We start from the raw sequence: 282,724 nt of genomic DNA, 5'->3' as shown, positions 1-282,724 counted from the left end.
CTTGTTATAGAAATCATAGGTATTTTTCTAATATTTTTACATAATGACACATAAACAAAGTTCATAAATATTTTTCTAATATTTTTTCAGTTCATTTCTTATTGATACGGTATTTTATAATAGAGATATAATGCTTTTGAAAATTTACCAAAAAACAATGGAGCTAATATATGTATATTCTTAATATATTTTGAGTCCATCAACATTCAAATAATTTGACTTGTATGTGTGGTACAATATTTTTCAACATAATTATAATGATGTTGCTAAAATAAATTAGTCATAATATTTTTTATTGAGTTGAGTTATAATATTTTTAGCAATATCAAGAACATATTATAATATAATATAAAAATACTTTAACTAAGAACCAATCAAATATCTTTTAGAAAAATCTTTAAAAAAATTTTCTCATAAAATTATTAAATTTTTTCACAAAGAATAAGTCCAAGATGAGTTTCCTTCGTTAGAATCTATCGAATGATATGAATTTATATCTTTTGCCTCCATCTAAAAAAAACTTTTTGATGCGTATATACTTTATCTTGACGAAACAATTGACAAAGAGACTAAGAAAACTCAACTTACATAAACAAAATTAAGGTTAAAAAGCCTTGACACGAAACAAAAAGATATGAAAGTGACTACTCTTGAAGAAAATACCATAATACTACCAGTCAAATAGTAGATAGTTATGCATAATAAAGATTACGATAGGGGCAAGGGCATATGATCCAATGACACACCAATTTTAAATAAAGTCGATAGACTTGAAGAGTTACTGGGTGAAAAACTATCCTAGAGATATATTTCATCTATATATATCCTAGAGATATATTACAAAAGAACGAATACAATCAGAGATAACGAAGACCTTACGATATGTTGGCTAAGGACAAACATAGGGAGATTATAGTTTAAGTTTATTCTACAAAGATCAAAATGTAATGAAAATATTACCAAGAGATAACATCATGATAGAAATAATTCAAGACAACAAGAGACACACAAGAGAAATCTCATAAGTAACTTAGCTATACGAAGGTATAATTGAAAGCCACTAGAAGTTCCACTTTGATAAACAACATGATAATAAAAATGAATATGAATTCAAAGAGTAAATATCATAATACTATAAAAGCAAATCTTATGTACATGTACCGAATTTTACATTTGATTAAAACCTTGATCATTAGTATACGAGAGTTATATACTTCCAAGAGAGATTCTAAGTATAAGTATCAATGACTCTTATACTTCATCATACAAAACCCGACAAAGTATAAGTATCAATGACTCATAAGAACGATTAGAGAGTTCGACTACTCTAAAATTTATATTCGCTTAAGGAAACCCGACAAATCGAAAAACAAGGTGAACAAACAAACTTTGCTATCAAAATTAAACGAGAGATCCCTCTTATCAGTAAGAAAAAAAAATGGAGAGATTTGACGCCACAATATCCGCATCAAACAAGATGAACAGAAGACAAAAAAAATACCAAAAGAGCGTATACGCCATCAACAATCTCTTACATACACAACGAGAAGACATGTTTATCACTTCTATCATTTGTCTCCGCAAGAACATCCCAATGGTTAGTATATTTTTGGACAAATAAAAGATCTCAGGCATATACTATTAAATATGATAAAATTTTCTCACTTCCATTGTCATTGAGTTAAGAAATCTGCAACAACATCCAACGGTTAGTACACTGTGACACAAAGTAATATCTCAGGTTAAATCCACATGCAATCATCTTACACACTATTTAATGTAACAAAAATTTCTCGCTTCCATTGTCATAGAGTAAAGAAATTATATAGCAAGTAAACAATAGACATGGGCAGGTAAACTCCTGACAAACCCAGAAGTATGAGGAAGTCTTAGCATCAATCTGAACCACTGTTGCAATGACATGATGAAAAATGGAGAATTTGGTAACAAAGCTAATAATCATGGATTGCAATAATGACAAATAGTCCGTGGACAATGGCCAAAATGATTACAAAACTAACAATCATGGTTTGCCCCTTATATAAGCTGCAAGCATCAAAATAAGTAACATAAAAAAAAAAGGTGTTCTTGGGGTGCCAAAAAGCTCGACAATAGTCATCGAGATGCCATCAAGTTTAATAAGAATATAACCATAAGAGAAGATTGATCACTTAGCTTTTTTTCTGCTGCCTCATGTACTTGAACATGTATGATGGATTTCAATTAAACTATAATGCTTGTGTCTCCAATTCAATGTGCTGGGTCTGTTGGGGAGGAGTCTCAGGGACTTCTGAATTACGGTTGCTCATTTCCTGCACAGGTGGTGGGTTGACAACAGTCATCGGCATTACAAGATTATCAGATAACCGACCCTTCATTTCCCGGTGCTCCTGGCAGATGGCACACCAGTGCATGCAGCAATGGACCATGCAAGGGTCACATGGGGAGTTCTGGAACCACAACAATACAACATTATAATAACCAAGATCAAATCTAATGGCAATCTCAGAAGAGATGACAGCTACACGTGTATTCAATGTAACCAGTGTAGAAAATACATGAGCACATGTATAACACATACCATTCTGGTAATAAAAATGCCCAACAATGCAAGTTCATGATAACAAGCACTAAAATTGTTAAAAAAAAATTATAACTGTTGGATACAAGCAATTTCTAATTTTTCATGGGACATGTTCAATTTTGCTGATAGAATGTGTCCAGAAGGTAAGTCATGTTCTAGGAAAATTGTGAAAAAATTATGAGGTTGCACCTGAGAGATAATTTCCTGTGCAGAAAATTACTGGGTAATGGATTAACCATTAATTAGTAAAATTATTGTAGATGTTCAAGTGAAACAAGAACAGTTTCTATCTAAGATGTTTCTATGATACTCGTACAGCACAAAAGATATATCATTTCCAACCGAAAATCGATTAATTGACTATCTTTCTCTTGAATCTGATTTTTTGAGTTTAAGAATTTGCTACAACTATATCCAAGACCAACAATCGTACAATTGTCTAACTCTGATTAATTAAAGAAGTATGAAGTAGATGCGTCAAAGGGCCTTTGCATAAAGCTGTCTGAATTAAAGATAGTCCGCATAATGCAAGAATAGTTTCTATATAAAAGCAGTAGTGTAGTATAGTCCTAAAACAACCCTGAAAATGGTACTCGTTTGTATTATGTTAATCTTGAATATTCACCTTTATTGTATTCATAAAGGTGATTTTAGCAGACTGCATGTTCTAAACAATTGTTTATTGAGGAGCCAATGTCCATATAATATAGCAAAATTAATACAGCATACTTTGCTAGTACAATAAACAAGATAGAAACCATCAAAAAGAAATCCATGTGTTCGAAAAAAATTCCTTAACAAGAACATGTGCAAACACATGCAACCAAAAAAAAAAGGTCAAACAGCATTCACATGTAAATTACTTTTTGCATCTCTGCAGTGCTTACTAAATGAGTTTCCTACTGTTCCCAGTAAGAGCAGGTGGAACTTCCGTTACAACAAAGTTCATATTGGCAAATAGCACAGTCAGCAGAGAAAAAAGAAGAAAAAGCAATTCACCTTGAGATGATATTTCTTTTGTAGTGATTGCCTAAATATACCAGTGTAGATACCACACATCCACCAAGCAAAGACTAATCCTTCTCCAATCAAAAACGATGTTCTTGGGTCAATACCATGGAATACTGCTGTAGCAACTGCAAGTGCTACACCACCTTCCACACAGAGAGCATGACAAATACAAGGAGTTGTCCATGGTGTATCTTCTCTAAGCCTCTCCACATTGCGCCCAAACAACACACAAGGACAGAACAAACCAGTCCAACCTATAATCCAAAAAGGTCATTATTTAAATTGTCAAAAACATACGATTAAATTATAGGACTCGTAGAAAAATTAGTGTCATTGTAAATCTCTTGAAGAGAATCATGGAATAAGATGCATATCAACATATAAGATTCCAGCAAATGCAAGTGGTCTTTGACAAAGCTGATAACAAAGTACCAAAGAAATTTTACTATACATCCATCTAAAAATACAACTAGTCTACGAATGAGTATTCTTCATGGAGTATCCGTTCAGTTTCCTTCCTGATAGATGTATTATCATTTTGTCAAGAATTATGTCGCATGTCTTCTTATAAACATCCCCGTCAGAAATGGATGTATTACACTTATCATAACCAGATGAGGGAGAGAGATTTGAATACTGGTTGTGTCTGCTAGCTTCAGAATGAATGGTAAGATTCAATTTCATAGGCAACTGAGAGGGCAATAATCTGCCGACACTCGGTCCCAACACTAACGATTGTTATGATGGCATATTTTCTAATCAGATTCATGGCATTTCCAGCTTTTCCAGACACCTCTTCAATGACACAGACAAGAAATTCATGGTTGTGCCCACTGAAGCAGACAAGGTGGCAAACAATGTCTTGTTTCTTCTAGCATCTACTTATATATCAACACTTACCCACCTTGTGATGTTCATTGAGTGCAACTCCTGTACAGCATGTAATGTTAATCAAGTGCATATACCAGAAGGCATAATCATATAGAGACAAAATACCACATCCCAAATGCAATACTTGAAAAAACTCATTGATTCATTTTTGGCTTAGACAAACACAAAGTGGTTTTCAAGGGAATAAACTGCAAGGAGAATATGAACCCATAAAAGAGAAAGTCTCATGGGTACTTACTTTTTACCTCAAAAACACCAAGATGTATCAATGTACCAAGAACAAGATTTGTAAAGTGTAAACATTGTTTCATCTATCAGCATGACCTGATTTCAAGGTCATAACTAAGAGATTTACCAGTATATAGTTTTGTTTTCCATAAGACAGGAAGATCAGCCATTAGGGTCACACATAACTTAATCTCTGTAGCTTAATAAATTATAGCTTTCACATTTTTAAACTTCTAACAACCATATATGTGATAGTTCAAAAGGTTTAGGCATATGCTTAATTCCATTATGCAATGCTTTAATCAAATTAATTCAAGGTCTGGATTCCTAGGCATCTAAATATTTTTCTCAATTTTCTGTTCATTAAAATTTAAACTTTAAAGATTGACCCCACAGTGATCACATAGCAAAAAAAAATTAAAGAATGTAAATATAAGGATGCAGCAGAAGCTTTAAGTTTTGATTTAATTAGCATGTCTCAAAGAAGAAGAGCATTTAAAGTGAAGAGATTGCCGCAAATCTCAGTTATGCCAATATAAAGCTGTCTTACCTCAAATCAACCAGCGTCTAAAATGGTTGTATTATGTAATTCATCATGATGGAAGCCTAAATGTACAAGTTTGATGACCCAAGAGACTCAACAGTCTTCTTTCTCATATCTAACTATAACAATTGGAGGGGATTCAGAATGGAAAAGTGAAAATTTTAACAAGCATAGATTCCTTGGTCTCTGAGTATCGTCACAATTAAATCGTTTGATAGACAGCATATAATACCTTGCGATCAGGTCACTCGACAAGACTAAGAATAGAGCATGTAGGTGACCCAGTGCATACCCTTTTCAATTGATGTGCCAGCATGGTCAAGCAACACGGTTTCATAGTATCTTGGAGGGAAAATGTGCCCAAAGCCAGTATCAATAGGTAGACAAAATTACTCCTTAAGGACTGTGATAAATTTTTCTCAAGAACAGTGAGCTTGTACACATCAGATTCCATCAATCCTCGCTGGTTCTGATTGTTATTACGATAACTTGATAAACATAAACTTGCTGAGCATGTAGTCTAGGTGTCCACATATTCCAACACAACCTAGCTAACTTATACTTTCTTGTCTCTTTGTAAAGCTGCCACTATCAATAGAATCGCTGACATTCTCATCACTATTGGCTGAGCCATCTAGCACCATCTAACATAGTATTTATTACATAGCTGAAAATGGATATTCATCGAACATGCTAGCCATCAAGCAGTTTTTATTAAGTAATTAAGTCATACAATTAGGCATGCATTGAGCAGCCAAGCCAACGAAGGTCTCTAGTCAATTTTCTTGGTCATAATGTCAAATATGACCAAGAAAATAGTAAGATGTGGAAAAGTAACAGTAAACTCAATGGTTAGCACCAGTCTAAACTTTGAAAAGCTTCTAAACGTTCTGTTACGCCAATATATCTTCTATATGGAGCATGTAGGAAGACAGATCTTACAGCTCTCAGGGTCCTCAGAACAGCCACAGATTCCAGTGGTCCAAGCTTCATCACCAGGTGGTTGATAGCTTTCCGGCAGGGGTTGCCCGCACTCGGCGCATCTACGAACCTCCAACTGATGCATCAAAGGCCGGCATCAGTACACAGTGCAAATCTTTCCAAAATCAAGTTAGACTCCGTCCATGTGTGATATCCAAAAACGACGGAGATCAGAATTTTAGCAGAAGCAACCGCTCTTAAACATATAAGAATTCTTCGTTAAAACCCTAACCTGGGGAACATGAACTGGCTGATTGAGCTCCCCAGGGCGGATCTCCTCCAACGGCGCATCCTGCTCCTTGGTGAGCTTCACGTACCTCGACGGCACCGGCTCCTCCGACATCATCTTCGACCCAGCAGCGACCAGAACACGATCCGAGGAGGAAGAAAAGAAAAGAAGTTACCAATTCCGTAGCAAAGGCGACTAGGCGAACTAGATCTCGAGTTCTAGGTGATCAGATCTCCAGGAATCGACGAGAGCGGATTAAGATCGGAAGCGAGGAGACCCTAACGGAGATGAGATCTGGAAAGGGAGGGGAAGTGGTTCATACTCCGACTGGGTGGGACGTGCAGTGCACCGAAATGAAACGAGAATAAGTTGCGACGGCGTCGCTTTGGGTCATTTATTAGTCTTCACGCCCGGTATTTAGGAGTCGGTTTATTCGGGCGGGTCATCATGTTGGTCGTTACCGATCGGGTTTCGTTTTAGATCAATAATTTTGACTTCCCCGTGCTTAGTCAACAAAAAAAAAAGCTGATAATAAATAAGAGTAATTTATCCCCAAATACCCACAAAGTGATTGTTGCAATTTAGAATTTATTCATGTTTTTTTATAAATAGATATATATATATAGGTGTTTTTTTTAGAAAATATCAATATTCTAGGTATTTTCAATCAATATCTTTATTTTATTTTTTAAAATAGTACCCTATATATATATATATATATATATACATATTATCTTTCATAATTTTGTTTTGCTTGTTATAGTATTTTTGATCAGTTAACAATGTTTTGGCCATCATAACAAATATACTATGAAATTTATTTAAAAATGTTATAAATAATCTAAATAGACTTCTAACCTCAACTAAAACTAACTATCAACTTAAAAATATAATATTGTAATAATCTATGAACAATGATAATCAAAAAGACATGAAATTATATTATTTATAGTATTTTTAATAATGTTTATTATTTTTTTAGTATATTAATAAAATATTATAAATACTATTAAAAAATACTACTAAATGAAAACACTGTAACATTTGAAAACTAATAAAAAGATGAGCAAAAAATTTTGGTTCAAAAACTTTTGAGAGATATTATAAGTATTTTCTAAATCAGAAGTATTGTTTGACGATAAACAAAAGAGTGATATCTTTGAAAAATATTCAAAATATGAATATTTTCTAAAAAATCATCATCATCATATATATATATATATATATATATATATATATATATATATATATAATATCTTTAGATTTATTATATAATATTATATTAAATTAATTTGGGAAGAAAAAGAGTATGAAAGAAATAAGGAGGAGGAGACTCCAAAGAAAAAGAGGTTTAGGAGGGAAGGGAACAAATTGACAAATTTGAACTCACTCACTAATCCAAATCAATTTAATAAGAGGGTAAAATTAATATTTATAAAAAAAATCGTGAATAAGCTTTTAATAGAGGAGTATTATCCGGTAAAAACTAATTGGTATGGCCTTTTGTAGCTAAATTGTCTAATGAAACAATCCACTCTTATTATGTACGAGATTGATGGGGGATTAAATGGATGTGTTAGAATTATATTTTCCAAGTGGATCATCTCAAATTTCATATAAATATTATAAAAAATGATATCTATTAATTTGTTGGTAAATATTTTGATTGATATATGTCCAGTCATTTATCCTCTATAATAATCTATCATGCATACAGCGGAATAATATTTTAAAAAAAATTGATCAAATGAGATGTTAATCATTTATCCTTCAAAATTTATAAATATGGTAATAAATTATTGATGATAACATTGAGATAATAAAAAAAAAGATCATGTTTAAATATGATTAGTGTTGAAAAAAAGGCATTTGACATAGTGATTTTTTTCTTATCAAATCTATACAACCATATAATTATTTTATAATCTTTGAATCATAAGCCATCATTTATTATAATTGACATAAGCATAAGAATCCTAAAGTACATATATGAGCATAAAGAATAATTGTTTTTAAATACGATGATCAATAATTGTTTTAAATATGTCATTAGTAATTCTCAAAAGCTTAAACTATTAGGAAAGTATAGCATTATCTACTTTTAACATCACCTCTCCACAAGTCAGTTAGAGTTAGATGTGTGAATATATTGTGTATTTTAATGTGCCTAATTCAATACATTGTGTATTTTAAATTAGAATCGATTGGAATATGCCTAATTCAAAATCAATTAATTCGATTCGATTAATTAGTTAATTAATTTATGATTTTAAATAATTTTAATATATATATATATATATTATTTTGAATGATCATAATTGATTAATTAATTTATAATTTTGAATAATTTAAAAAAATATATATTATTGGAATGAACCAGTTCAATTCAATTAAGTCAAATCAAAATCTTAATCAAATTAGATGACACGATAATATTTATAAAACTAAGCATTTAGCTCGATTTGATTAATTGGTTTGAATCAATTAAAGATATACGATAGTGAAATTCAATTATGTTGATATATTTCAAATTAAAATCGATTTCAACCGACTATCCCAATCGTTTACGGTCTTCAAAATCATAATTTGATTCTGATCGAATTGATTTTGTATCATTTTTTCGATTCAATTTAACACCTAATGGGTTATCCTCCATCGGCTAACTATTATTTAAAATTTATTAAAACTATAAATGATATTAATATTCATTCAAAATTTATATCCCTCAAATAAAAGCGACCTTTGAAATTTACAAACACATTCGAATCAAATTAAATTATTTTTTTTCAATTTGATTAAAGTAAATTAGTCGGAATCAATTCGGGATATAGATAATTAAATTGATTCAAAATTAGTTAATCTGATTCGAGTAACCGATTTATAATTTTAAGTAAATCTAAAAAAAAAATATATATATATATATATATATATATATATATTAAATGAATTGATTCAGTTCAGTGAATTAAATCGAAATATTGATCTGATTGGACGGCATGAAAATATTTATAAAATTAAACTCATATTATTTATATAATATGATTAATTAATTTGAAGCCATTAAAAGCTTAGGCAGTGAATTCAATCGAAGTAATCTTTCAAATTAAAATTGATTTGACTAGATTCGAACCAATTAATCAAATCAAAGAAGAGTATCTCATATCTAGAATCATTAATTGTCTTCAAAATCAAACTAATGATGAACTGGTTCCAATCGAATCGATTTTAAACCAGTTTTATTTATATTTGATTTTTATTTGGTATGATTTTTCGGTTCAATTTAAATTAATTATTTTTTAAAATTTATTAAAGTTATAAATAATATTAATATTCTCTAAAACTTGTTTCTTTGAAAGATAAGGGTAAATATGATATTCGATAACTTTGAAAGGAAATATATGTAAAAATACCGCAATAAAAACCCCGAGTATAAGACAGAGAGAAAACGTGGTAAAGTGAAGTGTAACGGGCGAAGAACAGATTACCTCGTGTCGTCGCGCGACCCCCCCGTCGGACATCTCTCGGTCTTCTCCGTCTCCCCCACCCCCATCTTCTCTCCCTCGGCGGCGATCTCCACTTCTCTCGATCTAGTCGCTCGAGATCCAGATCTGATATCCCCAGGTCGGAGGCCCTTTCCTCAGATCCGAGGTCAGATCCCAGCTATAGCCCTAATTTCCGCTGACTTACCCCCCGCTCCCTTCCCCTCTGATATAGGTTTGTTTTGCGTCGGTTTCGATCTCGCAGGCGCGCGCGTGGCGGCGATGCTGACCAAGTTCGAGACGAAGAGCAACCGGGTGAAGGGCCTGAGCTTCCACAGCAAGCGGCCTTGGATCCTCGCCAGCCTCCACAGCGGCGTCATCCAGCTATGGGACTACCGGATGGGCACCCTCATCGACCGCTTTGACGAGCACGATGGCCCCGTCCGCGGCGTCCACTTCCACAAGTCACAGCCCCTTTTCGTCTCCGGAGGTGATCGATTTATTGTTCTTAATGCCCAGTCTTTTGTTTGATCTTGATTTGCTCAAGTTGCATCGTGTGTCGCTCGTTAAATCTGACGTTAGATCTCGGTCGTCCTTGAAAAATTGTAACTTGATTTTCTTGGGGACACCGGATCTGGTTGATTTGATTCAAAATTCTAATCTTGTTTTCGCTTAAGATTGGAATCTGATCTTTGTTGGCTCTTGCTTCTGGGTTGACTATTTCAAATTGTCGTGGATCTCTTGTTTGGGATATCTTTCTTATGAATATACTTCAAAGGGCCTAATTTGTTGGTGTGTTTCTTTCTGATTGCAATGTCATATTTGCAGGAGACGACTACAAGATTAAGGTTTGGAATTATAAGACTCACCGGTGCCTGTTCACCCTTCTTGGGCATCTTGACTACATCCGCACTGTTCAATTCCATGATGAGCACCCATGGATTGTCAGTGCAAGCGATGACCAAACTATTAGGATCTGGAACTGGCAATCTCGTACCTGCATTTCTGTGTTGACTGGGCACAACCACTATGTCATGTGCGCCTTATTCCATCCAAAGGAGGACCTGGTTGTATCTGCATCTCTGGATCAGACGGTCCGTGTTTGGGATATTAGTGCACTGAGGAAAAGAGTTTCTCCAGCTGAAGATATCCTGCGTCTGAGCCAGATGAACACTGATTTGTTTGGGGGTACCGATGCTGTTGTCAAATATGTCTTGGAAGGTCATGATCGTGGAGTCAATTGGGCATCTTTCCATCCAACCCTGCCTCTTATTGTATCTGGAGCAGATGATCGGCAAGTGAAATTGTGGAGAATGAATGGTAATATGAAAATATCTCTCTTTTTGGCATCCTCACGTTCTTATCTAGAATTATAAAACTTCTATTTTTTTAATCTCAAGAAAAATGAAACCTAGATATTACAATTCACAGAATCTGATCTAACTAAAATGTTCTTTTTGTGCTTTTGTATTTTATGATTTTAAATGTGATAACTATGGTAATGCTTCGATATATTTAATTCCTTGATGAGTTATCAGTTAAAGGAGGAAAATATTGATATAGAAGCAGGTCATTAAATGTATGTCATATTGGAGCAGATTCCAAAGCTTGGGAGGTCGACACATTGAGAGGCCACATGAATAACGTCTCTTGTGTAATGTTCCATGCAAAGCAGGACATCATTGTATCCAACTCAGAAGACAAAAGCATTCGCATATGGGATGCTACTAAGCGGACAGGTATTCAGACATTCCGCCGGGAACATGACCGTTTCTGGATTCTTGCTGCACATCCAGAAATGAACCTTCTTGCAGCTGGTCATGATAGTGGCATGATTGTTTTCAAATTGGAGAGGGAACGCCCTGCTTTCTCTGTTAGTGGAGATGCTCTATACTATGTGAAAGATCGATTCCTGCGATTCTATGAGTTCTCATCCCAGAAGGATAGTCAGGTGGTTCCGATAAGGAGACCTGGTTCTGTCAGCTTGAATCAGGGACCTAGAACGCTGTCTTTTAGTCCCACAGAGAATGCTGTCTTGATCTGTTCTGATGCGGATGGGGGTTCTTACGAGCTTTATATTGTTCCTAAGGACACTTCTGGAAGGGGTGACTATATGCAGGATGCAAGGAAGGGAGCTGGAGCATCAGCTGTTTTTGTAGCTCGTAATAGATTTGCTGTTCTTGACAAGAGTAACAACCAGGCCATAGTTAAGAACCTTAAAAATGAGATTGTAAAGAAGAGTCCTCTTCCAGTTGGTACGGATGCAATATTTTATGCTGGCACCGGTAACTTGTTGTGCAGGGCTGAGGACAGGGTGGCCATTTTTGATCTCCAACAGAGGATTGTTCTTGGAGAACTTCAAACCCCATCTATCAAATACATTGTCTGGTCAAGTGACATGGAATCTGTTGCTTTGCTGGCTAAACATGCTATAGTGATTGCTAATAAGAAACTTGTGCACCGTTACACATTGCACGAGACAATCCGTGTGAAAAGCGGTGCCTGGGATGACAATGGTGTCTTCATATATACTACACTAAATCATATCAAGTATTGCCTTCCTAATGGGGACAGTGGTATTATAAAAACTCTTGATGTTCTGATTTACATAACCAAGGTTTCTGGAAGCAATATCTATTGCCTGGATCGTGATGGGAAGAATCGTGTGATATCGATTGATTCAACAGAATACATCTTTAAGCTATCCCTGTTTCGGAAAAGATATGATCATGTGATGAGTATGATCAGGAACTCACAACTATGTGGACAGGCTGTCATCTCATATCTACAACAGAAAGGTTTTCCTGAAGTAGCTCTCCATTTTGTAAAAGATGAAAAGACTAGATTCAACTTGGCTCTAGAGAGCGGTAACATTCAGATAGCTGTTGCTGCAGCAAAAGAGATTGATGATAAGGATCATTGGTACAGGTTGGGTATTGAAGCCCTTCGGCAAGGAAACACTAGTATAGTGGAATATGCATATCAGAGGACAAAGAACTTTGAGAGACTATCTTTTCTTTATCTTGTAACAGGTAACATGGAGAAGCTGTCCAAAATGCTGAAAATAGCTGAAATGAAGAATGATGTTATGGGTCAGTTTCATAATGCTATGTATCTTGGTGACGTTCAGGAACGTGTTAATATTTTGGAAAATTCTGGTCATTTGCCTCTTGCATATGTTACAGCTGTCACTCATGGACTAAAGGAAGTTGCTGACAGGCTTTCTGCTGAACTGGGAGAAAATGTTCCCTCTTTACCTGAAGGAAAAGTGCGCTCTCTTCTGATGCCACCTGCATCACTTATGTGCTGTGGGGATTGGCCATTATTAAGGGTCATGAGAGGTATATTTGACAATGGGCTGGACACTGTGAGGGCAGGGAACGAGGAAGAGGAGGAAGCAACTGGTGCTGATTGGGGTGATGAAGAATTGGACATTGTTGACATGGAGGCCGTGATGCAGAATGCTGATGATGTAGTTGCTGAACTTGAAGAGGGGGTAGCAAATGAAGATAATGAGGAGGGAGGATGGGACCTTGAGGATTTGGAATTACCACCAGATGCAGATACGCCAAAAGCCGCTGGAAATGCCCGTTCTTCACTATTTGTTGCCCCTACACCTGGCATTCCTGTTAGTCAAATCTGGATTCAGAAGTCATCTCTTGCAGGAGAGCATGTGGCAGCTGGAAATTTTGATACTGCCATGCGCTTGCTCAGCCGGCAATTGGGTATAAGGAATTTCGCACCTATGAAGCCATTGTTCATGGATGTTTTTGTGGGCAGTCATACCTATATGCATGCCTTTGCTACTACCCCAGCCATATCAACTGCTGTTGAGAAGGGTTGGAGTGAGTCTGACAGTCCTAATGTGAGGGGCCCACCAGCACTTGTATTCAAGTTTTCGCAGATGGATGAGAAGCTAAAGGCAGCTTATCGAGCCACTACAGATGGAAAGTTTCCAGAGGCTTTACGGCAATTTCTCAGCATCTTGCACACTATCCCACTTATTGTAGTGGAGTCAAGGAGGGAAGTTGATGAAGTGAAGGAGTTGATTGAGATTGCTAGAGAGTATGTTCTGGGCTTGAAAATGGAGGTTACAAGAAAGGAAATCAAGGTCAATTCAGTTCAACAGCAGGAGCTGGCAGCTTATTTCACCAACTGTAAGCTTCAGAAGATTCATATGAGGCTCGTCCTCACTAATGCTATGACTATCTGCTATAAAGGAGGGAACTATGCAACAGCAGCTAACTTTGCCAGGATGCTCCTGGAGAATAGACCAACTGAAATCCAAGCAAAGAAAGCTAGGCAGGTGCTGCAACATGCTGGTGATAAAAATGATGCTAATCAACTCAATTATGATTACAGGAATCCTTTTGTGGTTTGTGGGGCAACTTTTGTTCCAATCTATCGTGGGCAGAAGGATGTTTCCTGCCCTTATTGTGGGGCTAGGTTTGTGCCTGCCATCGAGGGGCAGCTTTGTTCTGTTTGTGAGCTTGCAGTGGTGGGATCAGACGCCTCGGGTCTACTTTGTTCTCCTACCCAGGCGAGATAATTGCAAACAGGTACTTTGTTATATGCTACATGTCCTTTTTGCCGTAGTTGAGTTTATCATGTTATATCTTACTTCTGAGCATTTTGCTCAATATTTTTGGCAACTAGGTGAACTTAAAATATAGATCTTTGAATAACAATTGTGTTGGAAAAAATGATGTCAGAGGTGCTTTTGCTTCAAAGATGCAATCTCATTTGTTTATGTACTTGGTTAAGGATGTGTATGATTGCTAGGATCTTTTTTTATATGTTCTTTTAGCTAGCATTTGTTCGAACTTGGTCATTTCAATATATCTAGTGAAGTTGTTACTTTAGCTTTATTGGTTTATCTGTTTTTTTCTATTCCTATATGGTTTCTCTCAATCTTTTGTTTTTATTTTTTTTGTAGCATTTTTTTAAACTTATTTCCTCCACTTTTGAACATATTCGTAAACCTTTTTAATAAATTACTCATTAATTTTTTGTAACTTGAGCCTGTGCAAATTTTCATGTGAATTTAACTAGTTATGTTGGTGCTCTATTTTAATTGTTTTGTCCATTGTTGTCACCTTGTGGGCCACTTTTATATCTATGCTCAACCCAAGATCAAGTTGGACTGACCTGCTAATAACATGGATTGTGTCTGTGTCCCTCTTCTTGCCCGTTGCCTAGAGTTCTTGGACCTGTTCTTATCAACAGACTGCCTGACTCGACGTAACTGTATACCAGTACAATATTAACTAAGATATTGACGCGGATTTTTTTTAAAATCTTACTGAAAAATAGAATAACATGGTTACTAATATTTAAATTAAAGGATAGTGCTGATTGAGGTATTATGAATGCATGCTTAGGTAAAATTCAGTGGATGCTCAGAGAAGAACTATAGAAAAGGTTACAATGGTTTGATTTTATCTGATGACGTTGCTTCCAACAGAATCCAATCATGGAAAAATTCATACGTCAGTAATTGGCAATAAGCTAGTTGATTTTAGAACTCATGGACCTATTCTAGTGAGGTCCTCGAAACTAATAAGTTTCTCTTAAGGACTTGTTTTGTGTAGCTTAACTTGAATCTTTTGGGTTGAGAAATTCCAAATGCTGTTCTCATATTTCATTCGTATATTATAAGGTTAGGCAACTTCACTATCTATTATTATCATGGCAATGTGACATGCTGGGTGAGGCTGATGATTATTGGTTGGAAATTCTAGCATAGTTAAATTTTATTTCAAATTTTGAGTTCAAAGATAAGTGCTTCACCGAAGGAAGCACAACTATGTGTCACCTTTGGTCTGACATGTTTGAGATAACATACATGTTAAAAGAAAATGTATCAGTGACCAAAGCTGACGGAAGCAAGAAGTAGAACTTATAGCTGATAGCTATTTAGTAACCCAGTAAGTGGTTTAGACTAATTGTTGAAAACTTGAAATAGAGTTGTTATGGAGTAAAGTCAAACATAATAAATTAGACTGAAGGGTAGAGAAGCTATTCATATAACAAGTGATTTATCAACAAACTCTGATGATTTCAGGCATTTATACCTGATGAAATGTAAATATATAATACAATAACCATTTGTTGAAGAAACATTAGATCAACATATGCATACACAGAGACATAAAAAAGAGATTATATGAAGCACAAAAGTATCTTGTGAAGAGAAATACAGGATTTGGATCAAAGTCAAGAAACAGAAATAGAAGCGTATAATAGCGGAGAAATAATCACAGAAAACCTTAAATCACCATCCTGCATTTACTTTGAATACACTGTGGAATGCTTGTAAAGGAACTTTAGGAACAATGAATCTAGATTCCTACTATAACATCAAAAATCAAAGAAAAGAAAATAAAAGAAAAGAAAAAAAAAAGAGGCAGCTGGAAAGGTCGAGGAACATGGTGGATAACATACAACTATCACTACTGGAACATGAAATATGCAGAATATGTTGAACATTTGTCGAATTTCATCATCATAATGAACGTATATAAAATTTGAAGTCCCATCTATCAATTAGTTGGTCACTGAAGTAGAACTTGAAATCCACAAAGAATTATGTTGTGATTTCTTTGGAAGTGGCACATTACATAAATCATCATTGAGTACTGGAGTCTTTTTGCTCATGCTGTGAACTACCAAACCAAAAATGAAAATCAAATTCCTACTAGCTAGCATCTATTCAAGTTGCCAAAGAAAAACACATTGGCAGCAGAAGATGACAGTGCTAGTAAAATGATTATATTCATGTATACATGCAGCAGGCAGTCAAACATACCTCAAGAGCCCTCGGACCAATTCTGAGTAGAAACATGGGAAAACATACCTCAAGGTGCTGTGTCTCTCCCAGGAACTAAATATTGGATCATAATATGTTAACATGTTGATTCATAAGAGGAAAAGAGAATCAAAGAAATAAGATTGGTTTCTTTCAAGGCTATGTCTCAGGAATAGCTTTTCTGCTCATGCCATATGATTTCTTTCTCACAACTGATTGACACAACAAGATGTGAAGTTTGTTTAGATGATTTTTGCTTGATTCATTATTTTTCTTTCAGGTACAACTATGAACTACCTGCTGTGTCTTTATATCCCTTGTTGAATGAAACTGGTCAGAGGCGCATTTCGGCATTCATTTAATATCTCCTAGCTATAGATCCTTTCTCTTAACTAGCATCTGTGGTGTCAGCCTTGAGCATTTGTTGCCTCAGCATTTTCCTTTGGTTACAGCACAAGCTGGATTTTTTCCCATCAAGGCACTGGAGTTAGCATCTTCCCTCGAGCGCACAATTCAATGTTAGCCGGCGGTAGCTTGGAAATGTCATCGATCATGGGTCTTCTGTCATCACATCCAACAATTCGGTCAAATATCTGGGGAAATTACAGGTTATAAAGTTATGCCCTGGCAGCACTTCCTTCTCTCCTTTTCTTTTAGAAAGGATTCCCGGTCGTTGGTCTTTGTAATTTCTCCATGAGACAACAAATGGTCGATGGCGCACTATCTCAATCTTGAGATTATTTTTTTTACAAGAATATCTAGAGCATTTGATGAATGTTTTGATCAGTTGCCCTCTGAACATTGCTGCACTTGGAAACTTCCACACCTTTTAATGCCTAAAAATGCACATGTATGGCATATTTGCAGGGGCGATTGCAACCAACTCCATGGTGGATTATCTTCTGGGTTGTGGCAGAAGTTTTATCCTCTTGGCTGCTTCGTTGACGCATGGTTTGTAATCATCTCCACATTTATTTAACAGAAATAATAAAGCAAATGTGTGGTTTTTGCATGTGAATGGATTATAGTTTATTCAATTATTCATACATTATTTTTTTTGCTTTTTGCAAACGTGTCTTTCTTTCCTTACTATATTCACTCATGAATGCTTGATTAAGCAAGAAAGAATCCATATGATAATTCCTCTCCAATGGACTGTATGTTTGTGTATTCATCAAATCAACTCCAATCTTTTCGCCAAACTCTTTCAAGATGCAGTGTTTTGGTAGATTATTTCCCAAAACGAATTAACCAATTATTTGCTCGTGCTCAAGTCATAACTTTCCAAGCCGAGAAGAAAGTCTCGAAATTTTTACAGGGCGGCTAAACGAAACGCAGCGCGACGGCGAACTTTGGAATGGGTTCGGAGCTGGAAAATGTGACAACAACTATCGGTACGTTTATCCCAACTCGTTTAGTCCCCATTGGAAATTCCTCACTCATCCAGCTTCGATCATACGCAAAACTATTTCATAGTAGAGCCTAAGGTGGGTGTCTCAATCAGAGATGCAAAATACTTGAAAAAGTATATAGTCGTGTAAACCCCTGCTTAACCACAAGTTAGTTCAAGTAGACTTAGGTCGCCCAACATGTGGACGAGGTTTGGATCTGACTGGTTCCACTTTCCACGTTTGTCACAGATAGAGGTGTCGGAAGCGGTTGCCGAGCGGAGTCGATATAGATGCAGAGTGCCGGCAACTACATCATCCTCTTCATTCTCTCCCTTTGCTTAACCTTTGGTCACTGCTCTCCCTCCTCATTCTCCTCCGTCCCTTAACAAAGTCCCCAACGTTCTCATCAATCATTGTGTCATTCTCATCGACCACTGCATCGTCGTCATCGACCATAACCATAACAACCACTCGTGGCCTCTAGCATCGTCGTCATTTGCTTAAAAACATAATTAGGACGTTAAAATTATTATTTTTCCATAATTTTCGTATCAATTTTTGTATGTGCTATCATATATCTTGCATCGATAAGACTAACGATATTAAGATAAGTAAAATTAAATATTTTACTTTCATGAATTTTAATATAAATTTTATAATTCTAAACCGAAATACTAAAGAGATCTTACTATCGAGGACTGCCAGCTGTCGTCTCAGTTAAATAAGCTGCGGTATCAGTATAGAGTCAACATCGCTTTTGAGATCACGATGCCAACCTCGTCCAACCGAGGCCCTATTGATGTATCGACCAAGCAAATGTGAAATGTCACCACTTTGCCTGTGTCATGCCCCGTATCAGTCAGTATTAGTAGACTCATATAGTCTTCCACTTGAGTTGGATTTTGCTTTGCATATTCCTCAAAGGAGCAGTTGCCATTCAACGTTTTAGTGTCGGCAGATCGACGATCATAAGTCTAAACAGAGATCAAATATAGAACACGAGGAACACAGTTCAAAGATTCATCCGTTTTCAAACTTGACCCAATTAACTCGTCGGGATGTCAAGTCAACTCAATTCCTGCCAGGTTGAGTTATTGACCCAATTAAGAGAACCGACGTCACAGTTAAAAATGTCGAAGTAGAATGTTCTGTTCTTTTATTCCTTCATTTCGTTATGGCGTTCTCATATATATAGTCACATTAAAGAAAGACAACTTCTAACCAAAGGGTGCAAATAAAACATAAAAGACTACATATACATTTTATCATCAAATATGGAACTCGATTGAGTCGTCCGCAAGTCATCACATCTTCAGTTATTATTCGTGAAACTTATTTCTTTCGGGATCTCTTTTCCCCCCTTACAACTATTCCAAATCTACTCACTTGCTTGGCTACCACTTGCCGCAAGACCATGTTGCGTCTCAACAACAATGACGTACCAATTACAATCTATGATCTACTTCTTCATTTCTCAGTGACAGCATTAGCTCAGCAACAGCATGATGATGTAGCTCTCACCACACAACTTATCATGCGAATAAATGACCTATCAGTTTGCCAACACCTAAACACAATTTTTAAGAGAATAGATAATCATACAGCAAACTACACAGCAACATATTGTTACTTCCATCTCTTCAGATGTAACAACTGCTATATGTAGAAGACGCCAAATGTTACTAGCAGTGGCGAAATCAAAGATGAGAAAATTTATCAACCTGTAACTGCTATTGCTCGACAATCTGATTGATTTCGCTGTATTTATCCTACAAGCTTTCAAGCAACCATTTTCGTGAATTATCATGATATATAATGAAAAGCTGTACCAGAAACAATCTAACTCATCGGTCAAAACTGCATATGTAAAATAATTATCATGAAGTTCGCTGCAATTCATGATGAAAGAATGTCTAAGGGTTTGCAATTTAGAAACAAGCAGGATTAGTAGTTTGCATAGACTTGTTGAATCACAATATCCCTTCTCGGTCATAGTCGTCATGCTGCTTTGTCTTCAGAAGTATAGTGTTCCTCATCTTTTTCAGTAGTGACAGAGAGATACTGGAAAGTCATTCATTCTGTGTACAAATTTCAATCATTCTGCAAACGAAGTTCACTCTTCAGATTCTCAGAAATTCAATTCTAACCAAAAAGTCATTCATTCTGCATACAAATTTCCATACTTGATCTTAGTGGATTTAAATAACAAATGCTAGGCATTTTGCATCAGTAATTATAAAGAATAGATCAAAGTCATGCTTCTAGTTCAATGGATAAACAAGATGATGGCCATTAGAGCATTTTGCCATAATAGGCTAAATGATGGGGAGCATTTCAGCATAACCTTGAACTGCTTTAGTTTGGAGGGACAATCTCCAAACTGTTAACTAAAGCAATATCATTTATAGAATTTTATGTAAGAAAAACAAAGGCATTGGCATCAACATAGCCAGTTTTGAATACCAAAAAAGTTTGGCTGTGTCATCAAAAATCAACCATCAGTACCATGAGAATGGTTAAAGACTACAAGACTGAAACAGTTTTGCAGACATCACAAATCAATGATATTTTGCTCTCAGTTCAAAAGCACATTTGACAAAAGCCTTCAAATGTATACTTAGTTAAGAAATAGAAAGTAAAATGAAATTATTGCTCCAACATCTATTAATTGTAGAGCACATATTGCTTGGTTTTGGTAAAACTAATATAAAGTTCCTTCAACTACCAGAACCTTCATATTCATGTACCATCTGATCCTAATCAACCAAACAGTAGCAACATCAAAATACCAGGTTATCTCCTAACATCAAATTCCTTATATCAAGATGATCACATGATTAATTACTTATACCTTGAAGCAAATATTACTCTGAAAGACTCCAAGCTTTCTTCCTGTTAGATCTCAAATAATCAGCATGAAGATTCAGTAAGGTCTGAATTTGTACTCTCCCACATGCTCAAATCATGGATTATACATGCTTTTATTTCCTTCTGTACTACCTAACATGAGAAAAGGGCCTCTATGGCACTTACCTTAGGTCCAACTTGATTTGTTTTGGTTTGGATCTGGATGGTGTGGGTCAACACTGGTATTATACCAATCTGACCGATTACCAAAACCAATATTAGACCAAGATTCAAATCAATTTAAGATTTGAACCTTTTTGTGCCTGAGGGGAATCCCATTTTCCATTCTCCTGGAACATCATTTAGAATGACAGCTTTGATGCGGCCAAGTACATCGTTCATCACAAAAGGACAGACTGCAGATGAAGATTACAGAAATAAAACAACAGTAATCAAGATTCATTTTCTGGTCTCGCTTTTACATGTCAGCGAAGCAGCAAAGTATCCAATGCAACAGCACATAAAATGCCCATCAACATGCCATGAGATAACAAACCTTGCCCAAGTTGCATCTTCTAAGTTCTAATTATATATATCTTTTGTATCAAGAAAATGTTTTATCCGAAGTATCTTAATGAGATAACATCCACTCGTATTCAAGTAAAAGCAGATGGTCAATCATGCCAGATGCTACTCTTTTACTTCTGGTTTTTCTTTTTTTTATTCCAGCAGGGCCAGCCCTAAATAATGACTTCAGAGATACCATGGCAGCCATATCATTGTTGAATCATACCTATCATAACTTGGAGAAAATTTTGACTGAAGAGGCAACTTTGGCAAAGAATTGTCAAGGCACTGGAGACTCCTGCAGCGATTAGGAGGAAGATTTCTATTTCCAGCAAGGAGCTACAGTCTACTATTACATTAGTTGGATAGTGAATTGGATTACTAGCTTGATTAGGATTCAACTAAGGCAGTAAAACATGCTATCTCAACTAGCAGGCCAAGATGTAATAGAGCAGCAGGACAACAAATGCTAGAGGGAATAGGACTCTGATAAGAGCCAGCCAGCCCCTGATCTTGACAAGGCTTGCCAGTTCAGGAGCCCTATCTGGGTGCTACAAAGATGGTCTGGAGTTCTGCCAATCTGATACCAGTGGCATGCAACCCAAACAGGGCAGCCAAAACATATAAAGCTCAATAAAGTGGACGAATAGGCTGGTACAACAGAAAGACAACAGCAGAACAACAGCTTAATGGGCTTTCTACAATTAATTCTGCACTTACCATATGAAAATTTTGGGTTATAATACCAGTGACATTATAAGTATAGATTATTCTAGACTCGCTATACGATCCTAGGTAGATTAGGACCTTCAAGCACTAGTAACATTATAAGTATAGGAAGATTGCGAGCCATTAATACTCATAATTTCCTTTGTTATCTCTCATTAATACTAGTATGTGGCTGTTGGGAATCTTCTTCTAATCAGAAATCTGCTAGTTGGGAGACATTTATCCTAACAACTCCCCAAGCTAACAGGGAAAACAAGTGAAACTCAAAGTCAAAGGAAGGACAACATACAATCCTGAAGGTTTCACTTGTAAATGAAGTAATGATTTATATAGTTCACAGTAATGGTCAACTCCGATGTGATAAACCTGATTCATATCGGTATCGTCCAGGGCCAGTCCCATTTTGTCCTATTATAATAGTTAGAACATGCTTGAAATTCATATAAGCCATTCAAACTCAAATAAAGTGCCTTTTAATTTGTTATGAGCTCTCAATTATCAATAAGGATGTACCTGCTAAACGAGACCTCACTTGCTAATATTATTGTAGATGAGAGTACAAGATGCTGTTTGCTCTTAGCTGATTAATTGTAATACTTCTCTGCCTACAAAATCCTTGTTGAAAATACTGGACCAAGATACAAGAATTTCCAGCCATGGAAGCACATAAAGAAGATGTTCAAGCCTTAAAAAGGCTAACAACATTTTCTTGAAATTACTTTTTTCCCCTATTCTTTGTTATATTATTATATTTTGTCTTCAGATGATTAGAAACTTCACATTTAGAAGCTCAAGATATTGAAAGGAAAACAGATTTAGTTAACAGAACTGTAAGTATATTTGCAGGAGTTAATAACTAGAATAACTTCAATACAAAAGTGGAACTTTGTTAGAACAGCAAATAAATAACTTAATCATATCATGCCACTTTACCAAAAGTCGGTTATATTCTAGTGTTCTCATATTTGCTAATTTCATTCAACCACTAAATTACGAAGTTGTACCTATTTTTTCACAGTGGCCTTTGCTTAACTTCAGTGTTGCAGATTTCACTATCAGCTAAAAAAAATAGTGAATTTGGATTCATAATGATCTAGATTCTACATTGTTTCTTTCAAGTTATCATTTGCAAATTGAAAACCCAGGTTGTGACACCAGATTTTTAGTACAATCATCATACACAAGCAATTTCTTATATATTGTCGCCAGCCATTATTGTCAACTACGAAGATTTTAAGGTGAATATACCTTTTGTGCAACATTTACCAACACATAATGGGATAATTACACAAAAGAAATAATTGTCACACTAGTGGAAGCTCTCTAACTTTTCTTCACTCATCCTCTTTTACCTATTTCTTGTCTACAACTATGAGAGAATCTTAAAATTATATATGGATGTCAAGGGTGCTAGTGAATGTATGATGGCACCTATTAGAAGATGGCCTTTATATGACAGATAAGGACACACCAAAAAAAGTGATAGACACACAAATGAAAAGATGAAAAAAAGAGAAAAAAAGTTAGGAATCACTCAAAACAAAATTCAACTTTCAGATGAGACCCATTAGAAAAAGTATTATAAGTATGAGTTCAAAGTATTTGACTGAAAGTTAATTGATGTGTGCAAAGAAAAAGGAAAAATTCATTGAGGGAGATAAATATAAGATCAAGAAAAGGGAAAATCCTGTAGAAAAGGAAAACATCTCTATCATATAATAGAAAGAGAAAGCCTTCACAATTTAGTTTCAGATCCTTAAAATTTGTTCATCACTTTCACAGGACATATAAAAGAGAGATGATCAGAGTGTACACATTAATGTGACCAACCACCTACAAAATGAATCAAACTTGACTTTTGTTACATCACCCTCTTGTTTCTCAAATTTATTTTGCAACTCACAAGATGGTTTCTGCCAATAACTTTTAATGAACCGGTTGCTAATCTATGTAATAATAATAATTCATAGATCTAATAAAGCCAATCAATAACAGCCTAAGCATTAATTATTGCTCGAACCAAAGCAAGTAACAAGCAAACATTTTAATAATGACAATTGTAGCGAATGGAACCAGGCACATGATGAGCAGACATTCCACAGAAGCAATTCTTATAACCAAAATCAAATACAAGCTAAACTAAAGCTTTTAAATACACGGCCCAAGAAAAAAGATATATCAAAAATCATTAACGGTGTACCCTCCAGTAATTTCTCCACCACCGTAAAGAGATGGCAGCAGAGGAGCTGTGAACGATCCCTAGATCAGCCCTTTAGACCTGCATTCAATGATGAGAACATCAGCTGCTATTTTAGGGAAGCAAAAGAAAAAGATGCGCTTTCTACGCGAAATCAATCAAGAGATCAAGAACTGAGAGAGCCGAGTTCACGAAATGAAATCAAAAGCACACCTACGTCTGTTTGGAGTAGGTCGAGGCGGACGAGGGGACGCGCTTGATGCGGAACATCATGTACCCGAGCGGAAGTACCACGCCGACCATCATGATCGCCGCCCCAATCAGATACCGCAGCGGCCCCGGCGGCTCCACCTCCATCAATCTCCAGTCTCAATCTCCTCCTCGTCACCTACACCAACTAAAACGATATAAAAGAATCCCTACCTCATTAGATCAGATCCATCACGACGCAGCCGCAGAAAACCCTGAACGAAACCCTAGAGACAAGGATTCGCTCCGATGGAGTACCTTTTCGGATCGATCGTTTCACTCCGAGGAAAATGGCGACGAGATCGGGAAGCGATCGAATGGAGGAAGAAAGCAATAAAGAGGCTTAACGCACACCCACCGGTCCGGCGGCAAAATGTACCTATTCGACCGGTCCAATCGTCCGATTCAGTGCTCGACCAAACCCTGACCTCAAATGGAAGAGCGATGGAATGCGTGCCGTGTCTTCTCCCACCGTCTTTTACGCACCCATGTCACATACCCTACTGTCAGTTCTTTAGAAAAGGTGGGGTCTACATGATAGAGCCCTCGGTTCCCCTCAGGGTAATCATTCGGGTAACCGTGCTTGGGGGGTCTGAAACCGAACTTTGGAGGGAATGGACATCTCATATAGTGTCCACAGGAACTATCACGGAAAAATAAGTGGGCATGGTGGTCTTGCAACGGATTGCGAAGAGAGCGGTCTCCATGATCCCCGGCAGCAACGCCGGCTCCGTTCTCGGCATCCACGTCTTCCACTGCCCGGTGAGTGGGGTTCATCCGAGTCCATTGTTTGTTAGTTGTGGCGGACTTCTTTGATCGATCCCCGGGCTGAGATTGGAGCTGTTGGTGGGCAGGACGCGGTGGGGATCGTCGCCAAACTCTCGGAGTGCATTGCGTCGAGGGGCGGAAACATACACAGCGTGGATGTCTTTGTCCCCGAGAAGAAGCAGGTCTTTTACTCGAGGAGGTGGGGATTCTGTCTTTGGTCTTTTGTACCAAATTGGTAAATTGTGCTGAAGTACCAAATTGCCTAAGCTGAATCCAAACTTTGGCCTAGCCTTATTAGTTTTGAGATGAATGGCAATCTCTGGCTTGGTCGGCTATGCCCAAAACTTGGCCAATTTCCTCGAGTCTCTTCCACTTGTGATAATGATGAGTGGTTCAAGATAGGCTTGTTTATGAATGAGTATAGGTCTGTTGTCGAGTTGATCAAGTTTCTCCTTTGATTTGGCCTGGCGTCAAATGTGAAGATCATTGTTACGTTGGTTACACTTCTTAGCAACCAAAGATGTTCAACTTAAATCACCAAATTCTTTCAAGCATGCCTTCATGCCAGAATAAGTCCAGTAAATTTTTGGGCTGATCTGGTCCATTTCTAGTAGGAAATACATCATATAAACATCTATAACAAAAACTTCAGTTGTTCTTTTGATATGATTTTGTACTAGGGGAAGGACAGATACTATACCACTTAAATTATTCAATTTTAGAAATAGAGAGACTTATTTTCAATTTGTTTGGTATCTGTGAAGGAGAGCCTGTGACTATGTCTTCCTTAATTGTTATGATTATGAGATCTTTAGATGGCCAATATAACTAAGTCAACTTTGTGTAACTTATAGCTGCTTCTCTTTCTTGTGACTTTGCAACTTATTCTGCAAAGAATGATGAACCTTCTGCATTTATTTTACTCTGAAGTGTGATGCCTTTCTACTTGTGAGGCCAACTGAATTTTGTGACGTCTTCTGCAAATTTTGCAATTAGTATTCCTGCCATTGATAACCAAAACATGCTTGTACAATTTGGTATATAAAATTATATCTTATCTGATTTTGTCAAATACCACTTCCTATATCTGAAATCTCGTTTGTTGTTTCTGCTAATGCTATTCCTCTTACCCAAATTCTTATATCTGTAACCTTGTTTGCTCTTTCTGCTGTCATGTTACTGTTACCTAAACACAAAGTTAAGCACTCCTAGATTTGACTAATTTGAAGCTGTTTTTTTTCCCTAGTCATCTTCAGTCCACTGCCAAGTCAAAATTTTAAAGAACAAAACATTTTGAACCCACAGTTAAATAATTGATTTTACAATGTCTCAAGTTACATGCATGTTACAGCCAAATGAAATTATTCTTACATAATGCTAACACAATAACACTGGGCAGTGAGTTTGTATTCGATCCTGCTCGTTGGCCTCGGGATGTCGTGGACAATGACTTCAACAAAATATCAAAGTTATTCAGTGCAGAAAAATCTGTTGTACGCGTCCCTGATCTAGACCCTAAATTTAAGATTGCAGTTCTTGCTTCAAAGCAGGTCTGATCCGCCATGCTAGTGACTCTTTGCTTATTAATCACTTAGCATCAAATGTTTGTGTTGGTTTAGTTATGACACATCATAAGCAAACACCTTACATTCTAGATTCAATCACTTATAGTATTGTTTATTTATATTTTGGCTTATAATTTATAGATTATACTGAATCAATGATTATTAATTTTCATGTGTCAATTTCGTCGACACAAGGATTTGCTCTTGTAGGAACATTGTTTGGTGGACTTGTTATATAGATGGCAGGAGGGTAGACTTCCCGTGGACATCAGTTGTGTAATAAGGTGATAACTTGTACGACTTATTTATTCACAGAACCTCTCTTCAACATATAAATTGAAAGATTTAAACACATCAACACAGCAATCATCAAAGAGCTCCTAATACACATGTTGCTCTCTTTCTTGAACGACATGGGATTCCATATCATCACTTGCCAACAAGTGCTGGAAATACAAGAGAAGCAGAGATCCTGGAATTGGTTGAAGATACTGATTTTCTTGTACTTGCAAGATACATGCAGGTTTGCCCTCCACATTTTTATTCTTGATCTCATCTGTTGATCTCTATACCTATTCTTATTTTGTAAGTGTGCTGGAACATGATTTCACATTTGCTTTGGAGGTATATCACCAATTGCATTATGCAACCTCCTAGAACAGTGGGTAATGTTTGTTCAAGCTCATAAGTACTTGACTCTAGTTTCTTCATTAAAATTAAGGGGAAAGAAGCACATGGGTCTTGAACATAGAAATATTGAACTACCAAATGATTTTGATGCTGTTAACTCTCTTATGAAGAATATATCTCTAGATGAGCAGAAAAGAGAACTGCAACTAGCAGCATCTTTTAAAAGGGAGGAAGAGAGATAAAACACTTAAGATTGAAAAGATGTTGCTCATCATATTCTGATGAGTGCTATGTTGAGTCACTAAGATAAGACATTCATAACAATAAAGAGTTGCTGGTTCACATGTTAGGATTTATTGTTTAAACTTTAAAGTAAATTACAAGTAGTTTATTTAGACACCTGAACTTGAATGTTCATGATATCTCTGCTCATGGGCAAAATCCATTCTTAGATAAAATCCGATACGACAGGGGAGTCCGATATTCAAGTTTGAAGAACTTTCAGCTTGTGATGAGTTCCTATCACCTGAAGTTAGAGGAAGTCAGGATTTTTGAACTTCATGGGATCTCAGCCAATTTTGGTACTTCCAGATTAAATGAATTCCTCTAACATTAAGTTACACGGAAGGAGGATTGACATCCTTCTTAAGTTTTTAAATCTAACCATTTGCTTGTATTCTTTAAATAGCAAATGCTAGGTGCTGTGGGTGCGTTGCAGCAGGAAACTTCTATCATGTTTGTTGTACCCACCTCTGGAACTCCTCGGGAGTTCATCCCTAGCATGCTTTCTGAGCTCCTCATTACAGTAATGTTTTTGGAAAGAATGATGGTTCCGCATACCTAGACTCAATTCCATGCCCACAAATAGATTTTTTTTAATTTTATTGTAGCTATCCTCCTGCATCTGCCATCTATTCCTTAACTTTACTAGAGCCTAAAGCAATTACAAATTTACAATATCATTTAAAGTCCCAACTATCATATACAAATATGCAGGTACTATCTAGAAGGTTTCTGGAGAGCTATGGTAAAGATATAATTAACATTCATCATGGCCTTCTTCCATCATTTAAAGGAGGGAATCCTTCGAAACAGGTATTTGTTTGAATTATTTATTCATTTGCTAGAACTATTGAGATTTCTTACCCTAGAACCTTCGATCTGGTAAATAAATCCAGGCTTTTGATGCTGGGGTAAAATTGATTGGTGCAACAAGTCATTTTGTAACTGAAGAGCTGGATGCTGGTCCAATTATTGAACAAATGGTGATATTCTTGAGCTAAATTAATCAAACACATCACTTGATTCTATTGTATGCTTTCCTGAAGCTCTTGTCATATTTTTTTTGTTAAATTATTCATCGATATCAAAAAGATCAGTTTTATGACATTTACACCAGGAAAAATATAAGCATAAATAAAGATAGGACTAGTATTCCAATTCATTGTCAATCCAACCCAAGTTTATACGGAAAATGTGCAAGCATAATCAAAACCGTACCAAGTATCTAGTAAATATTGGTTAAATTAAATGAAATAGACTAATAATGGCCATACCTAGGATTGGTCAAATTAGTAGAAACTGTAACATGTTCCATGTTTTTCACTCCCTTGTTGGCTTAAGGATCAGCTGGTATTCTCATCCATTACTATGTTAGCTGGGCACTCTGCAGTGTCATTTTGTATAGTTGGAGACTGTTGCTTCAGCTAAATTTTGAAGCACTAGAAAAAAAAAAAAAAGCGTGAAGCAGTAACATGAATAGTGGTATCAAGTCGAAATTTGAAAAGTTAGCTTTTCACACCAAATTGGTCCATGCCATTGGGCACCTAATTCCTCTCTAGAAGATACTCAGTTATGTTGACTCTTTTCTTCGGTTTATTGGGTTCACATGCTTAAAAATTGTGTCACAAGTTGAATCTTATCCTGCCTTCAAGTGGGAACATTCTATCTTCTTTTAGCTCTGTGCTATAACATATAGCAGCTTACTGGGCATCTGTATATTATAGGTCCACAGCAGTATCCAGACGAAAATAATGCTACAAGGTTGAGCACTTTTAAGTTCTTCATTTTTACTACTCTTTTACTCTCATTAGAGTTGAGGAAAATTCTGTGTCCAAGGTCACTCTGAATCATTCATTTAGGCATAGCAGTAGCTTTCATATGTTCGACAGCATTAATAGTTATTCCTGGACTTCTAGATCATTTGCAAAGCAAAAAATTCATATCAAATATCACTTAGCTAAGTCAAACATCTGTCGGGGTTAAACACAATAGTATGATAAATAAGATTAAAGCATTACCGGAAAGAAATAGTTGATACAAGGATCATATATCAAGACTTTTTTCATGTACTGTGGAGTTATAAAGGTAGTCAAATGAACAGTTAGTGAATCCAATATGACCAAGCTTGTTGTGCATTGCTGTCTGAGTTATTGTTTCAAGTGTGCAAGCTAACAAAAATCCTACATGTTATTGGTTTTACTGAAAGTCAAAATAGCTCTGAAAGATCAGGAGACAATCATGTTCCATGTGAATCATTAACAGTACATAGCATGGGAGGAGATGTATATCACTGTTGGCTTTTGTATCTGATGTGCATTAGAGAAGTCAACTGCCTCTGTTAAATTGCTTACTCGAATGACTTTATTTACATGGTGGATGGTGCAGGTAGAGAGAGTTTCTCACAGAGACACCTTAAAAAGTTTTGTGCAGAAATCAGAGAATCTCGAAAAGCAATGTCTCACACAAGTGATAAAATCGTATTGTGAACTTCGAGTGCTACCATATCAAGTAAACAAGACTGTTGTCTTCTGACAAGCTTCCTTAAACTTGTAATCATCTCTAATACTCAAAAATCTTGAATCATGTTTGATGCCTTTGTTCTAATTTCTGAGGTCAATTCGTGATGCTTTACACTGAATGAAATAAACTTGCATTAACCATCAGCCATACTTAGATCCCGAGGCTGAGAAGTTGTTACTATGTTCAACTACAGCAATACTTCATCATGCATGGTAACACCAACTCCATCTCTCTCTTCTTTGATACACTTAAATGTATTTTGTGAAAGAGCAAAGTAGACACCAATTTCTTTTCTCAAAGAATCATGATATGTCAAAATGCTTTCTAAATTCCTTTTTTAACCAGTGCTTGAGATCAATTTACTGACATTCATATTGCCCACTCCAGTAGTAATGATGATATTATTATTGTCCCTCTTTATTGTTGCCCTATTTAATCCTTCAACCAGTCAAGATTCAGATCAGGTATTCTTCATTACTTGAGATGCAGGTTTCATCTAATGATATTCCTCACAAGGATAAAAGAGTGCATCTAAAAATTTACAGATGTATTATTAATCTGCAATCTGAAACTGCAGTGGAGCATACATCCTCTTGTTATTAAGGTAAAGGTAATGCATATCAATCCTCTTACCAGTGCTATATCTTAATTAGGAGGCATTTATCTAAGCGGCTCTGCAATAACTATTGCAGAGATCAAGTAGTTATGTGATCCACTTATAAAGGTATTATATACCATCTTAATCTGAAATCTTAAGACTTGTAAGTAGAGATGCAGCTTCCGATAAACCTGTTCTGCGAGAAAGTGGATCGATTTTGTGGGATGCTCTGTGTCTATGTGATCTGCTTAAACTGGATTAGGCTGTGAGTATGGGTAGAATAATGAGTATTTTAAGGTAGATTGAGTTTAGATTGTATTTAGATAGCTTGTCGGGTTAAAGAACTGATACGATCAATTACGTTTCCTCGAGACGGTTTCCCACGAAGCAAAGATGACGTCTGTTAGAGAGAGAGAAAGGACTGTGCTTCTAACACCTCACTCAGTCCATGGAAGAAAGAGAGAAAGATAGAGAAGAAGAAGAAGAAGAAGAAGAAGACAGGAAAAGGGAACATCGACCGATGCGATCGTTTGCACTTCCTGCTGTCACTAATTCCTCCAACGACCTCTTGTCCTCTTCCTCCAGCAGTCAGTCCTCACGGCAATTCAGCCGTAATTACTCTCTCTTTCTCTCTCTCCGGCCGAAGGACAAGCTAACCGAGGACCAAAGGGAAGGTCTCCGTGAGGACCGTAGAAAAGAATCAGACCGTTAGCTTCTCCTGCTTCTGTTTCTGGTCTTGAGAGTTTCTCTTCAAATGCACGAGGAAGAAGGAGAGTAGGAATGGGTGGAGAAGCTGTGCCCATGGAGGTGACGAATGCAGGGCGCGTGGATTCTGTCTCTATGGTGTCATATACTCGTGTTTCGCATCTTGGGCGTTCTAAAAGGCGTGTTTTCTTGGTCACGATGATAGCTTGATAACACGGGTGTGTTGGATTACATTCTTTCTTTTCTTTTTCTTTATGGTTTTCTGTGTGATTTGTCAATGGCTGCTTTGTTCTAATGTTCTTTAGGCTCCATTGTAATTAGAGGTGCCTCACCCCCTTCTTTCTTGCTTTGATTTGAGGAACTGAACTGCTTCAATCAGGTTTCTTGATCATACATGAAGCTTCTATTTTATGGAATTACCAAAGATTTAGTAATTCATCTTTTACCACACACACACACACACACACATATAGTACAAAGAGGAAGAAGAAAGCTATACATATTGATGTACTATCTGAATACACATATTAAGAATGCATATTTGGTGCATGAGAATGAGCTATTTTATATTCTGGATAACTTTACCACATTATGTGACTGTATGAGCCTTACGAGAGACTTCACGTCTTCTTTCTTATATATGGATGCCTGAATTGTATTTTTAGAACCCTGATATGGTTGTCCAAAAGACTGTAAAGCATGGGATCAATGTGTACAAGCAATGCCTTTTTTTTATAATAGGATCTTGGCCTTCAGAAATTTTAATTATTTATTGTTTTGACTGTTAATATACTTTTCCCTGTTTCTGTAATTAGATATTTTCTTCCTACAATTATGATTTGATGACATAATGATTTTTCTTCCAGTGCCTCTGATAGAGAAACTTGGAGTTGACCAAATCTGGAAAGTCACACAGCATTGCAAAAAATCAGACCGAGTGTAAGGTATCTTCAATTTTGTTAATGTTGAACTATCTCTGACATATGCATGATTTTGATGTCTCGTCTTTAGAAGGTAGATTGGACAATTTTGCTTATCAAACCGAAAAATTGTCTCTTCATGAGTTCAAAATTTTCAGGGTTCACATAATATTTCGAATATACTGAAGTCTCATGGAAGCCAAAGTTCTTATAATCAAGATTCAAGTGAGAGTGCCAGACACACCACATTAAACAGTCGATATTCCTTGGAAGATGATGTACGGACTTAACTCTTTTCGCATGCTTACATTTCATTTTGTATTGCAAGTTCATATGCATGTCTACAAACTTCACTGGCAGAAGAATCTAATACAAGGTTTTGTTCTCTAGACCTCCTAAAGATGCTTGTATTTTGACAGATTAAACAACTTCAGATGCATTTGCATCAAGAAAACTCGTTTTCTGCTGGAGAAGGCGATTGGTTGAGCTTCCAGTACTTTTATCTCCTGGACATAGACATTTTTCTGCTCAGGTATGTTGCACGCCATACAGCTTCTTTATCAAGTTATCTATAACTTTTTTATTAACGCATCAGTAATTGGATATAAGATGGGACAAAAGCAGATGCAAGTGTGTTTTCTTTTAGAACAGCAGATGAAAAACAGTCAAAATCCTGGTTCACATAGTAAAATAAAAGACAGTTGATCAGATAACTTATCGATTGATTAGCTTGCTCTTATTTCGTATGTATGTTCATGCATTTACTATGTGAAAAATGTTATAAGCATCTTTTGACAACCCAGACCGGTAACTATTTTGTTGCACAATATATTCCTACCTCGGACAAAAGTTATTTTTGCATCCATCTAATGAAGTGTCTATAATATTCTTTTGCAGATATAAGCTAAATTTCTCCATTGATATAATAGTATCTCTCATGGTTCATCGTACCACGGCATACCGCTCAATATGGGCGGTACATACCAGTCATCGATACGTATGTCGATATACTCGATATGATTCGGTATAGCTCGGTACGTACCATACCAACAGCTGGTCACTACACTAGTACGGATCGATAAGGTGAACCATATTTCTCTTAACATTGTATTTATCCGAAAAAAATTAGGAAACCACTGGTTCAATTACTCTTTTTTATGTTTGTGTGAAACTTGCAAACTGGCCAATCCAGCTCATAAGGAGCTACTCCTAAATACTAGAAATTTGCTGTTCCTGACTGAGTAGGAGAATATCTGAAGTAAATAATAATAGGTTGGAGGATAAATTTGGAGATTATGTATTCACAGTCTACTAAGATAGGAGGGGCCACTCATAAAATCAATCACAGGTGTATTAAAACATGGATCAATTGGGAATGGACATTGAAAGACAGATATCATAAGTCCAGCTTACTTGTCCTTGAAAGCTACATGTCATTGTTATCATAACCCCAGTTTTAAGTAGTAGAAAAAGAGGAATAAAGGGTTTCAATTTGGAAAATGATAATAAAGATGTCATATAAGCATAAACACAACATTCAAATGTATATGTTAGTTATCAACGCATTACTTCTGTCCCTTGATAAATATAATTGTTATTGTTCTGTTAATTATTGAAGGAAAGTTATTTATCAAAAGAGAAGAACATAAGATTGTCACTGAAAGTTCACAGTTATTATGATTTCTCATAGAGTTTCTTCATACATTTTTTTTTTGTTTGGTATCTATGTTATATACTTTATATTTTATTTCATTTCTCTCTTTTGATTATTTAGCTACCACATTGAGTTCCTGCTTATGCGTCATTAGTTAAATTATTTTTCCTCATCCTTGCTATTGTAGGTTGAGTCACCCCTTTGTTTGTTGTTGCAGTCATTAGAATATGTTGCCAAATACATGAGCTTATGGTTTTGTTTATCATAACTTTGCTTGAATTCCATATTATTTTGTTCTCCTAAACATCGATTTGATAGATTTTGAAGTATGATATATCTACAATCTAATTTTTTTCTTAGAATGGTTAACTATGGTTCAAAGTTAAAAGGAAACTAGAAGCTCCATTCTTCCCATTGTTAAACAGAAAACTCTTTTGGTAAGCACAATTGTGTTTTTGATTTTTTATTTATTAGCTAAAAAAGTTCAAGTGAAATTTCTCTTAATTCATGCTTTGTAGCTGTCTGTGCTTTCTTTTCCTTATGGAAAAGAGCAACATATTATGAATGGATGGAAAAGTTATTGAGTTTTTTCCTTAATTACATTCTGTAGTTTGAAGAGCTTGTAATGGCATGAAAACTTATTCAAGGTATGGGGCTGTTTGATTGGTTGGGACATTGCGGCTTTGTTGTTGGCTAAACTGTTTGATAATATTGTTCCTGTAGCTATGTCTATAAGTGATTTTCAATCTTTAATACATGATTCTGTAACCAATTCCATATTCTAGTTCTTCACATGACTGTGGCGGATTTTAATCTTAGACAAAACTCCTTTTTGTCTTTCTAATTATATATGTTGCAATAAGTAATTTATCATTTCTTGATTCTATAATTCAACAAGACATTCCGACTCCTTTTTCTGATCCCCTGGTAAACTTGAAAATGGATATGAATCACCTCTGTTTGCTTTAGACCAGGGAGCTAACTGCAGAGATTGAGCTATTTGAAGAAGAGATTGCAAATCGTGAACAACATGCTTTATCCCTCTACAGAAGTATCTTTGATCAATGCATTAGTCAGCCTGTTTCTGCACATAATTCAGGCATGGCTTCTCCTGTGCACTCGAGCCGTGGAGCTAGGAAGCACCCTAGGATAATATTGAGTTCTTTTTGCTCCTCAAAGAAGTTCCAATTCCAACCTTTTCAAGTTTTATCTTCCATAGAGGACGCTGGACGAACCAACATTTTGCTTAAGTCGAAGGTTAGACATGACCTGTTGTCAAGAGAAAACATGAATCTTTATGTTGGAAATGACTTTGCATATCCTATGAAGGTACAAGGAAGCACTAAATCAGCTTGACTGTGCTTTTAAGACTTCTTAATATATTTGCTGATTGTTCATTTATCTTTTAGAAGCAATCACTATTACCTGAAATAGCATTTTGTTCCATGAATCATTTTTGGTATGCCATTATTTTCATCTCATTTAGCATATACATTAAACTGATGTCCAAGACACTTGCTTCTGTCCTATCATCCTCATCTATTCATACTGTTAATGCGTTATAGAACAGGGAAAAGAATTTTCCATACTCTAGTTCTATTTTTTGATCTTTTTGAGTAGGGTTTATGGAACTTAAATAATCTAAGTTCCACAAGGAACTAAATTTGTCAACAGATTAATAGGGTTTATGGAATTTGACAATGGCAGATTAAATTGCTTCCACATTAATTTCTTGTTATTATGCAAGTAAATTATGTGATTGGCACATCATATGGACTTATGTGTTTGGCAGATAAAATGTACCCAAGAAATTTATGTGGTTGGTTCATAATATGAACTTCAGTTATCAGTATAATCAAACATTTGAATGGATTGAGGTTCACACATATCCTTGAGTCTTAAACACAGACTTTGTGTTTCATTATCTTACAGAAATCAAGGGGCACATAATTGGCTATTTCAATCTGCTTATAAATTGAGAAATGGGCTTTTAACCAATTTTGAAAATAGTAAACTGCAAACTGGAAGTTTTAAAGTTAATGACAATAAATATCAAAACTACAGTTAAAGCAAATGAAGTAATTTGCTGAAGCTTAGAGAGAGATTTTGGTATTTCAATATGATCATGAACTAAGGAGCACACGGTTGGCTTTCAGCCATTACCAATAGAACTGCACATAGCTCAAGTTTTGAAATTAACCGTAGTTACACATCATTACCCAGTTAAGTAAAGGATGTGTGTAGTCCCTTAAATAAATCAACAAAAGGAACAGAAGTAATAGAATTGAATTTTGGCAACGTTAAACTCTTTTCTTCTTGTTTGGTCTAATCTTTACAAGAAACAAACATTTAGAAAGATTTCATATATAATATGTGGGAGCTAAACATCCTCTCTTGTCAATCACATAATAAATTGTTTAGAATCACTGCAAGAGATATATTTGTAATATGAATATCTGCCTAACTGTTCTTTGTAGTATTTCTGTCATCTAGAAACCACATGTATTTTGGGGAGTTGTAGATTCTTGAACATGTGAATATATGATGAGGTAGATCTAACGGAATGCAACAACACTAAATCAAGTAAATTTGGTTAAAAACATTAAGAATCCTTTGGATCTGCAATTTGTCCTTCATTTGGTTCCCTCCATTCTACACTGCATTGAGTTCTCTATAGCTCTTAGTGATGGTCTTGACTCTTGAGCATGTTACAGAATTTTAGAATTTTCATTTTCTTTTACAATTTTGATATTGTGGCAAAGCATAAAGCAGGTTTTGACATAACTACCAGTCCTCTAACATGTCAAGTTCTTTTCCAAGAGAAATTCCCAACCTCTGAAAGATCATCTCTATCGATGCCCAAGCAGAATATCCGAAGAGATGGTCAGATGCATGGCTTTTATATATTGTTGGATGTGTACTGACTCATCTGAAATGTCTGGTAAATTGTTATCTTCCTTCTTTTCAAGATCATCTAGCTGTGTTGTCCTTCCTCCAAGAGGAACTACAGAGAAACAGGAATGGCCTAGTAGGTCCACCCTCGAAATAACTTCGATTAAAATAGACAAGCAATGTCCTCGTGCGTCATATGTCATAAGCAACTACATGTTTGTTCTAAGATCACAATAATTTGCATCATTTACCGTGAATGTTCTCTCCTAAGAATCTCTTAAGAATTGATTGTTTAATTATAGGTTGCTGGTGGAACAGCTGTAAACAGTTAATGTGAGTGCCCAGGAAACTAATGCAAAATTGGCATTTTGGATCAATATCTATAATTCTCTCCTAATGCATGTAAGTCCTGTATGCTAAAGTTTGGTAGGATTCACTTTATTCTCTCCATATAGAAACTGGGTAGTCGCTTCTTGCTCTTTCTATTATAGGCTTATATGGTATATGGATTTCCAAGTAATTATCTGAGAAGGATTGCTTTGTTTAACAAGGTGCAGAAATTTATTTTTCTTTAGCAGTAAAAATAATCTTTCTTGTGTTCTCAGTGGATTCCGCAATATGCATGAGAAATTCTAGAATCGTTTTCTCTTGCCACTAGTTGGGACATATCTCTAATAGCTTTTATTATAGATGTATAATGTTGTTTGAACTCTTTCTATGCCTTTTGGTGATATGTAGCTTTTAAGAATTCCATATTTTGGTATACACCCTACGAAAGCACTTTTGTACATCTGCTGCACTAGTAAAAAGTTTTTAACCATGCATATGGGAAAATGTGAGAGCAATACAGATTCAAATATGATTTTCGCAATTATGTAAGGTTTGACAGAGATGTAAATGCATAATTCTCTTAACTAGACAGTGCAAACATGAGTTACATAGAAAGATGAAAGTATCTTGTTTACGTTTCTTGACAAAAATATACTTCAGCTGATGACAACTAAAGTATTAAGTGGTTTTTCTTTTGTATAAATCATTTCTGGAATTATTTTTGTAATTTCATTTTTGTATCAACAAAATGATTTATCTATCAGTGCTCTGCAGGCTGCCTATAATATTGGAGGACAAATCATCACTGCCAACTGCATTGAATACTCCATACTGTGTTGTCGGATATCTCGAAGGGGTCATGTATGATCTTAAATTTGTATGATCATCTATGGAATAATTTTGAATTACATACTTTAGTTGACATAGTACAACTATCTTTATCCTCATTTATGTTGGCTGTTATTAATTGTCATTCTGCATCAGTAAGTTCTTACTAGAGAAATCTTGTATATCATTTCTTGCACGAGAAGAAAATTTTCAGATGCATATAGAAGTTCTGACAATGTCTTCTCTACATCCAATGACTAAATAATAAGAACAACCATTATCAGAGACGAGCACTTTTGTTTCTTTACACCTAGTTCTTGTGGTTTGCTTCAAGTGGCTTGAGACTATACTCACAAATGCTGTGAGAAAGAAATACAGGGAAGAAAAGCAGCTAACTGGATCAAATATTGGTCTTTCTAGTTGTCAGCCACTTGTTTTCTTCGGCCTTTGCACTGGAGCTTCCTCAGATCCTGTGGTAAATTTATCACTTGCTCTTTCTTGTTCCAAGACATCATATCCCTCTCACTGCCACTTGTTTTCTTCGGCCTTTGCACTGAAGCTTCCTCAGATCCTGTGGTAAATTTATCACTTGCTCTTTCTTGTTCCAAGACATCATATCCCCTCTCACTGCTCATAAAAAATTGCAGGTGAGAACATACACTAGAAAAGAATGCCATGGAGGAGCTGGAGAAGGCAAAGATAGGAATTCCTTCAAACCCATGTACCGTTGAAGAAATCAAGCAGAGTTTTTCTACCAAAGGTTCTTGATAGAGATGCAAGAGAAGCCTGTGTCAGGCTGGGACAATCTTCTCATATGGGTGTTTAGAAACATGGACAAGAAGCTGCCGGAGGTGATCCACAAATGTATAAATCCAAACAACAAGAGGAAGGCCTCACAGGTCATTGAATGGTTACCTTATGATACAAGATTTCGCTATGTCCTTGAAGATGAACTAGTAGAGAATCCTAGATGAATATAAACATCTTTTTGATGACCCGTATGATGATAATACTTGCAAAAGGGCATCAACTCTTAAAAACGACACACTGTTCCTTCGTATTGAAATGGAACATTTCGCCGTGATGCTTATTAGCTCAGTCATTGTTTCAGCTTGTATTACATGTTTAGTTAACTTGACCTATATATCATTGAAATGTAAGTTGAGTGGTGATTTGATTATTAGCTTCTCTGTAACTTTGGTTCTCTCAGTAGAGTGATTGCTTAATGCAAAGAGTTTTACACTGGAATCTTCTTTACCTTGAGCACACAAGCATTCTATCATAGTTTCCACCCTTGACAGATCTCTGCTTAGGAGCCAGTGTTGCAGGTTCAAGTATAGCAATGGACTCAGAGAAGCGAAAAGCCGATCTGAGGCTTAATTGATGGTATTCTTGCAGTGTACAACTTGCAAATTAGTCGTGCCAGTTGTAGGGATCACTACTCGTCAGCTAGCTGAAGACTTGGATCTACCACTCTGGCTATCTGGTGGTGCTAAAAATTGGAGCATCAGTAATGACTGCAGGTTGGATCTACAACTAGTACCGAACTGATGACTAACATAGCAATGTAGTCATCTGTCAAGACATTGGATCTGTGGTATGACCAACACATTTCATAACCGAGCTAAGGGGCTAAACGAAGACGTTTGTGCTGAGTTGATTGAAGAATAGGAAAACCAAAGTCTTATCAGTATGTTTCATGAGGGAGACAAACGATTACACTGCATGAACGTGATGGTTTTTAGACCATCCATTTTCATGGATCCAATGGTTGACCGGTTGAAGAACAGAAACTTGAAAGAGAAATTACGTAGAAGAAAAAATAATGACGATCATAAATATCTCATATTACAGTCTTTCTCATGATTGCTACGGCCACAAGAATGAAGTCAAGCAGTAAGGTCAAGTGCCTTTCTGTTTAAATCTGGCAAAATTGGTGATATAATTTACATTGGCTTACAACAATAGACTCTAAACTTGAGGCTTCATCTCAGTATAAAAATATTGATGGCCGAGGCTGGCTGCCTTGGTTTGCACCACCATCGTCAATGTTAAAAGCGGTCAATCATCCATTCTGTATCCTCGATGATTTTGTCAGCATTAACCCAAGTACCACAAGTCTGTGTATCCTTCGGAACTCACCGGGATTGTTATATGATGTCATTAACGAGGCACAAGGCAGTCATCCACTAGGATGCATCAAACTGCAAAGTGTGAACCTTTTTTATCGAATGGAAGCAATTGGCCACAAACATCACTGTCTGATTCAGAAAAACCTGCTTTCGTCCCCACTGATTTCCACTTCAGATGCTGCGTGCTGTCGCACCGTTTCATTTCCTCTAATTCCAGGCTTCATGGAAATCCAACCTATTACAAGGTGATCTGGATTTTGACAGATGCAGGAAGATGGAAACTCATGGAAGTCACCCCTCCCTGGCCTCATCTCATCTGGTTCCCCCATGAAGCCTCTCTGGACTAACTTCACCTTCCTGGAGAACATCTCCCACTCCATCTGTTTGCATGCCTTAAATAAAGAGCTAAGCTTTTTAGCATTTGGCTTTATGGTTCTCTTGTGTCCCATGTACCTCCTGCACATATGTTGTAGATAAATGTGAATGACGCTTGCTTGCTACACGAAGAGAAAACTATCCACAACCAACCAATTTAGGTATTGTCCTTAGGTCTAGGATATAAAAGAAAGTATACTATGTTATGACAGCTCTGCGATATGGATTTAAGGTGAATAGCTGAGTCTGAAAAGTATCATTTTGTCACATTGATATAATGAAGAAACACAACAAGATTATGGCGGACTGTTGGCACTTTTTCCAAAGCAATGTATGTTTGCCCCCGATTGTCTAACAACAGAGTCAAAGTGGAAAACTGAAACAAAGTAAGGCAATATAGCAATGGAATGGTGATACTGTCAGTTTTGGTTAGACATGTTCTCAATAAATTTACAAGATTAAGAGAAAAAAATAAAAAAAGAAAATTGGGAAAGACAGGTAGAATTGTTTGAAATCACGTCATGATGTTTCAAAAGACTTCAGATGCTAGAGAGGAAATTGGGTTAAGCAGGAGAAGAGATCTGAAAATTTTGATGTGTACAAGGGAAGTATTTGCTTCGTGCACTTGTGAGGACAGTCAAATGAAGCAAATTAATTCCAATGTTTAGTTGCAAGAGAAAAAGAAAAGCCAGAAGTATACACATGATAACCAAACAAACAAGATAACCAAGGTTCTTAAGAGTTAAGACAACTTCATAAGCAAACTAGAGATGTGCTTGCATGTAGAATTTATCAGGATCCCGATGCTAAAACAATAAAATATGACATGTTGCACTGAGACTAAGTAGGGGATGAACATAATAACTTATTTAGCAGGTTAGGATCTGATATCTGCAATGACAGACAGTAATATGGGCGGTTAATATTTAGATCTGCATAATTGGTCAGTCAAAGAAGGAAAACAGTAAACAAAAAAGGGCACTGCAATAAATCATGAGAAAATATTGTCAACTTAAGAAATAACTAGGGCATAGTTTATCCATAATATTAGCCTAAATGTCCTTTATATAGGCACTCTCCATGATATGGAAGAATTGTTAGGTTCCAGACCATCATTTTTTCCTTACAAATCACCAGAAGTGCCTGGTATTATGTAAAACAAATATCAAAGTGAGTCTTAAGCAAGCAATTAGAAAAGGAAAAGGACAAAGGAGAAGAAAGTTATTCAAGTGGTAACTAGTCATACCTGTGACCTGCAAGAATCTTAGCCATATTTCCATTATTATTTGTGGCAAAGACATCACTCTCATCGCAAACAATGTAGTCAATAGCAGCAAGACGAGAAGAGAACGGAAGGAAGGGCCTCAAATCATTTCCGGCAAGCATTTCCTTTGTATAAAAATTTGGAAAGAGGTCTTTAAGAGGCTGCAAGCTTGCTTCTCCACCATATATTTCTCCAGAAGCAACATAAAGATAAGTGTTGTTTACAAAGCCAAGAGCTCTTAGCATTAAACCTACTTCTTGTGGAGTCAGCGGACATTTTCCTCGGCTTCGCTCCACCTCAGCTCTCATATCCTGCAAAAGTATCAACTTAAACCATGGATTTATGGAGAATATGTAGCCCTTACTACTGATGAAGTGGAGATCATAAATAGCATACACATTCACAAAGCTTATTGCGATGTGTTAAAGGAAAAACAAAATGCACATGCTTCATTCTTCCACCAAAAGCAATTAGTAAATAAATGGTAGTTCACAGCAGAGATTAAAATCTCAGTTCAGTACCAATGCCAATCCTTGGTCGGACCTGTATGATATCTGTATCGACCATATCATTTGTCAGTTCAGGTCAGTACATGCCAACCTAAGCCTAGGTTCATGCCTGGACAAGCCTAGCTCAAGCCAATAAGCCATGACTTTATTCACCAGGCAAGTTGGGACAGGCTCCAATGTGTGAGTACGACTGCTGGGCCAAGCGAGCAATACCTGGGATGCCCAGTGCCTCGTTGAGGCAGGTTAAAGCATCTCGTCCGGAGACCGTTGACGTGCTCGACCAGCACCTCACCTCATTGGAGCACCTAGGCAAGCACCCAAGTGTCTTTTGACAACACTGATTGTTAATCTTTCCTCAATAAGTTTCAGGTTGACAAAATTGAACTTCATTATGGAGGAAAATTCATCCAAAGGATAACATTGGTACCTAAAATGCTTCTAAAGCATTATGGATCATAGATCAATGCATTTAATGAAACTATGGTTACAATGATTATTAGAAAAGTTGTCATAGATTATGCAATTTGAGGTACAAAATCCTACTTGTGGAAGCCAAAAGAAAATCCTACTAGTTAAAGCTGAAAAGAACCAATGAGGAAAAATGGGAATATTCTCACAGGTAATGTTGCCCAACGCTTCCTAATTTCACCAAGCTCATTACGTTCTTTATCTCCACCACCAAAGTAACAGCCAGAAAATGCAAGCATGTCAGGTTCAAACCTGCAGTATCAATCAAGAAAAGGATCCGGCATGATGATGATATGCTGCCAAAAATGAATCATAGGAGCTTTTAACCTAAACAGTTGTTAAACAATGATTGGCTTGGTCAAGCCCAAAGATGAAAAGGTATTAACCTTCTTGCATTCTTTTAGACAAACAGCTCCAGAGATTATTAATGGTACAATATACGTAATATCTGACAATGGGAAAAAACTGACCACCAGGTACAAAGCAATTGAAACTATGAAAAATGCTATAAGCTGAATCATGAAAGCACAAACATTTCTAGTCCTGCATAAACAAAAGACGAGTGTCATTCTATAATAAGGTTTTATTCTGTTGAACAGTTGAACAATTTTTAATTTAAATTATGATGTGAATCGTCTTGATTTAATATATCATCAGCTAAATAGTGTGCCACATGATGGCTTGATGCCTGCTTAAGTTCTGACTAGACTGTAGGGTATCAGATGTGAAAAAACAAACCAAGAGCAACTACATAGGAAACTTCAATTTTGTCACAAGGGCCAGAAAGTCTCAATTTAAGAACCATTTCTGTAAGGCTCTTCCAAGCAATGAGTTCCAGTCCACTACTGGTTTCAAGAACCGATGGGACTTGAATGCTACCTGCATAACTTGCAGTATACTGACTTGTACTGTCAAGGATCATAAAAAATAATAATAATAAATCAAAACCAATTAGCATCAACCTATATGGTTCCGTACAGGTCCCTGGTTGGACCAGTAAACATGGATCGGTACTCACCAATCTGACTAAAATTGAAAACGTTTCTTCCAGTACAACTATTATGTCAAGAATCATATACATTTAAATCATCTGTTTTTTGCCTTATGAACATAAACATGCATTGTCCCATTCATATTCGACATGTTTAGTTAACAGTAAGTTCCAAAATGTAGGTTGACCCAACTGCAAATCAGTGAACTGTACTTTCCAAGATTATATTTGTTGGGATGGGAGAAAACAATAATGAAATGCAACTCAAGAGACAACAAGAGTTGACATTTAAGTAGGATGGGGAAGAACAAGTGCGTCTGAGTTAGTTGATCCAGATCAATTTGATTCTGGTTGACTTTACTTAAGACGGGCTTCAACAATCAGATTAATCCTTGTCACAATTGGTTGAATAAGGTTGAGACAGCACAATACCAGTTAAATTAGTATATATAAATAAATAGACTAGGAGCTTACGAAAAACATAAACTGCTATGGGGTTTCATGGAATTTTTGGTTCCTCTGCAGCCAAACTCAATTGGTATTATTTTGAGCTGCCTGGACACTTAGAGAGGTCGGGACAGCACATTTGTATTTGTTGATAGAACTTTTTATCAGGGCAAGCATACCAGCACTGAGCATTTGTGACTCCCCTTGTTGACATGATGAACAAGTTATGACCATGAAATCAAGTAGCAACATGAAAACCAAAGCTTTAAAATGAGAAAATTCAACCTAAAACAGAACGCTTCAGAATCAAGGAAGAGAGGTATATGCTTCAACCATGTTGGTATAGCTAGTCTAGGCACATCCTTAGCAAGGGAATACTAGTAGAAGAAAGCTGGTATATAAAATAAAAAAGATCATGTTATGCAGGTAAACATTTTTTGTTAAAAATAATGCCTTTAGCATCGATTTGGCATGCCGAATAGGAAAGTTCTTGGATAACTCTAACAACTTATAATGCCAAGTATATTTCCAACAAATAAAATAAAATACCTCAAATGGACAGCAATGTAACGTGAGCTCATTGTTCGCATTCTCTTGACCAGCTTCCGACCAATTAATTTTATCGGTTTTGTAAACCTTAGTGCATGATAATTTACGCGGCAGCGTAACTTCTGCAGTTCCTCATCAAGTTTGTTTGTAAGCCTATAATCGAACTTGGTCAACTGCACAGCCTGCAATTTATCAATTAATTGGTAATGTTATTATAAAAACACAAATTAGTTTTATCTGATTCAGTAAACTGTATAACCTAACTTTAAATATAGTATACGGCATGTCAGCCATTTTCCCAAAGTTACTATAGCTTTTTTTAGTAACCACTACTGTTACAATGCATACTAAGTATATATCCAGTGAAATAATGGAAACATTCTAAAAATTGCTATCAGAGTGTCTCCCAACTATTTCCATAAAGGATTGACAAATTACTAGAGAATGAGAGGTAATCAAAGCTAGTTTGTGACCTTGAACTCCTGCCTTTTAACTGTTCAAGATAACATGGTTCCAAATACCAATCAAGCTGATATATATTGATCAGTGTTTACTGGTCCAATCATAAACCTCGGTACAACTCAGTAAACTACTCATTTTTATTTTTCTATTAGTTTACTCAGGGTTTAGGTGGTACAGGTCAGTTCTCAGAACCCTATTAGTTCAACAGATTATCAAAATTGTTACCAAATCAATATTTAGAATTTTGCATCAGAAGTTTCTCAACATAGCAGCTCATAGAGAAAATGCATCTGATATAACATGAAATTGGGTGTTGGGAATTATGAGATCAGTATTTACTGGTTGAAAAAGGACCTGTATCACATCATATGATCTGGTACTAATGGATATTAATCTTATGTTGTGTTTTCCAGTTGGTTGGTACCAGGCAGTATAAGTCAGTATACCTCTCAGGACATCAGTACCACAGAACTAGCACCAGAATGAGATTTAAAACCTTGTATTAAGATTTACCAGCATGTCATATGTTGTTGCTAGAAATTTGATGCCGCTTAAGGATCAATTTAAGTACAACCTATCAGACAATAGGTAATAAAAAAAATACCAAAAATGTTAGAAATTTGATGATGATATGATATTGTGTTTGCTAAGATGGAAAGAAGGCTTGGAGTTGGATTCGGAATGAGTTATTCCCATTCTTAATGTTTGGAAAGATGTAACAGCATTTGTACTTTATTTCCATCAGAGAAAGAATAGTCTGCTAACCCACAAAGAAAAGCTGCAACCAAAGAACTTATTCACCTCTGAATTACTGTCCAACATAACTATTTATGGTGAGCATTGAAGCAAATGACCTTTCACATGAGAAACATACCAAGTCGAACGGTGAAAGACCTCAGAAGTTATGATAAATAATATGGTAGAGATGTTAAATTTTATCATGTAATCTGGATGAAATGGCTAAATTAAGCACATATCAAGCAGTCTGCAAGCTTGCTTACACGTCTCCGTAATAGTAATGGAAGCACTTGTTCAAGGTAATATTCAGGAGTAGATTTTCTTGGAACACGCATTGTGTATGGAGGTTTTTCCATTGACCTCATTACTTTGTCTGGAATCCTTTTAACAACAGGTACATCTTTCGAAAGGGAGTTCATGAACCAGTCAACATCAAAAATGTCTGCAAAGTCACTGCAAATGCAAAAAATAAACCTGTTACATACATTGTATCTAATTTAGAAACACAACTAGTAGTAATTGTCTCATAAAGTCTCCATGTTGTCACATCACCTGTCATCTTTCCAAAAAGAATGATGATCAAGCTCAGGAACAACTAAAGTGGCATTTAAGATCCGGGCTACAACAACAGCATCCGTTATCTGATCATTAAAAAGTAATGGTTAAAGTTTTCATCACTTAGAAGAAAGAAAATGTACATACATCATACATGATACAACCACAAAGTCCACTTGTTCTCTGAGATTTCTATTTATCTTATGCACCTTCATTCAACAGCATAAGATGAATCAGAGAGGTAGTACAGTCACGATGAAGTTATCACAAAGAACCATGTTTTTCTGATCCAATATGGCCAAACTTACTCTGAGAGATTGGGACCCTATAATAAAAGATGGTTAAAGCAAAATTTTCAGGGTACATCCTTCTGTTTATGTGAAAAAGAAAGTGAAAAAAGCAAGATGGTGGATCACATGCAAACTAAATCTACTGAAAGACGAAACTTCTTGACAATCTTCTAAACCCTTTATAAATCACTTCTTGATGACAATAAAATACCAGAACATGAGAGAAGAAATACAAATTTACCCCTGTTCTTTGTTGGTTTAGTCCTCCACTTGTTGCAATTAACAGGTAACCGTTGGATTCACTATCATGCACTGCATCTAAATCACATGAAAAAAGCAAATAGACTTTAGTATGCTTAATGGTACTTCCACGTTGGTGGTGAAATTTGACCAACAAGAACACACTTCACTTTTTTCCATATGTAATCGACATCGAACAAAGACAATAGTGAAAGAGATGCACAAAAGCTAAGACAATGTTACTTAAGGCAAAGATTAAATGGAATGTTACATGTAAGAATCAGATATCTGATCGCATAAAAGCTAAGACATTGCTGTTTAACAACTACTATACAAACATGTCGACTAAACTGTTTGACCTTATACCATTAAGAAATAATTTTACAAGTTCTTGCCCTTAGTAATTCTCTGCAGTGAATTTTTTAGAAAGATCCATCTCCTTAGAGTTTATAGCTCAAGGATATATATCCTTGTCCAATGAAAAATGTCCTCCTAATTGAGATCCTAAGTTCTATCAGGTTGTTGCTGACAAATAAAGTTGACTGATCAAAAGGTTGCACAGGAGGTGGCAAGGATTGACAAGTTCAGCAACCATAAGTGAATATATTATAAGCATTAGATTACTTCATACCATCGTGGTATATATTCATGTCAGATATTGATCAGATAAATGGGTCTGCATAATAAGCCTATTTAGTTTCTAGCCAGACTTTTTTGCCAGGATTCATTAAGTTTGGATTTATCCAGAACCTGGCTTATCAGTCATTAAAAGAAATTTTCGTTAGGTCATGTAAAGCGTTATAGTCAAAATTTACTCCAAAATTAATGACATTCTAGAAAGTCCATTACTTGAAATAATTGGGAAAGGAGACCTAATGAGTACAGAATCTCAAATCGATAGTTCTAATCTCGCTTCTAATGCTTAAAAGCCTTTCCCTGTATTGCAACTCCAGTATATTCATGGTACAGCATAGTATCAAGTTTAAGTTCCTCTGCAGCTGTGTCACAACTTAGCAGCTTTAGTCCCACCAAACAACTAAAGCTGATTTACTAAGCTCAGGGGCATAAGCCAGGTATTGTGCCCATGCCAGACCCTGGTAACAAAGGTGCAGCACCTTGCATGTGCATGCCACATGGTTACATGATCAGGCACCGGTAAGCTCATTGGAGACAATTCATAGATACATCCGATTCGTACTGTGTGGACTTTGGATCAGCACAACTTACCATTTCACAGTATGTGACAGAAGTCCTTTACTGCAAGTGGCATACCAACCTTCTCCTTAATAATGACAATTGCACAAATACCTCTGGAAGACTCATAGAAAATAACGAAATCCTAAACAAAGGCATGTAATTTTGAACCCCAGATACAAGAGATATGTTGCACATTCTTTGTATCTGCAACTTCATTTTATCTCAACCATCCTCTTCAAGTGTGTGCTAAATCAAATAATTATGGGGTCGGACAAAACTACAAATGTGAAATGGAAAGTGAAAAACACACCTGAAACTTGCAAAATGTTTTTTAGTAAACGAAAGAGGAAGACCAGACGATGAAACGAGATGTAAAGAAAAAAAGGGCCTCCGGCAAGGTTATGCCTGAAAAGCCTTTATATACTTGATTAGTGACTAGTAGCCCATATAAGATCTTGAATTAAGTTGCAACAACCATCCTAACACATTCATATTTGTCGGAAATTTTTTGTATTCTGATGTATTCTGTTGAAGTGAATAGTTTCCTTAATACCATTCATATTGGTCAGAAAATTTTCATTTAACATCCTAGAACACACGAATATTGTAAAATATATATTTTTTACTTTGTACATAGAAACGAAATTCATAGCTTCTATATTTATCAATTATTATATAAATTGTACAAAATACACATTCATCAGGTGCCCACCTTCATCCTTGACAATTCTAATGGAAAACCACAATACAAAACTCAGCACAAAAAGATAGGGAAAAAATAAAAAGAAATCCTGTTGGTAATGCTGTAAGGAACTTACCTCTAAAATGAGGGCTTCTATCACTACAACCATGATAGAGATTTGCAAATTCTGATTTCCATATATCAGTTGGAGTACTGTATCCAACCTGCAAATGTCTCCAATTTGACAGTATGAACTAAAAATGATTCCAGTAAGGAATAGTATAACCATTCAAGTTACTGTAAAGCACAACGCCGCACACTACATAGATGACAATTATCTGCTTCCAAAAAATATATCATTTTTAATCTTTTTAAACTAAACCATGTTAATTCCATAAGAAGAAAATAGATGCAAGAATATTAAACGCTTGCACTGCACAAAAACAATTAAAAGGGATAAACTTTCATTTAATATGTCAAATGAACAGTAACAACGCCATAATGTACAGAAACAAATTATAAAGTAGAGTGGAAAGGAACAAAAGCATAAAAGCAACTCCGCGCATCACATTGCGTTCTCTAAGAAAAGAAAAACAAAAAACAGAAAGAAAAAAAAAAAAAAAAAACTCTATTTCCAGTACTTTCATGCTTTATTAGCTCATACCCTTTTGGATCGCCACCGTCCGCGGATCCGCGACCACTCGAGGTCGGCAGCAATCTGGCCAGTGAAGAGCGAGACGAGGCCGAGGGCGAAGAGCATCACACCACACAACACCGAGCGCGAGATGGCCCACCTCCACTGGCAAGCCCAGGCGGTCCGGAGCCACTTCTCGGAGACCAGGAAGGCCGAGCACGACGGGGAGACCCCACTCAGGCCCTGGGGACTGAGCTGCTTCGCCATTGTCACGGCCATCGAGATCACTCACTCATCTCAAGACGCTGCGATCAGAAACTCCTACCACGGGGGTTCTAACGGGGACGCAAGCCCGAGCGAGGCATTAACGGCGCCACGTGATCATCGATCTAAGGATGTATCACGAAAAGAATGGTTGCTTCGGAGGGGATGAGTGGGATCGGCAATGGCGGAGGGGAGGGGTTTAGGGGACTGTTGCTTAGGGTTCGTGACGGGCTCCGGAGCGGGATTCGAGATGGCGTAACGGAGGAGGGGAGGAGGGAAGGGGAGATGTGGGGGAAAGCCAAACGAAGTAAATAGACAGCAATGAGAAATGGATATGGGAATAAATAGCGGAAAGGTTGCAATTGAAACCCGCCTCGTTTCATTTATTTCATGTGTGATTTGACGGTTATTCTAAATAGGGCTGTGAACGAGTCGAGCTTTTGGTCAGTTTTGACTCGTGACTCGTTCGGACTCGCTCTTCAATGTTAAAACACAAAATTAGGAATCTAATTCTAATGCTCGATTCTTTTTCTCTTTTCGTGCAAAGATAAATTAATAATTGATATATTTTAAGATTTATAATTAAGTTATTTAATAAACATAAATAAAGTAAAAATTGAATATTTCATCTAAAAGAGTGCTTGAATTTTTTTTCAAATCATACTCTCTAATTAGTTTTTAGGTAAAAAAGTTTATTAATTTGATTAAAATGTTCTTCTTCATCCACCAACACTTTCAATTGTAGTTGTTTATAGACTCGTTACAATTTGTTTAACTTCCAAAGTTTTTTTTTTCTTTTCTCTCTTGCCCACTAAGTATTTGCTGAATTACTTGTAAAACTATCCCCTGAGATATCAAAACTTGTTTGCTTATTTTTGAATTAATCAATTTATTCTTTTATAAGTTTTTATAGACCTAAGCGATATTACAATTAAGTTAATAATTTATAAATGAATAATACGTGTTTCATAACTTGGACAATCTCGACTAAGTATATAACATTAAAACAATGATGTTTCACAACTTACGCAATCCTAATTAAATCGATGATATTGATGCAAAGATACCACACAATTTAGATAATTTCAGTTAGATTGGTGACATTGATGGCAATGATGTCTTAACAATTCAAATTAAATTAGTGATATTGACATATATATATATATATATATATATATATATATATATATATATATATATAATAAATGAATGAGTTGTAAAATAAGAGTAATTGAGGGTTGCTGCCATCAAACATAATAAATGAATCTGCGGGGTTCATAATAGATTAGAGCCACGAAGGTGAACAATTATATATCTCGTTTAAGGTTGGTGGTTTGAATGCCAAGCATTTATGAGGATTTTGAAGGCTCTCGTCGTGTGTTCTTCTTCACTGACTGATACATAAATTTGCCGACAGAGTAATAAAAGTACTAAGCCACCATCGAGGCTCATCATTGTCTTCAATAAATATTATTATGATTATCTGAAGGTTAATTATATTTTTATAAGTAATTATTTAATATTTTATTCTTTATATTTTTAAAATTTATCATACGTACGAAAGTAAAATATTTAATCTCGTTTCTTTTTACGTCATCAATTTTACTAAAGAAAATATCATACATACTTAATAATAAATCAAAATGGGAGAGACTGAATACTCGATAGTAAATCATACGAGTCGATGACATGATGAAAAATGAAATTAAATATTTCACTTTCACAAGTATAGAGATCTTAATATAATTTATAAAAATATAAAATCGATATAATAAAAATAATTAATTATAGGAATAATATATAATTAACCATATTTTTTTATCAATATATATAAATCACTTATAGTATCTATCTTGTCCACCAAAATTAGAATTAAATATCCATTAATTGAGTTGGGAATGTGTTCGATCATAAGAAACTATGGTTGATGAATGTTATATTCGTTAATGATGAAGAATAAACTTTCCTGTCGAAACAATGGATGCTTCATATTCTTTATGAACCATATTACCTATAGATGTTTATATATAAAATGAAAAGTAGCCCCAACATCATGTTGTTACTTTGGGATGAGAAATTACATGTTGTGTAAAGTGGAGACAAAGGCATTAACTTTGGGGAGAAGGGAGGTGGTGGTGAATCGGTCCCATCATTAAGAACAAGTCATTGCATCACGAGCCTAAGTGGTCGGCCAAATCCATGGAATCACCCCACTCCAAAGGACAAGTAAAGATCACATGCAAGATTCCATGAAGAACCGTCGGATATGATGTTGGTGCAACATGTGATGGTCTCCCACTGTAGTCTTAGTAGTTTGCCGACGCATGCTTTGCACATTATTCCTTCACAACATGGTAATAAAATATCAAACATTTTGATTATTTTTAATTAAGGAATATAATATTAATAATATTAGTCGACGATGATGTATTAGTATCATCTATCAAGGTTTAAGTGTCATCTAATAATAACTTTTCATATCTAAAAAATTGATCTGATGGTAATAGATTGCTACATCTATTTATGAAAAATCGTTCGAAATCCTTGTTTTTATAATAATAATAATAATAATTTATGCATTACTAAAATGATTGAGTAGAAAGAGACTCAACATAAGGATTTCAATTGGTTCGTGAATATTGTTTGGAATGGCATTATCCCAACTCCATATTTGTAATATAATATTAATTGTAATGGTATTGTCTAGAAATTCAATTAAAAAATCATAAAAGGAAGGGAGTTTTTTTCAAACTTTAATTTTCATATGCTACCTAAATATTATATATATTTAAAGAATATTTAAATTAAATTGAAGATAAATGATATCATTAGTGTGCTTTCCTTATCATTAAGGATCCATGGAGAAGATTAGAATGATATCGTATATGATCTCGCCATAGATCTATCTTAGAGATTCGACATTAGTGATGGGCATTTACTAGAAATTTAAATTAATATTTTAGATTCCTACTAGTGAAAGCCGCTTTTTCTTTTCTTATATACTATTTTAAATAATTATAATTACATTTAGTAATATGTAAAATTTATCTTCATCACAAATGCAATTATTACCCGTGGTTCTCTATATTTGATATGAAAATATTTGGTTGATTCATCGTTTGTATGGCCCATGAACTCACGAGGAATTATCCTTGTTCGATGTGACCATGCGAGCAATCGACCTCGTACGATAGCATAGGTCAACTTGTATGAACTTTTGTCGTACAACCCGTACGATTTGGGTAGCGTGGGATCGATCGTCCACCATCTATTAGGTTAGCTTCTCTTCCCCTTGATCACATGTCGAGTTGTTCCACGTCAGCTTCTAATGATTACCACGTGTCACTAACGATTGGTGTGGAGACGTTGCTTCTCAATATTTATTTTTATTTTTGTGTAGGATTAATTTTCTATCTTTATATTTCTGGTTATTGCAATTTGTAGAAATTAGATCCACATGTCGGTGGGATCTGACGGAATCAACTTCTCGCAGTTGACCCCAAGAAAAGAAAATTGCACGCAAAATGAACAAAGATTAAACTCTCCGTATGACAAATTCTGTTTGTCTCATACGTGTTTGAAGCTAATCGAGCATCTCAAGCTGAGATGGTGGAACGTTAGGTACTTAGGTGAGGAAGGGATGTGTGGTGCATGCTATCAGGTATATATATACGCCTATATGTAGCTTCATCTCTTGCTCGAAGAACGTTGACATTGTTACGTACTTAGGTCTTGTGTACTAAGAATGCAGCGTGCTCCGGCAAACCAGTGACCATCGTGATCACCGATGTGTGTCCCGGCGGTCCCTGTCTTGCCGAGTCCGCCCATTTCGACCTGAGTGGGACTGCGATCGGGGCAATGACAGGGTTCGTGGAGCAGGAGTGCTCCAAGTGCAGTACACTAGGTCAGAACTCTCACCGGTATCTTTCTTCCATGTCTACGTGAGGCTGTCATGAACAGTACTATTACAGGGTGCAGTGCAACGACCGGGGCGCCGGCGTCGCCTTCCATGTGGGCGCTGGAACGAACCCGTACTACTTTGCTGTGCTTATAGAGTGCGAAGGAGGGGACGGAGATATCGCAGCCGTCCATATCAAGCAGCGCCAGTCGAGCTCATGGATCCCCATGCAACAGTCCTGCGGCACTGTTTGGATGCTGAACTCAGGCTCCAAGCTACAGCCGCCGTTCTCTTTCCGTCTCACCTCAGGCTTGTCGAAAAAGATCCTCATCGCCAAGAACGACATTCCGGTCCGGTGGCAGGCGGGAAGAACATACAACCCTGTAGTGAACTACAGCATCTGCCTAGTAGTACTAGGTGGTGAATCTACTGGTGTGTGAGATATAGCCACGCACTGTTCTGGTGTTCTTTCTTTCTATGGTTCTTTGGCTACCTCCATGAAGAAGCACACTAGCAAGCTCTGCTTCCGGCGCTTTCTCGACGGGCGCACCCTCGGTGGCCATATGCGCTCGCACGTCTCCTTGGCCGCTCCCCCTGCCGCATGTGTGTGTGTGTGTGACATTCATAAATATATGATATAAATGAAAAAAAAGACTCAAGCAAAAAAAAAAATTGTGGAAGCATGGCATTAAATTTTTATTGCAGAATGAGTTGATCTATATGTTCAGCTTAAAGTACTGTGAACTTGAAAATTAAGATTGCTAACAACTCATTAAAATTTATGTGACCACAATAAAAGATATTTTATGCTAAAAGTTCAACCAAAATACAAAATATTTTAACTCAAAGTAACAAAGTTAATTTATTATGAGAGACGAATATGTACTATTAAGATATTTTACTTTTCATGTATGTGTATCAACTGCTAAAAACAAGTTTTGGAACAAGCAAATTGTTTGGTCTGATCATTTGAGATAGATCGAACATATCAGATCATATCTCTACTAACACTTCCATCCCATCAACTGTGATCCTTATCTTGTAAAACTCGATTGGTTTGTGTCTACGAACAGCTGTTTAATGTGACAAGAATCATAAAAGTGGAGAGCTGCAGTTTCAATGAAACCCTCATCCCAACCAAAGTCATAAAACAAAATATTTCCATACAGTGAACCTGGAGCAACTTCTGCATTGAGATCTACGGAGAACCTTGTAGATGAGGATGATGAGATCCATGTCCTATATGGTGGAGTAAAGAAAAAAAAAGGACAGTTTTTTATTTTTTCTCCAAGGAAAACAACTTTCCTATACAATAATGACACCATTTACAAGTTGTTTGCTAAGAAGCTGGGTTTTAATTTTACCTCTAAAAAAGATGGTCAATGTAACTCTACAATATGCTTTTATTTTTCTTAAAATGAAACATAAGCATTTACATATTTTATAGAGAGAAAAAATTCTAAACCCATATTAGTAGTAATATATCTAATATGTTTTAAGTCAAATGAAATCGATTTTTCTTTAGGTCTCATATAAATAATATGTAGTAAAATCTAGGGAGCAACGTCAAATCAAATGCATAACAGAATAATATAAAATAAAATCCCTAATTTTTTCTAAAGATGTGTTCGTCATCGTGCAAAGATTGGTACGTAAAAATCGTAAAACAAAAAACTGCATATATGGATATTGTATTACATAGTGAGATCATATATTCCTGAATCCTTATAGATCTATAGAAGAGGATGATGGAGGTCAAACGCATTCCTTCTAGCGGTGATCCACACAGCAGGGCTACGACAATGCTTCTCAAATCTTCACACCTGCTATCTGATAAGGAGAAGGGGAGAGGAGAATAAAATGTGACAACCAAAAGAGGTTGTAGCTTGGTTCCCTCATATTTATAGAGATTCTATATCAACTTAACCCTAATGGATCATACCTTATTGGGTATTAGATCTCCATCCAACTATCCAAGCCTCTTGGATTAGTGAATCTCTATATAATAATCTCTCATTAGTCCTTATTGGATCTCATCCATATGATCCAATAATTTATGTTTATTGGATATCCAATAAGATATGAGCTCCGACGGATATCTCATATCTGAACCTCTACTCATTGCAATGCTTACCATATGTGTATGATCCTCTAGGCCCAATATCGAGCTAGTCGTGAGTCATACCTGTTAGAACTCCTTCTGACTCGGTGAATTATTATTTCTATAATAATTTACTCGACTCATTGATTGCGGACGTACTATGTCACTACGTCGTATTCCACATACGATACAGGGGAATCCAATCCAATAGATATGTCTGTCCTCAGTTACTGTATATCTATAGTCCCTTATCTATCTAATATCTCAAAGATCGTATACTGAGCATGGTACTGTCAGATTCATACGGTTTCTACCCGAGTCCCGTTTTAATCGGATTCTCCCCAATAACTCTTTCTCTCTCAATCCGAATGACCCAGATCAGGGATTTGTCTGAGTAAGAATATATTAGATATTCCTCTCATGACAATGAGAGCGGATGGTCACTCCCGATGACCAACTGTGTTAGATCTGGAATATCCAAACATATAAGTCTGTATCAAAATGTGAAGCACTCGTACATGACATCCTTAGTGGCTCAAGTCTAAGGACCAAGTACACCATTGAGACAACGAAATCATTGTTTGACAATGAGGTATCATTAATCATCTAACATTTCATGAGCGGATTAATCAGTGAATTTGTTCTCCAATAAGCACCTACACTGTATCCATAGTATCTCCATATAAATAGCTATGAGACTAGCTATCTCCATGGACGGATATATAACATACTAGTCTGTCCGATTATCTCGATGTTCCTCTCAAATAACCTATGATCATGTTTATTTAGGGTATATATTTAAAGGTGATTCGATTTTATTATAATGATCTTATCACGATCCGATTCCCATTGCACAGATTGATGGACATCACAAAATATATATATTAAAATAATAATAATAATAATAAATATGTGTTAAATCATATGTATCATTATTCGTACAATTGACTTACATGATACTTATATTAATATAATATTCATATGCATATCCAAGGTGAAGATCAAAAGATAGAGTCGTACTACTTATGTATCAAAAGAGTAGGATGACATATGTTGGGTTGAATTGATATTAAATGTTATATATGTTAATCTTCATCGATTTGACTTAAAATAGAAAAAACAAATATTAGGTACATATTATTGTGGTGTGATTGGCCATAATGGCTGTGCAAAGATGTCCATAAAGAAGCTGACAGAGGACGTAATGTGCCACTACCAAAAGCATGCGAGAGTAGTTCATCAGTTATTATCCCTTTGATAGATCTCCAATACTTTTTCTTACCTTTTTAGTGGGTAAAGACTTAAATTGACTTACACCAGTGATTTAGATTCAACAAAATTAATGAATCAATTATCCCATCAAATTAGATCATAATAATTTAATTAAATAAAATCATTTAATCATAAGATATAAATTAGCTTACTTCTGATAAATTAAATCATTTGATTATTAGATCTTTAGTAACTCACTTCTCATAAGCAAGTTATAGTTTGGAGTGGTTTTGTTTCTTCTTTGTTCTAAATGATAAAAGGAAGTGTTCTGCTCACTAGTGCTGTTAAAAACAAGAATAATGTTGTGTGTTCTAAGAATCTTCTCAAAAGCTTTCTCATCCATCTGTTCTATGACTGAGATCACTACTTTTAAAACTAGCATGATGTGATATTGGAAGACACACACACACACACACACACACACACACACATATATATATATATATATATATATATATATATATATATATATATATATATATATATATATATATATATATATATATATATATATATATATATAAGTTAAAGCATTGATATGATGTTGATCTATCAAACTTATTTAGCGAAGATTAAAGGTTTAAAATTTCATCTAATATATTTTTCATATATCGGTTCAAAAATTTTCAACAAAAAAATTTATTTTTATCGATTATATTTTATAAATATAATCGAAGGTAATAAATTCAACCTAAAATTTATCAAAGGTAAAATCTTAAGATTTTACTATAGGTAAAATCTTAATAAAAGGTATATTTTAAAGATTTTATCAAAGGTAAAATCTTAATTAATTCAACTTAAAATTTTATGTTTATGGATTATATTTTATTAAAAAAAAAAAAAAAGCTTATCCTCAGAAATAGATGTCTACTGGGGGAGGTTGGTTCTGGGAAAGCTGAGATGCAGATGGCCACCATCTTGGAATCAGTGGCGTCAAGCAAGTTAGCCAATCAAAGCCAATTAATGATCTGCTGCTATACGTTATGAGTCGTGACTGTTTACTGCTGTTTGTCAACCTAATAGTGTTTGTCTGTACGCTACATAGCTTGTCTTAAGCCGAAGACGAATTATCGATCTAAGCAACACAGCGATCGTCTCTTCCATGGCTGTATGCTAAATATCATTTCTCATTTTTCGTAAGGATGATGCGAAGATTTAGTTTGTATGCTGTGGCTGATGAAGCAGCTGCTAATTAACTGTGTCGAGTTCTTTTACCCTCAGAATAAGAAAAAGAACATGAAAGAGGTGGCCAATTGATGCAACAGCACAACTTGGTGGAACCCTTCCTTTAAAGATTAGCCAATCGTACACTTTGAGCTTTCTTAGCGTTTACACGAATCTTGGATCTAATTTTAGATTTGCAGTACATTCTCCAATGGTGTCGGCCGCCAGATTTAGAAGAAGAAGAAGAAGTGGCCATCTTCTTAGATGATGATAATTTAATTACAACGTTAAACCAACCCGACCTCTCAGTGTCGGATTCATCCGAGGAGGAGGAAATCGATCTACTGGAGGTGGCGCATGCGAATGTAGAGAAAGAAACGAGAACCGGAATGGGAATGATTACTTCGTCGATCGTCCTCAGAGCGTGAGCATGGAGATCTGGGTCAGCATCTCGTCACTGGGGCCGAGCACCCTCCGCCGCTCCTCGCTGGTGGCTACCCTGTCGTGGAGCAGGCGGAGTGCCCTCTCCCACCTCCCGACTAGCCGCTGCAGGAAGATGCGGCCGAGGCGGAAAACGAAGAACCGGAGGGAGACTGCCAGCTCGGCGCAGGAGTTGGGGAGCCGGGCGGCGACGAAGGGGAGCTTGAGGGCGAAGGGGCAAAGGAGGGAAGCCAGGATTTGGCAGTTGCTGTGCCCGCCGGCGAGGAGCTTCATCTTGGCGATGATCACCAGGTGGACTCCCATCCCAATCAACCTCGCTGAGCCAATCCAAGATCGTCCGAGGAGCCACCGACCTCCTCTCCCCCTCCAACGCACTGCCGTGTGTTACCATGTCTCACTCCGGGATTTATTTGGTGCTATTAGCGCGGTGGCGAAGTGCCCTCCGAACTTTTAGTTTGACGTCATGGTGTTGGGACGATGATGCAAGGCGTGAACTCAAGTTTGATGCATGGACGACACTACCCTCGTCGGAATAAGACAATTATAAATCCGAGTCGAACCACATTCTTTAAATTTATACGATGTCATGGGAGCATCGGTCCGGTCCGGTCCGGTCAGAAACGAGGGCAATTTAGTCTTTTCATGCCGAGCCCCACGACCACTCTTGTCAGGATCAACGGCGGACGGGTCTGTCTGCTGACGTATCTACACCCGATTGGCCCCGGCCAGAAAAGGAAACAGGGTACACTGCGTCGAAGACCTGTGGCCAGACTCCCGGTCGGGTCCGACTCTTCCGCCCACTCGTTGTCCGCCACGTCACTGGACGCGGCCCAGTCGTGATCCGCCCTCCGCCAGCAGATCCGTCGGGGATGGAGACGGGGTGGGACCCACGGCCCCCTCCTCGTGTCTGAGGAGGTGGTGGGGAAGCGCCGAGTTGCGTCCGGGAGACGTTCACCTGGCCTGACTTCCATCGTGTCGGTCCCACACTCCCGCAGATGTACTCGCTCTCGGCAGAGACATTGATGTTAGCGTAGAACGACCCGCTGCTTGCTTAATCTTTCTCGAATGATATTTTCCTTTTTTTTCTCTTTCTTTCTTTAAAGATTTTAAGCAAATCGAGTAGTTTTTGGGGTTATCATATTATTTATGTACTCAAATAAAAGGACTTAAATATTGAAAAATATTCTATAATATGTTAGAATTAGCGACCCACACAAGTGTCATAAATTCGCACGAGGAGGGACGCATACGACTTCCATACGAACAACAAGAATTGAAGGGTGGTTCAAAAGATGTAATTGTGAATAGTAACCTATCAATTTACATGATTGATTTCCGATGTCTACTTCGGATAACGAACCCCACGTACTAATTACTGGGGTGGGTCCACACACAGTAGATAAGAATGCGAGATGCAATCTCGTCACTAATAGGAGGGGGTTCTCGTTGCGAAGGTATGTCCTTTCTCAGCGGCGGTAGATGGCACCCGTAGAGCTTTGTTTATGGTCTGTCTCTACATCAAAGAGCAGCTTCGCGTCCGTCTCAATCCTTTATATTACTTTCTATTTTTGTCGATCTGGCAAAGTGGTATGCCATTAACCCATCGATCTTTCTACGTGCGCATTCCTATCGTTCTTTTTATACTTGATTTATAAGCTAATCCATGATTTAGTGAATTAAAATTTGGATTCGGTTCAGTGATAGTCTATGTATTTTTAGTTTAGCAGGCTGCACAGGTTCCGTGGTGGAGCCCTCAGGCGAAAGCGGTGGCGCTCCGCCACTTCCGGTCGCTGGTCGTTTGCCAAGTGACGGAGACGAGCCGTGATCGTACTCGGCTGCGGCAGTGGGGGCGGGTCCAGAGCCATCTCCGATGGGTGACATGATGAGACCCGCCGCTGCTCCTCTTCTTCAGGCATATAATAAATAATATAAAAATATAAATTACCTTAAGTTTTCAGATGAAATAATATTGATAATAAATAATTTTCTTAGAAAATATACATATTTTTGAGTATTTTATTATTATTATTATTTTTAACTATTATTACAATTTTTTTTATTTGATTCATTTATAGTATTTATGATTTTTTTAATAATGTTTACAGTATTTTAGTAATGTATTAAAAATACCATAAATATTATTTTGAAAATACTATAAATGACATGTTTCTTTGATATAATAAATACATCGTTATAATATCATACTTATAGGCTCATAATTAGTTTAGTTGAGATTAAGACCCTCCTTATATCATTTACTATGTTCTTAAGTAAACTTTATAGTGTTTTTGTTATGATAATAAGAACACCATAAATATGTCAAAAATATTTAAAGAATAATTAAATATTTTTAAATCACATGAATTATTCAAAAAAGAAAATTGAAGGTATTAATTAGAAAAATATAATATGAAATCAAAATCATACTGTGTTAGAAAATGTATTCAGATAATGTTTATTATAAATCTTCGCCGCCTTGTTTTGGATTGAATAGCACTGGTAAGGTAATAAGGCCTCCAATTAGTGATATAAAAGTAATAAAACAAAGAAGAAAGAACAAAATTATGGTTTGCTTTGCTGATGCTGAAGCAGTAAGGGAAGAGAGGCAAAAGAATAAAGAACAAGTAGTCGTCCATTTGGACTGATTTATTTGTTGAAGCAGCTATAATTAAAACCTGAAAAGAAGAATGGAGAAATATCAAAACGATTTCTTTAATTCAACTCAGAATCATTCATCAAAAATGGGATAGGAATTGGTAATATGTGGAAGAAAACAGGGAGAAACTCCAGTGCAGAGCCAGCTGCTTGTGAAAGCTATAACAATGTGGTACCTGACAGTTGCATTAAACAGAGGAGCAACAGGAATGACATCAAGATCATCCTACCATCCTACCATGGGAACCAGAAGAAGATTGAAAGGGGAATGACTTAAAAGAACTGGCTCTTGTTTGGAGATCCAAGTATGATCCATATCTGCAACAAGGCGTCATAATTGATTGTTCAGGCCATGATCTCAGTAGTGAAGCTATTTTTTTTTAATTATTAAGAATATAAATCGAAAGATTATGCCTCATCTAATGTTTTAAGCATTTTTAGATGAAATGATATCGATAAGAAAAATTAAGACACGAAATATCTTATGTTTATATATATTTTTTTAGGTCGCACTTACAAATGAAGGATTTAAGCGTAAAGATCGAGTTTCATCTTTCTACCAAATGACTTCGATAAAAAAATAAAAAAATACATCTTGGATATGCATGAAGAACATTTCTTGAAAGCATAAAAATGATAATTATATTATTATTATTATTATTAAAATTTTAATATAAAAAATAAAATCAAGTAATGATTGATCAAATTTATAATGTGTGATTTAGAAATCCTTTATTTAATTTACATGCGTATCATCATCGGATCCAAAGATTATAGCGATACCGATCTACAAAAAGGATTACTATGAACGATGAATTAAGGACCAAGAGAAATTATGAATATATTTATAATCTTAGTTTAGTATTTTAGGCTATAAGTCTTAAGTGAATGAATCAATAATAATTATAATAAAATTTAAGTTCTTAATTATTATTTATTATTTTAGAAATTTTTTTAATCAAGAAATACTTTATACTATATAGTACTTATCATTCTTAAAGAAAAAAGCTATTGCAATAAATCATAAAGTGTTTTAAGCGATCTGACAATTAAGTCTAACAACATAAAGTTCTTAGAGAAAATTTTACAATTATAAAACTTAATTAGTTGCATCGAAACATACCACAAAATCAACTTTTATTATTAATAATATAATAATATATTATTTATATTATTTATAAACTATTCCTCTAACTAATAAATGTAAAATATAAAGTGGATTTTTTTTGTTATCAAGATAATTTGTAAAATAAATATATAAAAATATTACCATTTATTTAATTATATATTTGTAAGTATATAATCATTTGCACTTCTAGATATATTATTATTTGCTATGCAACCTTCTAATATCTATCTAGTATTCCAACTATAAAAGTGATATCATATAATAGACTTTTAATTGTATATATATTTTTCTTTTCATTTGATTCTCTTATAACTTAATTTTAAAAATACTTATTTTGATTGAAATTTTTAATGAGCAAAGCTATATACTAAATTTTTCCAAAACTTGATCAATATATTTTTTCTGAAATAGTTTTAATAATTTTTAAGTTCTATTCATAAATATCTTAATGCTAATAACATGAGCTGACTTATTCATATCAACCAATATAAATTTTTTGATGAGAAATTTATTGGTTTAGCACAATAAATCAAGATTATTGTTGGCAAGTAAAATATTATCCACATATAAATAAATATAATAAACTAACTCTCATTGACCTTTAGATATAAACATTGACTAATAATAATTTTTAAATCTAAAAAATAATGATATTATTAAGTTTTATATATCATTATCTAGAAACTTATTTAAAATCATAAATATATTTTCTGAATTTATATATCAAATTTTAGGAAATCAACTGAATTTATAACGATTATATTTATATGGCAAGAAATATTATGAAATTGAGTTATTAGGAAATCCATTTCTGACTTTATTACATGGCAAGAAAGGCCATACATTTCTTAAATTTGTATGTCATTATAATCATTTTTCACATAAGTAGCACTTTTCATGAGCTTATATAATATTTATATACTTAATTGATTTACTTGATAAATTATGCTTTAACTTACCTACCGCAAGAGTAGTACTAAAATATTATTAGTCTTAATTCATCTTAAACAGATATACTAGTTAGCTCATTTAAGTTTCACTTATCCTTAATTTTATTATAATAAATTTTAAATGATTCAAACTAAGAAAAAATATAATTAAGAATAAATTATATGAGAAAATACTCAACTATATTCATGTCTAATATTCTTGACCTTGTAACTTTGTTAGTCATATTGGGAGTATACTCTCTAATTCCTTAAATACCATCATATTAAATTTCATTCAGTTTTTTCATTAATATATCAACTAATGATTTATCAACAAATTTAAATTGATCTATAAATATTCCAATACGTTAGTTGTGGACTATAATAAAGTCTAAATATTATCAATAATTATCATAAAATTGAGTCTTTTAGATCATTTTTAATTATTTATCATAATTATTTATTCCATAGAATTATCAGTAATTATGTCTATGATACTTTCAACTATTATGATCAAAGTCTAGCACATAGTGTAAATTACATATGCTTAAGTTATTTATAATAATTTAATCTAAAAAATTATGAATATTTATAATAATATAGGAAGTACCATTGTAAAATATATAACAACATTAATTTTAATTCTTAAGGATAAAACTATAATTTTTCTTGGGACATATAATGAAAATATATAGTTGGTGAAGGGTAGAAGTATGAAAAAGATATATTAAAAGATTTATAAGGGTAAAATTATAATTTTAATAGTGAAACCCTAAGATCCCTTAGAACTACCACTGCCTTCTACTATGCTGATGCAGCGAGTCCTCAATGGTGGTGCAATGGCTGTTTACTGCTTGTATGCCGCTCATGGTGGTGTGGCTATTCTCACTTGGCTGATCGATGACCTCACTGTCACGTTATGTCGCTACGCTCACACGCGGTTGTGCATTGACTGGAAACCACCATGATTGTTGTGACACGTAACTATGCTTACTTATCCACCCCATAGCCTTCTATATCCAATCGATGTCCCCACTACTAGCAAACGTCGTAGCAGCATTACTACAATCGCTGTATGCAACGATACTATTATAGTCATTGTAGGCAACGACACTATTATAACTACCTATGATAGTCACAAACAATGATACTATTGTAGTCACGTTATGTCGCTACGCTCACACACGGTTGTGCATTGATTGGAAACCACCATGATTGTTGTGACGCGCAACTATGCTTACTTATCCACCCCATAGCCTTCTATATCCAATCGATGTCCCCACTACTAGCAAACGTCGTAACAGCATTACTACAATCGCTGTATGCAACGATACTATTATAGTCATTGTAGGCAACGACACTATTATAACTACCTATGATAGTCACAAACAATGATACTATTGTAGTCACGTTATGTCGCTACGCTCACACACGGTTGTGCATTGATTGGAAACCACCATGATTGTTGTGACGCGCAACTATGCTTACTTATCCACCCCATAGCCTTCTATATCCAATCGATGTCCCCACTACTAGCAAACGTCGTAGCAGCATTACTACAATCGCTGTAGGCAACGATACTATTATAGTCATTGTAGGCAACGACACTATTACAACTACCTACGATAGTCGCAAACAATGATACTATTGTAGTCACCTACAACCAAGGCAAACTGAACATTACAAGGCTACTGCACATACACAACAGTGTATGTGCCTTATAAGTGAAGGGCCCATTGTTATGGACTTAGTTAGAATTGCCTAAGTCGTGAGGCACCCTTGAGGCCAAGACGCAAACTTAGCTTGCATTGCCTAAGTCGCGAAATACCCTTATGACAACTTCTCGAATTTAGCTGGGATTGCCTAAGTCTTGACGCGCCCTTATGATATGCGTTCGTAAAGGTCAGCCAATTTGCAACCTCACTTAGGTCCCGAAGGACCTGTAAAAGAGAAAATTAATTAGTTCGAAGAACGAGCGACGGATAAGTTCCGATGTCTCACGAAGAGGGAAGCTTTACAAGAAATTCAGTGAGCACCTTACATGCATAAGAGAAAATAGAGAAAGGAGGAAAACAAGGACTTTAGAAGGTTAAACGAATAACTGCAAGTCTACAAACAATTGCTCACTAGGTAACAGGAGTGAAGGCAAGTTTCCGTCAAGAAAACGTACGAACTTGTGAAGATTGTTCAATGCTCGACTATATACCAAAGCCCCATCTAGCCCTGTGCCACCTGGGGGGTTCCAGAGTGCTGAGATGGCTGACATTTCGTGTGTTATAAAGGGCTACAGAAAAAAGCCCGCGACACACGAAAACGAAGACATTTTGGGGCTTTTTGGCCCGACGCGATGAGCGGTCGCACTATCACTGCAACGTGTTTGAATATATATTTTGGTGGGGAGTAGCCGAGTTGGAACACTTTGGGAAGCATCTTGCAGATCTGAGTGGTAGGCTTTCATGTTGTTGGCATGAAAAACATTATGAATTTTGAGCCATGCCGACAGCTGCAACCTGTAGGAGACGTTGCCCACCCTACTGATAATTGAGAAGGGCCCTTCTTGCACACCAATCATTTGTATACTTTATTCCTAAAGAATTGGAGTGATGCTAGTTGGAGCTTCATCAACACTAAATCACCGACTTTAAACTCTTGTGGTCACATTCACAAGTCGGCTCACTTCTTTATCTTTTTGGTTACTTTCTCCGAGTAAGCCCGTGCAATATCTACATTTTGGTGCCATTTTTTGGCAAAGTGATATGCTGACGGACTACTCCTAGTATCCGATAGCCAAGGTGTGAGGAGTCGACGGTTGTTGTCCCGTAATGATCTCGAAGAGGCTCTTGTTGGACGCAGAGCTTCGCTGCAAGTTGTAGAAGAATTGTGCTATGTCCAACAGCTTCACCTAATCTCGTTGGTCAGCACTCATGTGGTGCCGAAGATATTGGTCTATGAGTGAATTTATCCTTTCGGTTTGACCATCTGATTGGGGGTGGAAGCTTGTGGAGAAGTATAACTTAGACCCAACAATTTGAATAACTCAATCCAGAATCATCCCAGGAACCGAACGTCTCAATCACTGATAATATTATGTGGTATTCCCCAATACTTAACCACATTCTTCATCATCAGCTTGGTTGCCTCCTCTGTTGAATAGTGTAGGGGTGCAGCAATGAAAGTTACAAACTTTAAAAATCGATCGATCACTAAGAGTATCGATCCCAGTCCCCTTATTGTCGGCAAACTTGAAATGAAGTCCAAGGAAATGCTCTCTTATGACCTTTGTGGTATGGATAACGACTCCAAAAGTCTCACCGGCTTCCGTTGCTCCACCTTGTCGTATTGGCAAGTGAGGTATGTTCGAACATACTCTTCCACATCAGTCCCTATCTTCAGCCAATAGAAGGCCCTCACCACGAGAGCCAAGGTTCTATGAATGCCCGGATGTCCAGCCCAAAGGGAATCGTAACACTTTCTTAAGAGTTCATGCCTCAAATTGTCCATTCGAGGAATATAAACCCTATTCCCTTTTGTGTAAACGAGTCCCTCCTTGATCCAAAATCGTCGTGTCTTGCCTTTTTTGATGAGCTACATTAGGGTTACTGCCTAGGGATCACTATACAGTCCATCCTTGATCCTGGAAAGGAAGTTGGAGTGTAACTGACTTACTTGGCCTCTGCCCTCCAATTGTATGATGTTCACTCGCTCCACCTTCTGGCTCAATGTATCAGCCACAACATTTGCTTTTCCGAGCTTGTACTCCATTGTCATATCAAACTCAACCAGGAAGTCCTGCCATCGTGCTTGCTTTAGGGAGAGTTTCTTTTGAGTTTAGAAATAGCTCAAAGCGATGTTGTCTGTCCTCAGCACAAATCGCGATCCAAGAAGGTAGTGCCGCCAAACTCATAGATAGTGGATCACCACTATCATCTCCTTCTCATGCACCAGATACCGCCGCTCAGTCTCGTTGAGCTTGCGACTCTCGTAGGCCACCGTATGACCCTCCTGCATGAGTACTCCCCCAATAGCGAAGTCTGAAGCATCTGTATAAACTTTGAAGGGCTTCCCATAGTCTGGCAATTTGAGCACCGGTTCTTCCAACACAGCAGCCTTCAGATCTAGGAATGCAACTTCACATTTGTCAGACCACCTCCAATGCTGCTCCTTCTTCAGTAACTCCGTTAGTGGAGTTGTACGCTTCGAATACCCCACTATGTAGCGTCGATAGTAGTTGACGAAACCAAGGAAGGATCTCAACTTTGGCACCTTCTTTAGAGTTTTCCATTCCGCAACTACTTGCACATTTGATTAGTCCATCCAAATGGATCTATCACCGATTCGATGCCCCAAAAATAAGATCTCCGTTTGAGCAAAGTAATACCTCTCCCTCTTCACGAATAAAGTGTTCTCCCTGAGAACCTTGAAGATTGTCCGAAGGTGCTCGATATGCTCCTCGAGCGTTTGGCTGTAGATAATGATATCGTCCAAGTAGATGACCATAAACTTATCTAAATACTCTTTGAATAATTAGTTCATAAGAGTGCAGAACGTGGCCGGAGCATTGGTTAAGCCGAAAGGCATTACCAAGAACTCAAACGCTCCATACCTGGTTATACAAGTAGTCTTCGCTTCGTCGCCTTCAGCAATGCGCACCTACCAGTATCCCGACCGGAGGTCGAGTTTAGAGAAATACTTAGCCTTGCCCAATTGGTCGAACAAGTCCGTGATGAGTGTGATTGGATACTTGTTCTTCACCGTCACTTTGTTGAGGACTCGATAATCGACGTATAGTCTGAGGCTCCAATCTTGTTTCTTTTAGAAGAGAACTGGAGCTCCGAATGATGCTTTAGAAATACGGATGAGACCACTACTTAGTAGTTCATCTAACTGCTTTCTGAGTTCTTCCAACTTAGGAGGGGGCATGCAGTATGGTGGTCTCATTGGAGGCTTCACTCCTAGCTCCAGCTCGATATGATGATCCACGCCTTTGCGTGGCGGTAGAGTCTTCGACAACTCGGGTGGCATAACGTAACGTTTGTGAACTCCTTCAGCATGTTAGACACCACATCAGGTTCATGAATGGCCTTCTCGTTGAGTGGCTCTAGCTTCATAGCAGCTACGAATGTTAATTCACTTTTCTATACCCCTTTCTTTAGTTGTAATGCCGATATATGTTAGGGTTCCCTGGTTCCCCTCTGAGAGACAGGAACCACACAGGGGTCGTCACCTCCCATCATACATAGGGAGTTTAGGAACGACATTGACACCAACTTCACTGCGTGCATGAATTTCATTCAAAGAATCACTTAGAAGTCGTCTAATGGCACCGCTATCATGTTAGTACTCTCGCTCTACATTCCGATCTTGATGGGAATTCTCTTTGCCAACCCGAAGATTTGCTTGGCCTCCAAGTTTACCGCCTTCATTCGACTTGGGTTCTTCTCCAAGATCAAGCCAAGTCGCTTTACTTCTCGATCGGTAATAGAGTTATGGGTAACGCCCGTATCCATCATTGCATGGGTTGTTTGGCCATTGAACTTAATGTCCACATACATCAGCTCGCTACTCCCTGCTTTCAATGACTTTGCCTTCATGTTCTTCCCTACTTGACCCTGCAATACATTTAACAAATGCATTACTCCCATTCGGGGACCCTGCAACTCCTCATCGTCGCTGCTAGATTCTAAACTGCTTGAACTAAGGGTGATGGCTTTGCCCTTGTCTGATTTTGGGGGATGGATGAAAGCTGTTAGAGCATTGAGCCCATGTTTTTATGGGCACTCCCTCACCATGTGCGGCCCTCCGCACAAGAAACATCCGTCAGGTTTTGGGGTTTTGCCTTTTGAGCTTGGCCCTTTGTAGGTACTCTTCTTCCTCTGTTGGCCTCCGGGCTCCTTCCCTCAAGAATATTTTAGAGGGCAGTTTCCTGAAGATTGCCTTCTTTTTCCTGGGTCCTCAGAGGAAACAAAGTCGGTAAGCCTTTCTGCGATAGCAATTGCCCCGATCACATCGGAGACATTCCTTCGATGCAGTTCTTGTTGAGCCCATGACTTCAAACCATCAAGGAAGATGAATAGCTTATCTTTCTCAGACATGTCTTGTATGTCTAGGATTAATACAGAAAATTACTTCACATAGTCTCGGATGGAAGTACTTTGGCGGAGTTGTCTCGACTTCCTCCTTGCAACAAACTCTATATTCTTAGGTAGAAACTGAGTTCTCAACTCTCGCTTTAAGTCCTCCCATATGTCCACCTGACACTGACCTTGTTGGATCTCCTCCCAATGGGTTCGCCACCAAAGTTTTGCATCCCTATTCAAATACATGGTTGCTATCGAAACTTTGGTTTCTTCAGAATAAGGCCTTGTAGCTCGAAAGTATTGTTCCATATTGAACAGGAAATTCTCGAGCTCTTTGGCATCTCGAGCACATTCATAACAAAGTGGCTCGGGTGCCCTCAAGTTATGTGACAACGCAACGCGAGTGTTGCTTTGTCCCGCATTTAGTGCCCTTGTGAGCATGGTCACCTTGGAAGTGAGACCTGTCATGACTTCTTGCAAATGTTGCACGGAGTCTTTGGTGTCATCCGATAGTTGATCGACTAGGGCCTCGACATTGTCAATTCGGGATTCAACTTCTTCTTGCGAGCTCTCTACCCCAAGAAGCCTTCGTTAACCTTGGTAGAGTTTCTCCAAGCTCGCTTCAAGAATATCCAAGTGGGTTTTCACAGTTGTAAGTCTCTCCTTATGGCTCTTCCTCCCGGTTGGCGCTCTAGATTGTGCCTCCTCCGCTCATGGAGAGTGGCCAATTTCTCGCTTATCATGTTCGCTGCCACGATCCTCCAAAGCGGCTCCAACGACATGAGAGCAAGTTTGCACTTGCAGCCCACCTGCAGTTGCTTGGGGCAAAGGTCCAACTTGCCCCGCCTTGCTTGATTCGACATGATGCTTTGCCATGATGAAATTACGAAGTTTCTTCTTTGCTTGCTCGAATTGCTTGCCCTCTTTAACACCACAATATCACAAACTTAGCTGGAATTGCCTAAGTCGTGAGACACCCTTGTTGCCAAGACACGAACTTAGCTTGCGTTGCCTAAGTCGTGAAGCACCCTTATGCCAACTTCTCAAACTTAGCTGGGATTGCCTAAGTCTTGATGCGCCATTGCAATATGCATTCGCAAAGGTAAGCAAATTTGGAACCTCACTTAGGTCCCGAATGACCTGTAAAAGAGAAAGTTGATTAGTTCGAAGAACGAGCAACGGATAAGTCCCGACGTCTCATGAAGAGAGAAGCTTTACAAGCAATTCAACGAGCACCTTGCATGCATGAGAGAAAACAGAGAAAGAAGGAAAACAAGGACTTTAGAAGGTTGAACGAACAATTGTAAGTCCACAAACAGTTGCTCACCGGGTGCGAAGGTAAGTTCCTATCAAGAAAACATATGAACTTGTGAAGATTGTTCAATGGCCTACTATATATCGAAGTCTCATCCAGCCCTGTGCCACCCGGGGGGTTCCAGAGTGCTGAGATGGTTAACATTTCGTGTGCTGCAGCGGGCTGTAAAAAACAGCTCGCGACATGTAAAAACAAAGCCATTTTGGGGCTTTTTGGCTCGACACGGTGAGCAGTTGTACTGTGCACTACAACCCATTCGAACATATATTTTTACAAACAAAAACACACAAAACCAAGGCAAAACAAGCTGTAATGTTCAAGCATGTAAAAGCAACGAATGATTCGTTGAACAAAGTTGTTGCGAGTGCGCGACGACCATTCGTGACAACATCCATGATTAGAAACTAAAATTAATTATAAGTATAAAAATCATGATTATGCTATTATTATATGAAAAATTTTAATACTAGAAATTAAAATCAAATAATGATAGATCAAATTTACATTATTTACATTTCGATGTTATTCAAAAAAATATTTATCTAATCTATAAGTTCATCATTATCATATATGAAAACTACCAGAATGCTAATTTATAAAGGGAACTAGATTCATATTCTTCTTTCTTCTTATCCTTCACATGATTGTTATGAGCGATGAACTAATGATTAAAGAAGATTGAGAATAAATCTATAACCTTAATATGATATTTTAGAGGTTTTATTTTTTTATATATAAAAAATATGTTCTAAAATGATAATGAGGAGAGTTATACTAATTAGACTTTATTTCTATTTATTGATAACCACAATCAGAATTTAATTAAATTTATAATATATATTACCTAATTAGATAGGAATACATAATGATAAACTCATAAGAGAGATTTTTGTGCATATAATTATAAAATCAAACTAAAAAAGAAAAAAATTCTTCCCTTAAGGTTTTATATGTAAAGAGAACAAAAATACAATTTCAATTCGTATTCCATAAAATATTATTTTAATGAATTCACGAAATAAAAAAACGTCTTCAAAAGACCGGCCTCATCCTCTCGCCTCGGTGGAAGCTTCGGAATTCCAATCAACAGTTCATCGTTGACATTTTCTGCCTTTTGATTGGAGGCATCGCTGGAGCCCTTGTGGGGCCCAGTCGTGGACTCGGTCACGGGGCAGGTGGGTCATACAGGCAGGTAGGCGGTAAACCGGGTGGAAGCGGGACGCTTCCCAGCGAGAGATATTTGTTCCGATCTTTGAGAACCAATCGACGGATGCACATTTCACAAGTGTCCCCCGCGCTAAATCAACACCATCGGTCCACCGTGCCCGGTCGGTGCGGTGAAAGAGGCACCGCGACCTCCATTTTGACGGGATTTTTTATTAATGACAGTTCGTTTCCCTCTTCTTCTTGATCCCGCGACCCGACCAATCCTCTTCCTCTCCGATCTCCTCTCCTCCTCCTCCTCCTCCCCTCTCCCAAAAATCCCCAACCCTTTAACCGACGAATCGAAGAAAGGCGGGTGATCGGAGATCGCGGAGCGAATTCCAAGAGCGATCGGGTCGAATCCTCCGTCAACAAGTGACAAAAAGGGTCATCAAGAAAGAGATCTTAAAGCATCCAACAATCCCGTTTCCGAAACTGTACGCCATCCAGCGATTCCTCCACCCGCAGTTCCCGTCATGGATCGGTCCTTCCCGCTGGCTCCCCGAACCTATGGTTCTTGATCCTTTGGTTGATGGCGGTGTGTTATCGCGAGCGCGGGGAGCGACGGGTTGCGCGGCTTGTTCTTGGGGCTGTCGCTGGTCGGTGAATCGTCGGGGTGCGCCTGAGGTTTGTGCCGATGGCGATGAATTACCTGTACCTTTCTGTCTTCAGCACGGCGGCCAGCGTCGTCGGGCTGCAGTGGTGGACGGTCTCCTCGCTTGACGGGATGAAGTCCGATGGGTTGATCACTTCTGACGGCGGTGGAGGCTCCAAGGAGAGCGCTGGGCGAGCGCTGGAGCTGCTGCTCAGCTCGCATGTCACCGTGGCTCTGCTGGCGAATTTTGTGATCAATGTGTACGTTCTGGTCGTGTTGCTGCTCAAGGTATCATACTTCATATGAATGACATATATCTAAAGCTATTGTCTGTGATTCACTAATGCAACACGTACAATAGCTCTGCGGCTTGTTGTTTAGAACTGAAGCATGATTTAGGATAATCATGGACCCTTGAAATACACTTGCTTTTTGTTTTTTGTATCTTGAAATGGGTAAAGTTAGCGGCATTTAAGTGAGATATTCAGCATAATTACTTAAGTATTTATGTGAATTCATTTTTTGTTTGACGACAGTCATACTTGTAAATACTTGAGTTAGTAATCTTCAGAGCTACAGTGAAGTTCAGAAGCATTCCTCTTCTTACCAAGTAAAATCAGTAAGAATCAGAGATATACACAAAATGATGTGACATGGCTTTTTGAGACATAGTTCAAGATATGCCGTATGAGATGTATTAACTGCTTGTATTCTGCAATCCCTTTTTGGAGCATTAGTGATGTGATGACACTTTATATCATGAAATTTCTAGTATGATGATGAATAAAAATGTTCAGCAAGGCAGTATTTATTGATATTCTGCTTTTACTGTTGACAAGCTGTGTAGTTGTCATCTTCTGGAGAGTGTTGAATATTTCATGATGCCTTTTCACATTGTTTTACATGTATACATTGTGAAGATCCATTATGTTGGATAGCATAGATCATATATGTTGGTATATTTTAGGTTTTGATGTATTAGTGCTATGTTCAAGGAAGAGAAGCTTTAATGATTTATTGGAAGGAGTATTAATTGGTAGTACTCCTTAAAAATTTTGATGGCTTCACTGGAAGAACCAAACAAATGGTTGGTCTTTCTTTGTTGGAGCTTCCAAATTTATATATGATGTGTTACCTCTGTTACTTCAGGTTTTTAGGCCTGAAAAAGAAGTTCAGTGTCGCTTTAACTTGACAAAATAGTGTTTCAAAATTTGACAACTACAGTGGTCATTTGTTGTGGGTGAAGCCCGAAAGTTTAGTTCTTCTTGTTGTGCTTAAACCAGTTAATGATCGTGTATTCTGTTGGTAATTCACAAAATGTAGGTAATAATATATTGATGAGACCGTTCTTGAGTGTCAAATAACTAAATTAATCATTCTGGCTTAAAGTTATCCTCAGGTAGTCAGTACTTCTATCATCCTTTGTACCCTTGTGCTTAATCTTAATTCTCCTTTTTTCCTTCTTTTGTGCAGACTCTATTCTTTGTGCAGTTGAACACATCAGAGACTAGAAAAGTTTTGGAACGTTTTGTTAATTACATAATATACAAGGTAACACTCACTCAGCTGTTAACCTTGGCTGAGCTTTAAATATGCTATGTTTCTTATGTAACTTTTCTTGGCGACCTTGCTATATTGTCAATTTCACTTACATTGAAATTTGCAATTACTGTCCTGAGGTTGTCCTTTAGGTTTATGCAACTCATACACTGTATATGCATCTATCAGTTTTGCATTTTGCATGGATATGTGTAATAAGCAACATTATAGGAGTTTTGGTTTACTTAGTCCTATCAGATTGGATGCGTACATGAAAACCTTGAAGTTATAATAATTTAAATAAATAAATTTGTTTTCTAAGTCAGTCATACTACAGATAATATTTCACAGAAAGGTGCTAGAGAGAAATTTAGACATTGCACTAGAATAATATGACACTTCAAAATTATGTTTCTACAAGTGCTCTGTTCTGTTAGTTAAAATGCTAAATATGGGTAGTAAGCTTAGACAATAGGGCTTTGTGATCTCATTCAAAGATTTGTTGCAGAAACCATCTTGATTTTCTATCCACAATTTTTATGATATGTAAATCAGAATCTAAAGTATGGGTAGGTAGAAGGAACAATGGAGTGGCAATTAGATGGTCCACTTGAAAATTTGTACTCGTCATTATGAATTTAAGAAGCTCCAAGTTTGGTCTGGCTCATTTTCTAGATGGTCTTTCCATGCTTGGACCCATTCCACATGCAACAAATTGTTAAAGAATAGAGGGGAAGAAGGGGAAAATATTTTTCTTTGTTGTTGTGGTCAGAGTGCCAATCTGGCAAACCCACAACACGGGGCTTGTCTATGTGAAGCTCACCAGGCAGGTGATCTTTAGTGCAGTTGGGAAGACTTGTACATGATTACATGGCCTTTAATGTCTTAGCAGTGAGATATGCTAAATTTGCTCCTACATTCCTTGATCACTATTATTTTTGGAGAATAAAAACCCATCATCTTTCACACTTCAGCCTCTGTGTATGTTATCTCTAGTCAGTGAGCTATTCTCCTGATGCCAAAGAATAGAGGGCTTCCACATTTGATGAATCCTTGACAACTTAGAACAGGCTCAGTGCTCATCAATCGGTGATCTGGACTGCTCACATTAGCTGGTGAATGAGCTTTGAGTTGGTGTAACTGATCAGCATAGGTATCACACTTAGGGACGGTGGACAAGATCATGGTAATGGTGAAGAAGTCAAAGAGTCTGATGGACATTATGTACCAGGGGCCGAGGTGTAGGAATTGGTTAAAGGTTTTTATTTAAATGGGTCTTGAATTAAGTTTCACCGAGCCTTGGGCTTAGCTTATTGGACTGGAAAGCCCATGAGCCAAGCTGTCTCTTCTCAATCAGGCCCAAAAGCTTACGACACTTAAGTCTAACTCTAGTCCAAACCTGGCTCAGCCTTTAGTATCATCTTCATTTAATGCCTCATTCAATTTTGATTATGCTTCTTTTCATATCCTTTGGTGCTATTCCATGATCCCTATGTTTTGTAGCACTTCTTATCTGGTCAATCATAGTTATATGCATTATTCTTTATGTTGGCTGGGTATAAGGCTATAGGCAGTGGGTTCTTTAATGACTAGTACTTGAGGTTGTTCATTGCCGTGCAGCCTGATTTGGTTGAATCTAACATCACTTGAATCTAACTCGTTTACGACTAACTACTGTCAATAGTAACAGACGATGTACTTGTTTTTCAGTATGTATGCCTTTCAAGTTTACTCTTTAGTTTTGTGAAATAAGCAGAACTGCCTGTTGTAGCTCTGCTTCTTTGAATAAGTTTGGTATGATGCAATTATTTTGTTAAGGTGTCAGGTTTCTCGAGTTGCTTAGGTAATTACAAGAATGGTATTGGCCTTGATTGCAGTATTGGTGAATACCAACAATAAAAGCGCACTCAGTTTTTATTACAGTTTTGTGGAATACAAAATTAAAGCTCACCATCGAGTCTACCCTCATAATGAAAGAATAAGAGATAGGAAAAGAATTAGAGAATAATAAAGATAAATTTTAGAGGGAAGCAGTAAGAGACAACACACTAATATGTCTGTTGTCATAACACACTATAGAGAGCAGAACAAACTTCCATTCCTTATTTGTCATAACACACTACAAGAGAAGCACAAATTTCTTCATCTGGAAGAGATCCTTTCTTTTAGACAAATTATATAATTCCACAAAGACCTTTCTAAAGATACCTCTGGGACTTGTCTAAATGCAACTCCTGAAAGCTAAACACCTTTCCTAAACTATGCTACTCTTGGCTCCTCTTATATTAGGTCTATATTACCAATAACACTCAAAATAGAACTTTAGTACACCATAAAATAACAAATAAAAATAATATACAAATCCTGATGAAAATCTAGAATAGTGGGAAAACCCATTTAGAACTAAATATGACTACTAAAATGGATCTGAAGATGTCTCTGACTAAACCTAAGGACCCAAATTAGACTCATGGAAAACTCATTACAAGTTGTCCTGTGTCAAAGAAGTAAGATTCTTAATTACACTTAAGTGTAATTTCCTGGTTTACATGATAAATTTATCTTGAATAATCATAGTGCTTTTATGTAAGAAATAGCATGAAACTGATCATCAAGTAATCCTGTGAAAAATGGTAACTTTTTTCTTGTGTTTATCTTGGATTTACTGCAGCAATACAAGCCTTTTGAGTTATTATATGCAATTTGGTTTTTGATCTTCATGTCATCAAGTAATCCCTTAGTTGTTATACTATGATTTTATATATTCAAACAGGGAACCTTTCTTCCATTGGTTGTGCCACCTAATGTTTCTCAAGTCATCTTATGGACAAGCTGGTTGGTCTTTCTATGTTCCCTCAAGGTAATGAACAGAAAACACACTCCCTCTCTTTTTAAATTCTATGAGAAATATGGTATATAGTTACTGAGAGAATCTACCTGCTTCTAATTTACAGATTTTTGAATCATTAGCAAGAGATAGGCTTGAAAGGCTAAATGCATCTCCTTCCGTGACACCTTCAAAGTACTTTCGTGTTTTTTCTGCCTTGTTGGTGGTTCTTTCTGCTGATTTCCTATGGTAATTTTCTTGGCAAATCCAACATGGGCAAAATTTTAGTTTAAATTGCTTTCAACTTCTGTTTCGAGTTTTATACATGTTACATTTCTTGAACCAGAGATAAGTCATGGCTTTCAACTTCTACTCCCTTAGTGTCTGTTACAAAATCCTTTTATATTACAGGATGAAGCTGTGTCTGATGATCTACAGTTCATACAGTTATAGCTTGTTTATGCTGTTGTTCTTTGAGCCTCTTTGTATAGCTTCTGAGACATTTCAGGTAATTACATTGGGATAAGCTTTGAATTGTCAAATTTATTTCTTTAGCTGTTGAACATTTTTTTCGTCAAAAATCTTCCACTCTTGGACAAGTTGTGTGCATAAAGTGGATACCTTTGTCGTATGTCTTATAATAGTTTGTACAAGAAAAGGTTTTCATCAATTTTCAAACTCATGCAATGCAAACAAAATAGATATTGCCTTCTATGGAACTAAGATTTATGTAGCTAACCCTAAATATTTGAGATCTTATGGCTTGTCGTTGTTGTATGCATAGCAAAGTAAATGATTCAAGACGACCTATAAGCCTAACTTTTTAATAGTTTTACAACTATGAAAAGCCTAAGAAACTGTCAGGTTGGTTGGAATTTTTGATAATTTTAAACTTGCATATTTTCTCTGTTAAATTTGAGAGTAATTAAATAGAAATGTTTTAATAAAGTTAACAGTCTTCTGGAGATGCTTCCATCTCCAAATGCATATATTGGGTTTTCTTTTCATCTGACATCATTATCCTTGTAGGCCATTATGGTACATGGGTTTCAGTTGCTTGAAATTTATCAACGGCATTCTAGTGAAAGTACTGTTGGTTGCTCAGACTACATTCAAAAAACAGCAGCAGGTAGTTTCAGGTCTCAAATTCTTTATCTCATTATGACCTATATTATAATTTACTTTCGAAAGTTTGATCTAAATGGCTTTGGTTAACTCCAAATGCCTTTTGCATCTCCATAATCTATAACAACTTCACAAATCTGTTAATACAAATTTCTTCTAAAATTCAATCGGCTAGGTATGAAGTTTGTTGTTATGTTACACTAAAGAAGAAAATAGCAACGAAGGAAATTGTTAGATTAACCATATTTACGTTTGCATGTTTTAGGGTCTAGTACACCATCAAGCAATGAAGGAAATTGTTTGATTAACTGGGTTTACATTTGCATGTTTTAGGGTCTAGTACACCATCACCAGATCAATATATAAGATTTGTACAGGTCCTTACCGATGCTTAACAATTCATGCTTTGGCCAGTCAATACTAGTCATTTCATACTGGTCTAAGCAGTTTTTTTAACCATGATATATAGAGCATGGGATTATGATTATACAGACTTATTGATGACTAACTGTAACAAGTTATCAGGTGAAGGTATCTACTTTTTTTGATATATGAAAGACAGTAAGGCCACCTTTAGACTTAATGAAGCTCTTTCTCTCCTTGAAAAATATTTTGTGTCTAATGATCCAAAAAGCCCATTCTACCCTTACGGATGAAAGAGTATTATTGTGTACCATAGCAAAACTCTTGCTAGTTTGCTAGGGATGACATGGAGGGGGCTCTTTATTGCAACATAATACCAATATATACCGTATTTGTTACCGTATAACTGTTGGTTGTAATTATGTTATATAAACCCTCTCAATTAAAGCACAAAGTGGACTATAATTCAATTTGCTTGATATTCAGTGGTGGTCTTTAAAATATTTCTTAAGCATTCTTGTCTTATTTCATTAAAAACTTGATGGCCTAATGCACAAGGCTCCTGTGAATGTGGTTTGTGAAGGGGTTAATAATGTATGTGACCTTACCTTTGCAATCAGAGAGGTCGCTTAAGTGACTTGAACTATAGCCACCAATATGGAAGAAACGTTACATTTATGCAAAGAATTGCCTCATCTGTTGTTTCTCTCATATGTTATTTTCAACTGCATTTTTGATTCTATGACATAATGGTTCAAGTGTATGTGATATGCTTTTGTTTTTACTGAAAATATGTATTAGTGGAGAATATACATTTCATTCAGTTATACTTGATGCTTTTTAGTATTTGATTGTGGTATGACACCAGTATACAATCAATTTATTTAAATTTGCACTCATAACATCTAATTGAACTCTTTACTGCAGGTTCCCTCTCTGAATGGAAAGGGATTCTCATAAGACACTGTGGTTTCATTCTAGATATGTTGGCTTTAGTAATGGCACTAGGTCATTACTTAATGACCTGGTGGCTTCATGGCATGGCATTTCATCTAGTGGATGTCATTCTTTTTCTGAACTTGCGTGTAAGTGTTAATTACATACTAGTTCTCCTTTGCATGGTATTGGCATGTTGTCCATGGAAGTTGTATTTTGTTTCAAAAGCTTCTTTCATTCTTTTTAATTTGAGATGAACAGGCTCTTGCCAGTGCAATTGTGAAGAGAATCAGAACATATATCAATTTAAGGAAAGCCCTTAGTTCCCTTGATGGAGCACTTCCTGATGCAACATATGAAGAACTTTGTGCCTATGATGATGAATGTGCAATATGCAGAGTAAGTAAATTCATTGGTATTTTAACTTGTTTATTTGTTAATGTCCAGCAGGGTAATTAATTATTCAAGATGCAGGGACCAATGACAAGGGCTAAAAAGTTACCATGCAATCATCTATTCCACCTAGTGTGTTTGAGGTCTTGGTATGGTTTACATGCCTTTCTCAATGTTGTTATCTTTTTTAACATAACGTTTAACCTTCAGCATCTCTTCAAGATTTTGGTGGTTTAACATCAGCATATGATTGTATTTTGTGGTGTTCAACACTTGAACCACCACAATCTATTGAGCTGTGTCAGTCATGCCAATGTAACCATGGTTTTTTTGTCTGTCCTGGCTAGCTTAGAAGTATGGTGAATACCTCTTTTAGAATGTAAGTTGCCTTTCCTTATGCCATGAAAGGACTCCAGTTGCATTTGAGTTACCCATATTGAGATATGGCCAAGTAACTTCCCTTGTGCCAGATTCCATATTAGCAGGAGCCTTCTGTACTGGGCTTGCCTTTTTAGAAGAATGTGTCAATGATAACTTAATTTACTGGATCTGAATATTCTTAAATTCTATAACTTGGCAAGTTAGTTATTATGCTGCTTGGCCATTAAAAAGGCTTTTAGAAACACATTAATTTGTAATTTCTGAATATAATTGATGTCCTAGAAATTGTTCAGACTTGATAAAACATGACAGGTAGTTTGTTTACTATTTAATGCCTTCTTTTCATTGAGTATGTGATGATGGACATTTGAGATATTATTCATAGGAGATGCAAGTTGTGGGAAATGATCCTAGTTTAACAACCCTTCTGTCCCAAAACTATTCGGGGTTGGCAAGGAAAATGATCCTAGTAAGCAACAAAAAATATGTTGGACTAGATGCTTGTTCCTTTTTTTTTTGTTACATTGTTTTCATGACGGTGGTTTCTAGTTTAACTTACCCTTTTGAAGCTGATTGTTAATCAGTTGGAAATGCTAAAAATTCTATCAAGCAAAATTAATAAATGCTTTTTACACCTCAAGTTTAAATGATCAGTCAAATACCTATTGAAGTTTCTGTAAGTAAGTTGATCTATCAACCAAGGATTAAAAAATGCGGTATTTACCAGTCCAACCAACGAATCAAGCAATTTTGCCTAGTCCTGTCCATAACAGGGTAACTTTATCAATGCCAAGATTAGGGCTTACTCTCCGGTTTCAGTGATTAAAATTGGGTTGCCCTGGTGGTAGGCACCTCCTCCTCCCCTCTTGTATCCCTCGTTCTTTTTGGTATTCATTGATCTATGGAGTGTAGATTGATTTGTCCAAATAGTTCTATCCTGAGCACAAGTTTGAGAGAATTGTCTAGAGATTTGGATAGGAGGTTAAATGGGATTAGGTCCAGAAGTAATTTTTACAGTAAAAATTTCCAATAAAGAACTCAGACAATCCCAATGCTACTATGGCAGTTTAATATTTTTCTGCAATTATGGTTTGAAGGCTTTAATATGAAACTTCACTTTAGCAAGTTTCTTATGCCATTAAAAATGCTCACTTTGGTGGCAAACCAGTTAAACCATGAAATCTACTTTTGGATAATTGACGATCTAGTGTATGCCCCTGAACTTGTTATGTAACTAAATAATTTTATGTATGGAGTTTTTGAACTGAAGAATAGTTTTATGTATGGAGTTTTTGACTATTGAGCAAGGATTTTAATTTCGAATAATACCGCCTAGTACGGGCGGTACATACCGGTTCGCCAGAAGACCAGCACGTGGACCGCCTGCTACCGAGCGATATCAACCTGGCTATGGCGAGGGAAGAAGAAGCGTCGAGGGAGAAGAGGGAGAAGGTGCTCGAAGAAGAGAGAGAAGAAGAGGGAGAATTGGGAGAACCTTGACGCTTTCCGATCCGACGCCACCCTCCCTCGGCGATCTCGATCTAGGAGGTAACGGAGAGGCGGCGGCTCGGCTTCTTCTTTGCTGAAGGCCGGAGACGCCTGCAGCCTTCCTCACGTTCTTCGCCGAAGGCCAGAGATGCCTACGGCCTTCGTCGCGTTCTTCGTCGAAGGTCGAAGACATCTACGGCCTTCGACGTCTTCGACAAACGCCGTAGATGAGGAGAGGACCGCGTTCTTCTCCTTGTTTGATGCAACGAGGAGAAGAAAAGGAGGCGACGTCGTCGAGGCAACGTACGCCTCTATATATATTTACACGTATCGAGTGGTACATCCTAGCGTACCACTCGGTATGCCGTACCATACCATACTGAGCAAAGCTCGAAACATCGGTACGATATGAAAATTACGAACCTTGGTCTTGAGATCTTCATTAAAAGTTTGTTCTTGCACTGATCAATTGAGGGTAAGCCTTTGGAAGGTTGTTCCTTCCAATTCGGATGTCAAAGTAACAAGTTACCAGAATCACCTCTACAAATCTGACCTTCCCTAGCCCTCATGTTGGTGAGAGCTTGAGTGTTAGGTCTTCCTCTTGTAATTGTGGTATAATCTTGATTTTAGTTTCAAATAATCTGCCTCATTATTTGTTTCTTGGATGTCCTTAATACGATTACATTTTTGTTCTCTTAAGGATTGCTTTGTAAATTTGTAGTTTTTGTCAATTTATCAAAACTAGAGTGTGCCTAATGTAATATAAAGTAAGTTTTTGTGGATAATTATCAATAATTTTGGATGTGAAGATTAACCTTTTTTTGAGTATTAATACCTTGGTTTTATCCTCATCTTTAGAACCATAGTTCCCAAGATTGATATTAATCTTGAAATCAGTTAGTATGGAGATTGTTAGGATCAATTGGATTCAATCAACGGCATTACAACATTTGAGGAAAATAATTTAAAAATAAAAATCATAATGTTGCTGTATACCAGTGAAAATAAAGCAAAATATGTGAAAGTATAGAAAAAGTATATGTTAAAAAATCTTACATCTTCATATTTCAATAAATTATTTTTATTTTTCTTAATGACATGAAATTGAAATGTAAATATGAAATACTATTTAAAAGATACAAATAAAAATAAGCGAAAAGTGTTATTTAAAAAAATAGTCGTATTAAACAAAGATAATAGTGTAGTAATTATATTATATGATATCTGAAAATTCAAAACTTATCTACTTGTAGTTTTGAAGATAGCAATTGACCGTATTATATAGTTGTAATCTTTCTCTAATTACCAAAAAGTGAACTAGTAAGTGGTGAAAAGGCAGTAAAATAATTCCAGAGGACCATTGTTGTCATATGGTATTTTCATCTTTTTCAGAGCATATTTGTACTCTTTTAAGAGACTAAGGGCTTTTTTCTGTACTTTCATCTCATAGCTCTCTATCTTGGCAGTCATGAAAGACAAGCATTACAAAAATGATGACATAATGAATATGATGCACCAATTAGCATAGTAGTGGTGTCATCTTTGTTTTAGTTATTTTATGTTTATGTCACCTTAAACACTGGGTATACCTTTTTTTATGTTTATGTCACTGCTTTTAAGCATTATATTGACCCTCCTCAGACCCTGCATAGTTGGGATTCTCGTGCATTGGATACGTCTCTTTTTTATGTTTATGTCGCCTTAACTTAGTTTCTTTTTTCTTTCCTTGCCTTCCACTTCTCTCCATTTTTTTTGTCATTTGAGACTGTCAGATGGTCTAGGATTAACAAAATTGGCCATTGTTGTCGATTTCGATAAATATTGTCATAAAGGAAAAAAAAGGGCTCAAGATTGGATCAGTCTTAGACATTGTAGATACAGTTTGGATGTATCAATGTATTATATTTTGGTTGGCCACACCACGAACTATGTTTAAACCTTTGTTAAACACGACAATGAAAAATTGACTTCTCGATCCTATATGGAGTAAGAGATTGAATCTTATACTTATTTGAGTGCTAGCACGTGTATATTTTACAACTAAAGAATACAGATTGGATTTGTCTCAAAGCCTATTTTGAAACAACATGATTGTCATCCATAAGTTCATGCATATGCAAGTAAATTAGATTCTTCTTTGCCAAATCTGAAAAGAAGTTGAAAATTATTGTTATTGGGCTAAAGTTTTTGTGCTATTTAATGCATTTTAGTAGTACACATATTTTCCTATAGTTTAATTGATGAATCCCTTAAAATCATTTTAAATATTGACATGTAACTAGTAACTTTTTCTTGTGAGTTCCCTCACAGTTACTACTGTTTGGAGTTTGAACTTTAAGGGAGCATAGGTCAGATAAGGAGGTTTAACTAGATTTGATAATTAACCAACCTCATTTTTTGAAGCTAATACATAATGCTTATATTGTTACAGTTACTTGTCGATTTTATCTTGAGAGGATATAGTTTTACACTTTGGTTGTGAAGTTAACTACTTAGTTCCTTATATATGATAGTAGTGTATGTTTAACATTTGTAAAGTTAGTGTTCTGTTCATTAGTTTGATATTATCAGTCTTTGCCCTTGATCGTACTCTTTTTGCATTGCATAACATTCCAGGTTGGACCAGGGTTTGACTGAAGTGTATTCTTGCCCTACATGTCGGAGGCCTCTTTTTGTTTCTAATCCTCAAGGTGACACAAGGTCCGTTCCTGGAAATGGAGTAGATGACCAGCAACTTGCTGAACATCTAAGTTTAAGATTGAACCAACAGAGGATTCCTGGTCAAGCACTACCTCTAGGATCATCTCCAAACCAGCAACAGAATACTTCTGATACAATCTGGAGGTTTAGTATCGTTGCATCTTTATGGTCCTTGCATGTTATGATTGTTTTCGTGTATAAGCAATATTTTGTGATCATAATATGCTTCTTTGTTGCAACATGATACACCCTGCTGATGTGGAAAATTTTTTATAGCTGAATTTTTGTACTGATTTGAGATTCATTGGTTGCATGCTTCTATGTTATCTATATTATTGGACTTCAGTTGTTCAATGTCTTGTTGCACTTGAGTTCTCTTATTTTGTATAACTTATCTTATGTCGATCTCCAGTTCCAGGTTTGGGTAAAGTTTTGGTACATTTTTGGTTGAATCTAAACATCAGAGTTGGATTTGGTGTAGCCAATAACACTTGCATCCTTAATACTGCGACTCTAGTGCTACTGTATATTGGCTTTCTTGTTTCAAGTATATTCTTCAGTGGAATTTCAGTTTCTTTGGTAATCATGAGGGAACGGTCACCTGATTATAACCCTCTCCAGCTATCCATCACAGGCCAACTTGAAAACATAACTAGGAAAATGAGACTCCAATTACACATGAGGAATAGTATATACCCTGACTGGCAATCCAAGTGGAACTTAATTGAATTTTATGTTGAGATGACATTTAGCTGAAGTAGATGTGCCATTATTGTAATGGTCATATTTGACGTTCGAATTCAGAAACATCCTTTTGTTTGCTTCTTCATTGGCTAATAAAAAAAAAAGTCAGCCCATCTATGGTGGTGTCATATCTGTTTATGCCTTTGTTGAATTGTGATATACCTTTTCGTTGTGCAGGGGAGCTGCATTTGATTCCAGTTTGGCACCTCCATGGGTGAATCAAGGAGTGGATGGTGCTAGTTCATCAAGTTCAGTCAGACCAGTAGGTTTTGGTGGGGTTCAAATGATGATGAGGCAACTAGCGTCTGTCAGTGAAAACTTCGCTCATGGTTCTCTAGATGATGCTGCTTGGAATCTATGGTCTTCTCAGCATACCTCAATTCCTTCTATTCCTTCATCTGCTTCCATTAGGTTGAACAGAAATGCTGCTGGTCAACGTATTAGGAATGCTTCACCCTCTGTAAACAATATGTCAGAGTTACTTGCTATGGTAGATAGAGTACGTGAGGTTTTGCCACACATTCCGGATGAACTTATTGTACAGGTATTTTCACTGTTTTTGTTGCATTCTTATTTTCCAGAAACACCAGAGGTTATTGATTTCTTTTTTTGTATCTATTGTGCAGGATTTGCTGAGAAGCAACAACATCAATATTACTGTGAATAATCTTCTTATGCAGTAACTGAGTGGATATGTTTATAGCTTCTTTCAAGGTCTGTGCAAGCTTTGTATATTTAAGTGACTGATATAGACAAACACAAGTGCCTTTCACACTACTTTGCTGCAATAATTTCCTGTTCTTTCACCACGCTTTGGTGCCACATACATTCTTGTTTTATACATCGCAATATCTAATTAAAAAAGAAGTTATTCCTTGGAGAGGAATAACCTTGCTGAAATGTTTTATTTTCACTTTTTTATGTTGTTTGACTTAGCCCATCAATGATGCAGCCTGCCAAAGATTCAGCTAGAACATGCTGTCCATGAGTATGGACTGCTTCGGAGAGCCTAGCATGCCCGAACAAACTCAATGAAATGAACTTCTTTTGTTTTTTCAATATCTTTTTTATGTTGAAAAGCTAATAATTCATTATATTCAAAAATAATTGTTTATCTCCATTTTGACATTAGTAGCTCCTTGTTACTAGATTTTAGATTCATGTCAGTGATGTTCGGTTAACTGAGTCTGAGAATTAATCATTTTGTTCATGCTACAAAAGCACAGAATTGCTATCTTTTTTTGTTTTGTTTTCTGTTTTCTTATTTTTGAGAATAAGCTTGATGGTAACTGCTTGACTGTTACATTCAGCATTGAATTGGTTTATTGGTGGACCTATTTATTGGTTTAGCAAGTGACCAAATAATCTTGTAAGTGGTTCTCCCAAGTATATGTTGCAGGCCTAAACCTACTTGCAGGATGAGTGCATGGCTCGTTGATGAAATTTGTTTATTCTATAGTCGGTATGATGTTGCTGTTCCTTGAGGATACATGCGCAGCTTGTGGATGGATTCCGATGGTGGACTATAATCAGTATGATGTTTCCTAGATCAAGAGGTAACAAGTGGCGATCATCACAGTGTTAGTCTATACAGTTACTGCACTCCAACCCTATGAATTTAATAATTAATTTCACTGAACTAAAAATGTTGATATAATTGGTCTGTCTTTTTTGTTAGTTGTGGATGAGATGTCTTTAGCCTTTTCAGTTGTCTTCTAATTAGATTTTCGTTTCGTTTTGTTTTGTTTTGTTTTAATTTTTTACTCGTTCCATATAAGTATTACATTCTCACGTATTTGTATTATACATGCCTAAAATAAGATGTGAACTCTCTCGTTCATCTAACTGCGTATATAATGTAGTAATCACTAAAATGTCTCGTCGGACTAAGGTTTCTATTATCAGCTACATTAAAATCTCAGGTTGCGTGAAGTTGGGATTGCATAGATGACTTGCCATAATAAAAGCGGAGTAGCATGAAGAATAATCAATGGCATCGTAAACTTACATGCTGATTTCCGAACAATTATTCAAGTCAGTAATCTTTCACAACCTTGCTATGCGTTCACTCTCGTTTCTGTAGGGGGTGTTGAAAAAGGTCCGAACGGAACAGCTTCCATAAATTGTTCCCTTTAATAAAATTGTAGTGACAAAAATATGCCGTAATAATTAGCTGCTACCACAAACCGATTCATCGTTTATGGAAGAATGGTTAAAAGAGTGCATGCTCCAAAAGACGAACATTCTTAATCCAAATCCAACAGGAAATTCGACGGGCATTTCCATTGTCGAAATTGCCTGTCATCACGAGCTGGATGTTTGGGATTTAACTTTGGGCAGAGAGAATCAAGAACTACAATTGACCACAAAGGGGTTGACAGCACTAATAAACTGAGAGGTCCTGATTCGGAGCTTGAGATCAACTTCTCCACCACCCAACCAGAAGAAATTCGGTTTCAACTTTGTGATGGCTTCATCAAGTATTACCTGAAATAAACCTCCTCATGAATCTCACAATTACAAAAACTCCATTACGAGAGAGAGAGAGAAGCACGAGTCACTGAATATTAAATATTTTGGCCACACAAGATAACTAAAGAATTACTTTCCTAATTTTGGACTCATACAAACTGACTGTGAGCTGTAGTTTAATGATCTGTTATGAAATGTCATGGCCAATGTATGCCACGTTAATGCCTGAGAAATTTGATGTTGCTGAGATACATCAAAACGGTGACAAGATAAAAAACAAATAATATGGCATACAAAGAAAGATAGGCTAATTGCATATTACCCTTATGGTTAGCTATGTTTAGCATCCTGATCATTGCATTTTAAAAAGTTGATCATTATATTTACGAAAGTGAAACATTTAACCTTGTTTTTCCTCACGCCATTGACTACTGACGGAAGATACTACATGTGCTGTCATGTGCAGAAAATGACACTAAAAAAGGGATTAAAAGGTAATTTTGCAGTTGCTATTCTCACCGTCGAAATATATTAATTTCGCTATCCTTCTCCAACTTCGTCCTCCCCTCCGGCTTTGCTATCTTGCTCTACTTCTCTTCCCTCTCGCGCCTTTCCTCGGCCCTCTCCAATGCTGAGGTTGCCTCCATCGCGCACCATCAGTTCCTGGCCCTCTCGAAGAAGGGAGACCTCCCTGATGACTTCGAGTTCAATGTCGAGATTGACGTCGCCATTGCCAATCCCCGCCTCCATCCTACCCATGTCGCTTTGAGGGCATGGAAGAAAGCCATGTACTCCGACCCACACAACTTCATTGGCAATCGGTTGTCCTCAACATGTGCGGTTATCACAGCATCTTCTGCACTATGACGCCTGACGACCCCTCTGTCAATGTCATCATCGACATTGGCCTTAATGGAGTCAATATCGCCTGGTAAACCTCCATGCGAAGCTCGGCCTCTTGACCGACGTCGCCCTCCACATAAATTCTAATCGCTTCTGTAGCATCATCCCCCAAAACATCTCCCATCTCAAACTCCTCAACGAGCTCGACGCTAGTAACAACTACTTCGTCGGCCTATTCCCGGACGTTGCCCTTCACCAGTCGTTGCTTAAGTACCTCGATCTTTGGTTCAATGACTTTGAGGGAGCACTACTGTCGGTGCTCTTCGACAAGGAGCTCAACGCCATATTCTTGAACAACAACCGTTTCAACTCTCAAATGCCCAACAACTTTGGCAACTCCAAAGCCTTCATCGTCGTCGTCATCGCCAACAACAAGATCCATGGTTGCCTTCCAAGCAGCATTGGCAAGATGGCAGCCACCCTCAACGAGCTCGTTCTGATGAATAAGCTTTCAAGATTTAATCGAAGCTTTCTCCTCCCGGTAGGTCGTTCGGTAGGATAGTGAAGCTTTCACAGAAGTTGCACTTAAGTAAAATTAATATCTTTAAACGATGAGAATAGCAACTGTAAAATTACCTTTTAATCCCTTTTTTAGCACCATTTTTTGCATGTGATAGTACGTGCGATATCTTTCGTTAATAGAGTAGACGATGTGAAGAGAAACAAGATTAAATATTTCACTTTCATAAGTATAGGGATCCCAATGTAACTCTTTAAAATCTAGGGACCGAGATGCTAAGTATAGTTAACTATAGGGGATAATTTGTACTTAGCCCGAGAAAGATCAACTGATATGTTAGTGTCGTTGACAGTGCTGTATTTAAAAATTTCACCTTATATAAGATATATACCTTTATAATCCATAATGATCAAAGAGAATAATGAAGTACCACAGTCTACAATATAATATTTAAAAGATTGAAAGTTACCGGAATGTCTGTTTCCATGCCAATGCATGTCACTGCATTATGCACAAAACCAGTAAGTTTCAGTGATTCTTCCTCCGGTGCAAGCCTCACTGCATATCAAACAATAGCATGAAATTAGGAATATTTTCCTCTCTAGGTATCCTAGTAAATCAATAAAAGACTAAATGCAACGCTTATGAGTTAGAAATGTTCATGATAATCTAGCTACATATGAAAAATCCAAATTGCTCATTGTAACATGTATAACCATTGTTTTTCAACAAAATTAAAGTACATATCTGTTAACAAGGACAAAGAACACAATATGTCACAGAACTCTCTTAACATTTATCCACGTATATGAATGCAAAAGGAAAGCTGCATGATAAAACAAAAGAAGTGTTGGCTTCAAATGTTTGTTAACTACCACTCCACATTAAATATGTTCAATACCTGGATTTAGATATAGAAATAGGAAATTTAGTTGCTAGTTTTTCTTGTATATTTATATTTGTGATTATACTTAGTTAGTTACAATGGTGCAACTTAAAGTGACCCAAATTTTGGAAAATTTAGCCAACGAAAAGTTATGCAGATTACAAGCATGAAATTAAAGCACAAACCCATTAAGACATTTCTACCTTGTACTAAATTGTAAATTCTATACACAAATGTATTTTGGGACTGAATTTGTCAGTAATACATTGTTTCAGGCTATGACACATAGAATATCATTAATATGACTATGAAATCATATAAAATCTTTGAACAAATCAAAGTTTTGCCATTTAGTTGTGAAAAAAGTGGGAAAGGAACATACATGTTATCCGGACAGCTAATAGTTCGAAGACAGAAACTTAAACCAAAAAAGATAAAACATAAAGTAGCAAGTGGTGACAGAGACATCCACCACTGCTCCACAAAAACGACTGTGGTTCCAACTTTCAACTTATACCTAATTTTCCTTTTCTCAATTTGCTTTATTATTTTTCTCAAGTACCCAGTTGTATTTCTCTACATTCAAAGAATATGTTGCATTCTCACAAAAACTTAAGATGAAACTTCCACTTTGCAGTATGTTTTGGTACTCATTTGGCCAGCTTACACCATACTATGCACATAGGATGGTGTTACAGATATGAAACATTCTCAATGTTCCAAATGACCTGATTTCCAAATGATCATTATTTCATGAGGTATTCGCTTACTTTTCACTGATGCTATGCAATCCAACTGGTTTCTTGAACATACATGTTCTGATGTTATTCATCAAGCAAGACTTGAAAATGGTTTTTCAAGTCATTTCTAGTTCAAAAAAGAAAAAAAAAAACTACTCAACCAGGCTCTTGTAACACATGGAAATCTAAGTGCGTATTCTTGACCATATTTAATGGTTACTTACAAAAATATTGGCACTATCCACAGGGTTTAGATGGGATCTTAGACTATAACTAAGAAGGTAAATGACGAGACTCTAAATGTTTAATCATATGCATCAGACTCTCAGTGTTCAAACTGATAACCAAAAGGTAAAAAAAAACTTACTGTTGAATTTCTTCTTAGAAATCTTGCTGTTGTTGAGAGTGTAAAGAAAATTCTTTATATTTTCAGCATTAAGTCGAGCGGCATACTGCAATAAAATGAAGAATCTAGTCAACAACACACTGACACTCAGAATGGACATCAATTACCACACTAGATAAATGCAAAAAAGTTACCTGGATTACAACAACATAATATTTTGAATTATTACGATCGCTGCAATCAGTAATGCTAGCCAAAGCTTGGGTATTCACCTGAAGGAAAGTAAAATTTTTCCACCCAATCTCACTTCATGAGCCATACTCATGTATAGACTTTAAATGATCACTTAGTAACATCAATGTTAAATTAGAAGACAGGATAAACAACACACAACTAATACACAGCGATATACATTGGAGATAGCATCCAAACTAAACTGTAAATTATTAAAGTTAGAATGGTTAAGCTCTATGACTTAGATTCCTGAGATATTAAAAATGACTAGAGCAGACAAAATTTTGAAGATGTCTAGATAGTTGCTGGGATAGCAGGCCAAACTCTTTGCTTTTATTTGCTTAGATATGATCAATGTAATAAAAAAAAATCATTTCTTCTATTGCACATGCCAGTGTATCATTTTGTTAGCTTCTATTTATGATGCTTTTCAGAATTGTTGAAAGCCCCACTGCCATTTGATGACTTGCCATTTGAACTTGCATACATTTGCGCACCATAATAAATTTGTCTCAAACAAATGATGACTAAGATTACCACGAAATATTATAGGCTCATAAGACTGACAATGGTCTGCTTAGGTTAGGTTGAGGTCATCCAGTAGAGATTACCATTGGTGGTCATTATGTCAACACATAGAGGAATAAAATGAAAATACAAACCAGTCTTTTAATTGGAATAGAGACAAACGAAAAGATTGATACCGATCGCATTTCTTTCTGTAAACAAATTCATTTAAGTGGAGGCAAACAAGATGACGCAGCGCAACAGATCATGACATGTTTGATGAAATGTCTAAGAGAGGGCAGAGATTGTGGTACATACCAAAACGATGCTCTTGCAGAGGTGCTCTACCGAGGGGGCGCCGAGGATGTCCCTCCGGACCTCGATGGGCCTGTCGTAATAATCTGCGGGCACGCGCTTGAAGGCGAAGTCGTCGACGCCGCGGGCCCTCAGTATGGCCGAGAGGCGCGCCTCCGTGGTCTCGCCGCCCTCGCCGTCGGCAACGCAATCGGAGGATATATGAAGGGAATGGGTCTGAAGGGAGAGCTCCACTGCCGTTATGCGTTGGAGCAGGCAGGTCTGCAGCGCCTCGAGCTCTCCCAGCGCTCCCATGCCTTCCGCCGCCGCCTCCCTTACGCCCCTCGATCAGATGGCGTCCTCAATAACTAATTGTCTTGCATTATACCAATAATAAAAGAACAATGACAATAATAAAAAACATTCGTCTACGCGTCAAGGATCACTGAGAAGCCGACACTCTTCCTCATTGGTAAGCATGGCTGGTCCACTTGTGGGTCCATGTAGACCCCAGGACACAGTTGCATGACAAGCTTGCACGCGAGATGCGAGCATGACGGCGGTACACGGTTCGTGTACCCGAGAAACCGGCGGCAGGCTCGGCAACGGAGTTTCACATGAGCCCACCGTTTCCCTCTAGTAAGACCGCTGGTAATTATATGGGTAAGTAGAGAATAGTATCTCTCTCACCAGACGTTTGATCATGCAAAGAGTCAAAGGTTTGACTTTGGAATGCCATGAATTAAGTGGTCACTAAATGGGTGTGGGTTCCATCTCTCTTCTTATTCAGATCATACTGACATCTTCTTTGTAATAGTGATAAACAATGTAAAGGTTAATGGTGATCTTATGTTTGCTAATGAAGGAGAAGTTATATGACACATTATTAATCATGTAAGCAATAAAACACATTATTAATGATGATGATGATGATGATTAGGTTAAATAGCCAAGCTATATAAATTGTGGAATAGAAAAGAATGGTTGGCAAGGTTGATAGCACCACAGTGTGTGGGAGGGATGGCCGAGCATGAGCGCCATTTGCCGCCAAAGACGGGACTGCTCAACCGTTAACGGCGCGCATCCACTCCCCAACTACTTTTTGAACACAGCCGCGTCGACTTCCAAGAGAGAGCGGTCGATGATTCCTCTTTCTTTGTTTATTTCATCGCTTTCCACACGGAGTGCTGTGCTCTGTGGTAGGGCAATGCATCAAATGCCAAAAAGCTTCTGCAAATGTAGACATAATATACTAATGTGCAAAAAACGATTATTCTTTGATGAAATGAATAGACTCACACAAACCAATACTTAGTCCTTACAAAGGAAAAAAAGAATCATTCTGTTAAAGGCATGAAGACGACATATGCTCGATGTAAGCTTTTGATGTAATCTGACTTGTGTTTTTATGTTTCCTTGATAATATACCCAAATATGACACCCAAAATAGCCACAATCACCATGAACATAATAGAGAAGCCACCACTGCTTTTTTGGCTTTGTTTTCTTAGCAGTTCCTGGGTGATAAAAGACACAAGTTAAATTTATGATCAAGATGGAACTCTTTTTTCCAGTAATTGAGAATAAGAAATAAAGCAGCAAGCAGTGTACCATGGATCTTATGAATATTTTGGTTCACCATGGAAGAACCACAAAAGAAATTGTAACTGTGCAATGAAAATTTTAACAGAAACCGCTTAAGTAAAGGTTCGTATTCTAATCATGAATAAAGGTCTTAAAACATAAGACAAACCCATCATCTCCATACAGTAGTGTCAAACCATTTATAAGTACAAATCTTATTTTTTTCATCTCATTAAATACATTCCATATGTTCAATATTTTGACATAAAAAGGCTCTAGCTCAGACCATTTTAATGCTATCATTCAAATGATCCATCATGTATCATTCTGTTACAGGCACTTTTATGTTCATTCGGGTGGTTTGCACAATTACCAAGATATTTCCAATTTGTCTATGCTCCAACTAGTTTTGACATTCCATTTTTCTTTTCGATAACCTACAAGCAGTAATTGCAGCTTGGAAGGATTGGCCTATCCCCTTTGGTCCCTCTTTTTCTTCAGCCTCTATTGTTACTATCAATGAGCGACAATTGTTGTGATGAGGGTGACCAAAGAGAAAAAACAATAAAGAACCCAATTAAGAATTTTGGTATGAGTAGAATCTCTCACTAATCAACTCACTATGTCAAGACTGTTAATTTTTTAACACCTGTTAATTCATATAAAAATGTATTCTTTCATATGTTGGAAGCTTAGAGGATTACAAGCATGATTAAGCCGAAAAAAGGAACATGATTTATTTATATTTCTTAACATTGTTCCTTACATGTGGGCTTTCAAAATGGCATGAGTGCCAACATATGAACTTATATTAAATGAGTAAGAAATTAAAGCAACATAGAGACTTGAACCGAAGACCTCTAAAGTCATGTTGAATTTCCATCTAAAAAGCTTGACATGATAATGGAATATGATATATGCATTTATATTCCTAACAAAGAAAAGGCCTACCCTAATGTTGAAAGGATGTCCAAAAGGGAGACCACAGCATTGTGTCTATAAACTTGCTGTTGTTTTGGCAGTCCATAAAATATATAAACAATTCATATGTTTATAAACAATTTATGATCTGCCAATGCCAAATTTGGATGAATGACACAGGAAAATAACTTGCATGCTGATTTTAGAGTCTCAGATATGTCAAAGATAAAGATATTCTGCACCAAAAAGGAAAAAAAAAGCAGATATTGTATCAAATAAGCAGGAAAAGCATACCAGCTCCTGTCGTAATTTCTTATTTTGCTGAATTGCATAATTCTTCTCTTCGGTCAACTTTGAAATAATCAGTTCCTCCTAGAGAATCAGATATACAAGTTGAGACGACAGAAAGAAGACAGAAAATATACAGTTTTAACATCGGAACAAAAGAACATGCAAACACCATTCCTATGGAACCATGCCATGTATGTACACCCATATTTAAATGGGCAGAAATCATAATGCATTATTTTAGGAAAAAGATTTAAAGTTACTTTGGTTGATCATGGGAGTTGCATAAGCTGATAATGCAAAATAGAAGTATCACAGTCAAGAAAAGAAAATATGACACTCCCAATCAAGAAAGTGAAAAAAGAAGAAATAACCTCAAATTATTGGCATAAGTGTAAATTTTATCTTCTTTAACGGATCAGAATAGGAGTCCAATAGATTACTCAATATTTAGTAAATATTACCAAATTTTATATTGTTTCAAAACTTTCTGACTGAGTTGATAATGAGGTAAAGTGGAACATTTTTGGATGTGCCCATCTTTATGGATACTGATACCTGTTGAATATTTCTCCCATACCATAGTTTAAAATCTTTTACCGACCATGGTACACATTTTTAATACATGTAGCACTATGATAAGGACAAGTGGTAATGTAGAAGCTAGCAAACTTAGCTTGTTTATTGGGACAAACCAAATGCCAAACTGTGCTTGCGAACAAATCAAACATTTGATTGTGAATATGTTAGTAACCCGAAATTATCCACAACATTCAGTTTTTACAACTTCTTTTAGAAAGGAGTATATGTATGTAATTTTTTGAGAATGTTAAGGAAGGTACATGAGCACATTTGTTTTGGCCACATTCCTTGCCAAAATTAAGTTGGGTGGTTTTTTGAGGGTTTTTAAGCTTCAGCATATATATTATAGGACACCACTATTTTTATCTTATCCAATACAACAGAAACAATATTACTATTTTCTCTATTATGTGAAACATGTCAGGTTCTATGTTATAACTTCCAAAATAGTATCAATCACAAATAGAATAGAAGATATATAACTTCACCTCATGAGATTGTTCTGTAGAAGCTTCTTTGAAGGATCTTGATACCTGAAATTATTTCCACTTGCACTAGTAACGTCCAAGCCTAGAAGATAATTGAGATAACAGAGAAAATGCAATGTCCAAATTGACCAGTTGGAGATGAGGATGATCTTACAGCATCAAACAAGGTTGAACTCTGAGTTTCATTCTCTAACACAGATGACCGTGGGGAAATTCCTTCCTCTGATTCCTCAGGAACTGGTGAGGGTGGATTAGCAGGAATATAAACAACCCGCAGTTTGAACTCCTCAACATCTTTACCAGGTGCTTTATTGAACTAAAGATATAATAGATTCATCAACTTTCATGATATCCTGATGATTCAGAAGGAAATAAAGATCATTATAACAGGCTACCATTTCAGCAGTTATGTCCTTGGTTGTTGCACCATCATCTGCAACAACACTCTGAACCAGGAACTTGTCTTTGCATTGCAAATCTGGTGGAGCCTCCTTGTGAGCTTGCATTGTTACTGTCACAGAAAATTAACTTTCAGTTGACAATGGGGAGTGTGACCTAACAATCAGATTAAAGATTTAACACGATTTCACCTGTTATGCTAATTGTTGACTTAGGCAGGACAACTCCCATGTTTGGGCGCACACTATATTTCTTTGGGCTTGTTGTTTTAACCTAAGAATTGCAAGGAAACCCATCTCACATAAACAATTATTCCTAAAATGTCTTTCCAAAAATGGAACTTCTGAATGAAAGCGACTGGAAAGAAATTTATCCTAAAAACACAAACTACAAAACACAAATCAGAGCAATGAGGGTTACGTAAATCAAGGAAAGAATGAGATGAGAAATACCTTAAAAGCTACATAATGATCTGTTTTGTTGGTCAACTGCATGCAACAAGAGCTCTGCTTTTTCACCTCGACTTCGCGAGACAATCATGTCGACGATCGTACACAATCAAACATCATTAGGATCATGAACTCGATACATTCAGCGAAAAAACCAATCCGATGATATCAAGATCACGAGAACAACACAAGAAAAACTACTACCAAAAACCCGATCAAGATCGAATCTTTTGGCTGTAGATAAATCCAATTTCCGATTAATTGGAGACGAGAGAAAAGAAAAAACCAATCAGATCTTATAAGAAAAGAACAAAAAGATTTACAGGGCAATTTCAGCTCAGAGGGGTGGATCTTGAGAAGCCCTCCTCCGATCATGATGGCACAAGACAGAGCCCTCTCTTCTTCTTCTTAACCTCGAAGGAAAGAACGGGACTCCAAGAGACGGAAGAAATCGAGAAGAACGGTGACAGAGAGGTACGATATCTTTTCTACGACGAATAATAGTGAGTTCTCGTGGGTGTATTCGGAATCGTCAGGTCGGGGGGATGGATCGGATCGAACGGCAGATGAATCGCGGAAATGCTTAGTGGATCCTCTCCAACTTACCCCATATTTGCAATCCTTCAATTAGCAGATCACCATCGTTCGATTGAGTGGATATCGGATTCTAGTGGCGAAGATTAAAACACTGTTTGGAATGCGCGTACAGTATTTGGAGAGAATCCCGTCCGATGAAGTCGCGTATCACACCCGTTTTAATCTACATTTAATCTAAACCAAAATGACTAAATTACCCATCTACTCTTTTGAGACGCGAAAGAGGAGACTTATATTTACTCGTCCCTTTTCATCTCACCAATTAACCTACCTGCTTTGCTATTGGTAATCGAATGTTCGTTCCGACGTGACAGTCGGGGACGTAACATGGGGTGCTGGCATGCATGTACGTAATGTGAGGTGTTCGGACGGGGTGATACCTGCGTCGTCATCAATGGAGCCACATGTCACCTCCATGTGTAAAGCCACGTCATACCTGCGGACGAATATTGGGAAAGTAAAACATATTCCAGCTAAATAAAAAATAATTAATTTTAACATTTTAAGGCATTTTACCATAAAAAACAATTCTTTTTATTTTTATTTTTATTTTTTCACTTGGAAGAATGGTTAAAAACAACTTATGGGCCCAATCGTAATGCATGAATCGCTTCTAAAATCTTACTTAATTAAGTTACATTCGAAACTAAACTACGTTAAATTCAATCACAAAACCTATTTCAAAAAAATCTCAATTTTGATAATTAATTATCATAATTTTTTTTAAAAAAATATATTAATTATCTTAAATTCATGTCGTTGTGATTCTATGGAGTTTTGAGTTGGTTTAAAAGAAAATTATCTATTACATTCGATCATTGAAATTAATCTAAAAAATATCTAATTTCAATTGAGTGTGGTTCATAGGTTATTTTTCTCTTTTATAAAAAAAAATATATCGTTATGTAAAAGGCATAAAATGGCCCTTTTTTATTGGCAAAAAATAAAAACTATTTGAGTTAAGGCAGTGTGAAAGAATTATTTCAGCCTATTATTAATTTGGTCAAACTTGTTTGACCAAATTAATTCAAAATGATTATAGATGAAGCTAACAAGACAGGATGAATTTAATCTTGTTATTGGGCTCTCAAGATCAGTTGCATCAGTTGGAGCACAAATATTGAAGTCCCCCATTCTTGTTCTTCAAGTCAACAGCCGATTCAGAACTGATTGCATTGCAACATTCTGTAATAGCAAATGTCTCAATTGCATGAACTGAGAATTCTAAACTAGAAGTGATATAAGAGAGCAGATCACAGTAAACCAATAAAATTGTACTTCTACACAAAGGAGGAGTTCAGCTTCATCTATGAGAATTGGAATGAAATCATCCAATAAACAGTATCGAGAACTCCCATCAGCAAGAGAATGGTAACATCAGTGGGACTCCATGAGTATGTATAATGGTTTACCATTTAACTTCTCGCGGCCCTGCGTATCGCGTTACAAATTATAAATCAATCCCATACATCTCACCATTAATAATTTCATTTTCTTTTTTACTAAGATAAATCAGGAGACATAAACCAACTACGAGAGCATATTCAAATGTTTGCAGTAAAATTTATCATAGTTTATCAGAGAACAGCTGATCTGAAAGTATATTAGAACAGGAATAGCAAATAGAACACACCTTGAGTTCTGGAAGTTCAATTACACATGCACATTCGACGACTTCAGCTCCGGCACGCTCTGAAGTAAGAACTTAAAAGATTACTCATTAGCAGATAGCTAACTGAAGTGAGAGAGAGCTAACAATGAGCAGCGAAAAATAATGATTTATCTACAGCAGATATAAAATGGACACAACTGGCAGCTAGGTAAGATAAATTATATCTAGAATTCTCGATACATCAGGTCCAACTTATCATGGTGCTCTGAATTCGACGTAGCAACATAATAGAGTCTCTAGCGACAGCTACTATAGCATGAAAGTCAAAGTATCTTCAGTGTCTGATGAAAGCATGCTATTTATCTTCCATCAAAACATAGAGAAAGTAGCCATCATGTTCCCCATGTCTGATTACTTCCTTCAGTTCATATGTCTATATCTCTACTTATGCCCAGTACATATTCATTCCAATACAACAGAACAACTAGAAATCCTGTCTTGATTGCCCTATGTTTGCCTGCGCATTAGCCAAGTAATGTACTACTCTGTGACATGCTTAAGTAGTAACAAGTAAAGGTATCGAGATGATTGATTTATGTTGGCTGCATCAAGAAAGAGTCGCACCTACTAAATCTGTGAGGTTCAAAAAAATTTACTTGTCAACGACAAGCACAAAATGTGCTTTAATGTTTGTTCATTAGCTCATCAACCAAGCACAAATTTAAGCCATATGAACATTCCACACGTACCAAGTAAACTAATGGCAGCACAAAGAGTTCCGCCAGTTGCAATCAGATCATCAACTACCAGAGCACGTTCACCAGGTTGGACTGCGCCAACATGCATTTGGAGGCAATCGGTTCCATACTCCAGTACATAGTTCTCTGAAATAACTTCACCTACACATTGCAGAAGAATCCAGGAATTTAGTAAGAAGTTCATTTGCAAAAGTCTATGAAGAAACTTCAACCATTATGTTAACAGAAGAAATGAAAGCAATCCCAAAAGTTTTCATCATAAAAGTATACAAATTTTATGCTAGAATTCACCTTCAAACCTATACTTATGTGATATGAATGGCAGTCACCACTTATCTGGAAAAGGTTGATGACATAATTTTCGCAAGTTAGGAAAATCACACTTTGAAGCTCTACAATGATCACCATTTTTATTAATATTAAATGTGACAATTAATTTAGTGGGTCATCAAGCATATGGATTTCTTAGTATAATTGATTTTTCATACTGCAAGGTGATATCCAGGGGTTACTTTAATTAGTTGATACAAGAAAATCCATTGTGTCATTAGGATATGCTAAGAATAGATTATTATGTTTAAAAGAAGCATCGTTATCCATTAACCTTTACTACTAGAACTACTTATTGCAAGCTACCTAAGAAGCTATTTACAGCAAAAATAACAGATGCCAAGAACCATTGAATCATGAAATCTTTTTACAGCACAATCTAATTCACACTAGTTCCTGTTAGTCTTGTGAGCAATTCAACATAAATAATTACTACTCTAGTTACCATATGCAGTAGACAAATTGATATAGAAAGACAAAAAGACTTTTTAATTTTCAACACAACTTTTAGAATTTCTAGGCCAACTAATTGATGACTTTTTGTTGATTTTTTTTTGTCTTGAATAAACATTTTTGACATCCTTTTGTAAAGCTAGATGGTTCTCTATCATTTTTTTCTGATGGAAAAGAACTTGACCCTAAAGAGTAATATACAAAGTATTGGTCCAATAAGTTTAGTGTAAAGTCATAAAGTTTCTCCAAAGTAATCCAAGTGGTACTGGAAGTTGGACGATCATGCTGCTTGACAAGAAAGTGTTGAATAATGCTTGTAGTAGACATAACAAAGCGATAATCAAGAATGACCTCTACGTCATCCATGTTGTTGTGCAACTTCACGCCATGGCCGAGGAGTCAGCACGACTTGGTTCGATTCCGAGAACACAAGGTCGTCCACGTGGTTTCTTGAGGTGAGAGGGTCGGTGCTAGGTCGGGTCGAAATGTCATCCGCTGGGATGACCCGAGGTAGAATAGGGGGTCAATTCTTCCATGTTGGGCTCTTCCATGATAGATTCCTACACACAGGCCAAAGTTGAGAGGGGGATTCCCGACTCGACCCCTCCGAAGCTTAAGTTAGTATGAGGAGTTGAGGATGGTTTTAATGTCCGAGGTCTGATCCCTTAGCGTTGGCCAGGGGGTCGACCTTTATACCCGTGGCCATAGGTTGACCATACGCGGTTTGTTAATGGCCGCCGAGACTTGGGGCGATCGGCCCGTACACTCTGCACGACGCGGACCGTCCTACATAGCTCTGTCCCGCACCATGCCGCTTTGTTGATTCTCGGGTGGTTTTGCGTTGTGCGGCGCCGTCTCATGTGACCCCGAGCGGCACGGGCATAGACGCGATCTCTTGCGAGCCCGAGGTGCCACGTCAGCATACATGCAACACGTCGGCTTCGAGATGTCTTGTTGGCTCCGAAACTCCATGTCAATTCTAACGTGGTTGCTAGCTATCATTGTGAGGGCAGTACCAAAATATGTCCTATCACCTGTATTAATGGGAGAATCAATGCTTTGGGAGGATTGTCACTTGCAGGAACACCGATAAATAGAGGAGGCTCAAAAGTACCATAATATGGAGTTAAATTCTCCACATTGAAAACTAGATTAATATTTAAGTCGAAAGGCAAATTGAGCATATATGTATTAGATCCTAATTTTTGGATAACAGGGAAATGACTAATGGCTCGAGCATGCAACTTTTTGAATAAATTTTCGGGAATCTCTCAATGGGTGCAAGAACCAATACATAATCACCAACCGAAAACTCTTAACTTATACTATATGCATTAGCAATAGGTTTATAACTTTCATTGCTTAGGAAAAAGAGTATTTGTTGAGAAACTCAACTCACTTCTTATATCGGGCATTTAACATCTTTTGGGAAGTTAAGTATCTTAGAACCCTGAGATAAGATAAGAAAAACTTTTGCGTAGAAACTAATATTTTCAATACTTAAGATATTGCACAATCAGGTATAATTTTTTGTTATAGGTAAAATAATGTTATTTTGCATCATTGAGTTTCTCACTAAAAAAGATAATAGGTTGACCCTCTTGACTTAAAATTTCCCCTATGCCTATACTAGGTATCACAAGTGATCTCAAAAGGTTTACTAAAGTCAAGGTGCCTAAGAATAGGAGCAATGGTCGTTTTCATTTTGATGTTAGCAAAGGCTTTTGTAGTGGCTAAGGTCCAAGAAAACTCACCTTTTATTAAGAAATCAATAATTGGTGTCATGATAGAACTAATTCCTCTAATGAATCTCCTATAGAAAGAGACTAATCCAAGAAAACTTCGAACCTCAAAAAAGGTTTTAGGCTAAGGCCATTCTAAAGTAATCCAGATCTTTTTTGAATCAATAGTAACACCTTAGGCAGAAATGATGAAGCCTAAGAATAGGACATGGGTTTGCATGAACTAATACTTTTTTAGATTGTCATAGAGCTTTGCAACTCAAAGGGTAGTAAATCTTGTCGAAGATATTCTAAATGATTCTCTTTGGTCTTACTAAAGATCAAGATGCTGTCAAAGTAGACTACAATAAATTTACCTATGTAGGCTTATAAAACTTAGTTTATGAAATGCATGAAAGTGCTTGGGGTATTAGATAGACCAAAGGGCATAACTAGCCATTCATATAAGCCATATTAAATTTTGAATGTTTCGTCACCAAGTTTAATATGAATTTGGTGGTATCCGCTTCTTAGGTCAAGTTTCAAAATCCAACTAGATCCAACAAGAACATCTAATGTATCCTCAAGTTGAGGAATCAGGAAGTGATATTTGATTGTTATTTTGTTGATCACTCAACTATCAATACACATCCTCCATGACCTATCTTTCTTAGGGGTTAATAAGGTAAGGACAATGCAAAAACTGGGACTGTATCATATAAAGCCTTTAGCCAAAAGTTCTTTAACTTGCTTATTTAACTTAGCTCTCTCCTTATAATTTATTTTATAATGTGGGGGGATTAATGAGCTATGATCCTAAGACAAGATCAATGGCATGTTAGATTTCTCGTAAGAGTAGCAACTCACTAGGTAATTCTGGTGGCATGACATCAGAAAATTCATCTAATAAGAATTTAACCTCAAGAGTTGGATCAAGAATAGTGCAAATGCTAGGAATTTCTTTAGCAATGATGGCCATATAAGATTTGTTATATAGGCTTTCTATTTCAAAAGATTTAGGATCCAGTAAGTGGAGCCCTTTAGTGGTTAAGGCTTGTGGAAGAGACTTGGGAGTTAATGATTTATCATTTATTGATGGTTTTGCTGGTTGCAGGATGATGTTTTTTCCTTTGTATCAAAAGACATTGGTGTTTTTTCTTTCATGATTGGTAACATCAAGGTCATACAACTAAAGCCTACCTAAAAGAATGTGGACAATATCCATTAGCAGGATGTCAAAATAAATCTCATCCTAGTAATCACCCATTTTGATTTGTACTAAGCATCGGTCATGGGTAGAGTGGTTTTCTCAACCCAAGCTACTTTGAATGGGGTCGAATATGACTCTATCTTAAGGTTTAGTCTCATGATAGTAGATTTTTAGACTTTGTTCATAGTGCTACCCCAATCAATAATCAATTTATAAGTTCTTTCCCCGCTTCGGATAAAAGTATGGAAGATACTTATACTCTGCTATTCATGAGAATCATTAGCAGTAGAGAGAATAATGCAGACAACATTAATATGGTCATCTTCAATTTCTAGTTCATTTTTATCACTTAAGTAGGCTTCGGGTTGAACTACTTGGTCTACTACATCAATTTGATTCGTTCAACTACTTGGTCTACCATATCAATTTGATCCTCTAGTTCGTGTTTTAAGGTAAGGGTATGTTGAGGATAACAAGAGACACTGTAACATCTATTATATCAATAATGACATTGGATTGAAGATGAATTAGTCTGAGGATCAGTGGTTGAACGAGTTGGACGATTCATGGTTGGATCAAGATTGTTGCTAGTAGTGGGGATTTTTGACTTAACAAAGCCACTATTTGGGGTAGATTAGAAAATAGTTCTATTATCGAGAGACTAAGAAGATACTTAATGAATTAGATAAAGTTTAGTGTACTTCTTAATCTTATGGGCTCGTCGGGAAGCTTCCTCCATTGTACTAGGAAACTAAGGGAGAATTCCTATTAGATGTCAAACCTCAACCCATTAATAAATCTTAAGATAGTGATGATTTGGTCCTCTTTTATTTCACACCCAAGTAAAAATTCCTCAAATCAAGCCAAATACTCTACCACACTAGAATTTAACTATTTAAGGTTTGACAATTACTCAACTAGTTGGTTTCAAATGTAGGTTGGTAAGTATTTTTATTGAAGTTCTTGTTTCATGACTTCCCATTGAGTAATTGGAAGCTCTCAGTAGTGTTCAAGAGTACCTTGGACATGTTGCTAATATTTCCTAATGGACCTTACCAATTTTATTTTTATAAATCGTACACGTATAATATCGATCATTCTGTACCACTGAAAGTAGTATTCCATGCCATCTAACTAGTCAACAAACACATTTGGGTCAAACCTACCATCAAAGTCTGACACATCCATTTTGACTCTTCTAGCCATTTCCCTTAGATTGTTAACAAGCCAAACTCATAGGCCCATTACTTGGATTTGTGGATTTTTAGTAGGTTCAAGGAATTCATTATTAAGGTCAAAAGCTTGATCATCAAAAATTTTTGGAGCATGATTGTGAACATGTGTCCTATAGGTGGACCTAGGTTTTGTTCAAATTGGGGCTTAGGAAGTATATAAAATTTCTTGATTTGAAATGATGGATTATGGAGAATGGACATATTGCCTAATCGACTGATCAATCTCCTCATTCATTAGTCATTTTTCTAGGTGTTGGAGAGCTCTTAGGACTTAGGTCATTTGGTTATATAACTACTTCAACATTGTGTTATGATCTACTAGTTTAGTCCTAAGGGTGTCTACCTTACTCTTTTGATTCGGGGGTTTATCAGGATTGGTTTGGTTTTTACCTTGCCTAGTCATGATGTTATAGCTATCGACAAACTTTCTTTTAGGAATGAGGTTGCTAAATTGTTAATATGCACAAGGTAGAAAGACAATGTTTTAAATAGTTCTTTCACTTTTTTTTTTCTCACTTTATGTTTTTTTTTATAACATTAAAGGGTTCAAATTTTAGCGATACTGTAGTTGTAGCTAAAGGGGAGAAAGAGGGTGATTAATAAAGAAAAAAAGAAGAAGAAGAAAATAGGGGTAGAAGTGATGAAAACTATGATCTAATAAATTATATGATTTTTCTTTCTAACAAAAATATTAGTAAAGTTTTCAAAAATTTACTTGGCACTGAGAGCTAAGTAGTTCACCAATTCCATAGAGACAGTCACCACAAAGTCTAACTCCACATGCAAGGGGTTGATGTTGGAGGTGCAAGGATCCTTGGGTGTTGATTGAAGTTTTTGCTGCTAGTTGGAATCCAATAGGGTACAGGGCAGGTTTCTTGATGGGCTCTGATACCAAACTAATATAGAACAGAATAGGGAAGTAGAGAGAAAGGGAGAGGAAGAGAAGGAATGAGTAGTGTGAGATAAGAGAGGAGAGTAAGAAACTAGAAGAATGAAGATGCAATTCTTTTCATTCAAATTTGAACTGTTTGATTCGTTGAGAAGCTCCACTATTCATTGACAAGCATTAGCACAATTAATGAAGGTAATGATTTTCAAGAGTAATCTCTTATGGAATTAGTAGGTCTTTTAGAAATTCAAAATGTGACTTCTAGGATATTTAAATAATAAATGAGTGCACTTAATACAAAAGGTTTCTCTAAAAAAATCAAAAGACTTCTTAGTTTTCAACATGACACTTAGAATTTCTAGGCTAACTAATTGATGAGTTTGTGTTGATTTCTTTGCCTAGAATAAACATTTATGAAATCTTTTGTAAAGCTAGATGATACCCCATCACAAATACTTTATGAGTAAAATAAGCTTCTGGCTGTTACCCAAAAATCAGTATTCAACCATATAAAGAAAGGTGTAAGTGCAATGCAATGCGAGGATGTTTCTTAGGTATGCTAAATTGTTTCCAGGAAATATAGTATTTGATAAAGTAGGGCCATTCATGATTCACTTGAAACTGCCAAACTGAATCGAACCATAAGAAAATAGGTGGATAGTGAAAATAGCTTTGGTTAGGTGACTCTCAAAGCATAATTTATTAAATTGATTTGCATTTCCTCCTAACCAAAGGAAAGTAGCCCACTGAGAGATCCTAGATATTAGAACCAAGAGCTGTGAAGAATTTTCAGCCACAACTGTAAATCATGTTCATCATATTCTCTCATTTCAAATTCAACTAGATGAACAGAGATTAGTGATGAATGAATGAAGACTTGGATTCAACATATATAAACAGAAGCATTTTCCTGAATAGGATTTTACAAGTGGCCATGCATGCACTTGCTTTGCAGATGCTTCTAACTCTGTTATTTCAACTGGAAGCAATCTATGTAAAGTGAAAATTTTGTTTTCTAATAAATTCGAAAGTACCTGGCAATTTTCTTGGTTTTCTTAGTGGAATAAACTTTGCACCAATTGCCAATGCAATAGGAGGACCAAATATGAAGCCTCGAGCCTCGACTCCTATCATCATGGAGAAAAACAATTACAAAACTTTAGTTTGATAAATAAAGTTGCAGACATCCATTCACAAAGCCTCTTCATGACCACAGTTCTCACTTTCTAATTTACTCATAACATGTGGTAAGGAACCTAAAGAAATTTCTTATGTATCAATGGTAAAGGAACTTTCTCTTGCAAATTATTTTGGCAAACTGGTGCCATCTCCCCTTTTCTCCCAAGGTTTAGAGATATGCAAACAAATAATCTCTCCAACAAATATAGATTAATTAGCAAAGACATGAGGTGCAATGGTAGTGAAAGAAAAAACATATCCCTAGATTTTAACTGAAAGGTTCACCTAGAGAATTATAGAAAAAAGAAAAAAAAAAAAGATGTTGCAATCTATTTTACAATATTAGGATCGAGCAAAGTAACGCAGTGGAAGCAGAGCTAAACCATAAATTTGTAGTCAGGATTGTTAAAATCTGGCTGAACCTTAGCTCTATTACTAACAAGACATGATATGAACAAGGGCCAAGAACATAATTGTCAAACTAGCAACAAAATTTGCTTCACCCACAAGAGATATACTTATTTCTCCAGACAGGAAAATTATAGGTCAGCTGATGGAGTCTTTACATTCTTGCACTACATCAGAAAGAAAAATTTGCCAGAGACTTTAACAAGACACAGATGTTAGTTTGGTAAGCTTGAGACATGCTGAAAGGTAAAATTAACACCTTGATATATGGACATCATGTTATATATATGAATGTATCAAAACCTGATCTGTGCCCTTAGAAAAGCTCAATTGCCACTTGTCTGAGGGACGCTGCATGCGGATGGTAGAACATTAACTGAAACTTGTGTGCTTGTCACATAAAGTACACAACAAGGAATTTAGGAAAATGAAATCAATCTACTGTGAGATTTTCAAATACACACATGTCAAAAGTAAAATGAATTAACTCTTACATTAATATCCTCTATAAGAAGTCCAAAATCAGTTGCTACATGATTCACCGGTCATCGTTGTGCTTGAATTAAACTAAAAAAAGAAATAAGATAGACGCCATAAAAGTTTATCGAAAATTGTATCTGCGGCAGCATAAAATGGAAAAACACAATATGTTAAGGCATAAAGCACTACAGAACCAACAAAATATCCAGACACTAATAATTTGAACTAAAATTTGTTAACTCTTGGATCGACTATTTACATTTAATGACGAATGGTATTTAGTTATAATACTGTTCTGCTAGAGTCTACCTCCATCTCATTTCATACAATTCTCGACTGTTTCACCAAATATAACATAGGAATAAATGATATGTGGTGCTACAAAACAAATGAAAATATTACAGAAAATTGGAACCATAAGTAGCTAAAGCAAACCACTAAAGCTGAACATATTAGATATGATGTCATCAGCTAATAGCAGTCACTTTCTTTCTTTCCTTCTTTATTTATTTAGAAAAATTAATGATGAGAAACTGAGGTCATCTGACATGAGAACTCTGTACTCTTGGGAAGAAAGATGAGATGGCTGCTGCAGCTCATCAGTCACTATGTGACCTTCCTTTCCATTGAACAAGTGAAAAGGTGTCATGGTCATTGACTCATAGCAGTTCCTCTCTTTGTTTATTTTTGGTTCACTATTTATCTTTTTTCACCCTTCTTAAACAAAAGTGTTCAAAGATCCCACCATGCACCAATAAAGTCAGGTCAAAAGTGACAGTCAAGGACCATTATACTGTGAAAGGATCATCAATGCTTTATCATCTGAAAGAAGCAAAGTGTCACTGTTTCCACCCCCCCATGGACTGCGATTTCAAACAAAATAGATGCAGCACTAGTCCTTTGTCGCTGTTCCACTCTTCAACAGCAATAATACCTACCAAATCTAAGCAGCTTAGGAAAGGCACGGGCAACAGAAAAATAGAATATCGAGGCCCATCGAACAGTGGCAAAGCTTTCACCAATTCACATCGCAGTGGGGACCGGGGAGCAATGTCAGTGTCGACCGGCCCAACGCCACCGCCACAAGAACAGATGCGAGAATGGAGAAACCAGGAGCAAGAGAGAGGGAGGGAGACCGCAACTCAGAGTCTGGTGCATGATGGCATGGCCAATTGCGACGGTGTGGCAATGCGGTCAAGGTAGGCGCCCCTACCACTGCAGAAAAGGCTCTCGAGAGGCCAAAAAGGATTGAGAAGATTTCTGTAATGGCAATGATGAAAGGGAAGACGAGGCTCCGCTTGTCAATCTATTCTCATCCTCCAATGGAGGAAAAGTCTAAAGAAAGGAGGACCCACAGCCGACACGTCCCACGACACTGATGGGCGACAAGCATTAATGGGAGGATGGGAGACGAACAGAGATCGATGCATCACAGAAGAGAGAGGAAGATAGCGCAGACATGGCGGAGCTACCGAAGACGAGGTGGTCGAGAAATTTACCGGCGACGACGGAGATGCCCTTCCCCGTGTACCGCTCCACGAACAAGTCCGCCGTGTCCTTGAACGCCCTCGGATCCAGCAGCAGTGTCGTGATGTCTTGAAACATGATCCCTGCACCCATCAGTTGACATTGGATTTTTGAGCAGCGGCATAGCTGATGGAAGCATGCATGGGCATCAAAAGAACAAATTCTTTTACGATGATAAACTAACAATTGGCATCAAAATCCAACCTTTATCAAGTACAAGAAAGCAGGGACAAACAGGAAAGTGCACGATCGCGTTCTCTCGACAGCAGAGATATACAGGAAAAAGAACCGATTTTTTAATGGGTGGAAAAGAAGGAACGAAAGCCATGTGGTGACACAAAAAGATCGAAGAGAGCACAGGGCTGGTATGAGCATAAGGCAGCGTAAAAATGCAAACTTGCAGGGAAAGGCGCAACCTTTCTTGGGGAAGTCCGGCACCACGCGGATGGACGAGGCTATGCGTCGAATACGCGGGTCCTGTTCCTTGTCCTCGCAAACCGCCATCTCCTCCGCCCCAAGAAGCAAAACTCTCTCTCTCTCTCTCTCTCTCTCTCTCTCTCTCTCTCTCTCTATCTATCTGACTCTCTCTCTCTCTGAGGGGGGGGTAGAGAAAAGCAAGCTCTATAAGAAGTGAGTAGTAAGCGTTGGATGAGTCTGAGGCGCGCCGGACGAGAAAAAGGAGAGCGGTTGAAAGCAAATGTGTAGATGACAGAGACAGATTGTCTCGAGCATCATAAGGTCTGTTCGGCGTTTGGTTTGGATCCAATGTATCCGTCTCCGCCGGAGGTGCAAGGAGGAGATGATACCACGACCAACTCTTCTTTGGAGTTCGTCAACCCGTCTCTTTAAGTGGGACAATTAGCTGTGGCTTTTGCATGGAGGCCATAACGAGGATTTAGCCCCATGATCTTAACAACATATTAAATGTGTGCGTATGTATACATTTATGTTGACTGCATGCACAATCACCAGTCTTTAAATTTCTTTCACGCGTATGACCATTGGCACACCCAACTTGAAATGGATTCAGACAACACAGTGCAACCCACCAAACCAAAGGGAAGAGGAAGAAGATGAAAAGGTAGGCACGTACAAGGAGTTGAAAGGGAAATATGCGTGTCCTTTTGGTCTATAGTTTCTTACACTCGCATGCTGCCCAGTACAGCCTAAAGATCCTCCTTACGTCACTTATCGGCATGAACAGTGTCAACTTCTACAACCTGACATGCTCATAATTGGGTCACGCCCCCATCTTCTCTCTCTCGCCCATATGCATGCATCTCACCACCTTAGTGTAACCTTATGTCCCTTTTTGCTGGTAAGCGTTTCTCTTTGTACATCACAAACAACATTGAGACCACATAAAGTCATCAGTGTCATTTGGTTTCTTTCTGACGCTCGGTTTGGATCCTTGTGTTAGTAAGTATTTACCTTAGTTATTGGTACGATTTAATTATTGAATCGGAAAAATTAAAAATCAGATCATTAGATTAGTGACCCAAAATTTGGCCGAGTCAATTGTCGAGAAATTTGATTCTGATAATTATGATATTTATCTTAAAATAGTAATTAGAACCTTGCAAGAGTTCTTGGAAGTCAATCTAACTGGTTTCTTTTATGTGGTGCACATGGTTTTGGCAAAGCCATTTGTAGTTGCTGTCTTCTTCTTGTTAGGACACCAATTATCATGCAGCACCTAATCTTCAATATCTTTATCAAGGATTATTTCTCACCGGTTAGTAAATTGGTTGTCAGAATTAACATCATACTTTGTTTTTCTATTCCTAATCTCTTTGTGAGAATCGATTGAGCTTATACTTTTGATTTTTTTGATTCTTACTGGTGATGGTTCTTAGATTAGATTTCATGTAGAAGCCGGGATGGTTCTTACTTTGATTTCCTAACATCACCAGTAAAATTTCATGTAGAAGCTTGCCAAGCTTGTACCCAAATAATATGGACTCCGTAGGGCCAATACTTGTTTCTTAAGGTGAAACCTTTCCCAAGTTCGATCTTTGGGCTGGATTTGAAATGTATGGGCTCTAATCTTCTCTCCTGTAACTTTGTTCTCTCTGGAGCTTTCTTTGGCCACTGCCATGATCATCCTGGTTTTGTAAAGCTGAGTCCTGTTGTGTTCCTCAACGTTGCCATCGACGGAGAGCGACGCTTTCTTGTGTCATCGGCATGTAGCATCTGCTGCTGGTGGCAAGAAGATGGCCACAGAGGCTTTGCACAGGAGAGAGATGTGTTCCACAAATCTCTGACAAAGATGGTTCATCTCAGATCTAATAATTAGGCTCATTCGGCCATTATAATTTAGCTCGGGGAACCCATTAACTTGTGGTAGATGTTGGATCACTGCTAAGGAGCAACAAGGATTGAGAAGCACGTCCCACCCATCCATGCTGTGATTCCCTAGACAAGAAGAATACCAAGGCAACAGCTCCATTCTGCTACTCTTACACAAAGCTTAGAGAGCAACATGTTCCTCATGAAGCTCCGCATGTCCTGCCTCCTCCTCTACTGGACTCTCCTCCTCTTGGCTTGCACCACCAAGCAATCCGCCGAAGCTGCCTCCTTCATCTACGCCGGCTGCTCGCCCAACAAGTACGATCCCATCACCGCCTTCCAGAACCACCTCAACTCCCTCCTCACCTCCCTCGTCTCCGGGGCGTCGCTGGCATCCTACAACAGCTACACCTCCGGCGACGACTCCGGCTCGCCCCCCGGCATGGCCGCTTACGGCCTCTACCAGTGCCGGAACGACCTGAGCGCCGGCGACTGCTCCACCTGCGTGCAGAGTGCTGTCAGCCAGCTCGGCCTGGTCTGCCCCGGCTCCTTCGCGGCCTCGCTGCAGCTGGACGGCTGCTTCGTGCGGTACAGCAACGAGGACTTCCTCGGCAAGCACGACACCACCATGGTGTACCGCAAGTGCAGCACGGTCACGAGCGGCGACGAGGCCTTCTTCCAGCGGCGGGACGACGTGCTGGCCGACCTGCAGAACGGGGTGAGCTTCCGGGTCAGCAGCTCCGGCACGGTGCAGGGCGTCGTGCAGTGCTTGGGCGACCTGAACGGGGCGGACTGCTCGGCCTGCCTGTCGCAGGCGGTGGGGCAGCTTAAGAATGCGTGCGGGTCGGCGCTCGCGGCGGACGTCTACTTGGCTCAGTGCTATGCCAGGTACTGGGCTTCCGGCCATTACTTCCACACCTCTGCAGGTTTGTGGCTCATCTCTCTACTGTTTGATTTCCTTGTTTACGTGGTGATGAACTTGCAGTTTATTTTACAGTAGATAACACATTAACAGTATGGATTTTTGGAGTGTTTTCGATCTCACTAGAAGCTTAGAAGCCTGTTCATATGTTTTCTGGTGCCTGAGGATGGACATGTGGCCGCTTGTTTGACACAAAAATTGGTGTTCATTTACTAGATCGATGTCTCTGTTCTTTAAGAATCTCACTCCTTTGTGATGGCTTCCTTCTCATTTCACACGGTTAGAATAGCATGACTCTTCAAGAACATGATATGCACTAAATGCCATGCTTGTGGGTGGGCAGATTACACAGATGGTGATGATGACATTGGAAGAATTGTCGCAATAATAGTGGGCATCTTGGCAGGGCTGGCCCTTGTTGTAGTCTTCCTTTCTTTTCTCAAAAGAGCATGCAAGTTCTCTGATCCCCATCGCCTGCTACTTTGACTTTTAGTTGTTAGGTTCTCATGGCTAAGAGAATATGTTCTTCCTGCATGCAGGTTAGCCACCATCTGATGCTTCTCCACTGGGCTCAAGTGGGTGACCGCTTAGCTTCTAAGCTGAGGCCGAGGCACTCGAGAAACAAAAAGTGACAAACGGGAAGGTTCCAATTGCTGTAAGCAGGCTTCTGCTTCCACCGTTGTCAAGGATGTCAGCTTACACAGACAAACATGTCCTTTTTCTTGCACAAAGCCCAAAAACAGAAGCAATTTAAAAAGAGAGAGAGAGAGACAGAGATAGAGAAAGAGAGAATACTTGACTGTAGCATGTTTTCTGTAATCTCCATCAAAGATTTCTTTTCTCGTCTGACCTTTTCATCCAGCTGAACAAAAAAGCTATCTTGCATTGTGTACACAGCATGTACCATCTCAAAATCACGAGTTGAACACCACCTAATCACAAGTTGATTGACTCCACACGAAGGACATGAAAATTCCAGTGAGGAATTTCCTGCTCAAGTTAGATGGGAGATTACTCAAGAGGCTTTGTGGAGATCGTATCCAAGTATTTGGTCCGATAAGCCCTGTGGTAGGCAGGGGATGACTCTTCCATTACTTTAAAGTCTTAAGAGTAGTCATCACTAATCCCGTTAGTCAAACATTAGGAAGACTATAGTCTCCAGACCTCAGCTTGAAGCACTGGCGTCGCTGAGCAGCCACGCATAGATCCGTGCGGTCAACCAATGGTCGATGCTGCTCGCACGATCCTCCCATCACGCCATAATATATGTTTTACTCAGTAGGTCACAAACAGTCTCTTTGTTGTCTCCTTTGTAAGGTTTGTGTGTGAGAGAGTTCAAGCCGCACAACGCAGAACAAGATACAGCGATCAAACCCCAGCCTTCGTCTCGGTTGCCTCTTTCTACAGTCTGAAAGGGCCAGCAGAGTGCAGCGCCTCGTAGATCGACAAGCCTCACGTGAAGCCAGCTCAGGTCCTTATTGACATGAGTCAAGCTCGGGGAAGGAAGTTGGAAAACTAATTTGAATTCTCATCTTGAAACCAGCGTCGTCTTCATCTGCATGTGTGAGCGCTTGAAACAGCTTCGCAGACCCCATGTCAGATCTGCCATCATTGATCCCATGGCTCTTTTTCCTCGCAAGTGATGATTGGTGGATCAGACGGGCCATTGGTGGTCCCAGTGTGGGTCACCACGCTCTCTGCCAATCACATGGACCTTCCCCAAATAATGTAGTGTGGACGGACTGATGTCGGTAGCGCAGAGAGGAAAGCAGTTCGCAGTGCGTGTAATGTCGGCCTCCATGCCTTCATTGCGTTCATGGAAGCAATCCCATTGCTCGCTGCTGAGTTCTTCCTATAAGAGCAGTCACAAGAATCACAACAGCAGGCAGATCTATGATGGGAGGTCGCCGGTGGAATAGTGCTGCTTCAGCTACTCTCGTTAGCCTTCTCATCGTCTTTGGGTTCTGCATTTCTTCATGCTTCACCGACGCTACAAGGATCCACGCGGACTTCATCGTCAGCTCCTGCCAAGCAACCATGTTCCGGCGCCTCTGCGTCGACTCGCTCTCCCCCTACGCCAACGTCATCCGGGACAGTCACATGGAGCTCGCCCGCTCCGCCCTCTCGGTGAGCCTGTCTGGGGCGCGGTCCGCAGCGGCGGCTGTGTCGAAGCTGGCGGCCGAAGGGACCCTGGCGCCGAGCGAGGCAGCAACGGTCAGGGACTGCATGACCACCACGGGAGACTCGGTGGACGAGCTCCAGAGGTCGCTGGAGGCGATAGGGAACCCCAAGGGGAAGGGCGAGGCGGTTGTGGGGCTGCGGTTGGACGACATCCAGACGTGGGTGAGCGCAGCGCTGACGGACGAGGACACTTGCATGGACGGGATCGGCGGCGGCCGCGGCATGGGCGGGGTGGTGAAGGTGGCCATCAGGAGGCAGATCGTGAACGTCGCGCAGCTCACCAGCAATGCCTTGGCGCTCATAAACGTGCTCAACTCTGCTTCTCCATGAACAGTTCTCGATGGGTTGCTTGCTTATCATCTGTACAAGCTTGTGAACTAGTTGGAGGAAAACCAGAGCATTAATCCATCGTCACCTTTCTCCATCATCCACGACTACAAACTGAAACATGCTGATTCTTGTGGATGGCTTCTATAAATTTCTATCGAGTATGTACTAATTGCTACTATCTTATTTATTTATAGAGATTGTCCTGTTCTTGGAGTACTCCAGAGTTGGTCAACACTTCTCTGTCCACTTTGGTAATTGACCAGATCCGACAAAAAGGTTTCGACTCAAATCTTTTAGAGCTACTGAGCAATCCAAAATGCAACTCGAATCCAATGACAAGTGTAGGATGTCCTGCTCTGATGCAATTCCAAGTTCTAATTAATTCATCTGATACTTTCCCTAATAAAGAGATAATAGCCATCAATTTTACATGGGTAGTTTAGCAATTACGAAGTGTTTGGATTCTCTTTCTTTATTCTCAGCTGTCACTACATAGATATCTATGCACACACACAGAAACGCGAAATGGTGTACAGCAGTCTCCTTCTTGGAGTTCATAACACTAATACGTGGAAAAGTGACAAGGGACCTCAATTTGAGATGTTTACGGAGCAACAAACGGATCTTTCATCTTCATCTTTAGATTGAAGCGTACGTGACAGGAACATGCTTATGGGTCAAGCAGATGGAGCAGGCTGCATAGGTGGTGGAGGTGGCACAGACTGTAATTTACCAACATTATGCGTAGGTGACGGAGGACCTGGTTGATCTCTTAAACTTGCATGGGTGAGCGGCTGCCGAGGTGTGGCCTCCAGGAGCTTCCTCCCCAGCACAGGAACACCATGATCCATTGTCGCAGGGATGCAAAGCACACTTGCCATCCCCAGAAGCACCACAACTGCAACGAGGACAATACCAGCAAACCTTCTCATTCTACATCACCTCCCTTTCTCTCTCTTTCTCTCTCTGGGACTTGTATGTATCTTCTGGTGCAGACATGGAAGACTTGGCTGGGCTATATATATATATATATATATATATATATGGAGAGAGAGAGAGAGAGAGAGAGAGAGAGATGCATTTGACGAGGTGATCAAAGTTGACAAGGAGAACAGTTGTTGTATGTACTTTTTAACGTGACAAAAGTACATAGAACAATGGTTGATGGTGTTGGGTGAACAGAGGAATGGAGGCACGGAGAAAAGGGATCATCGTGTTCTTTGCTGGTCAATGTTTCGTAACATGAAGCAACTCCAGAAATACTCATTTTAGCTAATCATTCCAAGCCAATCAAAATTGACCAAATTCTTCTCCATTGGAGTTCCACTCGTAAACCTGCATGCATGAATGCATGCTGAGGTCAACCGTTGAATTCAGACCCGTGTCAAAATTAAGGTTCATGTTCTACGACACTTAGATTATAACAGATTTGAACTCAAATCACTGCGTAACCCTAACACATCAGACGGGTGAAATCTTCTTTAACAGGAAGCAAGATTCATTCATTAGTCTTCCAAAACATCTCCAGTCGACGGGAAAGTGATGGAAAAGCTTATTTCAGCCATTCATTTCAAGCGAAACAAAAACGACCAACTTCTTTTGCATGGGACTTCCACGCTTAGTCCTGCAACCATAATCATGTTGACTGTTGAATCAGTCATATTCAAGCCTACTAATTTCTTAGAAGAAAAGTTTCGAATTAATTCTAATCTCATTTTCAATGGGTCCACAACTGTACCTAATACACAAGACTTTTGGCAAATGCTGAATCTGGAGAGGGTCAATATACTCAATCTTATCTTTAAATATCTAAAAATAATATATATATATATATATATATTATGTAAACTTATATTGTCTTTGTTAACTATTAAATCTATCTCATCCAACGACTATATTAAAAAGTGAAAAAAAAATCTATACTATATTACTAGGTGGAAAATTTTGAATTGAAATAGGACTATCATGCTAAATGTAATTATTGAAAAAAACCATAAAAGTATTGAAGAATTCTAAATTGTTTAACCCATCAAGAAAAGATTTATTCCAATATTCTGGGAATAGATATTATATGATAATTGAGATCATGATGGGAATTACGAGGATGAGGAAAAAAATCGAGGAATGATAATAATTTAATGCCCTCTGTTGTACAAAATTGTAGACTTGTAGGTGATATAATAATAATAATAATAATAAATAATAAATAATAATAATAATCATCATCATCATCATCATCATCATCACAAAGATTCTCAAACCATGCATGCTCATAGATCCACACATATCAAACTTGCTCGAATCATTTCCAGAATTAGAGACCAAAAGCTGCAGAATCATTTACGGAATTAGAGGCCAAACGCTGCATTTATCATCAAAGCGGCATTACGTTTACACAACAATAGTGCAGTACTCAAGACTCCATAGATTTCAAGCAAACATCAACAACACCAAGCATGTCTAGATCGGATTAACACATCAAATGAGTGAGAGATAGACAAGTATCAGCGACGACGCGGTGGCGGCGGCGTCACCGTTGGACGAACATTATAAGGCACGTGAGTTGCAGGAGCCGGAGGACGCAGTTGTCCCCCTCTTCTGAGGCTTGCAAACGTCTGCTTATCGTCGAGCATTGGCTTGTGGGGATTGATGGGAGGAGGATGGTATGATGTTGCAGTGATGAAATGAGCGGTGGCCATGAACATGATGACGACGACGACGGCTGCAGCGAGGAGCAAAGAGGCGAACCTTCCCATTTCCGATCACCTCCCACTAAACTTCTCAGCCGCTTCGATCGACTGTGGCCTCATCTCCTTTGCTCTCTTATTTATGGATTCATAGACGAGAGTTTCTTGTGGGAAAGCACACGCTTGGACCAAGGGAGGAGGTGCAGACAATTCCAAGTTTGACGGAGTAAATTTTCTCTTGGGATCATTACTATGGTGATGAGGACTGGTCGACTCCTGTTAAGAAGAAAACAGTGGGTTAACTTACTAAGAGTCCACGCTTTCCCACTGCATACTATACTGGAGAATACTAATAATTAATTAGTATCGCTCTATGAACATTACAAGTCACATTAATGACCATTGCACGTTCTATGGATTTATAACACGATACAATTCCATAACGATTAAGAAAGGTGTGTACTTGTCTCTAATATTAATACACATCTTTGAGCATAAATATTCTGAAATCATACTATAAAAGGTCTATGTTCCCTATAGTTCTAAGATTCTCAAACTCTAATACATTCAGTTTTGATGAACTCTAAATTTGGCTGACACCTCACAGTCAAGAGTAACTTAAGAATTGGAGGAACTCTGTCACATATACTCCCAATGTAATTTTTGTAAAGTTTAGCATATGCTAAAGTGAAGGGATTCAACATCTGTTGTATAAGCGCAAAATAAAATATTCGGACAATCAAAATTTACATTAACACTCTTATTATATTATCTTCGAACATCTTTTAATAGTTTGTGTTATCCAACTCGTCACAATTAAACATTTAATTAGTTTTCCTTTATCTTGCTTCGTCAACTTGGTGTCATATTCCATAAGTGTATTAGTAGGATGATAATCTTCTGTAAAAAATTTCCTTTAGGATCTTATTTGCATAAATTTTTTATGAGATAAATACTTTTTTATTATCTTATATAACTTCGATACGGAGGAAATAAGTCATTAGGCTCAAGTTTATCATCTCAAATTCCTTCTTAATCAAATATTTAAAATCTTTAATCATAAAGATATTATTGCTTGTAAAGATTAAAGCAATCACACACATGCATACGAATAGGATATCTCTATTAAATTTCATATGTTCATTTGGATATATAGAAATATTATTTTGGATAAAATAAGCATCTATTTAAGAAATTCTTAGCTTGTTTAAACCTTTAAAGAGTCATCTTTAACTTGTACATCTTGTCTTCTTACTCATGAATAATAAAACTAGGGGATTGTTGAATATATATTCTTTCTTTAAGAAATTCATTAAGAAATATTGATTTAACATCTATTTATAAATTTTTTTTATTTTATTTGAATTGCTAGGGTGATAAGTATTCTTACTATCTCCAATCGAGTTACTAGTGAGAATACTTTTCCATAATCGATCATATATTATTGTTTGTATCCCTTTGCAACCAATCAGACCTTATATTTTTTCACCTTCCATTATGTATTTTTTTTATTTTAAATATTTCTTTATACATTTTATTTTTATGTTGATATCATGAATCATCTTATTTATAGCTTGTCATCATTTTTCTTCTCTACTAACTTTTTTGAAAGTTATTAGATCATATCAAAGATAATAAAGAATACTTATCATTGTTAGTATTTATTCTTTCGGTCACATCATATAGCTCTTGAATCATTCTAATCTTTTTTATAATTAGAATTCTTGAATCATATGACCTAATCTATTTAGGTGATCGATTTAGGCAAAGACTCTTTTGTTGTTCATCACTTTTCCTGTTTCAAATGTATTGTTGATCAAATTCAACATTTCTTGACATCAAGATTTTATTTATGATGGGATTACAAAGTTTATAACTACTAGAATTCTCAGCATATTCTAACAAAGTATATTTCTGATCTTTATCCTCAAGTTTAATTCTCTTTTCTTCTAGTATCTTAGAAATTATAATGCTTCTAAAAAATTCTCAAATGATGGAAACTTGTTAAATAAATAAACTTTGCACAAGCAAGAACATCTCTTGAAAATTCTTTACGAATTCTTCTTTCTTTTAACATACATAGGACTATATTAAGTGCAATCATATCTTTTCTTTTTAAGATATCATTTTGTTGATGTGTATATGACATGGTGAATTGATATAAAATTTTATTATCTCTTTAAAAAAATTTAAATTTATTTGATATGTATTCACCACACTTATCAATTCTTAAACATTCAATTAAATTCTTAAATTCTTTGAATTTGCTTAAAACTTTTTTCTTTTTCATGTACACCAAAATTTTATCACTATGATCATTAGTAAAGATAAGAAAATACCTGCTTCCTCCAAGTTATACTGGATTAGTAGGGCCACAAACATTAGAGTACACCAGATCAAGTCAATATCATACTTTTTTTATTCTTTTTAATTTCAAAGACTTTCTTTATTGCTTACCTATGACACACTTCATATAACTTTGATGGTGATCAATTTTTGATAATCTAATTATCATATTATATTTCTCTATATCTAAGAAATCATAATGTAGAATTATTGTCAATATCAATTTTAAAATAATTTGACTAATAAAAAATATATAAATGTAGAGGAAATATTTTGTTCTTCATCATTTTTACATGTGAGATTAATTTTTTCTTCTTATCATGAATATAAAAGTCATATATTTCATCTTAATATCATAAACTTTTTCAAGCAATTGCCCCAAACTCATAATATTATTTTTCATATTAGAATAATAAACTTCTGTATAATTTTTTTTTCCATTATTAAGTCTAAGAAAAATTTTACCCCTTTTATTAGTCTTTGAGATAGATTACCAAATATAATGTTATCATAATAACTTGTATCTATTTTGAAAAAAAGTTTTTTAATGCCACATATATGATTTAAAGCTCATGTATCTAGATATCATGTCATTGACTAATCTTCTTTCAAATTATCATTAGTCATTAGCAAAATAGGATTCTTATTCTTTTCTTCTTTTTTAACAAAATTTGTTTTATCACCTTGATTGTTAAGATTATAATAACATTCAAAATAGTAGTGTCCATACCTTTTGTAAACATAACATATATTTTAAACCTTTTAAATTTTCTATCATGTTCTTGATCTCTTTGACTAGAATTTTCTTTATCACTTTTATTGTTTTAAGATTCTTAATTGATTTTATTTTTATCACCTTTTCCTCTTTGTCTATTGACCTCTTCCTCTTTGAGATTTTGTTCACTTTTGTTCTAAAAGTAAGCTTAATTTATAATATTTTTTATATATTTTTCTTCTCTTTTTTTTTTTGAAGCCTTTGTTCACCGACTCGAAGAGAACCTATTAGTTGTTCTAAAGATATTTGTTCTGAGTATTTAAACTCTTCGATTACTATAGCAGTAAAATCAAACTTTGGATCTAGAGATTTTAGTTTTTTTTATATTACTCTTTAATCACTTATTTGTTTATCATTTTTTTCTCATTTAATGAATAATATAAATTATTTTTAAAAAGTGATCAAAAATAGATTTTGAAGTATCTTGTTGTAATTTTTCAAACTTAGTTTATAAAACTTATAGATAAAACTTTTTTACCTTATCAATAATACACTGAATGCTTTTTGAAATATTTCTCAAATCTCTTTTGAAGTCTTTGTTGGAGTGATGATCTCGAACATTGTATTATCAAGCCCTTAGTAAATCTTGAACAAAGTTTTTTTCTCCTTCTTCCTGTGATCTTTAATTTATTTTATTATTTTTTTATTCATTTCTCCTTCTTTTATTGGACTTGATTTAATAAATTTATCTTTTACAAACTTTCATATATCTTGGGTGCATAGAAAAACTTTCATTTGAATACAACATATATCATAATTTTTTTATCAATTTAGAGATTTGAAGTTAGAAACTGCTTGAGAAAGAGGCAATGGCTTAACCTAGCTTTGATACCAAATGTTGAAATAGATAAGGAGAGATAGAGCTTTCCCACAAGGAAGATTAAAGACAAAACATAATATTCTTTGTTTCGTGTAAAAGAAACTCACTACAAACTATATATCTTTCGTGACACAACACATGGGGTTTGTACCATTTTCATGAATATATTATATTTATTATATTTAATATGAATTTTTTTTCTTCAAAAGACTCTTTTTATGAATTAATAATTAATTAGATTTATTTTTTTATAGACCTTTAATGTGTTCGACTCTTTTGATAGAACTCTTTTTCACTTTGATAAGTTTGATTCTAACATGTACTTAATGTGGAGTCAATCAACTTGTGATTTTGAGATGGTACATACTGTGTGCACAATGTCGATCATTGCAGTTGTATCGACAGACCTATGACAAACTTGCTTGTAGTTGGAGTTCGAAGCAAGCAAGATAGCTTTTTTGTTCAGCTACAAACTTGCTTCCTGTATAAACAACTGGATGAAAAGGTCGAAATAGAAGAAAAAATCGCCCATGGAGATTACAGAAACATGCTCCAGCCAAGTATTGTCATTCTCTCTTTCTTTTCCAATTTCTTCTGTGTTTGGGGTTTGTGCAAGAAAGAGGAAATGTTTGTCTATGTCAGTTGACAACCTTAATTTAGAATACAGCAGTCTCAATCTTGGAGTTCATAACACTAAGATAGTTTGGAATACAGTGGAACAGTGACAAGCGACGTCGGTTTGAGATGTTTACGGAGCAACACTGGATCTTTCATCGTCATCTTTAGATTCAAGGGTACGTGAACAAGAACATGTTTATGGGTTAAGCAGACGGTGCAGACAGAGGTGTGAAAAAAATAATAGAAGATAAAAATAATTATTAAAAAAGTTTTATTGAAGAAGAGAAAAGCTTTATTGAAAAAATAAAAATGCTCGAGAGATTTTCTCGTATAATTGAGAAAATCTAGATAGGTGGAGGTGGCCCGGACTCTGATCTAGGAGGATTATGCATAGGTGACGAAGGAACCGGTTGATCTCTCGAACTTGCATGGATGAGCGGCTGCCGAGGTGTGGCCTCCAGGAGCTTCCTCCCCATCGCAGGAACACCATGATCCATTGTCGCAGGGATGCAAAGCACACTTGCCATCCCCAGCAGCACCGCAACTGCAACGAGGACAATACCACCAAACCTTCTCATTCTAAATCACCTCTCTCTCTCTCTCTCTCTCTCTCTCTCTCTCTCTCTCTTCTATTTGGATCAGCACAACTCGCCCTTGATCTTTGAGGACTTATATATATATATATAGAGAGAGAGGGAGAGGAAGTCAGGGTTCATTTGATGGTAACGTGGAGAAGAATGCATTTGACTGGGCAATTAAATTGAAACTCAAATCAAAATTAACTATGTAATTTTCTTGTGGGTGTGGATGAAGCACACGCTTGGACTAAGGAAGTAGGTGCAGACAATTCCAAGTTTGAAGGAGTAAGCTTTCTCTTAGGATCATTCCTGTGGTGATGAGGACTGGTCGACTCCTACACAGACTATTAAGAAGACAACAGTGGACTTGCTTTTTACGAGTCCACGCTTTCCCACTGCATACTGGAAAATATGATTTGCTTTCTTTTTCATTTGTATTTTTCAGTTTTTGTTTCGAGGAAAAAGGATATTTAAAATGAGATGCAGTTTTGTAAAAGAAATTTCAGTGCTTTCATCAGATTTTCCACACACTCTATTATGTGAAACTATGCCAATATAAAAAGATATTTAAAACATAAATAATAATTTGATTGGTTGATTGTATCTCTCGATCATCATTTCTACTTAATATGAGAAATGATGGCATGATCGACACGGTACCAAGGCATGCCTTGATGTAATTTTTGCATGGTTCGATACATCCTAAATAAGAGGGATTCAAAATTTTCGATCATCCATGTTTGACTCTGAATTCTAATACGATAAGTAAAATATGTATTAACGCTAAGATGATGTTGTCCTCGGACACCCTTTAATGGTTTGTGAGATCCAACTCGCAGTTACATAATTAGATGTTTTAAGTACTCAAATTCCGATCTGTAGATTAGCTAAAGATTTCTTCACGATGATTGTTTTGAAATCCTTTTATTGCGATAGTCAATAATTGCAGGTCATGTTCTCGCTGACCCTAAAAAGCAGAGACAAAAGTCGAAGACGACCATGGCAGCCGAGCAACAGGCAATTCTAGTCCCTACATTTGAGCTTCCATTTAGCAACAGCCTCAGCGTGCCGTAGGGGGGAGGAAGTGTGAACAAGGAGGAATACGCCTGGTGCGAGCTTGGTGGTGGCGGAGGCTGATGACGCGTATGGCGAAGGCTTAGAAGCGGAGGTGACGATAACGATGACGATGGGCGTCAGAGATCGCGACCAGTCAACCGACTTCGTACTTGTTGACCTCGGACTCTTTCTTCGGGATCCTCAGTCCTCGGTCAACAGTCAACACCGCTTGAACCGTCGGATCTCAGTTCTACAACTTAATCGATCAAATTAAAGGTCCACGTAGGAATGAGTAATGACCTCAACCACATAATGTTAATTTCGAGCCTTAGTTACGCATGTAGTTGAGCTTGGGTGGAGGCAACCAAGGGTTTGCTCACGAAGGCGACTAATGTCGGAGGTACAGGTAGTTAAGGCTCGTTTTGTTTAGGCAAAAACAGAGGCACAGGTAGTTAAGGCTCAATTAGTTAGTGATAGATGTTAACGAAGTATACCATGGTTGATGAGTGGTTTGGTTCACGGGTCGATGTCGGGAGCCTTCTGTTGGTTGAGTTGGACTCCGAGGTCAATCGGGCCCTCGTGACGGGGTATTGATCCGTATTCCTTAGTGTACCGATCCGGGTGCCGTGTATGCTGAGCTGCGTCTCTCCGTCTCCGGGGTGGTTGGCAGCTCGTCTTCGTGAGGTGGTGCGCCCTCGGGAAGGTGTGCTGGTTGGCGTTAATCGGGATCCGGGCCGATTGACGGTTCTCCTTCGTGCGTTGAGTGGTGATTCCCAGGTTGAGATGCTCGTCGCTCGCGGGTGATTGTCCGCCTGCAAAAATGACCCTCGTCGAGTGATCCCCGACTGTGGCTCCTCCGCCAAGTAAGTCAGTGCGGGGTTTTATACTATTGCACGGGGGTCGATAGCGCGTGGTCGTTGACCCTGGAAGGGCGGGACAAGACTTCTGACCGACCGTCATGTCCGGGACGTGAGGAGCAGTGTCAGACGGCACCACCCGAGCTCTCGGGACGGGACAAGTGGAACAACTTTTTGGTACGATTTTGATTTGGTGTGTAGCGTCAGCGGTGACGTGTCTGGGCTTCCAAAACACGTCGTATCAATAGAGATGATGAGAGATAAACTCATCATTTATGAAAAAAAAAAACTGTTAAATTGTTTTATAAAAAAATATATTATTTTAATTTGAGTTTTTTTTTTTACTAAGACGTTTAAAAATCGTAGATATAAATGTCTCGTAAATAATAGCTATTAAAGAACAAGAAAACGTTTGCCTAGCCGCATTTCCCCGTTCATCGCTCTGTTCTTTCGCCTCTTCGATGCCAGCTGATGCATTCGGATCCGTCGGAATCCTTAAACAACATCGACGACGAGTTCAAGAACTTCAGGTAAATACTCTAATTAGTTTATTATTTTTATCTTTGTTTCTTTAGATTGCAAAAAAGAATATGTTAGGGTTTCCTGATGAACGCCGCACTGCGAAGAATGGAATATGTAGATTCCTTCGTAGACAACGTGATCAGAGGTACAGCAAATCAACTATTTTTTCCTTTTTGTGGGCAGTGTCTTTTCTGAGATTTCGACCATCGATCCTGAATTTTTACTTGCATATGTGTATCATCATTTTGTTTAGTATATATGAGTTTACGAGATAACTTAAACATTAGTCTGTGAAGAGGAGTCTACAAGTAATTGAAAGCTCTCATTCTATTCCTAACCTTTCTCTTTCACTTTAGTTAATGACAGTGCATGAAAGCTTTGGAAGGCTGCAATTGCAAAAAGGCAAAATCTCATTCCCCGCTTACCTACAATTGAATTTAACATGTGTTTTATTTCGTTTTATACATCTTAATTAGAATTTGAGAAAGAAGGCTGTGGCTTTCTTACCAGAACAAGAAGATATTAGACAACCATGAATTAGGATATGCTTTTTAGCGAAATCGTTTAATTGGATGATTTCTTTGACGAGAATGTTTGTTTGGATTTGATTGGTATATCTTCTTTATCACACAAAGCAGGGGCGTATATACCTTGAATTCTGCAAAAAAGTTGATAACTTGTTTCACTTGGAGCAAAAAAACTTGATGCAACTAAGATAGCATATTATGGTGAATAGTGTCTTTTATGACATCAATTTTTAGTTCATATATTTTTTTTTACTTGGATTAATGTTATTTTCTTTGGTGTTGTCAATCCAATTCTTAAGTTCCATATATGCATACATGTAATTATTATTTTAAGTCCAAGTTTAACTAGATAAGTTATCAAGGAATATTCATACAAATTCAAACTTCATGGTTGATGACAATGAGCATTTTCAAGAGAATGCTTTCAAATTGACTTCTATATATTTTAATTATAGATTTATCAACTGCTAAATTAGATTAACTTTGTCTTGATTTTATTATATTGTTAAGATGGATTATATAGGAAAAAAACACCACAGTCGTTTACTCATTTAACACTGAAGAGCAGCTCTTCAGATACAAGCAAATAATTAAAGATGTTTATTAGTTAGTTTTTGGTTGCTATTGCTAGAATTACGGAGATGGCACTTATGAATTTAAGATATAAAAATATATATATATAATTCAATTAAAGAAGGATGATGGAAGCTGTGAAGTTATTTATTACTTTGATCTAGTATTAATAGGAAGTATTTATTGATTGATGTATCCAATAACATTTTGTAGATAACGTTTGAATACTATCATATTTCAAACATGATTGAGTGGATATTATAATCAATTTATTTAAAATAAAAAAAACTCGAAAAATGATTTAAAAGATATGATGGATAACTGTGACAAGACGTAGATATATAATGCTTCAAATTCATCTCAATAAAAAAAACCGGTATCATTATGTGTATATAAATATTTATTATTGTATACAATTTTTTAAATTAATTTTATGAAGTTTATGTATTCAAAATTTAAGTAAGAGGGATAAAATCAATAAATAAAAACAAAAAAAATCCTAAACTTTAGGAAGAACATTTATGGAAAGATACAAATAACTATGATATTTTTTTGATCTAATTTATTAGAAATTGAAGATTGGTTAATCTCACTTATTTTTAGCTTTCTAATAAACAGATAGTATCATCTGTAAATATAAAATACATTAAAATTTATTAAAGTTTTCTTTACCTTACCATGAATTTGTGTGGGATACTTTTTTGCTTTCATATATTGATTTTATTTTTCTTAGCAAATTTTCAGAAAGTAAGCTTTGAGTACCATAAAATTCATTATAACAGCATAAAAATAAATACTTAGACATACATAAATGTTATTAAAATATTTGATGAGAATAAATTCAAGAATAATATATATATGTCCCTTTTTATATTTACAATAAATAATAAGACTGGTCCATTGATCTTTACTAATTCTATCAAGAATATTACTCAAGTGATATGACATGAACTTTGAACTATCATAATTTCTAGCCTTTATATCATTTTTCTAGTTTTTTCATTTTTAATTGATTGATTGTAAGATCCATCTTATCATGTTTAGAATATAAGAATCATCGAACTTAATCTACAAAAGGTATTTAAATATTAATTGATAAATAAGTACTATTAGTTTAATATTATATGATGACTAGATCAAAGAAATAAATACGTTTGATTTTGATCATCTCTTTTTTTAATGAGTCAATCATTTGTTTTCATGTCCTAAAATTTATAAATGTGATCTCAACATTTTTTACAATTGTACCTAAGAACCAGTGATTTAAAAAGCGCTAGGTGTCAAAATGCGCTAAGGTCCAAAAACGCCCGAGGCGCTAGGCGCTCGCCCAAGCGAAGCGAGACGCTAAAATATAAAAATATATAATATAATTAATAAAAATAATTATTTAAAATTTTAAATAAAAATATGCTATTAAATTAAGAAAATCTAAGATACAAAATCATAATGTCACATTAACAAAAAGTTTCAAAATTAACAGTATTAACAGTGTTAAAATCAATAATTTCAAATAAATAAAATTTTTAAATAAATAAAAATTAACAGTATTAAAATCTAACAATAATTTAAATAAATAAAAATTAACAGTATTCAAATCAAAATAATATATTATTAATCTAATAAATACAAATACTATTATTAGTATACTGTTAACAATATACAGAAGAAGAAGAAGAAGGAAGAGGAGTGTAAAGGGGTGCTGACTGAGAAAAGAGGAAGCGGCAGCGGTAACGGCAACGGCGAGTGACGATAGAGGCAGCGGCGAGCAGCGGCAACGGGAGCGGCGAGCAACGGGAGCGGTGAGCGGTGAGCAACGACAACGACAGCGGTAGCGAGCAGCGACAGCGGCGAGCAGCGGGAGCGGGAGCGGCAACGAACAAGGTTAGGGTTGGGCAGCGGGAGCGGCAACGAACAAGGTTAGGGTTGGGCAGCGACAGCTAATATCGGTAGTTCGGTCGCCTGGTTTAACCCAGGCGCTCGCCCGAAGCGCTCAGCGCCTGGGCTCGAGCGAGCGCCCAGGCGGCGCCTCTTTGAAGCGCGTCGCCTAGAAGTGAAGCGAGGCTCTCAAGTGAGGCGAGGCACCGCCTGGAAGTGAAGCGAGGCGCTCGAGCCTCGCCTCACCTCGCCCGAGTGCCTAAGCGAGCGCCCAAACGCCTATTGAAATCACTGCCAAGAACTCACCTAAGAACCTTTCTTTAGGTCTTATAGATCATTTACTTATGCCTAATAGGACTACAATGTGTTCTCTAGTGATAAACTTCATACATTAGTTAGATAAGTATAATATCTTTATGCAAATAATATATTATAAAATTATGACAAAGTTTGAAATATAATATAATAATTGATAAATATATATATAGTCATTTTTAAAGCATTCCTTGGGAATATTGATTCTCATCGATGGTTGAACTTGAATCTGTTTGAGTATTTTCTTGTCTTCTGTTGTGAAGTCTGGGTGTTAGCCAAGCACAAGTACAAACATCTTTCTTATCAACTGAAAGTGTTAAATGTGAATGCAAGTTATGCACTAAAGTGGTAAACATCAAGATATGGTTCTTTATGATCATTGTCCATGAGACATGTATGCAAAGTATATTTTGCTAGAGTGATATCATGAATTCATGTTGGATGCACAGTTTTCTTTTGTTGGCTTTAGTGTATTTATAATACAATTAGTTGTACTTGTCTGAGGTGCATCTAATAATACGTCTGTTGGAGTTATTCTACTGATTTCCATTTCGAGACCATCACATAGGTACGGGAAAGTTGCATGTGTGCCAGAAGGCAGTAGATCAATGCTTATGAATCCAGGTGAGAGTTTCACTATACAATACATTTTGTAGGTAAAGAACATGGTTTTTTGGTATTAATTGGATCCATTTGATTTGTTGATTGCTTCAAACTTTGTGTGCGTGACCTTTGTTGACAGGTACGATAATATTAAATCCACTGCTCACAATGTGTTTTTACTCAGTAGCAAAGGGTGACTATAACTATGTATTCCAAGAACACAGCAACACCATGATACATCTTTCAGAAAAAGTTTTAAAGATTTGTGTACTTTGCTGCAAGATGACAGATTAGCTGAAACAAAATGGCTTAGAGAACTCACAACTGTTAGCAGCAGGGGAAGAAGTGTTAAGTGGATTGGACTTAAGATGCACAGTTCTCAATCTTTTGTTAGGGTAAACAAGATTTATACCCAAAGAAAGATTTCTAGCTGTACTCTTAGAGAGGATGGGAAGCACACACCCAAAGGATAAGAAGCTTTTGAATGGAAATAAGAATGTCATCCAAAGCGATCTCTAGATCAACCTTTATTGTACTGCCCGAGTCAATATGGTATGGGTGATACGCATTGGTCTAACTGGCAATTAAGATGTGGATCGTTCGAGTCCTTGTCGGCATGCTCTAACATATTGTGTCGGTATATCGGTATATATTGGTATGTATCGATTCGATAAATCTTGGAGATGGGTCTAGCCCATGAAATGATGAACCTTGATTGAGATTTTATGATTTTGTTATTGTTGTCAAATAATATCTTTGTTCGTTGTCCACCTACTTAGTTTTGAATTCATGATTCAATCCATCAAATTGACCTGGCTCAACCATCTTGACTTAACCTCGGGCCAAGCTATCGGATCAGGTCCGAATCAGCAGCCCAATCTATTTGTAGGCCTTACAGCATTGATTCTTCGTCCATCTCCTTAGATCCAATATGCTGAAAGGCACATGCAAGAGCATCAAGAACAACTATACATGCGAATGCTGCACCCAACTAAGATGGATTGGGCAATCAAGTGTTATTGGAATGCGCATTCAGTGGGAGGGCAGAAGAAGAAGCTGACTTTTCCTCAAGCTGGACCAGAATCTAACTGGGAAAGACATGGCCATACAACAAAGACATGTAGTAGTACTGTGGCATCTGCTTGTCCCAAAAGCCATTCTTTCCAATGCCAAAGTGCGACAACAAAGTCAAAAAAGGTGATTTTGAATGCTCTGGAGCTTTAGGCGCATCTGATACGAACGCACTCAATCAAGAATTACTGTCATATGTCATCATCCAGGAGAGAGAGAGAGAGAGAATTATATGGTGCTAATTTAACCGAACCGTTGGTATGGGATATCATTGGCACTACAGACACACGTCAATGCTACGATACGTGGAGCACTACAGACATCTTGTTAAACACCACAAACTTAGTCTGAAGCTAAACCACAGAGATCATCATGTGTGTGTCTCACAAAGAGAGAGAGAGAGAGAGTAATTTGGGGCACGTAATTCTCCGCAAAAGCAGCGCTGGTGACTTCTATAATTTGGTTGCTTAGACCGAATCCATACATGCCGAGCCTCTAGATAAAGACCAGGAAAACAAGAAACACAACAAAAGCAGTGTGTCAAAGGAGAGAAGCATTGAAAGCAGCCGTGATCTACGTTCTCCTTCAAGGTAACCAAACCATTGCAAGCCGAGGCTCTTCTCCATGTTCACTAGGCTTCCTGTCATGAACGCAGGGTGTGTGCAGAAGATAGATCGGAGGACCGAAGAGAAGGTGGTGGACACGCAGCTTGTTCAGGTCTGCCCATGTTTTCACCTTTCCATTGTTTGTTCTTCTGCATCTCTGATTGTTAGATGTGATTGATTCTCCAATGAATTCTTGCTAATTTTTTGCTGCCTTTGTTTCTCCACATTTCTGCCATGCAAAAAACATTCTCTAGTTTACATGTCTCTTCATCTGTAATGGTGTCATCATCCTCATGCCTCCTCGTCCAAACAGTGCTTGTTGTTTCCTCTTAAATGCGTGTAGATGAATCTATCTCCATAAGTTTGTATGAGATCTACGCTTTGTGTTTGATCTCTGCTCGTCTGAAGCCAAACGATTCCGTGTAGGAATTAATTTCTATTCAATATATACCCTTATTTCTCTTTTTGCCTCTTTCTACTGTGGAGCTGTCTGACTTTCGAACTGCTGCTTCTCTCTGGTTGACTTTTATCAAACAGGTCTGATGGCCAGAGACAATAATGGGTCTCCCAAGATCCATCAGCTGGATTCGAACAGATGGAGCGTCACCTACGTCTTGGTCGTCGTTGGTCTCTGCATCACGTTCTACATCCTCGGAGCTTGGCAGAACACCACTCCGCCCACCCTCGACCCCACCTCCAACCTGGCCACCAATGCCGGATGCGACTGTCCCTGTCTGCGCCCCGGTGGCTCGTCATCCACCAATGCGGTTCTCGATTTCGACGCTCACCACGAGTCGAACCTCAACGTGACGCCGGCGACGAACGACAAGTTTCCGCCTTGTGACCTAAACTTCAGCGAGTACACGCCTTGCCACGATCGAACCAGGGGAAGGAGGTTCGAGAGGGCGATGCTGGTGTACCGGGAGCGGCACTGCCCCGGCAACGACGAGCTCATCCGGTGTCTCATCCCTGCTCCGCCCAAGTACAAGACGCCATTCAAGTGGCCGCAGAGCAGAGACTACGCCTGGTACGACAACATCCCGCACAAGGAGCTCAGCATCGAGAAGGCTGTGCAGAACTGGATCCAGGTGGACGGCGACCGGTTCAGGTTCCCCGGCGGCGGCACCATGTTCCCACGCGGTGCCGACGCTTACATCGACGACATAAATGCGCTCATCTCCCTGACCGACGGCAGCATCAGGACCGCCATCGACACGGGTTGCGGAGTAAGCCCCCCCCACACCTTCTTCCTCCTCCTCGTTCTGTACCGATCTCTCCGATCACTGAGACGTGTCGTCCTTCTTTGTTTCCGTCTCGGAGGTCGCCAGTTGGGGTGCATATCTTTTGAGGAGGGACATCGTGACGATGTCGTTCGCCCCGAGAGACACACATGAAGCGCAGGTGCAGTTCGCTCTGGAGCGCGGAGTTCCGGCCATGATCGGAGTTATGGCCACGCAGAGGCTGCCGTATCCCGCTCGAGCTTTCGACATGGCTCACTGTTCCCGGTGTCTGATTCCTTGGCACGCTTTCGGTAAGTCGTCACGGAACCTAATCGACATTCCAACGAACAACAGTTCATGTGCAACGACCTTGGATTCTGAACCGGAGAAAATGTTTGTCTCAGATGGTCTGTATCTGATCGAGGTGGATCGAGTTCTAAGACCAGGAGGGTTCTGGATTCTGTCCGGTCCTCCAATCCACTGGAAGAAGTACTATCAAGGCTGGGAAAGAACTCAAGAAGACCTCAAGAACGAGCAGGACTCGATCGAGGAAGTCGCGAAGCGGCTGTGCTGGAAGAAATATATCGAGAAGGAGGATCTCGCGATCTGGCAGAAGCCATTCAACCACATGGAATGCATCGAAAGCCGAAAGATCTACGAGACGACGCCCCAGATTTGCAAGAAGGACAACGCCGATGCTGGCTGGTAGGAATCGAACTCACTGCACCACACCACGTGAGCTCCACACCCCAACCGTGCCGACGATACCCTTTTGCAGGTACAAGAAGATGGAGGCCTGCATAACCCCATTGCCGGAGGTGAGCAGCCCAGATGAAGTCGCAGGCGAGGTGCTCGAGAAATGGCCCGAGAGGGCATTCGCCGTCCCGCCGAGAATAAGCAGGGGCACAATCCCCGGGCTGGACTCCAGGAAATTCGAAGAAGACAACGCGATGTGGAAGGAGCGGGTGACACACTACAAGAAGATCATCCTGCCGTTGCCCAAAGGGCGGTACCGGAATGTGATGGACATGAACGCCAACTTGGGTGGATTCGCGGCGGCTCTGGTGAAGTATCCCGTGTGGGTGATGAACGTGGTGCCTGCAAGCTCCAACCAAGACACCCTCGGCGTCATCTACGAGCGGGGATTCATCGGAACGTATCAGGACTGGTGTGAGGCCTTCTCCACTTATCCTCGGACGTACGACCTCATCCACGCCGACGGTGTCTTCAGCATCTATCAGGACAGGTAAAGAGGGCCGTGTCGTCGTGCAGCCCATCTTCTCGAAGGAAGAAACCCATTAGAGGCTGATTTGGGAGGTGGTGTGCAGGTGTGACATTACCTACATCCTCCTGGAGATGGACAGGATACTGAGGCCGGAGGGGACGGTGATCGTTCGCGACACGGTGGAGGTGCTCACCAAGGTGCAGGCGATCACAGATGGGATGAGATGGAACAACCAGATCATCGACCATGAAAGCGGACCTTTCAACCCGGAGAAGATACTGGTGGCGGTCAAGACTTACTGGACTGCTGACCCCTCCACGCAGCAGTAGCTGCCGAGAGATCTTTCCTTTGTCGCTCTGTTTTTTTTTTGTATGCTCTAATTTGTATTTTAGGTTGTGCGCTCTTTGGACTGCATCTCAATTTTGCTCACCGGAGACTCTTTGAGATGGTCGGTGTTAGGTAGAGAAGAAGTGCAGGGTTATGCAAGTCACAATCAGAATGGTTGTGTAAACTATATTCCTACTGAATGTTGGAGTTGCCATTATAGAACAACCAGTGTGGGTGTGGATTCTGCTTTAATTATAAGATTTGATATATTTTTTTATATTGATTGTCGGTAATTTATTCATTTTTTATTCAGACTTTGAGACCAATATTAATGATGTTTATGATATAATAATTAAAAATAATAATATATTATGTTTTAAAAATTTAAAATTCTTGTAAAATATTTTTTTTCATAAATAGTTATTTTGCTTACGGACTCTACCTCCACCATCGCATCCTCTTCCCAAACCTATTGCCATCTTCACTCGTACGTAGTGGATGACAATAACGATCTCGTATAATCTTCCCTTGTGCATAAGGAATATGAGTCATTGAACCCTGCTCTACTCATAAGGGACGTTGCCCTGTCCCCTCCGTTGCATGAGGTCGACAAGGACCATCGTCATCGCAACCCCTCCCTCATGCAAGAGCGAGGCGGGTCCGACAAGGCCTGTGAAGGTGGCACAGGACAAAGGCAACACCGAATTCGATGAAGATAAGAGTAAATTAATCTTTTCATGCAACAATAGATAATTTATGAGAATCTTTCAAAGTTGAAACATTTTATAAAAATTTCTCAAAGGAAAAGGTTTTTTCAATAATTCACCCAAGATGGAACAAATTTGTATTTATGAAATACTAACTACAAAGAATGGATTTATTAGTCACAGTAATAAACATGGCAAGTTGAAATTAAGATATTGAAACTACGTTACAAGAAATGTACCATACTAACTAACTAGTTAGTACAGAGAAATCCACATAATTGTCAAGCATTGTTGCTTAAGGTGAAGTCGTGAAACGACTAAATGCATACCAAAATAATCTGTCAAACCTTAAAAAAAATTCATTCGACCAGGCTCAGAGAAAATAATACAATCTTAATTATTGATGGTATGACGGGTCTATGGATCGATGAATTTGCTTCATCGAGTTCTTTAGCCGATTCATAGATGAACCCATATAAGCACATTTGCAATTGATTATGACAAAATCGTTTTGTACAACACATTTTCTACAAAATTAGAAAAAGAACACAACAAAAAAGATCAACCAAAAAAACATGCAAAATTCCATATAGGATGAATGACATGAACAAAAACAATTAAGATGAATTGTGATTTTGAGTTCAATTGTCGTATCTTGTTTTGGAGCTGCGTATCGTCACACCATGCAAAAATTTGGTGTAACCAAGAAAACTGAGCTTTCCATCTGCATGTCGTATCCAGTCACGCACCATAGAATAGGCCGCTGGGGCAAGGTTCATTTCCTGCAAAGGTATGTAACATGATCTGTAACACAAAAGATAACCCTCTTGCAAAAAATCATGATGTCAATACCTGTGCAAGTTCCACGACAGAGATAACTCGATTGCCTTCTTCCTCAAAGTATCGAAAAGCTGTAGTTGCCATCTGTTCCCATTCTTCCAAAGCCTCAAGCTGATAAGGGCTGATTGTGGCAGCACAAAACTCTTCGAAGTCCATCCTTCTATACGAGAGTGGCTCCAACTGATTTGTCAATAACAAGTTCGCTCACATGAACATGAAAGTAGAAACGAGAACTTTTTCTTGTTACAAATCAGAAATCAAAGTTGCATAATGAGAGTGGGAAACTGGGCCATAATATTCATGTTAAGAAAAAATAAAAAGAGGACAGTAAAGTTTTATAGAACAACACTGCTACAAAATCTCACATTCACTACAGAATTCAAGATTTGTTCTAAACAAATATTAAAGATCCAAAGCAAATTATCATCTGACCTTATGTCTGTTAACTTAAAGATAATTTAGTTTCTACAAGAGATTTTTTTTCACGGGATATGAATTCTCAAAGGGTGACATTTTTAAGTGTGCATCCTCTACATGCATGAACCATATTCTGGATTTGATGGAAGACAGTAGATGCGTTTATAAAAAAAAAGGCTGAAAAGGTATGAAGTTCTGCAAATGCTAATCCTGAAAATATTTATTTGATGCAATTTTCAAACAAATAAAGTGAGTTTACCCTATCTATAGTAAGGCCAGTATGTACAGCTGTTCTGTACACCAATAAAATAATCTCGTGACATGTTACAACAAGGCATCAAGATTACCTTTATCAACGAAGAAGTTTCATTTAAATTTGAGGATCAATGACAGAAATTCATATGGAATGTAAAATGACAACATAAGTAGTATTTACATGTAAGCCTCTGGCAAGAACATCTTAACTGAAGACAGAGGAGAGCAAATGTCTTACTGCATTCAAGATATCAGGAATCCTGGATTCCTTCATAGCATCAGTTGAATTGCGCCAGAGAGCCTGCATCAATTGATGACAGAATTAAAAGCCTAGAACAAATTTGCATGGTCTTAGGTGCAACCCCTGTCAGTCTCAGAGATTGGCAAGGGTTTTGTGGCATGTCTAGGAAAAGTGGGCGGACCACATGTCTCTATATAGGTTGGTCAATATCGTGTGTGTACATTTCAGACACCATTGTCCTGCTGAATTTAAAACCTTATAAATTTTTTATTAAAATTCCAATCATCTTTACAACTTCAAACAATCTACCCTAAAATTGGCAGTGTGCAACCATAGAAAGGTATTTAATTCATCAATCCCAGAAAACAGATGGCTATATCTTCTTATGCATATAAATATCAAAATTACTATTCACACTACAACCCCCACTACTCCATCCCATGTCAGTGCAAAACAACTTTTGTTACTCATCCCCCACTAAATCTACATACAGTTAGCAGATTTATAGGATAAAATGAATCAAAGAACTAACCTTTTTAAGATGTTCAAGAGAAATGTAACCATCATTATTTGGATCCAATAAATTGAATTGACATCTTATATACATGAGCTCATCGTCGGTTAGAGCCTTCGACAGTGCCTGTAAAGGAGGGAAAAGGTTAAAATGAATATTCACCAACGGTTCACATAGCATCTTTCTTCAATTTCAAACCAACTTGGATATATCAGACAAATAAAACCAAATAGCAGATATCCATTAAAAGTTAGCAAAAAGGTCGGTTAGAAAATATCATCAAGATATTCATTCATATTGTCGCATCCCAGAAGAACTTATTTAACAAAACCAGCAACAATGTCCATAGGTTTAACTAGCAGAAAAGGGAATTATAGTTATAAAGATTCATAAATAGCTACAATATGACATTGATTTCACTCTGTCATCAAGCAATTGGGCGTCCCATGAACACTATATAACTAAAGGCCATTAGGAAAGAATATAATCTAGCCAGTATGCTGGAGACCTCAATTGTAGCACTTCAGCCAAAATCCTTCTGGTGCTTATTACCAACAGAACTTCAAAATTACCCATTGGCTATTTTGACAAGGCAGAAACAGTTCAGGGAAATATTCACAGTAGAGTAAATTGTGAAACAAACACATACTCTGTAGGTATGATCCAACTGATTGAACCAAGCACAACATACAGAGCCAAAAGATTTATTAAGGAATGAGGATTATGGTCACCAATAAATTGTAGAAGTAATAAAATATATACAAATTAAACCACTTAGGATACAAACATCAGAACATAATAAAATAGTTCTCGGCTTCAGTAAAGTGTGCAGCATGGAGACAAACATACAACAGAACCAACACGGCAGATCTTTCAAAACTGGGACATGGCACTCCTTGGTTACAATTTTATATATGTATAGAAAGTATATATTGTTGTAATTTATATATTAACATACATAACACACAATTTAGAAATATCACATACATGAAGAAATTATTCATAAGAAAATCCTTTCTGAACCATCCAATAATATTTATTCTGTTTTCCAGGAATTAAGGAAATTATGCTATTCCACAAGTCCATAAGATATACATACAGCCTATATCCTATATAATTAGAGGTCTTGTGTAGATAATGTAAGATATGATAAGTCGACATAGATATGAGCACAAAGTATATCACAAGAATTAAGTACTCCAAAACATTTTGAGGTGCCAATGCTTCAGAGCATGTAATGCATCCATAGAAGCATGAAATAGTTACAGGAAACCTAACAACTCCGACTAGCACAACCTTACATGTAAAACTTGGGTTGACAAATAAAAGTTTATTTTACATTTTACAAAGAAAAACTAGAAAGAAAATTAACATGAATTGTGAAAACAATGCAGACATGTTTACTACCTCTGAAAGCAGATGGAAAAAGGAATCCATTGCAAGTTCTATTTTAACAGTATATTCCTTGCCAAAAATAACCTTTCAACTTGCCAATCTTTGGTGTCCACTTTCAGTAAGAAAAAACATCTTTGAACAAATGTAGATTTTGCTGTATTCCATTAGCATATGCATTTGAGAAGTGGTAATAGAAAAGGAAAATATCATCATCAAACATAGTGTTATACTAGTGCTACTTAAGATATGCATGTTAGTTGCTAAAAAATATAGAATCTCATATTTTCACATATGATGTATCATAATTCTCACGTATGTTGTAAAGAAAAAAGATAAAAAAAGAATGTGAAATGCCAACAGAAAAAAGATCAATTCTATCCAGATTATGAATTTGAACCTAGAATGAGAGAGAACCTTTAGCGCAGCACGTTTGAATGGAGTGATGCGAAGGTAGGCCTTGACTGACTTATAGACTAGTATATCCAGAGGGACCTGCCACTGCTCACCTCGAAACCAAGGGTGAGCTGCCACAGAAATGCTTATTAGAATCGAGTAGACAAGGATTTGACCATCCATCTTGCAAAAGGAAAATAGTGAAATAACTTCCATTATTTAATAGTTTTGATAAGAATTTACAAATTTTAGGAGGTAAGTTAGATGTCATTATAAATTTAAACCTAGAAATTTTGAACTGATTGGTCAAACAAACAAAGGAACAGGACATGGAGCAAACTACATACTTAAAGCTTTTGCAGCAGACACTCTTTTCCTATAATCCTTATTCAGAAGCCTTCTTACGAACTCTTTGGCTTCTGCAGATACTGCAGACCATGGTGAATCATCAAAATTAGGATCAGCTCTCAGGACAGCACGGAAAATTCCTGATTCTGTCCGTGCCCAGAAGGGTCTACTACCACATAATAATATATATGTTATAACACCAATGCTCCACATGTCTGCTTCTGTGCTGTATGATCTATGTAGAACTTCAGGGGCAACATAGTATGCACTGCCAACAATATCATTTAACCTTTCATCTGCAAATGAAACCACAAAATCAACCCCATTGCAAGATATATGAAGTCATAATGAAGATCATAGGTCCACACTTTAAGACAGAACAACAATTTAATTTTTAATTACATACGATGTGCAGGGTTTATGTTGTTCTTGATTTAATGCATGTGGCTGCTTGTATATGAAGTATATGCCATGTGACGAACATTTGAAAATTTTTATTGAGTTCTGAGATCCTGATATGAAGAAAAAATAGCTCATACAAAAATAATAATAAATTGTTTTCAACAAATACATGTCTCAGAACAACAATGCACAACTTTAGAATGGAGAATATATTTATTACAAGATAACTTTAAAATAGCATAGCCTTTCCCATCAGTATCATGCCACCTAAAGATCACACTGAAACACTAGAAGGCTACAAAACATTTTTAGCATTAATGTCGCAACAATGATACAAATGTGGCACTAAGTGCTAAAAAGAAAATTACACAGCATAGAGACTTGTCAAAAGGAAGTATCAGTTCAAAATCCTGAGCAAGAGAAAAACTTATACTATTCAACCAGTAAATACCAGGTCGGATAAAATCAGAAAGACCAAAATCGATGATCTTCATGGGAGCATTTTCATCCCTTGTAGTGAATAGAAAATTCTGCAAAAATCAGATGAAATTTGTTATCAGCTAAGATAACATGTGAAATTAGAAAAACACACTCTAAAAATTCACTTTCAGACAGCAGTAAGTACATGATTCAGAAATAGACCATGAAGCAGACCTCTGGCTTTAAGTCACGATGAACAATGCCTTGAAGATGACAGAAGGCAATTACACTCAACATTTGCATGACAATAATTTTAGCATCTTTCTCTGCGTACTTTCCACCTCTGCAGCAAATCACAGGATGTATCTTTTTCATGAGCATTTAAATGTTACAGAAGCAAATCGCATTCAGATAAAACATAAATTACCTGGATAAAATTCTATCTAATAACTCTCCACCTTCACATAATCTGATCAAAAGACAATGATCAGAATGAGAAGAAATTATCTTCGAATTAATCTCCAGTCATATGTAATTACAGAACAAAGCATATCCAAATAGTTTCCAACCATTGTGTACTAAATAATTTTAGTTAAGCACGTTGAACCCCCAAATCTCAATATGCAAGCATTTAGCTAACACAAGGTTGTGCATGTTAGTTAATACATGTATTAACTAAATCAAAATACAGAAACAGCATACTAAAAGTAAGTGAATAGGACACGTACTCCATAACTATGTAGATATTAAGATCATCCTCATATGCTTCATAAAATTTGACCAGATTTGCATGCCCAGATAAAGATTTCAAGATCTTTACTTCCCTACGAACATCTTCAATCGATATTGCTGTCGTCATCTGTCAAAGATGTTGGATAAGTAAATGAATTACCACACAAGAAATTTGGCGAAACCCTTATTGAGTCTTTAAAAAAATTACCAAAATTGGCAAGAGAAGCATTGACCTCCAAATGAGAAGGTTTAGCAATATGACAGTAATAAGAAGCATATAGATATTATTTTCAACAATGCACATGAGGAGGTCTTATTAGAATTCTATTCTATTCCTTTAGTGATTCTGGTCCCATGTTAATATATTTTGATGCAAAACTAATAGGAGAGAAGCTTATCTATATAAGAAAATAACAAGAAAGATTGAGCTAATTGTACCAAGTTTGGATCCAAGAAGAGAAACCAAACAGCAAAAGAACAATGATGAGTATGACAAAATGAAAATAGATTAATAAATAAGAGGCACCTAAGACATTGAGGAAGTACCTCAGGGGCCTTAGGGGGGGGGGGGGGGGGGGCCTCCGGGGGTTGGTGGGAGGGGGAGGAAGAGAGAGAGAGAGAGAGGAAGCTAGAGATTGCTGGAATTCTTGTCACTATTCAGTTTCTATTCTAGCCAAATATATTTCTAACTGATTTTCAATTAATACCTTAAGTTCACTATTAGAAATTATAAAAAAGAATCAAAATAGAACAGAGAGAGCATAATAATCAGCCATTAAGTAGTTATCACATAACTTTGTAGCCCTCCTTAAGTGCGGATATTCTAAGAATCTAGGAGTCCTCAACCAAAATCAGGATCGCATAGCTATCTAAAATTAGTCAACTCTAGCAAAATAAATTCCGAACTGATTGACCGATTATATTCAGCAATAGAAAATCATAAAAAAGAATCAAAAAAATAACCACATATCTAAGTCATTTTGCTGGTAGTAGTATAATAATACAACTTTGAGCATATTATTGATTAAGTTTCTTAGAGATCTCAGCTCCATAATGGTGAAGATGTAAAACATTATTTTGCTTATAATATCAAATCACAGTAGCAAATAATCTGGTAAATGTGGAAAAACTGAAAATGTCTTTTGGGGTGCACTATGGTTAATAACAAATGTTTACCTTTTTCCATTGCTTGGGTTCTAGTAAAAAACATTAATGCCATAGAATTCAAGAGCACACAACACACAATATTAACAACATTCACAGGACATATCATTCATAGTAGTTTTACTTTTACTATATCAGAGCAAAGTGCAAATACAAAGTCACTGTACTCCCTAGCAATCTGGCATAACCATTCAAAAGATATAAAGATTTCATTGATTAGTCTGGATCATCATCATAGATATTATGTACATAAATTAATAAAAAAAATTCAACTGCTATCAAGTGCATTAGATTTAATGTATAACTGCATTCTCTATGTAGACAACTACAGAATCATGCAATATCAAAATTCAAAATATGCAGGAGTCGACAAAGTAGGATAAGCACTCATTCAGAACCTCTGATGTCTTCTCATAGTCAACAAACAGAAACAATAATGGCGTCACAGTAGAGAAGATAATACATCCTTTCTAAATTAATTATGAAGTCGTGCACGCTTATCATCATAGCAAAAAATCACCGGAGTAAGAATGCAAAATACACACACGTCATCTCAATAAACAAAGATTGTAGCAATGTGGACTCCATAAGTTCTTGAAAACAAGATCCAGAATCAACAACAAAAAGATAATTGATAAGGATCAGAATGCAATAAAGGTTGTGAATGATCGCAAAAGAAACAGAAGTCTTTAGGACATTACCGAGTATTAAAGTGATCATACAAAATATGGAAAGTGATGGAGGCAAAACGCCCCACTTGACATACCACCGCACCTTAGCTTTGGAGATGATCTTGACGGCCACGAGCTGACCCTTGAGCTCCCCCTTCTTCGCGATCGCCAAGCATGTATGGCCGAAATGCCCCTTCCCCACCTCCTTCCCGACCTCGTACTTGGCCCTAAAGTTCTTCTCGTACCCGAAGCTCTTATCCAGCAGCCGCTCCCCTTCAGCCTGCCCCACAACGACGCCGCCGCCGCCGCCGCCTCCACCGCCGCCGTCCTCGGGGATGGGTCCCTCGCTGGGCTTGGGACGGCCGAAGCGCTTGGCGAGGGACGCCTTGATGTGCTTCGCCGGCGACGGGGGGCGGCGAAAGAACCTCCGGGGCGTCGAACTCACCGGAGACGATGCGACCCCGGGGGGTAGCGGGCTGCCGGCGGCGCTCCGGGGGTAAGGACTGGGCCAGGAGCCGGCGGATGAGGAGTATCCTGCAGGTGTGACGGTGCCCCTGGCGGGGGTCATCCCGGAGGTGGCGGCGGCTGCGGCAGGGGCGGAAGCGGTTGGAGGTGATTGGGGGCGGCGGTGGTCGTCTCCGCCGTCGGCATCGGCGTCCATGGCGACTGCGATGTTCTTGGCGGAGCACTGACCCATGTCGTCGTTCCCGACTGCCTCCTCCTCCTTTGCGTTGGGCTTCTATTCTTCTTTCCTTTTAAATCGAATCAAGATCGAGACAATGCATCCAAAAAGAAGAGGGAGAATATGTATATATAATCAACGGTGGAAATTAAAATGGAATAAGAAGATCGACGAAACGGACGGTCAGAAGAAATCAGAAAGAGGGAGAAGACGACACGCCAAGATTCGTACTTGATATGATGAATGATTGCTTCTCTTGCGCACAATTTCTACCAAAAAGACAAACACAAAGCGAAAAATAACATCAAATGATTTCATTGACAGAAGTCTTTTGTAGCTGTTGTTTTGTTGTGTGCTTTAAAAATGTGGATAAAAGAAGAAATACAATAAATGGCAAGAGATTGAAAGTTTAGGAAAGGAATTACTGCATTTCTTTTAATTTTTGAAGGCCAGACATGATGTTGCTTGCATTTTTTGATGTCAAGTGCAATAATGGAATGATGATGATGTTGCATCAGAAATATGATCCACTTGGATTTCCATATGGCCTCTTGTGAGAACAACTTAGATGCCACATCAATGTCATATGATGTGCAACCACACAAAATACCATCTTCTTACATGTTTCCAATTCTAATACTTTTTTTTTTCTTTTCCCATCCAAATAAAAGAAATTATTCAGCATTTTGCACATGATATACATAGCATGTTGATTTTGCCAATGTAGAGAAATATTATTTTTTGTTGTTGTTGTTGTATTTGTTTCACATAAGAACACACTCCATCTGTGTTTACATGAAGATGATATATGCTGGCTGTAATATATTGGCTCTCTCTTGTCACTGATACTGAGCTGTCTGTGAAGATCTCCATTGAGCATTCTCACCATATTTGAAAGAAGCAATAAAGGGTGCTGAATTAATGGTCCTGTTGCTGATGATTGATCATGATATGGCTGTCAGCTTAGACTTTGACTTCTGAAGCAAAAAGACCTGATGCAGGGAAGCTTCCAACTTTGAGTCAAAAGTCAATCTGAGACTGCTACTTTGCTTGCCCAACGCGCAACGCTAAGGTTCATGTGCATGTTTTCTTCCCCCCCCCACCCCATCCACTCCGTCCTTCTTTGAGTCTCCAACCTGATATAAGATGGGCATTTCATCAAACAGCTGCAGAAATGCTGATGATCCATGTTTGGACAATGTAGTGATTGGATCTTGACTCCATCAACATAAATCATTACTCTTTTGGGGACCTGTGTCTCCCTTTTGTGCCACACAACTGGTCCAAGTTGTTGAAGATCTGAATGGAGCAGGGGAAGGGAAGGGAAAGAAAAGGGAAAGCTTGCATGAGTGGATTCCATGTGCCTGCAAAATGACGACGAGAAAAAGAAGGATTGAAAGAGAGCTGATGCTGATCGGCGTTGTTTAAGCAATAGGAACCATTTCCATTCAACGAGATAAAGATATACCGACTCCGAAACGTCGAAATCTGCATCTCCTCTTCGTTTTCAACCAGCAGGCAACCACCAAACTTCGAAAAGGTGAAGCATTCGAATGAATGATCGCATCCGACAGTCCGCGAGCAGAAAAGGAAGAAGCCATTGGTGAACCAACCACTGGATTTGTAAGGTCAACTCTTGCTTTACACGCGTGCATGATCTTCTTGTTTGTCGATGCTCATCGCTGGTCAATGGCTTGTGTTGCACACAAACTGTCGGTGGGATTTGTTTGACCCCTTCGGGGGGTTGGGAGGAAGACCTTCTCACATGACTCCATGGCGGCAGGTGAGCTACCCAAGTGGGCTTGGAAGAAATTGTTAGCATCAAGTAATGGATTCTTCTCTATTTTCTATGTGCTGAAGGAGCGAGGCTGTGGGAAATAGTGCCTATTTCATCTGTGGATATAAACGACCTCTTAAGGTTGATATGTGCCTGCCATGCTTAAGGTTCCGTATCTAACACTTGAAGGTTATGGTGGTACAATACGTGTCTTGGTGGGTGTAGAGGAGGATCTAAGTTCGGAAGAAAGATGTCAAGCTTCTTGATTTCCTCCGACATATGCTCCATTTAAGAATCAATATTCCTCCGCGCATTAAATGCATATATATTAGGAGAGATGAGAAGGTGATGAAGAGGCAAAAACCCTACAAGAACATACACCATCATGGAGGAAGTGAATGCCGGTTACCAATTACTGCGACATGTAACCCATGGAAGCCTGTAACTCTTCGACACTTGTGTAACTCCAAAGATACGCATCCCTCTTCATGCATGGCCACTCTTTTGCTGCTTCTGCTTTCTTCTTTCTGTGCATGCATATGAGGACTCTTCTCGGCATCATCTCTCTCCTTCTCTTTCTCTTGTCTTTCCCCTCTGCATCGGAGTCGTATGGTCTCCGCAGGCTTCAGGAGAAGGGCGGCTACCTCACCCAAGAGGAGCACTGGTTCCACCAAACCCTCGATCACTTCTCCCCCACGGTTGATTTGATTCCTCTCTTTCTTTCTCTCCTTTGAGGTTAAAATGCCAAAGAAGAAACCCCATTAACATATTACTTAGCCAAATGCTGATTACTGCATTTTTGTTGTTCTCCTTTGGTAATCTTTGTTTCAAATTCAAAACTCCATTTAATTTTGTGTGTGTGTGTGTGTGTGTGTGTGAATTATGCAGTGTCATAGTATATTCAAGCAGCGATTTTACGAATTTCTTGATTACTACCAAGCTCCAAATGGACCAATATTTCTCATAATTGGTGGTGAATCAGAACTAGATGGGATCTACCACAGTTATGTATCTGTAAGTGCAATGCTTCTTGCAACTCACATTCTCAAGAACACTTTTCCTATTGCTTCTTCATATAATATAGATGATTCATGTTACTCAATCAGCTATCTTGCAGGTGATGAAGGTGATAATAATGTGTCCTGTATCCAACAATATTTCCTTTCTATTCTTTTATCTCGTAACTAAGCAAACAAAATAAAGTTGTTCTCTAATACCTGACTCCACCATTAGTGGAAAGCCAATGAAACAGATGCTTTGTTTTCAAGGAGACCAAGTTAACTATGGCCCTAAACTATCCATTGTTAAAGTTCTACATATATTTCTTCTTAACACTACTCAAACAAAATATATTTGCTTTGTTAATCATGAATAATTGGTGTCCACATTCTTCTTATTTCTTTCTTTCTTTTTTGTTGCAATATTGTAGGTGCTAGCAAAGAAGTTTGGTGCAGCTTTGGTTTCTCTTGAGCATAGGTATTATGGAAAGAGTTCACCTTTCAAAATACTGTCAACAGAAAACCTAAGGTTTCTATCCTCCAAACAGGCATTGTTTGACTTGGCTGTTTTCCACAAATATTACCAAGTATGTACTCTACATTTCAGGATTCAGAAAAGTCTATTTTTTGTTCCCTCTTTTTCATTCTTGTATTCAATTTATTGTTCTTCATGTTATCTTCTTTGTAGCAACAACAATTGTAGAAGAAGAATTAGGCATTTCCCAATTACAAATGTAATATAAACGGTATATATGACTCGATTAGCCATTAAATATTATTTTATCTTATACGATATCATTGTTTTATATGACATTGTATAAGATATGGGGTATGGGGTGGTAAATTTAACACTATATTATTTCATGCCTTGAAAGTGCAATCTTACTATTGTGCAAAGCAGTAACATTATTCTATGTGATGATTTAAGGAACTCATTCTAATTTATTAGGAACAATTATGACTTTAGGGAATGAGTTTTAAGAATCTTATAGTATTAAAATTATTCTTCATTTTATTTATAATAGAATGCAAACAAATGTTTATAACATTATGGTTTTCCAACTTTTTTTTTTTTTTTGCAGGAGCATTTGCATGGAAAATACAATATGTCAGAATATGAGAGTGCATGGTTTGTGATTGGTAGCTCATATGCTGGAGCACTTAGTGCATGGTTCCATTTGAAGTTTCCTCACCTAACTTGTGGGAGTCTTGCAAGCTCTGCATCTATTCTTGCAAGCTACAACTTCATTGAATATGACCAACAGGTGCATGAGCATAATATATATACATGTTATATCTTTAGTTACTTTACATCACCTAAATAATCCTCTCTTTAGACAATCCCAAGGCTAGAAATTTAATGTGCAGTCTGAACAATACTTTGGACTATTGAAAATTGGATGATGATGATGATGATGACCAATTCCTTCTCTCTATCAATCCTCACTGAAATTATGGCATCACTTTCTGTATGAGATCAAGTTGGATGGTTTCCCTTATGTGAAGGAGAAGGGAAATGGGATTTTAGTTAGGGTTAGAAAGGAATAAGTATTCTATTTTTCTTTAGCAAATTTGGCCACTGAGAGCTTTGAAAATTATTAGATTAGTTAAACCCAATGAAGAATTAGTCAAGCATTATATTTGTTTGGACTAAATAAAAAAAAAGATTGAATGTAGTGTTTGGAAGGCATTGTTCATTTGTTCTTTTTGTATTAAAATTATTCTGTAATCTCATGACCATCCAAAATCGTAATGGTTATACTTTTGGAGGTTGGAGAGTCAGCTGGTGCTGAATGTAAAGCTGTGTTGCAAGAAATTACTACTCTTGTGGATAGGAAACTCGAGGAAGAAGGACAACGAGTGAAGAACTTGTTTGGTGCAGCTAAGGTACACTTCATCATCATGTTTGATTTGTGATTTATGAAACCATTAATGACAATATGTCTTCGATACAGTCAATTAACTTCTAAGAGAAGTCTGGCACAAAAGAATTCATGTTTGCATAGATTACTACAAGTACAAACATAACATTTCCTTGAAATGACTAGTTTTGCATTCCCTCACTCTTGAAAGATTGATGCAAAGTTGGCCATCTTGAGAGAAGTTTTTGATATTGTGTAGAGAACTCTTTAATTTTATGTGATTGATATCATGATATATCTAAGCATATCTAACACACAATCTATCTTGCTCTTTGGCTGCAGATTAGCAACAATGTCGACTTCTTGTATCTTCTAGCTGATGCTGCAGCTGCAGCTGTAAGCAAATGATGTTCCTAAGACCATCATTTTCTATGTTTCTATAACTAATGCTTCTGAATTCTCTCAGTTTCAGTATGGGTTTCCTGATGATCTATGTTCTCCTCTTGTTGATGCCAAGACAAATGGGAAGGACTTATTGGTACATTTGTATTTACTTCTCTTAATACATCAAGATTATTTGAATGTTATTTAGATTTTAGGGAAGTGTATGTAAATTATTGAAGCTATATAAAACTTCAAGATATAATAGTTAGAGGATTAGATTGGAACTCAGTAAGTGGATGATGTCTTTGTAAGAGAGTGGAATTTGCACCAATGACCCATTTGTTTGTTGATGATTAGGTCTTATCACAGTGAATCAAATTATATACACAAACATATTCAGAACCTCACTCAAATATCTGTGTTGATGTGAATAATTATCTTCAGAAGTTCTAAATCTTCTAGCCATACTTCAAAATTCAATTTCCATTGTAAATTGCTTGAGATTCACTTTCATAAATTGTTCATATAGTAAGTGTATGATAGCTATAAGAAAGGTGCTAACTTGGATTTGGTGTCTGCAGAGAGTATATGCTACTTATGTTAAGGATTATTATCTTAGGAGATACTCATCGATCGAACTTTACGATCGACAACGTTTTCGGAATACGACTCCCAGTGAAATTAGCGGTAATATGTTGCGCTAAGATCATAACTAGAGAAGCCTCTTTCAGTCAAGTAAAGGCACATTAATTATTTTAGATATGTTTTATTCTAAAGAAAAATTTTCAAATGCATTTTTTTTTTCATATTTCATGTGTTAATAATATGTTTGATATCGCAGCGGGTCGATTATGGTCTTTCCAAATTTGTACCGAATTTGGAAATTTCCAAGTGGCACCAAAATTTGATGCTATTCGTTCGCCAAAGATTGATTTAAGGTATTATCATTGGATCTTATACTATGATATCACACTTACCTGCATAGATTGATCTATGAAATGTCATTTGCTATTAAAACTTGCACATTTGATTTAAGAGGATCAATAGCCAAGATATTGAAATAACTAAAAAGAATTCATACAAGTAGATACACCCAAAAAAAAAAAGGTAAAATTAATTTGAAAGAATTTGGTATAGATCGCACAAATTAAATAAACTAACACAATGTAAGACCTATGGACAAGTTTATGCAATGATGCAAGCAAAAGCTTCAAAGGGACATTTGAGATGTGTCAAATAGATGGATATGGTAGATTGGCATATCAAAGGAAAAAATTGGTGGCATTATCTCTATAAGCTAAGTTTCAAAAACATCAACAGGTCTAAATTATGCTTCAAATTTGAACCCAAAAAAAAAAAAAAAAATGTATTCAAGTTTTCAAGAATGACTGGAATGTTTGATTCTCTAAATTTATCATTTTTGTGATTGAATTTTATTTGAGTAAATTTTGTTGATGACTTGTAGGTATCATCTGGACCTTTGCAAGGATATGTTTGGAGAAGGGATCTCCCCAAACCTGAATATGACCAACATTTATTATGGAGGCACAAATATTGCTGGTATGAATTGTGGCAGACTTCAAAGTTGTATAGAATTTTTAGAACAAATAAGCCAAATTGCAACTCAATTCACTAACCTAAGCAATATAAGTATGGTCAAAATAGGTGATCAGAAAGCATTAGAAGTAAACAAACTTCATGATACCCATGTTCAACCAGAAATAAAAATGATGAATATATTGCTATGAAAATAAAGATAGATTGGTGAATGTGATTGGTGCATTTGATATGTCATATGTCCTCTTAATGTTTTATTTATTGTATTTTAAGAAATATTTTCTTGAGCAATATAATCTTTTCTTTAACATAAAAAGAAAAATATCAAGAAATGTAAATGTGTTTTTAGTTAGATAGCATAGGGTGGTGGAGTTCTTCTTCTTTATGACCTAAGAGACGGAATCATAGAAACCCTTGTATACACACTCTTACACCAAGCCTAAATGATTGCAACAAGATAACCATCACAAACCTAATAAAGCTCAAACATTGATTTTAAGAGTCCATAAATTGTTATTTATATCATATGAGAACTAATTGTCTTCTTCTATTTGAATAGGTTCAAAAATAATCTTCACCAATGGCTCACAAGATCCTTGGCGCCATGCATCCAAGCAAACATCAACCAAAGATTGTAAGACCAACATTTCATTCAAATGGGTTCCCAGTAATGCATGTAATAATGCTTTCTTGAATTGTTTCAGTGCCTTCCTACTTGATCAAATGTCACAATTGCGCGCATGGCATCGATATCATCGGTTGCCCTAAGTCAGCTTCAAAAATTAAAGGTGCTCACTCTATGATTGAATTCATTTAATAAATAAGAGATTTAATATTAAACCTAAAGAAAGTTTGCCATTGAATTAGTGATTTACGATGAATTATTTATTTGAAAATCCATCCAGCTATGGATTAGGATTGCATGATCTAATAAATGGAATTTTTGTTCAGGTGGTCTGGAACAGTGCACAACAGCGGTGCAACAAGTGAGACAGCACATCATGGACCACATTGGCTTGTGGCTTTCACAATGTTCAGTCACTATGAGTTCATAAAACAGTATTACTTCATCTACATTATCATTTTTATGTTTCGTTTTGTAACATAATGAAAGGAAAAAAAAAAGAGTACTTGCAACCACTCAAAATGTCACCAAAAGGAAAGAAAAGAATTAGTAATCAAATAGGATAAATGTTTTCATTCACCCATTCAGCTCGTTTCTTATATTTAGATCTATCCTTAACCTTCGATAGCTGAAGAGCATTTCCAATCTAGAACAAATTTTGATGAGATAATTACACATTTTACATCACATATAAGACTCTAGATGGCATCCAGCGGATGCAACAATGCCTCTTCCTTCACAATAAACCCATTTTCAACATTTAATCTTTCTATGGCACACTTTTTAGTTCTATTTAGCTCAATAAACCATTTCCCATTTGGGGATGCCCGTATACCCTACCAAATTAGCCATACAGTTCACATGAAGATTGTAGAAAACTGTGTCCACACTGCACAATCACCTGACAGTTATATGGCCAAATCTGTGTTCCAAAGGGAGAAACATTCACATCTCGATCTCCTATTTAACTATCCTAACCAGAATAAACCTCTTATGACAGACACACCTATTGCAGTGAATCAGCAGAGGGCATTTTCAATAACCTGTGCCATTATTCTGATCACAATCTAAAAGATGAGGATCAACTTCCCAGTCATATGCACAAGTAGAGATCTTACCCTGCTCAGCTACTTCCATTAAACCATATAAACAAGCATCAACGTAAAGCATAAGCTCACTGTTCCACTTATCAAGCAAACCTCCAAATTACAATATCCATTGATAAAAGCATTCCACTTCTCCCGGCCCCGTTCAATCAGCAGTAAAGTTATTCAAAGAGGGCAATAAATTGTATAAAACTAAATACAAACTCTTTACCTGAACAGAAAACAACATATGAAATTACTATAGTTAAAATGAGAAGCAATAGACATAATTTGCAAAGTTCTTTTAGTAGTACTTGGCCTAACACCATATGCATGTATGTGATAGGAAAAAAGACAGGAACAGTCCCAGTCAGCAAGTTGCAACGTTCGCTGATCAGAATTGTTAGACAAAATAGCACCTGATCTGATGTTTTCCACCAAATTAAGAGCATAGCCGTGAGATCTTCACAACTTGTTTCTTGTTAATTTGATTCTCAGTAAACTTGCATTACCAATGTAATTAGACGATAACTAGATTTGTTAGATAGTTGTTTGTCAGCTTAATCTGTCAAAAGATCACCGTTTAGATATAAAAAAAAGTCATTTACTGTTCATGTAAATTAGAAGAGAAATCTCTTCCCATAATGCACATAACATCATAATGTTACACCAGATGAGAAACTTCCAGTAAGATTGATGTATATCTTATTGCTCATCACGAGAAGATTACCGTCGACCAAATGTGTTTATGGTGTAGAAATTCAGGAACAGAGAGCAGAAGCAACGGAAAACAACAACCATCTTTTTACACACTAGGCATGAGCAATCTCCAGTAGAATCCATGTACATATTACTGCTCATCAACAGATGTTTATTAACGACCAATTCTGATTATGGTGTAGCAATTCAAAACCACATCCTCATCCATCTCCAGGTCTTGTGGTTTTTCACAAAACTATATAATGAAATCTGAATTTTTGTCATAATGAGATTGCTTTACAACTATAGTTCTAATTAAGATAATACCAAATGTTGACATCTAGCTCACTAGATCTGCATTCAGGATCATTAACCCTTTATATGCCAGAAAAAAAAATGAAGAAAACAACAACACTGTATAATGGAGAAAACAATAACATAATATATGCCAGGATAAACTAATGAAGAAATAGCAGCCATAGACAAAAGTTAACATGCCTATATAGATCCACATGATACAAAAAAGTTAAGTGAATATATCGTCAATCATCATCTTCATCGGGTTCAAACTACGACACCTCCCTGCTCCCTGTTGCATCAAGCAGATATTGTTCTTTTCTCATGCATATTAAACCAAATATACGTAGTGTAAATTTCTCATCACCTACAGATGAAGACTGAAGTTACACCTAATATTTTTAAAAGAAAATGATCCACCACTCCAGATAATAACAAATTGATTGCCATTAAGAAATGAATTCACTGTACATGTACAAACAAACTAATTATGACAAATAATTGCAATAATACAAGAATTACCTTTATTTTCAACTTCAGAACTATTTTTTAATAACCACAAAATCAACTAAAGGAAGAGAATTCTATGCCTTAAAGACCACATTTACTTGTAGAATATACATCACATCATGATCTTCCTCATAAAGGGACTAAAATATCCCAAGATTACTGCTGACCTACTGAAAAGTGAAACATTTTAGGCTACAGTACAAGTGAGGTTTAACATGTGGGTGTTCTAGCTAATTGGTTCATTATTGTGAGCTGTGACTTGCTACAGAAACATTTTGGTTAAATCACTAGCTCCAACATATAAAATATTTAAAGTTGCTGAGCCATGAGCTATAAATTTAGTTTAGAAAAAGCCAATTGTGATAGAGAACCCAATACCTCTTAACTCATTAACTTTGTCTTGTTATTTGGTGTCTTTATTGTTATTATTTTTTCTTGAATAAAATCTAGGGTTGGAACATGTAATATGGATTATGGATCTCATTTGTCTTTATATAGTTATGATGTATCAACAAAAATAACTTAAGACATTAAAAGTATAAATGTTGTGACATGCAGATTGCATGTGCATCTTAGATCACAAGTACAAAATTGCAGGAGCATTCCTGGTAATTAATAACCTGCCAAAAAAAAAAGGTTTATCTCAGTTTTGTTCAAGATCTGAATCCTGTGCATGTAGCATTGCTCCTTTGGTAGTTTGGAAAAATTATCAATCGTAACATTTGGACTTGGCATCCAATGAAATTACAAACGTGTCAAGCCATCACAAAATACACAGAACAATTCATGAACTACAGAGAACATGCCAGGTGATGCACCAAGTTAAGAAGAAAGTTAGATGAAAAAGCGATGATACAAAAACTTGCATCTTCACCCAGAAACCAAAATGCAAAGTTACTTTAAGAAAAACACTCATATAAATATTAAAGTGTGATCACTGGCAAAGCTTGTTGTTCCGACCAATGTGAGAATGGAACGCACCACGCCAGAAAAGAATTCGTGTGCACAATGCTGACCCATGCCAAGGTGCTGACGTAACATTGAGGTGCAGACATATGAGTAGACCTTTTTTTTCTGCCCGTGCCAAAATGGTATCACACAGAATGGCAATCCTTGAACGATGGAGTTCCTGACCACAAAATGATTAGTGGCAGTTTCTAGAGGGCTATTTCAACTAGTTGATTAATATGTATGCGTATGATCGCATAATTTCAGCTTTTTATTTTGTTTTTTGAACTTTTAACTCAGAACATAGAGACAAAGAGTGGTAGGTTTAAGCCTAAATGGCAAAGAGTACAGACATATTCAATGATACCAAAAAGACTAAAAATAATGATTCTATGATTCCAGCAACATGCCACAACAATGGTGGCAAGCCTAATTTATATAGCCATTTACGGACTAAAGTACATTCATGACACAGAAATCAGATCAGTTCATCATAACAAATTATATCAGACAATTTAAGAATTAATTGATAAAAAAAGGGTAGTCTGGCCATGTTATCACGACGACAAGAAGCAGATTACCTCAAAGAATTCTGGTGCAAGATAAGAAATCCTTCGAACTAATCTTCTCCAACAGAATGCTTGATAGTGAGACAATGAAGACAGACAACAAGTAGTCAACTTCTATCAGCTTGAAACCTTTATCCCTCCCACTTCTTCAATCTTTAGACTCTTATGCTGAGATATTTCAGAAGATTGCTTTAATGAGAGGAGAAAAACAGGAAATATCATTATAAGAGAAGTAATGAAGTTGAAGAAACAAGAATCACTCAAATGGCAGAGGGAAGAGTCTAACCATGCCAACTACCTTACTTTTCTTGTGTTTGTGATTATCTACTGAATCTTCATTACCATCATGTTTCCTCTTCTGAAACATTAATATTTAAATAACCAAGAACATTAGGAACAAGACTTAACAAAATTAAATATACATATAGTTTGAAAAAACATGGTAAGCACGAAAAAGGACCTTCTCATGATGTTTCTTTGAATGATCACCACCAGAATCATGATGTCCACTTTTATCCTTCTTTTTCTCTCGGTCTTTATCTTTACTCCGATCTTTATGTCGACGTTTGTGCTTCTTATGCTCCTTGTCCTTTTCTCTATCTTTGACCTTGTGTTTTTTGTGCTTCCTCCCCTTGTCTTTAGAATCTCCTTTAGATTTCCCAGGAATGGTTGGTGTTCCTTTTTCTGACTGAAGAATATTACAGAAGAATCCTTCTTGTAGGAAATTACAACAAAAATATGAACTCCCATTCAGATGACAGGATTCTTACCAAAGGCAAGTCAATAGGGGCAGTATCTCGCAGCTCAAATGCTTGCCCTAGTATATCCAAGTTGAATTGTTGAATCTGAGCTGTTGTCTCTCTCAGGTATGGAGCACTCTGAAAGAGCTGACCCAGCTCCATGCCTTCTCCCTTTCGGATTTCTGTGTCTCCTACAACATTGTGGAGATAATGTGTGTCTGAAATTGACAAAGGAAGAATTCTTTTGCAAAAGAAATCATGGTGTGCTGACAGCTTGTAGCGGTTAATCAAATCAGCAGCACCTGTAAGCTCCCTAGGTCCTGCATGTTCAAACAAATAGCTCAATTGAAACCTTTTAGGATAAACGCTAAAAAAAGAATTGAAATTAACAAGAGCTTGAAAGTTGAAACAATTATTAATGACATCATACACCACCAATTGCAAAGTCAACGTTCTACAATTGTTAAGGGGAATATAGTCACTACCTAAAAAGGTCCTATTCAAAATACTAATACCGGAGACAAACTAGTGGAATCTCATCGAACTGACACATACTGACTAATAAGGTATAATATACGTTGGTGAACTAATGAAAATTAAATAATACCCAATGCATGAGACTCCCACAATGCAGGGACTAGGCGTTCCCCATCCTTATAAATAAATATGAGGACCATACTGTATTACATTTCTGAACTATGAACTATCCAAATAATTTCATTTAATAAATTTACCTCTTCCAAACTTCTTGCTCTCAGGATCCATTCTATCGTAGCTTACAATATCCACAATTCAACATCTGCAATAAAAAAAATATATGATTAACAGAACAAAGATAAAAATAAGAGGCCACAATCCAAGAATCATTTTGCAAAGCATATCTAGTATGACGTGGATAATCTTCCAGAAGTTGCTTCACAGAACAAATATCAAGGTCACAAATCAGAAGAGCATCTATGCAACACATATCTAAGAAACTTCAGAATTATTTAAAAGGTGCAAATACACTATTATTTGCATGAAGTTGTTTGGTAACATAATTCTAACACTGAACCACAGATGATAGTACAACTTCTCAAAGAAAAATCTCCACTGTTTAACTTCAACATAGTTAATCATGATAGAATCAGCACCTATACACTGGTGAAATAATAACCACATCTGAAGTTCTCTCATACTATACAATAACTTCCATGGTAAGTACCAAAATCTTACCTTAACTTTTAACTTGCCTACCAATTTTCATATTAATGATGCTGTCCAATCTCATGAGGACTGGAGACCACACTGGTTTCAGTTTTAGATAGCATGGCCAAAAGAAAAGCGCCAATCCTAATCCAAATGGATCGATTAAATCACTTCTGAATAACTTGATTTCTCTGAATTATAGGATTCAGACAGAGAAAGTGATCAAGGTCGATTTAGTGTGGTCACAACCAAAATTGATCCCTAATAAATCAATCTTGAGCTGACTGCAACAGATCCGGATCCAACAATCATAACCAACCAACTCAGCCAGTTCTTCATATCCCAACCTTAAGATCCACAAGAAATCAAATTCTCTAACCCATGCTAAGTTAAAAGATGAAGATCCAGGGTAGAGCCATATAAGGTTGTATTTTGGTCTATCCAAGTCTAGTCCTGGAAAGTCACCTGATGAAGCAAAAGAAACATTTTGCTCGTATGTCATTATCCACATACTTGCTATGAGTGTCCCATTGGCAATTAGTTTCCCAATATAGTCCTCCTTTGTCTGTATGCATATGCATACAACAAGCAATCAGATCATCCACATATGAAGACATACAACTTAAATAAGGCTGCATAAGCTTTATACAAGATAGTCACATGTCAGAGGACTCCAGCAATTAGACACATCAAGGACATTTCATATACTTGCTCCTTCCTTGAATCCTCTTTCCTCTCTTATTTCAGCTTCCAACTTTTACTGTTAGAGACCGTCCAATAACAGTATCATAACTTTAGTTTGCTAAAAAAGTTACTAAACAACATCAATGAAATGGGAGAGAAATGTCTACAAGCCAAAAAAAGTCAAGTCTCCACTTTCGGCGACTGATCTTTAGATATCACGAGGGTAAATATAATATTGAACATCTACCGACAGATAATCATTAGTCCTCTTATGATATGCTTGTTCTAAATCCCTTCCCCGAACTCATCACCTCGTCTAGGTCAAGCATGAGAAGTAGATGCGGACGCCCCAGAAGAATAAATTCTTCCCTCGCTTACCTACATCCCGTATCCACGCACGCTGTTTCTTTGGGATAACAGAACAACGAGAAGCAGTAAACACGACTCAGTCTGTTGCAAAATCGAAATGCAATTTAATTAGATGTTGCAAACAAGACCTGTTTTGACTTTATTATGTGAGTTCGAACCAGTCCTCCTCTAGATCGCCATGAAGAGCAAACGCGGGTTCACAGGAAGTCAAATGGAAGGAGGGAGAGGAGCCGGATGCCTTGTTGCCGGACTCCGGGGCCACCTGAGGGGATGCAGAAAGCGGAAACCGCGGCGATGACGACGGTGGAATCAAGGAGAAAAAAGAATGAGAAGAGGAGGTCCGATATCGAAGGAGAAGAGGGAGGGAGTGGGGGAGCAGAGAGGGGGTTAGGGAGAAAGACTAGGGTTGAGATCGATCTGCCGTCGCAGTATTAACGGGAGTGAACTGAGTGTAATCATAATAAAAATTATTAAATGGATGGTTTCTATTAGATTAAGTGGGAAAAATGTATCCTCCTCTCACACGATGAATTGGATTCCTCAATACCCATTAATAATATATATATATATATATATATATATATATATATATGAATTCTCGGATAAAGCTGTCGATAAAAGCTTAAAAAAATTCTTACACTATTGTCTGTTATTAGCACCGTCACCAATCCCTTGCGTTTCCCAACCCTAACCTTGCCTTCATGAACTCGTCCCCACCTTTACACTCACAACATCGTCCACTTGCACCTTCATAATTGGATCCTATGCGACGAGTGAGAACAGTGACGGTGAGGCATAGATGAACATATTTATATTTGTACTGTGAATCCAAAAGTCACAGTAGGTATACAAACAACATATTTATATTTGTACTCGTTAATGGACAGGCTTAGATGAACATCTCATCCTTCTGTAGAAGATAATACAATACATAAACTGTGAATTCAACTATGAAGACCCACAATGCAAGAAGGAAACACTACCGAGATACCAAAATACAAATACTAACTTAGAAGTTCAAACACGACAATTATTACAGGGCGCATATACTGCCCACTTTATTCCAAGCACTCCTCACAGCCACACGAAGTCTTAAGGACACACCAACACACAGTATTCGTGGACTTCATGTCACGTCCACTTAAGCATACATCAAGCAAAGACAGATTACTTCATACCTTAATAATATTTATTATCGCAGGTCTGCGAGTGCCAACATTTAACGGCGGAAGCTCCTAACTTGCCGTGGCATCTCGCCGTCCTCCTCCTTGAGCTTGACGGCCGTGTAAACGGCGGCTCCCGTGACTGCCCCGGCCGTCGGCGCCACCAGATATATCCAAATCCGCTCGTAATTGCCGGCCGCTACCGCCGGCCCAAGCGTCCGAACCGGGTTCATCGATCCCCCGCTCGATGGCCTGATCCCAACATGTCGACCGTCAGAATAATGCCACGTGTAACAATTAATAGAGACTCGTGTCGGTTGGGTGATACTAACCCGGCCACCAGAATGTTAAGCATGACCGTGGCCCCCACCGCGATTCCTGCCAATTCCCCCACCTGTGTGAAGAAGCAGCATTGCGTAGGAAATTAAGAGGCGGAGGTGAACGAAGGGGGAGAGGGCAACGGTGTGGAAATTACGGCACGAGTGTCGGTGGCGACGGCGGTGACGACGAAGAGGAGGTTGAAGGTGATGAGGAACTCGATGAAGAAGGCCTGGGGGGAGCTGACGGAGGGCACGGTGACGCCGCCGGAGAGGAAGGGGTGGAAGACGGCCTTGAGGGCGAAGGAGGCGCAGATGGAGGCGGAGACCTGGGCGAGGATGTAGGCGGGGACGTGGGCCCAGGGGAAGTGGCGCAGCATCGCGAAGGCGATGGTGAGGGACGGGTTGAGGTGGGCGCCGGAGATGTGGCCTGTGGACAGGATGACGATCATGACCGCCAGGCCGGCGCAGGCGGCGTTGCCGATGAGGGTCTCGGCGCCGTTGTACTTCTGGTTCACGATCGGTGCTGCCGTGGCGCCAAATATGAGGATGAATGTCCCCACAAATTCTGCTCCCAGCTGTCACGTCATCAACAACTATAACAAATAATTTTTAATTTTAATATATATATATATATATATATATATATATATATGTGAAAAAAATAGTGCCTCTTTGAAATAAAATTTTAATTACGTATTATGCTTTAACTATGATGTCTTATAAGTTCATACGTTGTTTAAGTAAATAGAAACTTCTAACATTAAGACTAGCAACCAAATATTTTGGCGTGTCAAACACACTAAAAGACAAACTAAAAGTGACTGAATTGACGTTACAGTTGACGTGATGACTTTTATCTTCATCAAACGATAAAGACAAAGCAGTGTCATAATCTATGCTGATATAACGTCAGATTCTTGCATGTTATCACCATCAACCTAAGGAACGCATTTTGAAAGAAAGAAGCATATTTCTCTATCAGTAAAAATATTTGACCCACACTAAGAGATTGCTGGGGACATGAAGATGGATGGATTCATTAAGCGATGTCTACTTCTATTGCTCAATAGAATTAGGGTTAGTATTGGGTCATGCCACCATGGATTTTCTTCTTTGTGTGTGTGTGTGTGTGTGACGGTATGATAGATATAATTCGCAGTGATTTAACATCTTATGGAAGGAACAGCCATACTTGTGAGGAAGGAAAAGCTTCACAGATTTAAATGTAGTTCTCGAATGTTAACAGGGATTACAGTATTTTCTTGAATTTGAAGCTAATCATATTTGTGAGAAAGGAGATTCCCTGCGAGTTGTCTTTTTCTTCTAGGGATGAGGCAGGCAGGAACGTACCCTACTTGAAGATGTATAATCCCTATGCATGCGTGCTTCTTGTTGTGGTCTATGATGGGGAGGGTGGCAGAAGCAGGAGTTGAGGACAAAAGAGAGAAGAGGTTAAGATGCTGCCGCGATGCAAGGCAAGATTGGTGATGGGACTCGTGCCCGGTGCTGTCACTGACGGCCGTGTGCTGTGCGTCTCCGGTAGATTCCTCTCACACTTATGATGAGGAAAAGAAAGGGAAATGAAAAGCCATGCAGCATCTTCCATCTGTTCTTGGAAAGAGATGAATTCAAGAAGGTAAAGAAGAGTGCATGGATTCTTGAATTTATTCTTATTTTCTTGAGTCCATCAGGACCAGTCTAATAAAAATCAACAGATGAGGAATCTCAACATAAAGGCGCAAAAATAATAAAAAAATGAGAGAGAAAAGAAATAGAATTTCATGATCTAAAAAAGACTTTATTATAATCCTTAAACTTATGCATGATTTGAGCTTTCACAAACTCATATATTTTTTTTCTTTGATGACATGAGAAATAATAAATTGTCAATCTCTAAGAAGAGATGGTAAGTTGAGAAATATGAACTCTCAACCAAACCTGCAATAAAATAGTGAAGTTGGTGACTGAAAATTCAGATAAATTAAACCCTGTCATGCTTGATCTATAGCAGTAAGATATGGTGTCTTTTAAGAAGCAATGATGATGATGATGACGAGGGAAGACATGCGCGAACGAGAGGAGTGTTGCTGGGCGGCGTACCTTGCGGGTGAGGGAGACGTCGGGCTTGGGGAGCTCGACGAAGCACGTGTGGGGGGAGGAGGCCCACGACTCCAACGGGAGGCACCTGTTGCACCTCGGCATCGACTTCCGGTCGTAAGACAGCGAGTCAACTCGGAGCGAGTTGAAGAGCGGCGCGCCCGGCGTGCCCGGCGTCGCCGGGGCCGACACGTTCGGCGTCTCCGGCTCCGGCATTGCCAAAGGCTTCGGTTTCAGTGTATTTTTGGTCTTTTTTTTTATTTTTTGGAGGGAAGAGTAATTAAGAAGGGACGAAGTTACATGATCTGATTGCTTTTATAAAGCTTTTGCTATGAGAATGGAGGAATTCTAGCCAGGATTTGATACAGCAGATGCAGTTTCACTCAGATATCATAAGATGAAACCCTACTATTACTACTACGACTATTTTTTTGTGTTTTTTTTGGGGCTTGAATTCTGCACTGAAAGAAACAAATCTTACATGATCTGAAAGCTTTTATAAACGTCTCGCTAAGGAATGATGAGAAGAAAGCAAGCCAGCTGAACTTATGCCTACAAAGCTACTAAGATCTACAGGTGGAAGACTCAGAAGCACTTATGCCTGCAAAGAAAAGCTGCATTAAGAGCTTCCTGAAGGTGATGGTGAAGGTAGGAAGGAAGAACACTTCCGACTGCAGGGGAGGAGAGACGGAGTGGTGGGGGAAAGAGAAGCACAGAAGTGGAGGACATGGAAGAACAAGTGGGCGTATATATTGGGACGAGTGAAGGGAAGGTCAATGCCTCACAGTGACAGCTCACATCACTGTGACAGGTTCAAATAATTGTATGATAAAGAGATATTTGTCATTGCGAATCTAAACTGCATTAATTATCATTATTATTATTTGTTAAAGTTGTGATCCACCTTCAATCTTTCATTAATATTTGTATCTCATAAGAAGGAAGGTTAATTATGTTCATCGATGTGATGATTAGATATATTAGAAGGCATCACCGGTCACATGAATCGATCCGAATGTATTCTTTTGTGTGCTAGCTAGTGGGCGTATGAATCCTCTCTCCTTTAGGTTCACCATCTATTCCCATGCTCGCTCACATCATGTGATGTGGTCGAAGCCTACCTAAAAGAATGGTGGGCAAGCAAGCAACCTCGACGGCATCTTCCAGGCTTTTCCATATTCTTCACTCGTTCATTCCTCTCGGTTATTCCTCCTTGAATTATTGATGTAAGTATTCTCTCTGTCCTTCACAGTTTGTAGATTAATCTCTATAATTATATCGTTTTGTTTGTTCTGCCTCCTGTGTAATTTTGCTGTGTTTGCACTTGAAAATGGAGCAAACATCTGTTCGTACGCAAGGTGTTTGTTTAATTGACCAGTTTCTGGTTCCTCCTTGAATTATTGATGTTTGAATTCTCTATGTTCTTCACAGTTTGTAGATTAATCTCTATAATTATATCGTTTTGTTTGTTCTGCCTCCTGTGTAATTTTGCTGTGCTTGCACTTGAAAATGGAGCAAACATCTGCTCGTACGCAAGGTGTTTGTTTAATTGACCAGTTTCTGGTTCCTCCTTGAATTATTGATGTTAGAATTCTCTATGTTATTAACAGTTTGTAGATTAATCTCTATAATTATACTGTTTTGTTTGTTCGGCTTCCTGTGTCATTTTACTGTGCTTGCACTTGAAAATGGAGCAAGCATCTGCTCGTACGCAAGGTGTTTGTTTAATTGACCAGTTTCTGATTCCTTCTCTTCTCAACCATGAGATTTAGCTTTTGAATGTCCTTTTTAGAACCTAATGGTGTGCTAAAGAACTAATATTCAATTAGCACAGAGAAATCATGTGTAGCTGTAAGTGACCACATTGTGGTGAGCACTCATTCTTTGCTTACCATGATCTTGGTGTCAAAAGCCGAGCCTTGGAGTCACTAATTGGATGATTGCCACCTTGATTACTGGAATACTTTAGAAAAGTTGCTTTGACCATCGGTAATCAATTTCGGTACTAAAAAATTTGCTTGAGTGTTTGAGTCTTCAGTTAATTCATCAAACTTTGATATTTATAGAACAAGCATCCGAACATCCCTCGATCACCGAGCAGAGTGTTTGAATCTTTAGTTAATCACTTCAGACTTTTTTTTTTTTGCATATGCAGGTTTGAATCAAGTAGGACTGATATAATTATCGTTGAGATCCACCGTATCATTTATCACTGAGAGGACAGATGGTCCATCATTTTCTTTTCTGAAGCTTTACTTGTTGGTGTTTGTTCAACCGCACTCTCCTGCAGCTGCCTCAGTTGGAGAACTGTTCTTCCACTACACAATCAGTGAACTCTTCCCTGTCTGGAGCTAGCAGAAGTAAGCCATGTTAGATTACCAAGGCACCGACCCCATGACAGCAAAAGGAACGGTGAGGAAGAGCCACAAATCATTGTTCTGCCCGAACTCACCTGATGCCTCTCCTCCATTCAACCCAAAAGCAAGTTCTTGTGGTGGTGTCGCTTTTTCTGGTTGCTTGAATGATGATGGAGCTGCACATCGTGTAATGACAGCCACTGACACCCATTCTGTCTCACCACTGGCCAATCCCTTTATTGAGTTGAAAATCTCCAGAAGCCACCTCATCGATGATGCTCACCAACCATACTGTCTATCCATGGTGATAAAGAAGACTACCGAAGACTAAACGTCAAGGCAAGGCACCAACACAGATGAAGGGTGAAGCAAGGCACTGTCTGAAGACTCCATGACAAAGAAAGGGCAGAGCTAAATAGGAAGATCACAAACAGCTAAAGGAAAAAGCATGATAGGCGTCTGCTTGTTGCCTTCCCTTTGTTCTTGTTCATCTTGAACAAGTCAACTATGGGGGACAACAATCTGAATTTAAAATGTGAGATGGCTGCCCACTGGATTGGTCCACTCAAATCATAACTGAGATTCCTAGTGTAAGATATAAATGAGTCTCTGGTGGCATCCAAAAGATCAAAAATTTCAACCAAAAAAAAAATCATATTTAGATTGATACAATCTGATTCGATAGAATAACTGATGATTAACTCAAGAAGTTTGTGTTGTTCTCATATAATATGGGAAGTTCTATGATGACCAGATTTTATGTTGCATGGCCCAATCGATTTGGCACGCCAAAAAGGATCCAAAAACAGGCATATCAAGATGGATGGATCTTTCTATCACTGATGCATTTGCACCGATGTAGCACCGATTAATTGATTAAATAAATATATTTATTTTGGATGGGTAAAAAATAACTTATATTCTTGTGTTTGGCTTCAGGTTATCTTGTCACCTTCATGAGACTCAAAATATTCAGGTCAATGTAATTGCTTGCTTGTCACACCAATATTTGCTGAATTAGATATTGATTCATTAGATGTATGCAATGTTTCTCTACTTCAAAATAATTACATCACATCTAAGTAACATGCCATTGTGATGATGAATTGGTCAAGATTTCTTTCTCACTCTCTCTCTCTCTCTCTCATACACACACACACACACCCCAAAAGAGAAGTGAAAAGCCTCTGTGAATAATTTAGTCGATCCAAGAAAGGTCGAGTCTTATATATCAATATGTACTTAATATATTCAATTATATCATACATTCAATCAAATTTGAGATTTTTTTTTCCCATATAGTGTGGACTATAGTAAACAGAAAAAACATATTATACATAGTTACATACATACATATACAATATTTTGTGATAATTTTAGGAACATTATGACATCTCAAAGTAGGTTATGTTTTTATTGCGACAGTGCACAAAACATTACATAGTAATTCAATAAATCAATAGGGAGGGGAACCTCACGAAATTAACACTTGTAATTATGTGGTGAAGGCATATTCTAAAATTAGAATTTTGTAAAACAATAAATAATAATAATAATAATAATAAATATATTTGATAATATGCATTATAATTTTTTTATAAAATTATAAACAAACTATTTGATTTTGATTGTGCGAGCAAGATTCAATCGTGAGGTTCCCCTCCCTATTGATTTCTTGTATGCTTAAGGTAATAAGACGTTCGGATGATTTGGCTCGCTTATGAGATAGAGAGATGTGTCTTGAGAACCAACTTGCCTCCATCTCTTTTATTCCTTTGTTATACTACATGTGTAACATAAAACGGATAGAGATAAGACTAGACAGATGCAGGTTGATTTAGTTATTGAACACATCCTTCTGAGTTTAGTTCGTTTTGGCAACGTGGGGGGCTTCATCCATTTCAATACATCGTAGCCGAGCGACTCGTCCGGCGGCCACCCCGTACCTCCGCCATGTACAGATCAGCGCTCTCCGCCATCACCGCCAAATCCCGCCGCCCCCTTCGGTCTCCCTTCTTCTCCCCCTTCCGCGCCGAAACCCCGATCATCTCATCCGTCTCGCCATCCCCCGGACCCGAATCGCGGCTCCCGATTCCGTCGAACCGGTTCTCTTCCTTCAGAGATCCTCCGAGTCGCGCGAGTTTTGCGCCTTCGATCTGCTTCCCGGACTTGTCGCCAGGGCTGCGCCGCCGCGTGGTCAGCGGAACCAGGGGTCTATGCGGCGGGTCGGGCGACCGGGAGAGTCTGGAGTACGATGTGGTCATCGTGGGGGCGGGACCAGCCGGGTTGTCGGCCGCGATACGGTTGAAGCAGATGTGCCTGGAGAGGAACGCAGATCTTTCCGTTTGCGTCTTGGAGAAGGGTCCGGAAGTCGGTGAGGTTTTAATTATGGCGTTCTTTTCTTTAGTAGATTAGCAAATGGATGAGGCACTTTCTTGCTATGTTTGTTTGGTTCCATCTTTTTTTTCCTGAGCGTGCATGAATCCTTGATGCATTTTCATAGCTTATGATAATTTGAATCAGAATGTAAGAAACAGATAGAAACATAGACTGGTTAAGGGAGAATTTCAAATTCTGATGTTAATACTTACTATGAAAAGTTTGTTGAATATGGAGGGCATGATTCGATCTAGGATTACACAACAACAATAACAACAATAAAGCTGTAAAATCCAACTATCTGGGAGTCGGCTGCATGTATCTTTTGTCGCCTTGAGATATATAAAAGAAATCATATATAGTTAAGTTGAGAATTTTTAAATCTTTATTTATAGTTTTAATTAAAGTCTTTTTAGTCTTTAGGTCTAACATTGAGTCACTCAAAATTTATAGAAACCAAAATTTCAAAATTTCTGGATATTAGCAGTTCAATATAATTAAAATTCATCCTGGATAGCCGTCTAAACTAGGAATGAGCCACTACAGAGAGTTCACAAGTATTTATCTTAGAATTGTTTTTTAGATAAATCTAGTTTCTAATCCTTTTTATTTTCTTTACTACAGAAGTTGGTCAAGGAAAAAATTTCTTGAAATTGGGCTCTTGAGACCAAATAATTGATCCATTCTAACAGTTCCAATCAGCATATTAGATACACAAATTGGATCTATTTGGTTTGAAAAATAATTCTAAAGACCTAAATGAGGGCTGTACATGTATCCTACATTTCTAGTTTTCAGTGGATACCACCACCTGATAGCCTTGTGTTGTTTTGCTGGTGGGATGGAATGCACAAAGAGAGAATAGACTGGAGGAGGATCAACCGAGATGTACTTTTAGTATCTTTTTTGTTTGCATTTTAGTTTTTGTGTATTTTGTTATTCTGCTGGCACACACTTAAAACATGGGAATGCCAAATCCTTTTGGGGAAGAGCTGAAACTTTGGTTTCACTGAAAATTGTAATTTAGTGAGTTGATACATCCAGTTCTAGTTGGCAGTAACTGGAAGTATGCATGTTCCAGTATGTTGTTTGATGTTTTGCCAGCTCTAATTCTACTAAAATCCGTTTTAGGATTGGTCTGCCCTTATACCAATTAAAGTGGCCTTCATCTGCTGTCCCTCCAGGAAAAAAAAAAAGCACATACAAACACACAGATGGAGAAAGACAAGATTCAAAAACATGAGCAAAAAGAGTAGTTGGGTGGAAGAAGAGAATTAAGATGAGGTTACACATACCAAATGGACCTACAGAAGGAACCCCAATAGAAAAACAGGTTATCCTGGCTTTGTCTTGTATATGAAACAGAGAAAACTCACATTTCCTGTAATCACATAATTTCTGTCAGAATTATTAGGAAACAGTTATGTTGCTGGGGTGATCATTTTGGGATATTCAAAATGTTAGATTTTTGAAGTTGAAACAAAGAAATTTGTGCCCCAACAATAGTAAGGAAAACCAAGTTGGTTTACTTCAGATTTGGAACATATGCCATTGCTTTACAACATCAACTGCACTTACTCTTGGCGACCATATAAATTTAGATATTCACATTAGTCATGGATCTTTTTATTAATTTAGTCATAATTCTTTTTATTACATTTTGTTTTCTTACCAAAGGGGATTAGGAGAGGGAGGGAGAGAGAGTTACCAAAGGAGAAAGATAAGTCTTGCCAGACGATTTGATTGTGTTCTCTATAATCCGTTGAAGAAATGACAACTGGCATTCCACTACAGTGCCTCGTAGTAGTTGCTTAAGTCTAACTGACTCCAATTATCTAATGCTGGTGGAATGTTTATTGGCGACAACTTCCATGTTTATAGGAATGATTTAAAATAATGATTAGTTGGCATGTAATGACCTACTGTCATCAGTCTGACCAAACTGGTAATTAAATCATAGGTTTGATACCACTCAGTATGTCATGTATTATTATTTTCTCCAGCAATACCGAATGATGTAGATCTGCATACCACTTAGTTGCTTAGTCATACCGGCCTGACCCATTGTTGAAACCAGTATCTGACTGGTATTTAAAGCCTTGTTTATAGATGTCATATACTTTTTTCAACTCCTTAATATTTGTTACTATTAGAAAGTTCTATTACTTGTAATGGAACTTTGTTCTTAGTCCTGTTTGCTATTTGCTCTTCAGTATCATTCACAGTAATAGAACTTTGTTCTTAGTCCTGTTTGCTATTTGCTCTTCAATATCATTCACTAGATTTGCACTGGAATTATTGACTGTGAATCTGTGGCAGTACGGGTTATTGTTTATTTCATCTTCTGACTTATAGATTCTGATTACAGGTGCTCATATTATATCAGGAAATGTTTTTGAGCCTCGTGCTTTGGATGAATTGATCCCACAATGGAGACACGAGGGTGTAAGTTTGACCATTATTGTTTCATATACTTATTTTTACCTTTTAAATCTATTAAACTGCTAATTTACTTTCCATCTTTTAATCATGAATTGAATTTAAAAAAAAAGAAAAAATAAAAAAGAAGGGACTTACCACCCGATTCATGGGGCTTATCGGGTGCTATACTGATCATATTGAAGTAATACAAACACATGAAATATTTTATATATTATTTTTTCTGGTGGAAAAATTATGACATACTAAACCATGTCGAGGTTTTGCCAATCTAAAGATGAATCAGTATTCGGTATGGAGTGGTGCTTAAATCCTTGGTAAAGCAAACAAGATACTGAAGGCAAACTTATATATACAAAAAACAATATATATATATATATATATATATATATATATATATATATATATATATATATATATAATTATATATATGTGTGTGTGTATATACATGTATGTATATGTATGTATATTTGTATATATATGTATACAAGGATTTTAATTTCGAATGATGTCACCCGTACCGGGCGGTACGTACCAGTCCGCTAGCAGACCGGTATGTGGACTGCCCACTACCGGGCGGTACCGTCGATTGGGGTTGTTTCCGTCTCGTTACCGTAGTGGGCGGTATTAGCCGAGGGAGAAGGAAGAGAAGGAAGAAGAGAGAGAAGAAAGGGGAGAACCTGGAGATCTGGCACTGCTCTCCCTCAACGATCCCAATCCGTCATTGCTCTCCCTTGCTGGATGCCACAAATAAGATGTCGCCTCCTCCTCGTTTGAGGCGACGAGGTCTTGGCATCGTCGCGACTTCTCCTCATCCGCGTGGGGAGAAGCATCGGCGGGGAGAAGAAACGAGGCGACGTTGCCTCTCTCTCTCTCTCTATATATATATATATATATATCGAGGTACCCTCGTTACACTCATACCGTACTGTACCGAGCTAAGATCGAAACTTCAGTACAATACGAAATTGTAATCCTTGTATGTATATATATATGTATATGTATATATGTATATGTATATATATGTATATATGTATATATGTATGTATGTATATATATACACATATATAGATATATATACATATGTAAATATATATATATACACACACACACACATATATATATATCCATTATCCATATATATATATTATATATATATATATATATATATATATATGTACATGTGTACATGTACATATAAACGTGGTATGCAGTACCGAATGGTACCACCTGGTACGGGCGATACGTACCGGTTCGACGGCATACCGGTACGCGGACCATCCGGTACCGCTGCAGTGCTATAGTGATATACTGTAGCAGTACTACAATAATGAAGAAAATATATAAAATTGTTTGGTACACCAGGGTGTACCGCTCGGTATACCGGTACTGTACCGTACCGAGCCAACCTCGAAACACCGGTACGGTACGGTATTGCATACCTTGTATCAAGGTCTGCCATACCGAAACGTACCGCCCGGTACCGGTCCGACAGGTTATCGGTACGTGGACCGCCCGGTACCGCTACAGTGCTACAGTATTATACTGTAGCACTGCTACAATATAAAAAACAAGGTTTGCCGTACCGGTCCGACAGGCTAGCGGTACGCGGACCGCCCTGTACCGGTCCGCCCGTACCGAGCACTGTAGCAGTGCAATGTGGCACTGTAGCACTGCTACAGTGCTCGGTACACCTGAGTGTACCGCTCGGTACACCTGGGTGTACCGAGCGGTATACCGTACCGTATCGGTACCAAGCCCGGGTCGAAACGCCGGTACGGTACGGTACGGCGAACCTTGATAAAAAATATATAAAATTGTTCGGTACATCAGGGTGTACCGCTTGGTATGCCCTTATGTACTGTCCGGTACACCGGTATCATACCGTACCAAGCCCGGGTCGAAACGCCGGTACGGTACGGTACGACGAACCTTGCCTTGTATATAAATACACATATGTATATGTATATATATATATATATATATATATAAAGGCAAACTAATATCGAAAGGATGCTTCTAGGCATATGTATAAAAAGTAATGTTACAGAACTATGTGTAGGCCTTAGAGAATTGATGGCTGTAATTGTAACCTTAGATGAGTTGGAAGAAGATGTTAAATTTTATTACAAAAGATATCATGTGAATTAGGATAAAAATAAAAAATATTAGTTTGACAGTTATGGTTAATATTTGTCAACTCTGAATAAGCTGTAGATGAAGTTATAAAGAACCATGTTCATTTCAAGAAGACAAGAAGTACAAGAATATGGATCTTATCGTGGGTGTATCATGTTAATAAGAGCCTAAAGTTAGAGAAAGATGTTGAAAAGGTGATGTAGGAGAACTAAAGAGTAAGATTTAGGTGATTGCATAGCAAGCTAGTGAAAAGATAAAAATGTGGACAAAATAGAGAGGGAAAATTATATAAAATTAAAAAAATGCTTGTTTTAAAGAAAAAACTATTCATAACAATGAAAAGGTATAAGTAAAGCAAAATCAGATATATGCCAGTCTTGATGATGGAGAAAGGCATTGTTACCACTTACCACCTTTTTGAACTAGCTTTACTTAATTGTAATGTTGATTTTTTTTGTCGCAATGTTGATTCACTAGTCTACAATACTTGGTAGCTTTTGTTAGGATCGAGAGCACTAAGAGGGGAGGGTGAATTAGTGCAGCGGAAATCTTTCAGCGATTAAAAACGAAAGCTGCGTTCGTTCGATAAAAACTATTTTGATGCAAAAGTCGATTCTAAGATTACTTATGATTAAGTGCAGTTTACGTCTAAACACAGTTTGCGTCTAAGCGCAGTTTACGCAGTTTGTGTCTAAATGCAGTTTGCGTCTAAATGCAGTTTGCGTCTAAATGCAGATTGCATCTAAGCGCAGTTTGCATATAAGCGCAGTTTGCATATAAGCGCAGTTTGCGCCTAAGCTCAGATTGCGTCTAAGCGCAGTTTGCGTCTAAGCGCAGATTGTGTCTAAGCGCAGTTTGCAGTTATAAATGGAATCAAAACGTAAACGTAAACTGCAAAGAAACTCGTTCGTAAAAGCGCAGAAGACAGTTTGCAGTTATAAATAGAATCAAAACGTAAATGTAAACTGCAATGTAAAGATCGTACGAAAACACCGATTTACGTCTGAATGCAGATTCGGAAAGATCAGAACTTAGAAACTTGTTCGTAAAAGCGCAGAGAGCAGTAGCTATGTAGGAGGTTTGCAGTAATGATAAAGTGCTCAAAATAAAAGCAAACCAGAGATTTAGAGTGGTTCGGTCAGTCTTGACCTATTCCACTTTTGGCTTCCTCCACCGACGAGGTCACCGACGTCAACTAGAGGCCTTCCTTCAATAGGCGAAGGCCAACTGTCCTTTTACAGTTTCACTCCTTTTGACGGGCTCAGGAGACAATCCTTACAGAACCTTTCTCTCTTCTCTTTACAACTCAAGACTTGAAGAACAGAAAGAGGAGAACTTTTGGACTTTACACAAATTTGAGCTCTTAGAATCACAGAAAAGATCAAGAATTCGGTGTAGGTCTTTCTCTTTTCAGTGCTGAATGGGTGGGGTATTTATAGGCCCCAACCCAGTTCAAATTTGGAGCTCAAAACGATCAAATCCCGGAATTTCGGGATCAGGCGGTTGCACCTCCTGACTGGAGAGGTTGCACCGCCTGGCAGAGCTCGAAGACTGAGCCTCTGGGCGGTGCTACCTCTGTCAGGGGCGATTGCACCTCTCTGCCAGAGCTCGAAGACCGAGCTCAGGAGGTTGCACCGCCTGACTGGAGAGGTTGCACCGCCTGGCAGAGCTCGAAACTTGAGCTCTGGCGGTGCTACCTCCTGACAGAGGAGGTTGCACCGCCCAGTCTCGCTCGGAGACTGAGCCCTGGGCGGTTGCACCTCTTGGCTGGGGCGGTTGCACCGCCCAGTCTCGCTGGGAGACATAGCCTGGGCGGTGCTACCTCCCTGCCTGGGCGGTTGCACCTCCCACAGCAACCTGGGTCTGAATGGGTTGAACCATTCGACCCAATTTGAGTTCTTCAGGGGCCCAATTGCCCCAGGATTAAGCTAATGGGATCACCTCCCATTTCTAACTTAATCAAAGTGCTAACTACGATTATTTCCTAAGACATATTCTGCAGCTTGCTTCGGTGCGTCACTCGCTTCTTCCGGCGAGTTTCCGGCGAACTTCCGTCGATCATCCGATGAACCCTCGGTGATGCTCCTGCGGACTTCCGGCAAACTCCTGGACTGCGACGATCCACTTGGCAAGTTCCGACGAGCTCCTTTGGCAAGCTTCTAGACTTCTCGGATTTGTTCCCGCAGAACCTCCGACGACTGTCCGAACTTCCGTCGAGCTCTCGAACTCCCAACGTGATCATTGTCATGACTCCGGCGCAACTCCTGCTGCATGTCTTTCTTCCATCGTAGTTAATCCTGCACACTCAAAACAAAAACTTCGATCGAGACAATTAATCCTAAGCAATTAACCAAGTTGTCCGGCATGTCATTGGTCCCTCGACGCTTCGTCCTATTGTCCAATCGGCCAGTTGACTCCGCAACTCCGATATCCTTGGCACAATACCCGCTCTTCTTGGCCCGATGCCCGAGTCCACGACCCGAAGCCTTCTGTCGATACGTCAACCGATCCACCGGCCCGACGTCCAATCTTCTGACATGTTCCTCCGGCACAACATGATTTTCCTGCTTTAATTGTCTCATCCTGATCGAAGCATCCTGCGTCACTCAAAATGCAGATTAAATCATAAACATATATCAAGTAGTTTCATCATCAAAATACGAGATTCAACAGCTTTTAAAACTTTAATTTCTCAGCAGATTGGGCTTTGATGGATTGTGTATCATCAAAGGAAAATCTATAACAGTAGCCATCTTGACGCTTTAGAATTATGTAATATTGGAATTAGGTAGCAGGACAATTGGGAAAGAGAGGAGAAGACAATAGGAAATAGAGAACTTCTTGGACTCACTTTTACATCCTCCAAACTTACTTTGGGGGTTTATGAAAAAAGAAACTCATTATCTTCCCCTTTTTTTATACTACCCTTAATTGCAAGAAGAATAGAAAATTACAAAAGTAAGGAAAGAATTTAATTAATCAAGTCAAATCAGTCACTTATTCTTTCCTTATTTGGAGAAGATAAAATTTTAGATTTGTTTTGCAGAATAACTTTCCTTTTTGATAATATATTTAATTAATAGGAAAGAATCTAAATAATCCGTCCTTATATAATGAAGAAACTTCTTTAGAGAGTTGAAATCTTCAAACAAGATTTTCACTTCTCAATCAAATTAAGTTGTGATTTTTTTCTACCTTGAGCACCGTGGGAAATTGAATTAGAAACACAAGAGATGTTGCCCTATAAGGTTGTGACAATTCACGACTTTTACCAAAAAAACAACTTTAAAATACTAAAATATTTTAAACAAAATTAAAAAAAGACCAAATAGGTAACATGTTTAATTGAACTCGAATCCAAGTTCATTATCAATTCAAAGGAATTTGGGTTGGTCTTTCTTCTTTATGAGCCTAATGTAGAGTTAGAAGGTGTTGAATTCTATGGAAAAAGAAGCTTGGAAAGATGGATAAGTTTAATTAAACTGCTAATTTTAGGATCTTCTAGTTCTGACTTCTTAGACAACTGAACACATGGAAAGCAAGGACCTAGGGAACAACAATGAGATGGAAATCCCAAACATGTGGAGCATTATATATGTAAAAGATGCAAAGACTAGGAAACCTCGAAGGCTCAATTTCTCCTAACAATCATTAAGGAGAAAAACTGAAAAAGAACCTCTAAATTTAATCAAGGTGTAGAGAAGTTTGATTTTTTTTATTAGTGCAAACAGATAAGGATTGCCGATATAGAAGATGAGAACTAGGTGTAGGTCTATTGCTAATTACCTTAAATATCACCAGGTCCCTGTTTAGTTTGACCCCAAAAACAATGATGCTTATCCAACAAAATTTTCATCATTCATGCAGTAGAAGGGGGAACCAACAACTGGAAAGCGAAAAAAAAGAGGGAAAAAGGGCTATTGTGATGGTTCTTGGATGAAAAGAAATTAAATGTAGAAAATTTCGGTACTTATATATGTGAAAATTGCAAAAGCAGAAAAAGGATGATGCCCTTGGCTCCTCACTAGATAGAGAGAGACATATTACCTTGAAGAGAGAATTGGAATGAGTTCAAATAGAAGATATGTGGATCATTCTTGCACTTTTTACACTTTTCGTGACCCTTTGTAGGTTTTAGCCTCTGCAACTAAGGGAGTAGATAAGAAAAGAAATGCCTATATGACTATTTAGAGAGAGTAGGGCAATGGATCGAGAACTGAAGTTTGAACCAGTAATGTAGCACATATGTAGAACTCTGTTGAAACAACCAACAGTAAATAATCCTGAGACTTTACTGATCATAATTTATCAAAATGTCTGATTCTGATGATAAACTTGTGAGTGCTGTTAATTTAAGTCGATGTTATGTCTGTTAATAGGTGCCATCATGGATTATATATGTCAATTTTTGAATATTTTCCTTATTAATAGTGAAGTCGACCTTGATGCCATTCCTTTATATGTGAAACTCAATGTCATTAGGCCATAACATCAAGTATATACTTCCAGAATGATCTTACATTTAGCTGTTAATATGCCCATGAAATTACATAGCATCATAACTGAGATCAGTGTGTTTTGATGCATCATTAGTGCATTTACTTTCAATATTGTAACTTGTGAACATTCAGGTGGGTACTCTTCATAATCACTATCTTCAAAATACAATGTCCAGAAACTTAAGTATTGTAGAACTCGCTGTTTCTTATTTCTGTGTAAAATGTTCTGTAGGCTCCGATTGAGGTTCCTGTCTCCTCTGATAAGTTTTGGCTGCTTACAGAAAATCATTCATTGCAACTTCCATCCCCATTTGATAATAAAGGAAACTATGTCATTAGGTACATTACTTTTCATCATCTTATATCATGGATAGCTGGTGAATATTTGTGACATGCATATATTGTGCTTATATCCACAACATTTCCATAATGCTGCTTTTCATCATCTGACACTTCATTAGTGCACTTCGACACATTCACACCAGCATCTTCTGGAGATCTTCCCTCTCAATTTAGTGAATTTTTTAGGTTTCATAATACTTTCATTTTCACAAGGTTGGTAGCTGAGATAGGTTTATAACCCTCTATAATATTTTCTTCCTCTCCTATAAGTCTTGGCATTAAAAATTTGCAAAAAGAATTTTCTCAAAATTTGTGTTTTCTTAGATTTGTAGTGACTAGTGAGATCAAGGATTGTCCTGCCAGTCTGGTTTCGTGTAACTCAAATTCCACAAATTTTAATTAATTTGTTTTGTGTAACTCAAATGCCTTAAAAGAAATGGGTTTTGGACATTGTCTTATTCATGTTTCTATTCTGAAAATATTTTTTTTCCATATGTATCTGACCTTCACCATATACTCTGTAGTTTGAACCAGCTGGTACGGTGGATGGCAATGAAAGCTGAAGAGGTGGGAGTTGAAATATATCCTGGTTTTGCTGCAAGTGAGGTGATATACTTGGTTGCTTAGTAGTAAACAATGAATTGATTGCTACTTATCTATTTCTAAGCTTGATAATTGGACAGATTTTGTATGATGAAAATCACAGAGTCATTGGAGTTGCAACTAACGATATGGGTGTTGCTAAAGATGGTTCTAAGAGGGAGACTTTTCAACGTGGCGTTGAACTGAAAGGCATGCACCTTTAATATCTTTAACTAAGAGACCATATTATTCAGGTCTATAGACATTTGACATAGTCCTGATCTATATATTACTTATAAGCAGCTGCTGTTTTTTTTTTGCTTCATAGATTGAACTTGGGTTAAATTCTAGCAATTTGTTTAGTTTTAATTAGATTTTTGTTGGAGTCAGTTTTAATTCATATATTAATCTATTTTGAGTCTGTTATATTCATTTTAGGTTTGTTTAAGTCCTATTGCTAACTAGAATAGAATGTGAGTTTTGTTTTAAATAGGTTTGGAGTTTATTGTAATAGATTACATGTACTTTTCATGTTATAGTCAACCACTTCTAGTTTAATGGATAACATAGTTATCTACTTCATTGAGAATGTGATTAATTAGTTTGAAAAAGGATCAGCGAAATATTTGATAAGAGTCCTTTGAAGACTCAAATATGTTGCTTATTGTTTATATATTTATAAGGTGTTGTAGATTTTGTTAAGGTGTCATAGTTTCGATAAAGAGCCCTAAGAATGTTGAACTTCTAGTGGGTTGATAATTTCCTTTAAAGAAAGTTGTACATTTCTTTAAATAATCCTGGGTAATTAGATATATATGTTAAAAGCTGCAGATTATGATATGCAGCTGGTCGTTAGATATATATTTATGTTTCTTCTCCATTTGTCATTTTGTAAATAGAAGTCCTGTGAGTCTTTGCCTTACATTAGAGTTTTCTCTTGAGAGTCAGCACAGGTGTACAACTCATACAATTGGATAGTGGTAATAGAACACGAATTTTCTTTAGGTTGTTGGCTCCTATTATTCTTTTTCTCCTTCATATTGGGTTCCTCCTGATCTTTTTTTTCCATCCACATTCTTCTCTGTGCAACCATTCATCACTCTCTTTTTTATTGATGTGCTTCTCTTTATTTTTGAAACATAAAATATCATGGAATAAGATTGTGATACAGTGAGGTGATGCTGTGATAAAATCTTAGGATGATGACTCAGCAGCTTGAGTTGGATCCTAGTCCCTATTGTCACGGACTTAGTTGGTTTTGCCTAAGTCGTGCGGCACCCTTGCGTGTCCGTCCGCAAAGGTCAGCCTCCTCGAAGCCTCCCATGGTCTTTTAGGACCCACAAAAGAGAGAACAGGATAGAGAAAACGCCTCACTCGGGATCCATAAGCAAACATCTCCGAAAACACTTCATAGACAATGCAAATTACAAACAGACTTTACAAGCTCTGAACAGTTGCAAAACAAAGGGTAAAATGGTCCATTATAGACCGAACTAAGATGAGACTATTAAGCCTTCGGCCGTCCCTCTACATGTTGTACAAAGCATGAACATACCAAAAGACACAGACATACATAAGCATTACATCAAACATCCTGTTTAGAAGTTTGTCCGTGACACTATGAGGGTATGAAGTTGTTCACTTGCTTCATATTCTTGAAGATACTCAAATTTGTCATGTAGTCTACATGAAATTTCATATGATCCAACTTTTCAGGGGACAAAAGTACTGGACGAGTCTTCACATAGTTGGCTATGTTTAGGCCTTGGTTGGCTGTAGGGACTGGTGTAGATCCCAAGGTGTGGGCTTGGGCTGGCAGAAGGGGACCCATTTCACCACATCAGCTCCTAAAGTGAGTTAGATCCCACCATAGACAAGTCTTCCAGCCTGTGTAAGAGTTTGACAAAGGTTGGGCATGGTTCGACTAGTGAACTGATTGTATTCCTACTTTTCTTAGGACTTAGGAGTAAATAAAGAATGGTCAACCCAGCAAGAGAAGTCTGACTGTAATTATTTTGTTGAAGCAGCCTTAGATACAATAGGAGAAGGTTTGCATCTCTAAATAACTTAAAAGAACGAGAAGGCCATAGAAGAAGAGGGCTCACAATCTGCATGTCAAATTGGAAATCTTTTAGGAATATATCTTGTACTTGATAACCAAAACTATAATGTTTCGAAGTGACATATGAGGTGGTGGGATTAGCTTCTCTCCACAAATCCTCCAAATATATTGTACAAATCCTCCCTTCCCCCCTTCTCTTTCTGGCCTTCCAAGTTACCTTTTGCAGGTTACATCTTTCTTCAAAGTAAGAGTAAGATAGCACTTGATAAGATGTAACTCATGTTGTCATTGACTTCTTGATTTGGTTATTATTTTATACAAGGTCCGCCATACCGTGCTGTACCGGAATTTCGATTCGGGCTTGGTACGGTACCGGTGTACCGGGCGGTACATCAGGGCATACCGAGCGGTACATCAGGGCATACCGAGCGGTACACCCTCGGTACGCCCTGGTGTACCGAGCGGTACACCCTCGGTATGCCCTGGTATACCGATAATTTTATATTTTTTTATACTGTAGCGGTGCTACAGTATAGTACTGTAACACTGTAGCGGTACCGGGCGGTCCGCGTACCGAGAACCTGTCGGACCGGTACGTACCGCCCAGTACGGGCGGTACGCTTCGGTATGACAGACCATGATTTTATACGAGCTATACTTAATTCATTACCTAGGTAACTAAGATTAGTAAAATGGAGGTATCCTTAACTTAGCAGAAATTCTTTTAGTTTACGTCATTGTGCTGCAATTTATTGTGTGTATATTCTATACTTGTGAATTGCACAATGTGCCATTAGGAAAGATCTTCTCACTAATTATTAGTTTGAATGACTTTTTTGTTTCTTGTGCCAGTAAATCTAGAGCCTTTATACTGTATATCATGTGAACTGCTAGAAGTCGTCCTTTATGAGTATAAAGTTTTTGTCAATGCATGTTCAAATTTGGTCTTTGTTGTAAAGTATTATTGGCTTTTATATATAGAAGCTTTGTTTTCTGAGGGATTGTTTCTGTTTTTGGATGGATTATGAAATGGACTAGGAGGAAAAGAAAACTGTTCGTACATTGTCCATTTTGTTGGTTTGAATCTATATTATCTTTTGCAAGATACTTCAATTTTTATTTGGCTCAATATATATGTTGAATATGTTTTAGGACGTGTCACACTTCTTGCTGAAGGATGTCGAGGGTCACTGTCAGAGGTTTGCTTAACTTATCTGGTGATCCTTTCACAGTTTCAGTTTTTTATTTTTAGGATTATGTAGTTCATTTTTTTGCATGTCAAAATTTTTTTCTTAGAAAATGATAAGGGCTCACAAACTACGCGAAAAAGTACAAGGACAGCATCAAACATATGCCTTGGGCATCAAGGAGGTAATGGATTTTTTTTTATTTAATCATTATATACATTTATGTTTTTTTAACCCTTACCATGTCTCTGTTATTCTCTTAACAGACAAAGCATGTTGTTTGCATATCAGTTTTTCAGCCCCTCTGTAAATTTGGGCATGAGTGCCCAAACATGCAGGTTCCAACATGAAGTACTTGATAAAATAGTGCAAATATTGGCTAATGGATCCTCTAAATCTATATTTGTTAGTTTCACAGTTACTAGGAAGTAGGAAATCATTTTCCCACTCAACTTTGCATTCTACTGGAAACCAGCTTAGGAAACTAATTTTTTTTTCCTCAAAGCTTGTGAGAAACTTGACAATATTCCAAATCAACTCTGTTAGGAGAAAACAAATCTCCTGATACCAGATTCAAAGAAAAAAAAAAGCAAACATAGACAAAGACACATGAATTTACACGGTTCACTCAAACTGGCCTATGTCCACGGAGCCACTGCACTGCAGATCTTCACTACAAGGGGAAAATTACAAGTGTGTAAAAACATTTAGTCCTCACCAACCTCTCAAACTCTCAGCAACTTCTATCAATACTCCACACATCCACACCTAACAAGAGAACTCCTCTCTATTTATAGTGTGTACACGCCAAGAAAAAAGAGATCACCTGTAACCCATTAATCTAAAGATTCTAAACTATCTCTAATTTGTAGCCACAAATTACTTATCCTTATTTCTGAACTCTCTTCTATATGTTTTGCATGAATAATGTCGAATTGTATGACACGAGAGTACATGTCATGTTCAGGTTTGGGAAATTGAGGAAGGAAAGCATAAACCAGGATCTGTGCTACATACAATGGGATGGCCATTGGATATGAAGACATATGGAGGTTCTTTTTTGTACCACATGAGTAATAGGCAGGTGATTTAGTACTTTGCCTTTTCCTACGTAGAATTACTTTTCAATATTTTTAAAAGCTAGATCTACGTTGCATTTTTTATTTACAATTTCACTGGCTCGCTTTCTAGGATTAAAAGATCTACTTCCAGGGACTTCACAGTTGAAGCATTTCAATGCGAATTTTCTCTTCCTAAACTACCTCTTGATAAATAAATCAGAAAAATATTTTTTAGTGGGTTTTAAGATTCTATCAAGTTTTTTCCATAATAATGACAAACAGTTTTACAGTTTGTTGTTGTATTTATTGAATGATATATATATATATATATATATATTTATATTTATATTTATATTTATATATAAACATTTGCCAATTATTGACTGGTGCTAATATTACGATAAAATTCTGAAGTTCACGTGATTACAACATGTGACCCTGCAGTCAATTTCTTTGAAGTATAAATTAATGCTATAATTATTCATTATTAAGACAATTATATATTTGAATATACAAGAGATATGCAGTTATGCACATTATAACTTGTTGAAGTTAGTGTATTGGATATAATGCTTCCACTTGACATAAACATTAAAATTAATTATTATAGAAAACATGGCTAATATCTTGTTTAGCATACCTCCAGTGGGTAACATGTAATCTCCCAAAATGTTCATTACAAAAGTGTCCAGTTCCTTTAAGAGAGATACAACAATAATTTGTCTGATCCCCACCGAATAAATATGATACAATACATTGAGTTGAGAACAAAGTTTTGTTATCGAAGTCATATATAAAGACTTTTACCTGTGCCTGGCCTTTGAAGTCTATCTTTTTGCTCTTCTATTTTTTTGAAAGATTAAGTTTATGTTTTCAAGATGAAGCCACATAATCGAGTAAATGCCAATAAACTTAGTTCTCCCTTGTGTTTTAAGAAGCACAAAACAAGGATTGCATGCCAGTCAGCTCTGGGTTGGCAGGTTGGGATGTTCTGTGTGAAGTCGATATCAGCACACTACCGTAACATAAAATGGCAATCCTTGGAACAAGTTTTGACTCATCTGGCTGCTATATGGTTGAGCTGTTTGTTAGCAGATCATCTTAATCTCCAAATTTGGCATTATAAAGCTCAGTAAATTAGTAAATAACCAATCTGGATATTTTCCAGGCTTATCTTTTGTACTCACAATTTATCTAATTCGCAATTGCATAATATGTGTAGATCGCTATTGGACTTGTCATTGCCTTAAATTATCACAACCCTTATTTGAACCCTTATGACGAATTCCAGGTATCTCCTCTGTACTAAGGTTGATTTATGTATTTTATCCTTTTAACAGTTATTTACATCTGTTGTTGGTTGTCATTGTTTGAGTAGAATCTGGCATTTCGTTTATGCATATTGGTAGTCGTCTGGTCTCTCTAACTGACAGTTCATCTTGGGTAGTGGAGAAGACCATTGCAGAATGTTATCAGCATTCCCTTGTCGAGCTAGTTAGTGAAATGACTGTTTCCATAGATGCTGGGTGTTTATTTCTTTTCACATGTTTTACCCTCGTGATCTGACATATCTACTTTCATTCTACCTGTGGAACCAAGTTGGTCTATTATTATACCCATTTTTGATAATTCATCTTCAGCTAGTATGTAGAATTAAATAGTCATTTTGATATTCAAACACCCAATCCTTTATTACTGTATGAACCAGCTTTGTTATATTTAATCACCAGATGGTGATTCGACATCAACCGGTTTTAATTAAAATTATTAACCAATATGCACTTAGTGCTAGAGATGTTTGCTACCTTGTATGTTAAAATAAGATTATGCACCTAAAGAAGTGCTTTCTAGTGCTTGATTATCAGTTTGAACAACTTGACTAGTTGAAAATGTAGCTTTTATTATCCTTTGGGTGCCTTCTAATCACCAATTCATCTGACTCTTCTTCGATTCGGAGGCATATCTGATGGCTTCATTGTATAATTTTGAAACTTTATTTGGAAAGCTATACTTGTTATGGTTTGAGAACAAAACCATACATGTAACGGCTGATTGTTTGCAAGTGAATGCATATTCAGAATATTTTATTAGTGCTCTGACAGTTATAATATTCATCTACTTCAACAAAGATTCCCTATCTCATTTGAGACCCTCTGTTACAGAGTCAATCACTTATTATTTGTGGTAACACCATATCTTACCATGACTTTCACGTAGTGATAACTTTATTTAGTCCAGTTACCAACATTATCTTTGTGTTGACCCCATTGGATCAGCGAGACCATTTTTAACCCAGGCCCATATAAATTTTGTGACCAGATGGGTCTGGGTCCTGGTCAGTTCTATTGTCAAAGGTGCATTGGTTATGCAGGTCAGTTTCATGAATTTGACAGTTTGAGTCATTAAATATATAATTGAATATCACTTAATTCTACAGAATCAAAAACAACAAATACCTATACTACGAGTACGTGAACATTAACATATTGATTTTCAGAAAATGGTTAACATTTCTGTTTCTATAAATTAACGGACATAAGGAAATCAAGAGCAAAATAAGGGGCAAAAAGAATATAAGCTAACTTTTAAACCATGAAACCCCCTTTTAGGAATTACTAGTAGATTTAGTATTTTTAATTTATTATAATATCAAAATGTTGAGCTCAGGAAATTGATTGTGATTGGTTACAGCCAGGTATTTTTCACTGAACCCAAACATGGCGAATAATTCTAGTTACTCTCATAATAAGATTGATGGGCTCTAGGTTCTTGATTAGGTCTCAGTTGTGACCAAGTCATGGCTGGATTGTCATATTCCATTCTCTAGCTTATTTCTCTACTTTTGCTTCCTAATTTCATGGTGGTCATGTTGATATTCTCGTTTTTCTTGGGAAGAAAACAATGCCTCATTTGTTGTTGTGTTGTCTTGCTTCTGTGACAACCCAATGAAGTGGGATAATGAATATACTTGTATATAGGGCTAGATGATTTTACTACTATTAAATTAAAGATTTTTGGACCAAGTTAATGGATTAATTCTTTTTTCAGATGGGGTCATGGTAATTGGTACGACAGCAGGCTAGTATTATACATGGTTGGGGACAATTTTGTTAGACATCTGCATATGTTTATCACTTTAGAAGTGGTTCACTGCAACTCTACTAACTGGTATGATTTGGGATTGCATAAATATTTTTATCACTTTAGAAGTAGTTCACTACAACCCTACTAATGGATCTGTGATTTAGTGATTTCAATTTTGTAAAGCCACTCATTTTTAAAAAATCTCTCTTGCAATAGGTGCCCTAGTGCTTCCTAGGGATTGAAAACCAAGTAGTTACAGCTAATTGGACTGGTAATCCACATTCTTACTGGAGGAAAAAAAGTAAAATGAAAGAAATTCAATTTTAAAGTGCATCGGTACATGTTAGATATCCTTGCACATTGTAAAGAACGTTTATACAGTTAATTGAAACTGAAATTTATATCCATTTGGCGACTAAGCTTTTAGAACTCTGGTGTGTAGTTTGAGTTTCTCAGAGCGCAATCGCTTATACCTCCTTTAGATAGAAGGGGTAAGAAAGGTCAGGTTCATCTTGAGAATAGTAATGTGTATAAAATTAGGGAGCATATTGTAATTTAGAAGATTCTATCTTCTATTGAAAATTTCTATTGATCTTGTTACTGATCTAGTATGTTTAATTTAACTTGCACATAATATTGGTTCTGTTAATTTTTGTTCTATGCAAAAAATCCATGCTTTCAATCTGATAGAGATTGGGTTTTGATGTTATACGCATCTGAACATGTTATACTGAAAGTTAAAAGAATTTATATCCTTTTAGTTTTGTGTTGATCCTAAAAACCGTCTTTTCATCTTATATTGTATCCATGACTTTAAATGCACAAACCTATAGTTTTCTTATCTGTCAGTGTTTGATGTTTAAATATATAGAAATTGTTAATTTTCTTTACAAGTAATATGTCCTGTGTTTTCTAAATGAAGTTGCATTCAGCTCTTAGTTTCTGTTCTTTTATTCTCCTTGTTTCCAGTGCCTTCCAGTTCCAGATTATAATCTGCTAATTAGGTAGTCTGCCTGCTTTTATTGGATTCTCATATGTTACCTGCATCTGATATATGGAAGCTAATGACTACTCTCTGGCCACTTCTTATTCGTAATTATTTCTTTCTAAATCTTAGAAATTCAAGCACCACCCTGCCATCAAACCACTTTTGATGGGCGGAACAGTTCTCGAGTATGGTGCTCGCACATTGAATGAAGGTGGTTTCCAGGTGCATATGAGCAAACTAATCTTCTCTTTGACTCATTAAAGTGACTGATGATGTATATTTACCTAGATTTGCAGTCCTATTTTAAAGTTATGTTACTCATAATCTGATACAACTATTATGTGTAATGTTTCAGTCAATACCTTATTCAGTAGTTCCTGGAGGAGCAATTATTGGATGTTCTGCTGGCTTTCTAGATGTGCCTAAGATAAAGGGCACACATACTGCCATGAAATCAGGTTTTGCTTTCAGTTGCAAAATGTTCTTTGGTGCACTGTTCCATTTTTCCTGGACTTTGTTAAGCTTTTTGTTTATATCCTTCTATGATGGTAATTATATAAACAACATATTTTACTGCTTTACTATGTATGCTAGAACATTGCATTACTTCACCTTCTGCATATGTTTATTAGTTGTTTTGAAGAGTTTCCCCTGGTAAAATTCTTCTGTGCCCTCCAGGTATGCTGGCAGGGGAAGCAGCGTTTAGAACACTAGTTGAAGGAGCAACAATGGAAACATACTGGGACAATTTGAAAAAGTCCTGGATTTGGGAAGATCTGAAAAGAGCTAGAAACTACCGACCAGTTAGTCATTAATTCCTTTTCCTGCCATCTTTGGCATCTTGCTAGATAAAATTTTGCAGTATTAACATTATGAGAAGCATATGGGTCAAACTTTGCAGTTGTGTCTGTTTTCTTATCTTCAATATGTGAAGACTTCATTTCTTTCAGGCCTTTAAATATGGGCTTATACCTGGATTGGCCTTCTCTGCACTGGAGCGGTAAGGTTGAACTGTGTGACAATTTACCTTTTCTGCACTTAAGATGTCAAACTGCTTATATTATTTTGTTTTATGTATGTCAGCTATGTCTTCAGAGGAAGACTGCCTTTGACACTGAAGCATGGGAAACCTGATCATGAAGCTACAGATGTGAGGATATTTTGCTCCAATTTTTTATAAAATTATAGTATATATTAAGAATAGGGATATGCAACAGTTCTTTTTTAGTTACATATTTTCATTTGCTAGTAGTTCACGAACTAATTAAATTCTCCTGAATGCTTAGATCGCCAGTCTGCATGCTCCAATTCAATACCCGAAGCCGGATGGACAAATATCTTTCGACGTGCCAACTTCACTGTACAGGTTTGTAGTAGCAAAATTTATAATGCAATGGTTGCTGTTGTTCCGTGCTTCTATTATCTCTTGCATTAGCACAAGCTTTCTGATGAGAGGACCCATGATTGGTAGCCATGATGTCTATGGATTTTTCCAACGTTAAGGAGCTCTAGACCCTTGGCTCTTGTGGCACATCAATTGTTGCCTCCATTTGTAGGTTTTTTATGTGTTAAATGCCTCCTTGCTTGGCTTGGCAAGAAGAGATCAAGCATAGTTATCATTTATAAATGCATCCATGGAAGGGCACAAGAGACTTGCCATAACAGGGCTCGTATCCTGCGACGCCCTCAACATCCAACTAAAGGTTACTGTGGGACAAATGGCTCCCCTCCTCCGAATGCATGCATGGAGAGGCAGAAAGATATGATGTATAATCATCGATGCCTATGTGTAGGGCGCAATGTGAATATGGATTTGAGTTTCAATCTATATGCATTCATGCATCTATCACGAGCATCCCCTCATTGCATTACTGGTGTAGAGTCCATGCTACTATGTTACTGTCATCATGTATTGTGCTGACACATGATTGACATATGCCTATTGGTATTTTCCAAGCAGGGCAGGATTTCAAACACTGGTCGGGCCTATATATACCTACTGTATATACAAGCCAACCAAGCACTGATATCAGACCATATAGACTGTTACTGACGGGTACTTTTTTTTTTTTACCTTGAGACATCAAGCAGTATGGATCAGTACACCATCCAATATTTTCAAACTGAACTGGTCCAACCATTTGTCGAAACTGGTATTAGATAAAGTTCTTGATATAGGGCATGCTACTTCTGCTTAAACTTGTTGCAGCCTTCAACCCTATTCCATCTATTGGACCCATCGATCTGCACAATCTTTACCTGTGGTCTATGTGCCATGGTTTAGGGGGGGGTGTGTGTTTGTGTGTTGGGGGGACTGGTCTATTTAATATTAGAACCATGACCTTAATAACCACAAAGTTTCTGGAGTAGCTTATATCAGCAATTCAAATTATTAGCTTTTCATGTATTCTATCCTTTTCTCTACTTTTCCCTAATGATAAGTTTAAATGGATTGAATTTATACTGCAGGAGCAACACAAATCATGAACATGACCAACCAGCTCATCTTCATTTGAGGGATTCAACAGTACCTGAATTAGTAAATCTTCCACTATATGCTGGACCGGAGTCGAGATATTGCCCAGCTCGTGTTTATGAGTAAGGAATAGTGTTAGTACCCATTACTGTACCATTATTTTTTCCGATTATTCTCCATATACTAATTGTGATTGAAGTAATGACCAACAAACTAAATGATGAAATAGATGTAAAAAGCTAAACAAAGTGCCTGTTTCTTATGTTTATGATTTTTTTCTTTTTGTACTTGACAAAGGTATACTCCAGATGAGAATCATGGTTTGAAGCTCCACATCAATGCCCAAAATTGTCTACACTGTAAGGTACTGATTGTTTATTCAGATTACTGTTCTTTGTGACTGTGATACAAAATGATTAGAAACAGCAATATAACTGTTTAACAAGGAAAGTTGTCTCCTAATAGTTTAAGAGGGTGTCTCATCCATTATGATCAGTGATTTCAATAGGCGCTCGGGCGCTCGCCTAGGTGCTTGGGTGAGGCGAGGCCCGAGCGCCTTGCTTCATTTCCAGGCGGCATGCTTCAAAAAGGCGCCGCTCGCCTGAGCCTAGGCGACGGGCGCTTCGGGCGAGCGTCCGAGTTAAACCAGGTGACCGAACCAGCGTTTTAGGTCTGGTTCGATCTCCGGTCTTTAGTTGGTTCGATTGAACCAACTAAAGCACCGATATTAGCCTTCCTCTCGCGACTTTCCAACCCTAACCCTGCTCACCGCTCCCGTTGTCGCTGCTACCGCTGCCACTGCCGCCGCTTGCTGCTCCCACTGCCGCTGCTCACTACTATCGCTGCCGCTACCGCTACCGCTGCCACCATCGTCGCTCGTCGCTCCCACTCCCGCTGCTGCCACTGTCGTTGCTCCCACTCCCGCTTCTCACTGCTGCCGCTACCACTGTCACCGCTCGCCTCTCCCACTCCTGCTCCCGCTGTCGTTGCTCACTACTACCGCTACCATTGTCGCTGCTCTAAGTCAGCAGCCTCGGTCTTCCTCTTACTCTTCCCAGTCTTACTCTTACACTGCGCCCCCGCTACCATTGTCGTTGCTCGCTGCTATCACTATCGCTGTCGTTGCCACTACCGCTACTCACCACTATCGTCGCTCCCGCTGCCACTACTCGCCGCTACTGTTACTCTTACTCTCTCTTCTCACATCGACTTGATAGTATGCTGTTAATAGTATATTAATTATATACTGTTAACTATATACTAGTAACAATATTTTTTAATCTATTAGATTAATAATATATTATTTTGATTTTAATACTGCTAATTTTTATTTATTTGAAATTATTGTTATTGTTTTAATTTAATATCATATTTTTTTATTTAAATAATTATATTTATTGATTATATTATATATTTTTATATTTTAGTGCCTCGCTTCGCTCGAGCGTTTTTGGACCTTGGCACCTTTTGGTGCCTAGCGTTTTTTAAATCACTGATTATGATATTCAATTGAAAGAGTTAGTCCTGTTATATTTTTTTATCTTGATAGTGCAAAATTAGTTTTTTTTATGCAAAGGGGTCATGTTACTTACTGTACATTTGTGAACCATTTTAGTCTTTCTTATACTTATCAATCCAATATGTGAAATGCGATACCTGATACTCTTGATTGTCGCTGCCAGTGGAGGTGAACTTTTTATCTTAACGTATTGATTTTGAAGTTCTTGATGAGCTTAAGTTAGCTTGATTCATTCTGGATGCTGCTTCATCATCATTATGGTAATTAATTCACAAGATTCTCCTTAGTTCATAGTTAAGCAGGCAGGGCAAATTCATGCACTAGAAACAGCACTTGGCTTTGGAGTTTGTTATGGTACAGTCCTAAACTGATAGATTAAGTTTTATAAATAATTTTTTTGAGGCAAAGGATAGACAAAAGTTTTCCAACTAATAGCATTAAGATAAATGAGTAAAAAATGAGAAAATGGAAAGAAATTTTGGGAGGCTTTGTGGAACAATAAGTCTCCAGGAATAAATTCACCATCAAGAGTCCTTGAGGCTCCATTTGGTATGAATACTAGAAAATCTTTGGATATCGTTAGAAGTTCCAAATAGGGACAAAGTTTCAAGTCACATTTTTGAAATCTCAACTTAAGATGTTCAAATAGCACCTAGGATTTCATTTTTCTGTGTTTGGTTCGAAGATATTATTATTGTTTTGTTTAGCCTAGGGTTTAATCCTTTGTTTTCAAGTTTTAAGGGTATATTAGGATTCTAAAGTCCCATGCTTCAGATTAGGGTTTTTGAATAGTCCACTTCCACATGAGCATAAGGTGTTTGGTTTAAATTTTTGGATTTCAGAAGAAATTCCCATTGCATCTCCATAATAAACTAGGCCTACACAAGTTTTGGGATCTATATCAGGGTTCCTAGAATTATCAGAAGTAGTAGACTTGCACAACCTTCAATCAGACCAATATAGCAAATCCATCCCTGATTTTCCTCCATTCCAAGATAAATGATTAAATTCCCTTATTACCCCACTAATCCTGCCAATTTGTGCAGCAAGGTTATGGAATCCTGGGAGAAGCAATGGGATGAATTGTATGTGCCAATTCCTTATAAGATTGTTCCACAGTGGATTCGATAACATGGTTAGAGCACTAAGTAGTAGAGTAATCTCTATGAGAACCAATCGCATGAAGATTTTATCAGATTGGTTAATGCATAATGGACTTCCAAACACTCATCCAAATGCTTCTTGCTTTGTTGATCTTTATGCATTGCTATAACCTTTGATGAAAGCATTGAAAAATATGAAGCTGAAGGTCCATATCACTTTTCTATATTGTGGTCTGCCTCAGGCTTTGCTCGTCAACAGAAACATCAAGTCATCATAAAGTTTGTGAATTTCAATTTGTTTGTTGAGTGGTCTTAAATTTTTTGAGTGAAAAATAGGTCTTAAATTGGTATTTTGTTATTAGTCTTCAATTGATTCATCATTAGAATCAAATGTTCTCCTGAATTGTCCTAACTCTGTTGTTATAATGATGTCATAGGCTTGCGATATTAAAGATCCGAGGCAAAACATCAAGTGGACGGTACCGGAAGGTGGTGGTGGTCCTGGGTACACAATTATGTGATATCACATATAAAGGAGTCGCACTTTTGTTCATAATAATTAAGGCCGAAATGCTAGCCGGTCTTTCCCTCTTTGGTGATGTTTGCCAGATCTAACAGCTGGACACTATGATCAGTAATATGATAGATTAAGAGAAGGGAGCAACTAGAGGAATGCATTTTTCCTAGTCTTTCTGTCTTAGTGTTTTTCTTATTAATAGAAGTGACCAGCCCACCATTTGGAAATGGCAAGCCATGCCATTTATAGCCTGCTGCGATGGGAATCATTTTTCAAGACCTTACAGATTATAGAACTAGGAGACACTTTTCCAAGTAGAGGAAGGATGGCTCCTGATATACCCCAGAAGTGTGACCTAGAAGAATGAGTTGAAATTTCTATGTTTGCAAATGGTTATTTCTGTCGTATCTAGACTTGCAAATACTGATGATGCTGTGCCTCAGCAATTTACATGTGTCTGAGTAAAAGTCTTGTCATTTTCTGACAACTATTAACATTTTAGACTGTAATCGTCTTAGTTCTTTGAATATGTGCAATTGCTTTATTAGAGCCAGTTGTAATATGAGAAATTTATTGTACTTTGAATTGTGTGATTTCTCAATTTACCAAAATTTTGAGTTTCTATCCATTCTGTCTGAGGTATTTTAATGATTTAATCCCTGACAGAATTTTCTATAATTTCTATAGTTTCGAATTAAAATTTTCTATAATTTTCTATAATTTTCTATAATCTTTGATTCTTTGCAGAACTTCTCTGCCACTAAACCATAATTAAAACAGCTAGATAGCCGTAGAACCATAGGCAAGACCCTGATATGTATAGCTGAAAAATCTAAACACTTATGCTGTATTTCTGCAAGAATTTGATAGTAGTTGCCTTAGAAACAAGGAGTGCCAATATAGTTTCTATTAGTTTGTTTGCTTGAAAGAAGCACTTCTGCGGTTGATTTTTCTGCATGGACAATTGTTCATCGCATCATGTTTTTTTGCTTTTGTGTTTGTGGGAATGGCTTATTTAAAGGGATAAATCACTGGATCTGTAATTGACGTTCTAATGGTAAATCCTGGATACTGCACAGCAGATTTAGAATAATGAAAGCCCCTCTGTAGGCAAAATTTAAGAGATGACAATGAAGAAACCAACCAAATTAGGTGGAATATTGAGTGGTTAGACATGTTCTTGCCATCAGACTTTGTGACTGGATACCAGTCTTCATGTTGGTGAATATTAGGAGACTAAGGAAAAAAATCAGTTCAGTCGATCTGCTTTCTTCTGCACATCACACATTGTAATTTAGATTGACTTCCTAATGGTAGATTATATGTGTACTGTCATTATATTTAACAGAAGAAATTAAAATCAAGGGAGAAGAAGTCAGCGAAAGTAGAATAGAGGATGAATGATAGATCTATGCATCAAATGATGACAGATAAGGTTCTGAATGAGGTAGAAGACTAGGATAGAGATAGTAAACATATATTCCAGTGTCATGTGGTTTTAATATGCTTCAGATATAGATATAAACTAATTCAGTAAGCAACACACAATGCACCGAGTTAATGGGATAAGATCATTATTTATCAAATATCACATTGTATATGTTAAGATCACCAGTGCAAGGTCACTTTCAATGTATCTGTGATGTTCTTTTCTTCAAGTGGAATAGTTATGGACACTTGAACTTCTCATCAATAAAAAAAAATTGGCTTTGCAAGCATGATGATCAAATAAACTAGAGCACCCTTTTCTTCTTTACTGATTATTCTTATCACATGTGATTACTGCTACTATATTAAGTCTGAAGGATTCCCCTTGTTCAAAAGTTAGGATAATCACTGAGGCCTTTATCCATCCATCACTTTTGTACTAATAGATTAAGTCTTGAGTGGCAACTTTGTCATTAAATATCATAAAAGGTGAAGATGAACTGGGGGGGTGTTACCTATGATAATGACCACATGAAGTGTCCCTCTCACTTTCAGAAAGTAAGGAATGCCATAAGGTGAAATGTTTTGTTGGGATAAGATTGTCTCCAAGGTCCCAACTCTTTTTACCATTACAACTCAGCTGTAAAAATGGGTGATGTCACAAGCTTTGAGTGGTACAGCCAGCCTGAGTACCATCCTTTTCATGCATGCCACAAATATCATCATCTCTGCAAGCCAAGCTTTTAGGTCTTTGCAAAAGCTGAGATTTGTTTATTCTACTGATATTAAAGGAGGGAATGCATTGCATATCTGCATCTGGAAGGGAATATGTGAACAAGGAATAAGCAGTAAAATTCTCAAGTTAAGTTGGGTGTTGAGGGGTCCATGCTGGTGTCAATTGATGGGTGAATGAAGCCATGTGCAAGAGGTGCAACAAGTGGGGAACAAAGGATGAAGGGAGTAACATGGGGCATTATCCTCCTCTGGCACAGCAAGCTGGAAAAAACTCAACCCTCCCCCAGCTTTAGCTAGACCTTGCTTTTCCTTTAAGCCGACCACTCTTTCATTAACTGGCTCCTTTAATCTCAATAAATTGTCATCTAAATGCAGGGTTTATTCCCATAAGCTTTACAGTTGATTGCCTGCAGCACAGTTGTGTAGAGACTCACCACCCTTCATCAGCCATATCATCAGATCCACACACAAGGAACTTTGTAGGATTTCATATTGTGGTAGAAGATTCTGCTCAGTCTGTTATCAGTGGTGAGAAGAATATATTCAGGTAATCAAAGAAGGGCTTTTCTTCTCAAATAATAAGAATCATCTTTGCTCCGAAGCTGACATTGAAGACTGTGTTGTAAGAGGTGCTGATCACCAGAGGAAATAACACCCTGTGCTCATGTATGCTTATGATCTATTAGAGTCTGATTACTAGTAGCCTATTGTGGGATCCTGGTGAGATTCTGTCATCATGTAAACCTAACAGTGAAGTTGAAATGATCTGTGTGCTCCTCTGGAAACTGTGGAGACTGGAAATAGACCTTCAATACTATATGCATAGTGAGTAATGGATGGAATCAGAATAATTTCTTCCTGATTTCCTCCTTGACAATTTGAAGTATAGTGAAAATTTTCAATTAGATCTTCAGATCAAGGCCAGCACCAAACTGGTGTTGATGGTGAGAGTCACAGCAAGTTTCTTCCAATATATATTCTCCTTGTACTCATCAAGGGAGACACACTCGTGCCACCTTCAGATCTACTCATGGAGTGGATGACAATGACCTACTAGTATAATAGAGATTGGTCGTTAATTTGCCTGTTGAGAGTTGAGTTTGGATCAGCATCCCTAAGTGGAAAAGGTGGACTGCTTCTCCTGCTTGTTCATATATTGATGATCACATCATGCTTTCTTATCAGGCAGCATGTTGCTCATTATACAAAGGCTTTATTCCCCTGTTTTGCTATCATCACTGACTTTTCAACGCCTTTGTTGCCATCAATGCATGATTTGGATGTTGGCATTACACCTAAACAATCTGCAGGTCCAGAAAGTGATGAGCTAACCCTAACCCTCTAATATATCAATTTGGTGCTGGTCTCTTGGCTGGCAAATATGCTTGCTGAATGTATTCATTAGATGCTCACAGGATTGCAAGATAATTGCCATCTTGTAGATCTTAGTTAACCACCAAAATTGTGGCGTGTACGAAAGCTGGAAACTCTTTATAGTAGAGATTCTCTTATACACGATGTTATTTAAGGGAGATGAATCGGGGGATGATGTCACCTCTCATACACATTATATTGGTGAGAGGTGAGATTAGTTTTATGAGAGTTGATATCTCTCTTGAAAATTGTTGGTCGATTCATCCTGTCATCCAAATGGCTTCTTTCTAACTTTTGACTACGTCTGTTTAGGCCAAATGTCACTTTTAAATATCGAGTCAAATAAGAATAATTATCTTTTTCACATGCATTATTTTGTTTCTCAAATCAATGTTCATTTTATCTTCTTCTTCTTCTTCTACGTACCTAATGGGATAGAGAAAACTATACATAAGGCTTCATCTTGTGACAAAAATATTTTCAATGTGCTTTCCTTTCTGCTTGTACTGTTTTAATCTTATATAGAGTTCATTTTTTGTAATAAAATAAGCCAAAGCAAAGTCAAATAAGGTTAGTTTTGTTTGGAATTCAATGCTAAATGCGTGCAAATAAATGGTTTGGCTTTAGTTGATGTGCTCTTCTTCTCCACGTACTAAATTAATGTTGTCATGCGAGTTGGCACTATCATCAGATAGTCACCACCGAAGCCTTTTGTTCGATCACGCATCTTTCGAGTGTGGCTTTTGATTTGATGTAGATTCCTTTGTTGAATGCGAAAACGACCGGCTGCAAGAAGCTTCAACTCATGTGATATGCCAAATATCTTTGGATTGAATATAAATATAAATAAATGCAGATTTCAAACTCATGACCTGAACTGATACCATCATAAGAATTTTGATTGGGTGATCAATAATCACACATGCTTAAATTTATAAGATTTAATGGGGAAATTTTGTATGATTGGCATTAGCTTATGTTACACCATATTCTTATCTCCATTTGATTAATCTTTATCAATGAACTTTGAATATTGATCTAATTTTAGGAACTCAAATTTTAGCTCATTCTTGGTTTTTATATTTTTTCATTAATTATCAGTGAGGGTTTCAAAACCGACGATTCTGAAAACTGAATCATACAGAATTAGTATCGAAATTGGACTCAAGAACTATTGATGTTCTAGTTCCGGTTCTGTCAATTTTGGTTTCGATGTCAATCGTCATTTATTATTATTATTTTTAAATTAAAAAATAATCTAAAATTAAAAAAAAATCATTAGCTTTAGCTTTGATTTTTAAAAATTGAGAATCTGATTCCAACCCAATTCAGTTCTGAATTTAATTTGATTCGATTATTATTTGAAGCCACGTATAGTCAGGCTTACCTCATCCTATGGATATCATCCTACTAGTTTAGTTTTGATTTGTTTAAGTAGGCGTGAATGATTCGTCCTGTTGGAAGATGATGTGAAATTATTTATTGTTAAAATCATGACTCAAAAGCTACACAGGACTTCACTTGCAATGGATTCATAATAGCAATAGCAATAGCAATAGCAATAGCATAGTGGGCAGAATATTATTGTACGTAGTGATGCTCGCATGATCATAATTAGAATTCGCCATCGTACAATGCGAGAAAGAGGAGCTGCTGCTACTCCCCATGCGATGCATCATATGATCCAAACTGCACGAATAAACAAGGCAAAAACCCCCCTTTTGGAGTCGGCGTACGTTTCAATGATGCCTCCCATCAGGTTTAAATACACACACTGCTTCCTCGTTCCAAGGTGGCGTTGGATCTGCGGAAATCGTAAAGAAAGACTTATTATAACACACTCACGTAGAGAGAGAGAGAGAGAGAGAGAGAGTGTGTGTGTGTGTGTGTGTGTGTGTGTGTGCCTGTAACATGCTTCCTTCAAGTTTTCACCTTCCCTTACCTCTCTGTTCATCTCTCCCTCCGCAAACACTTGCCCTCGCACCCACACTGTGGACCTCACGCAGGAGTTATCATTTGCCTGATGCCTTCAGCAGCTGCAATCCACAACCGGAGTCACATGCATGCACTGCTGCGAGCTTGATGATCCAAAAGGATCAGAAAGATAAGATATATTAAGTGTCGAGCATGTGGAGTTCAATGATCCCGCAACTGCATGTGAGAACGGCTGGGGACTGACTTCACTGTTTCCTCTTCTTTTAAGCTTCACAAGCAGCCATGTAGATACAGACAGCGAGAGTGAACGAGGAGGGCTCTCAGGGTTACGTGGCCGATGTTCTTTGCATGGATCGGTCATTTGAATGATGACACCCCTTCTCTCTGATCGACTGATCACCACGCGATTCGATGGTAAGAGGTTGCTAACTTCAACTCGATAATTGCATTGATACATAGCATTTCTTAGTGACATTAAGATGTAGTCCGTTAGATGACACATCGTATTCATTTTTGAATGATGTGTTAATTCGGTCTCTGCCCCACGATGATGATGACGTAGATGGTGGCTTGTATAGCTCATTCAACTAGATACCAATCAGTGATCCTTCATGTCGAGACTAGCTGTTACCTCACGATCATAATGTTAACGGTTCGATGTACAATCTCATGATCACAAGTCTAATCATAATTTTGGTCCGACGAACGTCGCAACAAAAAGCACTCTCGAAAAAGAAAAAATCCAACCCGTCAAAGTCCATTTCTAACTTAAGCATCGTAGGGGTTCCGTTGGATATGCTCTCGATATTGAGCTCGAAAGTAAACCTACTTTAATACAATTGGCGATATCTTTATTACTTTGATATACTTTAATACAACTTGAAAATATATAAATGATATATCATTTACATCTATTAGAAGAAATTAAAAAATCTTAGGAAAATACACACTTTCTCATAAAAAAATTATCTCGATAACTTCAAAATATAAAATATAGTAAATTATATTGAACTCGGTTGATTCACCCACATCTGATGATAAATTAAAATTCAACCGAAATTGTATCAAACTTTTTTTTCCTTTTGAGGACAAAAGATCAAATAAGATCTTTCTTAATTCCAACAATCATCGAGAGAAGATATATTTGATAAGGTGAAGAGAATATAAAGCAAAAAAAGAAGGAAATAAAAAGATTGAGAAAATGAACTCAAATCTGTAGACTAAATTTAGGCAGCAAGGAAGCAAATAGTGAGTGAGGGGCTCATTTGGGCAATTCAGATCAACACTACATGTAACAAAAAAGGAGGGCATTCTGGGAACACAAAGAACTGAGACTTCCTGCCAAGACTTGCTGTGTCTGCTACCATTTCCCCCTCTTCTGCTGCTGCTGCCACAAAGCAGAGAGAGGTGAGGATAAAATAGATCATGTCATAAAGAAATGTTGACACAGATTGACTCCTTGCAATCTCCTCACAAAAGCCACCTCAACTCTCCTAATTTTCCCTCTCTCTCCATACTCATCCATCTCCTCTTTTGTTGATACCTTACTGGATTCTCACTGTAGCTCACTCAAGTCCTTGGCAGATAAAAAGTACTCTTCAGCAACATCAAGAATCACTGTGACAGTGCACATCAAATCATCAACAGAGAGAGAAACAGTGTAGAAAAGCTGTTCTACTACTTTTTCTCTCACAGTACAGGAACTAAAATTGTAGTGTGAAGTAGATAAGAGAGATTTGAGATGTTGAGACAGTGAGATCTTTTGACAATTTTTGTTCTGATTTACCACATTTCCATGTATACTCCACAATACAGAATTCTCCTTATTTCTCTGTCTCTAAGACTCTCTTCTACCACTAGTAGTGAATGCTTGCTGTGTTATTACCTCCGCTGGTCAACGTCTGCCCTCGCCGTTGGCCCGGCGAGGATTCTTATTCCACAAACAAATCAATAAATTGCAAAGGACGGATTGATGAGATGACTATAAGACGCACAGAATTGGGATTATGTTGGTGGTGGTGAGGATGCATGCACGGAGGAGAAAGCAGCATGTACGGTCATGGATGGTTGTCGGTAGAATCTATTGGACGATGGCCAAGAAGGAGCCTGCAGTCGCTGCGGCCGCCGATTCGTTCCCTCCGCCTCCGGCGCTCACGTTTTGCCTCTGGAACTGTATCTTGTACTGCATTTTTCTAGCCTCGTCATCGTCGTCGTCGTCGTCTTCGTCGTCGTCTTGGTCGAGGTTGATGCTGTCAGCTTCGTCCAATTTTTCGTAGTCGTCCATCACAGATTGCTGTGGCGGTTCCCCCATCAACTCCTTCACAATGTCTTCTGGCTTCAATGCAATACCGGTCCATCACATTGTGATCCATCAGCGAAGAAGCATAAACCCTTAGGGAGCAATGGTTACCTTCTTCAATCCCACATCGAAGAAGCTCGGGGAGAGCTCTCCGTTGCTAGTCGGTACCTCTGAACCACCTGGACCCTCGCCACCCTCGGAGTTCCCACCGTTTTGATTGTTGTCGCTGCTGCTCTTCCCATTATTGCTTTCAACCTCTGTGGCAGGTTGCTGCTGCTGCGGTGACTGTGGCGGTGGTGGTGATGCCTTCTGTTGTGGCATGATCGTTAGCGCGTTACCTTGTTGCTGACTGGAAGGGGGATTGGTTTCGTGGCCCTGCTGCCCTTGAATTCCCGCAGTGCTGCCGCTGCCGCTGCCACTGCTGCTTCCAAGGAGCCTGTTGCGGTAGAGGGTATCCAGTTGGTGGAAGTAAGGGCAGGTCTTGGAGTCCTCGGGCCGAAGCTTGTTGCTCTCCTTCACCTTCTTGAAGTACTTGTTGATGTTCTCCCACTTCTCCTTGCACCGCTTGGCTCTCCGGTTGTAGCCGAGCTGCTGCATTCTGGCGGAGATCTCTTCCCATAGTGGCCCCTTCGGCCCAGCCTCTTGGAATTTGGACTCCAGCGCGCTCCGGATCTTGATCAGTGCATGTACCTCCGCCTTTGGCCACCGGGAGGATGACGACATGGCCTCCTGCAGGCTCGCACGTCCGACCGCATCCTGAGGCTCCGAACCTGGAACAGACTCCGTTGCGGACGACGGCTGGTGGTGAGCGATCTCGCTGCTTTGGAGGTGTCGCTGAACCTCGTGCTTCTGAGGGAGTGGCTGTACCGGTTTCTGCTGCTGCAGCGGTGGGGGGTGTAGTTGTTGCTGGGGAGCCGCTGGTTGTGGCGGCGGAGCATGCGATGGCTGATGGGGGGGAAGCGGCACGATGGAGATGGGGGTGGCAGGCATGGCGGGCACCCGGAAGGTCTGGCCGCTTATTTTCTGCAGGTAGGAGATTATGGCGGTGTCCCGTGACGCCGCCATGGCGCGCTCCTGCGCTAAGACCTCCTGCTCGCGGTTCAGCCGCGCCATCTCCTGCCTCCGCCACGCCTCATCTCGTATCATCCTGTCCTGCTCTCTCTTCTCGATGGCCTCCAAGAACCGCTGCTGCATCACCTCCTGCCGCTCCATCACCTGCCTCATCAACCGATCGAAGAATGCCATCATCTTCCGGCTATTTCCCGACCCACGGCCGCTGTGCTTCCGCTTTCTCCCTTCCTGTCTCTCCGCGGCCTCTTCCGTCTCCTCGTCAGACTCGGACGACGACGAAGAGGACGAATTCGAGGAGAAGCTGATTCCCATGGCGGCGCCGCCTGTGGCCAGGCTCGAGATTCCTTGGAGGCCACCGAGGGGAGGGGTCATCTCGGGCATAACCGCCCTGGTTGGCATCGCCATGGTCGGTGGGGCCACGGAAGAGATAGGCTGAGCTCTCCCGGGTGGTGGGCCCGCCATGGCGGCACTGAAGGCGGACGAAGCAGCGACGGCAGGAGGAGGAAAGGCGGCAGCGCTGCCGCTGTGGAGGGCTTCTAGCTGACTAAAGAAGCGGTAGCTCTTGCCGTCCTGCCGTCCGGCCCGGCCGTCTTTGGTGCGCTTGTAGTACTTGTGCACGTTCTCAAATTTCTCCTTGCACTTCTTGGCGCTTCTCTTGTAGCCCAACTCCGCCAGCTTCCTGTCGACAAGGTAACCACAATTATACGCAACAGCCGCAGCAGACGAGGCTAATAGAGTAAGGACCCATAAAAGAGAAACAAGCAGCACAACAATGAAAAGGCAAATGGCCGCAGGAAAAACGAGATGATCATGATTACATTATACCTCGACAGACGCACAAAGCATCTTAATCCGATTATATTACAATTATGAACTCCCCCCCACCTCGAATACAGTTGTGACGGAAAAGGGAGAAAGCAAGAAGCAGTCGTCATAATGAGTAGTGGCCTCGAGGGGAGGAGCGAGGGAATGCATGCTATGCTGCTTCTGCATCTGGGAATCTTAGACGCTTGGAAACCAAGGACTGGATCGGGATTGGTGCAGCGGATCTGAAGCAGCAGTCATCGAATTCGGAGACCGCTATAACTTGGGAAGGAGAGAGAGAAGGAGTGGGTGGGATGTGAGGAGGTTTAGAAGAAGAGAGGAGGAGCTCTGAAGTCGCAGTAATGGAGCGCTGAAGTCGGTTGCAAGGAAACCGTTAAAGGGAGGTCGGAAGCCCATGTCTGCGTCTCGATCGAAGCATCAGAGATCCGTGAATTCTGTGAAGGGGAAGGCTCCACATTCTGGTGGCGGTGTCAAAGGGGAGCATGCAGTGGGAATCGTGAAGGACTTTAATTACCTGGTGACCTCCTCCCAGAGAGGGCCCTTGAGGGTGGCGTCCCGGAAGGCCGCGTCCATCTCGGAACGGATCTTGAGCAGGGCGACGGTCTCCTGCCGCGGCCATCGGTTGGCGGTGGCGCCGGTACCCCTCTCGGCGTCGTCGCCCGCCGCAAGGACCACGTCGTCGGGGAAGTTGCCGGCCACCGCGGGGACTAGCTCGTCAAAATCGGCAGAGGGCGCGCTTCCAGCTGGAGGTGGTCGGCTGCTGATGGGCGACGCGGTCTCGGCCAGCGGCTGCTGCTGCTGGAGGGGATCGGGGCCGGGAATTCCGAGCAGGGGCGCCCCGGGGCCGACCGCAGAGGTTGAGAATGGGGCCATTTCGGAGGGCGGCAACCCGTACGTGGCCCCTCCTTGCTGCTGCTGCTGCTGCTGCTGTTGCTGCATGTCCTTGGATTTATTATTATTTGCTCTCCTCTTCTACGCTTTTGAGCAATCCGCTACTCTCTATTACCACAGTGCGTGGCTTGATCGGTACACCGACTCCCTCCTCCTCCTCCTCTCTCTCTCTCACACCTCAGCGGGGAGACAGAGGGGAGGAAGTGGGGATTGGCGGAGTCGGAGAATTGGAAAAGGAACCCAGTACATGAAGGGGTGAAAAAGATGGGAGCACGAACAACTGGAAAGAGAGAGAGAGATAGAGAGAGAGAGAGAGAGAGAGAGAGAGAGAGAGAGAGATCCAATTCCAAACCCAGCTTAGACAGAAAACTAATACCTCTTCTCCTAACAAAACGCTGAGTAATTCAGCTCACCATGCAACAGACCCCCCGCGCAGGGGGGGTGGGGGGTGAAGGTTGAAGAACACGAAGGGGAGTGGGAGAGAAAGAAAGATCCAACAACGTGAAAGAGAGAAGAGATAATGGAATGCCAGGGAGTAGAAAGAAGGCGAGGGAGGGGGGCAGATGATGATGCTGATGATGATGTGAGAAAGAGGAGAGAGAAGAGATGGCAAATGATAAAACAAACGAGATGCTGCGTTGTCAGGGAGGCTTACTTTGTGCCTAAGAATAGTTAACACCCAAAGGACAGAGCAGAGAGAGAGAAAGATAGATCAGATATAAGCTCAGGTTTGTACCTGAAGCAAGAGGGGAAGAGAGAGAGAGAGAGAGAGAGAGAGAGAGAGAGTACTGTGCAAGAAAGAGAAGTAATCTTGCACCGTCGGCATGGAATATCTCGAGTAAATTTATCCCTCCCCCCACATGCTCTCCCACCTCAAGCCTGGTTGGTAACATCATTCATGCATGCAAGTCTCCCACAAGTAAATAACACCACCCACAGAAGTTGCTTCACCTTCTTGCTCACCCCTGCAGCTCACAGCCTTGCGATCCCATGATGGTCGCCCTTCTGCCGTGTGGTGGCCCAGCCTTTAGACCCGGTTGATAGTAGCCGGAGGTGCAGGAAATATATCTATATATCTCTGAGACTGTGAACAGGGAAAGCGAGGGGGAGGGAGACAAGCATACGTTGCAACAGCTGTAGCATGGGCCTCCTCCTCCCTCCTCCCTCCTCCTCCACGGAAGGGTAACAACGTGCAAGGCGATTAAAGCGGATCCCACGCACAAATAAACCCACGGCATGGCATGTTAACGCCTCCGTAAGCCAGGTAATGACCCCATTCTTTTGTTGCCCTTAAAGCTTGATGGAAAGGTCGACAAAGACGATCCAGGAGGCCCTACTGCCCGTTGTAGAGGAAAGCGAAGGAGGGAGAAGAGTACATGACGGTCAAATGGCTGATGATGATGGTGCCTCCTCAACCGTAGCTCCTCCATGTAATCACCCCAAAACATTACTTAGAGATGAGGGGTTGAGTTATTACCGTGGGGCCCGCCTGATCTGGTCAAGTAATAATAGACCCCATCCTTCCCACTTGTCTCTCCTGTTGTTGTTGTTGTTGCTTTCCATTTCTTTTTCTTTTTCTATATAATTAATATTTTTAACCTCACAATATATTTTTAAAATAATTTTAGGTGAATTCTCGAAAACACCATTTTCTATTTATTTTTTTCGTTTTTCCTTAATACATTAAATACCCCCAATGATCTTTTTTTTTTTTTCTATGAACTAGTATAGTTATAATTTTTTTTTATATTTAATATTAAAATAATATGTTATAGTATTTTTATACTATATTATCTTTTCTAATAATATTAAAATATATATATATATATATAATATTATCATGGTATAATGTTTTCCTAATATTACTGAAAACGGTATAAAAATATTATACTAAATATTTTTATATTATGTTATAACGAGACCGATTTATCGTATAGACAGATCCATAAGAAAAGAGAAAAAAAAATATTGTAAATATTTTTTTTTGTAAAAAAATGATGCTTCTCAAAAAAGCCACAAAGATCCAATAATTATTAATATGAATTAGAGTTTCAATTACCTGTACAATATAATATAAAATAGCCAATAATGAGGGATTGGTGGCTCCAATCAATCTCAGATCACCGAAAGCCATAATTGTAGCAATTGGCTACGGCAAGAATTCATGGCAAGTCGGCATCAACAACGAACCCGACCGGGTCCGATTTATCGGGTTCGGGTCAATCGGTAATAGAATTAACGGAAACGTGAAATGACTGAAACCCCCTCGAGTGCTGACGGACTCCGCTACCACGTGGTCGTTTTCGTCCCGACGCCGACAGCGTTGGCGTCGCTCCGCCTCCCCGAGGAGACGGCTTCCGGCGGTGGGGCCCTCCGCGGTCCCCCTTCGATGATTTAATGAGCGGGCCGGGAGATGAGACGCTCGCCGTGGGATCTCGATCGGACGGCTGCGGTTGGGTTTTGGTGCTTTCTTGGGTCGTGCGCAGGTGATGGCCTGCATCGCGATCATGTGGCCACCGCTCTCTTTCGGCTTCGCCATTAAGTCGTTTCTAATGCCAATATGACTCCGATTTGGATGTGTGGGTCCATATTGCTTTGGGCCACTGTATTGCTTTGGATTTTGCTACCATAAAGAAGAAAATAAATCTAAATTAAAATTAAAATCAGTGTAAATACCCTTATTTCGGATTTACACTAACTTAAAATATAATTTTGACCGAATAAATGATAATATCCCGATTATTTAGTACAAAAATTAATTCTGACTGTAGTGAAGGGTATAAATTTTATGCATGCAAGAAATAGGATTTGAAACACATACAAAGATTAAGTCGGAGCCTAATGACATTTTGATAGGGGTTTTTAGATTAATATTTGTATCGTTAATGAATAGTGAGAGTATATAAATGGAGATGAGGAATCAAGGAAAAAGCCAATTGAAAGTGACATTTTCCCTACTAAACCACCTCAATAATACATTGAACCTAACTTGTTCTTGGTCGGGCCATAGAAAGAACACCAACAAAAAGTTCATTTTGGATTTACCTTTTCTATTACAAAATAAAAATATTTTTTTATGTGTCTAAAAAAATTAAGTTGAATTAGCTTTAGTATTTTTAGCATCGTATTGAGTTTCTAAGGTGCATCGAATAATGATCGAAAAGCACGTACTTTACATTTAAAATTATAGAGATGGATATAAAAAATCATTAATTTTGGAGGAATATATATGCATGTGAAATTTTCTCCAACAAGGCAAAAAAAGAAAAAAGTAGATGCTTATCAACCCTTTCATTCCATAAATTGGAGACTAATGGATCCTCCAAAGGCAATGGCCCTCATGCAATGGGGATACCACTTTTATTAAGGCATCAACACATCCATCACATGATACCTAGCTTACTTACTAGGTTGGGCATCCAACTATTTGTCCTCCTCCTCCTCTCTCTCTCTCTCTCTCTCTCTCTCTCTCTCTCTCTCTCTCTCTATCTATCTCTCTCTCTTCCATTTTTCATTGGCCTCACCATGTGAAAAGTTGTTTCACAATTATGGACACATAATTAAGCATCCAAAGATGACATTACTTGGGGATATATTCTTCATTGCAGTAAAGGAATCCAAAGCATGTGCTCAACAAGTGATCATGACACTCAAAATGTTATTCCATGCTAACATGAACAGTTTCACAAGAAATATCATATAAATCCTTAAAATGTATCTTTTCTTAACATAGTGGTGTTATGTGGTTATAACTATATGATGAAGATGATTAAGTTAGACTAAACCAAATCGAGTCTAAGCAAGTAAAACATAAACTTAAAAATAGTGAACACAAGATTTATATAGAGCAAAATTTTCACTAAGCGTTAATAATACAAGAAAGAAAAATCTCTCTTGAATTAAATCAAACATGAGCCTAAGGTTTGTTTTTGAATATTTTCTCGTATAAATTGAGAAATATTTTCATATGAATTCTATATATCCATTGGAGAAAATTTTAGGTCTTATTTTTTTTCTTCTGCAACACATTCCGAAAAACTTATACATGGGATATTTATTATATACCTAATATTTAATTTCTATGGATTTTTTCATTAAATGAGAAATATTTTAATTTTAATTTTTTTTAATCGATCAAGTAGATTTATTTTCCAAATCTTTAAATATTAGACATATTTATAATTAATAATTTTTTTAAAAAATACTTGTCATCTTTAGCATGCACAAAGCTATCTTATATTGGCTAATTAAGACTAGGAGCTTCACATGATTGGAGAATTTTAAGAGAGAGAGAGAGAGAGAGTTTGAAAAGCTTTGAAAAGAAGAAATCTTGAGAGAGAGAGAGAGAGAGACAAAGATCCAAAAAACCGTTGGCAAGAGGAATCTCACTCTTTTGCTTCAATCATTTCATGGACATCAGTGGGGGAAATGGTCACATGAATTCACAGGAGGAGAAATGTTTGCTTTGGATGCAAATGGATGCCAAATATCAGGTCAAAAAACATTTAATATAATTTCTCTCTACTGCTACATTATTTTCTTATCATAATAAGAAACTTTTATTCAGCCAAAAAACTGATTTTTTTGAAAGATGAAGGCATTGTTTGAGTGGATAAGAAGATGAAGGCATCCATCCAATCGCAGTCCAATCACAGAGAAACATATCTTAAAAGTCCAGAAACAAGTCCCACACTGACTGACTCTCCCTCCCACCTGACCTCACCATTGGTGGATGTGGGCTTACAACAGCATCTCTGCAACTGGCAAGGTAGGAGGAGAAAGTTATTGAGTGTAAATCCTTGGGGCACAGTTCACCATCCTTATCTTGAGGCCCTACCTCCATGGCTGGACCATTGCATGAATTATCCACATTCTTATCTTCAATTATGAAAGGGAATAATGGCTCAGCTACTAGCGAGAATGGTACCAGCAAGAGTTGGATCCAGTCATGTATGTTTGTTCACTGTCTCAGGCCTTTTCTTGGTTGTAGTTTCATGTGTCCTTCACATATCTGCTGTCTTGCCATGGAAGCTTGCAAGAGAAAGTGATGATCAGCTGTGCATTTTATCTCCTCTGATTCTATGGAACTTTATATAATATACAGTAAAAAATTGTCAGTAACAATCTTGAGATGTGAAATTGCTCAAAATCTTGATTCCATGCAAAGGTTTTTGTTTTTGTTTTTCTTCTATGTTTCCCTCATCTGCAAATTCCACTTCAGTCAATTTAATTATTAGGTAAGACAAAAAATGATTGGTTTCATGATTTCAGATCACAGCATTTTCTTGACAAATCCTAGCAAAACTCTTGCTCTTTATGATTCCTTTAGGATATAATTTGTTTCTGTCATCCATCTTAGTGACATTAATGAGTGCATGAATCATGTAAATAGTGGTGCATGAATCTTAGTGACATTAATGAGAAAGAATAATGAGGTTTAGAAAGTAAAGGAATCATTCATAAGAAGTGTGGATTCTGAACATGTAAGTCTGATACATTAGCCGGAAGGCACGACTCACTGTTCTCTTGTGGAGAGAGAGACTGGATTGCATGGATGCAAGCATCTCATTTTCAGATTGGAGCTACTGATGATGAAGAATACTTCACTATATTTGACATGCATCAGAAATTACCATGTTCTGAAATCTTGTTTTCTCACTGAAGAGCCAATCACTGGCAGCTCCTTTGCAGATCATTGCATGGTGAACCCTAAGGAATGTATGAGGAGCATGTCGATTTGTGGACGCACAAAGCACACCCCACAGGTTGGTTGAGACCGTCAACCACCCTCCGCATAAAGCTTGATGTTATCTGCCGCTGGCTGCTGCTCACCTCTGCGCCATTAATGTCGACCACAACCACTGGCTGTGATGAAACAGTGCGGAAGCCGAGGAGGAGAAGTTGGTGCAGAATTGATGCACCACCACATCAATCTGCTTCAACGAGATCGACTAAGAACACAACCGTGACATGCATGAAACATGGACATGGATCAATGGCCGCACAGGAGTTGGGCTGCATTAATGAAAGCAGCAACTTACAGGTCAAGCAGCGAAGGACATGGGTGGCCTACTCCATTCTGTGAGATGAATGAGTCGGTGATGCAGCACATGAAGTAGAATGAATGCATCATGGACAAGGAGAATTGTGATCCATGACAATTTGGTTGAAGCCTTCCGAAACCTTCAAGTGGGACTGCCTTGGTGGTTGGTACTTTGCCCCTGGCAGGCGCCAGTCTCCTGCTCTCCTACTTCATCAACCGAAACAATCACCATCTCAGCTCATTAGGCCTTCACAGATTCAAGAACAGGAGGAGATGGGTGACCAACCGAGCTGACATATAACTGCACTGGGCACCATCTGAAAGTGAAGCACAAAGGCAAGTTGGAGAACACAGATTCCTTTGATTCAGAAGCTAAGCAACCAAAGACAAAACAATCCATCTCACAGGAGAGTTCACCACCAGATCAGGCAAGTCACAGTCTCCTAAATCAAAATCCAAGAACATGAAAGACACATGATGTACAACGATCATCACAAACAAAGACTTGTAGATAAGATGTGATGAAAGGAATCGAAGATTATTTAAGGAAAGAAAGGCATTGAAGAGTAGTGTCACTGTGGTGTTCTCCAAATAACTTTGACAAGCATCTAATTGTCCCTATCAAACTTGGAGTATCTAAATATCATGGCATATGAATCTTCTGAACTGACAAGGGGAAAGAAATATGCCAACCCCACTTATCAAAGCTATCAAAATTGTTGCAAATGATGTGGCCAAACACTAAGCAAAAGTGATAAAGAACAGACTTACCTACTGATATCAATGGATTGAATTTGATGACCTGATCATCCAAGCATTCAACTTGATGGGCCTTTAGATTTGGGTTTAATTTGCAATTGAACTTGCAACAGGTTTTATGGGCCAACACTAATATGATCGTTCTATGAAATAACTTGTCAAATTCTAAAGTTAAGCATGCAATTCAAATCCTATTAATCTTCACCACCTTTTCACTGTTCATCCAAGTTACACATAAGTTTCCATTCAAAAGAAATAAGCCATCTGGTAGATAACTCTCACAAAAAATTTAGGGAGTATTGTTTCATATTAAATGACTGCCCAAAAATGGCTTTATTTAATGTTTGTATAATAGAAAACTATTAGCTTCTATATGGAAGTTGAAAGGATTAATCTAACCTCATCAACACATACATGGAGCATGATTTTGGATCAACTCTTATGTTGATTATGTTGATGAAGATGACAATTAGATGATTAAGAGCTGTAAGATTTAGTTAAGGGTTCAAAATCTTATTTAATATGTCTTTAACACCTTAAATATTGATTTTTATGGTAGTATAACCATATTTATTTATCAAATATCAAATATTTATTTATCACATATTTTATATCACAAACATTGATTTAGTGGTATATTTTAATATATTAAATATTGGTGTGATAATGATATATCAAACTTATTTTTAAAAGGTAGGGTTCGAAACCTCATTCGACATAATCTTATCCGACATTTTACATATTAGTATGGCAATGGTACACCATACCCACATACGGATTTATTACTTCATTCGATATATTTTACATATAATCATCAATAAAAACTATAAGCTTTCATCTGATAGTTAGAAAGGATTAACCGATCCTAATTAACACACATGGAGCATGATTTTGGATCAACTCTTATGTGGATGAAGATGACAATTAGATGATTAAGAGCTGTAAGATTTATTTAAGGGTTCGAAATCTTATTTAATATTCTTAATACCTTAAATATTAATTTGATATAGTGGTAATATCAAATTTATGAAATATTAAGGGTTTAAAATTTTATCTAATATATTTTACATATTTAAACATTGATATAATAATGGTGTGTCGTTCTCACTTCGATATAATTTTACATCATAAATATTTATCTGATGATAATATATCACATCGAGAGTTTAACATCTCATCTGATATATTTTATATCTTAAATATTAATTAATAATATAATTTAATATCTTAAATATTGATTTAATAGTGATGTATGACTTACTTTTCGAAAATTGAAAGTTCGAAATCTCATTAAAAGTATTTTACTCACTAGTATGGTAGCTGTATAACATACACATATACCAAATGTTAGGATTCGATATATTTTATACCTTAAATATTGCTTGATGGTAATATATTAAACTCATATATTTGAAACCTTATTTCACATGTTTTTATTATTTTTACTAGATTTACTTATCATATTTAGAAAGGTATTAATTAGTTTAGTTGATAAATTTTTTTAATAAATTATCATAATATTTTTAACTTAAATCTTATTTTATCCACTTATCCTTTATAAAAAGAATATTTAGTTACTAACAATAGATCACCAAAGGCAAGTATTAAAAAAAACCTAAAAAATTGCTCTTTAGAGGTGAGAGAGAGAGAGAGAGAAATTATGTGCCAACTATACCACTATTTCTTTTAATTCAAGGAAAAATAAATATTAATTTAATTGGCCGAATCACCCAATAAATGTCTCCGTGTCTTGGTTCGGTCAACCTGGGTGTCATTGGATGACAGAGTGGCTCCCAGTGAAGTGCCCTCGGCCGTCGAGCAGTCGACGTCACATATGACCCGACCGTTCCATCGCCATCACCAAATTTATCCCACATTCCAAGGTTCTACCGTCCGTTCAGAACCTTTTAATCTATCCGGTACCCGCGGACCCCGACGGCCCATCCAAGCCGAGGCCCCACCCTTCTCTCCGAAACACGTTTGCACTGCTGCGACTCCGCCGGATCATTGTACCATTAGTTTTAATCACTGACAGCTGGCCGAACAGTAAATGGCGTGCGCTCCAACAGCGGGCGCAGAGAGACACTTTTCTTTTACTATTTCTGTCTCGCTGACCGATCCACCCGTGTGATGATTGGTGAGGTAAATCTTGCGGGCCCACGTGGGGCCGCCGGAGCAATCCGCTGACTACGAGGGTGGGGAAGCGGGCTCAGTTTCAGGCGGGATTAGGTGACCGTACCCCTGGGATATAATCCTCTGCCCGGTAAGCTTCTCCCCCGTCACCAGCCACCCAACATAACATAGTATAATCCGAGGAGAGAGAAAAGGAAAGCGAGACCTGTTCGGATCCTCTCCAAGTAATACTTTTTTGCCAACGGAGCTCAAACTAAAATCGGCACCTCTCTGACGGATATGAGCGGTTGAAAGAAGAAGAGGAAGATCTTATTTAAAATATATTTTAGAGTGGATCCTCCCGCAGGAAACAAAAAGGCGGGCTAGCGGTGACGCCACCGATACCTTCGCCACCTTCCAAGATAGAGAAAAAAAAAAGAATTAAATAAATAAATTAAGAACACTAAGAGGCTGATAAATAGAGAAAATGAAAGATATCGGCATCCGCAACGCCGCTTCGTGTCGGAAACGCGACTTATTAGACGGCATCTCGGAAGACGCTTTCTCCCCATTATTATTCTCTCCTTCAGTCTCATCGCCTTCCTGGTTCCGGCCGCTTGTTCTTAGGGTTCTTCTTCGGGCTCCGACCAGAGTAGTCGCCGCAGGATCTGGGATCTTCGTTGTTTGTGTTCTACCTCGTTCTGATTCGGCATCGGCGGCGGTGGAGGCTTTCTTGAATTCAGTGTCGAGTATCGGGCGATCTACTCCGCGGATCGGAGCTCCGTGACGGGTGCGACTCGTTCTATTAGCGTTCCCTCCTGCGTTTGATGAGAATTGCATGTTATCGCGTCAATGCTTCGTTTATTCGGATTTGATTTGGTTCCGTCTCTTTGATCTTTTAGTTATGTGGACTCGCGGCGATCCGAGCTTTCGGACGCCCAGGTTTCGTTAAGAGGAGGATGGATTAAGCAAAAAGAAAAAATAAGGTTATTTTAGAAAACTTTGTGTTATTATCTTGATTCTTGAAATTAATTTGGATGAAAAGACCGAAATTTGAATCTATAAATTGAAGCTGACAAGGGTATTGGTGCTGCTTTCTTGGGTGCGATTTAGCCACTAATTGATCTGGTGATTTTTCAGATGATTATGGATAATTTAGTTTAAAAGTATGCTGTTAGGACATCATAAAGAAAGTAATTTTTCTGATAGATGAAGGTTTTTGAGGCAGAGAGAACTGTTATGATTGAGACTCTCCTGTTTCACTGGGCTTTCACTCATGCGACCACAATTCAGCTAGGGAGCAGTTTGTTTGGAGACAATGGCTCCCCGTCTAAGTTGTTTCTGTTGGAGGTCTGGAACTTCCGGATTTGGGAATCTTAGAAACACCAGAGCGATAACAAAATTGATCAAATAAATTTGTTTACAGGTTCGTGTTTCTGTTTGTCTTTGAAGGTATACGTCAAGATGAAATTCATTGGGTTAGGTATATGTTTCTGTACCTTGGTAGAATCAACATTGGTAAATCACCCGGAATCATCTGATGTTTGCACAAGTAAAATAGTTGGAGAAGCCCATCTTTGGCAGACAGTTGATTCCATGTATGAAATTAATGGTCTTTCAAAGCACTATGTGATGTTCGAAAATTCTTGGTTTTCTTGTTTGCTTCAGATTAGAGTAGTTGTCCTTTTTTATGCAACTAATGTGCTGAATTCCTCTTATCTGTAAGACCACATTGATGGCTTAGAATAAAGGCATTTTGCAATTTAAGAATATAATCTATAGACACCGTTTATACCAAGATGCACTAAAGGTACATATTTTAAAAGGGAACTTTGATATGCCTACATTTCAGAAATTTCAATACATGGTAGATAAAATTTCCACTTCTGTTCCATGCTTTTTATAATGCCTAATAGATATTTGTAATTTGCAGAATTCGTTATTATGCTGACAACATCTGATGGGCCCTGTTGAGTGATGTTCCTTGTCACTTGTAAGATATTGTTCTCTTTGTTCAGTATTTGTGATCTGTACTCATGTCCTGAGGCACCAGTCGAAGAAGAGCTATGCAGAATTCTGCCAACAACCCTCAAGATATTACCTCACCAAGAGGATCACTGCAGCAATATGTTCGCCGTTTGAGCAGCAAAAAGTCTCAAACAACAAAAGGTCAGCATTCATCTCCGATTGTTTTCCCAGACAAAAGAGGCAAAGCAAAATCATTGAAGAAGAGTGATGCTGATGTTGCAAATGAAGACCTTGAGAAAGTAAAGCCCAATGAGCACAGGATTGATATCGGGGATGAAAAATCTGATTTGCTAGGGTATGAAGTTTTCTCTGGGAAGCTTGCTTTGGATAAAAAAGCTAAAAGTGTTAGTGTCAATGAGCAAACAGGATCAGGAACTGGAAACCCTGATAAACTTGAAGCAAAGCTGACAAGCAAGGCCCTGATCTGGGGTTCTAGTATTCTAAATCTTGATGATATCATTTCTGTAAGTATCTTAATTGCTTTATTCTATTAAAGCTATTCCTACATTTTACATTGCTTAAGATCCATTTTGTTCTGTTTTAACTTTGGCAGGTGTCTTACTGTGCTGGTTTAAGGCATTTTACTGTCCATGCATATCCTACTAAAAGGAGGTCATGTGGACTTTCTTGTGTTCTGAAGCCACAAAGAGTTCAGAGGGACTTCCGTTTCTTAGCTTCGAATTCAGAAGAAGCCGTTCAGTGGATACAGGGCTTTGCAGATCAGCAATGTTTTGTAAATTGTTTACCTCATCCCATGATGTCCAATAAGAAGCAGGAATCTGATATTCCGGCCCATGAACCTCTGTATGATATACCATATATCAAATGCAGAAGTCCCCCAAGCCTACTTGTGATACTGAATCCTCGCTCTGGACATGGTCGATCGAGTAAAGTATTCCATGGAAAAGTTGAACCAATTTTTAAGGTGTGCAATATATAGTAAAATTGATTGTTATAAAGGATTTAAAGGAAATTGTTCTTTTCTGTGTGATTTCTGTATCTTTATCCTTGATAAATTCCACTTGTTTATGGCTATTATGGATTTTGTTATATTTCTATTGAACTAGTCTATTTTAAGCATGAAATAATGATTCTTTCTAGTTTTAGGAGGTCTGGATCTGGTTGGATTATAGGATTTATCTATGCTGAAGTAGGATTTTAGCATGTTGAGACATTAGGTTCCTTGAGGTTATTAATGCTCATAGCTGAGGAGAATTATTGAGCTCACTTTAATATTATATGTAATACTTTAATATTATATGAAGGTCTCATCTGATCATGAAGAAGTTCCTTTGAGGTTCATTACCCAAGAAGAACTGCAGCAATGGATACCCTATGGAGGACGTGTGATTAGTTAGCTAAAAAATATATGAATTCCCTCGTCATTCAGCCTCACATTCTCACATTGGAGTCCATAAGGTGTATGGTAGAAGTATAAAATGTAGATATATTTACAATAATATATGTAAAATTCCCTGCAATTCTTTATGTAATTAATTAATTTTTGAATTTAGTCAATCTTTATTCTTCCCTAATATGGCCTAATTATGTACCACTAAGATACACCTTAAATATTGGATTTTTTTTTTACCAACTCACCTACATGGCTTTGTGGCTTCACTTGCCACCATGTAATTTAGAAATATGCCAGCTATTCAACTATTATTTCTGAAGAATAATAAGGATTCTTGAGTATACATGAAATTTTTCATATGTGACTAAACCAATTAATGCTTAATTGGACATCATGACAATTGCCTACAAGAAGTGAATAGCTTAGTTTTAATTTGATCGAATATATTTATAACTAGTTGCATCATAAACTTTTATGTAAATTTAACACAACTTGGTCTAAAGTAATTGTAGGATGCATCAAATTAAATGAACAAGATACAAAACTTTGGTGAAAGATATGAATTTCATTAACTTAGCTTTTTTATGCTGAATTATGAAGCAATATTCCTGATGCCAAAGCAACGTTCTCCTGGGCTGGGTACATGCAAAATTTAATGCAGCAACTTTAGTTGGAATATATATGACTATTTTATTGTCTTTACTGTCTTTATCTGGACAAGTAGCTTGTTTATTTGGTGACAACTGCATTTGGCAACTGGTCTATTGTATCCATAATACTTTCAGATGTATTTGCATCTTTGGTTTGGGTTGTGATTCATGATAATTTATTAATATTACTTGTACCTGCTCAGAAGATCCATCTTATTTAGCATATTTTCTGTGCCTATCGAAATTGCCCTTTCTTACTTCCTGGTTTTGACGAATAACGATCATTATAATTCTTAGGTATGTTTTCTTAATGATAGAAAGCTGGTAACAGCTTGCAGGTTTTAAAATGGAAGTAGTTAAGACGACATATGCTGGTCATGCAAAAAACCTTGCTTCTACAGTTGATTTCAACATGTGTCCTGATGGTATGTAGCTCAAGTTCACTTTTTTTAATTTTTCTCTTAACCATTTTGGTCCTCATTGTTGTGTCTAAAATGTTCTTTCAGGAATTGTATGTGTTGGCGGTGATGGAATTGTTAATGAGGTTAGTTATTTTTACCATGTTTTTGTTTATGCCCATATGCTTTGAGTTCCCTTTGCGCAAATTATCTGAGATAATGTGGTTAACCTTTTGAGAAATCAAGAATGTTAAAGAGAAAGCTTATTCAATGAATCTGCAAGGTTTAAGAGCAACTTGTGCCTTAGTTTTCCTGGGAGAAATGCAAGCAAGTGCTCTCCTCTTTCCGAAAGAGGTCAATTGCTAGTTGAAGTACTAACAAACTAATCGACAAATAATAATACTTTGTTAAAAATATAATTTTAGATTATTATTTGATTATAGTGATCATAAGCATATTTATGATAACCTATTAATATAGTTATGCATAAAATACCTCTATATGTGAAGTGTGAATGATATCAACTTGGCTATGTACAAAAAACATTTAATTATCCACTTGGTTAAATTTATTTCATATAAAGAGAATGATATCTAACCATATGGATTCAAGACTTACATACTTATATATATATATATATATATATATATATAAGTATGTAAGTCTTGAATCCATATGGTTAGATGTATGTATGTATGTATGTATGTATGTATGTATGTATATATACATATGTATACATATATACATATATACAAAAACATTTCACAGTCTGGTCTACTTCTATGGTAAGTGGCTCGATTCTGCGTTCGCCATTGATGTGGTACCTTGGACTCTTGTTTTCCATTATAGTTTGTTGCTCCCTGCTTCAACCTTAATGTAGTCCACCAGTCTAAACATTCATATTGCTGATTGGATTGCAATTTCCTTTTCTCTGAATTTTTCACTAGTTAAAGCAAAATCTTGACGGCGCTTCCTTGGTTTTATGATATTGAATATGACCATGGAAGTTGATCTTACACTACAGCATTTCCTTGGTTTGATGATATTGAATATATGACCATGGTGGTTGATCTTACACTATGACTGGTTTTTAAGTTCATGGAAGGTCCTCAGTTGCGTTGGTTGCCTTTGCAAAGAATTATCATTCATTTTTACTAGTGAGACTTCAAGTTGAATCTGGTCACAAAAAAATTTCCTATTCTTCCAAGAAGCCTTCATATCTTGGAGTTTGCAGACCTAGTCGAAGGATAAAATGTGGAAGATGGCCAGTTATGTTAACATAATTGACATAGTCAATTTTCATAATCTAGTTAAGATTTTAATTCTTTGATCATAGTTAAAAACCTTTTCTTTTTGTTATTTTTTCGTTGACTTAATTGTCTCCATCTCCCTCTCCTCACCCCCTCACCCCTCTCTCTCATGTCTTTATGTTTTTATAGATTTCATCCTTCACTAGGTTATGATTTCCTCCTTTTTGTTCATCTGATTGCAGGGCATAGTATGTTCTCTTACATGTTTGCTGGCTTATATTTATTGTCCTTCTAGTGAATAATAAATCTCCCATCTTTCTAATTTTCCATGCATGTGGAGTACTCTTAGGATACAGTCAAATGAAAACGAAAAGAGAATAATTCCATTTTCCTTTCTGATTCTTATTATTCTGGTATTGGCATTACATTTTTCCTTCATCTTGGTTGTGTACTCAGACACGTAGCTCTCCTCATGATTCATGTAATAGATGATTTTCTACTAGACTTCTCCATGATCTGCGTAAAATGTTGTCTGCGTAAAATGTTGATCATATGTGTTTCAGCATCTTAACAATAGATGGTCTTGTTGTTTCTTTGTTCTTGCCCCAACAATGTATATGCCTTTCAAGTATGCCAAGATGGGAGGCTATCTAGGAATAGATACGCATAGAAGTTCTTCATGCATTCAGCATTTTGTTTTGCTTCAAGTTTTAGTGTTTGTTATTGCTGTCAGCATTGATAATTCTAATTTCTAAGTATCAGATATCTAAACATTTTTAAACCTGAAAAATCCTTTAGCAGTTCACTCATGCTTTTTTAAGTCACATCAGAAGTCATTTGCTTAACATTTCTTTGAAATTATCATCTACCCCTCTATGATTATTTTATCTACAATGCATATGTAGAAATATAGTTGTGATGTTTATTTAAAAAACTTATTTAAATATGTAGTTTAAATGATGATGCAGGTGCTTAATGGTCTTCTAAGTAGAGAGAACCAAAAGGAATCGATTTCTATTCCGATTGGTGTCATTCCTGCTGGTTCTGATAATTCACTCATTTGGACTGTTTTGGGAATTAGAGATCCTATTTCTGCTGCAATGGCCATTGTAAAGGTACTGTATTGTTAGTACAGAAATACAACACATAAAAGCTTTGTGTTGCCTTTTCGTTCTCCTCTTTTTACTAATATGCAATTCTCAAGTTTTTGAACCAATTATAATCACGTGTCAGACTAGAAAAAATTTTCTGATGTTGTTCTGTTGATATAATGATGTCTAAAACAAGATATGACCTAGTATGATCCTGATTATCTGTGTGTGTGTGTGCGTGTGTAAAGACATAGAAAGAGATATAGTTATGTGCTTTGGCCTAGGCAACCATTGCCATTAAAGGTGATGCCTTAACTGGGTCTGACATGTTAATATATTAGGAACATTCCATAATGCATATCTGAATTGCATATATGTTTGAGAGAATTCTTTGTTATGTCTTGCATAAGGACAAGCCATGTTTTCCAACTTTCTCTTGGATTAATGATATTCCTTTTTGTTGGTGAACTAAAAGCAAACTTGTGTTTTGCTGCTTGCTTAACAAGGGCATCTATAAGGGGTTCTGTCAGGTACACCTGCAAAAATGATAAAAGGGGATGAATGGATCCTAGCTTTTGCACTATACATTCAGACATCTCCACGATATTGACACATGTTTTCTCCTCCAATTATTCAAATACATGTAAATGACCTGAACTATCTCAATGGAATTCAAAGCCAACATATCGTATGTGAAACTTTCATGGTTATTCAGTATTATCATCTTAAGGTGTTTGGATCACAAGAGGAACAAGACATTTGTTTATTTTATTATATACTTTGATAAGGTAAATGTGCCATTTCAAGTTTATAGCCAGGTGTCTCACTAAAATCAGCAACAAATATGTGCGTTTCTTTGTCCAGATATTTTGTGTAGTATCATATTGTGTGCACAATGCTTTTAATGTCTATTGCTGTAAAATTTTAAGTGAGTAGTTTATCTATCTAGGAAGGAAAGCTCTCTTTCAAGCCCAGTTCATCTTGAGTGCTTTACACAAGTTACATTTTTGTATCTTTGTTCAACAGAGTAGCACGTAGGATCCCATATCTTGGCACTTCTTTATTTGACTATATGATTAGGATATTAAGAAACTTGTATGGTGCCTGTGCTGACAAGACACGGCAAGAACACTGGGTGTCGTAGATGCGCTAGACTTGGTTGGAATCTGTAACTGGGCAAGAGTAAACGAAAAATAGACCTGCCTGTTGGGACTGATTCTGGCCAATTAGCAGAAGATTATTGGGAGGAGAAAAAAAGAGAGGATATACCTTTATTGATCTGCTGTAGCGACTGTTGCAGTGCCACTATCCCATGCTACTGCTAAGATGGTGTGCCACACCACTGTTAGCTGAAGACAAACAATTCTAGAAGATATAGAACGTTCTGTAACAGTAAGTGTTGCATGGTAGTATTGTGGAGATACAGAGACGGGGTCCCTGTGGTGATAGAAAAACAGAGGACTACCAAATTTATCTTTTAAGATCTTAATTTCCTTTAATTCTCGGAGACTGCTTGCAGCCATAGGCATGCTCTTCGTTTTAGGATTTATTCCCATTATTATTTTGGCACTGACTGCAACCACAAGCAGGCTTAATTCTGACTGACAGTCAGACCCACAGGCATGCTATTGGTCTTGGATCTTTGTTTAAATCAATTCCCTAGTATTGATCAGAGCCACCACTGTGTTCTTAGTTATAAGAGTTTTGCTTCCATTAATTCTTTAAACTGATTGTGACCACAGGTAACCTCTCAGATCCCAGGTTTCCGTCATAGCTATGTTTAAAGCAACAAACAATTTTCATGTAAATGTGCATGGGTAAGGTGTGAATGCTGAGTCAATGGTTTAAATTAGAGAGGAAGAAGTTGAAGATGACTATAATTTTTGTAAGTTTCAGCTTTATATTGAAATAAAATAAGGTTGAGAGCATGACTATGTGAAACAAAATTAATTGAAGGATCCAGGTTTATGGTTGGAATTAGATGAGCAATTAGTGAAAGGCCAAGGGTTCGACTAGTGATATCGCTTTGCAAAATGATGCTGTGGAAACGTTCTCTGAATGGATCTGGCATGTTGATCAAGATCATGATTTGATGGTGTTGGATTGTTCAGTTCAGAGTTTAGTATACCATTGTTGAACATTTGTTTATGTCTCCTATAAATTTATGCCGTTATTTCTCATATTTGATGGTTTATTTTTTCTGTAATACAGGGGGGACTCACTGCTACTGATGTTCTTACTGTTAAATGGATTCAGAATGGGATAACTCATTATGGGACAACAGTTTCATATTTTGGTTTTCTCAGTGATGGTAATTTCATTAATTTATCATGCTGGATATTTGTTGGCAATATAGTAGTTATTGTCAATTTTGCTGCATTACCCCTTATCTATTATGCTACCTATACCTATATTTTTTGCACAATAAACAAATTGCTATATGTTATGCGAACTTTGATATGACAAAGTTGGTAATCACATTCTTAAAACCTCTACTATTTCAATATGCTACCATATTGTTGATGAGTGATTCTGGCAAGCCAATCTGTGTTCCACAGATTGGGACTAGTTAATTTTGTATTTTGTGAGTTAGATTTACAAATCTTTATCTTTCTTTTATTGAGTGGCTATTCCTAGTACCTTGTTGAAGATACACACATTGCTTCTTCAGTCATGCCATTATAATATTCAGAAAAAATCAGTTATCTATGTTTATCACATTCTTATGTTTAATTAGGAGGAAAAAAGTATGAAGACATCATTTTAAATGGGAATATTTCGTGTTTAAATAATGACTACTTTAAATCTTTCTAGATAAGATAATTTGAATATGGTGATCATCTAGGGGTGAGTTTTCAAGTCATAATAAGGTTGCTTGTCTGCAACATAGGTAATCGAGGTTCAAGTCACAGGAATAGTTTCTGTAATTACAAGAGTAAGGCTAGATACATTCACCTTCTCAAACCCCATTTGGCAGGAGCCTTGAGCACTGGGTTTGTTATTCTATCTAATTTTTGGATGTTGCAACTCCTTCGTTATGGGTTCAATATAGGTTAGGGAACATTCATATATAAACTGGGCAAGATGGTTATGAGCACAGTTAATCTGTTATACTTATTCGTTAGGTTGTGTCAGATTAGACCCAATGGTTGTGTCAATTAGCATGTGTCAGCACATATCTGGGATGTACTGGGCTAGAAAGGTTTCAACCTGTGCGATGTTTGTTCATGTCAATTGTGCCTACATATGGTTAAGGTCAGATTTGGATTTATATTGGACGGTAAAAGCACATGCTGATAAACATAAGGGCATATGTCAACTGTCATAACATAGAGCTACACCATGCCTGAATGGTATCTACTTGTTCTCATGCCAAAAACCAAGAATATTTGTTTAGATCTACTAGGAAAGCCACCCTGCAATGCTAGTGAGGATGTTCGTGGCAGCTATAGAAAACACTAAATTTATTTACTAAAGTACAAGGGATAACCAATTAGATGGCTTCTGTGATCTCTCTGAGATAGGATATGACCATCCCTATCAGTTCCAGTTCAAGGAGAATTGGCCTCCCAAGGATTAAAGAGAGAGAGAAGACACAACACACTACTAAAAGACTTTTTTTCTATCACAGTAAAGAAATAAACAATACTAAACAATAATCTCTCAGACTTATACGTCATATTTGGCAAACTGAAATGAGTTTCAGGGAAAGAGTTTCTTTTTCTCGAGGTCTCAGGTTTCCACAATATCCTCTCTAAAGACACATCTAGAATTTGCTAAGCATAAATCTTAATAGCTTAAGCACTCCCCAACCTACCTGTCTATAACTAAAATAAGGCTCGAACACAACTTAAATTATGACCAAACTCGACCTAAATAGCAACTAAAAAACGTGTGTGTGTGTGTTTATATATACATATATATATATATATATATATATATATGTATATATGTATATATGTATATGTATATATGTATATATGTATATATGTATATATGTATATATATATGTATATATGTATATATGTATATATATATATGTATATATGTATATATGTATATATGTATATATATATATGTGTGTGTGTATATATATATATATATATAATGTCCGAAGATAACATGAATAGAAAATCAGACCAAAACAACATTGTTTAGGATCAGCCAAGTTGGGGTCCTCGCATGGGTGGTTTGAGGTTCAACTGTTGTCTAGTAGTTCATTCCCCTTGCTGTTTTGTCACGGAGTTAACTAATTTCATTAAACTATCCTATTCGTAGTTTTGTGCAGTATTTGGAGCATTTGCCTAAGATAATCAGCATAATCTTTGTATACAGAATTGTTGTGTATATGTTTTCTATCCAACACTTTGGGTTACTGTTAAAGTCTAAAGTACTTTATATTAGCTAAGGAAACCATGAGAACAAAATACCGGGCCACATGCTAATGCCCTTTTTATGTGAACCGTGATGGAATAGTTATAATGTATACGACTGATAAAGCGGAGACTTCTTGCACTTTGGAGTCATTGGAACTGACATCCCTGGGTCGATAAGCAATGGTGATGGGCAGAATAATGTTTCTTCGGCAACAATGGAGTACTAATTTGAAAATAAAACAAAAAGGCAAAATCTTGTATTGCCTTTGTTTTCCATGCTATGGATAAGTCCCTTCTGGCCTAGTTTTCATGGCTGGCAAATTGTTAGCTTTATGATTAGTAAATGTTACTTTTTTCTGTTCTGCTTCTTTTTCTTGCCAGATAGGCAATGTCAATGAAGTTTATTTTAAACACAGCTCTCGATCGATGTATACTTCTTTTTTTTCCTTTTCCAGAAAAAGGTGAGCTAGTGTCAATAGTTTGAATACTACATATTTTCTGTTCAAAATTTTATGTGTATGTCACTAAGTGATGCTAGTTCTTGTAGAAGTACAATGTCCTACCATCTAGCATGCCAAGAAACCACAAACAGAGTTGTCCAAGATATCCTGCCTCTATGTTAATTAAATTGCAATTATTTATGCATGAACATGCAGATTTTTTTGTTAATAAATCGTAGTCTATATGCAATTCTAATTAGTGATTGTTGTATCTTGATTTATTTTGCTATAAACCATGCAGTTCTGGAGCTCTCTGAGAAGTATCAGAAACGCTTTGGTCCTTTGCGCTATTTCGTGGCTGGGTTTCTTAAGTTTCTTTGCTTGCCAAAGTACAACTTTGACTTGGAGTATCTCCCGAAGGCTCAGGTGATAAATGCAGAAGGAAAAAGCTCAGAAGATCAACAAAAAATTGACATGTCAGACTTTTATACAGACATAATGCGGAGGTCAAGAAAAGAAGGCCTTACCAGAGCTTCTAGTTTGTCTAGTATTGACTCCATTATGAGTCCAAGTAGAATGTCTGGAGGGGATGTGGATGCTACTGGTAGCACAATCGCAAGCAGTGAGCCATCAGAGTATGTCCGTGGACTTAATCCAAAAGTAAAACGGTTATCTTTAGGGAGAAGTAATTTAGTGACTGAGCCAGATGAAGTGCTTCACCCCCAACCTCACTTGTCTGTCAATTCAAACTGGCCAAGGACCAGATCAAAATCTAGAACTGATAGAAGTTGGACTGGAATGACTGCTACAACTGATGCCAGGTGTTCTTGGGCACCCACTGCTTTGTATGACAAAGAAGACATATCATCAACAATATCTGATCCAGGACCTATCTGGGATGCTGAGCCAAAGTGGGATACTGAGCCTAACTGGGAAACTGAGAATCCCATTGAGTTGTCAGGGCCACCTGTTGACATAGAGTTAGGGTTGAAGAAGGAACTTGTTCCAAGCTTAGATGAAAAGTGGGTTGTCAAAAAAGGCCAATTTCTTGCTGTTTTGGTATGCAATCATTCATGCAAAACTGTTCAGAGTCTAAGTTCCCAGGTCGTTGCACCAAAAGCAGAGCATGATGATAACAGTTTGGATTTGCTATTGATCAATGGGAGTGGAAGAATGAGGTTGTTGAGATTCTTTATGTACTTGCAGTTTGGTCGGCATCTTTCTCTGCCATATGTTGACTACGTTAAGGTATAGCAATACTACTCTTTATGTCCTCTCAAGCGTAGAATCATTCTTTATGTTTAGTACTTTAGTACAGTTTTTAAACTTATGTTTGTTTCTTGTAGAAAATTGTCTTGTGGGGTAACCCAGCCTCTTCTGATCTTCCTTTTAGTTTCTCGTGCTTGCCAAAAGTAGATTTTGATGTTCTTCATGAGTTTCTTGAGATGTATTTGTCGAATGCTGATTTAATTTGCTTTTGCCAGATATGGTAAAGCATGTAAAACAATTAGAAATGGAGTTGCTTTGCATGCGGAAAGTAGTTTTAACAATTCAAACTTAATAATTCTTTTTTGCTTTATTCAATGATGTCATTTTTATATCTTATATTACAACCAACTTAATCTGCTTATGATATGGATGTTCTGATTTTAAATGTTTGTTCGGAAAATGTAGTGTCCTTCTGCTCATAATAGTATCTGTTTCCATAGTTCTTTATTTTATGGTGACTGGACCACCATCATGAACTCATCTCATTGTGCTATCAAATTTCAACAGACATGAGACCTTATTCTTGACATTGCAGGTGAGGTCCGTAAAGCTTAGGCCTGCTGCAAACACGAATGGTGGGTGTGGTATCGACGGGGAACTTATTCATGTTGATGGACAAGCCTTTTGTTCCTTGCTACCGGATCAGTTTAGACTGATTGGCCGCCCTGCCAAGGATCGTGCATAGTAGTTGCTGTGTTTATACGAGTCCTTGGCTTTTTTGCTTCGACGACTCATAAGAGATGTGGTAACTAACTACTCGGAGCAGTCAACTCTACTATAACTTGGATCTGCCACTTGTTTGTAGGTCTCTGTATATTTAAGTGCCTTTGAAGCACGGCGAGCAATCAATTTTTTTCTTTTCCCCATTACTTAATCGGTAATCACCGTTTGCTTCTCTTCACCACCTGCTGTTCATCCCTTCTGTTACAGGTTTTTTCTCTCTGCCCCTAATAGTTTATTAGATGAAACCCGAGTTCATTTTTTTGTATGTACTTGTATATTTTAGCACTTCTCTGGATGCTACTTGCATGAACAGCTATGTATTTGTATGCTAATTTAACACCATGTTCTATGACATTCTGGTTATATATTTATATACATTGGAAACAACCAAATGTAGACAGACAGATTATGTACATCATCTGCACTCTGAAACCTCTTATTAATTTCTTTTAATAAAACCTTGAACCATGAATACAATCTTACATGTCCATATGTTATGAGCATTTAAACATTTAGATGATGCTACTGTTCTCCAACACATGCACCTATTAAAGCTATGGAATCATCAAACATGGCACTCCAATCTTAAATTGACTGATGGTTCTAAGACCACCAATGGACAGGCCCTATTTCACAACATATATACTTACATACAGCTAGTCCAAGCCAACCTATGGATAAGAGTCTCTCTCTCTCTCTCTCTCTCTCTCTCTCTCTCTCTCTCTCTCATGTATGGCAAATGAATCCTACTTTGTTTGCTGTACTTGCTTCATCTTCCACAATGCTGAAGCTTCTGTATCAACTGCCAGATGAGAGCGGCACTGTGATTTAACGATGGTGGCGAAGTTACATGTTGGCTTTGGACAAGTAGGCCACCTGGAAAGGTCAGTGGATACTATTGGCATACATGTTAACACCTGCAGATATTGCAATGCATTCTTAGACCATCTTTTACTATTTGATGTAGAAATCCGCTCCATTCTTATTCTGTATGAAGAACACAGTAGAACCTTTTTGACTCTGTTGCAAACTGAGTCGATGCTGAGAATATCTGCCAGAATTGACATAAAAATAATCGGGGAATAGTCAAAAGATAGATGGCTGCATGTCGGCGATGGATATATTTGTCTTTGACTTTGTGAACGAAAAATGGGCTTTCAATCAATTTTATCCGTATGATTTAAAGAGAACCCCTTCTTTAGGTGGATGAATACGCTGAAGTATCTGTTGCCTGCAGCAGTATACTCCCTGCGGAGGAATAAAAAGTGTTTATTTTGGAGCACTTCTCATCTCTGTCATCGACGAAAGCATATGCTGTGAGGCAATCATATTGATTTATAATATCTGATTACTCTTTTAGAGGAATACATTTTTCCAAAACAGTAAATTCCATGATGACGGCCACAGTGATCAAAGCAACCACTTCCGCTCTCTCTCTCTCTCCTCACTTCAACCTCTCCATGTCGTGTGTGTCTGTATATATACGTTAATTCTCAGTTGTTGATGATCCCTGCACCATCCAGATGCAGCTAAATGGTGGCTGGGAAGAGGCCTGTACTGTCTTGTAGACCGAGAGACGACTTCCATCTATAAAAGGAGAGAGAAGATGGGCTTTCATGAGGTCGAGATGGTCTTATCCCAAACGTCAGTCGTAGGGTTTGGACCACTGCTACTCCATTTCTTTTGTCTCACCTTCTTCACCTCTCTTCTTTACTCTTGTTGTTTCTCTTGTTCTTTTCCTCTCTCTCTCTCTCTCTCTCTCTCTCTCTCTCTCTCTCTTACACTTATAATTTCACGTATAATTGCGATCCAGACTCTGTTTGCTTCTTCCAAATCTATAGGGTTGAGAGAGATGACAAATCAGGAAGTTTTTCTTTGAGGGGAATGTTGTCTGGCTCGAGGACACTTTCGACTCACCTCTCTGTGGAAGAGACCTCGGACCAGGCTTCATTCCCCCCAATCACAGCTTCCGTCTCCACCAACTCACTGCATATGTTTGAATCGCAGATCTGCAGGTTGGATGGCTTACGACTTCGCTTCTCCTTTTGCTTGTTTGAGTGGTGATATGATCTTTGTTCTCTCTCTCTTGATAGCTTGCTCGTTCGGTTGTCTTGTGATTACGTTGTAAGGGTACATGTGGAGCAGCAGATTGGTGTAATGATATTAAGTTTGACCAGCTTTCATTCTCTTGCTTTCTTTTTGTTTCCTTTCACTTCTTTATTCCCTCCAGGCAGTATGGGTTGAAAAGTCTGTCATCATTTCTTTATGATCACCTTCTGAAATATTATTGCACCTTTTTTCCATTTTCTCTGTTCATTTTATGGAAATGAAGATCTTTTTGCATAAATTTCAGATTTCTTTGATGGTTAATCAAACAGTCCCCATCTTGTTTTCTTTCTTTCTTTCTTTCCTATTTTTTTTCTTTGTTCATGCTAATTTCCACTTGATGAAAAGAACATGACATGAACTAAGGAAAACATCTCTTGGTTCTAAAAATTTGCTTGGATTGCTTTGTTATCATATTAAATTGTATATATGTCATGATGAATATTGAGGCTGTTTTATTCCCATGGCACAACATTTCACCTCTTCTCCATCCCCAAGACAGCAGAAGAACATCGAGCAAAAGACACCATAGGAAAATGAGCCATAAAGCTAATGCCGACAGTACTTGCAGATAGCTGTTTAATCACAGTACATGAGTAGGTCCTGCGGTCAAACATGTTAGGGTTAGAGAGATACAAGCTTAGGGGTGTCGTTCACCGGCAACCTTGTCCTATTGGTGTATATACACCATGGGAATATGGTGATGGCAACCTCTCTCTCTCTCTCTTTGGCAGGAAGCTCTCGACTCTTGCTCGCTCCTTCTCTTACCATCAGGCATGTTCTTGGGATGGGGAGTGATGCCTTTTGTGCGTTGGGGAATATGAGCTTTATCTTGGATTTTGATATGCTTTATTATGGGAGTCTCACGTCCACAACTTTCCATGGCTGATTGCAACTCTTCACACTTGGATGGGAATGGGAATGTGGGATCGTGCACACACACAAGAAAAGGAAAACAAGTGGCACTGTGATGCTTGGCTTGCTTTTTTCCTTCTTCTTCTTCTTCTTCATCTTCTCTACAGATACTGAAGGATGTGGAAAAGAATGAAGGTTCTGCCTGTTTTGACTTCACAGTGACTTGCTTTAACACTATCATGTGTTCCTGAGATTTCTTGTACTTGCTATGTTAGTTAATTCATGTTCTAAGCCTTGACAATATGGATCTCTTTATAATTCTCGATGACTCAGCTATCATGATCTATTATTCTCTTCTCGCACTTTTTGTCTGCCTAAGCACATTGAATTTGCTGCAGCAAGAGTTGATGTTTGATTACTAGTTAAAGTGGAACTCCATGCTTTCAAGTCTCCTCTATCTATATGTCTTAAGCTCAAAGAGAAAGCTATCTGCTATAAGGAAAACCTTGAAGAAACTACCTACATAGAATTGTAAGTCTTTAAGAACCTCTTGCAAATGAGACCATCAATGATTAACTAAACTTTATAAGCAAGTCTCTTTTATCGAGCTTAACCGGTAAAGATTTTGATCTTTATAGTAAAATCTTAGGATAGTCTTCACTATCTACCCTTTGAAAAAAAGTAAAAAACAAAAAATCTTAGGATACTTTTGGTGTTTGAGTGGAGAGATTATATGATTCTAATATGATAAGTTACGATGAATGATTACTATTGATAATCCCTTGTTTTCGATAACTCTTTTAATAAATAATAAAATTTTATTTTATTATTTATATTATAATATTATCAATTTTTTTTTTCTTTACAACCTCACTCTTCTTGCTAACGTCGTCGCTGTCCTGTGTTCTCTATCGATACTCTCGATTGATGGCAACACTCTTTCTCTTCCTATCGATGTCGTCCGACCTTGTTGCTTACTATCCGAAAATTAATCTTAATAGAGTATATGAATTTTAGGAGACACTTTAGAGCAAAAAATGAAGTTGCAAATATATGTTAAAATGTCATTGCACTTTCTTTGGTGACAATTGCAAGTTTAATTTCTTTATTAACTTTACATACTTTGATCCGAAACAAAATTTATAAAATTCATACAAAGACAAGAAAGTCTTATATCACAAAGGCCTCTCTAAAATAGGATTCTTTTTAATGGTGAATACTTGAAAAAAAAAAAAATAATTTTTTAAAATTGACTCTTTTTTTGTAAAATTTTCTAACAACACTTTTTCTTAAACTAATATATGAAAGACTCTCAACACCTATCATTTTGTCCTCTCTTTTTTCTTTCTTTATCTTTTCCTATAGATCTATTCATAGGTTAAATCGATTCTGTGATATTTTCACATTTTGTTATAGTATTTTTTTTAAAAAGAAAACACTATAATTACTATGTTACAATATTTTTAATAATATAAAAATACTGTTATTGAGTGTAAAAATATTATAATTAGATCGATTCATGCACCTATTCATAAGAAAGAGAAGAAAAAAATATTCTAGATTTAGACAAAAGAAAAATAGAATACTCTTAAGGAATTCAAGAAATGAGAGGCACTTCATGAAAAAAAATTAAAAAATATTTTTCAAAGATTTTGCTCATAATATTTCAGACTTCAAATTTTTTTAAATTTTAATTAGGTGAGATTAATTACTACATTTCCTAACTAGATTAGGAATTAGGAAGTAAAAAAATTAATGATCATGAACTAATGACAATCTTAAGTTGAAGACAAAAAAAAATAATAATTAATAAATTCATCTAACATTTCCCTAAATCATTGAAAAGAAAAGGGATCGGAGAAAAAAGTATTGAGCATAATGATTGATTTGCTCTGAGTTTGTATCTCTCATTAGAGAAATATCTTTCCACTAATTAAAGAAAGTAGTACCTGACGTCTATATGTCATATAGACAGTATTTTTTTCTATTAGATTACAAATAATACAGAAAAATAAATATCACTTTATATTTTCGGATATAAATTAGAAGAAATTATGATATTTCAAGTCTCATGTCACCATTGATGAATTGTCTTTGACATACATCATTCGATTACGTAAGTCTTGACTATTTGAGATGGATTAAAAAAATATTCAAAAAAATAAAAATAATTACATTCTATCATATTGAATTACATATAAAATATTTGTGGAAAGACTCAAGACAATATGATGCTAACCACCAGATATTAATGTTGTAGGAAGCACAAGTCTTTGTGTAACAAAGTCAATAATATTGACCTAAAGATCCATTTCTAATTCACTAAGACTCAGTCAAGCAGACTTATTTTGACATATATCCCTATCTTTGTCAACTTGATATGACAGTATCATCATCAATCATATCTTATGAAATTAATTGGAGGAACCCAAAGACTCTTTCAAGTTGAAATAAGCCCAACAACAAACTATTTGACATACTCTTCAATTCCTTTGTGTGCTTTTCAAGTCATTTGGGTTGGGCCAAAATCTCAACATTAAGCAGGCCAGCCCACTCCTCTCTCTCTCTCTCTCTCTTTCTTGATTCCAATAGGGTTGGTGGAAGGAACAAAGCAAAACCACACAAAGAGACAAGGAGTGCATTCATTGATGTAGAGAGAGAGAGAGAGAGTTCCTTCTGTCCCACTCTCTTTCTCTTTTGTAGATTGGCTTTCACAGGCCATCAACACATGTTCCCCTTGCCCCTCTCTTTGAACATACAAAAGTTAAAGCGTCCCCCCTTCTCTGCTCCCCATACCATCACACCAAGCTCTTCTTTTTGCTTCCTCTCTGGCTCTGTTCTGCCGCAATTGCCCCTGATCTCTGTTTGATTTCGCCCGGTCTCCATAAAGGGTGATACAGATACACACACAAGAGAGCAGTGCGGTTGGGACTGGTGGTTGGAAGAGGCTGCGGGGCGGTGGCGGCGGGCGATCGATGTGGGCTTGGAGCTGGGTGGAGCGTGGGATCGGGAACTTGGTTGGGAGTGCGGCGGGTGACGGCGGGGCGTGGATCTGGGGCGGCCCCGGTGGAGGCGAGCGGTGGCATGAGGGAGTAGTGGTCGTCGGCGTGACGGCCATGGCCGGACTCGCCCTGGCCGCTACCCTTGTCATATCCTCTCGTAGGTAAACAGGCAAAGGCGCTTCATTTCCTGTTCTTTCCCCCACCTCTCAGGAAGTAGGAGGTTAAAAATCGAGTCTTTAGAAGAGAGAGAGAGAGAGAGAGAGAGAGAGAGAGAGAGAGAGAGAGAGAGAGAGAATGAGCGCCCTTCGACGATCCCATACTTCTTCGTCTTCACAATCTTCGTCGTCGCCTAAGTCGTCATGGATCCATTTGAGATCGCTCCTCATTGTTGCCTCCTCACCTGTTCCTGATCGGTGAGTTCCCTTTCCTTTCCCCTCTTCTCATGCGGGTTTCTTGTTCCATGCCTTTGATTACCTTCTTGTTTTTCACTAGAAGATCGGTTTCCCTATAACATCCCGGCTTTGTTCCCAATTAATCAACTGAAAAAACAAGGGAATAACAGCTAAAATGCCTGCCGGTCACTCGGTTCCTTTCCATTGTGTTCTCCCTTATGAAATTGCTCGAAGAGTTTCACTACGTTGTTGCCCGTAGTCTCAAATTATCCATTCCGCTTATATCAAAGCTACCATCGTTGTCTCTTTTCCCTTCTTTTTGGTGGGCAGTGATCATTGATAAATCTCCACAGTGTAGTGTGATCACTGATTGATGCCCTCTTATCTTTCTAATAAGAGTTTAGAAGAGTAATTTTGGCCTCATCGGTTGGAACACTAACGCTCTACAAACTTTATTAGCAGTTGAAGAGATTTGGAAAAAGGGCAGCTTCGTTTTCTTGTATCATTAGATCTGCTAAGCATGAATCATATCATTAGTTCTGTTTAATACTGTATTAGCCTAAATGATATGCAATCAAATTGTTATGATGTCATTCTTTTCTTTTCTAGGTTGTTTGTACTTTGTAGGATACAAATCAATCATTTTGACAGTAAATACTAAAGACTCACCTGCATCTATTATAGAGACATTAGGATGCATTTCAGTACCTTCAATAACTATTGAAGTTTTTCCAATTTTGCTGTGTTAATCTTGCTCAGCTGCCAACACCTTATTTGAACAAGTGATTATTCTTGTATTTTATGTTCAGTGGGGATGGTCTCTTTTGGAGTTGCATTTTAGCATTGTGGTCTGCAATTTTGGTTTCAGTTTTGGTTAAATTGTCAAATCTCACGTATGTTTTAGAAAACTTCAATAATAAGAAAACTTTAAGCACCATGTGTGTAGAAAATAATAGTATTATAACAGTATGATTTTGTTTATAGAAATATAAATGTGAAGTTATGAAGCAACCAAAATTGTAAATTCTGTAGGTTTGGACAAGTAAAAAAAAATTGTGAACCTAATAAAAAAGCCTTATCATGTGTTATATCAAGTGTCAGCATTACCCATTTAGCTTAGAGCAGTGAAGAATGTGATCTTTTGCCCCACCTTACTGCGAAGTCAATGAAACAGGGGTTAGAGGATATAGCTGCCGACCATAATTAGTCATCTGCTCATCTACACTCTACACAGAATGTATGAATGAAGAACATTGTACAAGTGGACTTTTATTTTAGTGTGAAATTTACTAAATACATGAACGGATGGGTCATAAGATAAAATTGGCATGGACAAGATAGGAAATGTATGAGTCAGAGGACTCATAGGCAAAGACAAAAAGGTTGAAGGATGTATGGAAATGTCAGCCTGCCAGCTTATTGTCATTCCAGGGACTAGTCTGATTTCGACTAAAGTATTTAGACTTAAAGAACCTTATACTTCCTGTTGAATCAACTGAAAGTGGCCTATGATCGATGCAATCTTTGGTATCCCAACCGAAAATGACTATTGACTCCAGCTTTGAGTATGTTTCAGGCACTTATATAGATAGTATTGCAGCTTACTGAGGAATTTGATTCATCATGTCATATTGCCCATACATGCTAGCCTACTGCCAGATTAGGTCAATGACTGGTCTAGGATCTCTGATTGAACTAATATTTGAAAGGTTTTGGGTTTGTTTCGTTCATTGATATACTGCTTGAAATTCTTAGCATAATACAAGAGGCTGATTCAGCCCGACCATGATGTTAGCTTTTGAGAGTCACAAACTTCATGCCATGATATCCTTCAAAAAATGAATAGGGATCATCATAGCACGCAAAGGGACATAGACGTGTTTCTATAGAATTCTTTCTTTTTTTCTTTGGTTTTCCTCCCGTTCTTTCTTACTTGGTTGTTTTTCTTTTGTTGGCTTGCGTTTACATGGTGGCATGCCGGACAATGAAGAAAGCACTTAGCTATCTGTCTGTCCTTCGATTTACATTGGTTGTACTGCCTTTTCCTAATTTAGACTTCTGTAAACAGGCAGATCTGTTTTGATTAACAATATTCTATTCTTGATCATGGATAATTATCTTTAGTATCTATCTTTTTCGTCCATTGAAAAGAAGTTATGGCCTAATATTCTTCAGCTTCACCTTTTTAGGTCCTAGTCTCTCTTGACTATGAAGTTGCTGCCATGAAAATTGCAGATTAAATTATAACATGTTTAATTAATGGCTTTGACTTCACAATTCTATACTTGGCTATCTTAGAAAAGTACCCAGCCACTTCAGTTGTAAGTGAGTGGTAGTGACATGGCCATCTGTCTTTAATTTGTTTGCCTTTCTTCATTCTTTAATGTTTTTCATGTGTGACATCACTGCAAATTTTCAGAGGAAGCCTTAGGTCACCATGGTCTCGAAGGAAAAGGAAACATGCACTTACAAAGCAGCAGTGGAACAATTTTTTCACATCGGATGGAAAGCTCCGTGATGGAGGGGTGAAATTTCTAAAGAAAGTTCGCAGTGGAGTAAGCTCCTACTATAATTTATCTTTTTTTTATCACTTTATCTTAGTTGTCTTGACCCATTTTGACAAGGGTCGATTAAAGCAGTTGTTTTACACATGCTTCAGGGAATTGATCCTAGCATCAGGGCTGAAGTCTGGCCATTCCTTCTTGGAGTGTGAGATTCTAAACCATCTTTTTGAAATTTTTCTATGCAATGCTTCTGAAATTGTTATAAGATAAGGTTCAAATTGCATCTATTTTGGTCTTTCCTAATTTTCATCTTCAAATTCTATGATTATATTATTGTCTAAACCATCTTTTCAAAATGTTTCTATGTGAAATTGTTGTTGGTTTATTGATCTTCTGAGTGTTGTTAGTTGTCCATTAGGTTAATGGATAAAATATTCAGAGGATTTAATATGTAATCTCCCCGTTTAAGTGAAAACGAGTCACCGATCTATCTGAGTGATAGATATGTTCTTCTTGATGCGAAACTGGGTAAACACATCATTTTAACTGTCATCTGATACTATGTTTTCTCTTCGTTCTTCAAGCAAAACAACGAGTATACCTCTTGGTAGCATTTGCACCATTCTTGATGCCTCTGCTGCATTTAGTTTCTTTTATTTTCTGTTTAAAATTAAATCTATCTATTTCAGCTAGTAGACATTTGTAAACCCTATAGTTTCTCTTAGCTTAATCTCTTAAATAATTATTAAACTTCTAGAAAAATAATCTTCTTTTGTTTGGTATGTCTGACTAGTTGTGCATCTTGTCAAAACCACATTACATTTCCAGCAAGCAGAGGCTTGCAACACGGTTTATATTTGCATAGTAAATTCCTAATTATTTTACGGCTCTCAATAGCTTATTTATAGCTCATTCTTATTGGTATCATTATCATTCTTGTGTGATGTGTCATTATGTCGATCATGTAAAAATGGTCATAGCACTCTTAAGAAAGGTACTATAGTCCTTGTGCTAAGAAATGTTGTATCTTTTTGAATGCTAATGCATTAGTATGCAAGAAGCTGCTTATTTCTGTCACTTTGATGCAATAAGCAGAATTATGTGTAGCAAATGGAAGTCATAATATTGGTCTCTGGGTGCTAAACATGATATTTTTGTTTGGACTCGAGGCATTTGACAAATTATTAATTGATATGTCTATCTAAGCACTAGAACTGATATAATCTTTATGTGGAGCTGCCTGAAGCATGTTATTAAATTTGAACTTTTTATTTTGTTGTGCAGATATGACCTAAAGAGCTCAAAGGTTGATAGAAAGGCCATTCAAGCACAAAAGAGGTACTTGGCCTTTTTGCTAAGCGAATTCAGTTCTTAATTCTCTTCCCTTGTTTTAATTTATGCATAACAAGATGGTCCCAAATTCCATTTCTTGAACTGTCAGTTTACCTTTCATCATTGTTCGACTTGGATACAGATATAAATTGATTAATACCTGCCAGCCTTGGAGGTGGCTCATTTTGTTTCTTTTCTGGTTTCATAACAGGAAAGAATACGAGAAACTAAGAAGAAGATGTCGGCAAATGGTAAATCGCAGCAATGATGGTGACGAGTTAAATGAAATAATCAAAACAAGTTATGCTGACAGTCCCAGCTTTATACAGGGACGTGATTCTGTTTGCTCCGAAGAGGTTTTTAGTGCCAGAGAATCCCTTTCCACTGAACGAGGTAGCCCGCGTAATGACACTTTGGAGCAGAGAGTGAGTGAGGAAACACCTGCCTCCGGGTTAGTTATACCGGATGAAGATGACAAAAGTGGAATAACCCATGCTGATGCATCTGCTGAGGATACAGAATCTTCTGAGAGCGAGTACTCCACTGATGAAGAACCTGGAAGCATTCTGATGTCCTCCAGGGCAGAAGGATGCATTGGAACTTATCCTAAGCATACCAAGATTGATTCAGTCATGGGCGAAGACATTAAATCTGATCGAAAAGCTGAGGATTTTGCAACATGGCAGCGTATCATGCGATTAGATGCCATCCGAGCTAATGCTGACTGGATAATGTATTCTCCAGCTCAAGCTGCAGTCTCCAAAGACAAGGCTTTCAAGTCTGCTATTGCTGTTGGTCTGAAAGACTATGACCACTTGGAGCCATGCCGAGTGTACCATGCAGCACGACTGGTTGCTGTACTAGAGGCATATGCACTCTACGATCCTGAAATAGGCTACTGCCAAGGAATGAGCGACCTTCTATCTCCCATACTTGCCATCGTGGAGGAGGATCATATGGCGTTTTGGTGCTTTGTAGGGTTTATGAGGAAAGCTAGACATAATTTCAGGCTTGATGAGGTGGGCATCAAGAGACAACTGAACATCGTCTCCAAGATCATCAAATCCAAGGATTCTCATCTCTATAGGCATCTGGAGAAGCTTCAAGCCGAGGACTGCTTCTTTGTGTACAGAATGGTTGTGGTTATGTTCCGAAGAGAGCTAACCTTTGAGCAGACTCTGTGCTTATGGGAGGTGATGTGGGCAGACCAGGCAGCAATTCGAGCAGGGATCGGGAAATCAGTATGGGGGAGGATAAGGCTACGTGCGCCTCCCACCGATGATCTGTTGCTCTACGCCATCGCAGCGTCGGTGCTGCAGAAGAGGAAGTTGATCATTGAGAGGTATAGCAGCATGGATGAAATCATAAGAGAGTGCAACAGCATGACAGGGCAAATGGATATCTGGAAGCTTTTGGATGATGCCCATGACTTGGTGGTGACCCTGCATGACAAAATTGAATGACCTCTGTTTCTCCATTTCTTCTCTGGTACCATTTGTACCATCTCTCATAGTCTTTAGTTATTTGCAGTTTCTAATTGAATTAATTCCTCCACAATGTCTTCTTCTGAGAGACATGAATAGTTGCTTCAGCCAGGCATACACTGATAGCCATGATTAGCAAAAACTGCTCAATTGCAACATTGGACTCACTCAAGTGGATTTACATATTGTACCAATGATTCAAAGAAACATTTCCCATTTTATAACCACCATTGTCCGGTACTGGTCTTTTCTTTTTTACCTTTAAAGTTTGCATAATTGATGAATAGAACATGTTGCAATCTTGTTCAAGATGGATAATATAGCTGGAAAGTTTGTGATTAGATGTGTTAATTCAGAGCAAGATCAAAAAGAAGACATCCAGATGCATGGGTTTCCATAAATTCTACTTTTTTGGGATTCAACATTAGAAAGCTGAAGAATATCCAGTACAAGAAAAACACACACAATCCAATTATGACAGATCTAGACGAGCACAACTTAACAAGGCAATGCATGCCATGACAGCAGAAACAATGCCAAAGTCTTGGACTGGTAAATGCTTTCATCCGCCATTAGACCAAAGCTTCAGAGGGAAAGGATGATGATGGCAACACAGCTAATCCACCTTCGTGAAGTATCGGACGGCAAATGCTAACCCCAAGATCATTACGGGCAGAAGGAACTGTAATATTTTGATCACGAACTCCGGGGAGTTATCAGGCTTATGGATTACCTGCTGCTTCTGTACGTAAGAATCCTTTGTGGGAAGAGTCGAAGCATCTATCTTTCCAATGTAGTATTTATCCATCATCTCCCGGGCAGCATTACTGTGACCGATATCTTCGAAATCATTGGTTGCATCTTTCCCTGCAAAGACATGCTTATTTATTGGAGTATTTACAACAAGGAAATCCATGGGATTTGATCCGTTTAGTCACACCTTTTTTTTTTGTTCTTTTGATGAAGTAGAGAATAATGAGCAAAGAAATAGAAGAGGATATTGCGATTACCAGATGCTGTTAGCAGAACGTCATCACCACCAGGATGCTCGTCCATAAATTGAGTGACATCATAAACCTGGAGAAGACATCAAGGGGAAAGAAAGGGTGATCATCTTGATATAGGACCATATTGTAACATTTCACATCACAAGAACATATCATTGTGCTTAAAGAGCATTGGTGAACATGCCATACAGATTCTCGAATTGTATTTGCTTCTGAGATACACTACCTGATTTAACAGTAAGCCATGAATGAGTTTGCAGATGACAACACTTCATTGCGGAAACACTGACCAAGCTAGTTATGAAACCATTGAAATATTCGCAAACATGGGAATATCAAAATTGATAATGTCTCACCGGTTGTCTCCAAAGAGACATTCTAGTGGTCCAGACAGTGTACACAATTAACAAATCAGGAGTTTGAGTTTTACTGTAAGCATTTGATAGGCATGCTATATGATACCTGAATGAAAAAAGTAAATTAGAATAAAACAAATACATTACATGTGAGCTTTCTCCATATAATCCTAATGAAACAAATACCCAGGGTCCATAACATGGGAAAAGATTCTTTAGATGAATTAGAACTTGCCAAAATTGGCTGTTCTGCTAGTAAGAGATGCTTGTCAGAATATAGAGGTGCTTGGTCCACGTGTAGAGGAAGAGAAAAGCTGAAAAAAGTAAATTAGAATGAAACAAATACATTACATGTGAGCTTTCTCCATATAATCCTAATGAAACAAATACCCAGGGTCCATAACATGTTTAAGATTCTTTAGATGAATTAGAACTTGCCAAAATTGGCTGTTCTGTTCATAAGAGATGCTTGTCAGAATATAGAGGTGCTTGGTCCACATGTTGAGGAAGAGAAAAGCTGAAAAATGTAGATTAGAATGAAACAAATACATTACATGTGAGCTTTCTCCATATAATCCTAATGAAACAAATACCCAGGGCCCATAACATGGTTAAGATTCTTTAGATGAATTAGAACTTGCCAAAAATGGCTGTCCTGTTCATAAGAGATGCTGGTCAGAATATAGAGGTGCTTGGTCCAAATGTAGAGGTCGGTAAGTTAGATACTAAATTATGAGAACACCATCCTATAATGTCAAAATAAAGCCATAAAGAATGACGTGCTACTGATATATTAAAAATCATGAAACATGAGTTTGAATATACCACTTATTTGCATTGTTTTTAATTGAAGTCACAAGCTCTAAACTATGAACTTAATACTACGACTTGATAAATGATTGTAACCGTAGCCAACCAGCCTCAGTAAGTGTGTTTTACCATAGATTATTAGACTGTTGTTAACAAGTAAATTATGCATATATTTCCAAAGCCCACAAAAAAAAAAAGGAAATCTAACTGAACTAGCTCTATATGACATTCAACTGAAGAAATTACACCAGGGATCAATAAATTATTTTCGGAGCATATTTCTTTAAACTTTTAATGAACCTAAGACTTATTATCTATGTCATTTATGTCATCATCTTGATTACTTTTCGACATCTTGTTTTGCCCAATGCTGGTAATCATATATATTGCACTTTGCTAAGGAGAAAATCTTGTCTCACTTGCAGAGAAAAGGGTTTCTGCTTCTTACCATTAGCATATGCATCAAATATTTTTCTATTTTACTAACTAGGAGGCTAAACCATGACTTGGAACAAAAAGTAACATACCTACGTAAGCAAAACAAATAATGTAACATCTGAAAAAAAAAAAACTTTAGAACATCTAAAAAGGACAAACTACACTTTGCCCATTTTGATCAATAATGGCCAAAACAGCAACAACTTATGCTAGCAAGTGGATGAAGAATTGGAGGATTCTGAACTAAATGTTCATGAATCTTCATTGTGCCATAAATGGGTTCTTTGCCGCTGAACTGAGACAAGAAGCACATCAGAAGGAAACACTAGAAGGCACAAAATGATTTTAATTCAAGTTATAAGATTCAGTTGAGATTAATTTATTATCAGCACCATTGTGTTATGTTATTTGAGTCAAAATAGTAAGTTGAGTTTATATTAGAAGCCTAGTATGCTCAAGTCTGAATTGATGTTTCATTCAAGATCATTAGTGGAATCAAACAGCTAAATGAAATGTTCTGTTACTGTCCATTGCACTGTAGCATGAAAAGCATCTGCTACAATTACAAGAGGTAGAGTTCAGTAGATTTTTTTTGTCCCTCTAATTCTGGAGTCCTAGCAGGTTTGAGAAGTTTTGGTGGTCTGTGTACAAAAGGAGCAGTCACCCATTTATTGGAGAAGAAAATCAACAGACTGCCAGCCCTTCACTTTATTTATATATTCATTTATTCCTTCTCTTTTTTAATTCCACGAACCACTTAATCATTATACTGAATCAATCTTGGTATGACCTTGCCAAATGCAAGGTCCATAAACCTATGTTGTTGCTAACAATTCCACTGGTACAAATTCTTTATCCTCAAAATGGAGACATTTTTGGTTGTGTATAGAACATTTTACAGAGAATTTTTTGCTTCTGAACTTTCAGGAACAGAACAGATTACGTGGAATCAATTCACCTTCTTCAGCTAATGATACTAATAAAGCTTGTTTTGAGAAACCTTTGAGAAGTAATTTGGTCTTAAAACAAGTAGATTCAACTCATATTCTTCAAATTTAAACATAAAAGGTTTAATCTTGACTATTACATTAAATGAAACAAGAAAAGCGATGCAATGCCTTTTGTTACCTGTTCTTAGAAACAACATGAGAAACAGTGTCAAACGGCCATAAAGGCATAAACAAAGATCAAGAAACTGATTTTGAAGTGAAAAAGAAACTTTCTAAAACTTGTCAGATCGTTCTACAGAAGCGAGACCAACGGAAAGCAGCCGACGACTCCTATAAATCCGTCTCAAAAACATAGATTAAAAAACTTATATTTTCGAAGTCCAAAATTTATTTAAAGCTTTCAGATCGTTCCACAGATACAAAACCAAAACCCTCCCAATACTCCCTATTTCGAATCAAAATATCCGCTTTCACACAGGATCACCCGCGAGCGGCTTTCTACCTACAACCATGCATGGTAAGTCGATCTATAAACTACCAGTCTCTTCACACAAAGAAAAGATAAAAGACCTTCCAATGAAAAGAAGATATGCGGTGAGCTTTACCTTTCCGGAGATGATCAGCCAGCAATCTTTCGCACCCTTGTGCTTGGCAACCTCATCGAAATGGTAGATTTTGGAATCGGCCATTTTCCCTGCTCCAGAAGCTGATTGAGATCTCCAAACACAAAAGAAAAAGATATAACAAGAGAAAGAATCTTACTTGAGAGGGGGAAGCTGAATCAGATTTAAGTCTACTCTCTCTCTCTATATCTTTCCTCCCAAACTCTAATGAGGGCCTCACTCCGCAGCCTTCCAAGCTCGACGTTCCCAACCATTTAGCGCATCCATTGATACAGAAAATTACCAATCTGTCCTTGATTTCTCGGTACAATAACGGAGTTGAGATACCTAAATTACACATACATCCCTTCAAAGTCTGTTCTTTATTAAATATTATAAATTAAGTTTATAATAATAATAATAATAATAAAATGAGATACATGGATCTTTTATGAACATAATATTAAAAGATAATATAATATTCTTGCACTAATTATAAGTTTTTTGAAGGGTAATATAATATTAAAAGAATACAATTAGGATCAACCCCAACATAATATTCATTAGGAAACAAAGGGCAAAAGAGACATTTGGGCACACAGGGGGATAGGTAGGTGAGGCGGAGTGAAATAGGTATCTGCCAAGACATTGGGCTCGATTCCCTACGTGCATTTTAAAGTACCAAGAGACTCCAGCTTGGCCACACATTAGGGCCTCCTACCTACCTCTCTCTGTCACTGGCAGGCGAGTCGCGTCACCACCCGTCAGGCACCGGTAATCGCTGCAATTTTCCAATTCGTTTCTCTTTTTCCGTTTTCTAATGGGCGATTTCTCCACCCCTGCCCACCTCTGCCGCCGCCCGTTGTCGCCCGCCGTCCACGAGGCACGAGGGGATGAGAGGGGAGGAGGGAAAGGAATGGGAGGAAACGGGAGGAGGGGGGAGGGAAGGGAAGGGAAGGGTGCCAACCTCCGCAGCCGTCGCTCGCCGTCCATCCGTCGCCGTCGCCCGCCGGGAAGGACGGGAGGAGGGAAGGGAAGGGGAGGAGGAGGAGGAGATGGCGGGCTAAGCGGAAGGAGGGGAGAGGAGGAGGAGAAGGAGGAGAAGAGGGCGGGCGGCGGCGCGGCAGAGGCGACCGCGGTGGAAGAGGGGTGGAGGAGGGGGTAATTTGGGTAGTTTTAGAATTAGGGATATGATTTGAGAAAAAGTAAGGATATGTTTTAGAAAAATAATCTTTTTTGATTCTGTGCTTCGAGAATTCGATCCCGTGATGGAATTAGTGCAATTAAGTCAAAATGGTTGACTTTCGCCAAATATTTTTTGGAGTTATATAAGAAAATAATAATAAAAGTCCAGGTCTTGATATTAGAGTCAACATCGGAGACGTTTGAGAGTCCAATATTTGATCCTCGCTGCCGCTTTTTTTTTTTTCCTTTGTTCAGTTTGAGTTTGTGCTCTAAAGTTCAACGAGTTGATGCAGGAAGATGTTATTTATGAGAAAATTTTGTAGTAAGTCAACCGTTTTAAAATATATTTCATATTGCATAGTAAAGAAACGAGTGGTTTGTGAAATTAATATTCGAAAATAACTTTTTGTAAACTTACAAAATTGTTTCGATTAAGGTAATTGATTGAAATCTAAAAGATTAAAAAATGATGCTAATTTTTTTAAAAAATTGTGTTTCAAGTTTTAAATTTTTATAATAAATTTATAAATTTATTTATAAATTTATAAAATTAATTTTTTCTTGAATATGTCGTTGCCTCATGGGCTCGACTTTGTTGCTCACAATCTTTACTATCCTCCTTTGTCTTATGATTGATTGATTACCCCCTTTGCTTATAGCTCTTACACAGAGTTTGTCGATGCACTTTTGTTATTGGTCGTGGAGGAACTATGTAATCTCTTTGCATCCCTTCCTCGCGATCTTCTCGCACTCTTTTCTCGTTATCGATCATAGATAAGAAAGGAGGGGGTCTATGGCCTCCATTGTTGGTTGTAGAGGGGCCATGAAGGCTACATATTTATCACGAGTCTAACGAGTTTGACGAGGACCATTATACCTTTATTGCTAGATGAGTCCGACAAAAGGGGTAGGGCAATCGACATGACGAAAAAGAGCAATTAACGAGGTATAGTGCGGCGATTATTTTGAAAAGAAAAAAGAATGTGCAACAAGATTTTTGAAACTGGGGACTCTATATAATTTTTTTCAAACTTAGGGTTTTTTTTTTAAAATATCCAAAAAAAATAATCAAATGTGTTTTTGATTTTTTTTCCATCTTTAATGCATGCATATTTAACGAATTTGAAATAATTTCAAAAAACCTCTAATAAAGGCATTTGGTTACTTTATCTTTTTGTTTTGTTTCATTTGATCCTAACTCAAAGAATGGTTCATATCAAGATACAACCATTTATTAATCTTGCTGAATTTAAACCACTAATATTCATGGTAAATCGAATTTGTTGCGTCTGAACCGCTAGGGTTTAGACTTCACTGTGGTTTTGGAACTGACGATTCCATGGAAAATGGAATCACAACCGTAGCAGTTCCAAAAACCGTTAGTTATGGAGATGGATCACATTGTGCTCCTTACGCCCGACTCTTCTCCCTCAGTCGGTCTTTATCCGCCGTTAACACCAACACCCATGGACACAATAGTTCCTCCATGCTCGGCGCCTGCTCCATTTGCAGGATCACCGATGGGTTGCTTAGGTTCGTCATCCCCAAGCACAGTAACATCCGAAAGCTATCAAACCTCTCCCCCAACATGAGATCTTATGAACCCAACGGCTCCATCCTTACAAGAATGGGTGGAGCAACACTAGCCCCTAGATGGCCCAACAACGGCTCCGGTGGAGGCCACACCGCTACCCTGGAGTTTCATGGGTGGTTCGGTCTGTTTTCCGTTCTGGTGCCGGTCCGGCGGCTATTTCTACGTTAGCCCATGAAATGCCGAGCGTGCCCGCGTCCTCCTCGTGTCTACGGATCTCGTCTCCTTACTCCGAGACCGCGAAACCCTAATCCTTTTCCTCCCTCAATTTGTGGAGCCGGAGTGAAAGAACGGCAGGTCTCGCCATTCCCGGACGAACGGGCTCCCGAATCAATGGAGTCCCTGGCGCCACGCAAGGAAACGTGGATCAGGGCGGAGCGAGAGGGCAACGACGCCCTGCCCGTTGCCGAGGCTGGTGACTTGGACGACCGCTCCTTCGCGACGAGTGAGCCTGCGAGCGATTTGAAGGAAGAGGTGAAAGGGTTTGTTTAGGGAGATCCGGTGGGGTGGACGGTTCTGGACTCGATGGCAGCAGGTTGTTTTTTCCCTCCGTTATTTCTTTCTGGAGAATCTTGATTTGGAAGGAACTTATAATGGCTAGTTTTCCTTTCTTTGTTTGGTCGAGCTTTTCATCAATGCTTCATTTGCTACGATCGTCCAGATTAATTACATAAATTGGTATCCCCATTTGTTGTTCTTTCCGATCAACTTCACTGGATAACCTATTTCTTGAATTCTTTAATCTATGTTGTCAAAATTAAATTCTTGGCTGTCCAATATCCTAATACCTACGGGTTGCTCAGTTAAGATGATAACAGGCTAGCTTTGCTTCAGAACAATTGATACTCATCGTGTTTATATATTTGTTGGCTTATCCTCTTAACCATTTTCACTTTGTTTAATAAATAATTGCAGTGGCAAGATCATGTGATTATGTACTCTCTAGAAATGCATCTCTTCAAATTCATTTAAGAAAACAAGAAAGAAACTTTCATATCTTTATTAGGTCTTTCTCCATGTATCTCTATCCTTTTAATCATTTAAAGTTCCATACACTCTTGTTTTCTAGCTAATGATTTGTATGTTTTGAATATGTTCTTATGCTTAGATGGAAAAGGTATGTTAATATGCTTTATATGTACATATGTATATGTACATATACATATGAATATGTATATGTATATACATATAAATACACACGCACATATATGAATATGTAGATGTATATATATATGCATGTACGTATATTAACATTTTATCTTATCTTCATCAACTGGACATTTTTTTGTCATCTTATCTTGATTCAGCTAGAATGATGCTTCTACACATCTAGTCAACAATGTGCCTGAAACAGACAAGGGAGTTCATTTCTCCCAGCCATTTCTTGTTTTTGGTGCAAACAAGTATGCCTCTGTCTACTTATATACTTTCCCTTAGCAGAGTTAAAATCACATTTTCAGAGATTTTTTGTTCTTGCATATTGGATTGATATCATTGAACCTGTATATATACATATATTTTGTATATAACATATTTTATTCCCACTATCATCCCAAAAGAAATAGTAAAAGAAGTAAAAGAACAATATTTGGGCAGCCCATATGGTCCAACCAGAAAGAGGCACCAAAGTGAATGATGAGGTGGCAGCAATGATCCAATAAGCTAATGAAATCTGTATTGGACAGGTACTATAACAATTTAGTAGTATTGTATGTGGCACTTCTGTTTGTTCCTCAATTATATTGGAAGTTGTTAATCCTTCTTATTTGTATAACTCTCTTTGATTATCAATTGGGCTAGTTTCCTGCAAATGATATTAACTTCTAAAGAGATTACTTCTAAATATGACTATTACAAATAGTTGTTATAAACAAAATGTCTTGATCATTTCTATTATTTGAGCAAGTTTTTTTATCTGCAAGCGCCACATGAATCTGAATCTGTGTGACAAAATCAGGCTTAGATCACTATATTATTTTTCTGATAGCTGTAATTTATTGTTATCTCACTATTTCCAGGTGATGAAGGCTGACAAGCAGTCAACGGAAAGTCCTGACAGGCTACGAGGATCTGCACGAATATATAGATCATCAATTAAAATTGATGTGCCTAATATTGTCTCCATGTCAGCATATGTGGACCTAACTCTACCAGGAAGTGCTGGCCTCTGTGTACACACAATTCATCATCCTATTTACTTGGTAAAAATCCTTCGGCCCAAACATGAAGATCAAAAATAGGATCTTTTATTATTTTTCATGTTCTAGTTTATCTGTCCTTGTGACTGTCAGAATTAGTATATCATTCCAGAAATAGAAATTTAGTTATTTTCATAAAATGTTTGAGATGATTTACAATTTCACATCACACTTCCACTTTAGGATTCATCTATGACAAGAATTATCGTTTTGTTTTGGGCACCATACAATTTCATGCCATTCCGATTTGCTTGCTGGTTGTCTGGCATAAGTCGAAATTTGGAGTTGCACATATGTTGGCACCTATGAGATAGATTGACATAGCATGTGCAGATGCTACATGGGTACAGCATCGAACAACTTGGTAATGGTTGATCTCTACTTATTAGGACTATGAATGAGCCTCGGTTGTTGTTCCTTAAGTAAACCCTACTGGATAATCTAACCTTTGGAACCCAAGCTTGACATCGAACTTGTGATTACAAGATTCATATTTAAAATTTATATCATGTTATGTTGTTACAGTATTAGTTCGGTGCCAGCCTTATGCATTTATCTTGTATCGCTGAGATACAGCATGAGTTGAAGAAAAGCCCTGCCATTCAAGACTCCGCAGATAAAAAAAAATATCCAGTTATCTCATTAGCGTACAACTGGGAGGCAACCATTTGAAGGAAAAATTTCAGAACCTTGAGATGATGCCATATTGTATTGATCTTTTGATATGATCTCCATTTACATTCTCTATCAAGCTCAGCAATGCAAGCTTGTGTGTTTTTTGGTTCATCAAGCAGACCATTGTTTTCTGTTGACAATCTAAATTCTCATGTTGTGCTCCTCCAGGTTGCTGACTCATGGTAGTCTCTGGAGGGATGGGTGGATGCTATTCGCCTTGTCTGCACCATTTTTACCCAAGGAAAGAGTGATATTCTTGCCAGCATCCTAACTGGTTGACCACCCGTATTTGAGAATTTGTTCTCAAGACATCATGTTATATAACCTGATGAATTCCAAGTATCCGAATACGTATATAGCATCTCCTCATGTCATTTGGTTGTTAGTTACCCATATGAACAAGAGCAGTAGTTTATTTCTCCGAAAGTTCAAGCCAAGTTTACCACAGATATCAGTTTATCCCCATGTCATTTCTGTAGTTGCTGATGCAAACACTGTGAACTTGTCGACTAGTGGCTTCGTTGTCTCTGTGAAAATACTATCTTATCTTACCATTCATGTTTGGCTGGACATTATCCAAAACTGGGCCACCAAAATGATAGAAATATTTATGTTTTTTTTTAACATCCCAGGTCTCAATCTTTAATCATGTTGAAAGGGAGAGCGTTGCAGGTATGTTCCCTCAGTCACACCCACTGTTCCATTCACCCCCAAAATAAATGTTCGTGAACAGGATGTGCTATGTTTTTGCAGCCCGGCTACACCAATGGAACCAAATTATGTACAGCATGTATTGGCGTCGGCAGGTCAAATCATTGCAGCAATAAATAATTGGCAGAATGCTTGGGAGCCGCAGAGCGCGCCCGCAATGGCGTTATGGAATCATCAGGTGAAGGAAAGAAAGAACAGGTGATTGGATTTGTCATGTTATGGGCATCTTTGTATGAAAAGATTGAAGCTGGGGAAAAGAAGGGGAGCACGTTGGACCGCCAAAAGTTTCAAGGTCTTTTCTAATCATTGCCGCTGATACAGGTAAGGGAACTCTTCTTTGTCTTTATCGTCATTTTTGATATCGTTCAGATTAATTGATCTTTAATCAGACTGTTAAGTATGATTAAGAATAGTTTTGTGAGAGGTTGTTCGATTATTATTATTTTTTTTTTTGTGAATTTGATTGTTTAGGGTGAAAGCCAAAAGCTTTTGGATGAAGTTGATCCATACACACTTTTCCTTTTTTCTCCTCGTCAAATTAGCTGGCTCGGGGTTCGACCGGGACAGGTGATCCTCAGATTAATAGTGTGCAGGATTCCCCTGACATGTCGCGTCCGCTGCTCCTCCGGACCATCCTAACTTCACGGTGTGCCGGCACCCCTCCATATAGTCCGGAGGCGCGCGCAGTCGGGGGAGATGAGCGGGGCCGCCGGAGGATGGAAGATGCCGCCTCTGCGTCTGTTGCGCAGCCGTCCTCAGCGACCTCCTTCCTCCGCCTCCTGGGCCTCCTCAAGCTGCCCGACGCCGACCCCGATCCCGACCCCTTCCCGACTCGCCACCTCGAGCTCGACGAGAGCGACGTGGTTTGGTCATCCCCCTCCGAAGAGCTCTCCTCCTCGCCCTCCCCGTCCTCCTACGACGACCGTGATTCCGTAGATTGCTTCTCCTCCCCGTCGCCTGGTCTCGTCCGGAGCTCTGTCCCGGGTTCCTCCTTCTCGCCCTTTGGCCGATTCCGCCGCAGGCCAGCGCCGGAAAGGTGCGGCCTTTCCGCCGCCCTGGCGGAGGACCGGCGTCCCCTGGTTCTTCAGCGATGCACAACCGAGAGCACCGCGCGGCCGGTAGAGATGCCGGAAGGGAGGGCAGTGGAGGCTTTGGTGGCCGGGAGGGTGGCCCACCATCAGTCAGCGCCGGTTAACGTCCCTGTGTGGCCGAGGTGGAGGAGCGAGCGGCAAGATGATGTCTTGGATGGATTGGAGGAAGAGGAAGGACGGGAGGGCGAGGAGGAGGAGATGGTGCCGCCTCATGTGATCGTGGCGAGATCGCACGTGATGACGTTCTCGGTGTTCGAGGGCGTGGGGAGGACCCTCAAAGGGAGGGATCTCCGGCGGGTGAGGAATGCCGTGCTGCAGAAGACCGGCTTCCTCGACGTGTAAAAGGCCAAAAGCCACCGCCTCCTTCCCTCCCTCTGCTTCATTTCTTTTAAGTTCCTTGTTTGTGTGTGCACGTTCTTCCTGTTCATATAAGGAATAACCAGTTGAAATGTGGCTCTTTTTTGTGGTCTATGACTGTTCAAGTGTAGTTACAGGTTTATGGATCCCAAGAATTCTCATGATGTCAATTTGCTTTGCCTTTATTTGTTTCCCTCAACTTGTACACATACTTATTGTTGGTGGGTTGAAAGATTTAGTATAGTTTTCTCTGTCTTCCTATTAGCAGATAATTTTGGTTACTCGTTTGCTAGATGTTTAATCTTTTCTATATGGTTCATATATTCCTTCCCTCTTTCCCTTCATTTGGTCAAGAAAATGACACTTTTGAGCAGCCAATTCCAGATATTGGTTGGAGAGTTGAAACATAGGTGGTAGAATCACAAATAAGATTGCAGGCTTCATGTTCTTCAAATAGTTCTATTGATTTGATCAGTTTGGCTGCTAGTGTAGAAAAGCTGAACCCTTTAGTGTGGATCATTTTTTATCTTTTGAGGTTGTGGCCTTTTCTGCTCCACCACTTCTCTCAGCTCAACTTGTGATCCATATAGCCTTCTCATGTTGACATCCAAATCAGAAAGAAACATATCATGTTTCAAGTTGTCTCCAATAATTCTGCCTCGAATGAATCTTTCTATTAAGAAGCAGAAAAGGTTGATTTTTTTGGTTTTAGCTTATCACCTACGATTTCCATGCTGCATCTAACACGATCTCTTTTGCAGATGTAAACACATGCCACCACCTTTTATTCATTTCTCTCAGCCACAATTCTGTCATCAATGGCTTTATCTGTAAGAAAGTGAGCTGGTACTGTATTTGCTTGCATAGAAGAAATTTTGGTAGATGATGATGACGACTTTGGAATAACTCAGAAGAAAGAAAGATAAAAAGAAGTTATGGAGTGATGATGCCATGAAAATGCTACTGCAGAAAGTCTAGGAGTTTTCTCCTCTCTCTCAATGTGAGAGTTGTTCGAAGGACCAAAAAGAGAACACAACCTGATGAATGAAACAGGTATGCTGTTGCATCAATTTATTGCCAAATGTTCATCTAATTCAATTCTTACATTGTTGTCTCTCAGGATACTTCTTGTTGAATTGGTGGAACTGTTGCGAAAATAATTGAGGAAAAAGAAAAAGAAAAATAGATAGAGGAAGATGTTGTCAAGGATTACCTACCTACCTACCTATGATTAGAAGATCAATTGTGCACTAATGTTAAAGCATGTAGCCATGCATGCATCCTGTATGTAGGCTCTTATCAAATACGGGATACGAAGAAAAAGATTATTTTTATGACTCGAATTTTAATTCTTCATGTTACAGACGAGCAATGTTTCTAATAAGATTTGATTTCTTAGATCGTAATATTGTTCGAACATGTAAAATCTAAAATTACTGCTGATTGCTTTCTCTGCCTCTTTTTCTGACCTTTTGCCGATGATATTAGCGTCGATCCAACGTGAATCGATCGTGTCGGGTTTGACCAAACCCTGAAGCAAAGAACTCCACAGTGTAGACCAAGTGACGTGGAATTGGGACCGTAACAGCGGTCGGCTTAATATCTATCAGTGTAAGATCAACGGCTAACGTCATCTTTTCGCCCCACCATTACCGTATCTTTTAAGATGGCATTAAATGGCAACGGTCGGCTGCTCCCAACGGTCACATTTTCCTTCAAATTTTGAGCTGTTTTGGGACCGAAATGGCGGAAAGAAGACAAAACGGGCAAAAAGAGAACACAAAAGCAAAGAAACTCTATAGTCTCTCCTCCTCTCCCTTCTCCCCGGTCCACGATTCTTGGAGGTCCTAGCCACGAAGCCTAACTCCCAGATCCTTCTCCCCTCTCCTTTGTTTGCGGGTCCAAGATTCGGAGGTGGAGAAGACCCGGTCACCTTTGCTCGAACCGGTGATGGACGACTCCTTCGATTCGATGGTGTTGGTCTCGGGGCCCAAGTTCGTTCTTTGGGGGCTCGGCCAAATGGCGTTCAAAGGTCATCTTTTTCTTTCCCTTGATCTTTTTTTACTTCGATTTGGTATGGGGGTCGTTGCTGTTTTTCGGTTCTTGATGGGGGAAACTAGGGTTTTGTCATATTTCTTCGAGGAATTAGGGTGATTTTGTTTGATCGCTCGACTTGGATCTCCTGTTACTATGGTTGACTAAGAAACGTCCGTTTCTTGTGCTGTGATCCCTATTATGAAGGCTCAGTAATTCCCTTTTTATATAGCTTTAGGATTTTGGGTTGTTTGAAGTGGATATCACTATCATGCGTGCTTTAATTTATCTCAATGTTGAATTTCTTTGTATATTCTTTCATGGTTGGACTGCATTTCGAGTTCTTTATTTCTTTTTCTTGGATTGTCTTTACATTACACTTGAATTAGAGCTAATATTTGATACCCTGATGTTCTGCTGTAATAGACGAATTGTTACGTGTGATTTATCTGAGCTATAATTCACTTTTTTTTATGCTGAAAAAAATGAGATTTTTTTTGCTGCTTCTGATTCTTTTCATGCTTATGCTACACCAGATGATGTTGTAATGTTTGTTAATGCGGGAGGCCACGAGATACATGGCCAAGATTCCCGTGTGAGGATTGATGGCGATTCTTGCTTTCAAGGTGGAGATGTAATAGAGACCAACGAGATGATAATAGAAGGTGGCGACTGCCCATCTCTTTATCAGTCTGCGCGGTATGGAGACTTCTGCTACAAGTTTGATAGTCTTGCTCCTGGGGACTATTTCATGGACTTGCATTTCGCGGAGATCGTCAATACAAATGGTCCTAAAGGAATTAGGGTGTTCAATGTATTTGTGCAAGAAGAGAAGGCAAGATATAAATCTTTAACCTTTAATATTATTCTGCATAGATGTGTGGTTTCTGAGAGATTCTTGTCTGTGTTAGAATTGCAGATATTGTCTGGGCTTGATATATTCGCTGTTGTTGGAGCTAATAAGCCACTGCAGCTAGTTGATCTCAGAGTTTCTGTGGTGGATGATGGGAATATTTTGGTAAGATTTGAGGGACTTAGTGGGACTCCAACAGTTTGTGGGATTTGCATCAGAAAAGCACCAGCCTTATCAGGTACAGTCGATATACGTTCGTGAATCGGTTCGTTCCTTTTCTTTTGTTTTGGTCTCTTTTAACTTCTGTGGACTCTTTGTAGCAGACTTGGCGAAACCTGAACATCTTACATGTATCAAATGTGCCACTGAGATAGAGGTTTCTCCACTTAAGGTCAGGGAACAAAGGTTTTATTAGAATTTTTCATCTTCATAATAGGGAGTTGATGTTTGTCACTGAGATCAATTCATTTTACTATTGCAGAATAAATTTCAAAATAGAAACATTGCTCAGTACGAGAAGAAAATACAGGAGCTAACCAGTGAATGTAAAATGAAATCTGATGAGTGTTATGAAGCTTGGATGTCACTGACAGATGCAAATGAGCAGCTACGAAGGCTGAACATTGAGCTTGACAATAAGCTCTTCCAAAATGAAACACTTGGTAAGAAGCTAACTTGTCTTTGGAATTATATCCTTAAACAAATTTGCTAATTTTTCTTGCTCCTAGAACAAAATCTCGAAAGAGAGATGGAGAAATTTAGAGATACCTCTGAAAGGTACAAGAATGATAAGAAGCTTTGGTCTGCTGCAATCGCTAATCTGGAAAAAAAGATTAAGGTACAGATGCATCAGATCTGATAGTACATCAATGAACTTTTGCCAAGTAAATATAGAGCTCATTGTAAAGCGAATTTGCTCATGGTACAACCCTACTTCCTACATCAGGCCATAAAAGAAGAGTACACTCAACTTTCTCAAGATGCACATGATTGTGCCAACTCAATTCCAAATCTGAATAAGATGACCATTGCGGTTCAGGCCCTAGGTATGTTTCCACAATTATATCTGACTTGACATACCCAGAAATCACCACACAGAAAGTTTCTTACAAAGATTTATATACATAGTTGCACAAACTGAAGATCTTAAATTGAAGTACAGCGAGGAGATAGCCAAGAGAAAAAAGCTATATAACCAAATCCAGGAGGCAAAAGGTACACACATCTCTTTCTCATTTATTGACTTATCTGTCTCACTCTATTGTTTGCATAATAAAAGCTTTTTTAATTATCTCAGGGAATATCAGGGTGTTCTGTAGGTGTCGCCCTTTGAGTAAGCAGGAGGTTTCAACTGGTCACAATGCTGTTGTAGATTTTGATGCAGCAAAGGATGGTGAAATTGGAATTATGAATGGTGGAGCGACAAAAAAAAGCTTCAAGTTTGATCGGGTCTATACTCCAAAGGATAATCAAGGTATTCATAGAAAAAAAAATCTATTTTTTTACCGATAAAAGAATCGACAACCTCTGCAAAAATAACTTGAACTCAGATTTATAATTAGAGTGAACTTGATGAAATAAAGATGAATTGTATTCATAGAAAAAAAAAACTATTTTTTTACTGATAAAAGAATCGACAACCTCTGCAAAAATAACTTGAACTCAGATTTATTATTAGAGTGAACTTGATGAAATAAAGATGAATTGCATTAAGATGATAACAGGAGTACTTCATTGTACTTAACTCTAGCACATAAGATAATGCACCGAAATCTAAAGTATGTATTTGTAAACAAACATTTTACAAGTTAGTAACAGAAGGAAATTAAATAAAGGAAAGTGTTACAGGATCCTGATTACATGGTGTACACTGTTCTTAGGGTGGTCTTGTCCTGATTTGACTCTGCCATGTGAGGAGACAAAATGATACAAATAGATAGATTATGATCAATGTGTGATTGTATTGGCACAACCAGATTGTTTCCTGATGCTGCTGGAATAATCTTCTCATGATGAGCAGCTGACGTTTACGCGGATGCTTCACCCTTGGTCACATCAGTCCTTGATGGCTACAACGTGTGCATATTTGCATATGGGCAGACTGGAACAGGGAAGACTTTCACAATGGAAGGAACTGAGCAAAATAGAGGAGTTAATTACAGAACGCTGGAGGAGTTGTTTAAAATAGCTGAGGAACGGAATGAGACGTATTCCTATAACCTTTCTGTGAGTGTTCTGGAGGTGTACAATGAGCAAATCAGAGACCTGTTGGCAACATCTCCATCAACAAAAAAGTACAACTCATTTCTGAGAGTCTAAATAACTGGTTTGTGCATGGGTTCCTCAAATGCTTACTTACTTTTGCATCATTTATTCTCTTTTCCAATTTAGGTTGGAGGTAAGGCAGGCAGCTGAAGGGTTTCATCATGTGCCAGGGATAGTAGAAGCTAAGGTTGAAAACATAAAGGAGGCTTGGGATGTCCTGCAAGCTGGGAGTAACGCCAGATCTGTTGGATCTAACAATGTGAATGAGCATAGCAGCCGATCGCACTGGTCAGTAGCAGCTGGATGTGCATTATTTGTTTTAGTTTTCTTAAGCATGGTGTTTGCTTGTTTATATGCTTAAAAAATGATCGGCTTTGATACCTCAGCATGCTTTGTATAATGGTGAGAGCCAAAAACTTAATGGATGGAGTCTGCACAAAAAGCAAGCTTTGGCTTGTGGACTTGGCTGGAAGTGAGAGGCTGACAAAGACAGATGTACAGGGGGAGAGGCTTAAGGAAGCCCAGAACATTAATAGGTCACTCTCTGCCCTCGGCGATGTCATTTCTGCTCTTGCTACCAAAAACAACCACATTCCTTACAGGTTTGAACGTATTATATCGATCCCTTGGAAATATTGTTGTGTTATTGCCTTCATAACCTAACAAAATTTTAAATTTTTTTTTCAGGAATTCCAAGCTGACACATTTACTGCAAGATTCACTAGGTAGTCTAACAAAGTATATCTGAATGTTTAGCATATCCCTCCATGTGATTCACCAAACATATGAATTCAGCAGGTCTTCTTCAAATTTCTTTTCACCTGTATATAACTATTTAGTTTCTTTTCATGTAATGCAGGAGGTGATTCGAAAGCTTTGATGCTTGTACAAATTAGCCCCTCAGAGAACGACCTAGGAGAAACTGTCAGTTCTCTGAATTTTGCAAGTCGAGTACGGGGAGTAGAATTGGGTCTTGCAAAGAAGCAGGTTGACACAGTTGAGTTGCAAAAGATGAAACAGATGGTAAGTGTTCCATTGCATCGTAAGTGCATGATGCTAACTAGCAAATGCATGCTTTCATAAATTTCTTTCCGTTTAAGTACGCTAGGTACTTTCAGATACATCACTTGCTGCGTATATTTACCCTGCTTCTTGTAATTTCTGTTGAAGATTGATAAAGTAAGGCAGGAATCTAGAACTAAGGATGAGTCATTGAGGAAGCTTGAAGAGAACTTTCAAAATCTAGAGAACAAATTGAAAGAAAAAGAACAGCTTTGCAGGACTCTCCAGGAAAAGGTACTGAACATTTATATCAAATACTATGCCTTGTTCTCTTCAAAGCTACTGACTTTTATTTCCTTGTTACTCTTGTAGAACAAAGAGCTCACAAACCAACTGGAGTCTAACACAGAATCACAAAGTTTGTCAGAGAGAAAACAGTGGCAACTCATAGAGAAATTGAATGGGAAGGAAGAAGCTTATGCTGTGCTTCAGCAAAAAGTATGATTTAGATAAACCATAAGCACATTTCATTGTCTTTACTGCTAACAGATGGCATTACCAATCAGAGAATTGTATTTCATTTGTTTCAGGTAAAAGAGATGGAGTGTAAATTCAAGGATCAACAACACTCTGAATCTGTTATTCTTCAGCTAAAGGTTAGTACAACCAACAACTTTTTTATAGTTCCAACAATGAAATGGCTGTATTATTTGACTTCTTTGCTTTCAACTATAATGTTGTCAAACAGGTTAAAGAGCTTGAATGCAAACTTAAAGAACAAGCACACTCTGAAAATGTAGCTGCACAGAAGGTAGTGTTGTCAACCAATACTCGGTTCTTCTCTCCAGCATTTAATTCACTCATTAACAACACTTTTCAAATGTTTACAGGTTAAGGAATTAGAGTACAAACTAAAAGAAAGACTACAATTTCAGTTGAATCTTGAACAAAAAGTAAGGGATGTGGCAGGAAGATGTTTTTTTTTCCTTTTACTAAAATTTAAAAGGTGTAGCAACTAACAAGCATTAATTCACAGGTCAAAGAGCTGGAAAACAAGCTAAGAGAACAGAAAGAAGAACAAGACTCCATGTTACTATTACAGTCAGCAGATAGATCAAGAATTGCAACACCAATAGAAGGAAGATCATTTTCGAGTAATGAATCAACAAGTCATACAGACCCTCAGATACTGAGAAATTCAAACTCCTTAAATAAGCCAATGACAAGTCAGTTTTCCTTCTTACTTAAAGGAGTAGAATCTCTTCATGAGATCAAAAGGAAAAGAGACAATAATAGAAGTACGTCTGTCGAAAATGAGAATGTTATTTCAGCAAGCTTAGTAGAGAAGAAGATGGCACCGACTGAACTCAGCAGAACTAGAAAAGTTGATCCAGCAAAAGCATATGGAAGGCTAACTAGGACAACAAAGGTCATTACAACACAAAAACTCTTTCTTCATGGCAGAAATAAGAAGGAACAGCAAGATGGTGCAGCCAGGGAGAAAGATAAGACGAGGGCCTGGGTCTAGGTATCCATCATATGAGAACATTTGCATCCAAAATGCAAATTTAAGTTGAAATTTAAGTTGTTCTCAACTGTATCTTGTTGTTGAAGCCAAAATGCACATTTGCATTGTAACTTAGAAGCATTATGAATTTTATGTTGATTTTTATCTGCCAAAATACTTTTTGAGCAGAATACAAAATTCTTCTGCTGTTTTATATCAACTACAATTTGGAGTAAGGTCCAACATGCTTTCATAATTTTATCAAGATCCACATCCACCTGGAAGTTCATAGTGTGTATGTTCCTTTTGGAATTTTAGCATGTTTATTTACTACCTAGTTTCTTGATTCCTATGCATCATTTTTCTTGCAACCCTAATCTTATTATTATTTCTTCACTATTTTCTTTTTCTTTTCCCCAGAGGAAAACCATTTCTTTGACCCAAATGACAATGTAAAATTGTGGAATTGACATCATGTTGTATTGCAGATTTGCTTGGTGACATTAATTTTTGTGCTACAAGATTGTGGTGTCCTTTAAATTACATGAACATTAATTTCAACTCTTCAATTGCTACATCTCTAATAATACATTCCATACATTTATTTATAATGAGTGGTGAGGGGAGAAATGTAAACGTGACTCCAATACTACACAAAACATCAACATCAAATGAAACGTGAAACTTGATATTAGGCTTAGTCGCAACTCCACACGCTCTCCGTCGACCGGTCAAATGAACCGGCGGTCCATCCGGGTCAGCGCTTCGATCGCCCGTCTGCTTCGAAAACCTAAAACCCCTTTTAGAAAACCGACCGCTTTGGTAAGAACTCGGCTTTCTCCTCGGGACTCCGTACGTGACGGGATGATCGTCTACGTCGCTTCTCCCTCGTCTCCGCCCACTCCCCTCTCCTCCTCGTCCCTCTTCCTTGCTTCGCCGATCCCTTCTCTTGTGGCTTTGTACCCGAAAACAAAGAACAAGATCTGGAGGCAATCGCAGAAGACTCGGAACAAGGTAGTCTACCACCTAATCCCTCCATCTGTCCTCTTTCTTCGCTGTTGTCAATATATAAAACCTTAGCTTGATGAAACAGGGATGTAGGAGAAGAAGCGGCGTTTGTAGGGCAGAGTTTGTGCACGACGCGCCTTTTGCCGCTGCTATCGGCGCCTGCGTTCTCAATTCGCTCGTCTTCCCGATCTCGGCCGGTGAGACCGAGGATGAGGACGGTGGTGGGACGATCGATGCCACGGATGCGAGGTTCGCGGTGATGGGGATCGTTAGCTTCATCCCTTACTTCAATTGGCTGGTGAGGCTACTGAAATTAGAGGGCTAACTACAGTTTGCACTTAGCTGCCTTTAGCGTTTCACTCCTTATACTTTAAAAAGTTACATTGATATCCCTATAGTTAAGTTATACTTTAAAAAGTTACATTGATATCCCTATAGAGAAAGTGAAACGATCAAGTCCATTTACCCTAATGATTTCAGTTTTTTTCGTCGGAGACATAAAAATAAAAGGTAAAAAAATAATTTTAAGTTTGGTGATAGACAATGTCGATGGAAGACGACAGTGCCGCTGGCATCGGTGGTGGTGAACGACGGTGCCACTAACGTCGATGGTGGCAAACCCCTCCCCGCCCCCTCTCCTCCTTTAAGCGAATATGAGCTCTGGAGCAGTCCAATTCTCTAGCTGCTTCGATCATACCTCTACATGATCAAGTCCCTCTCATGACTCATTGGTACTTGCATTCGAACTTTTCCCTCGGTGGTACACAGCCCCCATATGCTGATGACCAAGCCTTTCATCCGATGCAAAATTCGATGCACGCACGGAAGATCCGCCTCTGCGGTACTATAGTCTTCACTCCTTGAATCCATAACCCTTCTTGTCGTTGTGTTGTTCATCGAAGTGGAGCTCCCAGTAGCTCCCGATCATACCTCTGTATGATCTAGTCCCTCACGGTACTATATTGTGTGTATCGCATTGTCACGAACTGTTCCACCACGATCCGTTGCACCATGTCGTCTCCTAGTGACATCTCCATTGCATTCTGATCCTTGTGGGATGAACTCGAATTGTGATCCCTCCATGTGTGGCCTCTGCTAATACATCGCAGGGTCTCTTCCACCTTCGATTTTGTTTGCTCCTTTGACAATTGACCTTCATCCATCCGCTCTTGGGTCACACCTAGATGAAGCACCGCTCTAGGACAGTCCGTCGCCTAGTAGCTCCCGAAGTCCACCGACTTCGCTGAAATTAGTACACCATTGTCTGGATCTTGGGCCTCTGCCCCTACCAGCACAATTTTCGCTGTGCACCGCTTCCTTCGTGACAACTTGAATGGCAACACTGTGGCATATTCTTCAAGAGTACTCGCCTTCGTGTCCTCTTGCATCGTGTCAAGGCCTTCTAAACCCAACTTCACCTCCGCAAGTTGAGTCGCCTTATTCCTCCATCAAATGCTTCTCCGAGATAAGGTGCATGTGCCCAGAAGCTCCCTTCGTCTTTGACACCATGCAAGATGAGTCCGCTCCATTAGAATGAAGGACCCATGGAACAACATGATCTTGCTCTTGCCTTTGCAAGAGTTCATATCCTTGACCTCTATCCAAGGAAAGCTCTGTGCCTCCACTCCATGTTTCATCTTCTATGCCGGCTCACTTTATGTGGCTTGGGTACTTCGCCAAGTTACACTCAATTTGTTCCGCTCCTCGTTTTGCATTGAGTTGATGGTGGCCCTCGCGCCCACCATTCCACGGGTCTGCCCTCCCTTGAGTCTGATCTCCGTATCGACTCCAAGTATGTCTTTATTTGTGTTGCTTTGGGTTGCTCCCCACTTGATCTCGCAATGCATCCACCAATGCATTCTCTCAAGTGAGATCATGCGACGACTCTTCGCTGCTCGCTCGGTCCATTGAGCTTCGTGGAGTTGTTATTTTTGAGGTACTCCTCAACATGTGTGGTTTGTTGCACATGATTCTCCCTCTAGAGAGCCGGGACTTATCCCTCCTGGATATCTATCCTATTGGAGCAACATCTCTCTTCGTTTTGGAGACCACCATCCCCTTGGACTACTCTGATTTGCTGAACAAACTGTGCATTGTTCTGCCTCCTGTAAACGCACTTGCTAGATTGCGACTCCACGTCAATACAGCCCCCGCTGCACCACTCAAGGCCTAGCAACATGCTAAACTCGCTGCACACTTCAGCCTCCTACGGACGTATCCTTCACATGCCGAAGAGAAAGTTTCAATGCTCCATGGCATCGAGTTTCGATCGCCTTGGGATGGCTGCGAACATTCCATCGTCCGTATACAAGCCCATCCATGAGTACCGAATTCTTCGAGTTAGCAATTCCCCTCACCTCTGTGAGCTTTGCACAACTCTTTCGGTCGCTGAGCAACTCATTCCACCTTGCATGGTCTCATCATTTACCAAGTCCCTCGCTTGCCTTGAGAACCATCAAGTATAGTTGTCAACGTCGAGCCGTAGCTCGAACTTAGCCATCCCAACCTTTGTGCGCTTCGCATTCTTCCAAGCTTGCTTGTTCTCGTGTGCCTCTTACATGAAGGGTTGGTCATTCCTCTAAATGCCAATCTCAGATGCCCGCTCCTTCGAGCGATTCCTTTTCCCTACATCTCCATGCCCGTTTTCTCCCAAACGGTTGCGCGTGCTGACTGCCCTCAACGCAGCCCCGCTAGGTCCCCCACATTTGCATGCCAAGTGTTTCTATGAGTGCTTGTCCCGCTCTAATACCATCTGTCACGTACTTAGCTGGTTTTGCCTAAGTCGTGCGGCACCCTTGCGTGTTCGTCCGCAAAGGTAAGCCTCCCCGAAACCTACCATGGTCCCTTAAGACCTACAAAAGAGAAAACGGGTTAGAGAAAGCATCTCACTCGGGATCCACAAGCAAACATTTCAGGAAACACTTCATAGACAATGCAAATTACAAACAGACTTTACAAGCTCTGAACGGTTGCACAACAAAGGGGCAAAATGGTTCACTACAGATCGAATATCTCTCACAAGTGTCCACATGACACAACCTTTATTTACAAGCCTAAGAAGGCCACCAAACCCAACTAAAATGGGGCTGTTAAGCTTTCGACCATCCCTCTACATGCTGTGCAAAGCATGAACAAACCAAAAGACACGGACATACATAAGTATTACATTAAACATCTTGTTTAGAACTTTGTCCGTGACAAACCGTCCACCACCATCGATCCCAATGACGTCATTGTCCGCCATCAACGTCATCCTCCACTGGACATGAAATTACGTTTTTATCCTTTATTTTTATATTTTCATCGATAAAAACTAACGTCGTTAAGGTAAATGGACTTAATCATTTCACTTTCGTAATTACATGGATGCCAATGTAACTTTTTAAAGTATAGGGATCGAGACGCTAAAAGTAGCTAATTGTAGTTAACCCGAAATTAGAACTTGTTTGATTTCCTATGTCAGATGGGCATGTGATGGCTTTCTTGTTTTTGGAGCAGAGTTGGGTTTTTGCTTGGATGGACAGCAGTAGACAGCGTTACCTCGTTTATTCGATCGTCTACTTGGCTCCTTACTTGAGGTTTGAGCTCGTAAATCATCAAAATGGGAACTTTTCTCCTCAGATTTTGACTTCATTTGTCTTAATTATTGAACATCTGCTAGGTCTTAGGGCAGAGTACACTGATCTCATGTCATACAATATTGTAAGAAACAGTCATTATGAAGAAAAAAATAGTAAACCTTTCTAGAATGAGCTTCGTGATGGTGCTTATTTGCTTTATCATGTTCTCTTTTCAACCCTCTCATGCTCCTTTATAATTTCTTCATAGTTTTGAATTTTCTCGTTTGTATTAAGCTGTCACTATAGCTTCCTCTTTAAGTTTATCTTTGTGATGGAGAGATCAATTATGTATAACTAATTGATAGTAGACCAGTTGTGGTTGTTCTTCTTGATGGTTAAATTCTTAATTGCACATGTAAGGAAGAAAGCTATATTATTAATTAACTTTTTTTTCTCTCATCGATTGTTAAGCAATAATTAATTTTTGAGAAAATGGTTATGTCTGGGTAATCATCGCAATGTTCATACACCATGTAGAGATTAAGATCTCTAAATATATATACTTGGTATATAGTGTAGGTTTCAATTAAGAAGCAAAACAAAATAAGTGCTAACCATTGGCAGCATAAGATTAGCACTATGTATGCATTTGCATTATTTATTGGTGAACTTCAATTCCAAACAATCTCTTGGCATGTTTTTTTGAATTGCTTTTGCCCAGATAGAATTCGAAATGATGCCAATTTCTCCTCTATAAAGGAAGCGACTTTCTTGATACTATCTAATTGAATTTTTTAGTAAGTGGCTCATCTTTTCGTAATATTAGTGTATCATTTGCATGATACTAATAGTCAATTAAAGGGGCAAACTAAGTACACAAGGTTCTCACCAATGTGGGATTTGGAAGGATCAATGCTTGTAGCCTTACATATAAATTTAGAATGGCTATTTCCTATACTCAAACCTTGAGCTCTCTTGTATTAGAAATGAGCAATGTTATTGGCCCACACAACCGTTGAGATTAATACACAGCCCATAAACTTCCTATACAAAATCTTCCAAAAATTGAAAATAATATTGTAAAATTGTCAAAGTAAAACGTTTGTAAACAGCATATAGTATAGAACATAGTGTGTATTGGTAAATCATAATTTGAACACCTTGTTTGTTGCAAAATATGTTTTTTTGCACTGGATATATCCAAAAGCAGTATGTGTTTGTTTAATGAGTCTATTATGTGGATGAAGTTTAAAATCTATACTGTGCAATTTCCATTAACATTTGACATTTTAATTTGACGACTAGCATGGCTGCATCAATATCTGTATAAATAAATTAAGGAGTAAGTTTATACTTCTCTGTCTCATGTTCTTAAATATAGTCAGAGCCCCGTGTTCGAGGTGCTAAAGTGTCTTTTCATGTGCAACATTTTAGTCACAAAGTATATCTCCTCATCAATTGTCTGATGTAATTTTACAGGACTAATTTGTCACTTTCACCTGAAGAAAGCTGGTTGCCTATTGCTAGTATACTTGTTTGCATTCTTCACATTCAGGTCAGTTTGAGAGCTTATGTGATTATAGCTTACAAGATTTTCCTTGATCTCCAAACCTTTTTCTAATTGTCAGCTGGAGGTGAGTATTAGAAATGGAGATATCAAAGGCATCCATTTTTTTTATGAAGCACAAAAACTACATTCCTTGATAAGAAAAAGAGAGACTGAATCTAAGAGTCACCAGCAATCTGCCAAGAAGGTAATTTATGTGTTTCAAGCTACATTTCTTTTTTTGCATAGGAAAGAAAAGCTGCATATTTTAGTGTTTCTATAGTGTTGAATTCTTGGTTTTAATTTACAACTGGTTCAGGAAAGAAGCAAGAGACATATGGGATTACCATCTTCACATGGACTGAGAGATGAGGTCAAGGAGTGGGGAATCCCTAGAAAACAAAATGAAGAACTAGATGTGGATGAAAAGAAAAATAATTCACAATAAGATGAGCAGGCAAACTTGGTGTTGTATCATGTACTTGTGTAGTTTCAGCCTCGGCATACTATTAGCTGAGGCTGACTTAATTTCTTATGGAGCCTTCACATAATAGATCTACATATGTGTTATTATCATGTAAATCTAGGACATTTGCTTGCCTAATTCTACCTCATTTCAAGGTCTAGACCAGAGCTAAACTTGATGCCGTTTCATAACATTGATGTTGATGAGTATTGGTCAAACTGAGCAATCCCCAATCATCTGACTATTGGATTGACACAGGTTTCCCAATCTTTGGACAGAAACCAAGCTTATAACTTGGTCGGATTTAAACATAGTTCTTTTTCTTTCTTTTATCTTGGTGGTTATTCACAGGAGTGAGACTGACACAATGGTATTGTTAGTACTTGTACTCTCATTATCCAGTTCTTATGGAAGGTTGATCAGATTAGGGATCTAAAACCTTGACTAATAGATTCAAGCCTAATGTATTATGGTAGATTTAAAGAAGTTGATGGATAATTCTTGAGGTTTGCGTGACAATGTGTTTAAGGAAATTTGAACTTGGGGTTTAAGTTAACTAAAAGGTGTTTATCTTTTTATACTATATTTATTCACATATAGTTAAAGATTTAATTATTAATCTGTGGGTATATGCAAGGGGTGTTGAATCATATAAATTTTGTGTATTATCTTTCTTCGGGTTGATGTTCACATTGCTGCTTGATTCTCTTGTTAGGTATCTTAAGGTTAGAGTTTTTATACAAAAACACATGATATCATTTAGAATTATACCAATATATCTGTATTCAAAAATATTAGGCTGCAAAAATAAGGATGCTTCATTTTACATTGGATCTTCAATAGGTTCCAAGAGAAGATTTGGTTAAAATTCTTATCATCTTTCATAAGTTCTACAGCAATAGAAATCCCATCATCCTTGCCATCTTGATGCTGATATCTTCCAATTGAGTCTTCTTTAACCATATTATATTAGAAATACCTAATGAGAAGAAACAGATTATTCCACAAGTCACACAAACCTGTTCAGAGTACTACAAAAGCTTCCAAGATGATACAAACAACCTCAAACACTCCAACTAAATGAGACACAGATAGGATAATGCATAAACTACTGAGAACAGTACTTCATAATGGTGGAGCTTTCACCACCCAACTCTGGGAGAAAAGAAGACACTATCATTACTTGCAGCAGTCACGCCTCTGCATGTGATTAGCATCCTGCAAAAGAAAGGAGAAGAGTGCGACTGATGAGGGAAGAAAGCAAGAGTGGTGATGGGCAACAACAACACAGAGTTTGCCACAGTGCCACAGAACACTGTGTCCTTAGAAATCCCACGCTTTCAGTGATGAGATTCCTAGGTAAAGTGCCAGCCTCTGTTCTCCTTGTCAGTTCACTCTCCTTCATGTCTAAACCCTCAGCATCTTTTGCATGCATGCTTGTCTCATTTGCTTCCTGCAGTGCTCACACATGACTTCAGAATCCTCTAGTGTACTTGAACAGTGGTGGTTGTACTCTTTGATCACCATTAAGCTGTCTTCATATGCACCTTGCAGCTAAACAACAACCTAAAAACCAATCTGTGTCTTCACTGTTATATTGAATGTTATCCCACCAGACCTTCAATCAACTATGTTAGGTTCTTATTCAAGGTCTATATTTATTTCATAGATTCATGTAGGCCCTCAGTTTTTTTCAGTGCTCCCAGTTGATGATTTGGATGATGATTGATGCATGAAAGAGAATGCTTGCCACCATTAATTGAGAAGGAAAAGAAAACAACAGGGTCATCAGTTTGTAAAACCAGGGTTTAACAGGTTTTGGCAACCCTTCTTCTTGTCCTGATGAGGAGTCATTTAGGTAAGAAATCAGAGGTTTACTTATTAATGCTTAGACTCTATAGAGAGAGAGAGAGAGAGAGAGAGAGAGAGAGAGAGATGTTTATGGGGTGTTCCACTTGGAACCAAAACATGCATTAGACTAACCATTAATGAATGGTTTAACAACTACTGCATGGTTCAAAGTGGAACACCCCATGACCATGAACATTTCTCTCTCTAAAGCCTAACCATTAATAAGTAAACCTCTGATGTCATACCTCAATGACTTCTTCTGCAGGAGGAGAAGCTGAGGAGTTGATGGCTTCAGTCAAAACAGAGAGTAAAAGTAGCTTCAATGGATTTTCTAGGATTTGATCTACTTTTTGCTAGCCACTAGAACTGAATTTGTTCTTCAATAGGTTTGGAAGATTGTAACCTCAAAAAATCATAGTAATTTAAGATAACAAAAGAGAAATCATAAGAGGTATTAACTAAAAATTTATATTAATTATTAAACAAATTGAGCATAAGTTGGTTTTGAGAGTCATATAACCCAGATTTCTAATAAATTAGGATGAGACATGCTGTTTATCTATGGTCTGATTTATGATTTTGTAACATGCCAATGAGAGAGATTGAGAGAAGAATCATGATTAACAGTCTATCAATTTTTTTCATCTTTGTCATTTATCCTTTACCAAAAACAAAAAAATCCAATCTATTTTCCAGCTTTCATCATCACAAGTCATTCATATGTAAACTTAATTTTGTTAGAACTCATAATCCTACTTTAACTTCCAAATGACTCCTTATTAAAGGTTAATTTGCCTTGTAGAATGCTTAATCATGTCATAAAACCTAGGATTTGATTCCAAGTTCCTCTGACTCTCACCAGTAGCAGCACATGCCCTTTTGCATGGAATGGAACATATGATGATGATGTTACCTGTGAATGGAACATATGATCACAGATGCACCACAACATATTCTAGTCATAACATATCAACAATCATAATAAAACAAAACATTCTCCCTCTCCTTCCCACAACATACATGACAAATTACAGGTTAATCACAGCTAAGTACAACAGCTCTGAATTAAAATTATATATGATTATTTTAAACATAGTAATATCATTTGGAATTTTAGTTCATAGTCCTAATGATAATTAACTATGGATGTTCATTGTATCCAAGTATTTTGTTCTGAAAGTATACATATGTTAGGCTTAAATCACAGGATTGAGTTTAAAATCTGATAAATAAATACATAAAATATTCTCCTTGTAGCAACACCCTGAGATCAAATCATTTGTCATCTATAGTTCCTGAGAGAAAAAAAAAAATCAATCAATTATTATTGGATGAATATATAGTAAGAACAAACGGTCGAGTGTTCTGATCTGAGCTAAACGACCCAAAGATCAGTAAGTCTTCGACGGGATCCAACTTATCCGACGTCCAATCTGAGGCGGCCGCCACCTTCACCGGCGTCAACAAAGCCCCCTACTCCTTGTCCTGATTACCCCACACCATCTTCCGATCTCCCTCACGGTCGGTGGGTCGTCCTCTGCCACCGGCTCATCGCCCCCGCGGTCCTTCCGCTCAAGCAGTTGTTGTCCCAAGTTCGGCGCCGACGACAAATGTTGCAGCTCCGTGATCACCAACTTCAGCGCCCGCTTCGGTGACCCCCTGTTCGCGATCATGATCTCGCCGACCTTCGCCGGGCTCATCTTTGCGCCGCTCTGGAACACCTCCTCCACCATCGGATACAGCTTGTGGTCGTTCAGCCGCAGGTAGATTCTCGCCAGCGTCTTGAATGCTTGGAAGTCGCACATCGGGAAGTGGATGTGGACGTCGAGCCAACCCTCCCGCAGCACCGCCGCGGCCACCGCTTCTATGCTGGTCATTGTGTACACCATCACCTTCTCGTCGCCGCAGCACGATAAGACGCCGTCCATGAAGTTCAGCATCCTGGCGTGCCTCGAGTTGCCTTCGTGGCCTCCCTTTGCGCTGAGGTAGAGGTCGAGGTCCTCGACGAGGATCACCGACCGGGTGCCCGTGGCGAGGAGGAGGGCCTTCAGGTCTATGCCGTCGGAGACGAGGGCGAGGTCGAGGTCGTAGACGTCGTAGCAGAGGAAGTTGGCAATGGCGGCGGCGAAGGAGGTCTTCCCCGTCCCCGGGGGGCCGTGGAGGAGGTAGCTCCGCCGCCAGTTGCGGCCGACGCGGTGGTAGTAGGCCCGCCCGTTGAGGAACGCCTCGAGGTCGGCACGCACCCAGGCCTTGACCTCCGGGTCCATCGCCACCGTATCGAGCCTCGCCGGATGTGTGAAAGGCGCCACCGGCCTCCACCTCGGCTCTCCACTTTCCCCGCCCCCGCTGGAGATGACGAAGAGATTGGTCTCGCGCCGACGGAGCTCGAGGTTCTTGGCCACGGACTCGACGTGCTGGAGGTAGGGGCGTAGGACGCGTGAGCAGTCCTGGCGACGGAGGCGAAGGACGAGGCGGTTCCCTCCACCAGTGGCAGACCAGGAGAGGCGGCAGCCGAGAAAGGAGTCGGGCACAGGGTGACCGGGGGCGGGGTGGAGAGAGAACTCATTGGGTTCGTAGCCAGATGAGACGATAGCGACAGCGGGGGCGCCGGCGCACTCATGGGAGGAAAGGGTAGCGACATAGGCGGTGGCGTGGCGAATGAGGGGGTTCTCCAGCCCGCTCTCGGTGTACCGCGGGATCTCGAAGTGCTGATAAGCATGCGTGTGCTCGTCCAACCACGACCACCACCGCCCGAGGAGGTAGAGCAGGCACTTGAAGGATAGCCCGGCACGGAGGAGGAACAGGCCGCCGAGGACGGCGACAACCACGGATACAGGATCACTCGGGAACATTTGCTGAATCTAATCCACGGAAGCTTAGATTGTCGAGGGCTTTGGATCGACGAGATATTGTAGTGGGAGAATCATTCTTTGTTTCCTGCACAACGATCAAAAGATACGCGGCCGAGCTGATAATGATAATAATAATAATAATAATAATAATATATGTGTGAAAGAAATATTTCTTTTTAAGTGTTTTCCGGAGAGAATTTTCTTATAACATTCATCTTCTTTTTTTTTCCTAATAACTATAATATTCATGACTTGACAATTAGCTATTTATCTTTTTTTTCTTCCTTTCTTTTTCTTTTCTTATAGATTGATCAATCCGATTAAATATTATTACACTATTATGTTATAGTATTTTCAGCAATACAAAAACATAGTATATTTTTGTAAATTTTGTAAAAACATTGCGTTTATAGTGTTCTTATATTATCTTATGGTATTTTCAGTAATAGCAAAATGATATAATAATATAATAACAAAATAATTTTTTACTATGTTGCAGTATTTTTTTGGTATTACTATAAGTATTATAATATAATATAATAATACTGGACCAGTTTACTATATGGAATGGGCCATAGGAAAAGGAAAAAAAATGGTGACCTGGCTAATATAAATAATAGGCAAAAAAAAAATAAAATGGATTTGTTTTAAATTTTATCCTCTATATTTATTTATTTATTTATTTATTTATGGCATTGCACAAAAAGGAAGGGCAAAGATCGATGTTTGTCCATCATGGTGGGCCCAACCACAGTAATCTTACCTGATTTAGACTAATGCCATTGGTGGAATCTACCCTGCTTTGAAAAGACATAAAAAAAATCACTTAGAATCTTCCATTTTAGTTTTATTTTTTCAATTCAATCATCTGTCTATTTTGAATAAAAAACATGACTCATAAATGTGATTTGACTGAAATATGTAATAAATTAAAATAAAAATAGATAAATAATACTTTATTTATTTATTTTTAGGGTGAAGCCAATTTCTAATCAAGCTAAATGGAACAACATCATCGATTTTTGTAACATATCGTTCTTAGTTCTACTCATATTCTAATCAAGCCAAGTCACATTTTTATTATCAATACGAGTACAACGAAAAATAGATAATCTTAAAATTAAAATATATTAATATACTTAACAAAATGATAGGGTTTCCTATACAAAGTGATTTTCACACTTACACATGATTATAATATCTAACAAAAAAAAAACATAAATATAACATGTCTAAATTTTTTATACACAAAATATTCATAGGTTATCGTTTATATCTATGCTAGCATAGACTTGCACATGCTCACTTTCCTATCATATCACTTAGGTGAGGTACTAGTATCCTTATTTAATGTACAAGTCTTTATAATTTTATTCATATTAGCATGCATCATATCATATATACAACACTTCAAAATCATGAGCATAAGATATTTAATAGTAAACATCTCATCTTATAATTTCTTTAGTAAGCATAACCATATAACATAATATGTGAGATGTGAAATTTTATGTTAAAATAATTCGAAATACTTATATGCACATGTATGAAACAAAATAAATTTATAAATTTTTATACCTCATATTATAACATATACACGTATTTCTACATCGCACGTTATAATACATACGTACACTCTCACACCGTACATCATAATACATATATGTACTCTCATACCGCATATCATAATCTATATGTGCATTTTTACACCGCACTGTCACGAACGGTCGTCGCGCACCCGCAACAACTCTGTTCAACGAACCGTTCGTCGCTCACACCTGCATGTACAACTGCTTGACAGCATGTTTTCTCATGGTTTTGGGTCATTTTGCTTGTAAATATGTAAGTTCGAACAAGCTGCACCGTTGCAAAGCGACCGCTCACCGAACCGAGCAAAACAGCCCCAAAACAGCCCAAAACAGCTCCGTTTTCGCGTGCCGCGGGAGGTGAGTGGAGAGCTGCCTCCGCTCACCAAAATGTCAGCCATCTCAGACCCCAGGAACCCCCCGGGTGGCACAGGGCTGGATGGGGCTTCGGTTATATACCGGGCGTTGAACTCTCTTTCGCAAGTTCGCACGTGACCTTTACGGGAACTTGGTTTTGCGCCCGGGACTAGGTGAGCGGCTGTTTGTGGGCTTGCAGCTGTTCGTTCATCCTTGAAAGCCTTGTTTTTCTCCCTCTCCCTCTTTTCTCTTGTGCACACAAGGTGTTCGTCGAATTGCTTGTAAAGCTTCCCTTTTCGCGAGACTTTGGGACTTGTTCGTTGCTCGTTCTTTCGAACTAACTTCTTTCTCTTTTACAGGTCCTTCGGGACCTGCGAGAGGTTACAAAGTGGGTTGATCCTTGCGGAGCAAGATCGCAAGGGCAAAGCGTGACTTAGGCAACGCAAGCTAAGTTCACGTCTTTGCCACAAGGGTGACTCGCGACTTAGGCAACGCAAGCTAAGTTCGCGTCTTTGGCCGCAAGGGTGCCTCACGCCTTAGGCAATTCCAGCTAAGGTCGTGACATTGTGGTATCAGAGCGGGCAAGCTCTTCGATCGAACAACGAACGAACTTCGCAACTTCGTCATGGCAAAGCATCGTGGCGAATCAAGCAAGACGGGGCAAGCCGAACCCTTGCCCCAAGCAGCCGTAGGTGGGCTGCATGTGCACACTCGCTCTCATGCTGTTGGAGCCGCTCAAGAGGAGCGCGACAGCGAACAAGACGAGCGAGAAGTTGGCCACTCTCCGCGAGCGGATGAAGCGCAATCTGGTGCGCTAACTGGGAAAAAGAGTCATAAGGAGAGACTCACGATGGCGGAAACCCGCCTGGATGTTCTGGAAGCGAGCATGGAGGAACTCTACCATGGCCAACAAAGACTTGTTGGGGTAGAGAGCTCGCAAGAGGAAGTGGAGTCCAGGATCGACAAGGTCGAGGCCCTAGTCGACCGACTGTCTGATGACACCAAAGACTCCGTGCAACACTTACAGGATGTTGTGGCGGAACTCACTGCAAAGGTGGCCATGCTCACAAGAACACTAAATGCGGGAGGAGGCAACACCCGCGTTGCACTGCCACAAAATTTGAGGGCACCTGAGCCTCATGGATATGGAGGGGCCAGAGATGCCAAAGAGCTCGAAAACTTTCTGTTCGACATGGAGCAATACTTCCGAGCTACGAGGCCCGATTCTGAAGATACCAAAGTTTCTATAGCAACAATGTATCTGAACGGAGATGCGAAACTTTGGTGGCAAACTCGTTGGGAGGAGATCCAACAAGGTCGGTGTCGAGTCGACACATGGGAGGACTTGAAGCGGGAGTTGAGAACTCAGTTCCTACCGGAGAACACAGAGTTCGTCGCAAGAAAGAAGTTGAGACAACTCCGCCAAAGTACCACCATCTGAGACTACGTGAAACAATTTTCTACACTAATGCTGGACATACAGGACATGTCCGAAAAGGACAAGTTGTTCAGCTTCCTCGATGGTTTGAAACCATGGGCTCAGTAGGAGCTAAATCGAAGGAATGCTACCGACGTGGTCGGGGCAATTGCGACTGCAGAAAGGCTCACTGACTTTGTTTCCTCTGAAGACCCAGCAAGAAGGAAACAATCTTTAGACAATCGACCTCCAAAGCATTCTCGAGAGAAGGAGCTCGGGGGCGAACAAAAGAAGAAGAGCTCCCACAAAGGGCCGAACCCGAAAGGCAAGGCCTCAAAACCTGGAGGATGTTTCTTGTGCGGAGGACCGCACATGGTAAGGGAGTGCCCACAAAAACAGGCACTCAATGCTTTGACGGCTTCCATCCACCTTCCCCGATCGGACAAGGGCAAAGCTGTTGCTCTTAGTTCGAGCAGTTCAGAATCCAGTAGTGACGATGAGGAGTCGCAAGGACCCCGAATGGGAGCAATGCGTTTGTTGAACGCTATGCGGGGTCAAGTGGGGGAGAACATGAAGACGAAGGCACAAAAAGCAGGAAGTAGCGAGCTGATGTATGTGGACATCAAGTTAAATGGCCAAATGACCCGTGCAATGGTGGATACGGGCGCTACCCACAATTTCATAGCCGATCGCGAAGCACAGCGACTTGGGTTGACCTTGGAGAAGAGCCCAAGCCGAATGAAGGCGGTGAACTCGGAGGCCAGGCGAATCTCCGGGTTGGCGAAGGGTGTTCCTATCAAAATCGGGACTTGGAGCGGAAACACCAACATGATGGCCGTGCCACTGGACGACTTCCAAGTGATTCTCGGAATGGAGTTTATGCACGCGGCAAAGTTGGTGCCGATGCCGTTCTTGAACTCCCTATGTATGATGGGAGGCGACGACCCCTGCGTGGTTCCCGTCTCTCAGAAAGGAACCAAGGAGCCCCAACACCTTTCGGCATTACAATTGAAGAAAGGGGTGCGAAAAGGCGAACTGACATTCGTGGCTGCAATGAAGCTAGAGCCACTCAACAAGGAGGCCATTCAAGAACCTGCTGTGGTGGCGAACGTCCTAAAAGAATTCAAAGACGTTATGCCACCCGAGTTGCCGAAGATTCTCCCACCACGCAGAGGCATGGATCACAGCATCGAGTTGGAGCCAGGAGTGAAGCCTCCAGCAAGACCTGTTAGTCATAGGTGCCCAGCAAGCCAATCACGTGAGTGATGGCACGTGTGACTTGATACAGAATATTTTTGCTTATTATATTTTGGTGTATATCACTTTATAATTATTGCATAAATGCATATATATATTGTGATGTCCTTGGATTTGTGTAATGGGAATCGGATCGTGATGAGATCACGGATAATGAGATCGATTCACCTTTAAACACATATCCTAAATAATCCCAGTCATAGGTTACTCGAGAAGGACATCGTGATAACCGGATAGACTGGTGTGCTGTATACCCGTCCATATGATGGATGCAGCTGGTCTCATAGCTGCTTGTGTAGGGACACTAGGGATACAGTACAGGTGCTCATTGGAGAATGAGTTCACTGATTGATCCGCTTACGGAATGCTGGATGGTTGATGATGCCTTATTGTCAGACAGCGATTCCGTAGTCCTAGTGGTGTATCTGGTCCTTAGACTTGAGACACCAAGGATGTCCTGTATGAGTGCTCCACTCTTTGATACCAGACTTATAGGTTTGGTTGTTCCCAGATCTAGTACAGCTGGTCATTGGGAGTGGTAGTCGACCTTACGAGGGCTATTGAGTGTCGACAGAGGATCATCCACTCTCGGCGTCATGAGAGGAATATCCTATGTGTTCTTGCTCAGACAAATCCCTGGCCAGGGTCGTTCGGGTTGAGAGAGAAAGAGTTCTCCGGGAGAATCCGATTAGAGTGAGACTCGAGTAGAAACCGTATGGGTCTGACAGCACCATGCTCGATATACGGTCTCTGGGATATTAGATGGATGAGGGACTATAGGTACATGGTAACTGAGGACAGACATGTCCAAAGGATTGGATTCCCCTGTATCGTCTGGGGACTACGGCGTAGTGGCCTAGTACGTCCGTAGTCGATGAGTCGAGTGAATTATTACAGAGATAATAATTCACTGAGTTAGAAGGAGTTCTGACAGGTATGACTCACGGCCAGCTCGATATTGGGCCTAGAGGGTCACACACATATGGTAGGCATTGCGATGAGTAGAGGTTCGGATATGAGATATCCGACGGAGCCCTTGTATTATTGGATGCAGATCCAATACCCACTAGGGAAGGACCCATTAGGGTTTGACACGGGATCTCTATAAATAGGAGGGATTCACAGCCTCATAGGCTAGAGTCTTTGCTTGCCTTTCCTATTCTCCTCTCCCTCTCCACCTCAGAGTAGGCCTGGAGTTTTGAGGAACGTCGTCGCAACCCTGCTGTGTGGATCACCGCTAGAGAGGAGGACGCTTGACCTCCTTTACCCTCTCCTAAGGATCTGCAAGGAAACAGGGATATACGATCTCCCTAGGTAACACAATCTACTCTATACGCAGTTTCATGTTTCGCGGATTTTGCGCACCAATCTTCGCACGACGACGAACATCTTTTTGGGAATCGGGGATTTTGTTTTCTTGTTCTTCCGCTGCGCATGTGATGTCGCCCCCCAATGATTTCCCAACAGTGGTATCAGAGCCAGGTTGTTCGTGCGAATGATTGGTTTTGAACTGCGTGTGTTGTGTTTAGGAAGAATATTGGCGTCAAAATCGGTGACGTAAAAGCGAGAAAGGGCAGCAACAGTTGCTGCCCTCGATCTACGTGCGTGCAGCGCAGCCGAAGGCGGGCAGCGCAGGGGCTGCGTCTGCAGCAGCCGGTCGGCGGCCTGCTTGCAGCAGGCTTGCTGCCGGCGGGGCTGGCAGCCCGCGGGCAGAGGCGTCGTAGGGCATTGGCGCCTGCCGCCGAAGGGCAGCGGCGTCTGCCGCCGCAGGGCAGCGACGCCTGCCGCCGCTGCTCCCGCGGGCGGAACTCCCCCCACAGGGGCGGCCGCCCGGCGGGACAGCACCGCCTGCGGAGGCAGCGGCATCGCCGCCAACGGGCGTGCCGCCTGTAGGCGAGGGCAGTGCCCTCGCCCCGCCGCACAGGCCGCCGCCGGCAGGGTGGCGGCGGCGGCAGCAGCGAAAAGAGGAAAGGGCATTAGGGTTTTCTGGGAAAAAGACAATTTTGCCCCTCGGAATTTGAGAAATTCCAGTTTCTATCTTTTGTCCAAATTATGAAAATACCCTTAGGAATTGAGAAATTCCCTACATGTCCCTGATTTCAGAAAAATATTAATTAATTAAAAGGTTTAGTTGATTATTATTTTTATTATTATCTAGTAGTCCTACATGATGATGATTATTTATACATGTGATGTATGATGTGTGGACGGATGATCATGGACCGTGTGATGTGTGTACTTGTGATTATTATTATTGAGGTCTGCGAACCTCCATTATATTTCTCGTTTATTGTCGGGTCTGCGTGCCTATGATTAAGTTGTAATCACATGAGGAGGCGCAGCGGGAGCGTGGATGCGATAGCGGGACCCACGAGACGGACGATCGTGATGCATGGAGATGCATCAAGATGTTGACGAAACCGACAAGGACGAGATGGACGATCACAAGGCATGGAGATGCACCGTTGCACACATAGATCTTGATGTGAGTGATTAGGCCTACTGGCTCGGGCCTAATCATATTAGGTTGTGGTCCATGATCATCTGATGTGATTGCTTATACACATACTAGATATGTATATATATTTGCATGCGATGTAGATATATATTAAATATGTATATGTGTGACATGTCATATTAGGAGACCAAATTATAGAAACATCTCTCGATAATATTAAGTCGGTAAACGTGAGGCAATTAGATTGACCCACGTGGCCTTCCATCGTTATGAGTAGGAACCGATTCCCGGTGTAGGTTGAGTTGGTCGAGTCCCTCGAGACTCACCTATATCGCGATTCGCTATCTTGCTTACGACATAGAGATGTCACCGGTGACCTGAGGGCATGGTATGCTTGGTCGAGTCCCTCGAGGGTATATCATCAAATCAGACTCATCTTGTAATGAAGGTGTTGACTTAACCGAGCATCATGGTTGGTCGAGTCCCTCGAGGCCATGGTGATTCGGAGGCCGAACAGGACTGGAATCACAAGGAGTTGTGATCGGCAAGAGTTGCCTACCTTTTAGGCTTAGTGTGATTGGTCGAGTCCCTCGAGGTTACACTAAGACGCTGATTGGATCCTGATCCCCACTAGAAGTCTGCCGGAGACTTCCGTTTTACGTGCTGAGGGTGTCGCGTGACTCGATAGTAAAATAGTGGGAGCATATTAAGATAGAAGTCCATATCTTGATAGTTTATTTCTTGCAAAATCTGCATGTTATTCATTTCTGCTACATCTTTATTTTCAGAAAATGTCGCTTTCAAATCTCTTACGTGGCATACTTAATGTCAACCGCCTCATTGGTCCAAATTATACGGATTGGCTTCGTAACTTGAGAATTGTTCTCACAGCGGAGAAAATCGTGTATGTCCTTGATACAGTGATGCCTACGCCCGAAGAAGGGGCAAGCGAGGATGAGATCGCTCGCTACGTGAAGTACATTGATGACTCCACTCTTGCTCAGTGCTATATGTTGGGCTCTATGACTCCAGAGTTACAGAGACAACATGAAAAGATGGATGTCAGATCCATTCTCCTACATGTCCGCAAATTGTTTGAGGAACAGGGAAGGACTCAACGATATGAGATATCCAAGAGCCTTTTCCGCGCTAGGATGACTGAGGGGACACCGGTTCAATACCATGTCCTAAAGATGATTGAGTGGATAGAGAAACTCACAGGTCTAGGAATTGCTAGTCATAGGTGCCCAGCAAGCCAATCACGTGAGTGATGGCACGTGTGACTTGATACAGAATCTTTTTGCTTATTATATTTTGGCATATATCACTTTATAACTATTGCATAAATGCATATATATTGTGATGTCCTTGGATTTGTGCAATGGGAATCGGATCGTGATGAGATCACGATAATGAGATCGATTCACCTTTAAATACATATCCTAAATAATCCCGGTCATAGGTTACTCGAGAGGGACATCGTGATAACCGGATAGACTGGTGTGCTGTATACCCGTCCATATGATGGATGCAGCTGGTCTCATAGCTGCTCGTGTAGGGACACTAGGGATACAGTACAGGTGCTCATTGGAGAATGAGTTCACTGATTGATCCGCTTACGGAATGCTGGATGGTTGATGATGCCTTATTGTCAGACAGCGATTCCATAGTCCTAGTGGTGTATCTGGTCCTTAGACTTGAGACACCAAGGATGTCCTGTATGAGTGCTCCACTCTTTGATACCAGACTTATAGGTTTGACTGTTCTCAGATCTAGTACAGCTGGTCATTGGGAGTGGTAGTCGACCTTACGAGGGCTATTGAGTGTCGACAGAGGATCATCCACTCTCGGCGTCATGAGAGGAATATCCTATGTGTTCTTGCTCAGACAAATCCCTGGCCAGGGTCATTCGGGTTGAGAGAGAAAGAGTTCTCTGGGAGAATCCGATTAGAGCGAGACTCGAGTAGAAACCGTATGAGTCTGACAGCACCATGCTCGATATACGGTCTCTGGGATATTAGATGGATGAGGGACTATAGGTACATGGTAACTGAGGACAAACAGGTCCAATGGATTGGATTCCCCTGTATCGTCTGGGGACTACGGCGTAGTGGCCTAGTACTTCCGTAGTCGATGAGTCGAGTGAATTATTACAGAGAATAATTCACTAAGTTAGAAGGAGTTCTGACAGGTATGACTCACGGCCAGCTCGATATTGGGCCTAGAGGGTCACACACATATGGTAGGCATTGCGATGAGTAGAGGTTCGGATATGAGATATCCGACGGAGCCCTTGTCTTATTGGATGCAGATCCAATACCCACTAGGGAAAGGACCCATTAGGGTTTTGACACGGGATCTCTATAAATAGGAGGGATTCACAGCCTCATAGGCTAGAGTCTTTGCTTGCCCTTCCTATTCTCCTCTCCCTCTCCACCTCAGAGTAGGCCTGGAGTTTTGAGGAGCGTCGTCGCAACCCTGCTGTGTGGATCACCGCTAGAGAGGAGGACGCTTGACCTCCTTCACCCTCTCCTAAGGATCTGCAAGGAAACAGGGATATACGATCTTCCTAGGTAACACAATCTCTATACGCAGTTTTGTGTTTTGCTGATTTTGCGCACCAATCTTCGCACGACGACGAACATCTTTTTGGGGAATCGGGGATTTTTGTTTTTCTTGTTCTTCCGCTGCGCATATGATGTCGCCCCCCAATGATTTCCCAACAGTGGTATCAGAGCCAGGTTGTTCGTGCGAATGATTGGTTTTGAACTGCGTGTATTGTGTTTAGGAAGAAAATTGACGTCAAAATCGTTGACGCAAAAGCGAGGAAGGGTAGCAACAGTTGCTACCCTCGATCTGCATGCCTGCAGCCACCTGCAGCGGCAACCGCAGTCGCAGCCAGGCAGCATAGCGCCGGCGCATGCGCAAGCGCTGTGCCTGCAGCAGCCGGCCGGCGGCCTGCTTGCAGCAGGCTTGCGGCCGGTAGGGCTGACAGCGCGGGCTGAGGCACCGCAGGGCAGAGCTGCGGGCAGAGGCGCCGCGGGGCAGCAGCGCGGGCTGAGGCACCGTAGGGCAGCGGCGCCTGTGGCCGCTGCTCCCACGGGCAAAAACCCCGCAGGGGCGGCCGCCAGCGAGGCAGCACCGCTTGCACAGGCGAGGGCAGCGCCCCGCCCCTCGCCGCACAGGCCGTCGCCGGCAGGGTGGCGGCGGCGGCAGCAGCGAAAAGGGGAAAGGGCATTAGGGTTTTCTGGGAAAAAGACAGTTTTGCCCCTCGGAATTTGAGAAATTCCAGTTTCTGTCTTTTGTCCAAATTACGAAAATACCCTTAGGAATTGAGAAATTCCCTACATGTCCCTGATTTCAGAAAAATATTAATTAATTAAAAGGTTTAGTTGATTATTATTTTTATTATCTAGTAGTCCTACATGATGATGATTATTTATACATGTGATGTATGATGTGTGGACGGATGATCATGGACCGTGTGATGTGTGTACTTGTGATTATTATTATTGAGGTCTGCGAACCTCCATTATATTTCTCGTTTATTGTCGGGCCTGCGTGCCAATGATTAAGTTGTAATCACATGAGGAGGCGCAGCGGGAGCGTGGATGCGACAGCGGGACCCACGAGACGGATGATCGTGATGCATGGAGATGCATCAAGATGTCGACGAAACCGACGAGGACGAGATGGACGATCACAGGGCATGGAGATGTACCGTTGCACACATAGATCTTGATGTGAGTGATTAGGCCTACTGGCTCGGGCCTAATCATATTAGGTTGTGGTCCATGATCATCTGATGTGATTGATTATACACATACTAGATATGTATATATATTTGCATGCGATGTAAATATATATTAAATATGTATATGTGTGACATGTCATATTAGGAGACCAAATTATAGAAACATCTCTCGATAATATTAAGTCGGTAAACGTGAGGCAATTAGATTGACCCACGTGGCCTTCCATCGTTATGAGTAGGAACCGAATCCCGGTGTAGGTTGAGTTGGTCGAGTCCCTCGAGACTCACCTATATCGCGATTCGCTATCTTGCTTACGACATAGAGATGTCACCGGTGACCTGAGGACATGGTATGCTTGGTCGAGTCCCTCGAGGGTATATCGTCAAATCAGACTCATCTTGTAACGAAGGTGTTGACTTAACCGAGCATCATGGTTGGTCGAGTCCCTCGAGGCCATGGTGATTCGGAGGCCGAACAGGACGGGAATCACAAGGAGTTGTGATCGGTAAGAGTTGCCTACCTTTTAGGCTTAGTGTGATTGGTCGAGTCCCTCGAGGTTACACTAAGACGCTGATTGGATCCTGATCCCCACTAGAAGTCTGCCAGAGATTTCCGTTTCACGTGCTGAGGGTGTCGCGTGACTCGTTAGTAAAATAGTGGGAGCATATTAAGATAAAAGTCCATATCTTGATAGTTTACTTCTTGCAAAATCTGTATGTTATTCATTTTTGCTACATCTTTATTTTCAGAAAATGTCGTTTTCAAATCCCTTACGTGGCATACTTGATGTCAACCGCCTCACTGGTCCAAATTATACGGATTGGCTCCGTAACTTGAGAATTGTTCTCACAGCGGAGAAAATCGTGTACGTCCTTGATACAGTGATGCCTACGCCCGAAGAAGGGGCAAGCGAGGATGAGATCGCTCGCTACGTGAAGTACATTAATGACTCCACTCTTGCTCAGTGCTATATGTTGGGCTCTATGACTCCAGAGTTACAGAGACAACATGAAAAGATGGATGCCAGATCCATTCTCCTACATGTCCGTAAATTGTTTGAGGAACAGGGAAGGACTCAACGATATGAGATATCCAAGAGCCTTTTCCGCGCTAGGATGACTGAGGGGACACCGGTTCAGAACCATGTCCTAAAGATGATTGAGTGGATAGAGAAACTCACAGGTCTAGGAATGGTCCTAGAGGATAACTTGTGTGTGGACATTGTGCTTCAGTCCCTACCAGATTCCTTTTCACAGTTCATAATGAATTTTAATATGAACAAGCTTGAGGTGACTCTCCCAGAGCTCCTCAATATGTTGAGGGAGGCAGAGAATACTATTAAGAAAGAGAAGCCAGTTCTCTATACTGGTGAGACCAGAAAGAAAAGGAAAGCAGAAAGGTCCCTTAAGAAGGGAAAGGGCAAGGGCAAACAAGGTAAAGCAAAGGTTGCTAAAAAAGACCCAACAAAGGACAAAGGCCAGTGCTTCCACTGTGGTAAAGATGGGCACTGGAAGAGAAACTGCAAAGAGTACCTTGCAGTGAGGGCGAAACAAAAGCTTGATGAAGCTTCAGGTACATTCATGATCAGTCTCCATTTGTCAGACTCTTATGATAACACATGGGTATTAGATACCGGTAGTGCTTATCATATATGTAATTCATTGCAGGTTCTGGCAAGGCCTAGGAGACTAGAGAGAGGCGAGATGGACCTAAAGATGGGTAATGGAGCAAAAGTTGCTGTATTAGCTGTTGGCGAGGTCGCTCTACATCTGCCTAGTGGAGCTTTTATTGCATTAGATGCATGTTATTTTGTTCCTTCTATTATCAAAAACATTATTTCCATTTCATGTTTAACAGTTAGTGGATATAAATTTGTTTTTGAGAACAATGGTTGTTCGATATTATTAGATGATAAGATCATCACGAAAGGAACATTGCATAATGGTTTATTTATGTTAGACACCACTCCACATATCATGAATGTAAATGTGTCTAAGAGGAAACGAGATGAGGTGAACAATGCATACCTGTGGCATTGTAGGCTAGGTCACATCCATGGAAGAAGGATTCAAAAGTTGCTAAATGATGGATATTTAGATCCATTCGACTATGTGTCATATGCAACTTGTGAGCCTTGCATTCGTGGAAAACTGACCAACTCTCCATTTAGTGGAACTGGAGAGAGAGCCACTGAGTTGTTGGAACTCATACATAGTGATGTATGTGGACCCATGTCAACTCATGCCATTGGAGGTTACTCCTACTTCATTACATTTACTGATGATTTCTCAAGGTATGGATATGTGTACTTAATGAAGTACAAGTCCGAGGCCTTTGAGAAATTCAGAGAGTATAAGAATGAGGTGGAGAACCAGACTGGAAAGAGTATCAAAACTCTTCGATCAGATCGAGGAGGTGAGTACTTAAGTACAGAGTTTACTCACTTCCTCAAGGACCATGGGATATTATCCCAATGGACACCTCCTTATACACCTCAGCTCAATGGTGTCTCTGAAAGGAGAAATCGTACATTATTAGATATGGTACGGTCCATGATGAGTTTCGCTGACCTACCCATCTCATTCTGGGGATATGCCCTAGAAACCGCAGCTTACCTTCTGAACAGAGTTCCAACTAAGTCGGTAGTGTCTACACCATATGAGATATGGAAAGGGAAGAAGCCTGATCTTAAGGTTGTTAAGATTTGGGGCTGCCCTTCCCACATTAAAAGACACAACCCCGACAAGTTAGAATCAAGGACAGAGCGATGCAAATTTGTGGGATACCCCAAGGAAACTTGTGGGTATTATTTCTATCATCTCGAGGACCAAAAGGTCTTTGTAGCTAAGAGAGCAGTGTTCCTTGAGAAGGAACACATTCTTGGCGGAGACAGTGGGAGAATGATAGAGTTGAGCGAAGTTAGGGAACCAAGCTCAAGCACCACTCTACAGCCCGAGTCTGTTCAGGTACCTAATACACAAGTATCAACTTTACGCAGGTCTGATAGAGTTTCCCATCCTCCTGAGAGATATGTGGGACATATTAGAGCAGAGGATGTAGAGGATATTGATCCTCAGACCTACGAGGAGGCTATTATGAGTATAGACTCCGGGAAGTGGAAAGAAGCCATGAATTCTGAGATGGATTCTATATACTCCAATAAGGTTTGGAACCTAGTTGATGCACCCGAAGGTATTGTACCCATCGGTTGCAAGTGGATCTTTAAGAAAAAGATCGGAGTATATGGAAAGGTAGAGACCTATAAAGCAAGGCTAGTGGCTAAGGGGTATCGTCAAAGGCAATGTGTTGACTACGACGAAACTTTCTCACCCGTAGCAATGCTAAAATCCATCAGAATTCTATTGGCTATTGCAGCACACTATGATTATGAGATCTGGCAGATGGATGTGAAAACCGCATTCCTCAACGGGAACCTGGAGGAGGAGGTGTATATGATGCAACCTGAGGGATTCGTGTCCAAGAACTGCCCAGATAAGGTGTGTAGGTTGCTTAGATCCATTTATGGACTAAAGCAAGCTTCCCGAAGTTGGAACATAAGATTTGATGAGGCAATCAGATCTTATGACTTCGTTAAGAACGAAGATGAGCCTTGTGTATACAGAAAGGTAAGAGGGAGCGCTATTAGCTTTTTGGTGTTATATGTGGATGACATCCTCATCATTGGGAATGATGTAGAAATGCAATCCACAGTAAAGACTTGGTTATCTAGACACTTCTCCATAAATGACTTAGGGGAAGCATCCTATATCTTGGGGATTAGAATCTATAGAGATAGATCCAAGAGGATGCTTGGCTTGTCCCAGTCCAGGTACATAGAAACCATTGTCAAAAGGTTTGGCATGGAAAATTCCAAAGGGCAAACATGAATATGATACCTTATGCCTCAGCAATAGGGTCTATCATGTATGCCATGCTATGTACTAGGCCTGATATAGCGCATGCTCTGAGTGTCACGAGCAGGTATCAGGCGGATCCAGGCTTGGAGCACTGGAAAGCAGTAAAGTGTATCCTTAAGTACTTGAGAAGGACTAAGGATCTTTTACTAGTATATGGAGGTAATAGCCTTAAGGTTGAAGGCTACACTGACTCAAGTTTTCAGTCTGATGTCGATGATAGCAAGTCGAATTCAGGGTATGTGTACACCTTGAATGGAGGAGCAGTGTGCTGGAAGAGTTCCAAGCAAGATACCACTGCTGACTCGACCACAGAGGCGGAGTATATTGCTGCATCGGATGTAGTAAAGGAGGGAGTCTGGATGAAGAAGTTCATCATAGATTTGGGAGTCGTGCCGAGTAACGAGGAGCCGACTTCCTTATATTGCGACAACTACGGGGCGATTACTCAAATAAGGGAACCCGGGTCTCATCAGAAGTGTTCTGAGGAGGTTCCACCTTATCAGAGAGATCGTGACCCGAGGAGATGTAGCAGTGGAAAGAGTTCCATCCGAAGATAACATTGCAGATCCACTGACAAAGCCGTTGTCTCAGATTGTCTTTGAGCGTCACAGGGGTCTGATGGGGATCAGACACATAGGTGATTGGCTTTAGGTCAAGTGGGAGATTGCTAGTCATAGGTGCCCAGCAAGCCAATCACGTGAGTGATGGCACGTGTGACTTGATACAGAATCTTTTTGCTTATTATATTTTGGCATATATCACTTTATAACTATTGCATAAATGCATATATATTGTGATGTCCTTGGATTTGTGCAATGGGAATCGGATCGTGATGAGATCACGATAATGAGATCGATTCACCTTTAAATACATATCCTAAATAATCCCGGTCATAGGTTACTCGAGAGGGACATCGTGATAACCGGATAGACTGGTGTGCTGTATACCCGTCCATATGATGGATGCAGCTGGTCTCATAGCTGCTCGTGTAGGGACACTAGGGATACAGTACAGGTGCTCATTGGAGAATGAGTTCACTGATTGATCCGCTTACGGAATGCTGGATGATTGATGATGCCTTATTGTCAGACAGCGATTCCATAGTCCTAGTGGTGTATCTGGTCCTTAGACTTGAGACACCAAGGATGTCCTGTATGAGTGCTCCACTCTTTGATACCAGACTTATAGGTTTGACTGTTCTCAGATCTAGTACAGCTGGTCATTGGGAGTGGTAGTCGACCTTACGAGGGCTATTGAGTGTCGACAGAGGATCATCCACTCTCGGCGTCATGAGAGGAATATCCTATGTGTTCTTGCTCAGACAAATCCCTGGCCAGGGTCATTCGGGTTGAGAGAGAAAGAGTTCTCCGGGAGAATCCGATTAGAGCGAGACTCGAGTAGAAACCGTATGAGTCTGACAGCACCATGCTCGATATACGGTCTCTGGGATATTAGATGGATGAGGGACTATAGGTACATGGTAACTAAGGACAAACAGGTCCAATGGATTGGATTCCCCTGTATCGTCTGGGGACTACGGCGTAGTGGCCTAGTACTTCCGTAGTCGATGAGTCGAGTGAATTATTACAGAGATAATAATTCACTAAGTTAGAAGGAGTTCTGACAGGTATGACTCACGGCCAGCTCGATATTGGGCCTAGAGGGTCACACACATATGGTAGGCATTGCGATGAGTAGAGGTTCGGATATGAGATATCCGACGGAGCCCTTGTCTTATTGGATGCAGATCCAATACCCACTAGGGAAAGGACCCATTAGGGTTTTGACACGGGATCTCTATAAATAGGAGGGATTCACAGCCTCATAGGCTAGAGTCTTTGCTTGCCCTTCCTATTCTCCTCTCCCTCTCCACCTCAGAGTAGGCCTGGAGTTTTGAGGAGCGTCGTCGCAACCCTGCTGTGTGGATCACCGCTAGAGAGGAGGACGCTTGACCTCCTTCACCCTCTCCTAAGGATCTGCAAGGAAACAGGGATATACGATCTCCCTAGGTAACACAATCTCTATACGCAGTTTTGTGTTTTGCGGATTTTGCGCACCAATCTTCGCACGACGACGAACATCTTTTTGGGGAATCGGGGATTTTTGTTTTTCTTGTTCTTCCGCTGCGCATATGATGTCGCCCCCCAATGATTTCCCAACAGGAATGGTCCTAGAGGATAACTTGTGTGTGGACATTGTGCTTCAGTCCCTACCAGATTCCTTTTCACAGTTCATAATGAATTTTAATATGAACAAGCTTGAGGTGACTCTCCCAGAGCTCATCAATATGTTGAGGGAGGCAGAGAGTACTATTAAGAAAGAGAAGCCAGTTCTCTACACTGGTGAGACCAGAAAGAAAAGGAAAGCAGAAAGGTCCCTTAAGAAGGGAAAGGGCAAGGGCAAACAAGGTAAAGCAAAGGTTGCTAAGAAAGACCCAATAAAGGACAAAGGCCAGTGCTTCCACTGTGGTAAAGATGGGCACTGGAAGAGAAACTGCAAAGAGTACCTTGCAGAAAGGGCGAAACAAAAGCTTGATGAAGCTTCAGGTACATTCATGATCAGTCTCCATTTGTCAAACTCTTATGATAACACATGGGTATTGGATACCGGTAGTGCTTATCATATATGCAATTCGTTGCAGGTTCTGGCAAGGCCTAGGAGACTAGAGAGAGGCGAGATGGACCTCAAGATGGGTAATGGAGCAAAAGTTGCTATATTAGCTGTTGGCGAGGTCGCCCTACATCTGCCTAGTGGAGCTTTTATTGCATTAGATGCA

The 282,724-nt window shown here is 38.4% G+C and overlaps 24 protein-coding genes, 2 long non-coding RNA genes and 1 pseudogene across 63 annotated transcripts; 15 read left to right on the top strand and 12 right to left on the bottom strand.

The window, feature by feature from the left end:
* Positions 1–1,922: 1,922 nt before the first annotated feature.
* LOC135634979 (cell number regulator 6-like) lies at positions 1,923–6,843 on the bottom strand. The gene is made up of 4 exons (XM_065145758.1): positions 6,472–6,843; positions 6,201–6,315; positions 3,584–3,849; positions 1,923–2,450 (listed from the first exon to the last, which is right to left on the bottom strand). Exons 1-4 carry the CDS (start codon positions 6,583–6,585, stop codon positions 2,229–2,231), a joined length of 717 nt encoding a protein of 238 aa, XP_065001830.1. The 5' UTR covers positions 6,586–6,843; the 3' UTR covers positions 1,923–2,228.
* A 3,093-nt stretch (positions 6,844–9,936) lies between these two features.
* LOC135581807 (coatomer subunit alpha-1-like) lies at positions 9,937–17,621 on the top strand. Of its 4 annotated transcripts, XR_010495426.1 has the most exons (6): positions 9,937–10,116; positions 10,213–10,437; positions 10,776–11,267; positions 11,546–14,506; positions 17,036–17,088; positions 17,208–17,621. XR_010495426.1 is itself a non-coding variant. In XM_065145232.1 (5 exons), exons 2-4 carry the CDS (start codon positions 10,230–10,232, stop codon positions 14,494–14,496), a joined length of 3,651 nt encoding a protein of 1,216 aa, XP_065001304.1. In that variant the 5' UTR covers positions 9,937–10,116; positions 10,213–10,229; the 3' UTR covers positions 14,497–14,506; positions 17,208–17,621. The 4 variants fall into 4 exon arrangements, 3 of the variants coding, with proteins under 3 accessions (XP_065001304.1, XP_065001302.1, XP_065001303.1); XM_065145232.1 differs by lacking the exon at positions 17,036–17,088; XM_065145230.1 differs by having other exon boundaries at positions 17,036–17,621.
* Positions 17,622–19,990: 2,369 nt separating this feature from the next.
* Positions 19,991–25,126, bottom strand: LOC135585957 (uncharacterized). Of its 2 annotated transcripts, XR_010495515.1 has the most exons (4): positions 24,994–25,126; positions 24,704–24,874; positions 24,490–24,567; positions 19,991–20,246 (listed from the first exon to the last, which is right to left on the bottom strand). It is a non-coding gene; the product is annotated as an uncharacterized LOC135585957 (long non-coding RNA). The 2 variants fall into 2 exon arrangements; XR_010495514.1 differs by lacking the exon at positions 19,991–20,246 and having other exon boundaries at positions 24,263–24,567.
* A 259-nt stretch (positions 25,127–25,385) lies between these two features.
* LOC135581801 (formyltetrahydrofolate deformylase 1, mitochondrial-like) lies at positions 25,386–30,611 on the top strand. Of its 3 annotated transcripts, none has more exons than XM_065148356.1 (8): positions 25,386–25,497; positions 25,590–25,702; positions 26,903–26,996; positions 27,279–27,352; positions 27,432–27,591; positions 28,695–28,793; positions 28,877–28,963; positions 30,366–30,611. In XM_065148356.1, exons 1-8 carry the CDS (start codon positions 25,402–25,404, stop codon positions 30,510–30,512), a joined length of 870 nt encoding a protein of 289 aa, XP_065004428.1. In that variant the 5' UTR covers positions 25,386–25,401; the 3' UTR covers positions 30,513–30,611. The 3 variants fall into 3 exon arrangements, with proteins under 3 accessions (XP_065004428.1, XP_065004427.1, XP_065004429.1); XM_065148355.1 differs by having other exon boundaries at positions 26,903–27,053; XM_065148357.1 differs by lacking the exon at positions 28,877–28,963 and having other exon boundaries at positions 26,903–27,053.
* A 175-nt stretch (positions 30,612–30,786) lies between these two features.
* On the top strand, positions 30,787–39,376 carry LOC103977678 (uncharacterized). 5 transcript variants are annotated; one of them, XM_065148358.1, is made up of 9 exons: positions 30,787–32,021; positions 32,670–32,747; positions 32,882–33,001; positions 33,143–33,255; positions 35,352–35,634; positions 38,374–38,460; positions 38,848–38,902; positions 38,987–39,003; positions 39,075–39,376. In XM_065148358.1, the coding sequence occupies exons 4-9, from the start codon at positions 33,158–33,160 to the stop codon at positions 39,156–39,158; spliced, it is 624 nt and encodes a 207-aa protein (XP_065004430.1). In that variant the 5' UTR covers positions 30,787–32,021; positions 32,670–32,747; positions 32,882–33,001; positions 33,143–33,157; the 3' UTR covers positions 39,159–39,376. The 5 variants fall into 5 exon arrangements, 3 of the variants coding, with proteins under 3 accessions (XP_065004430.1, XP_065004433.1, XP_065004431.1); XR_010495925.1 differs by lacking the exons at positions 38,848–38,902; positions 38,987–39,003; positions 39,075–39,376 and adding exons at positions 37,198–37,318; positions 37,572–37,671 and having other exon boundaries at positions 35,352–35,706; positions 38,374–38,712; XR_010495926.1 differs by lacking the exons at positions 38,848–38,902; positions 38,987–39,003; positions 39,075–39,376 and adding exons at positions 37,198–37,318; positions 37,572–37,671 and having other exon boundaries at positions 35,352–35,706; positions 38,364–38,712.
* Positions 39,377–40,233: 857 nt separating this feature from the next.
* On the bottom strand, positions 40,234–50,519 carry LOC135635935 (O-fucosyltransferase 29-like). Its single transcript, XM_065147409.1, has 9 exons — positions 49,991–50,519; positions 49,463–49,550; positions 47,449–47,525; positions 46,915–47,003; positions 46,626–46,815; positions 45,163–45,344; positions 43,325–43,427; positions 42,181–42,509; positions 40,234–41,015 (listed from the first exon to the last, which is right to left on the bottom strand). Exons 1-9 carry the CDS (start codon positions 50,237–50,239, stop codon positions 40,694–40,696), a joined length of 1,629 nt encoding a protein of 542 aa, XP_065003481.1. The 5' UTR covers positions 50,240–50,519; the 3' UTR covers positions 40,234–40,693.
* Positions 50,520–53,864: 3,345 nt separating this feature from the next.
* LOC135636422 (expansin-B5-like) lies at positions 53,865–54,562 on the top strand (annotated as a pseudogene).
* Positions 54,563–72,568: 18,006 nt separating this feature from the next.
* On the top strand, positions 72,569–86,399 carry LOC135636759 (E3 ubiquitin protein ligase RIN3-like). Its single transcript, XM_065148772.1, has 12 exons — positions 72,569–73,291; positions 74,477–74,554; positions 77,316–77,402; positions 77,497–77,618; positions 77,781–77,877; positions 78,399–78,498; positions 79,785–79,942; positions 80,055–80,192; positions 80,268–80,335; positions 84,672–84,899; positions 85,677–86,043; positions 86,126–86,399. The coding sequence occupies exons 1-12, from the start codon at positions 73,046–73,048 to the stop codon at positions 86,180–86,182; spliced, it is 1,746 nt and encodes a 581-aa protein (XP_065004844.1). The 5' UTR covers positions 72,569–73,045; the 3' UTR covers positions 86,183–86,399.
* A 1,214-nt stretch (positions 86,400–87,613) lies between these two features.
* Positions 87,614–92,723, bottom strand: LOC103975712 (uncharacterized). Of its 2 annotated transcripts, XM_009390770.3 has the most exons (5): positions 92,366–92,722; positions 91,501–91,578; positions 91,328–91,412; positions 89,804–89,892; positions 87,614–87,986 (listed from the first exon to the last, which is right to left on the bottom strand). In XM_009390770.3, the coding sequence occupies exons 1-5, from the start codon at positions 92,654–92,656 to the stop codon at positions 87,846–87,848; spliced, it is 684 nt and encodes a 227-aa protein (XP_009389045.2). In that variant the 5' UTR covers positions 92,657–92,722; the 3' UTR covers positions 87,614–87,845. The 2 variants fall into 2 exon arrangements, with proteins under 2 accessions (XP_009389045.2, XP_018678826.2); XM_018823281.2 differs by lacking the exon at positions 91,501–91,578 and having other exon boundaries at positions 92,366–92,723.
* An 871-nt stretch (positions 92,724–93,594) lies between these two features.
* LOC135637178 (vesicle-associated protein 1-3-like) lies at positions 93,595–97,555 on the bottom strand. The gene is made up of 8 exons (XM_065149686.1): positions 97,376–97,555; positions 97,056–97,126; positions 96,795–96,876; positions 96,600–96,715; positions 96,359–96,520; positions 96,205–96,249; positions 95,141–95,218; positions 93,595–93,858 (listed from the first exon to the last, which is right to left on the bottom strand). Exons 1-8 carry the CDS (start codon positions 97,425–97,427, stop codon positions 93,748–93,750), a joined length of 717 nt encoding a protein of 238 aa, XP_065005758.1. The 5' UTR covers positions 97,428–97,555; the 3' UTR covers positions 93,595–93,747.
* Positions 97,556–98,001: 446 nt separating this feature from the next.
* LOC135581786 (adenine phosphoribosyltransferase 3-like) lies at positions 98,002–110,287 on the bottom strand. Of its 2 annotated transcripts, none has more exons than XM_065149685.1 (6): positions 109,868–110,287; positions 109,424–109,534; positions 106,892–106,984; positions 100,011–100,160; positions 99,283–99,341; positions 98,002–98,085 (listed from the first exon to the last, which is right to left on the bottom strand). In XM_065149685.1, exons 1-6 carry the CDS (start codon positions 109,953–109,955, stop codon positions 98,080–98,082), a joined length of 507 nt encoding a protein of 168 aa, XP_065005757.1. In that variant the 5' UTR covers positions 109,956–110,287; the 3' UTR covers positions 98,002–98,079. The 2 variants fall into 2 exon arrangements, with proteins under 2 accessions (XP_065005757.1, XP_065005756.1); XM_065149684.1 differs by lacking the exon at positions 98,002–98,085 and adding an exon at positions 98,817–99,080 and having other exon boundaries at positions 109,868–110,285.
* Positions 110,288–111,644: 1,357 nt separating this feature from the next.
* Positions 111,645–113,519, top strand: LOC135635934 (plasmodesmata-located protein 8-like). 2 transcript variants are annotated; one of them, XM_065147406.1, is made up of 3 exons: positions 111,668–112,666; positions 113,006–113,113; positions 113,202–113,519. In XM_065147406.1, the coding sequence occupies exons 1-3, from the start codon at positions 111,934–111,936 to the stop codon at positions 113,204–113,206; spliced, it is 846 nt and encodes a 281-aa protein (XP_065003478.1). In that variant the 5' UTR covers positions 111,668–111,933; the 3' UTR covers positions 113,207–113,519. The 2 variants fall into 2 exon arrangements, with proteins under 2 accessions (XP_065003479.1, XP_065003478.1); XM_065147407.1 differs by lacking the exon at positions 113,006–113,113 and having other exon boundaries at positions 111,645–112,666.
* A 900-nt stretch (positions 113,520–114,419) lies between these two features.
* On the top strand, positions 114,420–115,351 carry LOC103975731 (pectinesterase inhibitor 10-like). Its single transcript, XM_009390793.3, has one exon. It carries the CDS (start codon positions 114,556–114,558, stop codon positions 115,171–115,173), a length of 618 nt encoding a protein of 205 aa, XP_009389068.2. The 5' UTR covers positions 114,420–114,555; the 3' UTR covers positions 115,174–115,351.
* A 12,776-nt stretch (positions 115,352–128,127) lies between these two features.
* LOC103975756 (probable methyltransferase PMT17) lies at positions 128,128–134,050 on the top strand. 3 transcript variants are annotated; one of them, XM_018828736.2, is made up of 7 exons: positions 128,128–129,346; positions 129,615–131,113; positions 131,539–132,227; positions 132,322–132,532; positions 132,626–132,926; positions 133,000–133,467; positions 133,550–134,050. In XM_018828736.2, exons 3-7 carry the CDS (start codon positions 131,544–131,546, stop codon positions 133,773–133,775), a joined length of 1,890 nt encoding a protein of 629 aa, XP_018684281.1. In that variant the 5' UTR covers positions 128,128–129,346; positions 129,615–131,113; positions 131,539–131,543; the 3' UTR covers positions 133,776–134,050. The 3 variants fall into 3 exon arrangements, with proteins under 3 accessions (XP_018684281.1, XP_018684219.1, XP_065001994.1); XM_018828674.2 differs by having other exon boundaries at positions 129,465–131,113; XM_065145922.1 differs by having other exon boundaries at positions 128,128–130,986; positions 131,052–131,113.
* Positions 134,051–134,942: 892 nt separating this feature from the next.
* On the bottom strand, positions 134,943–143,036 carry LOC135581768 (CDPK-related kinase 3-like). 4 transcript variants are annotated; one of them, XM_065147079.1, is made up of 11 exons: positions 142,376–143,036; positions 140,434–140,564; positions 140,133–140,174; positions 139,940–140,048; positions 139,737–139,815; positions 138,883–139,179; positions 138,557–138,666; positions 136,766–136,873; positions 136,231–136,293; positions 135,333–135,500; positions 134,943–135,284 (listed from the first exon to the last, which is right to left on the bottom strand). In XM_065147079.1, the coding sequence occupies exons 1-11, from the start codon at positions 142,967–142,969 to the stop codon at positions 135,222–135,224; spliced, it is 1,764 nt and encodes a 587-aa protein (XP_065003151.1). In that variant the 5' UTR covers positions 142,970–143,036; the 3' UTR covers positions 134,943–135,221. The 4 variants fall into 4 exon arrangements, with proteins under 4 accessions (XP_065003151.1, XP_065003150.1, XP_065003153.1 ...); XM_065147078.1 differs by having other exon boundaries at positions 134,943–135,262; XM_065147081.1 differs by having other exon boundaries at positions 134,943–135,262; positions 142,368–142,508.
* A 1,208-nt stretch (positions 143,037–144,244) lies between these two features.
* LOC135635410 (probable serine protease EDA2) lies at positions 144,245–150,589 on the top strand. The gene is made up of 13 exons (XM_065146452.1): positions 144,245–145,429; positions 145,620–145,745; positions 146,161–146,316; positions 146,812–146,994; positions 147,500–147,616; positions 147,934–147,987; positions 148,058–148,129; positions 148,557–148,662; positions 148,817–148,913; positions 149,441–149,535; positions 150,092–150,166; positions 150,237–150,320; positions 150,484–150,589. The coding sequence occupies exons 1-13, from the start codon at positions 145,220–145,222 to the stop codon at positions 150,585–150,587; spliced, it is 1,479 nt and encodes a 492-aa protein (XP_065002524.1). The 5' UTR covers positions 144,245–145,219; the 3' UTR covers positions 150,588–150,589.
* A 1,613-nt stretch (positions 150,590–152,202) lies between these two features.
* LOC135581762 (mediator of RNA polymerase II transcription subunit 19a-like) lies at positions 152,203–157,688 on the bottom strand. 10 transcript variants are annotated; one of them, XM_065147211.1, is made up of 9 exons: positions 157,375–157,688; positions 157,189–157,277; positions 155,740–155,804; positions 155,308–155,325; positions 155,036–155,196; positions 154,726–154,953; positions 154,552–154,623; positions 154,278–154,433; positions 152,539–153,877 (listed from the first exon to the last, which is right to left on the bottom strand). In XM_065147211.1, exons 3-8 carry the CDS (start codon positions 155,768–155,770, stop codon positions 154,383–154,385), a joined length of 561 nt encoding a protein of 186 aa, XP_065003283.1. In that variant the 5' UTR covers positions 155,771–155,804; positions 157,189–157,277; positions 157,375–157,688; the 3' UTR covers positions 152,539–153,877; positions 154,278–154,382. The 10 variants fall into 10 exon arrangements, with proteins under 10 accessions (XP_065003278.1, XP_065003283.1, XP_065003285.1 ...); XM_065147213.1 differs by having other exon boundaries at positions 155,036–155,187; XM_065147207.1 differs by having other exon boundaries at positions 155,036–155,325; positions 157,375–157,687.
* A 546-nt stretch (positions 157,689–158,234) lies between these two features.
* Positions 158,235–161,552, bottom strand: LOC103975807 (probable aquaporin NIP5-1). The gene is made up of 4 exons (XM_009390901.3): positions 160,830–161,552; positions 158,885–159,304; positions 158,742–158,803; positions 158,235–158,661 (listed from the first exon to the last, which is right to left on the bottom strand). The coding sequence occupies exons 1-4, from the start codon at positions 161,040–161,042 to the stop codon at positions 158,466–158,468; spliced, it is 891 nt and encodes a 296-aa protein (XP_009389176.2). The 5' UTR covers positions 161,043–161,552; the 3' UTR covers positions 158,235–158,465.
* A 116-nt stretch (positions 161,553–161,668) lies between these two features.
* Positions 161,669–163,855, top strand: LOC135634919 (uncharacterized). The gene is made up of 2 exons (XR_010495497.1): positions 161,669–162,052; positions 162,982–163,855. It is a non-coding gene; the product is annotated as an uncharacterized LOC135634919 (long non-coding RNA).
* Positions 163,856–164,921: 1,066 nt separating this feature from the next.
* On the top strand, positions 164,922–190,113 carry LOC135637308 (electron transfer flavoprotein-ubiquinone oxidoreductase, mitochondrial-like). 2 transcript variants are annotated; one of them, XM_065149969.1, is made up of 18 exons: positions 164,922–165,557; positions 167,931–168,007; positions 174,872–174,978; positions 175,506–175,587; positions 175,665–175,773; positions 178,778–178,824; positions 178,922–178,996; positions 179,780–179,896; positions 181,096–181,164; positions 184,075–184,167; positions 184,301–184,403; positions 184,624–184,748; positions 184,896–184,945; positions 185,029–185,095; positions 185,232–185,311; positions 186,415–186,543; positions 186,719–186,780; positions 189,481–190,113. In XM_065149969.1, the coding sequence occupies exons 1-18, from the start codon at positions 165,137–165,139 to the stop codon at positions 189,492–189,494; spliced, it is 1,827 nt and encodes a 608-aa protein (XP_065006041.1). In that variant the 5' UTR covers positions 164,922–165,136; the 3' UTR covers positions 189,495–190,113. The 2 variants fall into 2 exon arrangements, with proteins under 2 accessions (XP_065006041.1, XP_065006040.1); XM_065149968.1 differs by having other exon boundaries at positions 164,923–165,557; positions 186,719–186,785.
* A 6,526-nt stretch (positions 190,114–196,639) lies between these two features.
* Positions 196,640–200,902, bottom strand: LOC135636809 (trihelix transcription factor GTL1-like). Of its 3 annotated transcripts, none has more exons than XM_065148865.1 (3): positions 199,742–200,901; positions 197,443–199,081; positions 196,640–197,367 (listed from the first exon to the last, which is right to left on the bottom strand). In XM_065148865.1, the coding sequence occupies exons 1-3, from the start codon at positions 200,164–200,166 to the stop codon at positions 197,113–197,115; spliced, it is 2,319 nt and encodes a 772-aa protein (XP_065004937.1). In that variant the 5' UTR covers positions 200,167–200,901; the 3' UTR covers positions 196,640–197,112. The 3 variants fall into 3 exon arrangements, with proteins under 3 accessions (XP_065004937.1, XP_065004939.1, XP_065004938.1); XM_065148867.1 differs by lacking the exon at positions 199,742–200,901 and adding an exon at positions 199,228–199,723; XM_065148866.1 differs by having other exon boundaries at positions 197,210–197,363; positions 199,742–200,902.
* An 8,637-nt stretch (positions 200,903–209,539) lies between these two features.
* On the top strand, positions 209,540–222,982 carry LOC135581749 (sphingoid long-chain bases kinase 1-like). Its single transcript, XM_065148504.1, has 9 exons — positions 209,540–209,822; positions 210,966–211,524; positions 211,614–211,985; positions 213,396–213,489; positions 213,571–213,608; positions 215,681–215,827; positions 218,015–218,114; positions 220,921–221,867; positions 222,424–222,982. The coding sequence occupies exons 2-9, from the start codon at positions 211,099–211,101 to the stop codon at positions 222,571–222,573; spliced, it is 2,274 nt and encodes a 757-aa protein (XP_065004576.1). The 5' UTR covers positions 209,540–209,822; positions 210,966–211,098; the 3' UTR covers positions 222,574–222,982.
* Positions 222,983–228,239: 5,257 nt separating this feature from the next.
* LOC135581745 (rab GTPase-activating protein 22-like) lies at positions 228,240–234,510 on the top strand. 3 transcript variants are annotated; one of them, XM_065149608.1, is made up of 6 exons: positions 228,240–228,735; positions 231,386–231,521; positions 231,626–231,675; positions 232,755–232,808; positions 233,014–233,053; positions 233,132–234,510. In XM_065149608.1, exons 1-6 carry the CDS (start codon positions 228,548–228,550, stop codon positions 234,263–234,265), a joined length of 1,602 nt encoding a protein of 533 aa, XP_065005680.1. In that variant the 5' UTR covers positions 228,240–228,547; the 3' UTR covers positions 234,266–234,510. The 3 variants fall into 3 exon arrangements, with proteins under 3 accessions (XP_065005680.1, XP_065005678.1, XP_065005679.1); XM_065149606.1 differs by having other exon boundaries at positions 228,241–228,735; positions 233,014–234,510; XM_065149607.1 differs by lacking the exon at positions 228,240–228,735 and adding an exon at positions 228,747–228,987 and having other exon boundaries at positions 233,014–234,510.
* A 167-nt stretch (positions 234,511–234,677) lies between these two features.
* LOC135637144 (cytochrome b5-like) lies at positions 234,678–239,538 on the bottom strand. The gene is made up of 5 exons (XM_065149609.1): positions 239,175–239,538; positions 238,610–238,797; positions 238,453–238,541; positions 235,297–235,363; positions 234,678–235,153 (listed from the first exon to the last, which is right to left on the bottom strand). The coding sequence occupies exons 3-5, from the start codon at positions 238,534–238,536 to the stop codon at positions 234,903–234,905; spliced, it is 402 nt and encodes a 133-aa protein (XP_065005681.1). The 5' UTR covers positions 238,537–238,541; positions 238,610–238,797; positions 239,175–239,538; the 3' UTR covers positions 234,678–234,902.
* LOC135637143 (kinesin-like protein KIN-14E) lies at positions 239,091–254,202 on the top strand. 6 transcript variants are annotated; one of them, XM_065149602.1, is made up of 26 exons: positions 240,345–241,760; positions 242,533–242,628; positions 243,244–243,426; positions 244,267–244,770; positions 244,852–245,130; positions 245,281–247,310; positions 247,746–248,289; positions 248,828–249,126; positions 249,211–249,382; positions 249,468–249,535; positions 249,626–249,806; positions 249,873–249,982; positions 250,091–250,190; positions 250,273–250,359; positions 250,442–250,618; positions 251,165–251,438; positions 251,536–251,697; positions 251,796–252,011; positions 252,097–252,134; positions 252,269–252,432; positions 252,580–252,705; positions 252,784–252,909; positions 253,002–253,067; positions 253,160–253,222; positions 253,302–253,364; positions 253,448–254,202. In XM_065149602.1, exons 7-26 carry the CDS (start codon positions 248,208–248,210, stop codon positions 253,937–253,939), a joined length of 3,066 nt encoding a protein of 1,021 aa, XP_065005674.1. In that variant the 5' UTR covers positions 240,345–241,760; positions 242,533–242,628; positions 243,244–243,426; positions 244,267–244,770; positions 244,852–245,130; positions 245,281–247,310; positions 247,746–248,207; the 3' UTR covers positions 253,940–254,202. The 6 variants fall into 6 exon arrangements, with proteins under 6 accessions (XP_065005672.1, XP_065005674.1, XP_065005676.1 ...); XM_065149600.1 differs by lacking the exons at positions 240,345–241,760; positions 242,533–242,628 and adding an exon at positions 239,091–239,223; XM_065149604.1 differs by lacking the exon at positions 242,533–242,628 and having other exon boundaries at positions 244,731–244,770.
* Positions 254,203–254,721: 519 nt separating this feature from the next.
* On the top strand, positions 254,722–260,658 carry LOC135635864 (uncharacterized). Its single transcript, XM_065147269.1, has 6 exons — positions 254,722–254,932; positions 255,012–255,224; positions 258,425–258,504; positions 259,966–260,041; positions 260,115–260,240; positions 260,352–260,658. Exons 1-6 carry the CDS (start codon positions 254,783–254,785, stop codon positions 260,478–260,480), a joined length of 774 nt encoding a protein of 257 aa, XP_065003341.1. The 5' UTR covers positions 254,722–254,782; the 3' UTR covers positions 260,481–260,658.
* Positions 260,659–263,718: 3,060 nt separating this feature from the next.
* On the bottom strand, positions 263,719–265,637 carry LOC135635759 (AAA-ATPase At2g46620-like). The gene has a single exon (XM_065147058.1). It carries the CDS (start codon positions 265,199–265,201, stop codon positions 263,810–263,812), a length of 1,392 nt encoding a protein of 463 aa, XP_065003130.1. The 5' UTR covers positions 265,202–265,637; the 3' UTR covers positions 263,719–263,809.
* Positions 265,638–282,724: the final 17,087 nt, after the last annotated feature.

The sequence above is a fragment of the Musa acuminata genome, chromosome BXJ3-4 (assembly GCF_036884655.1).
Source record: "Musa acuminata AAA Group cultivar baxijiao chromosome BXJ3-4, Cavendish_Baxijiao_AAA, whole genome shotgun sequence".
Taxonomy (NCBI): Eukaryota; Viridiplantae; Streptophyta; class Magnoliopsida; order Zingiberales; family Musaceae; genus Musa; species Musa acuminata.
The sequence above is the reverse complement of the archived record's forward strand: the minus strand, read 5'-3'. Positions and strand labels throughout refer to the sequence as shown.

Excerpts from the sequence above, each read along its gene's own strand:
- LOC135634979 (XM_065145758.1), bottom strand. The coding sequence starts at position 6,585 with ATGATGTCGGAGGAGCCGGTGCCGTCGAGGTACGTGAAGCTCACCAAG. Across the intron at positions 6,316-6,471 it reads AGCCAGTTCATGTTCCCCAG|TTGGAGGTTCGTAGATGCGC; the intron begins GTTAGGGTTTTA and ends TTGATGCATCAG. Across the intron at positions 2,451-3,583 it reads AAAAGAAATATCATCTCAAG|AACTCCCCATGTGACCCTTG; the intron begins GTGAATTGCTTT and ends TTGTGGTTCCAG.
- LOC135581807 (XM_065145232.1), top strand. The coding sequence starts at position 10,230 with ATGCTGACCAAGTTCGAGACGAAGAGCAACCGGGTGAAGGGCCTGAGC. Across the intron at positions 10,438-10,775 it reads GCCCCTTTTCGTCTCCGGAG|GAGACGACTACAAGATTAAG; the intron begins GTGATCGATTTA and ends TCATATTTGCAG. Across the intron at positions 11,268-11,545 it reads GAAATTGTGGAGAATGAATG|ATTCCAAAGCTTGGGAGGTC; the intron begins GTAATATGAAAA and ends ATATTGGAGCAG.
- LOC135581801 (XM_065148355.1), top strand. The coding sequence starts at position 25,402 with ATGGTGGTCTTGCAACGGATTGCGAAGAGAGCGGTCTCCATGATCCCC. Across the intron at positions 25,498-25,589 it reads TCCACGTCTTCCACTGCCCG|GACGCGGTGGGGATCGTCGC; the intron begins GTGAGTGGGGTT and ends GTTGGTGGGCAG. Across the intron at positions 28,964-30,365 it reads GTCCAATTATTGAACAAATG|GTAGAGAGAGTTTCTCACAG; the intron begins GTGATATTCTTG and ends TGGATGGTGCAG.
- LOC103977678 (XM_065148358.1), top strand. The coding sequence starts at position 33,158 with ATGCATTTGCATCAAGAAAACTCGTTTTCTGCTGGAGAAGGCGATTGG. Across the intron at positions 35,635-38,373 it reads ACATTTTGCTTAAGTCGAAG|GCTGCCTATAATATTGGAGG; the intron begins GTTAGACATGAC and ends AGTGCTCTGCAG. Across the intron at positions 38,461-38,847 it reads GGATATCTCGAAGGGGTCAT|TTGTCAGCCACTTGTTTTCT; the intron begins GTATGATCTTAA and ends TGGTCTTTCTAG.
- LOC135635935 (XM_065147409.1), bottom strand. The coding sequence starts at position 50,239 with ATGGCCGTGACAATGGCGAAGCAGCTCAGTCCCCAGGGCCTGAGTGGG. Across the intron at positions 42,510-43,324 it reads AGCGTTGGGCAACATTACCT|GATATGAGAGCTGAGGTGGA; the intron begins GTGAGAATATTC and ends ATACTTTTGCAG. Across the intron at positions 41,016-42,180 it reads AAGATTCTTGCAGGTCACAG|GAGGTACATGGGACACAAGA; the intron begins GTATGACTAGTT and ends ACATATGTGCAG.
- LOC135636759 (XM_065148772.1), top strand. The coding sequence starts at position 73,046 with ATGGCGATGAATTACCTGTACCTTTCTGTCTTCAGCACGGCGGCCAGC. Across the intron at positions 74,555-77,315 it reads TTAATTACATAATATACAAG|GGAACCTTTCTTCCATTGGT; the intron begins GTAACACTCACT and ends ATATTCAAACAG. Across the intron at positions 77,878-78,398 it reads TAGCTTCTGAGACATTTCAG|GCCATTATGGTACATGGGTT; the intron begins GTAATTACATTG and ends TTATCCTTGTAG.
- LOC103975712 (XM_009390770.3), bottom strand. The coding sequence starts at position 92,656 with ATGGGAGCGCTGGGAGAGCTCGAGGCGCTGCAGACCTGCCTGCTCCAA. Across the intron at positions 91,579-92,365 it reads TCTGCAAGAGCATCGTTTTG|GTGAATACCCAAGCTTTGGC; the intron begins GTATGTACCACA and ends ACTTTCCTTCAG. Across the intron at positions 89,893-91,327 it reads TTCTAAGAAGAAATTCAACA|TGAGGCTTGCACCGGAGGAA; the intron begins GTAAGTTTTTTT and ends TTTGATATGCAG.
- LOC135637178 (XM_065149686.1), bottom strand. The coding sequence starts at position 97,427 with ATGATCGGAGGAGGGCTTCTCAAGATCCACCCCTCTGAGCTGAAATTG. Across the intron at positions 97,127-97,375 it reads CTCTGAGCTGAAATTGCCCT|TCGAGGTGAAAAAGCAGAGC; the intron begins GTAAATCTTTTT and ends TGTCTCGCGAAG. Across the intron at positions 95,219-96,204 it reads CTACAGAACAATCTCATGAG|GAGGAACTGATTATTTCAAA; the intron begins GTGAAGTTATAT and ends CTGATTCTCTAG.
- LOC135581786 (XM_065149684.1), bottom strand. The coding sequence starts at position 109,955 with ATGGCGGTTTGCGAGGACAAGGAACAGGACCCGCGTATTCGACGCATA. Across the intron at positions 99,342-100,010 it reads TGCTGCCATTAGTTTACTTG|AGCGTGCCGGAGCTGAAGTC; the intron begins GTACGTGTGGAA and ends TTCTTACTTCAG. Across the intron at positions 99,081-99,282 it reads TTGAACTTCCAGAACTCAAG|GGCCGCGAGAAGTTAAATGG; the intron begins GTGTGTTCTATT and ends CGCGATACGCAG.
- LOC135635934 (XM_065147406.1), top strand. The coding sequence starts at position 111,934 with ATGTTCCTCATGAAGCTCCGCATGTCCTGCCTCCTCCTCTACTGGACT. Across the intron at positions 112,667-113,005 it reads TTACTTCCACACCTCTGCAG|ATTACACAGATGGTGATGAT; the intron begins GTTTGTGGCTCA and ends GTGGGTGGGCAG.
- LOC103975731 (XM_009390793.3), top strand. The coding sequence starts at position 114,556 with ATGATGGGAGGTCGCCGGTGGAATAGTGCTGCTTCAGCTACTCTCGTT.
- LOC103975756 (XM_018828736.2), top strand. The coding sequence starts at position 131,544 with ATGGCCAGAGACAATAATGGGTCTCCCAAGATCCATCAGCTGGATTCG. Across the intron at positions 132,927-132,999 it reads GACAACGCCGATGCTGGCTG|GTACAAGAAGATGGAGGCCT; the intron begins GTAGGAATCGAA and ends ACCCTTTTGCAG. Across the intron at positions 133,468-133,549 it reads TTCAGCATCTATCAGGACAG|GTGTGACATTACCTACATCC; the intron begins GTAAAGAGGGCC and ends GGTGGTGTGCAG.
- LOC135581768 (XM_065147078.1), bottom strand. The coding sequence starts at position 142,969 with ATGGGTCAGTGCTCCGCCAAGAACATCGCAGTCGCCATGGACGCCGAT. Across the intron at positions 139,180-139,736 it reads TTCTGATTTTATCCGACCTG|ATGAAAGGTTAAATGATATT; the intron begins GTATTTACTGGT and ends TTTCATTTGCAG. Across the intron at positions 135,501-136,230 it reads TTCCTGATATCTTGAATGCA|TTGGAGCCACTCTCGTATAG; the intron begins GTAAGACATTTG and ends TTGACAAATCAG.
- LOC135635410 (XM_065146452.1), top strand. The coding sequence starts at position 145,220 with ATGCATGGCCACTCTTTTGCTGCTTCTGCTTTCTTCTTTCTGTGCATG. Across the intron at positions 146,317-146,811 it reads TTTTCCACAAATATTACCAA|GAGCATTTGCATGGAAAATA; the intron begins GTATGTACTCTA and ends TTTTTTTTGCAG. Across the intron at positions 148,663-148,816 it reads GACTCCCAGTGAAATTAGCG|CGGGTCGATTATGGTCTTTC; the intron begins GTAATATGTTGC and ends TTGATATCGCAG.
- LOC135581762 (XM_065147207.1), bottom strand. The coding sequence starts at position 155,770 with ATGGATCCTGAGAGCAAGAAGTTTGGAAGAG. Across the intron at positions 154,954-155,035 it reads CCCCTATTGACTTGCCTTTG|TCAGAAAAAGGAACACCAAC; the intron begins GTAAGAATCCTG and ends AATATTCTTCAG. Across the intron at positions 154,434-154,551 it reads AAAGTAAGGTAGTTGGCATG|CATAAGAGTCTAAAGATTGA; the intron begins GTTAGACTCTTC and ends GAAATATCTCAG.
- LOC103975807 (XM_009390901.3), bottom strand. The coding sequence starts at position 161,042 with ATGCCGGAGCCGGAGACGCCGAACGTGTCGGCCCCGGCGACGCCGGGC. Across the intron at positions 159,305-160,829 it reads ACGTCTCCCTCACCCGCAAG|CTGGGAGCAGAATTTGTGGG; the intron begins GTACGCCGCCCA and ends ATGACGTGACAG. Across the intron at positions 158,804-158,884 it reads TCGCCACCGACACTCGTGCC|GTGGGGGAATTGGCAGGAAT; the intron begins GTAATTTCCACA and ends TTCTTCACACAG.
- LOC135637308 (XM_065149968.1), top strand. The coding sequence starts at position 165,137 with ATGTACAGATCAGCGCTCTCCGCCATCACCGCCAAATCCCGCCGCCCC. Across the intron at positions 184,749-184,895 it reads GAGCTAGAAACTACCGACCA|GCCTTTAAATATGGGCTTAT; the intron begins GTTAGTCATTAA and ends CATTTCTTTCAG. Across the intron at positions 186,544-186,718 it reads TGCCCAGCTCGTGTTTATGA|GTATACTCCAGATGAGAATC; the intron begins GTAAGGAATAGT and ends TACTTGACAAAG.
- LOC135636809 (XM_065148865.1), bottom strand. The coding sequence starts at position 200,166 with ATGCAGCAACAGCAGCAGCAGCAGCAGCAGCAAGGAGGGGCCACGTAC. Across the intron at positions 199,082-199,741 it reads CTCTGGGAGGAGGTCACCAG|GAAGCTGGCGGAGTTGGGCT; the intron begins GTAATTAAAGTC and ends CCTTGTCGACAG. Across the intron at positions 197,368-197,442 it reads TCGATGTGGGATTGAAGAAG|CCAGAAGACATTGTGAAGGA; the intron begins GTAACCATTGCT and ends ATTGCATTGAAG.
- LOC135581749 (XM_065148504.1), top strand. The coding sequence starts at position 211,099 with ATGCAGAATTCTGCCAACAACCCTCAAGATATTACCTCACCAAGAGGA. Across the intron at positions 213,609-215,680 it reads GTGATGGAATTGTTAATGAG|GTGCTTAATGGTCTTCTAAG; the intron begins GTTAGTTATTTT and ends ATGATGATGCAG. Across the intron at positions 218,115-220,920 it reads TTTTGGTTTTCTCAGTGATG|TTCTGGAGCTCTCTGAGAAG; the intron begins GTAATTTCATTA and ends TAAACCATGCAG.
- LOC135581745 (XM_065149606.1), top strand. The coding sequence starts at position 228,548 with ATGTGGGCTTGGAGCTGGGTGGAGCGTGGGATCGGGAACTTGGTTGGG. Across the intron at positions 228,736-231,385 it reads CTTGTCATATCCTCTCGTAG|AGGAAGCCTTAGGTCACCAT; the intron begins GTAAACAGGCAA and ends GCAAATTTTCAG. Across the intron at positions 231,676-232,754 it reads TGGCCATTCCTTCTTGGAGT|ATATGACCTAAAGAGCTCAA; the intron begins GTGAGATTCTAA and ends TTTGTTGTGCAG.
- LOC135637144 (XM_065149609.1), bottom strand. The coding sequence starts at position 238,536 with ATGGCCGATTCCAAAATCTACCATTTCGATGAGGTTGCCAAGCACAAG. Across the intron at positions 235,364-238,452 it reads GGCTGATCATCTCCGGAAAG|GTTTATGATGTCACTCAATT; the intron begins GTAAAGCTCACC and ends TGTCTTCTCCAG. Across the intron at positions 235,154-235,296 it reads CGTTCTGCTAACAGCATCTG|GGAAAGATGCAACCAATGAT; the intron begins GTAATCGCAATA and ends ATGTCTTTGCAG.
- LOC135637143 (XM_065149600.1), top strand. The coding sequence starts at position 248,208 with ATGGACGACTCCTTCGATTCGATGGTGTTGGTCTCGGGGCCCAAGTTC. Across the intron at positions 248,290-248,827 it reads CGGCCAAATGGCGTTCAAAG|ATGATGTTGTAATGTTTGTT; the intron begins GTCATCTTTTTC and ends ATGCTACACCAG. Across the intron at positions 250,191-250,272 it reads CATTGCGGTTCAGGCCCTAG|TTGCACAAACTGAAGATCTT; the intron begins GTATGTTTCCAC and ends TTATATACATAG.
- LOC135635864 (XM_065147269.1), top strand. The coding sequence starts at position 254,783 with ATGATCGTCTACGTCGCTTCTCCCTCGTCTCCGCCCACTCCCCTCTCC. Across the intron at positions 254,933-255,011 it reads CGCAGAAGACTCGGAACAAG|GGATGTAGGAGAAGAAGCGG; the intron begins GTAGTCTACCAC and ends TTGATGAAACAG. Across the intron at positions 258,505-259,965 it reads TACTTGGCTCCTTACTTGAG|GACTAATTTGTCACTTTCAC; the intron begins GTTTGAGCTCGT and ends GTAATTTTACAG.
- LOC135635759 (XM_065147058.1), bottom strand. The coding sequence starts at position 265,201 with ATGTTCCCGAGTGATCCTGTATCCGTGGTTGTCGCCGTCCTCGGCGGC.